The sequence below is a fragment of the Neoarthrinium moseri genome (assembly GCF_022829205.1).
Source record: "Neoarthrinium moseri strain CBS 164.80 chromosome Unknown scaffold15_Wmoseri_CBS_16480, whole genome shotgun sequence".
Lineage (NCBI taxonomy): Eukaryota > Fungi > Ascomycota > Sordariomycetes > Amphisphaeriales > Apiosporaceae > Neoarthrinium > Neoarthrinium moseri.
Genome location: NW_026055129.1, coordinates 1 through 201,935, shown reverse-complemented (window position 1 = coordinate 201,935; position 201,935 = coordinate 1). Strand labels below are relative to the sequence as shown.

General features: G+C 53.9%; 70 protein-coding genes across 70 annotated transcripts; 35 read left to right on the top strand and 35 right to left on the bottom strand.

Moving 5' to 3' along the window:
* Positions 1 to 3,380: 3,380 nt before the first annotated feature.
* JN550_005090 (uncharacterized protein) lies at positions 3,381 to 5,191 on the bottom strand (the record flags this gene model as incomplete). The annotated part of the gene is made up of 5 exons (XM_049316679.1): positions 3,381 to 3,730; positions 3,791 to 4,097; positions 4,144 to 4,716; positions 4,779 to 4,948; positions 4,999 to 5,191. 5 exons carry the CDS (start codon positions 5,189 to 5,191, stop codon positions 3,381 to 3,383), a joined length of 1,593 nt encoding a protein of 530 aa, XP_049172891.1.
* A 799-nt stretch (positions 5,192 to 5,990) lies between these two features.
* JN550_005089 (uncharacterized protein) lies at positions 5,991 to 7,457 on the top strand (the record flags this gene model as incomplete). The annotated part of the gene is made up of 6 exons (XM_049316678.1): positions 5,991 to 6,007; positions 6,132 to 6,377; positions 6,431 to 6,552; positions 6,608 to 6,982; positions 7,032 to 7,283; positions 7,336 to 7,457. 6 exons carry the CDS (start codon positions 5,991 to 5,993, stop codon positions 7,455 to 7,457), a joined length of 1,134 nt encoding a protein of 377 aa, XP_049172890.1.
* A 369-nt stretch (positions 7,458 to 7,826) lies between these two features.
* JN550_005088 (uncharacterized protein) lies at positions 7,827 to 9,281 on the top strand (the record flags this gene model as incomplete). Its single annotated transcript, XM_049316677.1, has 1 exon — positions 7,827 to 9,281. The coding sequence occupies one exon, from the start codon at positions 7,827 to 7,829 to the stop codon at positions 9,279 to 9,281; it is 1,455 nt and encodes a 484-aa protein (XP_049172889.1).
* Positions 9,282 to 10,450: 1,169 nt separating this feature from the next.
* JN550_005087 (uncharacterized protein) lies at positions 10,451 to 11,896 on the bottom strand (the record flags this gene model as incomplete). Its single annotated transcript, XM_049316676.1, has 1 exon — positions 10,451 to 11,896. The coding sequence occupies one exon, from the start codon at positions 11,894 to 11,896 to the stop codon at positions 10,451 to 10,453; it is 1,446 nt and encodes a 481-aa protein (XP_049172888.1).
* Positions 11,897 to 12,828: 932 nt separating this feature from the next.
* JN550_005086 (uncharacterized protein) lies at positions 12,829 to 14,979 on the bottom strand (the record flags this gene model as incomplete). Its single annotated transcript, XM_049316675.1, has 2 exons — positions 12,829 to 14,891; positions 14,964 to 14,979. The coding sequence occupies 2 exons, from the start codon at positions 14,977 to 14,979 to the stop codon at positions 12,829 to 12,831; spliced, it is 2,079 nt and encodes a 692-aa protein (XP_049172887.1).
* A 3,382-nt stretch (positions 14,980 to 18,361) lies between these two features.
* JN550_005085 (uncharacterized protein) lies at positions 18,362 to 18,985 on the bottom strand (the record flags this gene model as incomplete). The annotated part of the gene is made up of 1 exon (XM_049316674.1): positions 18,362 to 18,985. One exon carries the CDS (start codon positions 18,983 to 18,985, stop codon positions 18,362 to 18,364), a length of 624 nt encoding a protein of 207 aa, XP_049172886.1.
* Positions 18,986 to 19,687: 702 nt separating this feature from the next.
* Positions 19,688 to 20,745, top strand: JN550_005084 (uncharacterized protein; the record flags this gene model as incomplete). Its single annotated transcript, XM_049316673.1, has 2 exons — positions 19,688 to 19,731; positions 19,785 to 20,745. 2 exons carry the CDS (start codon positions 19,688 to 19,690, stop codon positions 20,743 to 20,745), a joined length of 1,005 nt encoding a protein of 334 aa, XP_049172885.1.
* Positions 20,746 to 20,984: 239 nt separating this feature from the next.
* JN550_005083 (uncharacterized protein) lies at positions 20,985 to 21,499 on the bottom strand (the record flags this gene model as incomplete). Its single annotated transcript, XM_049316671.1, has 2 exons — positions 20,985 to 21,090; positions 21,159 to 21,499. The coding sequence occupies 2 exons, from the start codon at positions 21,497 to 21,499 to the stop codon at positions 20,985 to 20,987; spliced, it is 447 nt and encodes a 148-aa protein (XP_049172884.1).
* A 419-nt stretch (positions 21,500 to 21,918) lies between these two features.
* Positions 21,919 to 23,135, top strand: JN550_005082 (uncharacterized protein; the record flags this gene model as incomplete). The annotated part of the gene is made up of 2 exons (XM_049316670.1): positions 21,919 to 22,351; positions 22,408 to 23,135. The coding sequence occupies 2 exons, from the start codon at positions 21,919 to 21,921 to the stop codon at positions 23,133 to 23,135; spliced, it is 1,161 nt and encodes a 386-aa protein (XP_049172883.1).
* Positions 23,136 to 23,557: 422 nt separating this feature from the next.
* JN550_005081 (uncharacterized protein) lies at positions 23,558 to 24,505 on the top strand (the record flags this gene model as incomplete). The annotated part of the gene is made up of 1 exon (XM_049316669.1): positions 23,558 to 24,505. The coding sequence occupies one exon, from the start codon at positions 23,558 to 23,560 to the stop codon at positions 24,503 to 24,505; it is 948 nt and encodes a 315-aa protein (XP_049172882.1).
* A 594-nt stretch (positions 24,506 to 25,099) lies between these two features.
* Positions 25,100 to 27,976, bottom strand: JN550_005080 (uncharacterized protein; the record flags this gene model as incomplete). The annotated part of the gene is made up of 1 exon (XM_049316668.1): positions 25,100 to 27,976. The coding sequence occupies one exon, from the start codon at positions 27,974 to 27,976 to the stop codon at positions 25,100 to 25,102; it is 2,877 nt and encodes a 958-aa protein (XP_049172881.1).
* Positions 27,977 to 28,946: 970 nt separating this feature from the next.
* JN550_005079 (uncharacterized protein) lies at positions 28,947 to 29,895 on the bottom strand (the record flags this gene model as incomplete). Its single annotated transcript, XM_049316667.1, has 2 exons — positions 28,947 to 29,698; positions 29,784 to 29,895. The coding sequence occupies 2 exons, from the start codon at positions 29,893 to 29,895 to the stop codon at positions 28,947 to 28,949; spliced, it is 864 nt and encodes a 287-aa protein (XP_049172880.1).
* Positions 29,896 to 31,331: 1,436 nt separating this feature from the next.
* Positions 31,332 to 32,470, bottom strand: JN550_005078 (uncharacterized protein; the record flags this gene model as incomplete). Its single annotated transcript, XM_049316666.1, has 4 exons — positions 31,332 to 31,473; positions 31,526 to 31,581; positions 31,635 to 31,944; positions 32,022 to 32,470. 4 exons carry the CDS (start codon positions 32,468 to 32,470, stop codon positions 31,332 to 31,334), a joined length of 957 nt encoding a protein of 318 aa, XP_049172879.1.
* A 1,731-nt stretch (positions 32,471 to 34,201) lies between these two features.
* JN550_005077 (uncharacterized protein) lies at positions 34,202 to 35,469 on the bottom strand (the record flags this gene model as incomplete). The annotated part of the gene is made up of 3 exons (XM_049316665.1): positions 34,202 to 34,476; positions 34,606 to 35,340; positions 35,412 to 35,469. 3 exons carry the CDS (start codon positions 35,467 to 35,469, stop codon positions 34,202 to 34,204), a joined length of 1,068 nt encoding a protein of 355 aa, XP_049172878.1.
* A 1,821-nt stretch (positions 35,470 to 37,290) lies between these two features.
* On the bottom strand, positions 37,291 to 37,725 carry JN550_005076 (uncharacterized protein; the record flags this gene model as incomplete). The annotated part of the gene is made up of 2 exons (XM_049316664.1): positions 37,291 to 37,390; positions 37,466 to 37,725. The coding sequence occupies 2 exons, from the start codon at positions 37,723 to 37,725 to the stop codon at positions 37,291 to 37,293; spliced, it is 360 nt and encodes a 119-aa protein (XP_049172877.1).
* A 1,657-nt stretch (positions 37,726 to 39,382) lies between these two features.
* Positions 39,383 to 40,450, bottom strand: JN550_005075 (uncharacterized protein; the record flags this gene model as incomplete). The annotated part of the gene is made up of 3 exons (XM_049316663.1): positions 39,383 to 39,632; positions 39,719 to 40,295; positions 40,384 to 40,450. The coding sequence occupies 3 exons, from the start codon at positions 40,448 to 40,450 to the stop codon at positions 39,383 to 39,385; spliced, it is 894 nt and encodes a 297-aa protein (XP_049172876.1).
* Positions 40,451 to 41,567: 1,117 nt separating this feature from the next.
* JN550_005074 (uncharacterized protein) lies at positions 41,568 to 43,597 on the bottom strand (the record flags this gene model as incomplete). Its single annotated transcript, XM_049316662.1, has 3 exons — positions 41,568 to 43,081; positions 43,137 to 43,433; positions 43,549 to 43,597. 3 exons carry the CDS (start codon positions 43,595 to 43,597, stop codon positions 41,568 to 41,570), a joined length of 1,860 nt encoding a protein of 619 aa, XP_049172875.1.
* A 5,931-nt stretch (positions 43,598 to 49,528) lies between these two features.
* On the top strand, positions 49,529 to 51,577 carry JN550_005073 (uncharacterized protein; the record flags this gene model as incomplete). The annotated part of the gene is made up of 10 exons (XM_049316659.1): positions 49,529 to 49,594; positions 49,661 to 49,700; positions 49,762 to 49,838; positions 49,913 to 49,984; positions 50,047 to 50,172; positions 50,225 to 50,245; positions 50,302 to 50,463; positions 50,513 to 50,563; positions 50,627 to 50,739; positions 50,791 to 51,577. The coding sequence occupies 10 exons, from the start codon at positions 49,529 to 49,531 to the stop codon at positions 51,575 to 51,577; spliced, it is 1,515 nt and encodes a 504-aa protein (XP_049172874.1).
* Positions 51,578 to 51,799: 222 nt separating this feature from the next.
* JN550_005072 (uncharacterized protein) lies at positions 51,800 to 53,209 on the bottom strand (the record flags this gene model as incomplete). The annotated part of the gene is made up of 1 exon (XM_049316658.1): positions 51,800 to 53,209. The coding sequence occupies one exon, from the start codon at positions 53,207 to 53,209 to the stop codon at positions 51,800 to 51,802; it is 1,410 nt and encodes a 469-aa protein (XP_049172873.1).
* A 676-nt stretch (positions 53,210 to 53,885) lies between these two features.
* JN550_005071 (uncharacterized protein) lies at positions 53,886 to 54,730 on the top strand (the record flags this gene model as incomplete). Its single annotated transcript, XM_049316657.1, has 3 exons — positions 53,886 to 54,445; positions 54,508 to 54,612; positions 54,664 to 54,730. The coding sequence occupies 3 exons, from the start codon at positions 53,886 to 53,888 to the stop codon at positions 54,728 to 54,730; spliced, it is 732 nt and encodes a 243-aa protein (XP_049172872.1).
* Positions 54,731 to 57,787: 3,057 nt separating this feature from the next.
* Positions 57,788 to 59,368, top strand: JN550_005070 (uncharacterized protein; the record flags this gene model as incomplete). Its single annotated transcript, XM_049316656.1, has 1 exon — positions 57,788 to 59,368. The coding sequence occupies one exon, from the start codon at positions 57,788 to 57,790 to the stop codon at positions 59,366 to 59,368; it is 1,581 nt and encodes a 526-aa protein (XP_049172871.1).
* Positions 59,369 to 59,627: 259 nt separating this feature from the next.
* JN550_005069 (uncharacterized protein) lies at positions 59,628 to 61,865 on the bottom strand (the record flags this gene model as incomplete). Its single annotated transcript, XM_049316655.1, has 2 exons — positions 59,628 to 61,396; positions 61,457 to 61,865. 2 exons carry the CDS (start codon positions 61,863 to 61,865, stop codon positions 59,628 to 59,630), a joined length of 2,178 nt encoding a protein of 725 aa, XP_049172870.1.
* Positions 61,866 to 62,535: 670 nt separating this feature from the next.
* JN550_005068 (uncharacterized protein) lies at positions 62,536 to 63,975 on the top strand (the record flags this gene model as incomplete). The annotated part of the gene is made up of 1 exon (XM_049316654.1): positions 62,536 to 63,975. One exon carries the CDS (start codon positions 62,536 to 62,538, stop codon positions 63,973 to 63,975), a length of 1,440 nt encoding a protein of 479 aa, XP_049172869.1.
* Positions 63,976 to 64,830: 855 nt separating this feature from the next.
* Positions 64,831 to 65,722, bottom strand: JN550_005067 (uncharacterized protein; the record flags this gene model as incomplete). The annotated part of the gene is made up of 3 exons (XM_049316653.1): positions 64,831 to 65,150; positions 65,307 to 65,574; positions 65,693 to 65,722. 3 exons carry the CDS (start codon positions 65,720 to 65,722, stop codon positions 64,831 to 64,833), a joined length of 618 nt encoding a protein of 205 aa, XP_049172868.1.
* A 1,648-nt stretch (positions 65,723 to 67,370) lies between these two features.
* Positions 67,371 to 69,424, bottom strand: JN550_005066 (uncharacterized protein; the record flags this gene model as incomplete). Its single annotated transcript, XM_049316652.1, has 2 exons — positions 67,371 to 69,339; positions 69,408 to 69,424. The coding sequence occupies 2 exons, from the start codon at positions 69,422 to 69,424 to the stop codon at positions 67,371 to 67,373; spliced, it is 1,986 nt and encodes a 661-aa protein (XP_049172867.1).
* Positions 69,425 to 70,656: 1,232 nt separating this feature from the next.
* On the top strand, positions 70,657 to 71,655 carry JN550_005065 (uncharacterized protein; the record flags this gene model as incomplete). The annotated part of the gene is made up of 2 exons (XM_049316651.1): positions 70,657 to 70,667; positions 70,749 to 71,655. The coding sequence occupies 2 exons, from the start codon at positions 70,657 to 70,659 to the stop codon at positions 71,653 to 71,655; spliced, it is 918 nt and encodes a 305-aa protein (XP_049172866.1).
* Positions 71,656 to 72,330: 675 nt separating this feature from the next.
* JN550_005064 (uncharacterized protein) lies at positions 72,331 to 73,377 on the bottom strand (the record flags this gene model as incomplete). Its single annotated transcript, XM_049316650.1, has 3 exons — positions 72,331 to 72,576; positions 72,889 to 72,951; positions 73,165 to 73,377. 3 exons carry the CDS (start codon positions 73,375 to 73,377, stop codon positions 72,331 to 72,333), a joined length of 522 nt encoding a protein of 173 aa, XP_049172865.1.
* A 725-nt stretch (positions 73,378 to 74,102) lies between these two features.
* Positions 74,103 to 75,571, top strand: JN550_005063 (uncharacterized protein; the record flags this gene model as incomplete). The annotated part of the gene is made up of 3 exons (XM_049316648.1): positions 74,103 to 74,534; positions 74,595 to 75,390; positions 75,453 to 75,571. The coding sequence occupies 3 exons, from the start codon at positions 74,103 to 74,105 to the stop codon at positions 75,569 to 75,571; spliced, it is 1,347 nt and encodes a 448-aa protein (XP_049172864.1).
* A 3,514-nt stretch (positions 75,572 to 79,085) lies between these two features.
* On the top strand, positions 79,086 to 81,118 carry JN550_005062 (uncharacterized protein; the record flags this gene model as incomplete). The annotated part of the gene is made up of 4 exons (XM_049316647.1): positions 79,086 to 79,130; positions 79,480 to 79,498; positions 79,961 to 80,340; positions 80,678 to 81,118. The coding sequence occupies 4 exons, from the start codon at positions 79,086 to 79,088 to the stop codon at positions 81,116 to 81,118; spliced, it is 885 nt and encodes a 294-aa protein (XP_049172863.1).
* A 1,667-nt stretch (positions 81,119 to 82,785) lies between these two features.
* JN550_005061 (uncharacterized protein) lies at positions 82,786 to 85,317 on the bottom strand (the record flags this gene model as incomplete). The annotated part of the gene is made up of 3 exons (XM_049316646.1): positions 82,786 to 84,674; positions 84,731 to 85,051; positions 85,122 to 85,317. The coding sequence occupies 3 exons, from the start codon at positions 85,315 to 85,317 to the stop codon at positions 82,786 to 82,788; spliced, it is 2,406 nt and encodes an 801-aa protein (XP_049172862.1).
* Positions 85,318 to 86,001: 684 nt separating this feature from the next.
* Positions 86,002 to 86,459, bottom strand: JN550_005060 (uncharacterized protein; the record flags this gene model as incomplete). Its single annotated transcript, XM_049316645.1, has 5 exons — positions 86,002 to 86,030; positions 86,082 to 86,166; positions 86,223 to 86,267; positions 86,343 to 86,399; positions 86,457 to 86,459. 5 exons carry the CDS (start codon positions 86,457 to 86,459, stop codon positions 86,002 to 86,004), a joined length of 219 nt encoding a protein of 72 aa, XP_049172861.1.
* Positions 86,460 to 86,787: 328 nt separating this feature from the next.
* Positions 86,788 to 87,399, top strand: JN550_005059 (uncharacterized protein; the record flags this gene model as incomplete). Its single annotated transcript, XM_049316644.1, has 1 exon — positions 86,788 to 87,399. The coding sequence occupies one exon, from the start codon at positions 86,788 to 86,790 to the stop codon at positions 87,397 to 87,399; it is 612 nt and encodes a 203-aa protein (XP_049172860.1).
* Positions 87,400 to 88,131: 732 nt separating this feature from the next.
* Positions 88,132 to 89,565, top strand: JN550_005058 (uncharacterized protein; the record flags this gene model as incomplete). The annotated part of the gene is made up of 5 exons (XM_049316643.1): positions 88,132 to 88,406; positions 88,448 to 88,777; positions 88,912 to 89,043; positions 89,127 to 89,142; positions 89,269 to 89,565. The coding sequence occupies 5 exons, from the start codon at positions 88,132 to 88,134 to the stop codon at positions 89,563 to 89,565; spliced, it is 1,050 nt and encodes a 349-aa protein (XP_049172859.1).
* A 754-nt stretch (positions 89,566 to 90,319) lies between these two features.
* Positions 90,320 to 91,114, bottom strand: JN550_005057 (uncharacterized protein; the record flags this gene model as incomplete). The annotated part of the gene is made up of 5 exons (XM_049316642.1): positions 90,320 to 90,454; positions 90,544 to 90,690; positions 90,793 to 90,877; positions 90,950 to 90,965; positions 91,102 to 91,114. The coding sequence occupies 5 exons, from the start codon at positions 91,112 to 91,114 to the stop codon at positions 90,320 to 90,322; spliced, it is 396 nt and encodes a 131-aa protein (XP_049172858.1).
* A 3,555-nt stretch (positions 91,115 to 94,669) lies between these two features.
* JN550_005056 (uncharacterized protein) lies at positions 94,670 to 96,784 on the top strand (the record flags this gene model as incomplete). Its single annotated transcript, XM_049316641.1, has 2 exons — positions 94,670 to 95,866; positions 95,921 to 96,784. 2 exons carry the CDS (start codon positions 94,670 to 94,672, stop codon positions 96,782 to 96,784), a joined length of 2,061 nt encoding a protein of 686 aa, XP_049172857.1.
* A 902-nt stretch (positions 96,785 to 97,686) lies between these two features.
* On the bottom strand, positions 97,687 to 98,579 carry JN550_005055 (uncharacterized protein; the record flags this gene model as incomplete). Its single annotated transcript, XM_049316640.1, has 4 exons — positions 97,687 to 97,727; positions 97,810 to 98,255; positions 98,394 to 98,476; positions 98,559 to 98,579. 4 exons carry the CDS (start codon positions 98,577 to 98,579, stop codon positions 97,687 to 97,689), a joined length of 591 nt encoding a protein of 196 aa, XP_049172856.1.
* A 938-nt stretch (positions 98,580 to 99,517) lies between these two features.
* Positions 99,518 to 105,445, top strand: JN550_005054 (uncharacterized protein; the record flags this gene model as incomplete). The annotated part of the gene is made up of 1 exon (XM_049316639.1): positions 99,518 to 105,445. One exon carries the CDS (start codon positions 99,518 to 99,520, stop codon positions 105,443 to 105,445), a length of 5,928 nt encoding a protein of 1,975 aa, XP_049172855.1.
* A 1,937-nt stretch (positions 105,446 to 107,382) lies between these two features.
* JN550_005053 (uncharacterized protein) lies at positions 107,383 to 108,980 on the top strand (the record flags this gene model as incomplete). The annotated part of the gene is made up of 3 exons (XM_049316637.1): positions 107,383 to 107,431; positions 107,481 to 107,643; positions 107,696 to 108,980. 3 exons carry the CDS (start codon positions 107,383 to 107,385, stop codon positions 108,978 to 108,980), a joined length of 1,497 nt encoding a protein of 498 aa, XP_049172854.1.
* A 304-nt stretch (positions 108,981 to 109,284) lies between these two features.
* JN550_005052 (uncharacterized protein) lies at positions 109,285 to 109,815 on the bottom strand (the record flags this gene model as incomplete). Its single annotated transcript, XM_049316636.1, has 1 exon — positions 109,285 to 109,815. One exon carries the CDS (start codon positions 109,813 to 109,815, stop codon positions 109,285 to 109,287), a length of 531 nt encoding a protein of 176 aa, XP_049172853.1.
* Positions 109,816 to 114,912: 5,097 nt separating this feature from the next.
* JN550_005051 (uncharacterized protein) lies at positions 114,913 to 116,252 on the bottom strand (the record flags this gene model as incomplete). The annotated part of the gene is made up of 2 exons (XM_049316635.1): positions 114,913 to 115,691; positions 115,748 to 116,252. The coding sequence occupies 2 exons, from the start codon at positions 116,250 to 116,252 to the stop codon at positions 114,913 to 114,915; spliced, it is 1,284 nt and encodes a 427-aa protein (XP_049172852.1).
* Positions 116,253 to 119,101: 2,849 nt separating this feature from the next.
* JN550_005050 (uncharacterized protein) lies at positions 119,102 to 119,866 on the bottom strand (the record flags this gene model as incomplete). Its single annotated transcript, XM_049316634.1, has 1 exon — positions 119,102 to 119,866. One exon carries the CDS (start codon positions 119,864 to 119,866, stop codon positions 119,102 to 119,104), a length of 765 nt encoding a protein of 254 aa, XP_049172851.1.
* A 498-nt stretch (positions 119,867 to 120,364) lies between these two features.
* JN550_005049 (uncharacterized protein) lies at positions 120,365 to 121,459 on the bottom strand (the record flags this gene model as incomplete). Its single annotated transcript, XM_049316633.1, has 1 exon — positions 120,365 to 121,459. The coding sequence occupies one exon, from the start codon at positions 121,457 to 121,459 to the stop codon at positions 120,365 to 120,367; it is 1,095 nt and encodes a 364-aa protein (XP_049172850.1).
* A 1,871-nt stretch (positions 121,460 to 123,330) lies between these two features.
* On the top strand, positions 123,331 to 124,383 carry JN550_005048 (uncharacterized protein; the record flags this gene model as incomplete). The annotated part of the gene is made up of 2 exons (XM_049316632.1): positions 123,331 to 123,488; positions 123,543 to 124,383. The coding sequence occupies 2 exons, from the start codon at positions 123,331 to 123,333 to the stop codon at positions 124,381 to 124,383; spliced, it is 999 nt and encodes a 332-aa protein (XP_049172849.1).
* A 189-nt stretch (positions 124,384 to 124,572) lies between these two features.
* JN550_005047 (uncharacterized protein) lies at positions 124,573 to 125,079 on the bottom strand (the record flags this gene model as incomplete). The annotated part of the gene is made up of 2 exons (XM_049316631.1): positions 124,573 to 124,888; positions 124,976 to 125,079. 2 exons carry the CDS (start codon positions 125,077 to 125,079, stop codon positions 124,573 to 124,575), a joined length of 420 nt encoding a protein of 139 aa, XP_049172848.1.
* Positions 125,080 to 128,501: 3,422 nt separating this feature from the next.
* Positions 128,502 to 129,438, bottom strand: JN550_005046 (uncharacterized protein; the record flags this gene model as incomplete). Its single annotated transcript, XM_049316630.1, has 2 exons — positions 128,502 to 129,007; positions 129,054 to 129,438. The coding sequence occupies 2 exons, from the start codon at positions 129,436 to 129,438 to the stop codon at positions 128,502 to 128,504; spliced, it is 891 nt and encodes a 296-aa protein (XP_049172847.1).
* Positions 129,439 to 130,643: 1,205 nt separating this feature from the next.
* JN550_005045 (uncharacterized protein) lies at positions 130,644 to 131,155 on the top strand (the record flags this gene model as incomplete). Its single annotated transcript, XM_049316629.1, has 2 exons — positions 130,644 to 130,751; positions 130,802 to 131,155. The coding sequence occupies 2 exons, from the start codon at positions 130,644 to 130,646 to the stop codon at positions 131,153 to 131,155; spliced, it is 462 nt and encodes a 153-aa protein (XP_049172846.1).
* A 1,098-nt stretch (positions 131,156 to 132,253) lies between these two features.
* JN550_005044 (uncharacterized protein) lies at positions 132,254 to 132,808 on the bottom strand (the record flags this gene model as incomplete). Its single annotated transcript, XM_049316628.1, has 2 exons — positions 132,254 to 132,633; positions 132,715 to 132,808. 2 exons carry the CDS (start codon positions 132,806 to 132,808, stop codon positions 132,254 to 132,256), a joined length of 474 nt encoding a protein of 157 aa, XP_049172845.1.
* A 356-nt stretch (positions 132,809 to 133,164) lies between these two features.
* Positions 133,165 to 134,117, top strand: JN550_005043 (uncharacterized protein; the record flags this gene model as incomplete). The annotated part of the gene is made up of 2 exons (XM_049316626.1): positions 133,165 to 133,178; positions 133,229 to 134,117. The coding sequence occupies 2 exons, from the start codon at positions 133,165 to 133,167 to the stop codon at positions 134,115 to 134,117; spliced, it is 903 nt and encodes a 300-aa protein (XP_049172844.1).
* Positions 134,118 to 134,716: 599 nt separating this feature from the next.
* JN550_005042 (uncharacterized protein) lies at positions 134,717 to 135,811 on the top strand (the record flags this gene model as incomplete). The annotated part of the gene is made up of 4 exons (XM_049316625.1): positions 134,717 to 134,719; positions 134,867 to 135,341; positions 135,488 to 135,721; positions 135,783 to 135,811. 4 exons carry the CDS (start codon positions 134,717 to 134,719, stop codon positions 135,809 to 135,811), a joined length of 741 nt encoding a protein of 246 aa, XP_049172843.1.
* A 1,613-nt stretch (positions 135,812 to 137,424) lies between these two features.
* JN550_005041 (uncharacterized protein) lies at positions 137,425 to 139,707 on the top strand (the record flags this gene model as incomplete). Its single annotated transcript, XM_049316624.1, has 2 exons — positions 137,425 to 137,476; positions 137,651 to 139,707. 2 exons carry the CDS (start codon positions 137,425 to 137,427, stop codon positions 139,705 to 139,707), a joined length of 2,109 nt encoding a protein of 702 aa, XP_049172842.1.
* Positions 139,708 to 140,396: 689 nt separating this feature from the next.
* JN550_005040 (uncharacterized protein) lies at positions 140,397 to 141,347 on the top strand (the record flags this gene model as incomplete). The annotated part of the gene is made up of 1 exon (XM_049316623.1): positions 140,397 to 141,347. One exon carries the CDS (start codon positions 140,397 to 140,399, stop codon positions 141,345 to 141,347), a length of 951 nt encoding a protein of 316 aa, XP_049172841.1.
* A 595-nt stretch (positions 141,348 to 141,942) lies between these two features.
* On the bottom strand, positions 141,943 to 143,345 carry JN550_005039 (uncharacterized protein; the record flags this gene model as incomplete). The annotated part of the gene is made up of 2 exons (XM_049316622.1): positions 141,943 to 143,020; positions 143,083 to 143,345. The coding sequence occupies 2 exons, from the start codon at positions 143,343 to 143,345 to the stop codon at positions 141,943 to 141,945; spliced, it is 1,341 nt and encodes a 446-aa protein (XP_049172840.1).
* Positions 143,346 to 144,916: 1,571 nt separating this feature from the next.
* Positions 144,917 to 147,773, top strand: JN550_005038 (uncharacterized protein; the record flags this gene model as incomplete). Its single annotated transcript, XM_049316621.1, has 2 exons — positions 144,917 to 147,646; positions 147,717 to 147,773. 2 exons carry the CDS (start codon positions 144,917 to 144,919, stop codon positions 147,771 to 147,773), a joined length of 2,787 nt encoding a protein of 928 aa, XP_049172839.1.
* A 1,247-nt stretch (positions 147,774 to 149,020) lies between these two features.
* Positions 149,021 to 151,035, bottom strand: JN550_005037 (uncharacterized protein; the record flags this gene model as incomplete). Its single annotated transcript, XM_049316620.1, has 3 exons — positions 149,021 to 150,325; positions 150,391 to 150,651; positions 150,760 to 151,035. The coding sequence occupies 3 exons, from the start codon at positions 151,033 to 151,035 to the stop codon at positions 149,021 to 149,023; spliced, it is 1,842 nt and encodes a 613-aa protein (XP_049172838.1).
* A 1,404-nt stretch (positions 151,036 to 152,439) lies between these two features.
* Positions 152,440 to 154,839, bottom strand: JN550_005036 (uncharacterized protein; the record flags this gene model as incomplete). The annotated part of the gene is made up of 5 exons (XM_049316619.1): positions 152,440 to 152,951; positions 153,005 to 153,716; positions 153,768 to 154,244; positions 154,345 to 154,593; positions 154,786 to 154,839. 5 exons carry the CDS (start codon positions 154,837 to 154,839, stop codon positions 152,440 to 152,442), a joined length of 2,004 nt encoding a protein of 667 aa, XP_049172837.1.
* Positions 154,840 to 156,318: 1,479 nt separating this feature from the next.
* JN550_005035 (uncharacterized protein) lies at positions 156,319 to 158,850 on the top strand (the record flags this gene model as incomplete). The annotated part of the gene is made up of 3 exons (XM_049316618.1): positions 156,319 to 156,333; positions 156,392 to 157,243; positions 157,396 to 158,850. 3 exons carry the CDS (start codon positions 156,319 to 156,321, stop codon positions 158,848 to 158,850), a joined length of 2,322 nt encoding a protein of 773 aa, XP_049172836.1.
* Positions 158,851 to 159,626: 776 nt separating this feature from the next.
* JN550_005034 (uncharacterized protein) lies at positions 159,627 to 162,438 on the bottom strand (the record flags this gene model as incomplete). Its single annotated transcript, XM_049316617.1, has 2 exons — positions 159,627 to 161,782; positions 161,835 to 162,438. 2 exons carry the CDS (start codon positions 162,436 to 162,438, stop codon positions 159,627 to 159,629), a joined length of 2,760 nt encoding a protein of 919 aa, XP_049172835.1.
* A 1,054-nt stretch (positions 162,439 to 163,492) lies between these two features.
* On the top strand, positions 163,493 to 165,329 carry JN550_005033 (uncharacterized protein; the record flags this gene model as incomplete). Its single annotated transcript, XM_049316615.1, has 3 exons — positions 163,493 to 163,630; positions 163,697 to 164,828; positions 164,878 to 165,329. The coding sequence occupies 3 exons, from the start codon at positions 163,493 to 163,495 to the stop codon at positions 165,327 to 165,329; spliced, it is 1,722 nt and encodes a 573-aa protein (XP_049172834.1).
* Positions 165,330 to 166,535: 1,206 nt separating this feature from the next.
* JN550_005032 (uncharacterized protein) lies at positions 166,536 to 167,645 on the bottom strand (the record flags this gene model as incomplete). The annotated part of the gene is made up of 4 exons (XM_049316614.1): positions 166,536 to 166,735; positions 166,804 to 167,154; positions 167,207 to 167,487; positions 167,551 to 167,645. The coding sequence occupies 4 exons, from the start codon at positions 167,643 to 167,645 to the stop codon at positions 166,536 to 166,538; spliced, it is 927 nt and encodes a 308-aa protein (XP_049172833.1).
* Positions 167,646 to 170,448: 2,803 nt separating this feature from the next.
* JN550_005031 (uncharacterized protein) lies at positions 170,449 to 172,449 on the top strand (the record flags this gene model as incomplete). The annotated part of the gene is made up of 4 exons (XM_049316613.1): positions 170,449 to 171,651; positions 171,715 to 171,786; positions 171,853 to 172,180; positions 172,232 to 172,449. 4 exons carry the CDS (start codon positions 170,449 to 170,451, stop codon positions 172,447 to 172,449), a joined length of 1,821 nt encoding a protein of 606 aa, XP_049172832.1.
* Positions 172,450 to 173,155: 706 nt separating this feature from the next.
* On the top strand, positions 173,156 to 174,593 carry JN550_005030 (uncharacterized protein; the record flags this gene model as incomplete). The annotated part of the gene is made up of 2 exons (XM_049316612.1): positions 173,156 to 173,368; positions 173,463 to 174,593. The coding sequence occupies 2 exons, from the start codon at positions 173,156 to 173,158 to the stop codon at positions 174,591 to 174,593; spliced, it is 1,344 nt and encodes a 447-aa protein (XP_049172831.1).
* A 739-nt stretch (positions 174,594 to 175,332) lies between these two features.
* Positions 175,333 to 175,753, top strand: JN550_005029 (uncharacterized protein; the record flags this gene model as incomplete). The annotated part of the gene is made up of 2 exons (XM_049316611.1): positions 175,333 to 175,394; positions 175,474 to 175,753. 2 exons carry the CDS (start codon positions 175,333 to 175,335, stop codon positions 175,751 to 175,753), a joined length of 342 nt encoding a protein of 113 aa, XP_049172830.1.
* Positions 175,754 to 176,279: 526 nt separating this feature from the next.
* Positions 176,280 to 176,534, top strand: JN550_005028 (uncharacterized protein; the record flags this gene model as incomplete). Its single annotated transcript, XM_049316610.1, has 1 exon — positions 176,280 to 176,534. The coding sequence occupies one exon, from the start codon at positions 176,280 to 176,282 to the stop codon at positions 176,532 to 176,534; it is 255 nt and encodes an 84-aa protein (XP_049172829.1).
* A 3,854-nt stretch (positions 176,535 to 180,388) lies between these two features.
* Positions 180,389 to 181,575, top strand: JN550_005027 (uncharacterized protein; the record flags this gene model as incomplete). The annotated part of the gene is made up of 2 exons (XM_049316609.1): positions 180,389 to 180,899; positions 180,968 to 181,575. The coding sequence occupies 2 exons, from the start codon at positions 180,389 to 180,391 to the stop codon at positions 181,573 to 181,575; spliced, it is 1,119 nt and encodes a 372-aa protein (XP_049172828.1).
* Positions 181,576 to 182,000: 425 nt separating this feature from the next.
* Positions 182,001 to 182,385, bottom strand: JN550_005026 (uncharacterized protein; the record flags this gene model as incomplete). The annotated part of the gene is made up of 3 exons (XM_049316608.1): positions 182,001 to 182,083; positions 182,174 to 182,264; positions 182,332 to 182,385. 3 exons carry the CDS (start codon positions 182,383 to 182,385, stop codon positions 182,001 to 182,003), a joined length of 228 nt encoding a protein of 75 aa, XP_049172827.1.
* Positions 182,386 to 182,914: 529 nt separating this feature from the next.
* On the top strand, positions 182,915 to 185,479 carry JN550_005025 (uncharacterized protein; the record flags this gene model as incomplete). Its single annotated transcript, XM_049316607.1, has 1 exon — positions 182,915 to 185,479. One exon carries the CDS (start codon positions 182,915 to 182,917, stop codon positions 185,477 to 185,479), a length of 2,565 nt encoding a protein of 854 aa, XP_049172826.1.
* Positions 185,480 to 191,622: 6,143 nt separating this feature from the next.
* On the top strand, positions 191,623 to 192,753 carry JN550_005024 (uncharacterized protein; the record flags this gene model as incomplete). Its single annotated transcript, XM_049316606.1, has 1 exon — positions 191,623 to 192,753. The coding sequence occupies one exon, from the start codon at positions 191,623 to 191,625 to the stop codon at positions 192,751 to 192,753; it is 1,131 nt and encodes a 376-aa protein (XP_049172825.1).
* Positions 192,754 to 196,255: 3,502 nt separating this feature from the next.
* On the top strand, positions 196,256 to 197,879 carry JN550_005023 (uncharacterized protein; the record flags this gene model as incomplete). The annotated part of the gene is made up of 3 exons (XM_049316604.1): positions 196,256 to 196,291; positions 196,342 to 196,429; positions 196,480 to 197,879. The coding sequence occupies 3 exons, from the start codon at positions 196,256 to 196,258 to the stop codon at positions 197,877 to 197,879; spliced, it is 1,524 nt and encodes a 507-aa protein (XP_049172824.1).
* Positions 197,880 to 198,053: 174 nt separating this feature from the next.
* On the bottom strand, positions 198,054 to 199,038 carry JN550_005022 (uncharacterized protein; the record flags this gene model as incomplete). Its single annotated transcript, XM_049316603.1, has 5 exons — positions 198,054 to 198,262; positions 198,316 to 198,541; positions 198,596 to 198,784; positions 198,841 to 198,876; positions 198,928 to 199,038. 5 exons carry the CDS (start codon positions 199,036 to 199,038, stop codon positions 198,054 to 198,056), a joined length of 771 nt encoding a protein of 256 aa, XP_049172823.1.
* Positions 199,039 to 200,430: 1,392 nt separating this feature from the next.
* On the top strand, positions 200,431 to 201,779 carry JN550_005021 (uncharacterized protein; the record flags this gene model as incomplete). The annotated part of the gene is made up of 4 exons (XM_049316602.1): positions 200,431 to 200,678; positions 200,793 to 201,119; positions 201,180 to 201,528; positions 201,600 to 201,779. The coding sequence occupies 4 exons, from the start codon at positions 200,431 to 200,433 to the stop codon at positions 201,777 to 201,779; spliced, it is 1,104 nt and encodes a 367-aa protein (XP_049172822.1).
* Between the last annotated feature and the right edge of the window lie 156 nt (positions 201,780 to 201,935).

Genomic DNA, 201,935 nt, shown 5'->3' with positions numbered 1-201,935 from the left:
ATAGTGGTTCTCCTCTACTGCAAAGCGCTTCAACTAAGCTACAAGCTCTGCTCCTCAGTCACTATATGAAGCGAACGGCGATCCTCCACATTCCGCGAGAAACTAGGCGATCGCCCGGCCAGACTTGGGGGGATTGGCCACAAAGGGGTTGCAATAAGCTTCTTGATGGGAGGGCTTGTACGGCCAACCAGCGAGTCCAGGGGCGTCCAGGACTCGGAATAGTAGCAAGGAAAGACCATGCGGGTGTAACGGGAATCGAAGATCCAGATGCCGCTCAAGACTCCACATGACCATGGTTTTAATATATATTCTACTGCGCAGTCTGGGCTAGCGCGTACTGTCAGGCACATATATCTCCATGCCTTGTACGGCCCAGCCGTGAGCCGCCCTGAAAGCCGGACCTAGTGCGCGAAATTCGGCCCCAGGAGCTGTCACAGAGGGGATTGGGGTATAGTGGTTGCTTGAAAATCGGGGAATATGACATGTCAAGCCGCGAGATTGCTACAAGCCTTTTCCGCCGGCTTGGAGTGGGATTAAGGGACCGCAAGAGGAGGCGCTAGCACGGGAGCCTTTCCGAACATACGGCGTCAGCCGCCAGCGTGTCTCGGGGGCCCCATGATCAGAAGATGGGCGACAGGGTCAGAGCTGTCGCGCGTGTCATTCGACGTGGCCTCGGTTGACGTGGGCGGGAAGAGAAGGAGGCTGCTACCTACAGACTAGAGCAGCTATTTTGGCGAGCGCGTAGGCGCCGATCAGATAGGTAATCAGATCAGCACTTTGCCATTCGGGCACATGAAGAATGCCATCTGGAGAAACTCGCCAATGTTTGCTGGCCATCCCTCGCTTGCAAATCCCCCGGAGCAGACGGGTCTTCGGGATACTCAGAGCGTCCAGCAAGGTGGTTATGCATTAGGGCTGCCGTTAGTCTGGAAAAGTACCGCTCATACCAGACCGTCGTCCGAACGTCTGCTGTAAGTTAGCACGTAAGATACATAGTGGGCTTAGCAACGGCTTCCCTTGATACCGCGCCCGCTAGCTCCCAGCCTAAGGTGCTAGCAGTCAACGTTAAAACACACGGGCGACGGGGCGGCCATGCCCCCTTTGTGGTGGCCAGAGCCTCAAACCCATGTCTCGCATCAACTGAGACTTCCCTTTTGATTGCCTCTGGTGCATCATCATGCTACAATTGGATATTCGTGCCGGGCGACCTTCCCTACCAATCCATCCCGCACCCTTCTGCTACCCCACAGTTGCCTGGATCCTCGGCTAGAACCTGCATCACCACATGGTTCGTTTTGCGGAGTGCAGTTGTATAGGTGACACCAATCAAGCCACCGTACGCCGTCGCCAGAGACTGCATGCATGAAGGCCAGAGGCTCATGATCTTGATACAGATAGTCTTGGCAGCAGCCTGCTCGCCAATGGCTCGCCCTCTTCGCACAGTGACGGGGCCCGGGTCAGATTAAACCCTCAACACCTTTCTCCACAATCCAAGGAAGCGTCAAGTCTGGGACTTCTCAGCCGTTGAGTGACATGGTTGACTTGCGCGTATGTATAAGAAGAGCCATTATGCAGGAAATGGGAGGCAATCTGCGCTTCGAAGCCGTACGTAGGCTTCTCGCAAAGCTTTATGATAGTTTTGTGCAGATAAGGCGCTGAGAGGCCCCCATATTCCTTATGCAACGAAATGCCGTTGGCCCGGCCGGCCTTCAATGCCACCTATAGCTGACGAGAATATGGTTCGACAGCCAGGCCCCATGTCTACCACAGTAATACTACTATGGTAACAGAAACATGGCGGGAGCGTGGGCAGAACACTGCGCCGAGTCATTCCAAAGCTTGTGCTATTGGCAAAAGGAGTTGACCAAAGGCCAGTCTTTGTGACATATCCCACCAGTCTAGCCCATGCAGCAAGTGGCCAAAAGCCAAATGGCCGTGCTGTTGAGTGACGACTGCACAGATTAACCGAGAGGGTGGCTTCTGCAGTTGTACCACGTGTGTGATCGTCCAGATCGAGTACCTTTTTCAGTCGGCGGTTTACCAGAACTGATGGGCAGCACGCCAGGCTGGCCGGAACTGGACAAACCCACTCGGAATTGCCCATGGGAATAGCTGGAGATGGATCTTAATTTTGCCGTCCGTACAATGTAACGCCCTCTACATTGATTAGCTCAGGGTCGTCAATATGGCAGCGGCATGGCAATTACTCGCGTCATGACAGTCTGCCCATTCGACAGCCGAGATTGCATGGCTTTCTTTCTCGCCCCTCGAGGCACTTGGTTCCTTTCCGCCCCCATACCAGCTTCCCAAGTTTCTGCGAATCCAATATATCGGTATTCCAAAACAGTTGAAGCCCTCTCATATCTTCGTAATGCAACAAGCCTAGCTACAGTGCTATTAATAAACACGGCATACGGATATGATTTGTATGTGCTCAGTAGATATGCGTCATTTGGATCTAGGTATATACTACACAGTAGATCGAGCGAGCACACTTTGGTTGAGTAATCAACCATGTAGTAGGAGCCGAAATGCATGTGGCCAGCCGCATTTTGCAGACCAAAATCACGGCTTGATTCCTAATTAGGCAAGCTTTGCACGATCACACTAGAGTATAAAAGCCTTGGGGGTCATTTTGGGGCAAACCGACTCGGATCTCATAGGTGTCCCATCGGACTGGGGCTGCGGATCTGGTACCTCGAAACAGGAGCTCTTGAGTGAGAAACCAAGTCACTCGTCAAACCCATTCAGACTGACTTGCACCTGACCCTGCGCAAGGAGGCTGTGCTGCGTCATACGGTACATAGAAGAGGAAACATAGACCTGAATCACTAGATGGCCAATTAAATATATTGTTCTAGCCTACTTTGGTGCGTCTCTCGCTCTTCAGGCACACCAATAGCATTCCCATTGCAAGTAGGGACTGAAGCCGCAAATTCCGAGACGTCCCTTCCAACCCCACAGCAGACTTGGATGTCCGAATTCATCTGCCTTGTGGCGGCAAATACACTTTAGAGCCAGTCACTGCTCTCCAGTCATGGCTGCTATGATGGTAAACTTCACCTAGGATCGCGGTGTCCAAAACGTAACCTGTCTCTGGCCCCTGTCGGTTTGCAGGTCCAGTAGCCCTTGACTGTCTGCAAGGCAAGGTTACTGCAAGGGCCTGCGGTCCGATGTAAGTTCCAGTTCACTACCACCACGGCTGAGAATGGTGGGTGGATGTAGTATTCAAGCACCGCCAAGCACTCAGATTTCTTTCGAGGGCTCCACAATCCCCAATGTTTCCATGCTCACGACCCGGATCTGCAAGACGAACGCCGGGCGTCTATCCTGTGTGCCTGGCCGGTTTGTCATCCTTGCTCCTGAGTTGGGGATCCACCTCATAAGCGAAGGGCCTGGCACCGGCTACTGATGCCGTCAAATATGCAAGTGTTGTCGATGGGGATGTACTGTTTGGTGATGATCTTGATCACCTCCTGTGCTACCATACCGCCTATAACGGCCGAGAGATCATGGAGCTCACCGCCCGCAGCACGGGCAACCTCCTGAGCTGCCTGCAACACTCGCATATCATCGGCTGCCCCGGGGATTCTGCGAGAGACCTCGGCTTTGATCTCATCGATGGTGGCGGCTGCGTTGTGAGATGTTGCCGAGAGAGCCAAATAGATGGGCATCAAAGACAAAGGCATTCCCACCGCCTCGGCCAGCTCGTCGTTTGCTTTCTCCGAATCTGGCCAGAACGTCAGTCACAACTTTAGTCTTAGACGATAGATTGGATGGATGGAATCACCGTAGATCTTGGACAGGTCCCGTCCATCGGTGGTCGCATTCACCAGTTTCACGAAAGAGGCATTCTTGCAGAACATTTCCACCTCGGCAGGATCGACGTCCTCGCCACCTGCCATGGCCCTAGCTGTCTCTAGCACCTCGGATACATCTTTTCGGGCTTTTGCCTTGTAGATGCTCTGCAGCTTGACGTAGACCTTGGATTCGGCCTTCATGTCTGGCAGGCTGCCAGGCAGTGGCAACGCCCCATGCTTGTCGTGGAATTTTTTCACAGCGTTGGCAATTACCCAGAACGAGGAGCGTAGCTCAGCCTATTCTATATTAGCCAAGAAAGCGACAGGGCAGCGTACTGTTTACCTCATTTGACAGCTCATGGTCGAAAACTTCCCGCAGTGTGGGCTCAAGAGACTGAGCCTTGACGCTTCTGTTGACGGCGGCCACGGCCTCTTGAAAGTTCTCTTCGCCACCTTCTGGGTTGTCTGTTCTTGCGGCATCGGCGACTGTCTTGCGGAACTCTACCTTCGCTTTGTATTCTGTCGGGTTTGCGCCGTTGTGGGCGTCCCTCCATTTACCCAGGTAATAGAGAAGGATGACGACATAAGGCAAGTGCCCGTGAGCATGGTCATCCAGGCTCTCGATATCCTGAGTCATCTCCTCGGCAAACTGAACTAGCTCAGGCCATGGTTGCGTCAGACGAAGATCCACTGTCTTCTCGGCGTCGGGATGTGTGTCGACAATCGGGAATGCACCAGGCAAACTGATTCGAAAGTAGGAATAAAAACCTGCAGTGTGGATAGAAACAAGCGGCGTGCAATGCTGGCGTCCGTACGCCTCTAACGTAGCCAGATCCTCTGGCTTGATGGGCATCGTGTACATGATGAGTGTGAACGTAGGCGAAGTAGTGAGGATATTGTTCAGATCGACAGCTGCCTGTAAGCACGTGTAAGCAGACAGCCCAGACTTTTTCTCTCCATCCTCATCATAGAGCATACCTTGGATTTTGGGTACCAATCGCCTTTGACCTCCGGGTTTAGTTCCTGGAGAAGCTGTGTGCAGCATTGCGAGCGCAATTTTCCCAAACAACTTTCGTCAAGGAAGAAATTGACTCCGAGATCAGGCTCATCCACAACGGCATCATCAACGATAGTGAACCTCCCAATGCCTTTAAAGCAGTCAGTTCAGGTGCCGTGTTCGCAGTGATGGGGAGCATACCAGGGAGTACAAGGTTCTTAAGGGTCTCGATCCCCACAGTCCCAGTGCCAGAATTCACAAGCAGGATGTTCGCGGATTCGAGGGCTGCTTGGCCGCTGGCAGCCCAGAGACGCAGCTGCCGATCATACTTCTTCTCCTTCTCGGAAGGTCCATGGAGGATTGGTGGTGTCTGGGTCATGACGATCTCAGTCATGGCGACGGGCTGCTTGCAGATAACCAGAAGTCGGGTGGTGTTGATTGGTGCAAATATGTCCGGGACGCGACGATCAAGTCGGCGACACAGGGAAAATTGCTTGAGAGTTATGTAGAGACTCTCTTACCGGGTCGCGCAAGAACTCTTTTCTACTTCAACGATACCCTCAACCTAAGGCACTTGCTGGACTTCAACGCAAACGGGCCTCGTCCTAACTTAGGCAGTGACGTTGGTAACCTGTGGAGGCCCTTATCTAATACAGCCAATGGGATGTCCCACAGCGGGATCCACCTTGTCAGCCTCCACACATCCCTTGTCTCACTTTGTATGAGGATGAGATCGCTCTCTGGATCTCAACGTGAATTTATTCCCGAAAAAGCCACGCAAGGCGTACTGCATTGGGAGAGGGAGAAAAGAAAAACGGCCACATGAGTAATGTCAAAGATAAATATCAGCACAGCCTGTTTGCTCGCCTCCTGGTCGCAGGAAGTGAGTCGGTAGGACGGACGCTTAGGCGTTGGAAGGGAAGGCGCACTGAAGGTAGATGATTGTCATGAATGCAGTTTCTACTCCAAGATTGCACATGTCATTCTTGAAACTTTACAAACAAAACACGGGGCGAGAGTCAGCCCCTTCTTATTCTCCTCCTCCCCCCATTCATGGTAGACGAAGCTCCTTACCACACTGCTTAGATGTCGTGTCCTCTCACAACGTCGCAACTACCGCGATTGATGGGCTTGTCTAATATCTGCGGTCACTTCGACTTCGTTGTAGCCTATGTGTGTTAGTTCTCACTACCATGGAGCACATGCTTAGGTGCAATGCACTGAAATGCAGGAAAGAACTGAGTGGCCGGGCTTTAGTAACTACCTGCAGGTAACATACCTCTCGCGCTGAAATCGTAATCCCGCTCAGCCTGACTGATCGAATATACGAATAGCCACATATTCTGTACCGAGTGTGCGGCTCGCCTGGGCCTGACCAATTCCAGCGGAAGACACGAGCACCGAAACTCCTGTCCTGCTTGTGGCTCCCACTTGACCAATCCTGACGATGCCGTCGTCACCGAACTGAACCCCAGCGAGGATTACAAAACAAGTGTCCTGAGTGGACTGAGCCCGAATGTCATCATTGAATGCGCAAGTCGCGCATTGAGCTTTTGGGCGTACCAAACAACTCAGGAAGTGTGGGTAATATCTCGCTCGTGACATTCGCTCTGAATCTAAATGATATGACCAGCGTATATCAGGAGTATCTCGGAAAGACTCTGACGGAGAAGTACACAAATTTGAGTGTCCATCTTGACAAAGTCATCAACGAGGCCAACTCTCAAATCACATCCTTGAACAATAAAATCTCGAGTACGTCACTTTCGCTGTCATCTACGACACAGGAATCTAGTGTTGACATATCTAGATGTTGATCTGGATCAGCAAGCTCTACGCAGAAAGAACGATGAACTCGCTCAAGCGCTCAAGGAGAAGAACAAGAAACTTCTGCAGACACAGGAGCTGTACGATAAGCTGAAGCGAAAGGCAATGATGGGCCAAATGCAGGACGCTGCTGAGGACGCTGTGGATTCCAATCTGCAGACCGCGGCCAGGCTCGATGGTGGCATCACTGGGTTGGTCGAGGTACCTGGCCTCCCTGGCATCTATCAGGAAGATGGAAGTTCATTACAACAGCATCGTGTCGACTCGAACGCGTTGCACCGAACAGACGGTGGGCATGCATTTCCTTCCGCGACTCACTCACCCCCCGGATCTTGGGCAAGAACGGTTGGAGCTGGCAGTGAGTTTACATGGTGCATCGATAATGGAGAGCTTGCTGACTTGGACAGCGAATATCCCTGTAACTCCTTCTACCCACCGTCAAAGGTTGGGGGAGCCTTCTGCCGTAGGGTTGACTACCGTTCCGGGCTTTGTTCCTGGATTTCGCTCTCCCCGCCGCGCCATGAACATCCGAACTCCCCTGGCCGACGTCCCTAGTAATCTCAGAGGCTCTGGAAAGTATCCTGCTGTAGGCTTGAGCTCTGGATTGAAAAGTAGTTTCGTAGGCCCAGGAAGTCTTGATGGGTTTGCCAAGCCCCAAGGTATGCACAACCCCAGACCATCAACCAGCAAACCTGCTCACACGTGATATAGCCATACAACGGCCTGCCCCTACAGTATCCGCTCTGGGCCGTAGGGAGCCAGAATCAGTAATTGGTGATATTCGCAGTGCATCAATTGCTGGCAACATACGCGGCGGTTTCACGTCACGATAACCGCGGAGTTCCCAGCTCCAACTGTCAACCGGAACCTTGCCATTTTTAAGGTTCATTGCAGGACCACGGGATGCATGTTGTAGCCCAGTGCCATGCGAATGATGATAATGTAATGGAGGGTCGTACTCGAGGGACAATTCCTTGTTCTCGGCGGCCTCAATGGCGCTTTGGGCATTGACCAGGCCATTGACAGTGACGATAAACCGGGCTTTCAGAGAGGCAGAAGAAAAGAGGCCTTTGTCCGATGAGTGCTTTGTTGGGGCCAGTAGTTAAATATGGCTGTGGCTTGAGTGTTCTGGTCAAATATTTCAAAGGCAGACTCCTGCACTACGTAGTGTCTTCCCATAACTCGCTCAATTTAGTACAACTATGGCTCCACAGGTCAGCAGACAGGCTGCTTTTGTCGATCTGAGCCAAACCGGCACGACCTCAGGGTCAAGCCAGTACGCTTGCGGTGGTGAGCCCCGGCATAGCAGTCGCCGGGGCTCACCTAGACAGAACCCAAGAGGATCTGACGCGATGAACTCGTTGAGCAATGCCCACGCTTCCACCACATGGTCAGCACAGCCCATGGAACGGGTGACTGCGCGGGCTCCAGAGTTACGGAAAAACAGGAAGGTTCTTTCCAAGGAGTCCTCAACATCCTTTTCTTGGTTGCCTGGGAGGAAGGGGAAGAAAGCGGCCGATCGGACGTCGATCTCTCATACGCAGCGAGACCCGACGGAGAAACGTGGTATACCCCGTGTCGTCGATTTTCAGATCCCTGATGCCCCTGGACCAAACCATCTTGGCCGACCAGCAAATCTGCCCTCGCCTCAGCTTCTACCGGCCCACAGGCTGCAATCGCGAAGCCAGCATGTTGTGGGCAATTATAAGCCGGATCCAAAGAAACTTGTGACTGACCCAGCGCTCTGGAACTCTTCCCACCCTGTGAGGCGATCGCTGGCTCGGCCACAACAGTCTGAAGAGAATCGTCCCTTGCGCGGTCGACGGGTTCTGTCCGAAGATAGATCGCAAGCCCAAGAGAAGCCAGTTATCGAGGCTCTCAAGGAGTTTGATCAGCGAGATGGTTTTGCTGCGCGAGGTCGTAACTGGTCCACCACGGTTGTCATAGGGGACAAAGAACCTGCTACGCAATACACCTCCTTTCCGCCGCCCTGCTTTGATGAGGAAACGGCGACTACGGAGAAGCAAATGCGCCGCAGAGCTGTGTACTTCAAGCCGTCAGATATCCCTGCTGACCTTGCCCAGCTAGCAGACCAGCAGGAAGACAATGCTGATGACGCCCCAGCGGATATCTCGTACAATGAGCCGCGGGCAGTCTCGTATTTGTCTTTATTTGGATCTGACCAAGAATGTGATGGCGAGGACAGCGAAGAAGAGGATCGTGAGCAGGTGGAGCTGCCCTCCATCTTCCTTACGCCCCCGTCAAGAAAAGTGAGTGAGGCATCAGTATTATCGACCAGGCTTCTGTCACCAGGCCACGCGTGGAAACTCCTTGCCGAGGACGCACGCAGGGATGCGGTCCGCGAACGCAGGACGTCGGACAAAATCCTGGCTTACTGCTCGCCGCTCATCGCCGCGCTACAGGTGTTGCAGGGCTACCCAGAGTTCGATGGCCTCGAAGAGGCCTCTTGGGAAGGCCTAGACGAGGTGCTACGCCAGGTGCTAGAGGACCGTGATATGAACGGCGAGGAACGGGACCACGCGCTGGCGTCAGCCGCCTGGTTCCGGGAGCAGTGGTGGCGACTCTATCGTGAGTCCAAGCGCCAGTGCTATGTGCTACAGCATCCCACCGAGGATGGTGCCGCCGTCGAGGCTTAATCGAGACTCCGGTGGCCGGAACTGCCACGCCTCACAGAGAAGTGAAGTGGTGGCGATAGAGAGAAGGTAAGACAGTAAGTGATGCTGGAAATCACTCTACCTTTCTGGCCTTGGTTTGGTCATTTTCCACTTCTTGACTTCCCATTCTGCCAATTGCACGCTCTATGCGTATATTATGCAGCTACTCTCGGATTTACTTGTATCAACTACTGTTCTCTCCGAACAATGGGGACATCCTACTGGTAGGTGCCATTTCCCATATCATCGGTCGGCCGTCATACCCGACTCAGCTACGGACAGGAGAGGAGCGCAAACTTTCTTCGGCCAAGAATGGATGCTATCTTCTTCCCATTCCCCCCTTTATACCAGAGAGCCCGGCTGTCCTCGGCCGAGAACAGTTGGCGTGTAACTCTCAGGATATGTCTATATATAGGCATAGCAAGGACAGCCTTGACTTTACTTCGATTAGAAGACAGTCAGGCCTGCCTTATCATCTTCTCTTATGAACTTCTTTACTCACGAAGTGTCAATGAGCGTGGTCTCACTGCAGGAGCCAGCGTAACTCTTTGGCATTTGTAGCCGTGTAGGGTTTTGCAACTATACCTGTTTCTAGGGCGGCAAGTTTGCGAATCTCTACTCGTCTATGTGTATCAAGTCCTCAACCACCTAACTACGTGCGGCGGGAGTGTGCGTCCACAGCTGGGGCAAACCTCCCATTCCCGCCCCTTTTCCTGGCCGAGAGCCTGATTTTGCGGGTGACATTAATCAGCCCCAGTCAGCGCAGCTCTCCGATATTCGAGTACGGCACTTTTACGCACGACTCTGACGACCGAATGAGGCATACCATGGGACTTCCAAGATATAGATGGAAGGTTGTGCCGGATATTTAGATTGTAGATATTGTATTGGGAGTACAAGTTCTATGGGAATTGAAGCTCTCCCAATTCTTTCCGGCAGGACGCTGTGCGCGATGCCGGTTGTATAATTATGTAATATATTGCAAGCTAGACAATGGTTCCTCGCTCCTGTCTTCCTGGTGACAATCCGACAGTAATGGAGTCTCAGTTCTAAGCTTACATATCTTTCAAGGTATTGCTGTTCCAAACAGCTCCATCTCAACAGCACACTGCGTCCAGTCAAGCCAACTTGGTCACAAGTCTGTCTACTGACTACCCTCCCATACCAAAGTCTTCCCCACAGAAGCCGTGGCACGGTATGCCAACGATCTCGAACGGCAAATTCGCCGGGTAGCCGGCACCGTGCAGCTTCAGCGCATGGGTCCACAGCAGCACGTCTGTCTGCAGGCAGCCGGCGCTGCCGAAGCCCAGCGGCACGTCCGAGTGCGCATACTGGAAACGGACCGCGGCCGGATCCGCGAGCGCGCGGCGTCGCGCTGCCGTCCCGCTGGCGCCGGGCGCCGTCATGGGGTCGGCGTGGGAGACGACCTGCAGGATCGCGACGTCCGAAGTTTCCAGCCGGGCGTGCGCCAGGAGTGAAGGCAACGGCGACGGCAGAGGGTGCTCGAACGCGGGCGCTGCCGCTCCGGACGGTGCTTGGGCCTGCGCCTGTGAGGCGACTGAGGTCAAGGCTTTGTGGATAAGGGGTTCATGCTTCTCGCCCTCTGGCCTGCTCACTCTGTCGTACTGCCTCCTGCGGCGCGAGATCGTCTCTCTGAACCACGGGAAGAACACGACGCCCTTCTCTCCCTGCTGACGGATCACCTCCTCGACCCCCTCCGTGCCGTCCTCGCCCAACACGGGCCCGATCTCCCTCGCCCGGCCGCCGATGGACCCCGGGACCCGGCACAGGCGGAATCGGAGCAACCGGCAGTCGCTGGGGTTGCGAACGCGCAGCTCGAGGCCCTCTAGCGGCCGCCGGGTGTCCAGTACGCTGAGCGCCAGAACCTCTAGGAGTCCGGCCATGGAGGGTACGTAGTCGACGCTGACGTAGCGGACGGAGAGCGACGCAGCCAAGAAGAGCGGGTGTACGAACGTGCGCAGCTGGGCGTCGCCACAGCTGGCCCAGCGCTGCGTGTCGCGCCAGCATAGGATGTCGAGGTCTGGATGGAAGGACGGGCGCCGGAGGCATGCTTTACCCTCGTCCCCGTCGTGACGCGGGATGAGCATGCTGTCTAAGAGCGTGTGAAGGGATGGCAGGGGTTGTGACCCGATCTCGCGACTTTGGCTTATGCTGAGGCTTGAGATAGGGGCGGGGAGGGAAATCGGGGCAGGGCCCATGGCGATGCCCTCGTCCACCTCATCGGCGTCTCCATAGTCTCCCATGGCCTCGTTGCCAGCCCCGGACTCCTTGCTACTCGTGAGCAGCGCCGCTAAAACGGACCTTGAGATTTGAAGAGGCGGGTAGAGATTTCTCAGCTCCTGCCACGCTTCGTATCGCACGCCTAACAGCGCCGGCAGCGGCGTCCTGGGGGCATCAGTGTCCGGGACCAGGGCATAGCACGTCCACCAGTCGCGTTCCGAGCTCCAGTTCCAGGCCTCGAGGTCGAGCTTGAGGCGGACAGGTACAGATCTGCCTGGCAAAGCCATCCGGTAGATCTTGAGCTTCAGCTCATCAGGCAACAGTGGAAACAGGGCGAAGGCCGATGGCGCTGCCATGGTGCGTACGAGTGCAGGTCTCTTGTTGGCGCCTCGTAACACAGATGGACGTGTTTGAATAAAGATCCGTGAGGTTCAGAGGAGAAAAATTGTCCCAAATTCCTCTTTCTGTGCTCGACTCTGAAAAGCGAGCGTGAATCGTTTGAATGAGGCCAGCATTCGGCAGAATGAGCGTGGAAGACCTACGCGCCACGAATGAAATGCTGGCATGACGAGCTTCACAGTGACCATCAGGGTTGCGACTCTATACACAAGTGCTACCGACTCCCTGCTCACGGTCATTGTTGCGACTTGAGGCCTATGTGAAAGTGGCCGAAGGGGTGGCCATCAAGGTCTTTGATCTGCACCCAAGACATCCTGGATACTAATTGGTGGCGACCTCTGCATGCTTCAGGAATTCCTCGTAGTCAGCAGAAAGGGATCTAAAACCTTTCATTCAGAATGTAATATCGTGTGCTTAAGAAAGGGCCAAGGTCTGGAATGCCAGTTGCAAACCTTCCTGCTGCGTCTAAAGCCATGTTCGCACCTGGTCAGTGTATTTGTGCACCTGGCCTACTTGGACTGGAGACGATGTATCACGTAGATAATCACATATAGATGATGAGATGATGTCTTTCTAACTTTTGTTTATTTCAGGCCATGGTGGCCAATGTCGTTGGGTACGTCAATCGTTCTTCTCAACGGCGTCAAAACTTAGCGTACCCTATGTATGTACTTTGAAACGGCGTGGCGCCAAACGAAGCGGGTTATCTAAACCAAACCCATTGTCCCGGTATAACGCCTGGTGGCCTAGGCCAGATGCAAAACGCCATCCATTGCCTCTAACTCCAGCCCCGTATCCGTAACAGTGTATTATCTGAACGTCGAAAATTTTCAAAGAGTATGCTTCAACAGTATAATAGTGGCAAGTGAAAAGTCGTAAAGTGACCAACTTAGTCCTCGTTCAGTGGACTCATCAAGGGGCTTTTTAATCTCGTAGGACTACCAGCCCGACTTCGACTTCTTCCTGCACCCAAGTGCGGTGTAAGCCGTTCTCGGCTTTCTGTGCGCACCACCAGTCCGCTTCGGTCCAGAGCACTGCCGATGTGAGCTGACTTGGTGAGATCGTCAAAGGATCCCATCATATTGAGCTTAGGTGTGGCCAGACCAGATGTTCGTCCCTGACGTGTTCCGCTCGTGCTGTCGGAATGGTCGCCTTCGTCAGATTCGACCTCGCCCAGTTCAAACTGGGCTGCGTCGCCTTCTTCTATAATTCGCTCGTAGGTGTGAGAGTTACGACCGAAGAGCTTACTCGTAAGCGCTGACAGGCCACGACCGCCCTTGCGTGGGCTGCCTGGCCGGCGAGGATGGGGCCGGAGCAAAGAGTTCACCTTGCCGTACAGACGCATTCTCCTATCACGCCGGCGGAAGAGGTAACCAAGAAGTACAATGATCAAGACAAACAGCAGCAATCCAGAACTGGACTTTGCTTTGACATGGTCCACCAGATCCTCGGCTAGGTCATCCCAATCATCGTCGCCAGTCAGAGACAGCGCTGTCCAGTTGGACCCAGCAAATTGGAAATCGTCAGGGATGCCCTTCACATTGCTTCCAAAGCCCACCGGGTGTTTGTCTGTTCCGTCGATTGGCGGCACTTGGCCAGCAGCGTAGAGCACCATGGGTCCCAAGGTCCAGCTCACTTCAATGTCGTCGATTTTGTCGACGGCTTGGAAGGCGTCCAAGAAACCCTTCTCCTTGGCGGCTTCTCCAATGCCCTTCGTGATGTTGATATCCGGAGAGGGCGTATGTTCTATACCAACGCGCGGTATTCCTATCCCATCGTGGAGAACGTTGATAAGCCACGAAGCCTTGAAGCAAGCTTCTTGCGCGTCTTTCGAATGGTCCTTCTTTCGACTTTGGAGGGCTTCGATTTCACTCCACTCTTGGGAGCAGAAGTCCTCCACCTTCTTTTGATACGTATTATAATCGTACACCTTTTCGCCCTTTTCCGCAAACACGCCATGCGTTGTGTGCCAGTACTCCGACACTCCGACGAAGTGGTTCACGTCGAAATCGATGCCGGGGACGTGCTGTCCGTTGAGCAGACATGGCTCATCCTTACAAGGTACATCCTTCCCGAGCAGAGGCTTGGTCATCCTGAGACAGCCGGCGAAATCGCCGGTTCCGACGAGTTCCAGTTTGTCGGAAGCGCCTTTGATGGGTTCGCCGTCCTCGGTCGTCCGCAAGCCTATGGGCATGCAGGGGTCCGGAACCTCATGCTGTCCCTCGATCAGGTAAGAGTCGACCAGTTTCTGCACATAACGCTGGCGGGCTTGATTGACTCCGTAGCCGAGCCAGGTGGTGGTAAAGACCTTGTATTCCGAAGCGGCACCGTTCATGGTCCGCATGCGGAGGAGCTTGAGATCGTCTGCGTGCTTCTCGGCTTCAGTGCTGTTGGGAGCAAATGCAATCTGGGCCGATGCGCCACCCATGTCGAGGAAGCCGTAGGTGTGGTGTCCCTTGCCGTGAGCGTGGCCCTCGGCATCGTCAAACCCTCCCAATAGATAGTTGGCGGCGATCCAGCCGTACAGGCCCTCGACGTCGCCGGGGATGACCTGGATGTGCCTGTCACAGTCTGGGAGCGAGAAGCGCGTGTTCTGGCGGAAGTAGGTGCAGACCTCGGACAGCACGGCGCGTTGCTTTAGCGGTGGGAGCAGACGCATGCCGGCCGTGGCCATCAAGAAGATCGGGGTGTCTGCGTGTTTCTCCTCTGGAATCTGCTCGACAGCCTTCTCGACCAGAGACTGTAAGTAGTCGCCCACATCCTCTGGGTTGTCTCCGAAGGTCGAGATGCCCGGTCGCTTCTTCTCGGTCCACTTCTTCTTGGTCTTGATCTGGGGCAAGCTGCGTAGCTCGTCGTCATCAGCGTCCTTGATCGCCTTGGCGGGATCTTCCCATCGGTATATGTGCAGACGCGTCCCGGAGGAGCCAGCGTCCAAGATGACACCCCATCGCCCTGGAGAGCAGAACTGTTGTTAGTGACGGTTCTGAGTAGTTTGCCCGAGGCAAGGGGGGGAGCGTGGCGTACATTTGGATTTCCCCATCGGCAAACGAGTTTATCCAGATGCTGACAAGAGCTGTGGTGCAAAAGTTGAGGATAAAGGCGCAGCAGACGCGATGATGTGTCGATCTCGACTGCTGCCGATCCTATTGCATTTCACAAAGTCGTCGCGCCGTGCCGAACGGGTAGTCAATAGTCGGGAGGTTGCAGCTAGTAGAAGTAGTAGCAGTAGCAGGATTGAGGAAAAACGGGTTTCGACAATCTGGGGGTTCGGCGTCAGATCGTGGAGTGCAAGGTTCGGAGATTGCGCGTTGGGTCGTGCCAAGAAGTGTTGATTAAAGGGGGTTTGGTAGGTAGCGAGAGACGACGAATAATGGAACGCGGACTGATATGGACCACGCAGACGTGTACTCGACGCAGCACAGCAGAAGCGTCAATCGGGTTGCAGAACGAGAGTGGTGGTGACACAGGTCAATAAGCAATGTGAGGTTGCCCGGGGCGTTGGAGGGAAACAATGCGAGAGGACACTCCTTCTCTTCTGGGAGGATTTGGGATGTGTCTACCTTGGGTTGCGCTCGAGGCGGAATCCCTGGATGATGGCGAAGTGTGGCCGAGAGCGATCCTGGCCGCTGGACGCCGCTGGCCTTCTGGGCTGAACTGGCTGAATGATGCGATGTGAAATGCTGGCTAACGGGTGGGTCCACTGCCGCTAAAGCCCGCGCCGCGCTGCGGGATGGGGGAACAAGCCGACAAGGGGGCCTGGGGGCGAGGCAACGAGGGAAAAAGCTTGGATTCTTTTTTTGGACGCACCTAGCGAGCAAAAGAGAGAGAGAGAGAGACAGCACCAGTAGGAAAAAGCCGCTTGGCCACTGGGCGAGAACTTTTCAGGGCCCGTGAAAACCATCAACACCGTGTCAACGCCATGTGGGTTTCGCGACGTCTAGTGTCATGCTTAGAAGAGGTACGTAGCTGTCTCGAGGAGAGAGCTGGAGAGAGCTGGAGAGAGCTGGCCAAGCTGGCGAGATAGGCAGGCCGAATGCAGCAACTTGGCACCCTTGGAACCTCTAAAGTGGTACAGTTGTTTCTCTTCCTCCCTTATCTATTGGCACGTTTGTACTGTATCTCGTCGGCCGCCGCATGCAAATTTTAATAATTCCACCTTGCTCATGATAGAGAGAGATTGCATGTGACCCATGTATCGTCAACGCGATAAGCCGCAATTGACTCAAAATCCACCTCCATGGCAAATCATTGAGCTGCATCGCACAACGTTCCCATGCTCAATTGGCACTGTCCGAGCGACAACCACGTCTGGCTCACCACCCACAGATCAAGATTGTCTGATTGTGTGTCAGTGGTCAGACTCGGTGGTGTGCCAACATACGTAATCTCCCCACAGCCAGTACGAGCACGTGGAGCGTTCCCTGTCTGACAACTGCTTCGGAACTCTGTTGGGCTCTGCGACTTTTGGCAACAAACATCCAAGCATCTGGGTCTTGAGGGGGGAACAAAAAGCCAATGCCGGCTCCCTGGTCGAGGTAAACCCACCCATGAAGTCATCGCTTGGCTCCCCCCGGTGGCGATCAATTCCACATGTCTAAAGGATTTTTGATGTCCCTCATGCCTTCTTGAAGGATTGGAGGAGACTCTCTCCCCTCTCGGCGCTCTCGGGAGAGCCCCTCAGTATCAGACATATTACCATGGGGAAAAGGGCACGAGTTGACTCCAGGTTCCCCTCCATTCAGATCCGTCAATCGACGCCATCCCTCTAAGACACGCTCGTCTCATGTAAAGCCGCTGCATGCGACGCTCGCCGCTTGCAGCTTAAATCCCTAGCGCCCAACTGGGAGCGCCGGGCAGCGTGCTTGTCACCTGGCTCTGGCATGGACAAGACACGCCATCCCGCGATGGCTGCAGCAGCTTCAATACGAGGTTGAAGGACCCCGTATTTGGCGTGGCACTCGAGGTTGCACTTTGAACCAACATCTGTTATCTGCAACCCCATTTTTCTGTCTGTGCCTTGGCACCGTCCCAGTCCCAAGTTTCACCCAAACGCTTTACAAACCCCAAGAAACAGCGCCGAGCGCCGCGGCGTTTGTCGTGCGCCAGACTCGATGGGCGGCAATGCTGTCATCGGCCCACTGCTCGCTTCTCGGCCTGCCGTCTGAAGAGCTTGGCTGCCCGCGGCAGGGGTAGCTCTTCGGTGGTACTGTAGGTTCGGTGACGACCCCATTCTTTGCATGAAACTATCCGTTCCCTTTCGTCTGATTTCAGACAATGTACTCCACGTTCCAGATGCTGGTTGTACTTCGATCGTGCAGCTCAAGATTGATTGACGTGATGGTCGGCTGGGATGCCAATGTGTAAACAAAATTACCTCCGCTGGAATCTCGTACATGACCATTGTGCGGTTCGTATCCAAGCCCAGGTGAGGTTGACGATGCAAGGCCAATTTTGCTAAGCATTGGAAGTCCGACCAATGCGTGCCCATATCAGAGCGCAGTCCTGTTATAGGGCTGAGACTTCTACGAACCTGCTTCATGCTTGTGGCATGCTCGGCATCTCATTCATTGTATAGTGACCCCGTATCCTTGCCCAACGTGAGTACAGAGCGGTTTCAGTGTAGACGCCGCATCATACAATCGGTGAGCTGGTTTTCAGAGATCATGCGACCACATGTGACCAAGGCTCCCTAGGTTTCTGAAGCTTCCAAGGGAACGAGAGACCCAGCTTAGTGGGCATAGACCCTGATGCCACGCGTAAAGCCCGGATAGAGTTCATTTTGAACTAGGATTGAACAGACAATGATTTATTCTGTTCCTTTCCTCCTGCTTTCCATACCGTCATTACAAAACACGACGAGTATTAGTGTTAGTGGTCTAAGTACGCCACCGAAAATAACCCTGTCCTTGAATATGGAGATTTCTTGGAAGCTCAAGTCTATTTTCTTTACACGCTGATTATTATCGCCTATATTGCAGCGTTCAACTCAACTATCAACTACGTAGCCCGACCGTCTGCTATGCAAAATCAGCGGGGTGTTTATGAGTGACTATAGGCCTGAAAGAGGTGCAGAATACCCATGTGTTCTCAGGCCAATGCTCTAGTTCCCTGCGTGAGCTGCTGGTCCTTGTTGTGCGTTATTGCACCAGGCATCGTAGGATCTTCCGCATCTGCTTATCTTATGGGGGTATACCAGTCATCAGAGTGCCGTCCCATGCATCCGTTCGCACATGCTCTGAGCTGCCTCTCTGCGTCGTCTTGTTCCAGTCTGCCCCGCGCGAATGCCACATCAACGGCTGATGTGTATGGTTTCCCCAACAAGCGACTTCCACGCTTACCCAAGAGACAACTGCTTCACCTCCACAGCAATGCCTCGAAGTCTCATTGCTCTTTTCTGGCTTGATGCCTGACCCACTCTATCCTCAGTCCGAGTCCCTCTCCAGGAAACTTGGGTCGCTTCTAACCCGACTCTCGAACTTCTTCCACCACTCCTCGAAGGCCCTGAGAGGGACGACCTCGGTGCCGCCCGCCTGTCCACTGAAGCTAGCCAGGAAATTGAACGCGTTCTTGATGATGCGCTGCGCCAGGACTTGCGTCGTGGGCTGCGCGCCGCCGCTGCCACCAGCCTTGACCAGCGATCCGCCGGACGCCGCCTTGCCCTCCTCGATCCTCTGCGCGACGCCCGCGGCGTCCTCGACGCTGATGCCAATGACGACGCCGTCCTGGCCGCCGCCGACCTTGAAAACGGCGCTCTCCTTGCCCGGGCCGACGCCGCCGAGGAAGCGGAAGTTGGGCTCCTCGCGGCCGGCGGCGAAGGCCTCGGCGTTGGTCGCCAGGTAGATGGCTGCCGCCGTGTTGTCCGGCAGCGCCACCCCGGGTAGGAGAAACACGGCCAGATGCGAGAAGGGCTTGGGGTTCGCGGGCGTGGTGCTCGGGATGGCGTAGAGGAAGGACGTCGGCGTCGGGATGGACGAGGGCGCCGTTACCAGGGGATGGCCGGTGGGCACGAGGCCGAAGAGGGGTTGCTGTTGTTGCTGTTCTGCCATTTTGGCTCTGCTGTGTATGAAATGGAGGGGTCTCGAACCGGGCTCTGCTAGTCGTGGGCGGGGAAATGACTGAAAATTATGCTGAAGCTCTATTCAACGCTCTTCGACCGCGTAGGTCTCAATTGCGCGCTTTTAAGGCATGGTCATGAGGCTCAATGGCCTTTCGTCGTCAATGGATCAATGCCTTTGTGTGTCTCGTGGCAGCTCGAAGCTTCGACGTCACAAAGAAAAGGCTACATACAGCTGGGACCCCGCGGAAATTATCCCGCTGACTGTATCCTGCCGGCCCCACCCTGGGCCTTTCGGGGAGGGTTCACAAGGGGTGTTGTTCACATCAATCCCGTTGAAACTTTGTCTCTGGTTGGTTGTTTATTTGTTGGATGCTATACTTGCAGATTTGAGCAACCGTTCATTGGCTATGCAGATTCAATGAGACTGGTAGGAGCAAATCGTTCAGCGATTGGGAAATATCTTCGACCATCTCGGGAGACTGGTTGCGAACCTGCCGTTCGAGTAATCAATGACCAAGTAACCCCGTGCAGCCATAACAAGCGCCTGCCGCGGCGTGGTCTTCTGGCCTGGCCTGGAACTCAAAACTCTCGCATCTCAAGGCGATCTAGCACCCACATTGTAATACCTAATCGGAATCTCGCACAAGCCAGTACGACGTCTGGGTATTCTTACGCTCAGCATTTCTCCAAGATGGCACCATTGAGCAACCTGGACCTTGTCAAGCAGGTGGATGTGTAGGTGCCCCGGGAGCTACCTATTGATTACCCGCGAACTCATGCCTATGTAGAATCCCCTATGAGCCAGAGCTCGTTGCCAAGGCATTCCCCGAGCCGCTGTACACGCTGCTCCATCAGACGTCGACAGGTGATCAAACCATTGGGTATATGTTGAGCTCCGTGGTCAAGTCATTATTGTCGATACCAGAGTCTGTTCGTGGCCAGGTGAAGGTCGACGATGCGTCCAAGACTGTAAGGGCTTTCGACTTGCCTACCGAGACAGAGCGGACGCAGGTTGTGGCGAACGTCATGAACTACTGGCGCGAGAAGGGTCCCTGGGAGATCGTCAAGAAATGGCGCAACGAGCCCTGGCCTGTCTACGGCAATAACGACGATTTGCTCTACAGTGTCGAGAGGGCAGGCGCTGGGTTGCTGGGCGTTATGAGGTACGGAGTCCACATGAACGGTTATGTCAAGGACGAGGGGAGCGCACATGGCATCAAGCTGTGGGTGCCGCGACGTTCGGAGACCAAAAGCAACTATCCGAGGATGCTGGACAACACTGTCGCCGGCGGACTGATGACCAACGAAGATCCCTTTGAGTGCATTGTCCGAGAAGCGGATGAGGAGGCCAACCTGCCGGAGACGCTGATGAGAGAGCACTGCAAGACAGCAGGCACCGTCGTTTACCTCTACATCACGGACGAGAGGGCGGGGGGAGAGAAGTATCTCGTATATCCCGAAACTCAATGGGTTTTTGATATTGAGCTACCTGTCGACACGATCCCGACGCCCAAGGACGGCGAGGTGGAGGACTTCTACCTATGGACCGTTGAGCAGGTGCAGGAAGCGATGGCTCGAGGAGAGTTCAAGCCAAACTGCGCCCTCGTTCTCATCGACTTCTTCATACGCAGAGGAATCCTGACGCGGGAAAACGAGCCAAACTATGACGAGATTGTCCGGAGGATGCACCGCAAAGTGCTGCTCCCGGGACCGCACCAGACTGCCAGACCGTCCATCTCTGTGTCATGAAGGCTCTAAAGTGCTGGCATGATCAAACTAAATATAGCACTTCTCGTACGCCTGAACGCCAGCTCCATGCACTCGTGCCTCTAGGGCCCTCTTTTTGATACCAGGTCCACCGTGCTCATGAATGCGATTACTGCAGGGTTGGGGCTCTCCATCCGTGGCTCTCCTTGACGTGATTATCCATCCACTCACGGAGTCTACCCCGACCAAGTTTCGCGGTCGTCCCGCAATGGATTCTAGGTCTATTTCTTCACAAGTAGATATGTGTTGTCGACTCGCAGGGGAAGGAGCTTCTTGCTAGGTCCCTCGAGCATCATGAGAAGGCCACCAAAGGAGACGTACGCCTTTCTGTTGCCCGGGTGATTAGTCTTCCTATCTCGTCGAAGCTTGCAGAGGGCGAGGCAAGATCAACTTACATCGACTGCCCATCCGCGCCGTCCTCGAACTTGTAGATCTTGCCATGGCAGACATAGTCGTACATGTCGGCCAGGGTGCTCTCAGCGCCGGCTTTGACGTCGCGCCAGCCTCTCTCTTCCGAGTCGCCCTTGCCGTCCAGGGACAGGTTGGTGGCCAGGACCACCTGCAGGGTCTCGCCCGTGCTGCAGGGGAACAGCTCAATGTTGACGTCCAGGGTCATCTGCGTCGCATTGTCGTTCGAGGTGGCCGTGATACGCGCGACACGGTCATACTTGCTCTGGTCGTAGTTGGTGATGACGAAGGTCTCCTCGAAGAGCTGTGCGTCGCCGGCGGCTGCCATGATTGAGACCGTGTGGAAGATATGCAGGCTCGAGTCGGAAACTATGCGAATGGTAGAGGTGCGGCTTGGTGGGACGAGTTGTGCGGTGAGGCCCTGGAATGCTGCTATGCTATCTCTGTCTGATCAACTTTTTTTTCTGAAGCCTGCAATCGAGTCCGGGTGCGGTGCGGGGCGGTGAATTGGATTGGGCACCGCGGCGGCGGGTTGGCGGGTTGGCGGGCTGGCGGGCAGAGGCAGGGGAAGCTTTCAGCAGGTGGTTCCGCCCAGTGCGGAATTTGTGTGGTGATCTGAGCCCAAAAACTCGGTGCCCCGCGATGCTCCAGCTCCGTGACGAAATCCACGACTTACAAACCCACAAACATGATCCAGTAGTAACTGTACACAGTCTTCCATATCGCCAGCGCGAAGTTTGCGGAGAGATGTCTTTCAGGAAGAGAAACACGGTGATCAATACCTCTGCCACAGCTACTGCAACCCAGACAAAGCCCGAGAATGTATCAGCTCCTGGCGTGAGGCCGTCACCCCATGACGGCCGTTCTACCACCTCCACGGGGACAGCCTCGCTGGACAGTCTGCTTGCCGGTCACTCGGGCTTGCCGCTGGGAACGTCTCTTCTTGTTGAGGAGCACGGGACCACAGATTTTGCTGGTGTTCTGCTCCGATATTGTGCCGCTGAGGGCTTGGTCCAGGGACATCAGGTTCATATGTTGGGAATGCACGAGGGTTGGCGAGCCGAGCTGCCAGGTGTCTCGACAGACTCGAAGACGTCTTCAAAGTCTGAAACTTCAGCGAGCGACAAGATGAAAATCGCCTGGAGGTATGAGAGTTTGGGCTCAGTAGGAGCTCCCAGAGGTCTGTTGTAAGTCCGGCCAGCAGTTTGAATTATTCAAGCTAACATCTTCTCCTAGATACACCACAGAAGTCCATTAATGCATCGTCCGGCTCTGGCACATTCTGCCATTCGTTCGACTTGACCAAGCGCTTGTCACCGGTCGACGTAAAGGGCCAGATTGGATTTCATCCCACCATGAGCATGCCAAGCCTGACCCGGCAGCCCCAGGGGCTCTCCTCCTCTCCGTTCAAGGTTTTCCTTGGGGATATTGCTGTCAAGCTGGCAAATGCGCCGCCCTCGGGGGTTCATAGAGTCCTGGTGCCCAACCTCCTCTCACCAACCCTGTATTCGAGCTCGGCCTGCCGTCCAGAGGAGGTCCTTCAGTTCCTGCACGGCTTGCGCGCTTTGCTCAGGCAATACCCAAGCAAGCTCGTTGCCCTCATCACCCTTCCTCTATCTCTATATCCTCGAACTTCGGGGCTTACACGATGGATGGAGCACTTGTGCGACGGTGTGCTCGAACTTATCCCTCTACAGTTGGACCCTGTCCATGCTCCTCCGCCAGACGCTAAGTCGGAATCTAAATCAGAAGAGAAAACCCAGGGTCTACTCAAAGTCCACAGCCTACCAATCTATCATGAGAAAGGCGGCGGCGGCACGGAGGGGCACACGGGCGAGGACATGGCTTTCAGCCTGAGTCGGTCGAGAGGACTCATCATTAAACCATTCGTCCTGCCGCCGATGTTGGAGGACGAGGAGAAAGAAAAGAACCCGGCATCGACTACCAGCAGTATCGACTTCTAAAGTTCTGGGGGTTTCTTCATAGCCGCTGTTACCCAGTACCTTCGGGACCGTTGGACACAGCAACGCAGACAGGACAGTGCAGGTGGGGCTGGCTCCAGGATTCGGCACTGTGACTTGGAGCTGGCTGGGCCCCACGCCCGCAAAATCAAAACGATTTTCTACAAAGTTTCTGCTTCGTGGGAAACATGATTCTTTCCCTTCACTACAAACATCTGCCGCAATAGTAAGTAAACCTCACCTCCTCACCCTGCTCTGACCGTGATTACACAAATTTATATCTGTCAATCCCCTGAAAGCGTACATGTTGACAAACTATTTCAATCCATTATATATGACCGTCATCCTCCATCATCATTTGCACAGTTGATCTGCTCTGAGCTCCCCCAGCTGACTCGCAAATAGGACTGGTATAGGCCCTAGCCATGGCTTCCGAGACCCCCAAGCTGCCCATCAGGATCTCCAAGGTCACTGACAGATACCTACTGTTCGACATCGACGATGTGATGTACCTGCGTCGAAACCACAACATATGCTCGCCCTTCGTCGGAACAATGCCCCAGGCGCCTTCGCAGAGTGTGTTCATGAGCTTGCCAATAGAACTAATGGCCGAAGAAGCAACGGTTCTCGTAGAAAAGGGCGTAGCATATATCGCTGATGACTCGGTGTTCCACCCGTCACGGATAGTATCGCCCGATGCAGCCTCTCGCAACGCCTACTTGCAGGACCTAAGAAGGGACGGCACGAGAGCTGCTGCAGCTGCGCGTGAGCTTGCGGAGTACAAGAAAGCAAATGCTGCCAGCAAGGGGAAGGGTAAGAAAAAGGACAAGAAGCTGGACTCCGGTTCTGCAATCGATAAGGATGGTCCAGTGTCCGAAGAGATCAGTTTGTTCGACTCATCTAGTACGAGAGAGACTAAACCCAAGGCTGAACCTCGCGCTCCTGACGTGTGGGCTGTCACACCTGCAACCAGTGGTGCTCTTCTGACCCCACCACCCGAAGAGGACACTTCCGCGCTCCTAGATGTTCCTGCTGGCTATCCGCTCTATGCTCACCTACATGAGAACGGGTACTTCATGATGCCGGGGCTTCGCTTTGGCTGTGACTACAACGTTTACCCTGGCGATCCGCTGCGATTTCACAGTCACTTCCAGGCGACGCATTACGCTTGGAATGAGGAGATTAGTCTGCTAGACCTCGTGACAGGTGGACGGTTGGGCACAAACGTCAAGAAGTCGTACTTGATAGGCGGAGCGATTCGAAGTGGCAATGACAAAGAGGAGGAAGCTGATGAGAAGGAATCACATGTCAAAAACAAGGCCAGTTCCAAGACGCCCGTCAGGGCGTTTAGCATAGAGTGGGCTGCCATGTAGTTAGCTTCCCCAATCCAGTCAATATTCTCGGACCTTGCTAAGATATCCTTGGAACCTTGATTGCATATAATGAGCTTTCAAGGGCCACACTGCACACCTGGAGACCTCCTACACTGTAACCGCCCACGAGGATAGAGTTCATGACGCTGACAACTTCCTGTTGTTTCTCAGTAGAACATCAAGAAAAGGCAATGCGTGTAAGTGGCGCTGCATATCTTATATTCCGGTTGTTGCTGGCCACAGAACCGACTGCGGAGTATTATGCGCCAGAAGGTAGGTACAAGAACGAAAGAGCGCGTGCCTGCTCCAGTGCGGCGGCACCAAGTATCCATATGCCTTTACAAGGTGAAAGAAAACCCAAAATGTCCGTCGCTGTGCTAGTAGAGTGGATATGTCTGTGTGATCGGGTGCCCAAGAACAAGAAACTAAACAGAAAAGAAAACCAATCCCTGGATCCGCCGTAACTCCTTGCATCAAACCAATTGCGCATGTACGCCTCCGGTAAGCCACGAGGTCTGCCGGAGGTGCTCCGTCTACGAAAAGAGGGAACCCCATTGCATCAAGTCTCGCTGAGACGACCGGGCTTGGGGCTTTTCAAGGCACATAGATCCTCGAGAAGCTGTTGACCTCACGGCGGCAGCAGACGCACTTGTCAAAATTGTTCATGGCCAGCGTGACACGGCACTCGTCGCAGAGACTGAGGCAGCGGCACGGCCAGACGATGACGGTGCGCGGTTCCGCGTGGCACACGACGCACTGGGGTCCGTTCTCGCCGAGCCCGGCCCAGGAACCCGTGTTGTGCTGCGTGCTCTCGGCGCCGCTGCCTTCCAGCGCGCCCCTCTGGTGTTGCGTGGCCGGCGTTGCGGAACGACGCGAGTTGAGAATGAGCCCTAGGAGCTCAGCCTCCTCGTCCGGCGACATCCGCTGGGGGCGGTTATGGTGAGGGTGTTTTGGTTTGAGATGTTGCGCATACTGCGAGCGCGTCATGATGCGATCGCTGCTGAGATGGGCGGCCAGCGTATGAGCCTCCTGCCGATCCTCGGGCGACGAAGGGTTGAGGAGGCGGGCGAGATCGCCCATAGCCATCGGGGTGTCAAATGGGGTCGTTTCTCTTGACGCGAAGGGAGAGCGCTGAGTCGGTGTTCGTTGGCCGCTGTCTAGGGCGGCATCATCGTCTTCCCATAAGTCCTGATCCTGATCTGTGCTCAGGTCGCTTCCAGCCACACTGTGAATCATGCTTGTTGTGTCCCAGTCGTCGTCGTCGGGATTGGGTTCCCATTCACCGCTGGTATCTATTGAACCCCAGACCCCACCATACTTCCAATGTTTGTACAACAGAGATTCGAAGTCTGCCTCGGGAAGTCCAGCTGTCTCGGGCGAGCCGCGTAAACGGCGGCGCATCTCAGCTTCAACGTCGGCGTTTTCGTCGTTACGAATCATATACTCTGTATCTCGGCTCCTAGAGCTTGCATGGCCCACTTCCCGCTCCTCTTTTTTGCCTGTTTTGGATCGCCGTGATAGCCAGAGTAGCACACGGGGTTGCGTCGTGATCCCTACGCCAGCCAGAGCTCTGAGCATGATCAGAGACGCCCATCGCAATATTAGCCGGTTGATATTCACAATGAACTCCATGGCCAAGATCCACCGAGAGCTTCGTTCCAGAGCTCCCACTCCGTCTCGAGGGCGCTTATCGCCTGTCCTGGACTTTGACAGCCTCTGCGCAGCCCGCTCCCTGGCATAGCCACTCGATGCTGAAAGTTGGCCGTCTTTCACAGGCACGAGTCCTATTGTTCCCATTTGATCATCACGGGAATCCCCAAGATTTGAGCCCGTCCACTGCATACGGAATTTCTCCAGCTCTCGGAACCGTTCTTCTTCCAGCCATGTGTGCTGCTTCAAGTTCACGCTACGGTTCTCCGTCAGGTAGACTGCTTCACTGGCCATGCTTATGACACCGAAACCTGTCCGTAGTAGAGCTGTGTAGAAATCCATCTCCCGAGTTATCCGGATGTCAGACAGCGCGATGTTGGCTTGCATGTTCTCGTGGGCGAGACGTAGTCGTTCTCTAAATGTTGGTTGCCGGCCATTTTCTGGCACCTCAGACGGCGAAAGAGCCGACACTGTGAGGGCTGCGCCATAAATCATTGCGCAGCTGAAGATGCCTGCAAATACCATGACATGAGGGATGAAGCCAATGATGCAGACAGTTGGAAACCTGAATAGCCCCATACTGGATGGATCATCCAGCGAGAAGTTGAATGCCTCCAGGACGATGCTTCCCATGAAGCACATGGCCCAGAAGCTGGTGTTGAGCAGTCGAAACTTTGCCTGAAGATTGAATACTCCCAGAACGTGGCTGGTGACGTGGCTCATGGCAGAAAGAAAACCAACGAGTAACACTTCGGGGGGTGTATTCACTCGTCTCATGATCATCGACCGAGATATGGCAATGCTAGGACCAGACCCCGGCGTGAACGTGACATTTGCATTGCTTCCGCTCGAGAACAGCCCCCATCCAAGCTGGTTGCTTATCGCGGCGTCGGCCTCGGCGAACGCCAGGGAATGCTCAAAGAGTGTCATGCCCGTCTCAACAGCTACCGTTCGGCCATTCAGAGCGCAGGACAAGGTCTCTAAGAAATGGCTCAAGCAGAAGGTTCCAAACAGGGGCCATAATAGGGACAGCGAGCCATGTAATTCGGCGGGATAGACCGAGTCACTCTCGGGAATCATAGCAACCGCCCGACAGGAGTCGTGGTCGCTGGCGCCCAGGAGCAGCGTCTGGCTGACCGTATGCAGATACCCGCCGGGTTGTGTAAACATCAGGTCTGAGGACTTGCTCGCGTTACCCCAGCGCAGCTCGGAAAAGTCGGGCGAGGTCTGACATTGTATCGACTGAAGCAGCTGTAGTGCTTGGTAGAGGAAGAGAACGATAGGGAGGAAGCGGAGGAGCAGGCGTACAGGCCACGCCAGTCGCAGTCTGCGCCTCGTCGCGGCGAAGATGTGCGTACGGTTCAGGATGATAGCCATGGCTACACAGCACAGCGCCCACTTGCTGGTGGCATAGCTGAAGACGCTCCCCAGGCCCTTGGCCCCTTCCATTGTGAATCGGGACGCGATGTCGGCGGGGTCCTGGTCAACCAAGTCGGCCACATTCGCTGCGGCAACGGATGCGTCGGCGGCGATGTTCGAGGTCGTGCTGCCGGCGGTAGTGAGAAAGATGCCCGAGCCTGTCGTGTCGGGAATCGCACGCTGGCCGAAGCTGTCCACAGCATCGGCATAGGACATTATGGAGCCGAGCTTGGTGAGCATCCTCGGTCCCGCAAGGAGCAGGTCTTCGATGGACGGGGCGTATCGCGAGACATTGACGGAATGCCTGAGGTGCTGCCACGTCCAGTGCGTGAGGTTATGGAACATGCTCGCATTGTCGAAACTGGTCGGAGCCGGGACCACGGCGGCGCCCGGTGCTGCCATGGCCGTTGGATGTCCAGGTGGTGCTGGATGGCAGGCAGTGAAAGCGAAGCGATAGGGGAGATACCACTGGCTGTCGGGCTAAGCCAAGCAACGGCGGTCGCGGGGTGTCTAAGTCCGGGGAAAGCTAGGGGCTCCGACTCGGTGTGCACATTGTCGAATCAGGCCTCCGTCAAACCTCTCAAGACGAGCTCTGCGGAGTTGGGGGTAAATACAGAGCACGATCCAGAGGCACGGTGTTGTCGAGAGCGTGGTCGGACGGATTCAAGGGAGCTCGCGTGAACTAGTTACTAAGTGGGATGAGGTGATAATCCCCGAAGGAAGCTCCGCCCACCTCATCTGGGCCTCGCCCGTAAGTGCCGGCCCAAACTTAACAACAGCGAGATACCGGGCAACCCGGCACCTGCTACGTCTTGACCAGAAGGGAAACATTTCACATGGCACAAGACATTCTTCTACACAATCTCATAAAGAACCAACGGGGTCCTGTGGGAGACACGCATCTCTTGATTGCATGTGAAGCCGGTTCGCGGGGCTAGTCTAATGGCCTACCCCAGCTGGAGACCAGTTCATAGACGGCAAATCTCTTTCGCCTCCGAATGCCATGGTCCCTACAGCAGCCACCCGGCCCCCCTTGATCATTCATGTCAGAAGTCGCCTACTAGGCATACAACGCTTCCCTGTCCCTCTAGGTCCGCTAGGTGTCATCCTGTAGTATACCGTTGCCACGCATTCCACGAGACTCTGGCAGATCTGAGCTCTGAGCGTCCAATCCCGCGCAGCCCGTCCGGCGTGTTCCTAGCTGGGACGCCTTGCTCTCGAGGTATTTTCTGACACTGTTCTACATGGCAATCTGCCTGTGCCTTAAACGACCGGGCATAGGTCGGTGCTGGGGCAGATAGCATCCTTTTCGATGTGACTGGCGCCACGAAGTGTCAGGACTGAACCTGCTGACGGGTTGATTGCTGGGACCTCAAGTAGTATTCTGAACATTTTTAACCGTCTCGTTGAGGCCCTGAATGACAACCCGATTCGCACTGCGGCAGGCTATCAGACTCTTCTCTACCATCTTGTTGTAGAGGAGGATATCCGCCCCCGGTAGTTGCCCCTTGAACCAGACATTCGTAACCTCGTCCCTTGTGGGTAAGTACGCAACACAACAGGCTGCATGTATCTTTTGATTCTCCGCTACAACCGGGTCCACGACGATGACCGGCTGTGCAGCGTCGTCCCTGGAGACCAAGGCCGCAACGCCTCCGGCTACGGTGTCGACGCAGTCAATGCCTGCGTCCGCGATTGCCGCCGAGGCCACGGTTATACAGCCACTCAGCACGTTCATCATGTCCCAGCCCTGATCGTCCTCGTTATGCGGCGCATCGCGATCCTGGTCCCCCTCGATGATGGTAACAATAATGTCGACACCGCTCTTGGGCCACCGGTCTGCTATGATTGCTCCTCGCAAGGCCGTCTCCAGGTGTACGCCCAGGTCCCTCTCACTCGAGTCTCGAAGGTAACCATGCCGTTTCCTCGTAGCGAAGGGCGCGTACTTGACGTGGGTCGTAAGAATGATATGGGGGGAGAAGGGTGCTGATCGTGGGAGCGCTCGCGGGCCATGCACGGTACATGCTAGCTTTAGGCTCGTCTTCTGCGGGCTCGTCTGGTTCGGGTTCTCGAGCTCCAGGTACGCCGAGCCTGATGCCGAAGGAGTGACGCCGGTCTTGAGAACTGTACGTGAACAGATTAGCAAGGAGGACAAGCAGTAGGCATGGCGGGCGAGAGCCCAGAAGCGGTCGGACACCCCACTACATACATATCTTTCGCATGGCGGGCTGTTGCTTCGCAGCAGGGCGTTTGGGGACAGCCTCGTACACCGGCGGTGTTGTGGCCCCGATGGGGCCATTTATGCGCCTTCTGTCGGCCATGATCTGCAGGATTGGGCTTCTGGCTGAAGCTGGGGAGTCGTAGCTGGATGCTGAGAGCTGGTGATGATGCTGCAGGTGCTTTGCTGCGCTGAACTTCGAAAATTCAATGGGCCCGACAGGGATCACAGAGCTAGCCCCACCCAGCTTGCAAGCTCGCCCGCCCAGGTGCGCACTGGCCAGCACTTGTGGACGACATCTCACAATTTTTCTGGCCTTTGAATTTTCAACCCTTCTTCCTCCTTCATCACGCTCACAACCGAAGCAGCACACCATGGCTCTTCCTGCAAGCAACCGCTGGCCGCCAGCTCGGATGGACTCTCGAGGCTTTGGAAGCTGATTTGATTCGTCTTGTACCTCTCTGATATGTGAGGAAGTCTCACCTCTGCCGGCAGACATCGCTTGAGAGATTCGTCCGTGGCTGGCTGGCCAGCGGTCTTGCCCTGCTCGTGAGTGCAGGAAGTTGGGTAGCAAACCCCTTCTCTCCAAGTCATTGATCGCTATGTCTACTAAGTAAGTCAGCTTAAGTGCTTCCCTTCCCCGCTACTGATGATTTTGTTTCCACAGTTCTTAGCGATTTCTCTATGAGCGCAGAACAAACATGCATCACCATCTGAAGCATCCACCCTATCACATATTCTTTGGAGTGCCTTGGTTCATTGCCAACTAACTCTTATCCAGCAATAGCATGGCTCGTTGCAATATCTCACGGCCTCTGCCACCATACACAACTCTTCAGTGGTACGTTTTCCGAACTAAATTTTTTGCTTCAACCCCAGTCCAATCAATGTCCATGATGAGAAAAATATCAATCAGTTCTGCTTCTGAAGCACTGTGAAGATAACCCTATACCAATACCAAAAACTCTGATACATCCAATCAAAACTCCTCTCGTTGAATGTTGCTCTTGGGCCTTTGACTAACTTGGGGAAAAGAACAGCATGCATCCTCGACAGAAGAGATCTGGTTACAAACCTGCGCACCTAGGTAAGCCGAGACATGCAATGCAACAACCCACCTATTCCATCTGATGAAACGCGTTTATCCATTCAACTATCTCATCGAAGCCGAGTCACCCTCCCGCACCGTAGTTGTTCTCGGACATCGATGATTGGTTGTGGAGTTGTCTTCGGATGTCATGTAGCTTCAGTGCGTTGTATTTTCAAGCACCGTCTTGGGGTTTGGAAATGCAGTGCCGGCTTTGGTGAATGAGTAAAACGGCTTTCTGATTTCTGGAGCCTCATCTCTTGTCAATGCAGAACAAGTGCTGAACACTGCTGACTGGGATGTAGATCATAACGGCCCAACCAGATCTACTGAGTATGAACTGTAAGTAAGTAGATTCTGACTCTCGTCAGGTCTGTAGTACAAGGTGCCATCTACCACATTTTTTTCTTGAATGCTCTATAGGTCAATATACAATGTTCTATCAAGTTGATCTATGACTTCCTGTGCACCGTAGTGGCCCCTGCTTGGTTCTTGTGATAAATCAATGTGTCGGCAATGACAACGTTCTCCCTCCTCCCAGCTGTGAAAACCACGACCTCGGCAATATCCTCAGGTGTCAATGGCTCAACGCCGCTAAAAGAGCTTCAGTATAGATCAAGGAGACTCGGGTTGGAAGGTTACTCACGCATAAACGGCATCTGCTTTCGACTTATCACCACCGAAGCGGACGACGGAGAAATTCTGGAACGCAAGTCAGTCTGCATCAAGGGTAGCAACGATACGTTCAAGCTTACCGTCTCAACTTGACCGGGATCGATCTCAATAACCCTGACGTTTGATGCAACGGTCTCCTTCCTCAGACTCTCGGTGAAGGCGCGAACTGCGGATTTCGTGGCGCAATAGATACTACCACCGATATACGCCTCACGGCCAGCTACGCTACCAATCATGATGATGTCGCCCTTGCCTCCATCGGGCTTTGCGAGGAAGATGGGCAATATTGCCTGCGTCATGTTGATCAGCCCCGTCACATTCGTCGCAAACATCTCATTGATGTCCGCCTCGTTGATCTCGGGTGCCTTGGCGACGCCCTTGACCATGCCGCTGTGTACTTTTGTCAGCTATACAGACGTCTCCGGTCATTCGTGGAAAAGCCACGCCTTGTGGCAGTGAGAACCTACGCATTGTTGACGAGGACGTCGATGTCCTTCCACTCGGCCGGCAGCTTGCCGACGAAGCCGCGGATCTCGTCGGCGTTGCTGACGTCGAGCTGCACGGGCAGGACCTTGACGCCGTCGCCGACCTCCTTGGCGATCTCGGCCGCGAGCTCCTGGAGCGAGTCCAGCCGCCGCGCCGTCACGATCAGGCGCAGGTCCTGCGGCGACGTCCGCGCGAACTCGAGGGCCGTGGACCGCCCGATGCCCGAGCTGGCGCCCGTGATCAGGATCGTCTTGCCCGAGAGGCGCTTGGCGACGGCCGACGACATGGTGCGCTGCTGTGTGGAGCGGGTGATGAGCCGGGGAGCGTAGCTAGAGACAAGATTACCGCTGGTGTGAGGACGTCGGGCGGCGTTGGTGCTGGTGGTGATGAATTGGCGCAGGGGGCAGAGCGTCCTTCTTGGGAAGTGCATGTGCGTGCAGAGCAGAGGGACAGAGAGGCGAGACTACTTTATATAACCCCGTACTGGTCGTCACGGCAGCAGACAGGGCAGACTATATGGGTCCGGCAAGAGGAGAAAGGTCACTCGCGAGAGATAGGTCTGGCTCAATCTGATTGCTCGACGGCGTCGGGTGGAGGAGTCTATGTCCGGTTTTCCTGCTGCTGGTGGTCAATCACAACCCGGCCCAGGATGATGCCATCCCGGCCTTTGCGCCGAGCGTGACTACGACTAGCCAAGTACCCCGCCGCGCAGTTTGCTACCCCGCGACGTTACTGTCCGCCCGTCGGAGAGGACGCGCTCTCACGGGCCAAGCTTACTTACAGACCACAAACTGCTATACTGACGCCAGTTTTAAATGCTGATTCTCGAATGCTCAAAGACTCAATTTCCCAGGTCGTTTCTCACTAAATGAACCATCTTTTGACATACATACAGCTGCAACTTCATTATCTTCGCCTGCTAGGGGCGATGGAGTACATACCCTGGGGAGTCATTCGGAAAGTCGATTACACAAGGCTTGCAGCAATCGGATACTTATCCGATCGGTCCTGGGTTAGACAGCCGGCACGTTGCTTGGCTGCCGGCAACTGCCTCTCTTGCTTGGACCTGGGGAACAATTGCACGAGTCGTGCTGCACTAGACGAAACATGGAGCGAAGGAGGAAAAGCGCTCTCGTTGGAGCATTGCAAAGCGTAGATCACTATACGTTGTATTTTGGTCTCACTGCCTACCCCCTAAGAGGGTTGTAGTCAGCTTTTCCCTGTCCGAAGCCCCGACTTATTCTCAGCTCCACTACACACTTCGGCTAAGCCGTAACTTACCCTCTTCCGGGCAAATTATGCCTATGGCCAGGGCAAGCCAAGACAGACTTTAGCGCAACGTGAAATATCATGCATTAAGTCGCCAATGTTCCAGATATCACTTATCCGAGTATTCGGTTGTGTAGTGTAGCGGTTAGCACGTGGGATTTTGATTCATCAAGATTTCCTGAGACCCCGGTTCGAGCCCGGGCACGACCTGCTTTTTGTTCCAGCGCCTCATCTATGCGTCGGTTTATCCTGTCTGAGCTTAGACTAAATCCTCGCGTCAGTGATATTGTTTTCTTTTTGGTCGAGTGAGAATAACAGCCTTGCAAACTATTGCAATACTAGAATAACCCCGACCATGATTGGTATTAGGGGTATAGGGGCATGCTTTCTTTACCGGATTCACGATATATCTGTTGTAGATGTGTGAATGCAGCTTTCAAAAGCTGTGTGCCACCCGCACAACTTTGAGGGTCGTATCGAAGATGATGGTAGCGGTAAACAGTGTCACAAAAAGCTGTGTATTATAGCTAGTATTTTATCTATGCCCGGTTGATAACCTCGTGGCAAACTATGCAACCGCGTGGGCTGGATTTCGACTCTGTGTACTTCAAGGTATAGTCGCTGAGCCGCCTCCAACCCAGAGGATAAGCAGAGAGCACATAGCCCTTCATGCTCGTCGTTTTCTGTTGTTGAACTGGCGCCCTACTGCTCAACGCAGGTGGGAAAGCTCATGGACAGACCCGCAATGGCTGGGAGTAGGCCGTTGCAACATCAGACCCTCCCTGGGCCAACCTTTCATGGCTGCCGCTTGCTATGCCGGACCGGGCGGGTACACTGTGGCAGCCACGAGCTCGTTCTCCGTTTCATAACTGTCGTAACCTTGGGGTATCATTCAACCAGACGCCTTGCGCTGCTGTCTCATCTTCTCCAACTCAGCTTCCATCTTTGCCATCTCCGACTCCTCAAACGCCTTCGTCTCGGCCAGCTTCTTCTGCTGCTTGTTCCATTCCTTGTAGTTTTCTTCGTCTGTCCTGCCCGCTTCACCATCGTCGGGAATCCAGGAGACAATCTCAGCCGGTTGCAGAAAGCCTCTGGCGTCGGCCTCGACAATGGCCTCGAACAACTTTGTGCCCATCATTTCGTAGCCTGCAGTCACTGGGTGCATACCTAGATATTCAATATCAGTACAGCTGTGATAGAAAATCTACGAACTGCAGGCTGCAAGTCATCATCGTCTCCCATTGGGAAGTGCGGTGGCGATTGAGATGCGGGAGACGGGTAGCAATAGACACTTACCATCCTCTGCCAGATTCTCGTCTTGGACACCGTCCGGTCCTTGCATTTCAGCCAAGACCACGGGGAGGCCTTGCTTCTGGTAGATCTTTGCCAACCTTCGGATTTGAGGATTGACCCTGAAGACATCTTCCCGCCCGTTGAAGTGCTGGTCCCACGTTGGCAGCAACGTACCCAACACCAAGGTGGTCTTGTGTGATGCCATGAGGAGATATTGGATCAGGTTGTCGTAGCGCTTGTAGAAATTGTCTATATCAACATGCATCAGACAGTCATTGGTCCCTGCGTTGACAAGTATCACGTTCGGCTTGCTCTTTTCCACGATATGCGTGGCCATCTCATGGATAGTGTCGACCCGAACACCAGGCCCGGCCGTTATATCATTGTCGGTCATGTTTCCAAGCCGGTCAGTGCCCACGAAGTTGACCTTGTGGCCCAGCGCAGTGAGCCGTTGCCGAAGAGGTCGCCGGAAGCCATTGTTGTCAACCTCAGCCGGGCTGTCTCCGCGTGTGGTCGAAGCACCCAGAGCCAAAATGCGCAGAGGAATTCCTTTGGCAAGCGGGAGCTCGTAGCCCGGACGTTTGTACCCAGTATAGGTAATATGAGGGCGTTCGGTTAGAGAGCTCGTATTCGAATGCGCCAGTGATGAGTTCGCCGGGACATGGCCGACATGTATACCGTTCAGAGTGCTCGGCGAATGTGTATCGGTATCGACAACGAACCCTGACATAAGCATGCCTATTCGAGCGAGCGCGAGTTAGATCATGTAATGCACCATTAGTTTTGGCGGGCATGAGCGCATTACGTACCCAAGATCACAAGCGGTATGCCTATGGCAATGAAGAAGCGCCTCCTCGCCACGATCATCTCGAAGTATCGGTTTGCGCGAAGCGACCACATCACTCTGCGAAGCATGTCGCCTACATCAAGACGGGGACCACCCCCCGTATAAATTAAGCCCAGGAACCAGAGAAACGGTAAAGGGATGTGGAGAATCCGATGGGACGCGAAAATCCGCAACCAATTCAGCAAACTTGGGAGTCCACAACCGGGTCCATCTGGCGATCAGCGGAATGGAAGGTGCCTGGGATGGTCTCTCTCACGCCAACATCTTGCTAACTCTTTCGGGTTGCCTGCACCGTGATGATTGGGAGACGTCGGTTGGAGAGGGTTCCTTGTAGCCAAGTGACGACAAGATGCTGACGCCGAGACAGCGATTCAGCGGGAAACGGAGAGCGTCAGGCGTACAAGAAACGGAGGGCAGACACTTGAGAACGCGACCCGGCGGGTTATTTTTTTTCATGGCGATCTGCGATGCCGCCCTAACCGTGCCAAGTGCCAAGAGTCCAAGGAACGCGGCCGCCTTACCACGCGGCAGCTCACTTCGGCGGCGAGGGAGGGCCCTGAGGGCATTGCCAGAGGAGGCTCTGTCTGATTCGAGCTAGGGGCTCATTTGCGCGAGCGATAGGCGGGCAACGGGGCAACAGGGCCACGGGGGAAAGACCCAGATTTTTCCAAGAGGAAATGTAGCGCTCATGCAATAAGGCCGGCCAGATAAGACGTCGACTCCGCTGGGTTTCTGAGAGGCGGTCCAGCCCGGAGCCTATCGCCCGAACCCAGCAACTTACTTCAGCGGGTCGCGTGACCACTCTAAATGCCATAAAGATAAGGTTAGTTACCCAGCAATGCAAGTCCCATTTTCAGGAACGTGCAGTGCCAGACTGCTCGCTCGGTCCAGCTGCTTATACCATGGTATCTACTTAATTAGCAACCGAGGCCCTGAGACATCATGGTCCGACCCTATACTGTGTCGCATCCGAGTCAGAATCCATTGGCGCGAGTTTCGTATGCCGTGCTTGCCGTGCGACCGTCTGCTCCAAGTGACAACCACTACGCAAACGGATGGAAGCTTCTCCCTGCGATGTGATGACGCGGTCGGGTTGTCTTAACCTGGCATATTGAAAGGCCTGTTGCCAGGAAGATCGAGCTAGGCAGCCAATGGACCAGGATCCTTACGGCACGTGCAGATTGGTGACGACCAAGCCCCAATTCCTGGTGTTTCAACTCTAACTTGCCGACTTGCCGTAGTCACGTTACTGGCGCCCAATGATGACTGGAGAGCCAAAGTGTATAGTGAGTTTTCCATTTTAATGCGTCTTTCCACTTTCTATTTAATGTAGTAGTAGTTGCCGCAACTATATGCGTGATAAGGTAAAGATACCAATTCTATAAAATGGCCGACCAGGTGTTGTGGCATGGAAAAGACAAATAATGTCGCGGCCGTTGGCAGATCTACGACTTGCGTGTTCTGATTCTGTTTTTAATCCAAACCTCCAGTTTGACAAAGAATAGCAGTGCGGTTGCAGCTGCACTCTCCACGGATGGACCGAACTTCCAGACACACCCACCCCTTCAGCACTAGGTCTGTTGCAGAGCTGGGCGAACTGCATCGCGTGGGTTACGGTTTATTTGATTATTACATCCGCTGGCTGTTCACCTATTTTACTTAGGCGAGGCATGCCCAGGGAAACGAGGAGGCTACGACGAAACTGAGTATGAGTACGTCCAGAATCAGTCATTCAATATTGATTAATGTGACCTAGTATTGCCATGAGCTTAGACATTAGAATTCAAAGCTAATAAGAATCCCAGCTTTCGCAGCCACGAATCAAGAGCACTGAGCCATGATCAGCACTTAGTGAGGATCTTGGCCGAGCAGGCTCTCGTGATGTAATAGTCCGTGACATAGTCGCCCTTGCCCGTGCCCGAGGCGATCTTGTTCCAGAGGCTAGAATCGTTCGGTCAGCACGTGGTGATCATACCAGCAGCAACGAAACCCGTATAGCGCGGGTGTCTGACTCACTTGTTGCCGTTGATGGTCTCCCCGGTGGTCCAGCAAGAGAAGGACACCTCGGTGCCCTTGGCACCGAACTGGCCGTCGGCCGGCGAGTCGGTGGTGGGCCGCTGGCGATACTTCACATCGCTACCCGTGAGGGCGCAGGTGGTGGCCCGTTTCTCGATCTGCGCACCCTCGACCTCAGGCTTGGGCTCGGGCTTCGCCTCAGGGACGGGGTTGGCAAACGCCAGGAGGGGCAGAAGGGCGAGGACGAAGCTGGTCTTCATGGTGACAGCGGGTTGACTGGACAATAGGATAAGTCTTGAGCGGGCAGATGAAGTTCGAAGCGGATGGGTCGATGTGAGGGATAAGCAAAGACGTGAAGACGGGAGGAGAACATGCCTTTTATCTTTTTCGCGTGATCCCCTCTTCCACTGAAGGCTTCATCGTGGTCGGGCCTGGCGGTGTGAAAGCTCGCATCTGGACCTTCACGCCCGCAGGCCGATGAGGCCTTGTACGGTAAGCCAGGCGTGTTGCCCGAGACAATAAAGGCGCGATCCAGAGAAGGCGAACTTAGCGACCGGTATACCTGTGAGTAATTAAACCCAAAATCTGCTCAACCCTATACGTTTGCGCCACCATGCGATGCATCCCCGTTAGTAAGCCAATCAAAACGTTACAGTTATGAAATGAAGGCTGAGCTGAAGCTATATTTCCTTTCAGCTGGTAAGCCCGGACGGTTGAAGGTCCCGGGCAAGGCTGCTAGTCTAGAATCTTTACTAAATATATACCAAATCATACTATACCGCGGGTACAATACCCCCGTGGGGGCCGTATTTTCAACTAGCTCCTAAATTGGCAATAGGCTCCTTTGCAAAAGTTCTATACCAAACGACTTGATTTGCTGCCTAATGCCTGTGCGGCTGTGCTTACTTACATGTAGAAAATCCACTCAACCCTGGCTGTATTTCGCAGGCACACTACATGGCCACGAGACAAGCTACTAGAAAAGCCAGGCCTGGACGTCACAATGGGACTTGACGCATAGTCTGATTTTGAGAAAGCGGAAGAACTGGCAACAGGTAAACCACTCCGCAAACGAATAAGTGGTGAAAACACTGTGTAGGCCGCACTGAGAAGGGCATCGAGGAGGAACAACTACGATAACGGCGTATTGGTTTATAGTGAAAATTTCCGAGGCATAATACAATCAATAAAACGGCCAAAATCAACAGGGGGGATACATAATGGCCGGGGAACAGAGAAGATGTTTTAGTCGAGGCCACAAGTGGAGATGTAAATAAAAATAGATGTTACTAGTCATCATCAGGACTAAACACTCATCCAATACTAGGCCGGTACCATAGGGCACGAGAAGACAGCCTACCAGTCATGCAGAAGCACGCGACAGGGAGTAACTATCCTGCCATTAGCATGCCCAAGCTGTAGGCCGGCTCCGTCGTCCTCAGCAACCCTTGAAATCGAGTTTACTCACCAGGGACGTGATGCCTTACCACGGCAGTAGAGACGCAGTTCCGCGTCAATTACTCCAGGGGCAGCTCTGCCACACCGTTAGACTTGCAAATACTGAGACATTTGGCAGACTGGTCAAGGAAGAGACGCGTTGATGGTACCAGTCGCAACGTTGTAGCGGCTGGAGTTCAATAGTGAAGCGATTCAGGAAAAAAAGCTTCTCGACGTTGAGTGTCAAACATCATGGCCTGAGGGGTGAGTCAACTACGTTCGGAAGTCTCAAGAATAAGAAGATGGGCATCAAAATACAGCGTCATGTTGATACAATCAGGATATCTAGAGTACAGTCATCAATATGAAAAATAAGTCCTACGCCGCGCATGCAATGGTCTTGTCTTGCCTTGCTAGTGGAAACCCGTTCCTTTGAACTCGTATAACACTCCGTACGCCTCACCTATTTCTATCCGGCCCTTAGCTGATGAAGCACAGGCATCCCAGCCCGACATAGAAGACGAACAACGGGTAGACGGCAATGCCAACCCTGTTCTGGACGACGCCGCTGCCGCCCAAGATGCTAACACCGGCGGCGATAGCCCAGGCAACCAAGACGATGTAGACCGGGATCCTGGCTACAGTGGGGAGACCGAGGGCGGACCCCAGTGAGGCGAGGACGAGTGGGAAGAGGGTGTAGCCAATGATACACACACTCTGTGCGAATGAGCTAAAAGGTAGTCAGCACAACTTTGTCCATCGTCTCCGTTTCCTACTCTGGGTTCCGTGGACCAGGGCGCCGGGCGTGAGACTCACATATTTCCTCCCAGCAGCTTGATCTGCAGGGTGACGACGGCCTCTCCGATCCAGACCATGGCAAAGACGCCGCTGAAGACGACGTCTTTCTGCTCGGGCTGGGCGCGGAAGCTCAGCAGGACGGCCAGGAGCAGGCAGAAGATGAGCGGGCCCCACATGTCCCAGTCGCGGAGGCCGGGGGTCATGTTGTTCTGGCTGAGCAGGGCCTCGGGGTCCATGACGCGGCCGGCGAGGCTCTGGAGCTCCTCGCGGGCGCCCGAGAGCCCGGCGCCGCGCAGGTTGGCGTAAGCGCCGCGCAGGCCCTCGGACGACTCGAACATGGTGCCGCCGAACAGGTAGCGCGGCCACAGCACCTCGCGCATCTTGGACCACACGGCCAGCAGGTCGCGGCGCAGCGTCTCCCACACGGTCTCGTCGATGGTGTTCTGCGGGGCGCGGCGGTCCTCGCCGGGGATGCGCGACGTCAGATAGCCCTCGTTCAGCGGGTGCGCCGACGACGACGAGCCGATGTTGCCGGTCAGCGGCTGCCGCGAGGACTGCTGCTGGGACAGCGGGTCGTCGAAGTCGTTGAGATCGGCTGGCCAGAGGGTGTAGGGGTTAGCTCAGACTGCCGAGCGGGTCCAGATGATCCGCGGGAAAGGGGGAAGGGGGATGTGGCCGCTTACCATCATCGGGGTCGATGAGGTCGTCCTCTATCTCGGGAGAGTGGTACTGATGGGTGGACGAAGCCATTACTGCTGGTGTTGCTGGTGTTGCTGGTGCCGCTGCCGCCTGCCTGCCTGCCTGTCTTGGAGTTTCCAGGTTGGGTTCGTGCGGGTTCGGTGCAATAGGTGGTCGGAAGAGTATGGCGCGCAGTGTCTTCTACGCCTCGGGCGATTGCCGGCCGGTTCTGACAAGAGGCTGTCTTCTGTTCTGGGGTTTGCTGTTGCTCTCAGCCAAAGCTGGTGACAACTTTCCACGGTATCCTCAATTGAGGTTGAACAGGGAAAGGTCCAAGCTCCTTTAGCGTGGCTTAGCTGGCCTTCCAGCAGTCGGACAGCCCAGCAGGCCAGGCAGCTAATAGGTACCCAGTCTCCCACCTGCAGTCTCCCAGTCTCCCAGTCTCTCAAGCCACAATAGGGGGCCCCTGGTTGCTTTGGCTGGCAGCCCCCCAACCTGGGGTACCAAAGCAGTTTGTCTTAACCCCCCTGTCTCTTTCTCGGGGACGGGGAAGTTCTGCGCCATCAGCGAATCGCTTTGATTCCGAACGTTGTCTAAAGCCCCACAGTCCCCAAGTACAGTCAGTATGCACCCGAGCGAGGTTGAGCATCTACATCATAAGACGTCCGACCTTCGACAAATCACCCGAATACTGGGCACCATAGTGCTGGGCCTAGGTATATCAGTCGAACTTGGGACCCTGATGCTATCCCCAGAGTGGCAACTCGATCACTCACTTACGTATTTGGAGGAAGTTCGGCTGGGCTTCGAGAACACACCTCCGCCCGAGAGCCCCTACGTCTGGTACACAGCGAGCAGTGCAGCCTTCAATATTCTTCAAAAACATTCTCTGCGTATCTTGACCTTGAATTCCCAGGCCATGTGTCAAGCACATCTCAATTGCTATGTGCAGGTGATCGTGATCACATTTCAACTATTATCAGCCCCGCATGGCTTTTCCGTCGTTCCATATCGAACAGACATAATAGAAGCTCACATAGCATTGCTTGGTCCTAAAAGAGCAAGTGAATTATTTCGCCAACGCCATGCCCAATCCTAACTTGGCGGGTCTCACGTCCAACCCTCACATGCCTCCACCCCTCGGAAATATACGAATGCCAGCCTATCCAAGTCCCTCGGTTCAAGTTGCTCATTGCCATAGGTTCCGGGAAGAAGGTTGCCCGTCCTCGGCATTTGATGGTTGTGTGGTAGGAATGCCTTGGTTGCCGTTGTGTTGCTGCGCTTCATTTGCACCTGCTTCCGCCCAGGGTCCCTGCGCTGTATATGCCTCGCTCCTAGGCAACATGTGAGACGAGTATTGTGGCTGCTGATATATTGGCCCCCCAAGTCCGTGGCCATCCTGTCCGGCATTCGTCCAACTTGAGTGGGAGTACGACTGGGTGGTCGTGCTTGGCCCCGCAGTGGCGATGCCGTAATGGTCCGCTCCCGCAAACCCATCCATATTCATGCCAGTCGAGTGGGCGATGCCTTTGCCTTTGCCATCGCTGATCGCCGGACGTGACCAACGCCGGCTTGCTTGGTTTTCGGGGCCTAGGTAAGATGTTTTTCCCGCATTCGGGTCCCAGATAGGCAGCCCATCTGGCTGTGCTTCACCCTGGGGGATTCCGTGGCAATGGCTGGCAAGATTGCCATTTATGCCAACCAAGGCCCAAGCAAACACGGCAACATCCCGAATCGACCGCATGAGTTGGTCCACCGGTGGTCCGCCGGCTGCCTTGACATGCTCCTGCAGCGGCATGTACTCAGGTAACAGGGGTGGGCTGAAACGGTGGTAGTTTTCTGGCGGATAGTAAGGCTGGATCGGCTGCTCGCCCCAAGGTGCTGCGAATAGACCGTTCTGGAAGCCGGTGTGCAGCGAGGGCGGGTAGGCCGTTGGGATAGGGGGTCGGGCTCGTCGAAGAATCACGACGAGCCCATCCGATGTGCATGAGACAACGGCCTCTAACTCGAACGTCGCTATCGGCTCTGGACGATGCGCGTTGCCGTTCTGCGCACCTTGATCTGCAGCCGGCTGCGGGGGCGATTGTCCCGAGTGAGAGGCCTGGTATGATAAACCCTCCGGGACAACACCCACTGGAGCACCTGATGATGCTGATGACTCCCCAGTGGCCGTTTGCATAGGCTCCGCTGACGAAACATCAGGACTCCTCGGTTCTGTCTTGACCACGGGCTCCTCCGAGTCAATGTCCATTGGAGTTGCGAGCTGCGCACCACCGTCTGAGTCGCTGCTGCTGGGACTGCCTCCGCCCGCATGGCCATCTACCTCACCATCCTCCTCAATACCAAAATCTTCCAGTGTCCTAGGATCGCGGAACCAGAATCGAAGGTATGCGATGGAATCGTTAGACTTTGCGCTCTCCAGGCACCTTACGGCATCTGCAAGGCAATTGTCTGCTATACATTGGTAGAAGCTTTTATTCTGAAGCTGTTCTGGCCTCAAGCCGAGGATTTGAGCAACAGCATCTGTCGCATACATGATCGATAACGGTCTTGTGAATCTGTTGAGGATGAGAGCCGCACGGGGCTCTCGTTCCACTGGAGTCATCTTGAATTTGGGCGAGAGGTGCTCCAACATGTGGTAACGAGGGTCTCTCGGTGAGCTGGAGAAGATACGGCGAATCTGGGGTGCGTCAATCGCCCGTCCTGGGGAGTCATCAGTATGTGAGCGGCCACCGCGGGTTGTGCAGAATATACATACTCTGACTCTTGGATCCCCGCCTGTAGATGCTTGTACATGCTACCAACACATCGTGGACGACGGTAAAGCAGCACTCGCAGCTTATCCACTGGCCATCTCGGGATTGCACTCGTACATAATGAAGTGACGCGGCTTTATCCAGCCGAACACCCCGACTGTGAACCGTCCTTGCAAATGGTACTTCATCTGGGTGGAAGTAGTCGAAGCATGATCTGCCTTGCACCTCGTGAGGTTGGTAACCCAATATTTCAGCGATAGAGTCCGAAGAAAACAATATGTTGGCTTCAGCTGATAGATCTACGAGCCAAGAGACGTATTAGCTGGCTTGAGGTAGTCCACTAGATCTTTCTCCCTCCTGACGCGTGTTGCAGTCAAGGTGAAGGAATCAGATTACAGGGGTGGGGATACTGACTATGAATGGTCATGAAGGTGTGTTCCATAGTTCCAAAGTGTTCCTCCATTTTGTTACAAACAGTGGCGGCTTGACTTCCGATACAGAATGATTCGATGCGCCTAGATGAGGTGAACCGCTGAAGTCTGGCTGCGAATGCTGATTGAAATTGACAAGGTGCTTTGTAACCTCCCCAATACCAAACGTCCTCTGATAAGGACAGTGATGGACTGGGATATATTCTGGAAGTGGTGCTTTTCGCAGCTGCTCGGCTGTCTAGCACCGTTATGGAAGAGCTCTGGACGCGCAGGCCAACAATATGTCTCTGGATAGCCGAGTGTCGTATGACATAGATGCCGCCGTCACCGTCAGAAAGGTTTAGAAGTGCCACAGACTACCCAACGAGCAGTCTCGTGCAATGTGATACGATGGCGAGGAGATTGAAGAGACGGCACTTTGCAGCAGAGGCCACGGAAGTTTGGTCAGCTGCTTCGCTCCAGACGTTGCTATCAAGGCCGCCGATGAGCTGTTCCCTAGTTGCACGGCGTTCCCCGTTGCCCGGTTCGCTGCAGTCGAGAATGGAACGTGTGTGCAATGCAGCTGGCAAATGGTAGCCAGTGAGGGACGGGGCCGTAGGAGGAGGCAACGTAGGTGATAGGAGTAGGAAGCCGTACGGGTTTATGTAGGAACAGGAACGCGCGGAAGATCAGACGGGTGCCATGCGGCAGATGTTTTCAAGTGTGAATAAACAGCGACTAAAGCTACGATAGCAACTGACGGTGCCAACTTCGGACCAGGCGAGGTGGGAGGGAAGAGAGTTGCCTGGCGGGTAGTGAAATACTGTTCGCCGTGTGGCAGCACCGACTTCTCCTTGTGCTTTGGGTGAGTGGGAAGTCAGGGAAGATGCTTGGAGCTTGCAGGTGGAGGGCGAGACGAGGTAATCGGTGGCAGCATCGAAGGGGAGTCGGCGAAAAGAAATGAAAGAGGCTGCGGCCGACCTCTTTATGAGAAGCTGGTGCAGCTCAGGCCCAGGACCGCCGGCTGTGCAGATACCGGAAGCAAACGTGTGCCTGTGGATGCGAATACGCTACAAGCAAGCGTCCATCGATGTTTTGAATGGAAGCTGGCCGTCGAGCGTGTTCGGTATGTATGTACGTATGTATGTATGTAGTTACGTACTGGCAGGATGAAGTAAAAGTACCTCTGGTATCAAATGCCTGGCGCCTTTCCCGACATGGGCCCCTACTGGGAAGCTTGGGGAGCCCTGGGCCGGACGCCTGCGAGGGGTTGAGGAGGGGCGGACAGGGGCCATGTGCAGCCCGCAGCTCGGCTAAGGGTCATGGAAACTTCCGCGGGCCCATTGATGTGCACTTGGGCCAGGGTCGACGGCAAGGAACATTGATGAGAGTTACCGTACCGTACATAGCGTCCTGGATGCTGTGCGTCCCCCCCAGGGCCCCGGGTAGTAGGTACAGGTATTGCAATGGCCATTCCACCGGATGCCCAGGTCGGCAGTGTGCCGACTTCCCTGATGCATGCGAACCTGGCAAGTGACAAAGAGCGCCGACAATAGGCAGGGCACTCATTGATGTTCCAGGCAGATTGCGTATGGCGGGTACCGGGAAACATAGCGGAATCGCTGATTTGATTGGCCCAACAATAGTAGATCAATATTCCAATGACCTCGCCGAGCGTGATATTGAGATGCTATGCGCGCGAGTGAAGTGGCTGCGAATCCCAGCTGCCCAGCATGGTTGTACCATAGTGCGGTGTAGCTAAAGCACAACACAACTGTTTAGCGCATATAGACCTCAAGCGAGCACCCAGTGTGAGCTGAGCCCAATGAATAAGTAGCACTAGTGCTGCAAAAACTATACATTATCGGACTCCCATCCCAAGACATCTTGACAGTATTCTGGCTGTCGAGCACCTTGCCAACAAGCCAGGGCCGACCGCTTGTTTACTTATCTCGCGCCCATTGATGGTTCTTGTTCGTCGAGGCGTGTGCCATTGCTGATCTGCTGTAGAGTTGGCATGTCTGAGTCTGTCAGAAGTCGTCATCGCATTCTCAGTTACGCATTTGCTCAACTTGATCGGATTTGGTGTTGAGCAAAGCGACGTATCATCAACAGTATACGATGCAACTCTGACAAACCCAATAACTGCCTCACAGGTTGATATAGACGGCCCGGGGACATTCGACTATTCTGGTAGAGCTTGCGAACGGCCAGGGTTGCGCGGAGCAGACAGCCATTTCCAGCATGGACTCTGAAAGACAAACTCGACACACGCCCAGAGAGAGTGCAAGTTTGGTAGACCCCAACCCCACAATTCTTTGGCAGTCAGTCAGAACTCAGTTGTCGGGCACTCACTGGATGGGGCCTAGAAACCAGGTTCTCGGGATTGCTGCTGGGATCCCATTTTAGGTGCTGGGCTCCCCTGCACCTCGTCAGCCACGGTCAAATAGCAAGAAGAGCGAGCACCTTTGATGTTGGATACGATTCATGGCTACAGCTGAAGGTGCTGGCACCGTGGCATGTCGGACTACCAGAGCAGAGGTGAGACATCAAGCGAACTTCTCAGCAGTGGCTGTCTGCAAGTACGCCTTCAACTGATCAACCCCTGTGTCTGTCAAACTGCCAACATGCAGCGCCGTTGCTTTGACAGGCCACTTTGACTCGCAAATTGCATAAGCGTCAGGAACATAGTCCAGTCCCGAGGCAGATCAGACCATTTGGGACTGACGCCGAAAAGCCAGTACGACCTCATTTGCTCAGGGTGCCTTAGTATTGTCTCTGATAACGGGGTGTCGCGAACTCAGTTCGGCTCACTGTACTGCGAGAGTGCCCCCATGTCTTGGCGGTGGTGGAGCAGGTACGACTGGAATACATATGCAATGGGCACCGTGTAAAAAGCAATGGGTCAGATTCCCGCAAATGTCTACACCCGAGTGCTCTCATAGTTGAAGGCCGAGGAACCCATGGTCAAAGCCCGCGGCCTATGCGAAATAGGTAGCGGTATGCCGCCTACCCTTGTAGTCGTGAAGTCGGCGGGAGATGAGAAGAAGTACACTACATCTGGCATTGCTTTTTTTTTTTACTGCTCCCTCCAGTGGTTACTCGCGTAGACACAATAAGAACGTGAGCATGTGACACGAAAAACCCAGAGCAGGCTTTACGGGCACTACAAGAGACTCTGGACGTCGGGATGATGTCGCACGCGTCTCTTGGACCGCAACCCTGTTTGCGACAACCATTCGGGGAATTCCTTCCTACTAGCCAATCAGTAGGTGGGCTGCTTAAACAATATAGCGACATCATTATGATCTGGTCGGTACTTTGCAATCACGGTGTCCTTGAGGCATGGAAGGCTGGCCGTTGTGATGGGCCGATCACAGATCACCAAACATGGCGATTGATTTGCAACTGGATAATCCTCTGCCAGGTTCCTCTTGTAGAAGAAACCTGACTTGTAATGGAATAGAACAGTATACTGGCCATCTCGATGACCGGCGGCATATGGGAGGTATATAGTTGACTGGTCAGTTAGATCAGGACGTCCCTAGACACGACCTGGCCATCGAGCCAATCATGTCAACCACAGCCACGGGTCTGCGACGCGGGCTTCTGCACCCTCACCCCTCCATCATGCAACTGGGCTCTAGCAATTCCCATGAAGCTAGCAATGCATGTTACCCTTGACTTTACGCAAACCTAGTCCGCGGGATGTACCCTAAGCAAAGGCTCTAGACGACGTCTGTGACAAAGCAGGACAATTCAACCGTAATGAGCACGGGGCTTTGAAGAGTCGGCGATGCGTGATGGGCATTTTGACACATGCGGCCAAGGTTCAAGGGGTCCTGACAGGATGTAACCCTGATCCGGAGCAACAAACCAGCCGAGGGCAATCACTACTTCAATAAACCACTATGTGATGAATCGTGAGATCAACTCAATCGGCAAAGTACCGTTTTGGCTAGGTGGGAAGTGGGGAGTCCTTTCTCATGAATTCAAGATGGCAGCGAGAGGTGGCTTGTAGTTGGGACGCATCAGCGCCACCACCAGATGCGAGGGACAGTTCCAAATCCCTCTCTACGGAGGAAACCGCTTTGAACCACATTGTTCCAAAGTCTGGTTCCTATGTTCCTGAGCGAGTCGCGCGAATAGGATTTCATGTCCGGTTCAGGAAATCAAATCGCCTCATCGCCGGCATGCTGTTTTCTCATTGCTCGCAAGCTAGTAAACTTCTAAGCTTTCGCTAAAGACGGATTGTTCTGTCTCCTTCAGCTGGGGACCACAGTGAAGTATTGTACGGTACCGCGCCTATCGGATCAACAAGCTCGACCTACTCAGGATAGCTTGCATAGCTTATCCCTTAGCTTTCGGGAAGCCGTGCAGCCCGGCTGTCGTCTCGTGTGTACCTGTGTTCGTCGTAGTGATAACAGGTTCGCCGTTTCTTGGTACGGAAAATAGCTACGGAGTATTATGCGGCGGAATGTTTTCATGCATTAGGCTCTTATGCCGCAGCGACCCCGGATTTGCAACGTTGGACGTGACTGATGAGCAGCTAAAGCTGCATGACGTGCCGACGGGTGTCTCATTCGGGATGCAAGCTACTATGTATAATGTCAAGCCGTGATGTCACCCTCAATTGCAATGTTCTACATAGTGGGGAGGTATACTGAGGGATTACATTGTGCCATAACTACGTAACTTGTACCTTTGGGTACAACACTGCAACAAGGGCAAGGTATTTGATCAAGACCTAGCTGCTTGCCTAGCTAAAGTAGGGGACTTGACCCGTCGTATCCGTCCGTACCTTCGCTGGGAGATCAAACAAACCCGAAGACTGGACCCATTGTTGATCATTGATAAAATGAACATGGACGCATCGGATATGTACCCTAGCCAGACAACGAAAACTCGTCGTCTCCGAAAGCTGCTGAGTTGGGGCATTAGTACCGGTACCTACCCTGAGGAGGCTCTTTTATGAAAGAGAGCATCTGTCTAGAAGCCACATCCAACATAAGGAGTAAACTGATAATTGAACGCGGCAATCAGCTTTGGTTGCTTAGCGCGCTTCATATAATGACGAAGTATTAACAGTGTTGAAATTGCAGTGTTATAGTCGAGGCGAATATGCAGTTGGAAGATGCTACGGGCAGTTCAGTTCGGCCGAATGATGAGTCGTTTCGGAGTCGCGCTGTATTGTAGCTGTGTACTGTACTGTGTTCATGCATTTTGTGGCCCGTCAGCTCTGGATCTGCTGATAAGATAACGCCGCCACAGTGGACTGGACGCGACGGCGTCGCGTCCCATTAACTAAGTTAAATGTACTGCACGCTTAAGCCGGCTGTTCCAGATAATCAGGGCCGCTCACAAGAGCAGACGACCTAGCCTGTTAGCAGAGCCGATTCACAATATCAGTCGATAGCTGAGGCCTCATCCACATATTGATGATACAGCAGGAGGGTGTTCTTTTTTGGGGTAGGGTACGAAGCAAACGTCGGTGCTGCACACCCCTGGGCTTGCATAGTCCACCGATCCCAGTGACATAGCACTGGAACCTATCACCTTTGGTCGTGTCCGCGAAGTCTGCACAAGGCCGCGGGACAAGGAGGCAAGCAGGTCCTGCGAGGTCCCTGCTGGCAAGTTCGCGTCCTGCAGCAGCCGCATAAACCTGGGAGGGAACGTCAGCGTCGCTCATCAAGCTTTCCACCACCATTACCCAGGATTCTACAAGGATCGGGTCCAAGACCATACACGGTACTTGAATCCTGCGGCGAGGGACGGATGCTCAGCATCTGTTGCACCGATAGGATATTGACCATAGCCGACGTATCACAACCTGCTCATCAGTATTGTGGAAGCCCTACTCTGCGTCGAATCAGGGGTGGAGAAAGACTGTGCCTGTGCGACTCGCAGCATCTGCAAGACCTTGTCACAGCCAAGGTCTCCTGCTTCTTCAGCCACTGTGGGCTGATGCAACTCCGGCACTCAAGATGCCATCCGCCATCGCGAACGACGAATGGGACCTCCCCCGCCTGAAAGCCTCCATCGGATTCGAGGTAGGCCTGCCAGCATAGATCAGCCCATGACCGGCGTATTGTACTGATGGTTACGTCCTATAACAGGATGAAACTCGATACTCCTCGGTTTATGATCAAGACACCGGTTAGCATGACTGCCTATCAGATCCTTGGTGGCACGTACTGATGATCGTCGTCTTTGGCAGAATTCTTTGATGTCAAGTTTTACCCCTTCCTCGAGGCCACCGAGGACCCTGTCTTTGCGGCAGTCAGTAAGAAACATGTGTGTCCTTTCGTCATCCTGATGGCACCTTCCAACGTCCGACCCTGACTGACCATGCGACTGACCATGCGCAGATTGTGATCTATCGATTGTCGAACACGGCAAACCCGCCTTATGAATTAATCCGGCTTTTAAGAGACGATGATGTAAGTCCAGGATCCGCCGCGTCCATCTCACCCTCCAAGCCCTTAGGCTGAGCCATGTGTAGGACCAAGCTGTGAACTGCAGCTGCACGTGGAGCAAAGACCCAGAGACTGAAATTCCTTGGCTCTGTGTGGCGGGACGGGATGCAAAAATCAAGATCTACGATGTGTTTAACGGGTCTTTAATCAAGGTATGTTATACCTCCTGGGATACTGTCGGCATTGTTCTAACTGCCATACTAGACACTCGTGGGTCATGGCGCCGTAAGTTGACAGATATTATGTCTTGTTGACTCAGCGCAGAAACTAACCCTGATCAGGAAATCAACGATCTTGCTACATGTCCGACAAACCCTTTACTGATTGCTTCCGCCTCCGATGATACTAGCGTGCGGATATGGAGTCTTGATCCTAGCGATGATAAGCAACCGTGTGTTGCTATCCTTGGCGGAGAAGGGCACTCCTCTGGTCTTCTCACGGCAGTATGAGAGTCAAACATGAATCAGAGAGCCAAAGGCTGATCATCACTAGGCATTTCATAACGGCGGTCGATATCTTCTCTCTGCCGGCCACGACAACTGTGTATGCCTAGTAAGAGCCCCCCGTCTTGCTTCAGTAGAGGGACATCCAGCTAATGTTGTATAGTGGACATTGCCAGATCTTTCGGTGCGACCTAGAGACAAGAACCCTCCACCTCCCGTTATCGTCCATTATCCTCACTTTTTCACGTCCGAGGTTCATAGTGGAATCGTCGATTGGTAAGCATGGCTCCGTCGGGCAAGTGGTCGAAGTCCTACTAATTTCCCCAGTGTCGCTTTCTTCGGTGACTTGATTCTCTCCCGAGCTTGTCACGAAGACATCATTGTCCTGTGGCGTATTGAAGGGTTCTCCTCTCAGGACCCTCCACCTCCTCCGTCGAGCGCGCCTACTACTAGTGATACGGAACGCTTAACCCGGTCAGCCTTCGCGCCAGCAACTGCTTCAACTTGCCCTCCGCAGTATACGCGCATGATCCAGTTTCACACCCCCGGAAGCGGTCACCAGTTCTACATGCGCTTCAGGCTATACCATGATAAGGAAAAGCACCCCGTGCTTGCCTTTGGCAATGCGCACTCTACCATCTTCTTCTGGGACCTGGCGAGATTGACAGGCTACCACGCGTTCATGAACGAGCTCGACAATCCAGATCGCCAAGAGCCGGTCCACCGGCCAAGCTGGCTCCAGCCAATCGTCCATAAGCAGAAGGGCGACCCGGTCAGCAAGGTGAAGGACGCAGAAGATAGGGACTCTGTGATCTCGGGGCAGACCGGTAGCGGCAGCGACATAGGCCCCCAGGCCAACACGGTCACCCACTACACCCCGGAGACGCTGGACATGTGGAAGGGCAAATATGACATGACCCGCGTGGACGAGGCGATCAAGGCCCACTCGCAGAGCACCATCACCATTAAGGATTTCATCGGCAGGCAGGTGGCTTGGAGCCCGCAGGGAGACTGGTGCGTCGTGGTCGGCAGCAAGAACCTTGCGGTCATCATGAACAGGTGGCAGAAGAAGGACAAAGACGACAAGAAGTCGAGCACCACTAAGGTATTGTAAGAGGCTCACAACTTGACGCTGCATCCATGTATCATAGAAGGACCACAGCCATATTTCAACAGCGCAATCTGTATTTACACCTCTTTGGCGCTTGTTCCTCATTCAATGTGCGTCGATAAAATATCGTGACCAACGCATCGAGACTGCTCAGTTGTCTAGGATCTTCATCTCTTGGACACAGCTCTGTCTGAGCGCTCAGAACAAATACGCAGATGCCCGAGTCTACGACAGCAAAGAAGACACATCGCCATCCCTTTCATCGTCAGGGTCCACGAACTTGAGTAGCCAGGGCTCCAGTTCGCCCCCCTTTTCCATGAGTCTCTCGAAGAAACCCCTGGCCTTCTCCAGCTCATCCGCCCTCTGTCTCAGGGCGTCCCGGTCCCGGTCGCTCACGTCTCTGTGCACGGTGCCGCTTAGTGAGAGCCCCTGAAGCCTGTCCTCCAGCCCGTTGGTGTCCAGGAACCGCGACGACAGGTACAAATCCCCCAGCCACAGGGCCAGCATGCCTCTCAGCCGGAGCAGCTCGACGTGCGTCGCGTACGGCGCATTCTCCATCAACTGGTCCATCCTCGCCGCGATCTGCTGTGCGGCCGTCTGCGCCTCGGACCGGACTTCGTCGCGGCCCGCCCAGTGTACCTCCCTACGGCCATGCTCGCGACGCTGGATCTGCGACTCGGGGTCCTCCTCAGACCCAGGCGACAAGGGAGGAGGCTCCGAATCGTTGTCGTCGTCAGCAGCCGCTGACTCTGACTGTTGGTCGAGGCGGTGCAGAGCCCGCCGGCACTCAGCGTCGATGTTGTAGATCTCGATGCTGAACAGCGCCGGCCAAAAGTCGACGGCGCTGGTCAAGCGCGTCAGGTGCGGGTCGTAAGGATGCTGCTGGATGAGGCCTTCGAGGTAGGAGCGGACTTTGTCGATGTTGGATGCCGAGCCCCAGCGCGCTGGTGAATTGGATGTGGGATCAGACCTGTCTTCGTCCTCGACCCCTGTGCTGCCCTGCTCCAGACGTGAAGCCTCTTCGCGGCGCTGCTCCTCCCCATCCCGCATCAGGATCTCCGTCCCGATCGTCCACATCTCGTTGAGGCGTATGTCGACATCCTTTGTTCGGATCAGCAGGCTGAAGGCACGTTTGGCGCGGGTGATGTCCCCAGCGTGCAGGCAACGGTGGAGGATGGCCATCATGGTGTTCAAGTGCTTGATTCGCGCCGACGAGCTGGTGAGCACATCTTCCTCCTTGCGTCTGTGAGACTCTGAAGCATCCGTGTCGACGTCCGCCTCGGATCCACTGCCAATAGCCGACATCCTGCTTCTGCTCCTAGTCCTGCTTCGTCGGCCACGACTGTCTCCCGAGCGCCAGTCCGGAGGGAGGGATTTGTGAGGAAAGCCGGGGTAGATCTTGGACGGAACCTCTTCTTCTGGTGAAAGCCCCGCCACCGCAAACTGACGCAGTGTGCTTGGAGAATGACTCAGCGGATTGATGGAATCTGAGGGTAGATGTGAGGGTGTCGGTGTGTTGTCGGCCTCGGGTGACGGAGACCTCTCAGGCTGGGTTTCCTCAATTCTCTTGCGCTTTCTCTGCGACTGTTGCCCCAGGCGCCAGGCTGGCACAGGGAGTGCAAATGGGCCTGCCATGGCGTTTCTTTGTGCGTTGCAATATCTGCTAGACAGATAGTCGACAATTATGTCTCTGCGACTGGGCAAGTTCCTGTGCCTTGGCGCACTGGAGCCGTTAAGCACAAAGACAACAAGGTGTGAGAGGTAAGATGGATGACATATGTTTTCCTATCTGAAAATTAGTCTCCAAATCTTTGAGATACTTGAAGCTGAGTGTTGGGACCACTTACATCCAGTATCACTCTCTGGGTGTTCTCCTAGAAAATGCTGGCGCATGTAACGCATTCACGGATCTCCATATGCTGCCCACCAGCGAATCCTACTCTGTGAAACAACCCAGCTTCTAAGACTTGACTCGTCACGCATAATGGAAAAAGCCGTGACGGTGACCTGTCCGTCTTGTGTACCGACACAGACGAATAAAGCAGCCGCCGGGGTCTCGCTCCAGAACGAGTTCTCCTGGGTACCTAGGGATCTAAGGGAGAAAGAGTTGATGTAACTTATTGCATACGAGCTCTTTATGCACGAGTTGAGTTTATGCCAATGCACGCCGGCGCGGCGCACGTGATGGGCCAGTGGGTCCGGAGGCTCGACCAATGGTGAACTCGGCAAACATCATCCAAGCTGTCGTCGCCCAAGAAAGCTCCCCGACCAGAAGACCAGCCCCAATTCAACCCATTGGACATCGGTCAAGATGCGGCGGACACTACGACTCCTCGCAGGCGTCAAGCCGGCCCGCTACCTCGAGGCCGGCAACCCGACCGGCCTCACCGGCGTCTACACCCACAACTCGCCGCGCTCGACCCTGCTGTACCTCTACAACACCACCCTCGACAAGCTCAAGGCCGCCCCCGAGTCCTCGCTGTACCGCCAGTCCATCGAGGCCCTGACCAAGCACCGCATGGCAATTGTCGCCGCCGCCGAGCCGCCCGGATACAAGGAGTGGCAGGAGCGCGCCAGCAACATCCTGAAGGAGAACCCCGACGGCTTCAAGGTCCAGTCCGAGGCCGCCACCGACGGCGCCAAGGCCCAGATTGTCAAGCGCGGCAACGGAGTCTACCTGATCCGCACAGATCCCCCCAAGAAGGACGAGAGATACGAGGAGTGGGACGGCGAGGTCGATGAGGGTGGTGAGCTCGAGGGACTTCGCACCGAGGCCGAGCGCCAGGACCTGGAGCTTCTGTTCACAAGAACTCCGGTCGAGATCTCCAAGAAGATCCAGTGGGAGCCGGAGCCGCAAATCACGGCCGACCAGTATGTCTCACTCCACAATGCTATCTAGCCAGCTTGACAAGCAGAGCTGACATGCCCTACAGGGTCGAGGAAATCGAGCAGAAGATTGGTGCTGGTTTGATCGAGGAGGTCGTGCAGATGGCCGAGAGCGAGCTCAAGTTGGTCGACGTCATGCTCCAGAGCAAGCCGTAAGTCTTTACCATGCTGTGTTGACACACCGGAAACTAATACCAGGACAGCTGGGAGGAGCTGGAAGAGAAGCCCGCTGAGGGACAGTGGACCTACTTCGACCGCACCTCGGCATAGACTGATTTGACGCGAAACGGAATTTTACACTGAGTGATGAGCTCCGGACCACTTGTGATGTACAGTATAGAGCCCTTTTGTACATAGATACAGAGACGAGGACTGGGTGGACTGGACGAAAAGGGCCGAATTGAGCACCTAAAACTACGTTGCTCCCCTTTGCTACGAATGTTGAATATGCCCATTGTGCAGTGTATTTCCCGTACCGTGGGCAATACATATCCTAGTGTCAGAATGCTATCTCTGCCAACACGGAAGTTGCTGGTAGTGTGCGAAAAGCGGACAAAGCGCCATGGATGGATCTTACCCTATATGATTGCTCCTGGATTACATAGTGTGGTAGTATATCGTCAGCTGCCATATGCAAAGCCTCAAGTCGCCCAAGGATTTGTTAGGGCGTGAGACAGAGACTAGGCATTGCATGTTGGGGAAGTTTACATAGAGACCAGGGCTCGGCGGCGTCGAATGCAGAGCTGTTGCCCTTGTGTTAAACTGTCTAAACCTCTTGAAAATTCTCAACCAAGTGAATCTTTATGCCAATGAAGGAAATGGCAAGCTTTCACTCAGGCAAGTATGGCGCTTATCACTACTGTTTTGGCCGTTCCTCCTGAGATGGCTGATCAATGGAGCTACCACAAACGAAATGTAGGAGATCAGTTCAATTCTTTTACTATTGTTTCATAAACAGAAGATCATGGCTTCGTGCACAATCAAAGAGGACAAATAAGGGAATGGTATAAGTTCCATTGTAGAATACGAAGTTACTCCTATATCCCGTCTTGAATTCAAAGAATGCAAGTGAACCAACCATGTATTGCACTACAGGTGGGCAATCTTTAGCTGAAGTGAGGCTGGACGCATAATTCATATCTTGCGACAGGCCTTGTAAGTCAGCCGCAGCTCAACTCGAACGTCCTCTTGTAGTCATTTTCCCTTGCATCGCGCGCTCAGCCTCGGCACTGACAACGCAATGAGGTTATTGGAAACCAGCTCACTGGAGCTTGTCAAGGTTTTCCGGATATGGCGCCTTTATCTTTTCGCTAAGCTATTGTATCTCACTCACGGGGTGACGAGGAGGTGACGCTACAAGAAATGCTGGGCCCGCGACAGGATATCCTTCATAAGGAAGGGTACCAAAAGATCGAGCAATATTGTTGCCTTGCTCTCGAGGGTGGATTTCGTTATATCTGGACCGATACCTGCTGGTGCGAATTCCACTTGTACTGCTAGATAGAGAGGCTGACCAACCCTTGTAGCATCGATAAGACAAATAGTGTTGAACTTTCAGCAGCCATCAACACCATGTGGTCGTGGTATCAGCTGTCTACGGTGTGCTGTTCATTCCTTACTAATATACCTAGCGGACGCACCGCACTCGCGCCAGACGGAGGTGGCACGTTGGGGCTAGACCTCGGTGAGGTCCCCTTTGGACGCAGTAGACGGTTTCGAGGAGGTTGGACGCTTCAGGGACTCCTTGCACCAGCCTCTGGGAAGTTCTACGCTGGAGACTGGGCTGAAATTGGCACCAAGCGCAGCCTCAAGAAAGAGCTCAACATCATGACCGGGGATAGGGGAGCGCCTTTTGGAGGGCGGATCGCTGCACGCTTGTCACGTTGCCAAGAAAATGTTCTGAGCAACAGAAAGAGACACCACTCGATTCGAGGACTTAGCCTACTGTCTGCTGGGTATCTTCCAGGTTAGTATTCCACTCATATACGGAGAGGGCCGCCGGGCTTTCTACCGTCTGCAGAAGAAATACTGAAGAACAGCGAAGATTAAATCTTGTTGTTATATGGTCTCCCAGACGCACCGGTATTTGCCAACGAATCCGGAGGGACTTGTGGCTTGTCTAGGCGAATTATACCCTGAAGAGTTCAATGCAAGTGATTGAGCCATGCGCCGAGCCAAGGACAGTGTGGTATACGCTGCTTGGAAAGAACATGCAGAGGAGACGCAAGTCCTGGTCTCCTTGTAGAGTGACCTGAGGAGAGTAACCTGAGGAGAGCGACGGAAGAGGACTAGCGGAGAACATTGTTAGCGGTACCTGCAAGGCTCACGGAAGTATTACAAATTAAGTTACAACACGACATTGCCGTTGCAGTGGAGAGCAGTGGTTTGTGCTACTAGGTAGCTTTGATCAGTACTTCTATGCCTCATTAAGCCATGGAACTATTCAGTGATGATACAGGCGTCCAATAGCCTTATAATCTCAATGGATGTAAATGCGCCTTCCACTTGCACGAATGTGTCCTTCAGCTTACTATGCTGGATCGAGAGTATAATTGCACTGGCGTATAGCCAACTCCAGGTACGATCTTGGCCACGAATCAAGGAGCGGGAGGTGGTTCTTTTCGGCATGGCCAAGAGTGTCATCCGCCTCTTGGATCCGGCGCTTACCATAGTATAACAACGAGACTGGATATGGAAATCCCGGGGTTGTTGCTGAATTATCCTAGTAACCCTGCAAATGATTAATAAGGTTATGGCCCACCAAAAATGGCTTGACACAATCGTGCCATTGACCCCTAACAAGGGATGTCCCAAAAGAGCTTCCAATCAAGCCGACACCGGTTCTCTACCCAGCATCGAAACCAATGCTTTAGTCGAGATACGTGGAGTTTTGCTTATCTAAGGCGCCGGTGAACAATGCCGCAACACTTGTTTGAACCCGTCTTGCCGTCGGCTCGCGATAGTGACGGGAGCTAAGGGGAGATGCATCCAATGACTTGACAGGGGTCTAGCCTTACCAAATCCTTGGGCCTTAAGGGAAGAGATCCACCTTCACGGTCTTTCTCGGCGGCATTCATAGACGTTTGATGGCCGAGTGGATGCTCGCGTTTTCGCGATGTGCAAGTACGGCTCGTTATCTTCCCTGTGCGTAATAGTATCGTAAGGTCGTGGCTCTTGCCGTAGTGGACCGGAAAGCTCGTTATCGTGAGGCCATCATGACGAGATTCTATGGTTTCTCCTTTCCATTTAAGACTTTTTCCTGGCCTCTGGGTATTTTTGAGCCTTCAGCCATGCCCGTTCGTAATAAACGGTGAACCCCAGCTCGAAATGACAGCTCCTACATCGGCGACGTCCACGGTTGTGGGAAGCAGAGCGCCTTCTATAGTCCTCGCCTCGGAAGACAGACCCGTAGCCAAGGAAGAAAGCAGCGCGTTAAGTTCTGCCGACGCATCGAGAGAACCAACTCCCAACCCGACTAAGAATAATAAGAGAAAACTGAATGGAGAGCAATACCACAATAATATCGTTGGCTGGGATGGACCGGACGACCCCGAATGCCCTCGTAACTGGCCGCCCAGGAAGAAGGTCTTCTTCGTCATTGTTACTTCTTCGGTCATTGCTTGCGTCTCTTTCGGGTCCAGCGTCTTTGCCCCCGCTGCCACAATTACCGCCGCGGAGTTTGATGTGCCCATCATCGTTATGAAACTCGCCGTCTCCCTTTGGATCCTCGGTTTCTTTGCTGGGCCAATCTTTTTCGGGCCCATGTCTGAGTTGTTTGGGCACGTTCTAGTATTCGCCATCGGTGTAATTGGTTTGGCCGTCTTCCAGCTTCCCATAGCCTTGGGAGAGAATGTGCGAACCATCCTGATCTGTCGTTTCCTCTCTGGCGTATTTGGCAGTGGCGCCTTTGCCGTGGTATCAGGGATGTATGTGGAACTCTACGAGCCTATACAGCGAGGTGTGGCTCTGGGACTTTCGTCCATCTGCATCAACGTAGGGGCGACCATAGCCCCTATCGCCGGTGCTTATATCTCCTCTCAAAGGTCCCAATGGCGTTGGACTGCATGGGCAACGCTGATTATAACAGCAATCTTTGGGATAGCTGCTCTCTTTACGGTGCGCGAATCGTCAAGTCGGATGATCCTAAGGAACAAAGCTAGAAGGCTCCGTTTCGACACAGGCAACTGGGCTTTGCACGCCAAGTCGGAGGAGACTCGCATTGAGCTTAAGGACATCATCTACCGTTACCTGACCAAGCCGATTCGGATGTTCGTTACGGAACCGATCTTGATGATCTTCACCGTTTATCTCACACTTGTATATGGCACGCTGTACCTCTCCTTCCAAGCTTTCCCGACAGCCTTTCGACAGCGAGGTTGGTCGGTTCAGACCAGCTCGCTGCCCTTCATTGCTGTTATGTGTGGAATCATTTCCGCATGGGGGACACAGTCGGTGTTCACCCTGACGTGGTACAAAGCCTGCGCGCATAGACAGGGTGCTCCCCCACCACCTGAGTTCCGGCTGCCGCCAATGATGGCCGGAGGAGTAATCCTACCACCATCCCTGCTTTGGTTTGGGTGGTCTGGAAATGTCCATCCAGCATCGCAGGTCATCGCGAGTTACTTCATCGGACTCGGCTTGATGCTCATCTTCGTGCCCGGCATCTCGTACATCGTGGACGTGTACCAATTCCACTCCAACAGCGCGATGTCGATCCATGTCATTGTGCGAAGTCTGATTGCGTGCTCTTTCCCTCTGTTCGCCAACATAATGTATGACCAGTTGGGAGTTGCCTGGGCATCGTCGTTACTGGCATTTCTCTGCATAGGGCTGGCGCCGGCTCCTTTTCTATTCTTCGTGTACGGCAAAAAGATTAGGAGTTGGTCTAGTTTTGCTTTTGAAACCTAGCTTTTAACCTTGTGTATACAAAATTGTAATTCAGAGTCGTAATCTTGGATTATGTTCTTAGTGCTGTCCGGCATGCAAAGGGAAATTCTTCCGGGTCCTTGATAGAAAACTACAATTCCCCTTCCCTGCCGGTCTGCCTTAGCAGCCTCACTACGTTGTCGTAATGTGACTAAGAAATGTTCAATGCCATTCCAATCCATCTAGATTCGCCAACCATATCTACTCTATTGTGATTAATCTGATGTGAAAATCATCCCACTCATCCGATCATCGACATGGAGAGACGCCATGCCACGAAATGGGCCAACATCTGGCTCGTGACTCCCTTCGGAGTCCTCTTGATGGCTGCTTCTAGCATCTGCATGGCATCCGCTCCTCCGTCTGTAGTCCCGTCTTGCCCAACGAGGGGCTTGAACGCTTGGTCACATATCTGCGTAATCTCAGCACCTGAATACCCATCCGTCTGTTTCACCAGCACGTCAATATCAACATCAGGGAACTTCAACTCCCGTGCTTTCCTTGTGATTATCGCCTCACGAGCCATGTCATCAGGGAGGGGTACGTAGATCAGCTGGTCGAACCGTCCCGCACGGATCAGGGCTGGATCTAGAGACTCGGGCTTGTTTGTGGCGGCCAAGACGAACACGTCGCCCAGTTGCTCGAACCCATCCATCTCGGTGAGTAGCGTCGTTAGTGCTGTCGTGAGACCTGCCCCCCCGCCGGCTGAACCCCCTCCCACGCCTCTCGATCCCGCTATCGAGTCGATTTCGTCAAAGAAGATGATACTGGGACATGCTGCTCTGGCCCGGGCGAAGAGATTCCGGATGGAACGTTCTGTCTCACCAACATACATATTCAGCAGCTCTCCACCCTTGACAGAGAAGAAGTTGAAACCTGACTCTGTTGCCATTGCCTGCGCTGTCATGGTCTTGGAACATCCGGGAGGACCATATAGCAGTACACCCTTCGATGGCTTGTATAAGGCGATGCCACCCTGCGGTTTGCTCAAAGCCACTTGCAGTGTGCTCTTGACCTCCTGGTACCCTCCGATATCCTTCCATCTAACAGAAGGCGGTTTCAAGTTGATGTCGTGCATGGCTGATGGGCGAACCTCTTGTAGAGCCTGCTGAAGACCTGCCCAGGATGTCGGCTGTGGTCCGGTAGACTCGCCAGTCTCTGTTTGTGAAAGTCTGAGAGCGCGAGCTAGCAGACGCACGAGATCTTCGCCGGTATATGCGTGTGTCCGGTCACCAACGTCAGATATATACTGTTCGGCTTCTGCAGCAGGAAAAACATTCGCTGCATACAGGCGGATAATGTCCTTCCTGACAGATGTATCGGGAATGGCCAGCCTCGCACATTCGTCAAAATGACCTGGCTTCCTAAGACTTTCGGGCAGATCCTCCAGAAAGTTGCGGCAGGAGGCAACGACGACAACCTTTGGGCGTTGGCCATTCTTAGCTGTGAGGCCTGCTAGTTCTTCAAGGCCGCGTCGGATGGCCTTTGTAGCTCCTTCGCGGTTGGCCCTGGTCTCGCCCACAAGATTCTGAATGTCGTCTATAAGGATAATGTGTGGCTCTTCCGAGTCTATGGCATTCCTAAAATGTTCTTGGATTGCCGCTGGCTTGTCGCCATCATCGACTCGTATTACTCTGCCCCATCGAGTGGCAGCTACCTGCTCTAGAAGCTTGGACTTCCCGGTCCCTTGGCTGCCTTCCACGACAATGGCGCAGCTAGGATCGGCGGCTGCAAATGCTGGGGGATAATCTGTGTAGAAATTCCTGAAGAAGCGATTGAGAGCTCTTACGGGTGCTTGCATGCCGGGTAGAATATCGACAATCTCGAGCTTTCCGGGGGCGCCGTCGACTTCCACTGCATCATCGCCAGGCCACTTCGCCCGGGTACTGGAGCAGTATTTGGCTACATTGTCTTTGCGCCCGTTTACAGTCTCGACGACAAAGGATCGTTTGGGCCCTTTCCCAACGATGTTCTCCAGAGCCAGACCAGGAAACACGTAGTCAGCCTTCTCTATGCCAGTTGTCAGTATTGGCAATAATCATACGGCTAGCTGGCATGATCCAAGCTTACCAAGTGCAGCCTCGATATTCCACGACCAAGACTTCTGCTCCTCGGGAACAACTGGAGAAGCATGTGGCGTAACATCTCGGACCACCACTGTCTGGGCTTCCGGCACTTCGCCGGCGCTCGACACACGGATGGAGTCTCCCAGTTCCAGTCCAGCGGCGGCCTTCATCACGGAACTGAGCACAATAACGCTCTTGGCCAGTGCCTTGTCGACCGAGTTCCAGGCAACGGCTTCCCGGCGCCTGCTCCTGTCGTTGGCGAGGGTGGACTCTATGATGCATCGCTGGCCAATCTGGAGGCCTGATTCATAAAGAACCGTCTGGTGAATGAAGATCTTGGCAGCGTGCTTCGGGAACCTCTCATAGTCCTGCGTTTGGGCACGCACCTTGCCCTCGACGGCCTTCGTCTTCATGTTGGCTGCTTTGTCGTAGTGTAGTCGTTAGGAAGTCGCACCCGAGAGAGGTCTCAAAAAACCCCTGATGTAGAAGGGGTTTTTATTTATTTTATTATGCGCGGCGACCACCAGTATTGACTGGTATATGACTTGTCAACCTGCTGGAATGGCGAGAACTGATCACCAGATGTCACGGGGGCCAGATGGGGATATTCCAGCTCTCAAGTGTTGTTGGTAGGGGATGTATTGCTGCCAGGCGGCTCCAGGTCGACGTATAACAGACTCAATCTTAGCTCGGGAAACGAGTGACTCATGTTCGTATGAGAAACAACTCGGAGGGTATCAATTATAGCAGAAATTCAAGCACTAGCAAAGAATTGAAGAAACACTCTCTACAAGCCACTCGTCCTTGTGTGTGGATGTGGGACACTGACTGCCCAATTGTCAAGATTTTCGGGCCTAGTTACAGGTGCAAGAAGAGCACACACAGTGCCAAAGGCCCCCCTCCTGTGCACACTGTCTCGCTGGCCAAGGCACCTACCTCCCTCGTCCGGGGGCCCGCTAAAAGCCAAAGCCGAAAAGTTTCCCAAGCTCTGGTGCCAGGGCCAGAGCTTCAACCCTTTTCCGGCGAAAACCACCCATTCTCAGGACTGGACGCGATGCGCCGGACAGTCCATTGCACCATCCCATGGTCCTACGACAGCTACAGCTCCCGCGGTCCCTGACGGCGCGCACCATAGCTGCAGCATGGCGTCCTGTTCTGCGAGGACAGGGACGAGGACCGCGTAGCCTGCGAGCTCGCTTCTCGACCACCACCCGGCGATGGAGTAGCAGCGACAAGACCGACACCCAACAAGTATCGCCGCCGCCACCACAACGGCAACAACGACAGGCAAGGGACGAGGAGGGGCCAGAAAAGCCGCAGGAGAAATCACTCTTTGCCAGACTCTTCCCAGACGAGGCCAAGCAACGGGCTGCCGCGTCCTCCCAAGTCCAGCGCAGCAGCACCTGGGCCTCGCAGCTGCGCTCGCCCCTGGGCCCTGCCGAACCCGGCAGCGCCGAAGCGGCGGCGGCCGACGAGGCCCTCCGCCACGCGCCACGGCAGATCACGTACGTGGACGTGGATGCGGACCGCGACCGGGACACGAGCGCCATGGTCGTGCTGGGCGCGGCGTCCAAGCACCTGAACGAGTCGGACTTCTACCGGGTCGGGGCCGCGCAGTCGCGGCACGTCGCCGGCTGGGTCGCGGGCCTGAGGCGCGTGGTGCCGGCGCGCGACCCGCACACGCTCGACCCGCTGGGCCACTACTACGTGCTGTTCGACAGCCGGGCCGCCGCCGCCGCCTGGTGCGAGGAGGCCCGCCGCCTCTGGGCCCTGGCCAAGCAGACCACGCCCGGGGTGGGCCGGCGGCCCGGCTCCCAGTATCGCGGGGTGCTGCCCCAGGGCGACGCCACCCGCCGCGACGCCGAGTCCTTCACGCTCGTCAGCCCGGCCGGCCGCTGGGACCTCGAGATCGTCGACGCCTACACGCAGGTCCAGCGGGTGCTGGAGCGCTCGGGCGACATCGTCGACAAGCTGCGCCGGCGCGCCGGCTCGCGCTTCCTCGTGCTCGTGGTCGTGGACGGCGGGCGCATGAGCGTCGACATGCTGCGCGCGGCCATCCGGGAGGACGGCGCCGAGCGGAACCTGGCGTGGCGGGTCATGAACCTCGAGGGCGACGGCAGGAGCGGCGAGCACGGGCAGGGCGGCATCTTCCCGTTCGGCAGGAGCGGGCTCAAATCGGCGGACAAGCTCGGAATCGAGCAGGCCTTGCAGGAGCAGGCCATGCGCACCATGTCAGGGCCTGCTGGGAAGGACGAGGGCGAGGTGGAGGAACAAGACATCGAGGAGCAGCGGGAGGACGGTGCGGACGCCGCGATGGCCCAGGACCCGTGGACGGTGGTGCCTGGCATGGAGGAGCAGAGATCTTACCCGCGGTTCATCGTCCCGTTCCTGGATGAGGCCGAGGCCAGGCGCTTTGTGCGGAACTGGCACCGTCGGCAACTGACCCTCAGGATGGGCCAGCCCGGTGTCGATGCCGTGGAGTGGGAGGAGAGCCGGACCCTAAATGTATCATACCTGTGGTAATCACTGTACAATAACAACCCAACCTGAGAACAGTACCCGTCAGGAGAACAGAAACAGTATGGTTCCATGCGCAACCCTATGCCGTATCAGGTTCCCGAGTCACACATGGCGCTTGGGAGTTTTCCACCTGGAGATGTCCATCTCAGAGTAGCCTCAACCGGCATGAGCAGATCCAGCTTCACACATAAAACAAGTCTCACAATGCAGCACCCACGGGGAGGGTTTGAGGGCCACCCCAGGTAACAAAAAGAACTGTATTAAGAACCCATATCAACCAAACTCCGCCCAAAGATTTGCTCTGTTCCCTGCGCTGAACCGAACCTTTCCGGGCCGCTCTCGCTCTCGCTCTCTTTGTGCTTTCGGTATAGATCTGCTCTGTGTGCCTTTGCTTCTTTACTCCCACCCTGGTTGACGGGGAGCATTGTTCGGCACTTGGTGCTGCAATCCCCCTTTCTCACATCCCCCGGTCTTCTGCGCTGGCTATGCGGCGATGCACACGCTCGACAGACACAGGAACAGATTCGTCTCTTCCTTCCCCTCTCGTCCTCCGCCTCCAAAGAAAGGATAAAATGCCCCTCTCGTACCCTCCAGGAAATAATTGCTTGCTGGGGTCCTGATCCACCAGCAAGGCATACCTCGTTCAAAACCCTCCGAAAGCATCCCTCCTGAGCCGATCCAGCAGTCTATCATTCGCGTGCAGCTGTGGTATTTAGTACAATGCAAGCCCTGAGAACCTCGACATGTATTTCTTCTCCTTCCGCCGCTCCTCTGCCTCTCTCGTCACGCTTTGCTGCGCCGGTCCCGTTCTCTTGGGCGGCCATCGTTCCCATCATCTTGTTGTCCTCTCCGACCGGATTAACAGCACTTGCCCAGACCGCCCGAGCCTCCTCCTTGCGACACGTTGACGCCCGAGGCGCCTCCTGCGGGCTCGGACTTTTGGTTGTCGACGGCGCGCTTCTTGATGTCGGCGGCCAGGCTGTAGAAGGCCTTGTCGATGTTGATGTTGCTCTTGGCCGAGACCTCGAGGAAGGGGATGCCCAGCTCCTTGGCCAGCGCCTCGCCCTGCTCCGTGGACACTACGCGCTTGTCCTCCCAGTCGCACTTGTTGCCGATCAGGATCTTGTTGACGCCCTCGGTGGCGTGCTGCTCTACGTTTGCGAACCAGGTGCGGATGTCTGCAGGGAGGGCGCAACGGTGGTTAGTGACCCCGTCATGACCATGTCTTATAACCTGCGGTCCCCGCACGTCTCAGGCGACGAGAAGCGAGGACCGGTGGTATATAGGAGATATATAAAAGGAAGGAGGGTGCAAAGGTGAGGGTTCTCGCTTACTATCGAAGGATCTCTGGTCGGTCACATCGTAGACCAGTAGAATGCCCATGGCGCCGCGGTAGTAGGCCGTGGTGATGGTGCGGAAGCGCTCCTGACCGGCGGTGTCCCAGATCTGCAGCTTGACGCGCTTGCCATCGAGCTCGATGGTCCGGATCTTGAAGTCGATGCCGATGGTGGTGATGAAGGAGGGCGTGAACGAGTCCTCGCTGAACCGCAGCAGACAGCAGGACTTGCCGACGCCTGAGTCGCCGATGAGGAGCAGTTTGATCTGGAGAGGCAAGGTTGTCAGCAGAGGCCGCGGCCATCACGTATTTACACACACACACACAGAGAGAGAGAGAGACACAGATGTATAGAAAGCATGGGGTTGGGGAGGGGAGATGTACCAGGAAGTCATAGTTGCGGTTGCCTGACATGATGGCGGTTCTGGCCGGGGGCTTGATCTGTCGCCTGCGGGAACAATTGTTGGGATGCCGTCTGGCGACTTGGGGGTGTTGAACGGGCTGCCGGTGCTCACGTGAAGAGTGGAAGACGCAGGCGGTCAGGAGAGGGAGGATGGAGGATTCGGATCGCGGTACGGAGTCGTGGGGTGGTTCGTAGTCGAGATCGGGGGGGGGTCGTCGCGATTTAATCGTGAGACAAGGAGACGTGCGACGTGTGGTGTAGTGTAGTGTAGTACAGTGTAGTGTGGTAGAGCGTAGTGTGTAGTCAGTCGGCCGCAGTAACGACGCTTGCCTCCCCCCCAGGCGGTTTTGGTGATTGGTACGGCCTAACTTGGGTACCTTGGTCTGCAGCGAGTACTAGTCTCGCCAGTTACGTTACCAAAACGGGAGGTGCCAAAACGTGGGTTCTGGGTGTTGGTTCGGCTGGGTACGTAAGCCGTGCAGGCAATGGATGTCATGTCCTCAAGGATTATCTACCATGGTAAATCTAAAGACGTGTAGCGAATGCCATGCCAATGCGACAATAACCCAACGGTCTTGCTACCGAACGGCGGCTCACTCATACACCCAACTGAACTCCGGCTCCCAGGTTTGCTGATGGCAGGTATGGGGCTCTCCTTGCAAGATGACGAAGTGGTTTGGCGGACGCTGTGGGACGCTGTGGCTGTTAATCAGGGGCCTGGCATGTAAATTATGTACGTACATACACACAGACGAGAGCCTGGGGGACTCGATGGCGGGGCAGCTGTAGCCACCGACGTCGCTGCCGGGCCATTCCCATGCATGTCCCTTTCTTCCTCAGGACCCGTCACGTCTCTGGCGGCCGGTAGGGCGACTTATACCGCATGGCGGCCTACGCGTCGAGTCTGCGAAACAAAAGTCCGTGTCGCAGATAGTAGGTCACTTCAGATCAACAACGGAATCGCATAACTTGCGCATGTACCGGATCTACGGTATCGCCGCCCTGCAGGCATCTTCCCAAAGTGTTGGGTCCCCGTCACAGGGGCAGAGGTGCCAGTCCTGTCGAGTCCATCCCCTGAAGGTTGACGTGCAGTGCGCTAGCGGGGCCCAAGACATGACTTCCTAGGGTGACCCGGCAAGCATCACAAGTGCAACTTGCGCTTTTGATGAAAGGTCCCCGATCATGGAGACCCGACTGCGAGCTTAGCCTCACATGCCCGACTCGCGCGTGACCAGACCCGATGAAAGGTAGCATCCTCATGCAAGCCTAGCCATCCTGCCATGTCTGCTGTGCCACCGGGAACTGCCCGTGCCCATTCTTCGAGCTCAAACCGTAGCGGTAGATACTACCTCAACGTCCATCGGCATCCTCGTCACTTGCCCCCTTGCCTCCCTCGCCTTTGATGCCAAGTGTAACTACTATCGTAGGAACTCGGGGTCTTCGTCTTCTCGCCAGTAGCTGTGACCCAACCCGTAATTGCTGTCGCTTTCAACCGAGGAGCTCTTGCCCTGGCAGTCCTCGCATTGCTATAGAATCACGACAACGCGCGTCTACAATCTACAACATACACAGTTCAGGGGATGCATTCTGGTTGTTTGATAGTCATATGTTATTCGGTAGGCTAAGTAACGGCACTGGCGACTGGCACGCCCTCTGGTGCTACTTCAACCATTTTGCATACGCCCATCGGATACGGTCCAGAGCTCGCATCTGCGACTGTATGCCCTTGAGGTTTGCCAGGTCGTCGAGATCCTCCAAGAACTCCTTCTCGATCTCGGCCGGGACGAGCGGGTGCACCAGCCGTCGCAGGACATGAACCTCGCACACCAGCAGGCCGTGGTCTTTGTACGACAGAAGGTTGTTGGGAGACGGCGTAGCTTCCGACAGAATGCGGTCGATGTTTCGGAGCACACGCACACATTTGCCGGCACTCCGCTCGTCGCGGAAACCCTTTCGCCCTCCAAACTGCCTCCGGAGGTACTGCATCATGCCGATCGAGACGATGATGCCAGGCGTCAGTCCTACAAACCCGAATACCAACTCCTGGCTCTTCAGTAGTGCATCGATCCCCGCCATGGCCACCTCGACGTCGACCTTGGTTTTCTGGACCTGGATGAGCAGCGTCCGGACGAGGTCCCCACGGACCGCCCCGGTCAGGGGGTTTCGGAGGTCCTTCTCGTAGGCACGTAAGATTGGCGTGACGTCTCCTTCTCTCACTTTGGCCCGGATCTCTGCGATCTGAGACTCAGACACTGACGAGGCCCCTGTGGCTGCCATCGGCTTGTCCACGGCAAAGTCAACAACCATCCTTTCAAGGCTGTCCCGGTCCGCCTGCAGGCTGTCTCGGCTCATGATGGCAATCTCGCTGTTCGAGTCGTGGCGTATAGTGGCAACCACCTTGCGACTGGGCTCGACTATCCAGTTGAACCAGAAGTCTCTGACGGTGGTCCCAAAATCTCTGATCCATTCGATGATCTCCTGCTGCCGGTTCACAACTATGCGGAGGATTGTTGTCGAGGAGAGAAGAAGCGCAGTTGCCGGGAGCCAGTAGCGAACAAGTCTGGAAGGTCGGCCATGTTCAGCTACGAGCAGCTCGGTTGCCTCTAGGTGCCCTGGGAGATGTGTCGCGAGAAGGGCGTGCAGCCGCCTGGCGACGACGGCCGGCCGATTGCTCTCGTCTTCTTCGACCTGGATCGACAGCTCGGGGTCTTCTTCGACGCCGGCGAAGACTTTATCTTCGAACTCGGCGACACCCGACTCCAGAGCCAGGACGTCCTTTAAGACCATGTCCATCAGGGCGACACTCCGCTCGACCACGCCTTTCCATTCCTGATTATTCGACATGATGATGTCACTCTTGCCATCGTCGCTGCCGTTACCCCCAAATGCTAGTCCTTCGTCGATGAGCACGCCTAATCCGCTTGACATGATGTCTCGGAACTTCTTTAGCTTGGCCTGTTTCTTCCGTGCTTCCGATCGGGCAATGGCAGCTGGGGACATGATTCTCCGCTGAACATTGGTAAGCGATTTCTCTCTGATGCTCTCACGAACAATGCCGTAGAACTGCCGCCACCTCTCCGAGATGCTGGTGGTGACCTGCTCTTTGATGCCTTGCTGAGTAATCCCCCCCGCACCCGACGAACGGCGGCGGAAGCGATCCTTGCTGTCCGTGTAGATGTCCAGTGACCAGGCCCAGAATCGCCAAGGCGATGTCTGCACCATGTAGAGGGTGCTATAGGACCGGGAGGACAGGACGTCATCCCAATACCAGATGTGGTCGCTCAGGGGAATTATCTGGTCGAGCAGTGTGTCCATGATGATGCCGTACGTATGTACGGTAGCCTTGCTGACCAGGAGCCACTCAAGGTCAGCCTCATACTGATTTGGCCCAAAGTCCTGGCTGATAGTAACGCCCAGGTTGACCTGGGCCAGGAGCTCCTGCAGCCGCCATGCTGGCAGAACGGGCTGGGCTGCGCTAGTCGTCGACAGGGTTTTGATGACACGCAACAGGTCCTTGACGCGTGGCGAGTCTAGGCGGGTAGAGGCCTGCGACGTGAAGTCGTCGTCGTGAGGCTCCAGGTGGGTGAAGGGGATGCGATCCAGTTGCGCATCCAGGCGCCGTACCTGGCTGCCGGGGGGTGTTTGTCAGTACAGATGATATGACGGACGCGACGGGCGTGCACGAGGCTGACTCACTCTGCCACAACCGACATCTTTTGCCCTTTCCGAAAGGGATGAGACGAGGATGGTGTGAGGAGATTTATGTGGGTCCTAAGGTGAGGACGAATTCATCGTTGCTGGCCGGGCCGGGGACAACGGTGTGATGATCGAATGATGCGATGCGCCTGTTGGGGAAGTGTCGGGGCGCCTCGGGCTGGACGAATAGGGCCTTTTGCACGGCGATTACGAAACCCGAATACGAAAGAGTATATAGCCCCGTGCTGAGAGGCAGCTGCGGACGGCGAGAAGGGAGTGGGAGGAGAAGACCAGGTGGTCCTGGGTCTGGTTGTTTACTCTGTAGCTTAGCTCCGGGTGCAGGAGGTTCAAAAGCAGTGAAGTCATCCAAATGGCGGACGATCGAGCCCGGCCTCGGCCAGTCAGCCCTGTGGCCGATGTGTGGCGTCACCTGTCCAACAAAGCCGATAGCCCAAAACATACACTTGGCCACCACGCAAATATACAATACAACAGGTCACGCTCAGCTAAAACTTGCTCGGCGACCATGTGTGCCCCGTCCGATTCGAAACGCGATCAACGGTTCATTCCCCATAAGTTACGATAGGACCTGGCGGCCCTTCTTGGGAAAGAAGAGAAAGACTGGAGCAGCTGTCAAAACGTTGAAAACGTCAGATGGTTTGAGGCCGGTGGCACGACCCGTGGTGATTGGTGGTGCGTCCACGGTTGAAGCTACCGGGGGGCCGCTGTCGAGCACTGATCCGACTAGACAGCCCTGCTGCGGGGCCGCGATCTTCTCGTTCCTGCTGCTGGAGGATCGCCCGTACCTTGCTGTCTAGGTTGTTGTCATGGGCGGCTGCTTTCCAGTTCCACCGGGCAGTTGCTTGAGAGGCGTCTGGGGGCCATTGTTTGCGCCACAACGGGGTTTGCCGCTGGTTGGCTGGGGGTGGGCTAGTGGACTTTGTCGATTGCTGCTTGGGGCCGGAACTGAGGAATCCGTATCGTCCCACCATGGGGTGGGAATTTAATTGGCTCAATCAAATTGACAAGGCTCAAAAATCTCCCGGGGCGCCCCTTATCGCCTCCTCGACCCGCGCTGCTTTTCCTCTGAAGAACCCTATAAAGAATTCCAAAGATTCTCAGGGTCCCGACATTCCTTCCAAAAGGCTGCCTTGATCGCAGCCGCCTCCGTCTCTCCCTCGCCTCCGCTTCGCCGCCGGACGAGAGCACATACGCTCCTTAGCTTCCCCTGAGATCGCCTCCCCTCACCATGGCGTCCATGTACGTGCCTCGCCCTCCCCCCTTCCTCCCCCAGACCGCAACTTGCGACGCGTACGTCTACTGACCAACTCGCGTCTACAGAAATGCCACCATCGCGGGCGCCTTCACCCACCCTGACACCTTCTCCGGCGTCCTGGAGGAGGTCACCAAGTACAATGTCCATCTCAACATCGTTGAGCGCCTCTGGGCCGCCTGGTACCTTTGGATGCAGAACGACACCCTCGCCACCGGAATCATGAGCTTCGTCATGCACGAGGTCATCTACTTCGGCCGCTCGCTGCCCTGGATGATCATCGACCGCATTCCCTACTTCCGAAAGTACAAGCTTCAGAACCAGAAGATCCCCACCCTCAAGGAGCAGTGGGAATGCGCCAGCTTGGTCCTGCTCAGCCACTTCACCGTCGAGCTGCCCCAGATCTGGCTCTTCCACCCCATCGCTACCTACTTTGGCATGGACTACGGCGTGCCCTTCCCATCGCTCGGCAAGATGGCCTTCCAGATTGCCGTCTTCTTCGTCATGGAGGATACCTGGCACTACTGGTTCCACCGCGCCCTGCACTACGGCCCGCTCTACAAGATGATCCACAAGCTTCACCACACCTACTCTGCTCCCTTCGGTCTGGCTGCTGAGTATGCTTCGCCCATCGAGGTTATGCTGCTCGCCTTGGGAACCGTCGGGTCCCCCATCCTCTGGGTGTCCCTGACTGGTGACCTGCACCTCTTCACCATGTACATGTGGATCGTTGGCCGCCTCTTCCAGGCCATCGACTCCCACAGTGGCTACGACTTCCCCTGGAGTCTGCACCACTTCCTCCCCTTCTGGGCTGGTGCTCACCACCATGACGTGCACCACGAGCGTTTCATTGGCAATTACTCGTCGAGCTTCCGCTGGTGGGACCTGCTACTCGACACCGAGTCCGGTCCCGAGGCTGCCAAGAAGCGCCGCGAGAGAAAGCTTGCTGCTCTCAAGGCCAAGAAGGTCAACTAAACGAGTTGATTTGTGGCATGATTGGTGGCACTCGGTGAAAACCACTACCAAATTAGAAAGCATCTCGAGCCTAATAAGCTCGGGCGACACTGGGGCAAGTCCCCAAGAAGAAGAAGAAGAAGTGCTACGCGGAATGAGAGCATTCGGAGAGCATGATGCATAATGAGGCGTACGAGGTCCCGCGGCATTCGTTGATTCTGTACATAACTTGGGGGCCGGCGAGCTTTGTATACAGTTTAATTTTGGGACGAGGTATTCCACATAGATCACAAAAACCTAATGAAGAGAAACCCTTCTCGCCTCAGAGGTGGGAAGGTCTATAATTACACAATATTTTCTGCGACCAGGTCATCATCGTGGGGGGATTCTTGGCCGGTCGTCTTTGTATCCCGCTCTCTTGGATATGCAGTAAGACGGCACCAAAATACCCAGGCAATGACATATACACCCATCAGTCCGCTAGCCGCTACACCATGAAACATGCTCACCAGCAGATAAGCGGACTGCCCAATGGCCAAAAGCATTCACCGTAAGTACTGACCTGCGCGAACCTGGATCAAGCGAATCCTAAACTTCATGTCATGCAATGCAAGGCCCCCATCCACCCATCCGTCCGTCCGTCCATACAGCCAACCACCCGTACCAGCATCTCGAAAATAGACAAGGTTGTTTGCCCTAGGCCTTTGGCTTCGGCTTCGGCTTCGGCTTCGGCTTCGGTATGCAGCAGTCGCCAGCATTAGACGCTGCAGCATCAGCCAGCCCGCTGCCCAGACTGCAGCTCTGCTCGCTGGAAGCATCCTTGTCGACGACCTCGCCAAAGTCACGAGCCAGGCTGTCACAGATGGCCGCCAGCTCGACGTCGAGCGCCGAGAGGCCCTGCGGGCTGTGCGTCTTCCAGCGGATGAAGGTTGTGTTGTAGACCTAGAGAGACGCAGCGGGCGGCATTAGCGGGTGGCATCTCATAGGGAAGGGAAGTGCGAAGTAGAACATGCAGGGTAAAGGGGGGGTTGGATTTCTGGGATCAGCGAAGTCACATCGACGGCGCTTTAGTCAAGCTTTCCTGCATCACTGGCTATCACGCCATTCATTACGCCTGGCTACCGCGGTGGTGATATCTCTAGCGGCGCGGGTACGTGGAATGGAAGATGACATGGACCGCCCGGATGACCGAACCAAGGGCACATAGACGTTGGCGCAACTCAAGAAGAACTTGACACGCTGGTTGTGACTTACATTCGACCACTCCGGGTGGTGGTTCTTGAGTTTGCATTGTAGTGCTACTGCCGTCATAAAGTCCTAGTAGGCTGTCAGTCACGCGCTCGGTGGGAAAAGAAAGCGAGTTAGTTCATTGCAACTAAAGACATGGAGCCACTTGATCCCAAATATCCATCTTGAAGCATGACAGCGCCCAGGTCGCGAGCACATCCCAAGGTTGTGCTTGCCCATACGTGAGACTCTGGCTGGTCTCGACGAATGGAAAACGCAGGAACAAAAAGACGAGCCACTTACCCACGTCTTGGCAAACGTCTTGAACTTGAAGCTCCGTTCCAGACCCTCGCCGCTCGGGATCAAATTCCAACGTCCTCGTACTGCACTGGACTCGCTGTCTGCTGATGCTAGCAGGCCCTGCAGCTTCTGGGTCAGGCCCGCCTCGTCCGAGCCCTCAGAGAACTTGGGTACCGGCCGTTGTGGCAACGCCGATGAAGAGGTCTGGGTTGACATGCTGGAGACCAGTAGACGAGGTGCTTGTTGAGTCCTCTGCAAGATGGCCCGGTGTGATGGTGCTAGCTGGCAGCTAAAAGGGTGTCGATGTGCGTACGATGTGGATCGAACAAGTGTGGTCGGTCCCCGGGTGAGGGAGCACCTGTAGCACGTTCTAAGAGTTTGCATTGGAAGATACCCGAAATAGTTGGCTTCAATTTCCCAGTTGCTGAAACGCGTTAGATGTTATGGTCGGGACCTGCAGCTTCTCAGTAGACATAAGGTGAGTGAAGTAGCTGAGTGACGGGTATCAAATTTCAGGTAACGCCATATGAGCCGCAAAGTGGGTACGCTGAGTGACACAGGCGCCGCCTGTGACCAACCCTTCAGCGTATAGGCAATGGCATCCACCATAATCTCCTCTGTACCGCTGTATCGCACTACAATCCTGAATATATATTCCCGTGTGCGTCATCACTGGCTTGCTTGAATTATAGAGCACTTAGGTGGAAGTCGGTCTCAGGTACCAGGTAACCTAGGCGAGCCTGCAGTAGTTTGTGGGGTAACAGATCAGGCTAGATAGCATGTGGCAGGAGGTTGTTGATTGAGGGATTCATGTCAGCAATCAGCGTATGGTTGCGGCGAGTACTTGTATAGCATTGTATATCCATTATTCAACAATCTTCAAGGTTTACTTCAAGTCAATCCGCACTCGGTGATCTCAAGTTTTGTTGTTGACTTCCAAGATGCGTGTCCCTCACAACAGTGATGTTCCTGTTCGCGGAGCACCATCCTCCACGGTCAGAGGAACTGCGGCATTGAACGAAGCCGCCACTTCTAGCTACACAGCATTACGAAGCGACTTGCTTATTCCAGGGCGAGGGCAGCCCATTGAGCATGGAGCATTGGTTATCAAAGATGCTAAGATCGAATGGGTTGGCGAGTTCACAGGCCGACCGTCCAAGTACGGCAGTCTTGATTTCAAGCATGTGCCGGTACTGATGCCGGGACTATGGGATTGCCACGTCCATTTCGGCGGATGGGGTCTGGGATCCGGCACTATTGGTGATCACAGGACATTGCTGCCAGGCGCTCAAGCGTTAGCTGGTGCCGTCACTGTCGACGATCTACGACGTACTCTAGAGGCTGGCTTTACGAGCGTACGAGAGCTCTCCGGGGTAAGTGGTGTTGCAACGCAAAGTCTGGGCGGGTAATCTTGGCTTGCTGACTCTCATCAGTACGCCGGATATCTCTGGCCCGGGATCCGAGACGGTTACATCGTCGGGCCAAACGTATACTCCTCCTTAACAGCGCTTTCCATCACTGGTGGTCATGGCGACGTCCATGACCTCCCAATCTGCGCCGTGCATGGCTTTGGCGAAGCTGGCGGGAACTACCAACTTTGTGACGGTGTAGACGAGTGCCTCAAAGCCGTTCGGACAATGGTGCGTAGGGGAGCCCGTTGCATCAAAGTCTGTTCGTCTGGGGGTGTTCTTAGCCTTGATGACGACCCGGAGGATCGCCAGTTCTCGGATGCAGAACTAACGGCCATCGTAGAGGAGGCTTCTCGCTCAGGCCGCTGTGTCGCTGCTCATGCCATTGGCAAGGCCGGCATCTTGGCAGCTCTCAGGGCCGGCGTCACTAGCATTGAACACGGCTGTTATTTGGACGAAGAAGTTGCAGATATCATGAAGCAGAAGGGCACAATCCTGGTAGCAACTCGACACATACAGGAGAGCCTCTTTCTAGACCATCGGGGATTCCCCGAGCCCGTTGTTGAGAAGATAAAAAAGATCGTGCCTCTGACTCGGGCTAACTACAATCTGGCTGTTAAACTAGGAGTTAAGATTGCCCTGGGGACGGATTCTTGGAATAGTAAATCGGGAGAGCGCCTGTCCCATGGCAATAACGCCATGGAGTTGACGTATGCAGTCAAGGCCGGTCTCAGTCCACTCGAAGCCATTGAGGCCATGACTGCCACAGCCCCGGACGTTCTGGGAGGCAAAGCGCCTAAGAGTGGTCAGCTGAAGGAAGGTGAGCCACTGGATCCTCCTCAAAGATGCCTGTTGTTGGTACACGCTGACCTCGACAATCAGGGTATGACGCCGATATACTAGGCGTAGCTGGAAACCCATTACAAGATCTAAGTTACCTCACTGACTCGACCAATGTCACACATGTATGGAAAGGTGGCAAGCTATACAAGTCATCTTAAGAGATCTATCCTCGTTGGATATCTACCAGTCATGAGGCGTCGGCATTTTCTACCCCGGGAAAAGAAAACAAATCCAATGGAGGAGCAGTACGTACTATCTCGAGGTCATGCAAGTAGCACAGCGTGGTAGGGATCCAAGCCGGTCAAGAACACATCGTTGAGGTTGCCTGTTCGTCATATCATCAAGCGTGCTGCACAACCCTTACTCTTATATGCCCGATCCGTTTGTCCTCCTAGGGGTCCTACATATTCCTGCCACGCAGGCAGCCCTATCTTCGTGACCTCGAGACCGAACTGACGAATTAGACGATGGACACAACTTTGTAGATCGGTATCTTTTCCCCGAAGCGGCAGAACGCAACCACAAGCTTATGCAATCGAGGCGGCCCGGCCAGTGCATGGAGCCTATCCAAAATCCTACGCGCATTCATCCTAGCAAGAGTGCGATGGATGTATGACCTGAGATGCTGCTATTTATTACAGAATCATGTACTGCCAATGTGAAAATCGTACGTGGCTGTGGCCGGAGTGAGCCTCCTACGTCTCTATCATTCCTACATCCTCACTGTCTCTGCACTGCGCACGCCGGGTGAGGAAGCGTTTCTAGCTGGGCTCTGCGTCTCTCGTCTGAGGTTTCGACATATGGATCCGAGGTAAGTATGGCTCGAGATTGCTCTACGTGGGAGGGATATCCAGCTATGCGCTCACGCAGCCAAGCGGCCGAGCCCTGGGCAATCTTTTCTGTTTCCGAGACATGACTAACTAGGATCGCCACGACAAGCAATGTGACATGGCAATACCCACCAACTATTAGTCATCCATTTAGCAATATCTCCGCTGCCCGCTATCATGATGTTCATGTTCTGATGATATGATCAAACTTGACAGCCCTGTAGGAAGACGGTACACCACGCCGCCGGGGATAAGCTTGGAAAGGCTTAGTCGAACGCGCGTGAGCGTAACAAGGGCAAGCTCCAGCGTTAGTCCTTGGGTTGGGGTGGTAGTTAGAGCCGAGTAGGACGGAGGCCCGGAACCCTCGCTTGTTAGTCGGAGTTTTAGGTCATGCCGTAAGCAGACTATGTACAACTAAGATTGGAAGTGCAATTCATAGGCGACCCTTCGGTGGTGGCCGGACCCCTAGAGGTTGCTTTATGATTCCCTGATTAGGTAAATCGATAATCACCAACCTGGGCGACATGTGAGCTGACCGACGATCGCCAAGTGGCTAGTACACAGTAACTGTAAAGGGAGTGGAATATGAGCAAGCCGGCCCCGCGTAGTTTAGGATATTTCTGGCTCTCGGGATCCCATGGGTAGATTGCGGCCGCGTCAATGCTCTCCACGAACGGAGATCCACACCTGCATCTGATCTGGAAGGGTACAGAGGGTGGTGGGCTGCTACAGTACGAGTACGTCCAGGCTCACTGGATCAGGATGGAACGCTGAAGCCTGGTGATCCTCAACATTATCATGCAGAGCAAGTTGGCAGCCAGCCCGCAGAACCACATCAACAGCTCGAGCTACACGCAGGTATGCAAGCCGTATTTATCGTCCAGTTGGAGGCGTGTCTCGCATCCTGGGCGCACGGCTGCGTGGAGTCATGCATGCGGCGTATAGCTGCCGGATGTTGCTCAAGGTCTGGCTGACAATCCCTGTAACTGCCTGGAATGGGCGCCGAAGTGGAATTGACAGCCATCGATAATACCGTGCCCTTTTCGTCAGGACGGTTCATGACCCTGTGGTCGCACCACTGCAACCTGCAATCGACGGCGCCTGTGGGCAACTTGTGATGAGCACGGTCATGGTAACACCGGCCGCGACGGGTTATGTAATTCCGGCGGTCCTTCAAGTGGCTTTTAACTACCTAGGTACCGAGGAAGACTTTACCTAGGTAGTTGGACCCAAATCCGCGAAGCACAGCACCAGACAGGGCGGAGGACGAAGAAGAAGATAATGCAAGGCGGACGGGGACGGGGTGCCAGTCTCGGGCTTATTACTAGGCCTGTCGATGACGAGGTTCACCAGTCAGGAGCAGAAACAACCCTTGGCCTGATGGGAGTAAAGAGGAAGTCCGAAGTGCCACAGCCTGGCTGGCGTTGGGTAAATTAGAGGCTCCAGTGCCCAGGAGCTGATGCGCGGTACTTTGCCCGTCGAGTGAGAGCCCAGCAGGCCAGAGGAAAAGCCCCGATGTCCTAAACAGGCAGTAACAAGATGCCCTTCTGTCTTTCCACGCCTCGCAACTGCAGTTTCAATCTTCCGGACGAAACGCCTGATGCCGGTGGCCAAAGTACCTTGCGAATGAAGCCACCCGCCGTTGGAACTTGGAACAGGCCAACCGTCAACGCAAGTGTTGGGATTCCCGCGGTGCTTCCATCCAGTCCAGCTCTCAGAGCTAACTGGGCCTGACATTGATGCCCGCTCCGCTCCCTCTCTACATGATAAACACCTGTTCTTTCGTGCCGTCATGTAATCGAACCCTGCCAGCCTGCAAGTCATTGCGGTCTCTGACACTGACCACCGCCCACACACACCATACTGCTTGGCGAGAATCCCTCTCGGAATTAACCCCCAGAGCCAGCAGGTCCCATTTTTCTCTGTTGGTGTGGGAAGCCAACAGCAACTCGTGCCAGGGTCAGGGTCAGCCACGGGAAGTGCTGACAAACCCGGCCAACCCAGCCCGAGCTCTGCCTCCAGGCACGCCTCATCTGGCTCGAGGGCGAGTGCGAACGGGCCGGACTTGTTCGGGATTGTCTTGCATTGCACTTTTTCTTCTTCTGTTCTTACGACGTGCCTTGTTGTCCGCACGAGCTACGCGGCCGCTAATGAGCTCGGGCTGAATTGACACAACACACACACACACACACACGCCACCTGACGGGCCCCATCATCCATTCGTCCATATCATCTCGCAGGCATTCCGCGTTTTCTCTCAGCTAGGGGAACGGCGGCGTCTGTGAGTGGTGTGACTGACTAATAAACTTTTCCTCGATCCATCAACCATCCCGGCAATACATAGCACGCCAGCAGCACGCGCTTCTTTTCCCTCCCCGGACCACCACCCACTCCGCCCACCAGACAGCTGTCAGCAGCAGCGGCACCAGCAGTAGCATCTCGCGATTCATTCGAGCCGCACTGCCGGTGGGCGAATTCCGCGCTTCTGCTGCACGGTCAATCCCCGACACGGTACTTCTTTGCTCGCTGAATAATCGGGGCCTTGATTACGCGATAAAACGCCGGCCTGCGTGTCTGCGGACTCGCTTGATTGGCTGACGGACCGTCATCATCGCATTTAACACGGGTTGTAACAACAGCCAGCCCAGCAGCTATCGGTACATACGGTCACGTCGGTCTCGTGCGCGAGCCAGGAACACGCTGCGTGGCCTGGGGCCCTCTCCAGCATATCCCAGATCTGGTCGATCGTTCCCGGGTCTCACAGCCTTCAGCCAGCCAAGCTGCAGCTTCCACCAGATCTATCAAGATTTGAGATTGACCGTCATTACACCTCATCGACGATATGGAGTATGCCAGTGTAGCGGCTACCACCATGGCTTCTTCCAAGGTCAGCAATTAGCTTTTCCTCGCTTTTGTATCAGTCATCACCCGGCCCAACCCCCAGGCCCAGCACATCACGCATCGAACACATCACAGATGGTACAACACAACACCCCAGTCACCTTCCCACCGGCCGCCACCTTCGTCCTTTTGAGCCCTTTCTGGTACTGTACCCACGCTTGCTAGTAGTCGGAGAGTCACGGCGTGCCAGTATCTTTCGATGTCTTGTTTATTTTTCTCTCGTCCCAGCCAGACATCCCGTCTTCAGGCGGACAAAACCCAACTAAAGCTCCTTCGTGTGGGCTGTCTTGTAGTAGAAATCCCCGTCGGGCCGCTTGCTGACTCACAATTTGCAGAACAATACAAGCTTCAGTGGTGAGTGCGGGCGCTTCTCTTCGCCTACAAGCTTTGCTTCCAACCATATTCCTTTTCCTTTACGGCCGCACCCCTCCATGTCCGGTCATCCATTACGTTCACCACCCCTCCTCTGGTCATGCTAAGGCCGTTTAATCCCTTCCCGAATATGTAATCAGCACCTGCTGGCGCCAGAGCCTAGTCGTCCACCTTAGACGGCCTCGGTCTCGCGTTACACGCACATCCCTCTCCGTTCTATCCACTCACCGGCTACTTCATTACCAAATACCCGCTCTTAGGCCCATCAGGCCCTTGTCCGAGAGTTTCATTATCATACATATTCCCATCCTGGCCCACATCTCCAGTCAGCCCCGGCTTCTACTGGTTCTTATATTCTTCTGCCTTTCCCACACACCCGGCATCCCGACCGAGCATAGTCATTAGTGTGCCATTGTAGACCGACTGACTTGCGCATCCGTTCAGACGAGGCGGAATTGCGCGCACAACTCGCTCAGGCAGCAGCACTTCGGCTTGACGATACAGAGCTTCCCTCCAAGGACGGCAGAACCAGCCTTCCGCAGCAATCAACCCACCCAACGGTGCAACCACATGGATACGACCGCCAGAGTGTAGCTGCGCAAAATAATATACACCCTTCGCTGAGAGCGGACATCAACATAGCGCCAGCTCCAGATATCATGCCACCTGGCCCGACTGGCGCGGGCCCTTCCAATTCTGCCGCATCCGCAATGGCTGTCCAGGGACTTATAGATCATGATCCCGAGGATTCCGTGTCTGATGGGCGGAAAGCCAAGCGAGAACTCTCACAATCAAAGCGAGCCGCGCAAAACAGAGCTGCTCAGGTAAGTGAAGCATAACTCCGCATCAGAATGCTATACACATGTCGATTTCCCGGGGGTTGTGTGGACCAGTGGACCAGAGGACACGGAACGGGGGCTTTCGGGCATGAAGAGAGCATGGTGCGCAGATGCCAGCATTAGAGGGGTTCTCATTGCTCTCCCTTCGAGTGCGGGCTGTGTCAGCCTCCTCCCTCGGGCCAGGATGATTAATTACAACGATGGACGCACGTCGCCTTGACTCTGGCGCACACGAAACCCCGGACAGGCCCCTAGCCACACCCAGATTTCTCTTGTTACAAACAGCTATCTGCCATGTGAGCCATGACTGACAAAAACACAGCGAGCTTTCAGACAAAGGAAGGAGCACTACATCAAGAAACTAGAACAGCAGGTTCGCGAGTATGGAGAAATGGAGCACAACTTCAAGGCTATGCAGAACGATACATACGCGCTTCGAGAGTACGTCATACAGTTGCAGTCACGGTTGTTGGATCTTCAGGTCGAACTACCGCAGCCGCCTCCGAATTTGAATCTTCCGCCACCGCCGCCCAGGCCCGCCCAGCATACCGTCAGCCATCATCATCCTGAGCCTGGACCGGCCGGACCATCGGCTGGATCCCTGGCTGATGTAGCAGCTGCTGTCGCTGGCCTACGGGCTCACGGGAGTGCAGTGGATGGGTATTCGAAGTTCAAAGCAGAGAACGACGTAGGCCCCCGTCGCGAGGAGGACGCTCGGAGGTTGCATGAACCCTTACCGCCGTCTTCATCCCTCAGGGCTTAGGAGGCACACGGTAACGTGAAGAACGGGGTAGGCGATCATGCGCCTTCACATTATACATATCACCCCTTTACGCAGGCCATTGATCCCGAGCTGTCACGCGATGACATTTAGTCGAATGCGGATATACTGGCCGTGTGCCTCATGACGTGGGCCTCGTGGCACACAAGTGGTCTGAGCGGTTGCAAAAGACGATTTCAACATGCTTTCCCAATGGCGTTGGTGGATCTGACGCGTGTCAGACGACATCAGGTTTAGGCGTTTGGTTGATTGTTTCACAGGGGTGAGGAAAATCCCATGGCTATAAAGAGGCTGTGATTCCGATCAACATTGTATCTACTACGTAACCAGTGTGGTTCGACAGGCCCTTGTGGTTTACATGGCTTTGGCACCACTGTGTTTCCCCAGGGGAAAGGGCGATAACCGCCCTGTGAATAGTTCACTATCTGGAACTCGGCAGCTGACGAGCCGACTGCCGTGCTTAGAGACGTACTCTTGAAACATTGGTGCTGAAGTGAATGGATCGTCCAAACATGGACAGAGAATCCCTCTTGTGACGACACTATTTACGATTTGCAAGCTGCAGTTGCCACGAGCAGTCAGTACGAGGCTGCGACAGAAAGTCTATGTCGGATGGAACCCCTGCTCTTACTTTCGAATGCTGCTGCACTTATATCGACGCTTGACACGGCCTCAACCGCAGGTCGAAAGAGCCAACATAGCAGCTTATGCGGTTGATGAACTCCTCGAAGGAGCGTTGTGGTTTCTCAAAACGAAAACGTCGGTGTGTTTTACGTAGTCAACTCAACTCTCGCTCTATTTTCTTTTCCCGACTTTAGATCGTACAAGACAGGCCCTCCCTCCCCCCAATTCTTCTTCTTCGGCTTTGGTGCCCTCCACAACCATGGGCCGTACGAGCAGATTCCTCAGACCCGTTTGTCGGCTGGGTAATTTTCTTGTGGCATGCCACTCTGCTTATATCTGTCAAAAAATCATCATTGCGCCATCCCCCCCTCTGTCTGCTTTTTGCTGGTCTCGTCGATAGTCCACACTGCCCGAAGGAGCGCTACGACAGCTACCGTTTGGTGGGGGTAATCAGAACAAGGCTGATCAGTCCCGTACATTAAGACCATGAGTTGCCCAGTTCGTGCTCCTGTATTATGCATTACGTCAGCGATCTGATGTTTCGGCGTTGAAAGGGCAGCGTTGCTTCGGTGAGTATACGACACAATGGGCGAGGGTTTTGGTGTAACACCCGCGGCATGGAGATGGAGGGGGTGAATTGGGGTAGTATGCAAGGATAACAAGGAACGGCGCTACCACCATGGGCTTCCATGGGCCGCAAGCCGGAGAAAGAAGCTGACCCCCCCCCCCCCCCCCTCTCCTAAGCAGCCAAGGGCAGGCAAGCGAGCGAGCGGAAGCACGTATTCGGTTGCTTCTTTCAGCCTCGGCCACGTGTTGCTGATCAACGCCCAGATCGGGGTCACCCTGGCGACGGGTCGACAGAGCAGGCACACGGACGAGTGAGGTCGAGGCTGGCTTATGTCATGTGCGGCTGGATCCCGGTGGCTAATCTGGATTTGAAAGTCCGACGACCGTTGCACTCGCAACAATTGTGCGGACGGAAGGATTCTGCTTTGCTGACCAACCCCAGGGGAACTTCACAGGGTCTATACGACCTGGCGAATCAGGCCTACATGACCCTCGGCTGGGAGGCGGGATGGGGAGGGGATCGAATATTTGTTTTGGGAGGGGAGTGATTGGACGAAAGTCACGGATAGAGAGAGATGCGCTTGCATAACTGGCCGTAGCCAGGCAGTCAGACTCACCTTGAGATAGTCGGCCCCCTTCTCTTGCCATTCTGCCTTTGTAACAACGGCCGTGTTGTACCCAGATGAGCCCACCCAGCCTGCAGCGCCCTTCCAGGCGTCCAGGAGCGGGTCAGTTGCTCTGCGGATTGTCAGGGGGCTTCCAGCAGGGAGGAGCGCCGTCAGGCCCTGACGCAGCCTATCGTCGAAGTTCTCGAATAGCGTGTTTCCGCCGGTCAAGAATATGTCACGCAGGAAGTCGTCCCGGTTGATGCTTGGAATGCCAACCAGGCGTTGGGTCAAGATATCACCTGCGATCTCAATCAGGCCGGCCTGATCGACTCCGGCAATGGAAGGCTGGAATACCACCTCCGGAACCCTGATGCGCTCGACGTTGAGATGTAATTGATGGGTCTCGGACTGGGCACCCACATCAAAGGGCCGTGGACCTCGCATGAATGCGTGTAGAAGCGATCTACTCCAGTCGTTCTGGGCTTCGTATGTATCGTCGTGAGTGAAGTTGACATCGTAGCGTAGCAAGTCCTCTTCAAGAGCCTTGACCTGACTCTCAAAATCTTCTTCGCCGTCCTCGTCATCGCTGCCCTGGTCCCCTATTGCGATGTCTCGGTAGACACCCCAGTCGTCATCGTTGGCACCGAAGGTATCATCATCGCCACCTCGGCGTCGTTTGCCGCGGGGACCGTCGGAGGCGAGGTTCGCGATGGACTTCATCCGCATCTGTGAAGCAAGAGACTTTCGATTCCCAAGATCGGCCTTGAGACGGTCGCGCTCCTTCATGCGCTGAAGTGCTTCGGCACGAGCCACACGCTTCACTTCCAGCCATCCCTCGAGGTCATTCTCGCGGCGTTCTCGGTCAGCTTGCTCCTCCGCTTCAATGCGAGCCTTCTCGGCTTCCTTCTCCGCCTTGGCCCGAGCACGAGCTTCGTGATTCGATTTCATGAGGCGCTGCTGGCGTTTCTGCTTAAGGCTGGCCTCATCTAGCTGGTCATCCGGAACATCCAGCAGGCTAAAGTCGGGAGCCTCTTGCTCTTCCTCAGCGTCGCCCCCGACGTCCTTGTTGCGAGCCTTTTTGACGGACTTTTCAAGCTCTCTGATGGTCCGCTCGAGGTGGGCCTCGTCCTTCATGTCCTCGCCGTCCAGAAGACGTTTTGTGTCCTTCTTGTTGGCGTTGGCTATCCTCTCCTGCAGGTTCTTGTAGTATTCGAGCTCCTGCTCCTTGCGCATCAGCCGCTCGAGGCGCATCTTCTGGGCTTGCTCCTGTAGTCTCCGGCCGCTCTCCTTCTTGCGTTCTGCTATGCGCGCAAGCTCTTCTTCACTCTTCTGCACGATGACTTCCTCGGTAAACGGGTATTGTATGACAACATCTCTGTCCTCAAGGCCTGTCCAATCAAGGTAGGACCGTACCTCATCGTCGTAAGATTTTGAAACGTAGCAGTGGTCCCTTATCATGTGCTCGGCTTGCGAGGCATTGAGTTTCCCGGGGAATGAGGGATACTTGAGGCGGATAAGCTTCAAGAGGTACTCGGACGCATGCCAGCCACCCCAGTTGAGTCTGATGGCCTGTGCTAGCATCGCCTTGGAGTTGTAGACAGGTATAACATGGGTCGAGCTGTATGAAGACGACACCACCAGGCCTGTCGTGCCCTTGTTGTACCGATAAGAGAATAACGAATCGATCCCCGTAGCAAGGGAGGGCGCACCGTAGCATTCGAATATGATCTCGTTCATGGCTAGAACATGTGTTAGCGTGCTTGTGTGTGATCTGTGTTTGACTGTGCATTCTTACATTTCCTTGAATACGGCAGGTTTGCGACAGCCTCGGTCAAGACGATTGGCATATCGATGCCGCCTTCCGCGGCGTTCATACCCAGCTTGAGAAAGGTCCAGTCGAGGACATGCTCCATGACGTCCCAGTTGCTGACAACGCCAGAGCCGACCTCGAATGCGTTCCTGATGTGGCCACGGGCGTTGGTGTCGGCGTAGCAATCGGCGCCTGCGAAGGAGTAGGTCTTGCCCAGCTTGCGGTCTCTGTACTTGGCCATGATCGGGGGCAGAGTGAACCTCGGCTGCGACTCGAAGGACCAGCCGGCCCTGACGGCGGAAGAGCCTGGGTATTGCGTCCTGTCAGCGTGATCCAGCGCAGAAGCATGTGCGGAGAGAGGGGTTTGCTGGCTCACCATTGTCGATGACTATTGCCGCGCGGCCGGCGGGTTGCGCCAGCGCCTTCTCCCTGCCATCGGGCTGGGGAGGCGTGTGAGCCTCGAAGCGGAACTCCTTGACCGGGTAGATGTTGGCGGGAGGATAGGTCTTCTCCTCGCGCATGGGGATGTCCCCCAGGGACTGTGTGGACGGGTCGACGGCTGAAGGCGCCATGGCTGGGTGGCGATTCTACTTCACGATGGTGTTGCGGAAGGTTGCATGGCGCTGGGAATAGTATCGGAATGGGACCAGGCTAACACGGCGATGGGAGCGGCGGCCAATCGAGATCGGTGTCGATGACTGGCAAGCGAGCTCAGCCGGCACTGTTTCGTTTTGGATGCTCGGATTGCACGGCTGGGCCGAAAAGAAAGCGTCCTACTGGGAGGCGGGCAAGACGGGCATCGCAGTCTCACTCTCTCGCGTTGCGTTTGCCGTGATGCAAGGCTGAGATGCGCCTGGACCTACGGGTGTACAGGGGTCGCCGTCTGTCCACTTCCACTGGCCCTTTTCACGGAGCTATGGCCACCCACCCATTCCGCGTTCAGTTACGTGACTGGGAGCGGAACACACCACCGCGTAGAGGGGCATCGGGTAGACAAGTCGAAGGTAGGTATTCCAAGCGGGCGATGCGAACCACAGACGAAGGCAGTCAGGGTTGCCATATGACACAGGTCGTGCCATACTATAGGAGATGAGATGATGCGCACACTTGGGTATATACATCTATTTAGAAGACTCGACTCTCGTAGAACGCCTAACCATGACCCAGAGACAAGAACCGTGTTGCCCATTTCCGCATCTCTCACCTCACCCCATCATCTTGAGACTTTCCTCTCACGGCGCTCTTCATGAACCCTCCTACGAAGGATCCTTTAACCCATCCGTGGCTGTTCAAAGTCAGTACGGACCAAGATGTCTAGTTACAGTGCGTGACGTACCTTCGAGGTGGAAGAGCACGTTGGACTGGTAGTTCTTGAACATCTGCGCGACGAGCTCGATGTTCATGTTCTGCACATTGATGTCCTGGCTTGATGTGAGTAAGGTTACGCCCGCCGACCAACCTCCGGACGAATACGCACCTGAAGGCTCTTGTTCATCACCACAATGGACTCGTTCAGTTTCTCCTGGTGATGTTGGCTTTGGGTCAGTTCCCGGCAAGCTGTAGTGTTTACTCGTGCCAAAGTCCCAAGCCGACTTACAACATTTGTGATGATGCGCGACAGCAGGAGATTCTGCTGGTGCTCATGAGGGCTCTCCTAGTCATCCGGGTTAATAACGCCTCCCTCAGCTTCGGTAAGTTGGTCAAAAAATACCATTCTGCGTATCTGAAGGGTGTACCGTATTGTAGCTGTACATGCGAGCGCTTGTGTTTGGGCTTTGGCTGAGCGCCAGGGCGGTGGTTACAGTGAACAAGGCAAGGCTGGTCGGGCTTTACAAGCGCCGATCAGCCAGCCTCTCGCTCAGCGCGCCGAAGAGCTGCCAACGGCCAAGACAGCATCAGCCATCTTCGTTCCTGGCGACCACCTTCACTCTCAGCACTTACCGCACACAGGATCCAATCAATCAAGAAAGAAAGCCAACAGCCGAGAAGAACCGTCTTTCCATAGTAGCCAGGAGTACACAGCGTCCTAAGCGATAGCAGCCATGGCCGCACCCACCGAGGCGCAGATAGCGCACCAGGAGCTCATCGACACGCTCGACATCCACTCGATCCCCAAGAGCTTCCGCAGCACCACGTGGCGGCCGAACCAGCGGCGCAACAAGAACATCAAGACCATCATCGGCGACGCCACCCGCAAGGAGGCCTCGATGGCCGCCACGCCCCAGGACGCCGACAGCGGCGCCGCCTCGCCCGCCCCGGCCGTCGATGACAACGGCCTCTCGACCTCGGGCACGTCCACGCCCGCCGCCTCGGCCGCCGGGTCCGACGCCCAGCCCAACCTCGCCCAGGCCTCGAGGAGCCTGAGCAAGCTGGTGCTGGAGAAGAGCCTCAAGCCCGCCAACGGCAGCCTCGGCGTCGGCGGCGGCGCCACGGTGTCGGCGCCGAGTGCGACGTACACCAATATCGAGAGCGCACCCTCGCTGGCCCACACGAAACGGTACTGCGACATCACGGGCCTGCCAGCGCCGTACCTAGACCCCAAGAGCAGGCTACGGTATCACAACAAGGAAGTTTTTGGCTTCATTCGCAGCCTGCCTCAGGGTGTGGCCGAGCAGTACTTGGAGGCCCGAGGCGCTCATACCGTTCTCAAATGATGAAGTCATGTGGCAAGGACTATTCTCGGAGGGCTACTACACTACACCAATTGGCGTGCCAGGGCGAGCTCTGGAGGTCTCTCGTTATTTTGTCAGAAAAGTCGACTTGTACAGCTACAGCCCTGTGTACCAGGTTCTCTATGAAGAGCATTTCGCGGCAAACCGCGGCACCGGGCGGAAGACGCGGAAATCACACAGGAACGGAATGTCACAAGAGGCTCCGAACAGCAGAGCTGGCACATTGATCATGGCCAGAGAGCAGCAGTCACTCAAACGGGGGTTGAGGGGGGAATGTTCGACCAACAAAGTCAAGCCTATCCTACGCACCAGCCACCTTTCGGTAGACCGGATGACAGGTTACGCTCCGGCTTAATCGTGATAGAGAGATTTGTTCTCTGCCTGTGACTGACGGATACCGAGGATGCATGGAGGAACCAAACTCAGTTACCATAGCTAGATAGCTACGGTCGCCGCGGCAGATGTAATAATAGGATGCAACAGTAGAAAGGAAACAGTCTCTGCGAGCCTGGTCATATAGCCGCCCTGGAATCCTACCGTCGTTATACAAACCAGAAGTTTGAGCGTAACCTATTGAGAAGATCGCCCCAGCTCGTAGAGACATGTACAAGCCTCTCTGCGCCAATCGTGGCCTTGAGTTTGTATCACATGCTTGAGAACAGCGTGACATTGAGGCACTACCGGATGGGTTTCGAGCAGTGTGCGTGTGGGAGCATGCCAGACTCCTGGACGTCCCAAATGCCTGTGAAGAATTGGCAACAAGGAGAATGGCTGGGGCGTGCCAAAGAAAATAAATTCTCGAACCCCAGTGGACTGGGCACCAGCTCGCTTGTGGCTGATACGCAGCTGCAGATGGTTCCTCCGCCAGCTGCAGGGCTGAGGATGCTGCAGCCCGAGAGCATCATCCCTGTCCCCGGAGCTCCGACGTGTCGCGAAACCTCCAAAGCCAAGCGGCCGTCCGGGTTTTGGGATACGTGGAGTGCCATTGTGTAAGCTGTACAGGCCGGGCGCATTTCGGTGTAGATTGCAGTGCTGTCCTGGGACCGATTCCTGGTTTGGAGCTTGTGTTGAAGGTAAAACAGCCAGTTTGCGTTGAGGCGCGCCAGAAAGACACGGTTCAGACGCAACTGGTCACACCCCTGCTCCGTGTTTTAATGAGCACGCAAAGCTTCCAGCACCAAGACGTGAACTATCCCCCATTCCGTTGCACGCCGGGCTCTCATACGACCAACCCTACGATTCGAACCCTCTCCCGAGATATACGACCCGAACGCATCGAACAGAAGCAGAAGCGGCCAGGGATCACATCCCCCATTTCCTCCCGCAAGGATGCCGACCATGTGGTTATCGGACACGCAGAGTAAGCCTTCGTCGCAAAAGAGCTGGCACCCCTGAGGACCAAGCTACAGAGACACCACCAATATGGAATGCGCCGACTGACATGCCGATTCCCCGCGAACAGAGATAGGAGTCGCCTTCTGCTCCGGCGGTGAGTGAGCCCCCAAGCCAGCCTACGCCATGCGCGTGCGGCCAGAACGGGCTGGATGGACAGGAGACTGACGGACGGCCCTGCGCAGGAGGTTTCTTCCTGATAGGCGGCGTCATGCTCTTCTTTGACCGAGCCATGTGAGTCCACAACGCCTTCCTGCCTTGAATCCCCTCGAGAATGCCTAGGCATGGCGTACTGACCTCCTTTGCGCCCCTGACAGGCTGGCCATGGGCAATGTAAGTCAACTCGCTCCCATGTCCCAAGCGACCACACCCGCACCCACACACACATAAGCACACGTGTGCGACACACCCTCGAGGAAGCAACCCGTTCCTAACCGCTCCGAATCCGACCCAAAACAGATCCTCTTCCTGATCGGCCTCACCATCATCATCGGCCCGCAAAAGACGCTGCTCTTCTTCGCGCGGCCGCAGAAGGCCAAGGGCACGGCGGCCTTCTTCGGCGGCCTGCTGCTGATCCTGGCGCGCTGGCCGCTGATCGGCTTCTGCGTCGAGCTGTACGGCATCATGGTGCTGTTCGGCGACTTCCTCGGCACCATCGCCGGCTTCGCCCGCAACGTGCCCGTCATCGGGCCCTACATTGGCGTGCTGGTCGACCGCATGGGCCTGGGCCGGCGCAACGCCGAGCTGCCCGTGTAAGGAGAGAGGGGGGGAGAGATGTGCGATGGGCTACCGGTATGATGACTTGACGAAAAGAAAAAGGAGGGAGCTTTGCAGGTGGGGGTGCTCAGTCCTTCCCTGCGCTTGTCACCGCGCCTGCGACGATGCGCCGTGCTGTGTACGCATACATGCATGTGCGGACGGAAACCAGTGTAGCATTACAATGGTGTATAAATGGCGTTGTTGGAGTTAGACAAATTTAGATCTCTCTGTATCATGGCCATCCCCTGGAAGGATGGGTAAAATCATATCTATATATATATACCCTCAACCGCGTTCCCATCTGGTAAGGGGTTTGGAGAACTTCGCGTATTTGGGATTTTCATGTGTCGGGTTTGGTTGCGACTTTGTATCATCGATATGGGCACCAGACTAGACAGCATAATAGACAGCTTCCCGAACCTTGCCTTCTCGAAACTCGTAAGGCAAGTAGCAGTTGTCTAAAAATCCTCATTCTTCTCATTGAGTCAGAAATGGGCCATTTCTCATTTGCCTATGCAGAATCCTAGCGGGTGAACGGCTCTCGAACCACCCTTAAAAAAAAGGACGCCAGCCGCCTTGTGGTGTATATCATCAAGTAAAGCAACATCTAAAAAGTCGTCCCAAGGTTTCCTCCCCAGAACATCACGCCCAGCGTCGTTTGCTTGGCCCCTATCGATCTAGCGCCGCAAGCACCCCACGAGCGTACGGGTAGCGGATCGTCTCCTGACTACCCAGCGTCGAAGCAACGGGTTTAGTAGCCGACCTTGATCAGATAATCGGCGAGCGCCTCGACGGTCTGTGTTGCGTTTCCAGCCTGCACATTCTCGCCGTAGTGGCCCACCAGGATGGCCTGCTTCGTCTTGACGACGACGACGCCGGTTCTGCCCTGGATCCCGATCCCCGTGTTAGCCTCTCGTTGCACGTGCGAGTCTCTTTCCCCAAGCTCGTCCAGAAACTAGGTCAGCCGTCACTTACGTGTCGGAGGTACGCGCTTCGGTCCTCAATCTTGAAGGCGACGAATCGCTCCCCGGTAACGTGAACACCGTCACCGAAGGCCTTGGCCTTGGCGTCCTCGGAACCGCTCAGAATCGCGGCCAAGTTCTTCATCTCATCGGCTTGAATCTGGATACTACGTCAGTCCCATCGGTCCGAGTATCACACCATTGCCAAGGGGGCCGAAGCCGCACGAAGAGAGTTGGTGTGGAGCGGGGGGTTGTATCGTACGGTGAAGCCGCTCGAGGTAGCCCAGACGCTGTCACCAGCGGCGCTGATGATGGCGCCCTTGTCGATGTGGCCAGAGCCAACAAGGCTACAGAGGTACCCGTGTTAGTAACACCGCTGCTACAGCAGGGAGCTCATGCCGCGGAGGACGGGGGCGCACCTGGAGTCGACGTATGCTGTTGCGAAATGCCGTGGTCAGCCCTCATGTTTCCATTTTCCAGACAAAGGGTAGCCGAGCAAAGGTGGGGTTAATTTTTTTCCCAGTATGATATCGCGGGGGTCAGTCGACGGGGGCGGCGGGAGAGCATTTACCTTGCCAAGACATGTTGAAAGTGTGTGAGTATGCGTGGTTTCACGAGAAGCTCGAGGGGGTGGGAAGAAGGAGGAACTGAGGCCCGATGGGACAGGAGGAACGAGATTGACGAGAGAGTGCGTGCTGCCTAACTCAGGGAGGTCGAGGGAAAGGATGCAAATGGCGGGATGGAACTCGGTTGCTTGGGATGAGCATTGGAGCGGGACGACGTTTTAGGAGGGGCTCGCGCTGGGTCCTGGGGCCGCCGCTCCAGTGGCCGCTCCAGTTGGCGGTCCTGGGGCAGCTTTTCCGCCTTTCGCTGCCTGACGACAACTGTACCGAGCTGCCAGCCAGCGCCCTCCCCAGTAGCCCCCAGCGCCTCCGCGGGTGCCAGGCGGGCCCGTTCGGGTGGGTATCGCAGCTCGCAGCTCGCAGCTCTCACCGCAGCATTGCACCGCCGTTACTATGGTACGCAGGACCACTTGGGAGCGGGCCAGTGCCTCTGACGTCCCCGCCAAGCACGCGTTAGCAGAGAGCTAGTACAGAAGCCACCTGCCGACTGCAGTCAATGCATACCTCTGTCCTGAGACCTTGATGTTTCTTGTTTCCCCTTCTCCTCGCTGGAATGCTGAGAGGACTCTACAGTGATGGATGCATGACCGTCAACGCCTCTGCCCACACGCTGCCAAGTAAGTGTCCTCGTCTGATACACTGGACAATGTCGCGGAAGTCGAGTCCCCTGGGATGATTTCGTCATCGCTACCGCCAGAAACTACCCCGCCGAAGACAACCCAAAACCCAGGACGACAATGGTGGGGCGGGGCATTACACCAAAAAAGGTTCGCAATTGACCGCGACAGGTACCTTATTCAACAAATGCCCCCATTCTCGGATTCAGTGCTCGTTTTCTGCGGGCATAGCGAGATATGCTTACTCATGCTGCGGAGCACTCTACAAGTGTGCAAGGCATCCTCCCGTCTGAGGCTTCGAATTGCATGTTGACTCCTGCTCCCCTACCCAGGCCTGGGTTGGCGAATCGCTAGGTTGCTACACTTGTTACACTCTGCCTGTTTAAGCCGCATATAGTCCATGTGGTATTGACATGTCCGTTCTATAATGCGAGACATGAGCCGCACCGCTTCTGCGAGCGGCCCGATCCAGTCAAGCGAAGACGCAATGCTTGCTTTTGACGGCCTTCTATACTCTTACTAGAACGTCTCGCTATTCGGCCTTGACTGAACTGTTTGACCTATAGTTCCATTCGCAAATGTCCAGGTCGCGAGACTCATTCTCCGAAAATAATTATGCCTTCAGTCGTGAAAATGTCAAAGTTAGGCGTACCTACATCAAACGTGGGCGGTGAGTCGGGGGTTCTTGGAGCAGGATGAAGCGCAGGCTCGCTTTCAGCCTCAACTGACTAACAGACACATGGCTATAAAAAGCACCTTATGACGAACTCAACCTTTAACCGCTCGAATCGACGAGGATCCGAGTAAGATCGTCCCAGCGGTCAGTAATGCCATGCCGCCAGGCGATAAACAACAGTGATCCTCGCCCGAGTCAGGCCCAGGCCCAGAGATGTCAAATGCCAGGACCCGCCGCCCAAACCGTAAGATTGCGGATCTCAGTGATCTTTCAAACCAATATTGGCATCTCATATAACACCTGGGCGTCACGACAATCCTGTTTCTGCTTCTTTTCGCTTACACTGCTTGGATCCGCAAACAGGACGAATGTAAATGTAGTATGAAGCCAAGAAGTTAACGAAGCCCTAAGCTCGTGTGTCGACCACCACTGGCCCAGCGTCATACCACGTTTACATAGCAGCCCGCCCGTTGAACAATTTTAAATCATGAAACGCGACCACTCAGCCTTTGCCCATTTCACCCGCACTTGAAACCACAGGCTAGGTCACCTTCACCTCGACAAAGGAGGAACTGTTGCCAGTGCATGTGAGCACGCAAGTCACGCGACCATCCCATTGCTTCAAATTCTAGTATCGGAGCGCCGTGCTTGTGTAGGTCGGAATGTAGTCAGGTTTCAATGCCAGTCCGTCCCGTCCGTTGCTTCGGTGCGGCCGACGCGGCTATCGTCCCTAGTCACCTCACCCAGACAGTTCATCTTAAAAGTGGTTACAGCATATTGCCCTGGATTTGTAGTTTCAGTCGCTCGGCGGGATAAGGTTCAAATGTTCCCTTGCGTTGTGATTGAACCTACTGTAGAGGCCCGCTCTGTTGCATTCACTTGCCTCCCATCCCATATGACTCGCCAAAGGCGCTGGCGAGAGGCAGATTGCTCCGATGGTAGTTGACATGAGTCTTTGTTAGTTGGCTCAATAGGCGCTCTGATGTCCGAGAGTTGGCAGTGGGGGCGTCAGCACCTCGAACTCGGAATCACCCTCTCATTTCCCAGTTGTTCCATATTTGCTCGTTTCTAGCGCTCGACATATACTATGCAGCCTTATTGGAGGGCCCACTTGCGGCGCCCAGTCCCTTCGGCTTTCTCTGATAGACCTAGCCTCCTGACGGATGCAACAGCACAGATTCCTGCGTCGAATGTTGCCAGAGCTCAAGTGTGGTACTGCTAGCATTCATCAGGGGAGCTGGCAAGTATACTTCGCTGACAAGTGTGCCGTGGTGTCATTCATCCTACTTTGGTCGAATAAGGGAGAGTTTAATGACCTAAGAGGTTCCAAAACCACGCTTATTCTAACCCTGCTTCTCAAACTGCCAGGGGCAAGGGGAGGAGTGCCAAGGGGCCCGGTGCCTCACTCAAGTTTGTCGCGAATTCCTGCATTGCAGTCATCCTGGGGCTAAGAGCTTCTCGAACTCTTCCCGCACAATGTCTGTACTCGTCGGGCAATTCCTGGGAAGCCTAGTGTATCAAGTGATTGAGCCTATTCGGTAGCTAACGGGGCGGCGGCGTAGTGCTTGGGGTCCGCCGCGATGGCCGCCCGAGATCTCGGTCATCCTGAGACGCTTACGGGCGAGAAGATTAAAGCTGCCCTCCACACATTCTCTCGCCCCCGTCACGTCTTTCCATGACCCCAGTCCATCTCCCGAAGCTAACAAGACCTCCGAGATCCCTGGCAACCGTCTACTGCGACGCTCTGGTGCCATGATCCCTGTTGCTGATCAACCTTCTAAATAACCGTCCCATCAATCTCAAACAGACAGCCCAGAAAGGTCTTGCCACGAACTACCATATCGCCTCTGGCTAAGTGAGTACGATGCTTCGGGTACCGCGGGCCCAGCCGTAGGTGAGCACGAGATGTAAGTCTTTCCCGGTTTATAGAAGGAATGTTGGTCTTATTTGATTCCTCTGGTCTCCTCTCGACGTCGTCGAGTATTTCACAACTACTTTCATTTCTCCACCAGGACCAAGAAAGCAGGGTGTCTCACCAAGTTTCCTGTCGTTTTGTTTTTAGAAACAAGATCCTGGGGCAGTCGGGTCCGGAGCAAGTACTACCTCTCCCTTTACTATCGGATTACAGGTCCACTTGAGATTCCAAGGATCCTATGAAATACGGTTATGGAGCCCTGGGACAGGCCTGCACGGAATATGTTCAATCTGGTTAGTCGAGCCAAGATGTCGAAGGACGCTGCAGGAGATACAGCGGCGGTTGTGACGCACGTCCCCGGCTCCCCTTCTCAAGGTGGACAGGGCATTGTATCAGATCGATCCCAACGTACGGGGCCTACGCAGCTACAATATAATGGCGACGCTCCGCCTTCAGTCGCGTTTGCTAGTGGCAACCCGTACCTCGATCGTCCTCTGCCCGCTCCACCACAGCGCAAAGCGAAGATGGTTGAACGACCAAATACCTCGGGTGGGCCGAGCTCAAAGAGCCAGACCAGAGACAACAACTGGAACTTTGACAAATACGACAAGAGGGTATCCCGGGATGATTTTTACTTGAGCATGAAACCGCGGGCTGGGCTGGAGTCTAAGCCGCCACAGTTTCCACCGTTTCGGAGCCAGTTGCCAACCCCCGAGGGAAGCCCACGGTCTCAACCTCCTTCTCAGCCTGCTGTACCTATAGTGAGGTTACCAACACCGGACTCCGTGGAAGAATCAGTTTCTGGGCCTATCGGAATGGCGCTGGGCAGTCCCTCACACCCGCCTACAGCCTGGAATACGTGGAGTTCACAGCAGACATTACAACCACAGCCAGCACGACCTATGCTTCCAGTATCACCTCTATCATCAGCCAGCAGTGTGGATTCGTACGACATGCCTAAGGAGAGAAAACCGAGTGGGAAATGGAAGCTGTTTGGGATGTTTGGCAGGAAACATGCAGACAACTCGCAAAGTACGGTATCGATATCAGAGCCGAACGAGTTAAAGGGGTCGTACCAACAGTCACAGCAGACCACGCCCAGGTCACAACCAGGAAGGAGCAACACGGATGCCAAGAAGGTCCCGAAACACAAGCCTATAGTCATACGTTCACAAACTGCGCCTAATGAACATGGCATGAGGCTTTTCTCGTCATCGAGGACTAGAAGTCCCAGTATCGATACCTTTGGGAGCGCTGGGCCGCATGGCAGGGCCGGAAGCAACTTTGGCAGTATTCCCATTGCACTGGATTCTGCCGTCCCAAGTGCGAACGCCACACCAAACCTCTTGAACGTTGAGATACCGCAGAGCAACATGGAGAGATACAGTGTCATGTTCGGCAGTGTCTTACAAACGCAACCGAGTAACTCGTCGGCGTTGCTGGCTCGACGGCAGGCCACGCTGAGAGACCTGAGGAAGATCAGTGATGCCGTCATTCTAGAAGAGGTTGGTTGTTCTGCATTTGATATATGTCTTTACTAGAACACTAACAACGAACAGGAGGAGAAGCAGACTGGGAGGCCTCGAAGAGTATCATCACCACAACATGCAAAAGCATCGCCTGCATTCGCTCTATTTCCTTCACCGCCAAGTAGACAATCTAATCATCAACAAGTATCCCATCAACATCGTCAACCACCAAGGATTTTGCGGTCCAACACGTCTCCAGCAATGCTACCCTCCCCCTCAAGGGCAACATTTGAAGGCCCCTCAAGCCATCATCTCAATGATGCTGCAACCGCCAACAAGGCACAATTTGGTAATAAGGTGACCATTGCCACCCTCGCGAAGTCGAGAGAACAACAACAAGCAGTCCACGGCTTTCACTTCGGCGCGGAGCAGTCAGGACTCATTCTTGAGTCTCCAACTGAACTCAACGCACCTGAGTTTCCGGCGGAAGTGATCCGGACGAGTACTGTGCGACACAAGATACAGGAGCCGGACTGGCAGATCATCGAGCCGGCGGCCCATGCTGCGCCTTCCACAGCGTCGTCCGTGTCGAGCTCACGGAAGCGCTCACCATCCTCGGTGTCGTCGGCGCAGACACACATGACACAGCCGTCCGTGGACCTGGACGAGCAGGACACGGCCAACATGAACCCGGTCGAGGTTTCCATCGCCAGGCAGATCTCTATATCTAGGCAGCAGCGCAAGATGCTGCAGCCACTGCAGACATCATTCACGCCGTCCAAGCCGCGGGGCAGCCCGGGAAACCCGAGCCCTCCTGTTCCCATGATCGCCATCGGCAAGAACGAGAGGCTGGCTGAGACCAAGACGTCTACGCCGACCCTAGTCACCCCCTCGACCTTTGACTCGCAACTACGCCAACATCGCAAGAGCGAGCGGATCGTGCTCGAGGGCTAAACACTTTCTCTTTTTTTTTTTTTTGACCTTAATTTTTATTGCTTCAATTCATTTCCCAAAAACGTTTAGATTTGCTGCGTCATTTACACAAACCCCCAATGATAATTTCGATTAAGCGGGAATATGGAGGAACAAAACTGGGTTGGCTAGGATGGGCCAGGCGTTGGAACAACAGGGACATGGCATGGATTAGTCACGACTTGCGCGGGCGATATGGGGCGGTCGTGCTGGGAAACGGATATTGGGAGGAGGCATGAGTAGGATATACCCACGGGTAGCAAAGGAGCCAAGGGGATCCACCACCGAGTCTGCGACTCCAACACCTCTATTTCATTTGTACAACCTCGTCTGGGATGAGCCGCTAGGGGACTGTTGGGAACTCCTCATGTCACCAGCGGATAGGAAATATTCAGAAATACTACGAAGCAGCAGCTCGTACTTTCAAAGTCTCTGCATTCATAAATCGTGTAACCTTCGCAGTACGTTTCGTGGGCGATCCAGAACGCACTCCTTTATCCAAAACGCATCTGTTGCAGTATATATATCGTGCGTAGATAGCGTCGAATACGGAGGAAGTATCGGTAACGAAGCCCTTGTCGCTACAACAGATTATCGCCAAGCCTTGATATGACCTCAATTTCAAAACAAATATATTTGGCACCCACACATGGATACCCTATTACGTCGCCAGCGAATGAACATGTTTACACCCCTGGCAGTCCCTGGTGTCACTATACACACCCATATAGATGGAGTAGACAACCCTTCACTCCCTTGATATATCTAGCCAACCACGTGCGCTTCTCTTCTCTGCCTACTATGCCGAAACGAGATCGGAGAACCCGGAATCGCAACCAACGCCGCTTGATAACAGCGCGCCACCTTGGTCTGACATTTTGTATTTACATGAGCACGCAGCACGAGTTCTGCTTCTTTGCTTGGGCTATTTGGGGGTCACGAGTCAGCGACCGAAACATTGGGAAATGCAGAGGTTTGGGACGTGACAGCCCCGCGAGCGGACTTACTGTAGAACATCTTGCTCTGTTGGCTCAGGCCGTCGCTCTTGGAGACGAGGTCGTCGATCTTCTCGCCGCGCTGCAGGACGCTCTCGATGGTCTTGTGCAGGACGATCTTGGTCTCGTCGAGCTCGCGCTGGATCTTCATGATGCTGTCGGCCTGGTGGGGGTCCTGGTACTTGGTCAGGTACTCCTTGAGCTCGGGCATGGTCTGGGTCTGGCCCTGGGCCCAGGCGGAGCGCGGGTGCGCCGACAGGAACTCGTCCATGACCTTGGACAGCAGCTGGTGCGCCACCAACCCCGGGTACTGGTGGTCCGAGATAATGATGCCGCACACGCCCTCGGACCGCGCGTACGCGTGGAACGTGTAGTCCTGCTCCTCGACGTCCTGTCGCTGGCCCGGCCGCGTGCGCTCGGCGACCGTCTTGGCGAACATGGTCATGAACTCGCCATAGCTGTAGAAGAGCAGTCAGTGATTCATTCGTCCGTATTCATCATTCATTTCCGTGTGTGTGTGTTTCTCTCTCTCTTCCTGCCCTCCAGCGTGAAACGTGGGAAAGTGGCGATGGGGTTCGTATCGGTGGGATGCGTACTTGTTCTTGGTGAACCGCGAGTATGCGCTCAGCTCCTTCTCAGCCACCAGCTCGACGCCGGGCTTCTGCTCGTTCTTGATAATCTGTGCCAGCATGCCATGGTCAGCCAAAGAACATGGACGAGTTGCCACGGTCCCTCCTCGCAACATAGCGGTACCTACATACTCCGATGTAGTGCAACTTCATGGTGGGCAAGACTGGTTCGTGGCGCTTGATTCCCCTGGATCCGGACTTGCGACAGCGTAACGCTTCCTGAGGCGTAGAGGAGGATGCGAGAGTGTGTGGGCTGTCTCGGCTTTCTCGATTTGTAGGTGCAGGTTGCTATCCTTTTCGCAATAGCAAAAGTGTGGTATCGTGGTCTAGGGAAGGTCTTGAAACCAAAGGCAGGGTCGATATGGAGGGGGGAGGGCGATAATGGGACGCAACAATGAAGTCACATGTGCTGGCTGACCTCCTTGTTCGCATGGACAGACAGGCCCTGCGCGGCTGGCTTACCGCCTGATCCCCCTAATTAAGGTACCTGGCAGGCTAACGGCCTAGGGTGTCTGGCAGATGGGAATCAAACAACAGCACCACCCCCTCCCCCATATTTACACAGCTTACAACCTACTTCAATTTGAGAACGCGGAATGAACGCGGAAAGATTCAATACAAAATTGCATGATTTTCAGGAGTTATTGTTTTTGTGAGCAAAGCTTTTTTCCCTTCCCTTTTCATATACCTTGTGAATGTGTCGTTGATAGACTTCGCGGATTCTGGGGTTGAAGTTCATCTACCTGCCTGACCCTTAGGTGCCATAGACAGTTACAGGTATCGATAGCGGTGTGGCGCTGGCTGGCCCACTGTAGAGGGGCAATTCTTGCACTCGTTCCCCATTGGCCCCAGCCACGGCCCGCTGTTGAGAGTGGGAGCATCATCACTATCACCCATTCTGCAGATACCACAGCTTGCCGTTTGACTCAGAGGCCGAGGGCAAAGTAAGCGCACAGGACAGCCAAGGTCGATTTCTCAAGTTCCCAAAAGCGGAAATTGTAGACACGATCCGTGATAATCTTGTACCATTCTGCGCGGATTTTGCAACTACGAGCTTCCCTAGCGATAGAAGCAACCCAAACCGATACACAATGTCCAGTGACGCTGAGGCTCGATGGCGCGAGCAGTTCGCTGCCATGAAATCCGCCTTGGCCGACCTCAGATTGCCTACCACCGATTTGAACGGAACATCAAGAGAGGACACAGACTTTGACTTTGACGATGACTTCACCTCCGGAAACAGTGGCGACGATGTGTGGGATTTCATCTCGGACAGTGAAGGCGATCTCTACAGCAGCGACTTTGTAGAGGATGCCGATGGCCAGCTGGGTGAAGGAAGCCACAGGTCGACATGGTTTGCGAACCAGTGCGCAGCGGTTGCATCCAAGAAGGACGGCCTGTCTCCCGATGCGTTCCAAGCTCAGATCTTGGAGCTTCTGACCTCGAAGAGGGCTGAGTACGAGGTGCAATCCATGCTCACCGATCTTGTTGGGTTCGATGACCTCGACTTCGTGACAGAGGTTCTGTCTCATAAAGACGAGATCGTATCCAGCTTCGTTTCTCAGAACGACAGCAGGCCAGCAGGAAACCGCTTGCTATCCAAAGCCGAAAGAGAGGAGGCTCTGCGGCAGAAGGACTGGGAGCATAAGAATGCAGCGCTTGCACCAACCATGCACAAAGAAGTCCAGTATCCCCATGTTTATAGGTCTCACACTGCGGGTAATACTCTCAGCCATTCTGGTCAGAGGTATGCCCTACCTACCGGGAGTGAGAGGAAAACATTCGACAACTACGAGGAGATGTTTGTCCCGGCAGGTAAACCGGGGACTGTCGGCCCTGGCAGGAGGCTGCTTCCTATTTCTGAGATGGATGGTCTCTGTCGAAAGACGTTCAAAGGATACAAAACCCTCAACCGGATGCAGAGCCTGGTGTACCCAGTCGCCTACAAGACTAGCGAGAACATGCTCATCTGCGCTCCGACCGGTGCGGGTAAAACCGACGCAGCCATGTTGACGATCCTGCAGACGATCGGGCATTACTGCACGCCTAATCCTATCGAGAACAATGACGCCAGCGACTTCGGTGTAGATGCCGACGAGTTCAAGATTGTATATGTCGCCCCAATGAAGGCATTGGCAGCCGAGATCACCGAGAAGCTCGGGAAACGCCTCGCCTGGCTAGGCATTCGTGCTCGAGAATACACTGGAGACATGCACCTCACCAAGGCCGAGATCGTGCAAACCCAGATCATTGTGACGACCCCTGAGAAGTGGGATGTTATTACGAGAAAGGGTACAGGCGACACCGAACTGGTCCAGAAAGTGCGGCTGTTGATCATCGATGAGGTCCACATGCTTCATGACGAGCGCGGTGCTGTCCTTGAGTCTCTAGTAGCTCGGACAGAGAGGCAGGTCGAAAGTACACAGTCGTTGATCCGCATCGTTGGCCTCAGTGCCACGCTTCCCAACTTCATTGACGTGTCCGACTTCCTCAAAGTCAACCGTAACCAGGGTCTCTTCTACTTCGATGCCTCTTTCAGGCCGGTTCCCTTGGAACAGCACTTCATAGGTGTGAAAGGCAAAGCCGGATCCAAGCAGTCGAGGGATAACCTGGACCAGGTTGCATTCGAGAAGGTCAAGGAGATGCTGGAACAGGACCACCAAGTAATGGTCTTTGTTCATTCTCGTCGTGATACTCTGTTGTCCGCGAAGATGTTATACCAGAAAGCTACAGAAAACTTCTGTATAGATCTATTCGATCCCCAGGGCCATCCAGGTTACGAGCAGGCTATCAGAGATATGAAGTCTTGTAAGGCCAGAGAGCTCCGAGATCTTGTACCCAAAGGCTTGGGCATTCATCATGCTGGAATGACTCGATCAGACAGAAACCTGATGGAGAGGCTCTTTGCTGAGGGTGTCATCAAAGTTCTGTGCTGTACTGCTACGCTCGCGTGGGGTGTGAATTTGCCTGCCGCAGCGGTCGTTATCAAGGGCACCCAAGTATACAGCGCCCAGGACGGAAAGTTCATCGACCTCGGCATTCTCGACGTGCTCCAGATCTTTGGACGTGCAGGTCGCCCTCAGTTCGAAGACGTGGGCATCGGCATGATTTGTACCACTATCGACAAGTTGCCACATTACCTGACTGCAGTTACGGAACAACAGCCCATCGAGTCAAAATTTTCTTCCAAACTGGTTGACAACATGAACGCGGAAATTGCCTTGGGGACTGTCACCTCCGTAGCCGAGGCTGTACAGTGGATTGGCTACTCGTATCTATTCGTTCGAATGCAGCGAAGCCCTATGACTTACGGCATTGAGTGGGCAGAAATTCGGGATGACCCAAATCTGGTTCAGCGGCGACGACAGCTAGTAATACAAGCTGCCCGAACACTCCAGAAAAGCCAGATGATCATCTTTAATGAGATTACTGAGGAACTCCGGAGCAAGGATGTTGGTCGCATCGCCAGCCAGTATTATATCCAGCAGTCCACCATTGAGATCTTCAACTCAATGATGAAGCCGCATGCTTCTGAGGCAGACATCTTGTCCATGATTAGTATGAGCGGAGAGTTCGACAACATCCAGTCAAGGGACAGTGAAGCTGATGAGCTCACATACTTGAGGAAAGAGATCATACCCTGCGAAGTCTCGGGTGGAATTGATACACCTCAGGCAAAGACCAACATCCTACTACAGTCATATATCTCCCGAGCACAGCCGGAAGACTTCGCCCTTGGAAATGATCTCAACTACGTAGCTCAGCAGTCAGGACGTATCTGTCGGGCCTTATTTATGATTGCGCTCAATCGCCGCTGGGGACATCAATGCCTTGTCCTACTGACGCTGGCCAAGTCGATTGAGAAGCGGCTTTGGCCCTACCAACATCCTCTACACCAATTTGAGTTGCCGAAGCCCGTACTGAACCAGCTTGATGCTAAGGAATCTCTTACTATTGAGGCTATGCGTGATATGCAGTCCGCTGAGATCGGCGGCCTGGTACATAATAACAATGCGGGCAAAAAGATTGCTGGGATTCTGAATACCTTCCCAACGGTTTCTGTGGAAGCAGAAATTGCCCCCTTGAACAGAGACGTCTTGCGGATCAAGCTCTACATCACACCGGAGTTCAAATGGAACGATCACACTCACGGCACCACAGAATCTTTCTACATTTGGGTAGAGAACTCCGAGACATCCGAGATCTACCATCATGAGTATTTCATACTTAGCCGGAGAAAGCTGTATGATGACCATGAATTGAACTTCACAATTCCACTGTCAGATCCGCTCCCGACCCAGATATACCTCAGAGCAGTTTCGGATAAGTGGCTTGGGGCTGAGACTGTCACGCCAGTATCGTTTCAACATTTGATCCGCCCAGATACGGAGAGCGTATACACAGACCTTCTCAACCTTCAGCCACTTTCTATCAGTGCGCTGAAGAACGACGCTTTGGAAGACCTTTATGCCCAACGTTTCCAGTACTTCAACCCCATGCAAACGCAGATTTTCCACACGCTCTATAATACCTCTGCCAATGTTCTGTTAGGATCGCCCACTGGTAGTGGAAAGACGGTTGCCGCTGAATTGGCCATGTGGTGGGCATTCCGCGAGAAACCTGGATCGAAAGTCGTCTACATCGCTCCCATGAAGGCTCTAGTTCGCGAGAGAGTCAAGGATTGGGGCACCCGTCTCGCACGGCCATTGGGTTTGAAACTTGTCGAGTTGACTGGTGACAATACTCCTGATACTAGAACTATCAAAGACGCAGACATCATCGTCACTACGCCTGAAAAGTGGGATGGTATCTCGCGTAGTTGGCAAACCAGAGGGTATGTCCGCCAAGTTTCATTGGTGATTATCGATGAGATCCATCTGCTGGCGGGTGATCGTGGCCCAATTTTGGAGATCATCGTATCTCGAATGAACTACATTGCCGAGTCAACGAAGAACTCAGTCCGCTTGCTCGGCATGTCCACGGCTTGTGCAAACGCCACAGACCTTGGCAACTGGTTAGGAGTCAAAGAAGGCCTTTTCAACTTCAGGCATTCGGTTCGCCCTGTGCCTTTGGAGCTTTACATCGATGGGTTCCCAGAAGTCAGAGGCTTCTGCCCGCTCATGCAGTCTATGAACCGACCTACATTTCTGGCTGTCAAAACCCATAGTCCAGACAAGCCTGTCATCGTATTCGTACCTTCTCGTCGTCAAACGCGTCTGACAGCCAAGGATTTGATCAATATGTGCGGTATGGAGGATAATCCTCGTCGGTTCTTGCACATGGACGAGGAAGACCTCCAGCTTAATCTTGCTAGAGTCAAGGATGAGGCGCTCAAGGAGGCCATCAGCTTTGGCATTGGGCTTCACCATGCCGGTCTTGTTGAGACTGATCGACAACTGGCGGAGGAGCTGTTCTTGAACAACAAGATTCAGATTCTCATCGCTACTAGTACTCTTGCCTGGGGCGTCAACTTGCCGGCTCATCTTGTAGTTGTTAAAGGCACTCAATTCTACGACGCCAAGATCGAGGGCTACAAGGACATGGACTTGACCGACGTTCTGCAGATGCTCGGTCGTGCCGGCCGTCCTCAGTTCGACAACTCAGGTGTTGCGAGAATCTTCACTCAAGATGCAAAGAAGGACTTCTACAAGCATTTCCTTCACACAGGTTTCCCTGTGGAATCTTCTTTGCACAGTGTTCTCGACAACCATCTGTGCGCCGAAGTCTCAGCAGAGACTATCCTCACGAAGCAGGATGCCCTTGATTACCTCACTTGGACGTTCTTCTTCCGCCGCCTGCACAAAAATCCGTCTTACTACGGGCTGGAGATTTCAGCCGAGGAGCACAATAGCATAGCTGCTCAGCAGCTTGCCAACGACTTCATGATAGAGATGGTCAACAAGTCGCTGGAGGAACTTGCCAACTCGCAATGTGTTGAAGTATTCCCCAACGGCGACGTAGACCCCACACCTCTCGGCAAGATCATGAGTTACTACTACTTGTCGCACAAGACCATCCGTTACCTGGCCAAGCATGCCAAGCCCAAGGCATCTTTCTCTGACGTGCTCTTGTGGATGTCTAGTGCTACTGAGTATGACGAGCTCCCAGTCCGCCACAATGAGGACCTGATCAATGCAGAGCTGTCGCGCAATCTGCCATTCGACGGAAGCAGCTTTGGTTTACCGATGTGGGATCCCCATGTTAAGGCTTTCCTGCTTCTTCAAGCACATATGTCAAGAATTGACCTCCCGATCACGGATTACGTCGGTGATCAAACGAGTGTGCTCGATCAGGCGATCCGTATTATCCAGGCGTCGATTGATGTTCTCACTGAGCTCGGATACCTGTCCAGCTGTCTTGAGATGATGAAGCTCCTTCAATGCGTCAAGTCAGCACGGTGGCCGGAAGATGCGCCTCTATCAATTCTGCCTGGTCTCGTCCCTGAAAAGGTCAAAGACAGCACATTGCTTCAGAAACTGAGCACTATGACCCGGCCGCAAGTCGAACAGCTAGCTAAGAAGCTTCATGTTCCTCAATCGCAGCAGAACAAGTTCGGACGCGCCGCGTCCATCATCCCCAACGTAAGCGTCAAGACAGAGGATGTCACGGCTCTGTCTCTGACTGTTTCATTGAAGCGTCTCAATGCCATTGTCGAAAGAGAAGGCCGCATCTACGCGCCAAAGTATCCAAAGCCCCAGAGCGAGGGCTGGTTCGTTGTCGTATGCGATGTTGCTAGAGATGAAATCATCGCCGTCAAGCGCGTGGGTTGGAGCCAGGGCCCTGGCAAATCGGTTGGCGTGGGTACCAAGCCAACGGCAAAGGCGAAGCTCAAGCTGCCGGAGCCAGACCGCAGCGGGAAGGCGAGGAAAGTGGATGTGTTGGTCGTGAGCGACGCGTATGTCGGTCTCGAGTACAGGGTCATGGGCGTCGATATCCCGGCGCTGCCAATGGTGGATGACGATGTAGATAAATCCAAGACAGCTGCAGCTGGTGGTGCGGGTGGTGCCAGTGCCTCATAGATTTCTATAAGCTGTGCATGGAGATGAGATATCAGTTAATCAGAGTGGCCTCTCATTCCTCTCGTGCTTTGGCAATACTTCACTTATGCGCCGTTCGATGGGCAACATGGATCCTCGCAGGATCTAGAGTCAATCATGCGTCGAACTAAACCTTCACAAAAATTGCCCATACGACTCGGCTTTGGACTTTCGCGGATGCAAGTGAATGATTCAATTGAGTCGCGGGAATGACTACATTGGCATAGGTATGAGCATACAGGCCTTTCTTCAGACTCGTCAATAAAGTGGCCGCCGCTCCGGTACAATTCTCGTGCGCAAGTATAGCCAGTTGCTTGAAGTAAGAGTCGCAAAATTAGATTGCCCACATTCAGCGGTTCAAGTTTGCCACAGAAGGAGTCGACGGAGTTAGTGTAGCATTTCATAGCACATGAAGCTACAGTCTTCACCACTCGCCAAGAAGAAAGGCCTGGAGGAGCCTTCTCACTCCGATCATAAATTCGAGAATCGATAACCAACAGCTGAAGAACGCGCAAAAATTTTGTCCTCTAGGTAACCTAGAAGGGCACAGGAATGACCAGTGCCGGGCTCGATCCGGCGACCTTCAGTGTGTTAGACTGACGTGATAACCAACTACACCAACCGGCCTTTGAATTGGTGTTAACACCAACCCAGATTGCGTTTGTTGAAGAGATGGGCGCATATGTTAATCTATGACACAAGTTCAAAGCAGAGCCTGGAAAATGCCGCAGACCCCACCAGCCCACTACAGCGCTGGCTCCGCCAAGCCATCGAGTCAGGCTGGGGCAGCTCTAGGCGAACAAGACTGCGAAGGGTGCTTGACAAGTCAGGTCCGAATCTCATGGAGTCTCGAATTACAGTGGAAAATTCCGAGGAGATCGACCGAGACCTTGGTATACTTCTGTAACATTACGGCTGACTGCGACCTCTGCCCAGGAGGGGTTGCCTTATCGAACTGTTCCGTCAGCGCTTTCATTCAACGCTAACCTCGCTCTTGTTGGAGTCGCCGCGAGACTTGCCCAGTATGAACGACTTGTGAATACATCGAAGTTTCAGGCTATATATATTACGAGACTTTTTCACGCATAGGCGAATGCTTGCCGTTCTTGATTTCTCTTTGTTCCTTGGCCGAGCAATAAGGAACACTTGAGGACTGCCAAGGACTTAGTCCGGCCTATCAGTGCATAAACTATGTCTACCAAAGTATGCCCATCATTGTCGTTCTAGGGGTCCGCCATTAGTCCCAATCCGGTGCCGACGATCTTCAATCGTTATAGACCATGCCTTGGTCTTTACCTCAAGCAAAGTGGTGTGTATTTTCTCGTGCCTGGCATCATTGTAGAATGCCCCCTCGTATTCGTCACGAGTCAAAGTTGCAGAGAAAACACCGCCTGTCCTGATGTATGCCTTCGATACTTCGATACTTCGGCAGTTGAGATGACGCGGAATAAAATAACACCAGGTCGGGCTATTGTACAGCGCTGGGATAGGAATTTGGATTACATGAAGGGCGTGGAATATTTGTGGGCTCTGGACGGTTCGGCTCCGGCTAGTGGCCGGCCACCTCCGCCGCGGAGCTGGCGTGATTAACCCCAACTTATTCATTTTCTAATTGCCAGCAGTTAATGGAAGCAGTTGGTCAGTCATTCATCCTGTTCCCCTTCTTGTCATAAGCAAACGCGAGCACTTGTTTCCTTCTACACAAGATCTTTTGGATTGCTCGGTCGATCTCCTCCGCTTCCTCTGACTCTCGATATAGACAGTCTGGAGCGAACTGCGAATCTCCCCATCATCGACTGGCGGCGCACAGAGAAGCCTGAATTGGCGTTCTCAACCTAATAAGCAGACATATCGGGAAATTGACTTTTTCATAGCACATTATATTCTGCTTCCAGTCGTTCGCCATTTGACAATCCAAGATGGACTCCAAGCAATTCAGAGAGGCTGCCATTTCCTCGATTGACGACAGTTAGTTCCACCTGTTGCATTTCCTTGGATAGGGGCTGACTATTTCTAGTCGTCAAGTACTATGACAATATTGAGGATCACAAGGTGGTTTCGTCTGTAGAGCCTGGTTACTTGAGGAAATTACTCCCAGATCACGCCCCTGAAGACGGCGAGGCCTGGGCTGAAATCCAGAATGATGTCCAGTCAAAGATTGTTCCTGGACTTACGCACTGGTACGTAGATTTCCTCGCCATTAGTAATGCAATGTGGCTGACACCAACACAGGCAATCGCCAAATTTCCTGGCCTGGTTCCCGTCGTCGTCCAGCTACCCAGCGATGCTGGGCGAGATGTACTCGACCGCATTCACTGGTGCAGCTTTCAACTGGATCTGCTCTCCAGCCGTCACCGAATTGGAGACCATCGTCCTAGACTGGCTGGCCAAGGCGTTCGCTTTACCAGAGTGTTACCTGTCCACCGGATCCACGCACGGAGGCGGCGTGATTCACGGCACTGCATCGGAGGCTATCGCCACTGTCATGGTCGCAGCTCGTGACAAGTATCTTCGCGAGGCAACAGCGCACCTCTCAGGCGAGGAGCAGGAGGACGCCATTGCCCTGAAGCGAAGCAAACTCGTGGCTCTTGGGAGCGCCGCCACTCACAGCGCGACAAAGAAAGCAGCCATGATCACCGGCGTGCGCTTCCGAGCCGTGCCTGTCCATGCCAAGGACGAGTACAAGATGACGGGCGAGGGCTTGCGCACCATGATTGAGGAACTCCGCGCCAAGGGCCTGGAGCCGTTCTACGTCACAACGACGCTGGGGACGACGGACACATGCTCGACGGACGACTTCGACTCGATTGCAGCCGTGCTCGAGGAGCTGGCGCCGCCGGGTAAGGGCGAGATCTGGGTGCACGTCGACGCAGCGTACGCGGGTGTGGCGCTCATCTGCCCGGAGTACCAGCACCTGGCGGCGCAGTTCCACCGCTTCCACAGTTTCAACACCAACATGCACAAGTGGATGCTGACCAACTTCGACTGCAGCGTCCTGTTCGTGCGGCAACGCAGCTGGTTGGTCGAGGCGCTGAGCGTGACGCTCGCCATCCTGCGCAACGACTACACGGACTCCGGTCTCGTAACTGACTACCGCGACTGGCAGATCCCCTTCGGACGCCGCTTCCGCAGCCTGAAGGTCTGGTTCGTGATCCGCTCCTACGGCATCAAGGGGCTGCAGGCACACATCCGGAAGCACGTGGGGCTCGGGGAGACGTTTGCGGAGTTGGTGAAGTCAAGGAGCGATTTGTTCGAAATTGTCTCTGGACCCAGATTCGCATTGACTGTAATCAAGCTGAAGACAAAGGGGGCGGCCGCTACGTTGGAGGAGCAGAATGCTCTGACCCAAAAGATGCACGAGGCGGTGAATGCTGGCGGCAAGATTTTCCTTTCTAGCACTGTGGTGGGTGGCATTTTTGCAATCAGACACTGTCCAGCTACCCCGTTTGTCGAGGAGCAACATGTCAGGAAGCATTTCGAAGTTCTCGTGGAAGCAGCTGAGAAAACTACTGCTTGAGGATGTATCATAAACTTCGCGGCTTGTCTATCCAAAGCTACATAGAGTTGATTGATAATATAACTATAGAATTGAAGAATTATCGTAAAAGTCATTCATCATGATTCGTGATGTGTAGCACCAATTGCTCATGCCGTGTCTGTTTATGCTGGATCCGTAGGCGCCATATATTTTGCAGTATTTAATCGCAACCAGCCTATGCACCATAGAGCGTCACTGTCGTACGTATAGTGTGAAATTGTGATAATCGCCCAAACTCCTTAAAGCAATGTTGTCACAGCTACCTCACGCTTATGTGGCGCCTCTAGAATGAATCACGGCGGTTGCTGCGTCGCACACTTCCGTCGCGTCTGTCGGCATATCGGTAGTCGTTGCGATAGTCTTTGTACTCGTCCCGATAGCGACGATATTCTTGGTCGCGGAATTCCAAACGACGTGGTTCGTCTCTGTGGTCGCGTGTATCGTATTTGTAGTCTCTGGGGTCATCTCTGTGGTCATCTCTGTAGTCGTAGCGGCTGGATCCCCGGTCACTCCGGTCGCTTCGGTCGCCGTCTCGGACATCCCAAGTTGATGATCGACCGTGGTCATCGCGCCTCCTCCGCCGACGCTCTTCCCGTTGCTTCTCTCTCTCCTCCTCCTCTTCCTTGCGCTTCTCATGTTTCGAAACTTGATTCTCGATGTTCCACACAAGACCCACGCCTAGCATAGCTAGCACAAGGGGTTCCGTGTACCCATAGCCATGCTTCTTCTCGAGCTCCTTGCGCTTGGATCGATGCTCCGGGTCAGCTCTCGATGGAAGGACCTTCCGAGGGTCAGGAGGTGTGAATTTGACCATCCTTAATTATCGGACTTTTTACTGATAGGAGTACACAAGCGGCTATTCACGACACCAGGTATTTTGTGTCGGGTTCATCACCTTCTGTGCGTTGACAATAATGATCGATGGCGATACGAGAATGGTAGGATTCGTCAGCTATGAGATTTTAACCAATTTGAATGAGAGAGGGCTGCTACACATGTGCAGAACCTTTATGGCTTGGCTTGAGTGATTGGTCCTATTGATATGGTAGGAGGTTATGGGATCTAGCATGAAGTATCAGGCGTGGAGGGTGGGTACGACGATTCCATATATACGCCTCTCGGGAACTTGACGATGTTCTGCAGGGTCCATCCGGCCACTTCAGAAGCTTATGCGCAATTGGCTCGATGGCTTTGGGGAAACGCGTAGGGCGCTGTCGGATGTCATCATCGAACAGCGTCAACGCCCCTCGGGCTTTGCTGCCATTCGGCACTGTAGGTCTGGCTTGCTCTGGCCCGCTTGGACAAGATCAGGGGACCCGAATCTCATCTGAGACAGTGATGTCATTCCGGCATACGAGACAGGTGTTGGTTGGCCTGACCGCTAGACTGTCGTGGGTCCGACAGGAGGGGTCTGGCACGCTATAATTGGCTACTGGTCCACGTTCACGGCTCTTCCAACATCATGGATGGGGGTAAGACAGTCCCCAACCCCATTCAACTTGAGGGGTCCCAAGTTGCCAGGCCGCCAGGGGCCAGCAGGGCCGGCTTTACTATGGTAGTTAGCGTGGGTGATCTGCCATCCGCCTCGGCTGCTGCCGCCCCGCCCAATGACTAGGGTCGGGTCTCCCAGAAAGCCAGGGAACTTCATAATGTCGCTCGCCCGATCGCAGGACAACCCGAGACGGTCGCTAAAATGGATAAAAGAAATCTAAGAACTACGGTAGTTTGAGTTGTCAGACTCTTTCAGCATTCAATCTGTTGGCCATTTGGCTTTCAATGCTCAATAATATCAGCAACCTTGAATACCAGGCTAATGTGACCTGCGAGCGCTCTGCGGGCTCAACGACGGGCTTGAGCGAGGTCAGAAACCTAACCCTATCCCTGACACGAAGCATGGTGTTAAATCTGCCTAATATTAAGAGTGCTTTATTAGCACAGACTAGTACATGACAGAGACACTGGACGGTGGCCGCCTGCAGTACCTTTCGGGGTGTGGCCACACTTCGGGTGATTCGACCTGCAACTTTGTTAGCCTCCCAGAAGGGTTTTGGCGTATCGGATGGAAGAACATAGTCTGGCACCCTAGTATCAGCTCATACTCGGTCTGAGACTGTTCTACATGGACCACACTGTTTCTCATTGCCAACGTATATTCAGTGCAAATGGTGAGGCAAGTTATGCGACTCTGGACCGTCGCCGATGGGACGTCCACTTCTCCATGCAGTGGATTGACGCTGACTGGTATTGTTACCACATACATTTATAACCAACCAGCAGAAACATATAGGAAATTCTCTTTGGCAGAGATATGGTAGATCTGTCTGTCTTTGAATGGAAGCATGATTTGTTGTTAAGCATGCGAATGGTCGCGGAAATACAGGCTGCAGGTAGAAAACGGAACATGAGAGAAGGCCTCTCCCATACCAAATACTTCAAACTATACCTCTTCAAAAGCCAGAGCATACCAATACATCAATCAGGGCTATTCTTAGCCATTGTTGGATCTCAAAACGAACGTGATGGCAGGAGGGCTTCACATGACACCGAACTCATTCACCTCCGCCTATTCGCCAGCAGTAACAGCACTGGATGGCACCTGACAAACCTCGGTGACTATTCGTTGCTGCTGGCAGTCAAGGATCAAGAATCTGATGGAAATGAAGGGTTGGTTGTGTATCGCACGGAAAGTTTCCAGTATGATGGCTATGTAAATTCTAACACAAAATCCTATGCCAGTACTCGGGTTATCAACAATATTGAGTGTCTCATGATCCGGTGATGCACGGGCGAAGCTGTCTATTGGTACACCACCACCATCACCACCATCACCGATGAGAACCAGAAGAAAGTAAGGCCACCTGATGGCGTTGAGTAGAGTTACAAGGATATCTTGCGTGTCTGTTTGTCGACGGCATGAAGTGGCCGTGCTTCTTTCCAAGGCAAGCGATGTCACCGATATTCATTGTTTTTTTTTCCCCCGTCGATGTTGACCTCGCCCAACGATAGTCGCGCCTGCCTCACAGTGTGATGAAAGCGGCACTCGCTCCTATCCTTGCTTGGGAAGAGTAGACATCGTCAAGCCACTCACGCTCATTTGCTCTTCTCGTCTGTTTGGCTTGCTATACAGCGCCAGCACAGTCGTGCCTGAGAATATCATATCCGAAAACGAAGGTATCTACGTAGTTAATCATTAGGTAAGCCTCTTTGCCCAAATGACAAGCCATGTGCACCTTCCATTCTTTTAGTCAATGTGGCATTCGAATCTTTGAGGCAGGCACGCATGTACGACTGCCTCCAGCATGTACATCCATGATGCGTAGGCACCTGTCGACACAGGCTCATTCCCCAACGCCCTCGAGGTGGGGTCCGCCGTCCATAAAATCTCGTGCTTCTCAACTTTCTCTGGTTTTTTCTCTTCTCCTCTCCATGTTGCTGCAGCTGGTGCTGGTGCTGTTGTTATTGGCTGGGCCGCGAGGGGATCACGAAGCCCTCACGGCTGATGGCTCAAGGAGCCATCATCGCAACGGTGTACCGGCCGAAATTTTGGAATATTGGCCATAAACGCCCTGGTTTTTCATTGGACTCGTCACCTTTGTGATGACCCGAAGAAGAACGCCCCCAGATGCTAACCTTGCGTTGGCTCGTACTTTGTGCAGCAACCTGTGCTGGCTTGTGTTGATCATTTGATTCCAGCGGCGATCGGTAATATCACGCAATCAATATTTGGAGTCTGCTGCCTATGGTGGATTCATTCTCTCTCGACCATGCCTCGTCACTGTTCCAGGAGCCATCGTACGAGTGTAATCTAGGTATCAGATGGCCATGTTACCCATATTGGAGTGTTACTGCATGAACGATGCATGAATGAATCAACAACTAAAGGTATCTGTGTAAGTAAAATTTCCCGGAAGCCGGGAGACCCTTGAACCTGTGAGGCTGATGGACTTGGCATCCTGCTCGCACAACTTTACTGCACGTTAGAATTCCAATCCGAATACGATGCGATAATTGCATTCTTAGGGAGGCAAGTACATGGAGCCGGAGAATGCCAAGCGAGGCGGGCGCAGTATCGAGCAAAAGATTGGCCGAATAGAGGGTGAATGATCTCTTTGTGGACGAAACATCCCATAATTGTCAGTTCGTTGTTCTCGATTTGGCAGACGTATGGAAAGCTGCAGATGTCACAGGCACGGTTTCTCGAGGCGCAGAAGCGTTGCAGTACATGGCGGGACGTCCCGAGCTGCAGGCTCTTATCGCAGTCCATTGCAACCATCCAGGGGTCTTTCAGCTGGCCTCATTTCCGGGTATGGCACGCGCAATACCCTGATGTATTCTTGTTGTATTTTTAGATTGCTCTAGAGCATTGACAGGTTCTTGCGACTGTGCTGACATCGGATAATGCATGAGTCTAGAACACTGAAATCCATTTAGCGATATGCATGCGGCCGCCACATCGCGTGCACCGGTTGAAGTTCCAGTTCGAGTAAAAGATAACTGAAAGAAGCAAGGCACATGAAGACATGATAGCCTACCGATGGCGAGTAGAGGTGCATGGATTGCTTTTGATTGGAACAGGCCTCGATGTATGAGTTCTCAAATGACGCAGATCCTTAAGGCAGCAATGGGCACACAGATATCCAAATTAGTCGAAAGTGGCCAGAGCAACGGAACTGGGACGATAATGTGTGGCAGCTCGCCCCGACCTACCGTCCCCAGGGAACCCGTTTCGTACTGGTCACACATTGGCCTACTGATCGGAATGTCTACATATGGGAAGCATCCTTAACCAAACAGGACCAGACTATGCGCGACAGTACGCAGCATGCTGGCCCACAGCCTCATCCCACGCGGTGTCTGTAGGAAAGTGTGGCAGGAATTCTGAAGGCTGTTCGTCTGGCGTTGCATGATGGAACAGGCAATGGATGCAGATTCTGAGCTGTTATCTCCAGCATACTATCTTGAGCGGTCAACTTGCTGGCGTACCGGTGCCGCGTATCCGGAATGATCTGCCAAGAGAACTTCTTGTTACACTTCTTAGGAGGCGATTATAAAACGATACAGAATGAACTGTGAAGATCTCACTTGACCATCGGTCTCAAGTTGAGGTGTTGATGGACACCCATCAAGGTAATTTATGAATTTTCAAGCCGTTCTCTCAATGTATTGGATAATGTGATGTATGCAGTAAGCTACACTGTTGTTTAATGAGTTCATGAATTATATCTCGCTGTATGTGATTACACTATCGCAGGTCATGTGCATATTGAATGGGCGATACAGCTGTGATAGATGGCGGATTCCCATGCACCAGCGGATATATACGAGCCGAACAGCCGGTCTGACAAAAGTGCGCTCGACTCTTTTTTCAGCGCAGGCATGACTTGCATGTCTCGTGATGTGGCAGACTGGTGTAATTCGTCCAGTAGCCTGCTTTCGCTTGTGACTCAGCGTGTAGGTACTCGCTTCCCAACATCATTGGCGGAATAAAACGCTTCAAGTTTGTAAATCTATGTTATCGAATCACGTGTGCGTGACGCCATTGAAGTTGCGAAAGACACCTTCCCCTTGAGAAGTATGCAGCTCTTGCCTAGTATTGAAGTCCACCTTCTAAGTGAGAAAACTCCTCGCTGAAATCAAACCTTGAAAACCTTGAGCAAAGAATGATCGAATGTCGCGAGAATGGTGCGATATAGGAGCGAACAATGCGGGCGGACTCCCACTCTGCCGCAGAAGCTAGTGTCGTCGATCGTAAATGTAATGAGACTAAAACATATTTATTATCATGTCGGCTTCTAATTGAAGAGGCCACCTGTCGTAGGCCAGCAAATCATTTCGAGGGAGTCCAGTGGAAATGCGCCTCGCGCAGAGAAATGTGTGAAGAGTATCGGCAGTGTCGCATTTAATGGATACACTACGCTGCGACTGCATCCGCCTGCTTGCCGGTCCTGAACGACCACCTTCTCTTCTTGTGATCGTTGGCAGGTTTCAGCTCTTGTCTCTTAACGAGCTTCCCAGAGCTCTTCCCAGGGACGACAGGTTCGAGCTCAGATATGGAGCGTTCCACGGTCCGAGGTAGGGGACTGGTAGCATCTTCGATTGTGCGAGTAGGTGTGATCTGTACAGAAGGTATGATTTTGACGTTGTGGCGCACGGGGGATGTAGCTTCGGTAAACCTGGTGGCTTTAGGCTTCATCATTCGTTCGGACGAATCTTTGTCTTTAGGCATCGACGATAACTTGTCCGATGAAGGGAAAGGGGTAGCCACTGGTGTAGAGTGAACCGAGCTTGGGGTCGTTGAGAGGCCAGAGACAGTAGACGATGCAACAGAAGGAGGGCCAGATGATGGTGCGGAGGGTCTCGCTAGATTCTTGTACGCAGTTGGCAGCAAAGGGACCGGTGGGATAGATTGAGCAGCGGTAAGTGCCTGGGGATTCATGGGCCGAGGCGCTGTAAACCGTGTGTTGCGAGGGGTTGATGGTTGAGTTTGTTCATGCTGTCCTGATAGCCTTCGCTGATAGGATGGGTGTAGCCTATGCAAGCCTGGGGTATTTGCAGGAGTCTGTTGCAAGTGGCGAGGCTTCGTCTCATCGGTGGCAGTACTGGACCGATATGATATTGTACGGGCCGGCCTCATCTCGAGGTCCTCCTCAGATGAGCTCGAGCTCCCGGAGCTTGCCATGTGCGGCTCAGCTAGACCATTACTTAGCATTACTCAACATTTGCAGAGAGATACGGAGCCAAAATACCTTTTTCAACGCTCATATGCTGTGGAGGTTTGGCTTGTGCATGGACGGAAGTCTTTGGAGGCAAAGAAGACACAACTGCCCGTTCCTTCCCTTTGATGCTGCCTACATCACCGAAATAATCCACCTGGGAGTAGTTGATCGATCTCCTTTCATGCCAATCACCTGGTAGGCTGTTCCGACTGTAGTTCTTTGGCAATGATACAACGGGATTGTAGCTAATTGGCGGGTAGGAGACATTTGAAAGCGAGCTTCCAACGCGTGGGACGCTTCGAGAACTTGCGGATGAAGTCACCATAGCGCTTCGCCTGCGGTTCTCCTCCTGAATCCTTGGGCGAATTTCATGTTGCCAGCTTGCCGGAGCTCCTGATATAGAATCAATGGCAGCGTGTGTTGGGACATGTTTGTACGGTGTCTTAGCAGCCTCCTGTTGCGCTTTGTCGGCTTGCTTGGCGCTGTGTTCTTTGGCTTGTTGTCGACCGCGCTTGATAAGGGAAAAGACGGCCATGATGAACAGTTACTCTGCAATTTTGGTCGCCGCCAATTCCGCCTAGTGTTCGCTTGGGATGAGATGAACCGAATCAGAAGCCGAAAAAGTAGATAGATGGCTTCGGGCACACTCTCGTTCTTTTTGAGACCAGCCGGTTCTTCGCTTCTATTAACCCGAGGCGACAACCAAGTAGTTCCTTGCTCAGGTCTGAGGCAGCGCGCCACAGCCCAGGCTTCCAGGTATCACCGTCAACGGGATCCAGATGGAGTCCGCACAAGAGATTCGTACGTAGCGACCCGGCTACAGACGTTGGTTTGATGAATATTTGCTGCCCTTGAGGCTGTAGTATAGATCAAGTACTCGAGCCTTGCTGTAATGGTACGTCTGCCTTCAATTTGGTCTCCTTTAGATAGGTGTGAAATGTGCCAGATGCCTCTCCTGCGACTACACTGCGAGAAAGCTGAAAGTGACAAGGTAGCGAGCGGCTGCTCCTGATGAATTCGTCCGAAGTGGTCGCCCAGTCACTCACTTGACAGTGATTTCCGAGGACGCCGCCAGGATGATGGTGGGTCGCAAGCGCACTGGTAGAGTATACCGCTTTCTTTGAGTCTGAGTATGCCTCCTCAAAAGATGCGGATGCGGAAGTGATAAGAACTGCGACTAGCAATTCTCTAGGACACTTGAGAAAGTATTGACTGTCTCCGGGAACGAATCTGACTGTGTCATGTCAATAAAAGAGGTTTTAGGAGGAAAAGCTGGCAAGATGCAATGCAGCTGACGCTAGACCTGCATGGCATGACCACGCCTCAGGTGGCGTCCGGATCCAGAGGACCGCAGCATGGGTAGCACAAATAGTGTCAAGAAGGCGTCAGTGGGAGGGTCTAGATAACGGTTGCTCAGGCAGACGATACAGATTGGGAAATCCGATCATGGACGCCGTCGACCCAGGATGGGAGTTTCTTTTTGTATGCGACATGCAGCGTCAATTTCCTTCGCATGGCCAAGTCATCCAGGCTGGTCAGCCGATCAGCCTCGCGACATCCATTATGTATCAGGAAATCTGAGGAAATCGAGCCATGGCCTCCATCCTTCGCAATCAGGCGCAGGTAACCGGCTGAATTGAACCAGAGATTGGGGTTCACAGCTAACTCCAAAACTGGTGCGGGCGAATGCAAGCGTCCTGGAAAGGAAGTTCAGACCATTGGTGGATCTGTGGGCTCCCAACTCTCGTATCAGTCGATAGTCAGACATTCTGTGTATGTGCTGCGCACACGAACCAGGTTGTTCAGGTAATCGTTGACGAGACCGTGCGTACTTCACCACAGCATTGCCTGCTTGGGTGCAGGCTTACCACACTTCTAGTGCGGACGCAGTCCGGATGAGATGATGAGATGATTTGATGTGAGCATTCTTTGGGTCCACCCCTGCTCTTCGACAAGCCTAATAACCAGTCGGCTATGGAGTAGCCGCATCTCGGCTTCAGGGGTTGGCTCAAGGGCCAGAATCTTAATCGGCACACTAAATTCGCCGCAGATCCGACGGTCACAGCACTCAAGGGGCTGAACCTTCATGCGTTCTTCTAAACCGTTGAGAAATCGCCTCTCTGGCCTAATTAATCGGCGCGATATGTAGACACCTGGCGCCACGTATTATACGAAATTCCTGGGCTTCAAAAGGTTGTCCTCCAAGAAGAATTGATAACGCTATTGATGAGAGAGACAGCCTGGTAAAGCTATCCATCCCTTGCATAGACTACCGCACAGCACCAATCCACCAGCGGCCCACTATAGAGTACCTGGCTTGCATGCCACTAGCCAGCGCAGGTCTGACAAGACTTTGTTGACCACGTCCTTTGGCATGTTCAATACTTACGGCCGTTGAATAGGTGCCCTCACTTGTTAATTTCACATGTCTCAAAATGACGATTAGCCGCCAAACGCTGAAGTGGCGGCCACGCGAGAGAAGCGCGGCCAAGTCACTGCTTGCAAAGCAGTAAGACTAATACGAGAAATAGCCTTTCACTATTCAATGGTGGGCCAAGGACATGCATCACAGCCAGGTCTCTCTATTAAGCCACAACACTCCAGAAAACCGACTTGTTCAATGCTCCCCTTTCAAATGCTGATCTAACATATCATCTGAGGTTCTGCCAGACTATCAGCCCGAGAAACCGTAGTTAATATCCCATCGTGCTGATTATGGCCGCATCCGAGGGCGTATCGAAACCTATTGCACTGAAGACGGAGAATCAGTAGAGGAGCTCGTGCTTATCATACAGATGAGGTAACGCCGAACGCTCCGCGCGAACAACGCCGTCCAAAGCCACCGCAGCTCCGTATCAGTCTACCAAGCTATCAGATGGCTAAAGACCCCGGGAGCCTCACGTGGAAGCCGATATGGCTCCTGATAACCCAAATATCAGACCATCGCTATCTAGCCACGTAAATATGGCATTATGATTAGATTTCGCGCTCTTCTTATTAGGTGAGACTACTGTGAGTGAGACGTTATCTTGCTAGCGTGCATTCTTGACTGGTTTTCATTCACTCGGATGAAAAGTGGGTGACAAGGTGTTGGACCCTCAGCTGATATAGAAGATCTCAGCTGCATGTTTCGAGGCTGGTCCTACCATATGCACGTCCTGGACGGGAAGTGACAAAACAATACGTTGTTCGTTAACTCAGTTGTCGAATCCAAGAGCATTTCCACGGTACTCATATATATATATATTGTGAATGATTCTTTAGTAGCACTATATAATGGTAAGCATCCTTCCACAAGATTCATATCAAATGGCATTGCCCAAAATGCTTAAGCCATGGCAGTATTCAGTAAGGATGAGAAAGTAGGAGAAATCTTGCCCAAAGTTATTCACAACCTTGTAATCTGGCAATAACTTCCGGCAGTCTTGACATGTCATCCAGTACGGCATCAAACTCCTTCCCGGCCTCTTCCTTATCCACGTCAATGTCATCCGTCCAGCGCTTGACGTAGACTGTCTTCATGCCGGCCTTCTTTGCCCCCCTAATGTCGTACGCATGGGCTGCGACCTTCACTACCTGTTCAGGCCGGAGCTTGATAAGCTCGAGAGCCCTCTCGTAAGCGCGTGGGTTCGGCAGGTACTCGCCCAGCAGCTGGCTGGACATGAGCAGGTCGAACGTGCCATCGTTAAGACCGGCCGCGCGAGTGTTGTCGATCTGCAGGCGTGTCGATCCGTTGGCGTGCATGTAGACCTCGCAACCAAGGCCACGCAGCGCCTTGAGCGCCGCCGGCACCTCGGCCCACGCTCGCTGCCGGTGCCACGACTGGATGGCCTCCTCCGCCGATCTTGCATCGAAGTGAATGGCGAGAGTCCGAAAGTGCGTATCTTGGTGCAGGACGTGGTCGAGCGCCCGCTTCAGCGTCGTGTCCACATCCTCCACCGGCGAGCCCTTGCTGACGCGCCGTTCGCTCTCGCGGAAGTACTGCTGCCTCCACGCCAGCGCCAGTGGCGATCTTTGGTATGCTGGAATGGTGTCTGGGAGGCCCAGCGTGACGGCGCCGTGCCAGTCGAGACATGTCCCCATATAGTCGAAGATGACGGCTTTGATCGGACCAGCATTGGGTTGCGACTGAGACGGTGAGGAAGACATCTTTCACTAGACAGTTGCCCCGATTATTATGAGATGCATTATAATACATGTATCTGATGATTTTATTCAAGCTTATAGATGCACGACTGACGGTTTGTATGGTATGAAAATGATGCAATTCGCAGCCCCTCTCCAGGCTGAGTAATCCAACGAGCATGCACTTTCCATAAGACAGGTGGCACAGTACGCTCCTGTCATAATATCTCATCGTAGCCGTCGTAGTTGTTTTACGAAAGTTTTGGGAAAGTAGACAGGAGAATGATATTTGAGGATATCTCGATGCCTATAAAATCACTTGACACTTATTTGGTGTAGCTGGATCTTTTTTTTTTTTCATTGAGTTTTTTTGGGGCAATAGGGTATCGAAAAATAAGGGTCTTGTCCTATCTGGTCTAATGTGCTATTGCTGACTTCTTGAACAAATTAAAGCAGAACTGTGCAATGCTGGTGAATGATTTACAACAAACGAATCTCGTGGGGATACTATTTGTAGACTCCTTACAACTTCGATTTCTGCCCTCCCTCGGGCTCCGATATCTCAATAACCAACTTGCCAAACTGTTTCCCGTCTCTAATATCCTCGAACAGCCCATCGATATCTTTCAGGTTATCCAGTCCCTTGACTGTGCGACTGACAATCGGGTGGATCCGCTTCTCGCGCACAAAGTCCACCATCTCCTTAAACTCGACTCGCGACCCCATGGTGCTGCCCTTGAGATCCACTTGCTTCATGACAGCCTGCATGACCCAGTCCATCTTGGGGCTTGTGGTCATGCCATAGCACGAGATGACGCCGCCCGGCTTCAGGATCCGATACGCCTTCTTCACAATATCCCCACCAGCGCCGTCGATGATGGCGTCCAGGTACGGGCGGTCCTTGGGCAGCTGCTTTGCGAGTTCCTTGTCCCAGTCCTTGATGCGATAGCTCACGCCGCCCTTGGCGCCCATCTTCTTGGCCTTCTCGATCTTGTCCGCGGTGCCCGACGTTACGTAGACGTTGCAGCCCATGGCGACGGCGAACTGCAGCACCTGCAGCGCCACGCCGCCGCCGATGCCGGTGACCAGGATGTTGCGGCCCGGCAGAGCATTGCCGGACTTGGTTACGAAGGCCCGCCACCCGGTCAGCCCGACCAGCGGCAGTGCAGCGCCTTCAGCGGGGCTCAGGTGCGCTGGTGCCGCCTCAACCTCGGACTCGTGCACCACGATGTAGTCCTGAGCAGTGCCGAACTCGTACGCCGTTGCGCCGCCGATGACGGCAAACTTGTAGAAGTCCTCCGGCCCATCCGGGTGGCTATCCCAGCCGCGGCACGGCGTCAGTAGCACGGGCTTGTGCAGGAGACCAGACTTGTTGGTTTGGGGCCCGGCCTCGACGACGGTGCCGTAGCCGTCCGCCAGAAGCGGGTTGTCGAAGGAGATGCCCGGGTATAGGTGCTGGCGGATGAAGAAGTCGCGGTGGTTGAGCGCGGCAGCATGGAGCTTGACAAGCAGCTCACCGGGGCCCGGCTTCGGGATCGGGCGTTGAGTCAGCTGTAGGGGGTAATAGACCTGTCCGGGCTTGCCGGGAATCTTTTTGACTGTCAGAGTTCGAGACATAGTTTGCTTTATTGTTAGAGTGCCGAGTGCTCTCTATCTAGGTTGAGTGGTGCTAGGAACTTTGCTCAAGAGTCAATTGAGATGAGACAGCCCGAGTCCAATGGTACATGAGTGCTATCTGGTTCGGTAAGTGTATAAGGAGCATCTGAATCTACCTAGGCACTTTGATGCTCCCCGCATGCCAACGACGTCAACTCATCGAACATTGGGGGGAGCTTGACCCAGCTGGGCGGAGACATCGCCGCTAGACCTCGGCTTTTATCCCTGTTAGCCAGCTTGGTCGAATCTGGGGTAGCTGCAGCGGAGCCGTCTGATAGGCAGTTTACAGCACGTTGGACACCCCTGGGGCCACGCGCAGCAACAACTCTTCTGCACGGCAGGCCAACTGTGAATGACAACTTCCAGAGCCGCAATATCTGTCCCACTGAAGCAGCATTTGGCCGACGCAATATGCGGGAATGTCTCCACCAAAGTAGCGCATTGGACCATATACCTCCGGCCCCGTCAAAAACTGTTCAATTAATCGATGACTTTTCCACCTGTCATAATTTTACGATCAGAGAATGTGTTGAGACTCAATAAGCAGCCTGAGCGTTACCAAGCTGATGACCCCGCTGACTCTGGGTTTAACAGATAAGGTCAGAGAGGTGACCTCTTGTATACCACTTAGGTGCTCTTGGCCCCACGCTTGTCGCGAAGCAAGGCCGTATATCGATACCTGACCTCCAAAGGCCGCTCAGCGCAACAGTCTGCTACCAGACCTTGATTTGAAGCTCAATTCTCTCCAGAGGTCCCCAAACGAATCTCGTGTCGTTTCGCTCATCGCGCTAGCGCCGTCCCGAACGAGGCCCAAATTCAGATCACGGAGAGAAATGGGCACTGAGAGTTTGCAAAGTACCGCTGAGTACACAAAACTAAAGGTTCGCCTCTGGTTTTCTAGTAAGAGACATGGGACTTTTGCGGTTGGATCTGAGGTGAGCTAGGTGGTTGCTTACATACTTTTACCGTCTTGTCTGATGGTGAAGCTAGATGTCTTGTAGGGTGAGAAAATGAGCGCCACCATGAGCCGCATGGCACGTTTCTAACATAAATGGGCAAGGTTCAACGAACTTGCATGGGGCGCTTCGGGGACCACAAGGTTTCACCCACGCAACTGGAACCCGACCGTTCGGAACCAGGCAGGTCGCCGTGGCAGGCGTGGGTCTGGGAGCAGCCATTTAGTGCCCGAGATCGCCGACTAGGCCGCCCCCTAAGTAAACGCACCATCCGTTCCCCCCGTCTAGAATGGTCGCCGTCCACTTCTGGCCCAGGGTGTGGGTTTCCCAGCAAGCCCGTCCCGTAACCCCGACGCCTGTGTTTCTGTAAAGGCTTGGGCATGCTCGAAACGCCACCGGATCTGGGACTAAGCTGGAAGAACATTTATGTTGAGGGGTGGAAATTGTGAGCCGCCTTAGCTCCGCGACCGTGGACAAAACCACTCCATGACTTGGTTGGTTCTGTTCGCCGTTCGGTAACCCGCTTGCGTGCTGGTAGACGGCCGACCATGGCGGACGGCGGCACTTAGTAATGACACCATCGGACATGGAGCCCGGTAGTCGCTAGTTTGATCTCTGCTAGCCCGTATCAAGGGGACATGCCCGACGATATGGGTAAGGGGATCTCGACACGTTTATTTTTACAGGCGCACCTCCTAGGTTGTTCTCAGAGCGAATCCTATTGATACTTGGTCTGTAGGTGACCTGGGAATCAAACGGGAAGGACCTCGTGGCACCCTGTTGCGTCTACGTCGTCGACTCGCCTGGCTACCCCTCGACTTGGCCGTATCACTCAACGACTTTTGCCCCTGAACCAGCGACACGGGAGGCATCACAATGGCACTGAATATGTTCACAACGGTCCTCAGCGGCTCTGCCTTCGGCGCAGCGTTGACAGCGTCCGGAGTCCACCAGCCAGGTGTTATCGTGTCACAGTTTACTCTCGAGAATTTCCATATGGTCGAGTCGTTCCTGGCCGCCGCCGCGAGTAGTGTGTAAGCAGTCCAAACCTCCACCCGCCTGGATGTTCCACTCAAAGTCTATTCCAGTGCCCTGGTCACCTTATTCCAACGCCTCGGCTACGTCCAACTTCCGCCCCGGAGCCGCTCGTCGATAGGCCTGTTCGGCAACCTCGACGGAAACATCGTCGGCGGCCTGGTTCTCGGTACCGGCATGGCACTGTCAGGATCGTGTCCTGGTACTGTGTTTGCTCAGGTTGGAGCAGGCATCAGGTCGGGCTTCTACGCGCTGGCTGGCGGAATAGTGGGAGGAATCCTCTGGACAGGTGTGATCCGTCCGCTTCTGCCGAAACCCGCAGCGAATGACGATAGAACCCCCGCGCCGCTCGCTATCGACGAGAAGTTAGGGATTAGCAAACTCGGTGCCGTTGTCGCCCTCGAAGCCATCTTTGTCGCAATCCTTGCCACCACGATACGGACCTCTGCCGCCAAGACTCAGGGGCTAGTTGAGCCAGTGGCGGGCGGTCTGCTCATTGGTGCTGCCCAGCTTCTGACAGTAGTCTCCAGAAAGACGCTGCTGGGTACTTCGACCGCGTTTGAGGAAGTTGGAACCTGGTTTTGGTCGGTCATTAAGGGAGCAAAGACGTCGGCCTCGACTTCGTTCAGAAATGTCGTGTTCGTCCTGGGAGTGGTCCTTGGTGCGCGGCTCCTGTCTACCCAAGGCCCTGTTAGCGTTGGACATGATGTCGTCGCGCTGGACCATACAAAAGTCTTACTGGGAGGGATTCTGATGAGCATTGGATCGAGAATGGCGGGTGGTTGTACATCTGGCCACGGCATTAGTGGCATATCGCTTTTGTCCGTGTCGAGCTTCGTCACGGTGGCAGCCATGTTCGCAGGTGCTATCGGTACTGGCTTGGCCTTATATTGAGTATAGTGTGGAATATTTGTTTCTGAGCATAGCACTAGACAGTATGGAGGTAGTCTGCGGTGATTTATACATCGTATAACGAAATCGGCTTGCTGTCTCCGTTTTCAGTCGAATATCTTGACAATCCTTCTCCACCATGTCTTCCTATGCGAAATACATCGTTTCCAGTGTGATCGAACGCTAGACAGTCTACAAAGGTGCTGGACCATCCTCCTCCTTAACAAGCCCAGAGCCCTTCTTAGCCGTGACCTCGATCTCGATCTTCATCGCCTCGTCCAGCAGCCCAGTGACGACCATCGTAGCAGCCGGTCTGGTGGTGCCGAGCCATTTACGGAGCACCGACCAACACTTTGGGAAGTCCTCGCGGACCGGGAGCATATACCGGACTCTCACGATCTCCTCCACCTTCGCGCCGGCTTCGGCCAGGGCTGCCTGGATGTTCTTGAAGACCTGCTCCGTCTGCTCTGCGACATCAGGCGAAATGTCGCCAGTCTTGTAGTCGTAGCTTTCGAGTCACTTAGCCGATAAGTCCGTGAATGGGAAAGGATTCTCCAGATCGAGTGCAGGTTTGTCAATCGGAGTCGAGCCTTACCCTGTGCATCCCGAGACAAATACCCACTCCCCCGTCACGACAGCCCGAGAATAGCCGATTTCTTCCTCAAAGGATGACCCGGAGCTGATGAGTTGGCGAGCCATCAGTAGTAAACAACGGAAGGATCCTCCCAAAATTCTGAAGATATGTGTGGCAGGATGGGGAGACAGATTTTTGGACTTGGGGCCAAAACATGAAGGGGCTGTATAGCTCGCAGCGTAGTCGGAAACAACGTCTCAGACCGGACCACTGTAGCTTAGACTATGCTACCTGTGAGTCAGGCGAAGATTCGCCAAGTGAATACTGGCGCTAGCTGGTGGTAGTAGGTCCCACTTTTAATAGTGTACGCAAGGGCCGAATCTCGCACCCCATTTACATTAGATCTTTAGGGTATTACTACATCGATTCTGCACCCCATACATGAGGATTATCTTTCGTAGCACGCAAGACCGTGACACTACCATGCGGTTTCCAATTCATGCCCTTTGATCTCCGCATTGAACCATTCAATGATGTCAATCCGATCGGTACACGTCCTTGCGCCCTCCAAAACACCACTCTCCACCACCTTTTTCACGACCACATGCACCTAATGATTAGCAACATTGCGTCCTAGACAGGCTCTAGAGCCCAAGCCAAACGGGAAGGCATCGCGCTCACGGACACGCCGGGCCTGTACATCACGTGAGTCTTCCTCAGCCCGTGGTAGCCATCGTTCAGGCTGAAAGGCAAAGGGTTCTGGATACACGGTTGGGTTGTGATGGAAGACGTAGGCTTCTGCCCCAACCCTGGTGCCAGCAGGCAGGTGATATCCATTGATAGTGAGGCTAGCACTCTCCATAGGCACTATTCTCGTTGAGCGCGCTGGATTGGCCATTCCAAACCGTAGTCCTTCACGGACTACGGCTCGTAGATAAGGCAAGGATTGAGGATCAACCCCTGGGTTGCGCTGGGCCAGTTTGTTTCGCATACGTTTGCGCACTTCTGGCTGCTGGATAAGATGGAAAAAAAAAATCGTTGCCAGCATGACAGCCGTTGAGTCCGCCCCAGCAAACATCACTGCTTTGCACCTGGATGAGTGTTTCGTCACGCGCGACACCAGCTACCTGGAGTCTCGACTGATAAGTGCCGTTGTCCCAACCACCTGAATCAAGAATCCCCGCCGTGAACTGATTGACAGCTTGCATCGATGCGTTGACGTCTCCGTCTGCAAGGACACGCCTCAGCATGGAAGAGAATATTGCGGTGAATGCCCAGTTTGGCAGAAGCGAGAGGCGACTGAAAGCAACAGTTGCAAGTACGAAAGGAGTAGCGGACAGTTTATTTGCCCAATAGAGCCATTTCGTCTTGTTTTGACCTTTAAACCGGGCAAGGCTCTAGGGTGGTTAAGCGAAGCCGCCTTAGACGCGGCGGAATGCATATGCGGTCAGAATATCGATTAGTAGACGTGAGCAAAGATCCAAAATGTTTACCTTTGGGGTCGGCTTGGTCTTTTCCTCTTGAAGCCTCGAAATGAACTTCCGGACCAATGATGCCATCATTCCATCCTTGTCATGTGCTGACTGAATTCGACTGGGTACAAATAGTGGGAGCATTGCTTTCGCTCGCCTATCGCGATAATCATGGTCGAGCGTCGAAAAAATTGTATCATGACCCTCAACGAGAAGTTTTCGATATCATGCATCTTTGGGCAGTATCATTCAGCCATCAAACAGCCTGTGGCTAGCGCCTACGGGATGAAGGCAGCCCTTGAGTTTGAGCCAATCGTCGACGATTGCATTACTACATTTGTACGACGGCTCGACGAGGAGATGGTGCAGTGGAAGGGGAAGAAGGCGTGCGATCTGGCTGCTTGGATGCAATACTGTCAGTATTCAACTTCCTTGACGGGCTCCTCTTCTAGCTTCTAATACCTGGTGTATTCATTCGATGTAATTGCCATTATAACTTGGGGCAAGTCTTTGGGCTTTGTTGTCCGTGGTGAAGATGTGGACCATATGATCAGCCGACTCGACCGGCGGCTTGACCAGATCGCTCCGGTACCACACCCCTGTTGTTCTCATTTTGACCCTGACGACTCGATGCTTAGCCCTATGAATGCAACAGATGTCTCAAATGCCCTGGATTGACTGGCTCAAGACCAAGAACTTCTTTGTGAAGCTCTTTTGTGATAAAACAGATAACTTCGCCATCTTCGCTGCCTCGCTTATGCAAGACCGCCAAAAACAGATTGCTGCAGGAAAGATCAAGTCTGAGCCACGCTTATTCATTGACAGATTCTTCGAGGCTCAGCGCGATCACCCCGGTGTCGTTGATGGCCGGATAGTGGTAATTTACACGACGAGCAATGTCATGGGAGGGTCCGATACAGTTGCAATCACGCTGCGTGCAATATTTTACTATTTGCTACGGGACGTGAAAATGTTGAAACGATTACTTGCGGAGATTGAAGCAGCAAAACTTACTTTTCCTGTGACGTTGGAAAAAACTTGAATGCTGTGATCCAGGAGAGTTTAAGAATCCACTCACGTGTTGGGCATGGATTGGACCGCGTAGTTCCAACGGAGGGACTGATGATGCATGACGGGACACGAATTCCCGCTGGGGTACAAGTTGGTGTCCATCCTTGGGCTGTGCGTTATCTAGATCCGATCTGGGGTACGGCGCCCCAGAAATTCAAGCCTGAGCGCTGGTTACGAGGACCCCGTGAATCGACTGAAGAGAATCAGCTCCGGGTGGCTGCGATGAAGGGATCATCGTTGGCCGTTGGTGCCGGATAGAGAGGGAGTATGGAGCGGCATCTCAGTGTATTACAGATCACCAAATTGGTTCCAAGTCTGTTCATAAAATTCCACCTCGAACTGGTTGATCCAAACCGCGACTGGGAGGTTGTATGTAGCTGGTTTGTGCGACAGTCAAATATGGACGTCTTCATCGAGCAGAGAAACTAAGTAGATATCAGGAATTGATGCAAATAAATAAATATATATGTATATAAGCTATTCGAATATTTTATCTCAATTTATGTAATTTACATCACGCGCACCTTAGACGCACTCAGCGATACTTGACCAGTGCAACAATGTAGCATACGGGCCCGAGCGATAATGAACCGAAAAGTGCCGTTAGGCAAGCGATTATTGGTGCAGATTGTTAGCGATGTAAGGATGCCTGTCACACCACTTGGCGAATTCCTCAATAACAGTCTTATGTTTGGTCGTAGCACTTGCTCGAGACTGATAATCAGCTGCTGCATCTGGTTCGTTTGATCACATTTCAAAGCGCGCCCCCCTGCAAGCCACCGTTTACGACTTTCCGGCCGCGCAGAGATTTTGGCGGCTGCGACAAGCTGACAGTACTAAACGTTTCCCTGTAGATTCCAGCATCTATCAGCAGACTTTTCTATCAGAACAGCATGTTTATGAAGATGGTGCACTGTCCAATATGAAGCACAGACAAATGGAAGAAAGTAGATATCAGTAATGTAGTAGAGCTAACCGGCAAGCCCAACCTCGATGTGCCTGCTTCAAGCCCGATGCTGCTCTTCTATGTCCACCATGGCCTCGAATGCTTCCTTAGCCAAAGTTCGTACCTCGTAATCGATATCTTGGCAATCCTTGACCACTTGAAACCTCTCCTTCCACAGTTGCCACCGAAGAGGGCACAAACCTTGAGCCCCCTTATATTTGCGTCTCGTCCTGGCGGCTTCTTTCTTGTCCAATTTGTAGAGAGGGCCACCCAAGGTCCCATGCACATCTTCATCCCTACCGTACAGGATATGCCCGGCATAGGTTATCCACGATCTGGCAGCGGCGACCTTGAAAGCCAAACGGTCCACGGCGGTGGGGTTAGGGTTGACTTCGTCGGGCGCTCCCCGGATTGGCGTGGTTTCGCCCTCCAGAGCATCAGTCAAAGCCCAAACTGCGTACATTTCGAAGGGAACAAGGCCATGACCCGCAAGTCGGGCGCCGTACGTCTGAAAATTGAGCTCACGTTGATCTTTATCAGCTCCCTCAGGGGCTCGAGGATCCTCTGTTATCTGATTAGATGTGTCTGACTTGACTGGTTCGCAACTTACGATTCCACTTGTCGTAGAATACTGGCCCTAGGAGAGGCAATTTTCTCCAAAGTTGACTCTCCCCCCATTCGCTGCCCAAGTCTACGTTTTCGACGGGCTCTAGGTCATGCAACTCCTTCACGATCTCAGCCAGTCGTGCGCTGTCGGTGCTGTCATGGGGTACTTGACGGGCAAGATCATGCACGAGGTCCCAGAACCACCATAGAAATTGACCTCCGGCGCTTGGCTCGCTGTCTGGTTGATGTCTTGGGTATAGGTTATTCAACGCCACTGCAGCGTCACTTGTCGAAAACGCCTTGTCGGACGAGAAAACCGAGTTTAGTATTGCGACAACCTTTTCTGCGAAAGGCGCTGGTGCCTCGTCTTCAATTTTCAAAGTCAACATTGTGGACTGAAGGTGGTCAACGTCTACTTTTCGGCGCACGTAGGTGAGTGAGTGGAGGCAGGAACGGAGTGAGGGAATCGTGAGTCTGCTCCGGATAAATTGGTCTACTTGGTGGTTGAATGCAGTATTGGGTGTACTTGAAAGTGATCTTTTATTTCCCGAGTCGCATGTCTGCACAGAAAGCTGACTCATAGGTTCTTGTTACCAGTGAGGCGCGGTCAAACCATAGCAGGTGCTACGTCATGATCTACAACCACAGCCTGCCTGTCTGATCAAGACATGCAGGAACGCCCTGCCAAGCGCTTATATGTTTCACTACGAATTGTTGCACAACAGAAGACGATCTTTCGCTCGAAAATAGAATCTTACGTGGCATGTGATATTTTTCAACATTACTTAATTAATTCGGCATGACTAAGCAGAATTACTGGTGTTCATCCTCACAGATCTACAGTTGTGCGATACCAGATGATCTCAGCCAGTCAGCATGCGCATGCAGACTTCAAACTTGCGATAGGTCTTGCAAGACATCTCTGATTCTGCACATGTTGTGTCTCTGTGGCAATTAGTGGTACAATGAACACAATCGGAAACAAAAATGACTGAATCTTTTCAGTGCCACATCGTAGCTTCCAAGTACTTCCTGGGCGGGTCAAACAAGCACAGTACCTAGAGGCCCAGAGTCAGTTGTGCAAACACTCGAAACAACAGGTACAATCGAAGGAGATGACGAAATACTCAGCGATGCAAACAAGCTCCACTTCCAATCCTTGTGCCGTAACGCAACATTGCCTTGCGATCAGCCGTCTCGGAAGGCTACAGGATCCTTCGGCTTTCATGTCCAATGTGAGAGCAGTTTCGACAGAACATGGCTTCTGTCTTGATGAATTGTGTTGTGTAATCTTAGTCAGATACGATAGATGAGCTCGTCGATCACATTAACGATGAAGGAACCGTGGCCCGTGGCTGGGTTGGACGCTGGATTTCACGAAGGATCTCAGACTCGCATTCTCACGGCGATCATCGTGCACAGCCGGTCCTGGAATGTTGACAAATTAGTATATAAGATATGCACCTCGATTTGCGTATGTATATAAGATGGTTATTTCGACAGATCTGGAAAGTCCTTGGCAGAAAGCTACATCTTCTCGCACTTCTCTACTTGGAACCTCATCATCAGACCTCGCCACCCATTCTCTGACAAAATGGTCAACGCAAGCTACTTGTTTACCCTGCTGGCAGCCACAGCTGCCGTAGCCAGCCCCATCGCAGAGCCTATTGAGGCCGACTCCCTTGAGGCCCGCGCTGGCCAGGTAGGAGTTAGTTCTCCCTTTTCCTTGCCATCTGGCTAAACTGTGCAAAGATTTATACATGCAAGAAGGGTGACAAAAACGATGGAGCTTTGATCGGCAAGGTACCCCAAGACAAGGCCATTGGCTACTTCCGCGAGGCCAAGACGAAGTCAGGCAAGAGCGGGTATCCCAAGAAATTCGACAACAAAGGAAAGGTCATGAGCTTCGCGTCTGGCTGCACTGGAAAGGAGGTCTGGGAGTTGCCAGTCCTCAACAACGGAGTCAGATACGACTACGACAAGGGCAAAGACGGCAACAACCCCGGGCCCATGCGTGTCTACTACGCGGCCGACCTCACTTTCTGCGCTATCGGCAGCAAGTCAAAGGATGACAACTCCGGCCCGCCTCACAACTGCAAGGTCTAAAAAGTTCATTGCAGGGATGCAGACACACAAGAGTAAAGTGCTGGCGTCTCCTCAGAGAGAATATGAAACCCCGGCTTTGGCTATTCGTTTTTGGAGTTCTGGTATGAGATTGGCATGCTAGACACTGGATGGAGTTGGATCTTCGGTCGTTTAGTACAGAAACCATTGCATTTCCCCCTGTATCCAATTGCACAGTGATTATGCAGAAAACTTGACGTTATTTGCCCCTGGTTTAGGCTTCAGACTATATGGCTCTATCATTAGTGGTGGTCGGGGCATGCTTCCCGCAGTAGTGTGGCATGCTGATGAAAACTTTTCGTATACTCCACTCTCGAGTCAAGATGCTCAATACGCACCATTTCCAGCAACCAATCAACCAATTGCTCGGCTAGCTCAGTTGGTTAGAGCGTCGTACTAATATCTCCGTTATTGGAAATATCAAGTTTATGCGAAGGTCCTCAGTTCAATCCTGTGGCTGAGCAATATCTTTTGCATTACATTCCAAGTAAGAACGCCTTTTTTTCCTTTCAAATTTTTTTAGTCCGACTCCCGTGTTAGTGCGTAACGGGCCACTGAAGTTTGCCAACCTAGCGCCCACTTGTTGCGCATCGTCACCTACCTTTTTCCACTACCGGTCCAATCTACTTATTACCCCTGAGTGAAAGAGATAGGCTTGAAAATTTTGCCCCAGCAGCACATGAATTTACGACTTATACACTAACAACCTGCCATCATCCACAGCAAGATGACTAATCGGTTATCATCAGCTGAATATCAGGGGATGTGGTCTAGTGGTATGACGTTTCCTTAGCATGCGCAAGCATGGAAAAGGTTCTGGGTTCGATTCCCAGCTTCTCCACCATTGCTTTTGCCATAGCTGTATACACCACACCGGGATATACCATGGTCAGCGATCTTTTTGCCAGCAAGACGAGTATCAGATCACAATCATGTTATAGTGATGCCGGTGAATGTGTATGAGACAATCGCACCTAAGGAGCTTGGGTTTCTTTCGTTCTACGTCGGCTAAACCGCTGCTGGAGATTAATCAAAGTGTCTATAACAGCAATACCCTGCCCTGAATTCATGGCTGACTGCCTACAACTTGCCAACAGCTTTCAAAGCCTTCTCCCCGTCCACCAGTACACACCAGCCCTCATGACCCCTGCCTCCATCTCCAGCTACGACCTCGCCGCCGTACCCGCCATCCTCGGCCTTACCTCTGGCGAACTTTAGGACGGCATCGTCAAAGGTACCCGGCTGGAGCCAAACGGCAGGGATGCCAAGCTCCTTTGCCTCCTTGAGGACCTGGAGTGTAGCCGGCGGCGGCGTGATGATGGACACGGACGTCTCCTTGGGGTGTGGCAGCGCCGAGAGCGCTGGCTTGGTGTCGTAGGCCTGGGTGTCTACTGAGATAGTGGCTGAGCCCGGGTTGATGGGTGTTGCCGGCAAGGAGTGGTAAGTATACCAGGCAAAGACTGTGAGTTGAGTTAGCGTGGCAGTCGTAGAAATGAAGCCTGGTCGAGAATGGGTGGAGGCATCTGGCTGGTGAGACTCACTCTTGTGGCCGAATTTGGCGGGGTTTGAGCTGGCACCTACAACGGCAAAGTAGGGCGACGAGAAGAATGCGCGGGCGTTGGCTTCGGTAGACATTTTGAATACACGTTGGAGCATGAGGTGTGAACGGGACTCTACTTAGAGGGAGAAAGTTGACATTTGGGGTAATTTTGTATGCTGCAATATTGACATCACGCAATGCGGTGCTGAGACCGACTCATCCCACTGTTACTTCCGCTTGAGCGGGCGATGTCACATGGTGGGGCTGGTGGGTGGCCGGCCGGCCATGAGCGCAACTGGGCTTCTCTCGGCTCGGTTTCGGTCGCCGTATTATGTACGAGGCTAATTACCATGCGACGAGCCATATATAGTCGCGTACCACCTACCTAATACGACCCTTGATAGCACCCGCCATCGCTACATTTGTTATACCAGATGTGGTAGCCATCGACATGTCCACATTTGCGTGAGTTAACGACTAAATCTGTTGCACACCTCACACTAACACATATTCAGGCGCTCCTCATTCTCAGCCAAGTCTTATGCGGCCTTCCGTCCTACATACCCGCCGGTCCTGTTTAGGACAGTGCTGAAATACCATCAACTGCCCACGCCATCGGGGACACTGCTGGACCTAGGATGCGGCCACGGTCTCATTTCGCGGGACTTGAGCCCGCATTTCAAGTCCATCACAGCAATTGACCCTTCAGCTGGAATGATCAGCCAGGCAAAGGCAATGACCATAGAGTCCAACATCACATTCCGCCAAGGGTCTGCAGAGGACCTAGCGTTCGTGCCTGACGCGTCTATAGACATGGCCGTCGCCGGACAGGCCGCACACTGGTTTGATTATGGAAAAGTCTGGCCCAACCTCGCCCGGGTCGTGAAGCCGGGCGGCACAATGGCATTCTGGGGGTACAAGGACAATGTTCTGCTCGGATACGAGAAAGCCACGGAGATCATGGAGCACTTCGTCTACGGCTTTGGAGAGGTCGCCCCGGGGTTTGAGGGTATGGGCAAGTACTGGGAGCAGCCAGGACGCAGCATTCTGCGGGATCTGCTCCGGACCGTCGTCCCACCAGAGGCCGACTGGAACAGCATCGAGAGGCTCGAGCACGAACCCTGGGAGACGGGGCACCCGGAGGAGGTCGCGTGGCAGACCAAGAAAATGAAGCTCGGCGAGGTAGAGGCTTATAGCCGCACCTTTAGCTGCTTCTCCAATTGGAGGGAAGCCTTCCCGGAGAAGAAAAGCAGAGCCGAGGGAGGAGATGGCGACGTCGTTGATGTTATGTGGGATCGCATGCTAGATGCTGTGCCTGAATGGAAAGCGATGGGCGACAGGTGGAAAGAGGCCGATGTTGTGTCGGATTGGGGGACCTACCTGCTGATGGCCAGAAGGCGATGAGTCTGTCACGTGCCCATCTCTATAGACGATTGGATATGTATCTACGTAAGTATAGGACTATTGACGTCCAACAAGAGCACTCTCTGGGGAACCAGGACCCAGTCTGTTGTTATTAATCTACCGTGACACTCGCGGCCCAAAACCCACATTTCAAGCTAGCGCCATAGGGTGCGATTGATGGCTGTTTGTTGATTGAAACACAGATTGCATATGACGTACGAAGCCCCGAGATCTGGTTTGGAGTTTTCCTGACAGTGCACCGGGATCTCCGCGTTTCAATGCATCGCATCGGGAGCTGAGGGAGGCCGCATTGACTGACGAGTGTTTGGCCAAATTGCCCCCTTGCTGGCCGAGCTACTCTTCGTTGCCCCGTCAATAGGCGACCCCACCGCCCGCGAACTGGGCGCATGAAAGGCACAGACCAGGGGACTGGCATTCAACGCGGGCTGATTAGGGGAAAAGGTCGGTCAGCCCAAAACACCTTTCATAAACTGTTTCAAAGCCATCTCTCCTCCAGAAAACATCCCCAGCGACCTCTGATACTCGTCTGCCAGGCCTCAGAACCTGTCCCAGCAGCCTCCCAGAACCTTCCACGCACAATGGTGAGTCTCACTTGTCTCCTAGCTGAAAGTTTGTCGCTCTCCAGTGCCCCCCGCGCGCCCAGTGCCTGTAAACAACACGGGCGGCAGCCCCCCCTCGGGATCTCCAAGAAAAGAGCACCCCGAAAGCCCCCAAATCCCTGCTTTTAGCGCGCCGACGACAGCAGACATGCAGCCAGTAGACGCTGCGAATCTTGGCCTAGGTGGCAGCGCCAGTTGGTTGCCGGTTCTACAGACTCGGTGGTGCAGCCGATCAGGAGTTCAACATTTGACCTTCTTGCCCATGACCGACTTCGCACTTCCTCAGTTCTCGCAACTGCTACACACATCATCCATCGTCGCACAACACCCCAAGCAGCGCCCATCTTCTACTCCATCGTTCCCCTCTTCCGCGGAGACATTTGCAACACGCCGGATCTGCGACTTTTCGCACAACAAGCGTCCGCAATGGCAGCTAATTACGAGTCTCAGGCTTCTACCAACTACAAGGAGGCTTTCTCCTTGTTCGACAAGCGAGGCAACGGCCGTGTCGCCCTCGACAGCCTCGGCGACCTCCTGCGCGCCTGTGGCCAGAACCCGACTCTGTCCGAGATTCGGGACCTGGAGAAGAACATTGGCGGTGATTGTGAGTTCCCAGTTTTATGTTTACTATCGCCTCTGGCGGCCCAACCCCTCAGCCGGAGGTGCACAGCTCCACGCTTCTGCTGGATTCAGGCCTGTGAAAGTCCCTCTAGGATGCAACATATGCTAATGGGAATTTGCAACCTGCAGTTGACTTTGAGACGTTTTCTCGTGTTCTGAACCGACCTGGCGGGTTCCGCGACCCCGGCGAGCCTGATGAGTACTGCCGCGGATTTCAAGTCTTCGACAAGGACATGACGGGCTTCATCGGCGTCGGCCAGCTCAAGTATATCCTGACGAACCTCGGCGAGAAGATGACGGATGAGGAGGTCGACGAGCTGCTAAAGTCTGTCGACACGAGCTCGGGACAAGTCAATTATACTGGTAGGTCCCCTGAACGACACCCGGCGGTTATCGTTTCTTTTCCGAACTGACACGGTCTCAGATCTCGTCCGAACCATTCTGGCCAACTAGACACGCGCACCTTGTGAGGCGGGCGTGGCGTTGCGTTGGGGATCATAAACAATTTCGACGAGATGGTGCTGCCACCGCACGGCCAGACATCATCCGGCGTTGAGGATTTTGCATGAAACGACATGGCGTTTGTTATTGATTGATGGGACATGTGTATGAATCTGGCTAGCGAAGGGTTTGGCTGTACTCGTAAAAGAATAAGACTAAGTACCTAGGTACACGATCGTGCGGCTGCGAAGCCTTGCCGCGCAACAAGCACCAAAGTGTTCATATACCCTCTTAAGGTACCTCTGTGCAGGACAGACCAGACCGACCGTGCGTGAAAAGTGGCATCTGGCGGGCCACAACTACCTGCAGTCATGAAAGCATGGATATATGCTGATGGGCAGGCGGTGCGCCGAGAATACTATGGTATCAGCCAGAAGCAGTAGTTACCCGGGTCTCTGGCAGATGCATAGCAACAGCCGGGTTCGGGCGTCAACATGAATTATCGCCAATGGCCAAGCCAAATAACTCAGTATCTAGTTGACCTACTTCGTATGCGCGCTTGGAACATGTCTTCTGAAAGATCAACAAATTACGTAGCTGCGTGGAGCCACATCTTGTTTTCATCAAATCAACAGAGTGCGCCATGTGTCTGTGTTTGACATCTTGTTGCCAATCATCAATCAATGGTCTCGCTGGCAGTTGAGCACATTTGTTTGATGTGCAGCCCTGACTGCGTACATGTGCAAGTTTGTCGATTCCCAACAGCTGCGGCGCCTGTGACTGCAATCCAATGCCCAGGTGGGCGTACAGTTGCTTTCCCAGGCGCACTCGTCCCGCTGTCTGGGGCACCACAGCTACACAGTAGGCAAGGCAAACGCGTGCCCCGCAGCCTCATGATCAGCTTCCATGCAAGGGTACCAGGGTCCTTCTGTGGGTAGCGACCGAGCCCGCCGAGCTACCTACTGAACCTAGTACCTGGGTAGGTACTGACTGGGAGCTTGGAGCTTTCTTTACGTGCCGAAAGGGAAGAGCAGTTGCTGGCGTGTGTCCTCGTTCGATGCTGTCAGTGTGACTTTGCCTACCCAAGCTACCAATAACCTGCCAATCTGTACACTCTCAACGACTGGACTGCCACCCACGATCCCGCCCATTCACCAGCCTGCATCTTGTTGCCAACCCAGGCACCTGCTCAATTGGTTCAGGCGTCTTCTTGCTTTGCCTGCTTCGTTACCCCGCGTTTGCTGTCGTGCCGTCCCTTCTGCTTGGGACTCGTTTCGCCTCGCTCCCCGTGCATTAGCCCCGCCTCACACCACAGGGTCGCCAAAGGACCACGCATGTAACAGACTGAAGACACACCCGTCCAGGTCGCATGCCATAGCACTCTCCATCCCTCCCGCTTCCGCTACTTCTATTCCCTGGGGATCCTGGCTTCGCCAATAAGAGGCCGACGGACCCTCCTCTTCTTCATCCTCTCTCTCCTCGTCCTCCTCCTCGCCATCAATCTGGCGCCCTCCAGAGCTCTCCCACGTCTGACGTCCTACCTATCCCACCTTCGCCTCAGGCCGACGACGACCGGCCTGCTGAGGAACACTTCGCCCCAGACTCGGTCTATCGTATCTGCCATCATGGCTCCCGACAAGTATAGGACTCCGCCCCAGGCCCCGCCAACCTTCACTGGTAAGTTCCGTAGTGTCTACGGAGGAGACTCCGCGCACGCGTGGCTTCATCTGAAGCTTGCATGGTTGTTCTTCATGTTCCTCCAAGTCCAGACAAGAATCGTGTCCCCTCGGTTGATATGAAGCTACGCGCAGCACCAAAAGGTTTGCATCTGTTGACGTTACGTGTGACTAGGCACCAAGGATTCCATCGTCAAGGACGCCAAGGATTTGTGCGACTCCACGCGAAGCCTGCTTGACAAGATAGTAGCCGATGTCTCCGTCGAGAAAGCCTCATTCGCTTCCGTCCTGAAGCCCATGACCGAGGATGAGGACCAGTCTGGTCTCTCGGGCCGCATTCTGGGCTTCTACCAATACGTATCGAGCAACGCCGACCTCCGCAATGCCTCGACCGAGGCCGAGACGATCATGGATGAGTTCGGTATCGAGTGCAACATGCGAGAGGATGTGTTCCAACTCGTGGATGCTGTTGCCAAGCGCCAGAAAGAGCAGGAGCCCGACCTCGACCCCGAGAGCCTGCGATTGCTAGACAAGGAGCGGAAGAACTACATCAAGAACGGCCTGGGCCTTCCTAAAGGCCCTCAGAGAGACCGCTTCAAGGAGATCAAGACAAGACTGAGTCAGATCGGCATTGAGTTTCAGAAGAATCTGAACGAGGAGGACAGCGGTCTCTGGTTCACCAAGGAAGAACTGGTGGGTGTCCCCGAAGACGTGGTCGACAATCTCGAGAAAGGGTCCGGCGAGAATGACGGCAAGGTCAAATTGAGCTTCAAGTACCCAGACTTGTTTCCGACGCTCAAGTTTGCCCAAAATTCCGAGACAAGGAAGAAGGTGTTCATTGCGAACGAGAACAAGCTGAACGAGAACATCCCACTGTTCCGGGAGGCTATCTTGCTGAGGGACGAGGCTGCGCGCATGCTAGGCTATCCCAACCATGCTACCCTCCGCATCGAGGACAAGATGTCCAAAGAACCCGCGACCGTTAACACCTTTTTGGCCGACCTGCGAAAGCGCCTAGCCCCTGGCGGAGTCAAGGAAAAGGAGCACTTGCTCGCCCTGAAGAAGAAGGACGAGGAATCTCGCGGCGTGGAAACCGATGATAAATACTACCTGTGGGATCACCGCTTCTACGACCGTATGATGGTCGAGCAGGAGTACAGCATCGATGAGACCAAGATTGCCGAGTATTTTCCCCTGCAGAACACCGTGCGCGGAATGCTCAAGATCTTCGAGGAGCTCTTCGGACTTGTCTTTGTCGAGCTCGACGCAGCCGAGCGTGCAAAGATATCACCCACTGGGAAAGCAGAGGATATTGCCTGGCACGAGGATGTCATCATTTTCTCTGTCTGGGATGACAGCTCGGAGGGTGATGGCTTCGTTGGCTATCTCTACCTGGACCTCCACCCCCGCCAGGGCAAGTATGGCCATGCTGCCAACTTCAACCTCCAGCCCGGCTTTTTGCAGCCCGACGGATCTCGTCGCTACCCCGCCACTGCGCTCGTCTGCAACTTCTCGAAACCCACTCCAACCAAACCCTCCTTGCTGAAGCACGACGAAGTTGTGACGTTATTCCACGAACTTGGCCACGGTATCCACGACTTGGCTGGTCGCTGCAAATATAGCCGCTTCCACGGCACAAGCACTGTCCGTGACTTTGTTGAGGCTCCGTCTCAGATGTTGGAGAACTGGTGCTGGACCCCCAGCCAACTGAAGGCTCTGTCGAAACACTATGAGACGGGTGAGCCTATCCCGGATGATTTGATTAAGAAGCAAATCGCCACCAAGCATGTAAACGATGCTCTCTTCAATCTAAGGCAGCTTCACTTTGGTATTTTTGACATGACAGTCCACACCCCGGAGAGTCACGAGGAGCTGGAGAAGATGGATTTCAGCAAGCTCTACAATGAGCTGAGAAGTGAGATCGCTGGGTTAGATGGCCCTGAGGCATTGGGTGAGCCCAGCACTTGGGGTAATGGCCAAGCCACCTTCGGCCACCTCATCGGTGGTTATGACGCTGGCTACTACGGTTATCTCTCGAGTCTTGTGTACAGCACCGACATGTTCTACAGCATCTTCAAAACCAACCCCATGGATGGAAAGGAGGGACGCCGGTACCGCCACACGGTCCTGGAGCGTGGAGGCAGCCAGGACGAAATGACAACTCTGGAACAGTTCCTTGGGCGGAAACCAAGCAGTGAGGCTTTCTACCGCGACTTGGGGGTTACAGCATGACTAGATACTGGGAACAGGTCACGGCTTTGACCTTTGTGCTCAACCTATGTAGTCCATATTATAAGCAATGGAAAATATCGATTCCCCTCTACTACATGGTCCAAATGAGATTTCCATTACTCATTTCGGACTTCTTAGTATGCAGTACGTCCCCCTTCAACCGTAACATTGCATCTAACTGAACTTATTCTGGGCCAGATCGGGCTAGTCTATACTTTTTGCTTAACTGGCCTAATAGCCTGCCTACCGAATGCGAACCGGTGCTGAATTCCTCCAGGCAGGATGGCATTAGCGCCTGGCTAGTCAACTGCCAAAAGCGACGCCATGGGGAGAGGTTCGTTTGCGATGCGTTGCTCTTCGCATTTGTCAGGTCAGATATCAACCCGACCATGTGTCAACCAATGGTGCAGCTCTGAACAACGTAGTTTGCGATGATCCTGCGCGGACGGCTGATATGTTCCTCCGCGGCATTCTTGGGCTCGCATTTGATCGTGCCACGGGTTCACCGTTGTTAGACCGATAGGTTATAGTAACAAGGTATTCTATATATATGTGAGAAGGATACTCTGTATCATGGGCATCATGACATTCAAAAGTATATATGCTGCAACCCATCTTGCCTTTATATCCTGACCACCTATAACTCCTAAAAATTTGCCCAACCTTGCTAAACATCTAAGATCAATACAATGGTATCCTCTTCTAAGAAAACCGTTCTTATAACTGGCGCAACGGGCCAACAGGGCCGGGCTGTCATAACTGCACTCCTGGAGCAGCACCGAGACTCGGCAGGTATGGGCATAATCGCTGTAACCCGGTCGCCCTCGTCGCCCGCAGCCCAGAAGCTCGGCTCCCTCTCTCCCAGCATCCGCGTGATCGCCGGCGATCTCTCAGATCCGGCCGCCATCTTCGTCGCGGCCGGCGAGCCAGTCTGGGCCGTCTACAGCGTGCAGGTCAACTCAGACGCCGAGGAGGCGCAGGGCAAGGCCCTGGTCGACGCCGCCGCCCGGCACGGCGTCCGACACTTTGTCTATTCGTCTGGAGACCGTGGCGGGCCTGCCAGGTCCGACGCCAACCCCACCGACGTGCGCAACTTCCGTGCCAAGTACGAGATCGAGCGGCATCTCCGGGCCCGGGCCGAGGCCTGCGGCATGACCTACACGATCCTGCGCCCCGTGACCTTCTTCGAGAACCTGGGCGGCGACCTACACGGCCGCGGCTTCGCCCGCATGTGGGCGCAGATGGGCCGCGAGAAGAAGCTGCAGTTCGTCGCCACGGCCGACATCGGCTGGTTCGCCGCCCAGAGCCTCGCGTTCCCCGGGGACGCGCGCTACCGCAACGAGGCGCTGACGCTCGTCGGCGACGAGCTGACGCAGGCTGAGGCGGACATCGTGTTCCGCGACGTCCTGGGCGGCGGCGCCGGGAGCTCGGACAAGCCCAGGATGCCCATGGCGCCGTGCCTCGTCGGCAGCGCGGTCAAGTGGGTCAAGCGCGACACGGTGGGCGACATGTTCGCCTGGTTCGAAAGGGAGGGGTACGGCGGCAGCGTGCAGGAATGCAGGACGTGGTATCCCGGGATGCGCGATTGGAAGGCGTGGTTGGCGGAGAATAGGGGACGGTGGGAAGGTTGGGAGGGATAGGGGAGACGGGGGTAAGAAGAATAAATATGATTTAGTGCAATGCGAAATCCTTTATAGTATACTGAAGAACATACGTAGAAGATTCACCAAATTGTCTGGTCGCTCCGCGGCAGTTTAGTCACTTGCAGTATAGGGTTGTTTGGTAGTCTACTGAATGGAGCAGAAAGTCAAAGTGGTTTAGAGTTTTGCGGCTCTAGTATTACGACGCACCGCGCCACAAGTAGATGGTTGGAGTGAGTGCTACGACTTGTTGGGTTTCTATTCGTTCGATGGAATTATGGGATATGACTGTATTCGTTAGGAGAGAACTTGGACATTGGCGCATGGAAAATGTAGAGCATATAGCACGAACATGTATGCCGGGGTGTAAGTCAAGGCATAACATATTGTAACTTGGACGCAGTAACATATCGGGCAACACTCGGATGTCGGCTACTCAGATAATTGGTCAGAACTGGCGTATTTCTCAATTCAATGATGATACTGCCTCTGGGGCAGCTTACTAGTCATTAGAATTACTTCGTGTCTCGTCATAGTAATAATAAGTTAAGTTTCGCAGCTATTGAGCTTCCCTACCGGAAAACTCTCCGGCCGCTTAAAACTTCGCCAGTGCCATCTTCATACCCAACTTGAGTAGATTCAAGCCTGCAGCGCCACCCTGTTTTCCAAGCGGTGCCGATCTCTTGAACTTGGTAGTCGCAACAGTGCCGTTCTTGTTAAAGCGGTTTGCGATCTGGTCAATGAGAGTGGTATTACCAAACACCTCGCCGAGGATATCCACCAGGGAAGCGTCACCGTCGGATCCAGCGATGCTATTGACAACATCACTCAACAGCTTTGTGACCGGTACGTACGAGGTCACACGTTTCTTATTGAGGATGGCCTCGACGAAGGGGATGTGCTGGCCGTTGACCATGGTAGCGTTCCCGGTCGCGTCGATCTGAATCTTGCCATCGTTCAGGGCGTCGGCTTGGCTAGCGAGGATCTCGCCAAAATTTTGCGCCAGTTCGTTGAGATAAAGCTGGCCGTCGAAGCTCCTCGTGTTATTTCCAGGAGGAATCACGACGTCGTAGACGGTGAGGAGGCCAAGCCTGACATCGCCGGACATCAAGTTAAGCGAAATGTTACCGAGGCCAAGGGTCAGCGAGCCCCAGTTTGGCAGATTCAGCGTTCCCTTAATATTATTTCCATTCTCATCAGGCGGCATAACCAATCGCAGATCGATGATCCCAAAGCCATTGAGCTGATTGAGCGACTGTACACTGATAGTCTTGTCGATATGTGCATTAGAGTGGAGGGCACCAAGATGGACAGTCGAGTCGCCACGAACGGACAAGTCTACTTGCGGCAGGTTGAAGACATTGTCAAACCAGCTGATGAGTTCCGTGTCATTGGTAATAGTAACGGTCTGGTTCGTGACAATGATCGGCGTATCCCCTTTGAGATACTGCTCTGGCAGTGTAAGGTTGAGGAAAGGAGAAAACTCGGGAGTGCCCTTGTTGTATAAGAACAGTGTCAACGGGTCTATCCTTGCCGGTAACGGTGTATTGAGTGATGTCTCCAGAGAAACGGTGAGCTCCGTGGGCGAATTAGCAACGAAGGCGCCTCCCTTCACTGGCATTGACTGATCGTCAACTATACGCTGCACAATGGCTGGTAAGATAACCAAGAATCTAAACTTTAGTTAGAACCTTACGTGCATAAAGCTACTCTCTTATTATCCTAGTCCACTCACAAAATAGGGAGGAATATGGCATTGAAAATGATGAATCCTGCCAGGTACCACCACTTGAACCGCCCACAGTGACGCTTGACTTTCTGCTTTTTGGTCAGAGGCACTGGGGGAGGCGCCTTCTCTCGAACATGGTCGCCCGAGGACGAGTCCCTGACACCTTCATCGGCCTGGCCGTCTTGAACCGCATCTCCTCTGCCGCCATGGACAGAAGTCCGGGGGCTGCTGGGCTCATAGTGAGAGTTGTCCTGAAAGGCCGATGCCATGATATCCTCTCCTTCGGTGACACCACGATAGTCGGAAAGATGACATGCAGCAGACGAAGTGGGTGATCGCAGAGCGTTCAAAGAGAACAACAACAGACCCGGACAGAAGACAGGGTGCTCACGAGTGGGCCGTCACCGCGCAAGGCCATCTGCGCCGTCGCCGGAGTCCCAACATAGCGACAGCCCTCCCTGCTCATGTCCATCACTTTCGAGTGATCGCATGTGAACAACGGTGATAACAGCAGATCTCACCCATGTTTGCAATCAAGCTCGGCTCATCGAGCTACCCCACTGTCATCAGCTATCTTGGCTCTTCTCCCCGCACTTTAGAGGCGCTCGTCATTTTCTTCTTGTCAGATTTAGTCCTAGTCAATGCACATCACATTTTCAATATTGGCAAGGATCCTGGTCAGGCGTCGAAATTCCCGCCAGCTAAGTGGCTCCGCTTCACTTGACCCCGGACCCACCAGCCAAGACGGCCCAATGAGCTTGATTCCCAGTTGCGGGGATGGCCAGACCAGCCCGTGCAATATTGATTACTTTCTGGTCGACCTGATGTCATGGTGGCTTTAGACTCGAGGCCATTCATCCGAAAGGAAATCCGAGCACACTCTAGACTTCCTCTTTCGGTCAATGGTCCAGGAGACATCCAATCGGCAAGGAGGCAATTGGCGGTGACTGGGTCTGGCTGGGTCTGCCCTGTCTAAGTCGCTCTAGTATACACACGAGCAAAGGGACGAGGCTGTGCGTACGCAAGCTAATCACTCACGAGAGATGAAGAACAACAGAACAAGTCGGCTAACATGATCGACTAGGAGGTGAGGAGTTTGCGCACCACAAGCATCTTCTCGGAGCTGATCCTATACCACCAGGCACCACGGCGCAAATCTCATGGCAACCCTACCTCGGCAACTTGTCCAAGAGGGGGTCCCCCGCTGTTCCCAAAGTGAAGATCACGATGCGAGGGTAAGAAGCATCACGATGTGGCCCAGTTGCCCACCTCGTCGCCCAGAGGCGATTAGGTTGCGAGAGGCATCAAGTGGTAGGGTTGGCACCTTTCAGCCTCGAGACCGACCCACTCGGCTCTTCTCAATTTTATGTTTCCGCAATATGTGTAAGCTTGGTAGGTTGTATTGGATCCCGCCGATCACTTGGGGGCCCCAGTCGTATGGCATCTCGAGTGGGCCGACTGACAAGGAATCCGGGGAAAGACCTGGACCTGCCAGGGCAGGGGCCCGCATGCGCTTGCGGTGTATCCGTGCAGTCACCACGCAACTTACCGAAGATGGATAGGATCAACTTGAATACGGAAACATTGTCGCTGCAGTTGGCATGTGCTCCGAGGCTATTCTCAGTGGTCATTGACCACGATGTACGATCCTCATAGGCAGAAGACGCGTGATGGCAATGGCGTGAGGTGCCCATATTCTGAGCCTTCCCCAGCCGCGCGAGTCTGCCGTGCTTCTTCATCCGCTCTCGATCTTTTTGGCTGGATCGGGGTTTCAAGGTGGTCTCAAAAGGGAGCAATATCTTGAGAGCCTTTTACCCATTAACTGGGTTCATCGATCATCATGTTGTTCTCCAAGCTTCTCGTGGCAGCGTCTCTGCCGCTCGGCCTCTTTGCCAATGATGCGCCCAGGACAGCCTCCGTCCCCGAGCTCGAGCTCGAGGCATATCTCGCAAAGCACAATCTTGCATTGGTGCCTCGGTCAGAGCTCACTGAAGCGCTGACGGAGCTCAATGCTCTGCTCAGAGAACAAAGTCAAGAGAAGCAGCGAAGGGCTATCCTCAAACCTCTATACCCACGACAAAATGACTCGGGATCAGATTCAGGCTCAAGTTCAGGGTCCAGCTCCAGCACGAGTGGCATAGATCTTGGAGACCTGCTGGGAGGAGCCGGTGATCTCGGTGATATTCTGGGTAGTCTCACCAAACTGGTCACTCAGCTGGGTGACATCTCAGGATATCTCTCGGCGCTTCAGCAATTGCTGAGCGACGAGTTCCTACAGGCGCTGCATGATGCCATGGTGTACCTGTCGCAACTTCTTCAGCCTCCAATCCCGGCCATCACCCGGGATATTCTCACCAAGACCCAGCCGCTTATTGATTTGCTCGGTTCATTGGATCTGGAGAGCATCATCAATGAGCTCAAGGATGTCGACATCGCCGGCCTAGTCAAGGTCGCCTTGACTCTGCTGACGGCTGACAACCTTGCAAACATCCAAAGCCTACTCACAAATGGCGCAGCTTTGTTGACGCCCTCGTTTGTGAATGAGACGCAGGCGCTCATTGGCGACGTCTCGCCGTTGCTTGACTCGCTAAGCGGCATTGACCTCAAGGGCGTTCTGGATGCATTGTCTCCTCTCCTCACGGCAGACTCCATCCAAGGCCTTGTTGGTCTGTTGGGCAATGCAGAGGATCTTCTGACAGCAGACACTGTCTCTTCATTGAAAACAATACTCGCCAGTGCACAGCCGCTCATCGACAGTTTGGGCAAGATCGACCTTCAAGGCATCCTGGATGCGTTAGCACCCTTGCTTACTCCGGACTCGGTCCAGGGCATCGTTGGCCTCTTGGGCAACGCGGAGGATCTCCTGACAGCAGACACTGTCTCTTCATTAAAGACAATACTCGCCAGCGCACAGCCTCTGATCGATAGTCTGGGCAAGATCGACCTCCAAGGTATCTTAGACGCCTTATCGCCTCTTCTGACTCCAGACTCGGTTCAGGGCATCGTCGGCCTCTTAGGTAACGCAGAGGATCTCTTGACAGCAGACACCGTCACCTCGCTGAAAACAATACTTTCAAGCGCACAGCCTCTGATCGACAGCCTGGGCAAGATCGACCTTCAGGGCATCCTAGATGCCCTCTCTCCACTTCTTACGCCAGATTCTGTGCAAGGAATTGTTGGTCTGCTCAACAATGCCGAGGATCTCTTGAGTACTGACACGGTCTCGGCACTGAAGTCGCTCCTCTCAAGTGCACAACCTTTGATCGATAGTCTGGGCAAGATTGATCTGCAAGGCATACTTGATGCTCTGGCTCCTCTCTTGTCGCCTAGCTCAGTCCAAGGTATCGTGGGACTTCTCGGAAACGCTGAGGACCTCTTGACCTCGGACTTCGTGGACCAGACAAAGTCTCTGATCGCAGGAGCTGCGCCATTACTTTCTAGCCTTGGCAGCCTTGACTTGAAGGGACTGATAGACCAAGTTACACCAATATTGAACGAGATCAGCCAGCTGGATCTCAAGAGCTTGTTTGATGCGATCAGCCCGTTGCTGACGGCAGATTCCATCAAGGGCATCGAAGGACTTCTTGGAAATGCTGAGAATCTCCTGACATCTGACTTCGTTGATCAGACAAAGTCCCTCATCGCAGGGGCCGGGCCACTACTTTCCAGTCTCGGCGACATTGATCTGAAGGGCTTGCTTGATCAAGTCACACCACTGCTCAACAGCCTGAGCAAGATCGACCTTCAAGGTCTCTTTGACTCTATCCAGCCGCTGTTGACTCCTGACGCCGTTAAGGGAATTGTTGGGCTACTAGGCAATGCTGAGAGCCTCCTGACGAGCGATTTCGTTGACGAGACCAAGACTTTGATCTCTGGAGCTGTGCCTTTGATCTCAGCTCTCGGCTCCATCGACTTGAAGAGTCTAATCGACCAACTGTCACCTATCCTTGCTGCACTTGGCAAGATCGACTTGGTGGGCTTGATCAACCAGCTGCAGCCTATCTTGACTGCGCTTGGCAAGGTCGATCTTTCGAGTCTCATTGATCAAATCGAACCTATCTTGAGTGCTTTGAGCCAGGTTGACTTCGCCACCCTGATCAAGCAAGTCAGCCCTCTTCTGAACGAACTGGGTGAAATTGACCTCAAGGGCCTGTTCGACGCGATTGCGCCACTGCTTACACCCGACTCGGTCAAGGGCATCGTTGGACTTGTTGACAATGCTGAAGACCTTCTCACCAGCCAATTCGTCAACGAAACTCAAACACTCATTGGTGGCGCGACACCCTTGGTAGCAGCCCTTAGCCAGGCCGATCTCTCTGGCTTATTGAAGCAGCTTTCGCCACTTCTTTCTGCACTTGGCCAGATCGATCTGGCTGGACTCGTGAACGCTGTAAAGCCGCTCTTGAATGCTTTGGGCAGTATCGACGTCCAGGGCATCGTGGATGAGATCACCCCACTGATCACACCAGAATCGGTGAAGACGCTTCTGACGCTTCTCGCCAATGCTGAAGATCTGTTGTCGGCAACATTCGTCTCGCAAACTACGGAGTTGATAGGAGACGCCACACCGGTAAGTTTCCATATACCTCAATTGAAGGGTGACGCCCTCTCTTTACGGGCTCAGTTACTGACTTGTGTAGCTGGTCGCATCGGTCTCGGATTTCGTCACCGCTATTTTCCAAGCGCTGTCGCAATGACGTGAATGATTTTACGTAGTCGTAGTAATGATATACGAGTAAGAAGATGCATGGAGTCAACTCCCTAGGCTGCAGTCCCGTCTTTCCGGGCACAATGCTAGCTTGACGCATAAATGATAATGATAATTCAGTTCATGATCTTTCTTCCCGTGACTTGACATGGAGGTGACATGGCGCTTCGTCGGACGTGTGATACCGGTAATGATCAAATAACTCGCAATGCCATCTGTAGCCATATTGCAGTGAACTCCCGCTCACCAAAGCCTTTAGAGGCCACGAATATATGAGATCAGACACAATCCGGTGTGAAGTCTGTCGAGACTCTGGCCGATTTGCATGGAACCCCCGCCGTTATGACGACAGAACGTCATACTAGCCGAAGCAGCCGAGTTCGGGGCGTCCTGGATCGGACTTAGCTACCCTCCGTCCGTCCTGCCCGGTTCGCCCTTGCAGTATTCAGTTATCTGTTGCTCGACAATTTGATACCGGTATCATACCACCGTTTATTCGGCGGCTTCGGCGATTACTCCGATAGGCTGGCAATTTTCAACATGCGTAGTTTGTAAATGGTTGATTGGTTATGGATTGAAAGCCAGTTGGCAGAGAAACCACAGCTAGTATTTGTATGAATGTTTGAAAAGTACAATGCTGACCAACAACTGGCTTGCCTTGCTGTTATTTTTATCATACCCCGCTGGTATGGCTACTTCCGATGCTGCTGCGAGGAATGCCGAGTTCGTCAGCCTACTCGAATACCCCGTACTCGAGTCGACATGATTAGAGTTAATCGATGTTTCCTCCTGCCTCGGTGATCACTCAACTATCATCTTAAACAGAAGCTTCACCGTCGCTTTTGTATATTCTGGTGAAGCTTACAAAGTTGAATTCGAGACCTCAAATAATGCGAGTTAAGAGATGGTCTAGAAAATAGCGGCATTCTTCTAGGACCGGAGATATACACAATCGCGGCATGTCTAGATCTTTATAAAAAATAAAAGAGAAAAACCTCCGGAAAGCACGATTATTCTCCTATATTTGAGTGGTGCGTGAAACTCTATTGTCTTTCATCCCTGAACCGATATATGCAGTTGAGATTCCCCCCCCCAAACGCCTGACCAATCATCTCGCCTATCACTATCATACACCTCCGAGAGTGTCTACCGCGAGATCTGCCTTCCAGTACATAATACATAGCCATGTATGTTGGGTATCTTCAGTTCACAGGAAAGGAAAAAATGTACAACATCTCACGCAGTCTCCTTATTCGTCTGAACGGGCACCGGCTCAGCGGCGGCTGCGGTCTCCCTCAGCGTCCCATCCGTCTCAATCGTCGTCTCTGCGTCCGACTTTGCGCCAGCGTCTGTGTCCGTCTTTCCTTTCTCGGCATCGGCCACCTTGGTGGGCTTCTTCTCCTTGACGCTCCTCCATTCCATGGCGATCGAACCCAGGATGGTCAGGCAGCACATGATCAAGCCGATCTGGAACACCTTCCGCAACGACTCGTTGTATGCCGAAAGGACGGCGCCCAGCAGCTCCGGAGGAACCGAACTGCTTAGCGTCGTGGCCCCGTTGTTGATCACGAGGCCAATGTTGAAGTTGGGCAGGCTGCTGAGCCTCTCGACAAGTTGCGTGTTGAGGACGTTCTCGCCCACCGAGATGAAGATGGCGCCTCCAAGCAGCTGGCTGAAGAACATGAGCGACGATCCAATCGGGACATCCCTGTTGGGCAGCACAGTCTGAGCAGCCAGGTTAGGCGCCTGGAATGACAGGCCCATTCCAAATCCGTAGATGACTTGATATCCGAGCCACTTGGGTTGCTCGGTATCGGTCTGCAGAGTGGTCAGGAGTCCGGCACCGATCGCCAACAGGCACGTGCCAGCAAGCAAGAACGGTGTGTAGTAGCCAATTTTGGAAGTTAGAATGCCTGTCATCATGGACGCCACAACCATTGACAGGGTCAAGGGAAGCAGGCGGATACCAGAGTCGACGGCAGACACCTCCTTGATGGCCTGGAACCAGATGGGCAAAAAGTAAACAAAGATCATCATCTGGGATCCGATACAGACGGTGGCCCAGAAACCAGCGAGGATACTGCGCTGCTTGAGGATACGGGGTGGGATGGTCGCGGTTTTCGGCATCAAGACTTGGACGGCACAGAATGCCAGGAGAAGCACGCCGCCGAGGGTCAGCAGGGCGATGATGCGGCCATTGCTCCAAGCATAGTCCAGCCCTCCCCACTGAAGAGCCAGCAGGAGGCAAACCACGCCGGGAATCAACAGTGTCGTACCAACCGCGTCGAGCTGTGCTAGCTTCGCCATCAGAGGCAGTTTAGTCTCTTCTCTGTCGGGTATCTGGAGCAGGAAGCCGATGACAACAAGTGCCACGCCACCGATGGGAAGGTTGATGTAGAAACACCATCGCCACGTCACGTTCGACGTGAAGGCACCTCCAACCAGCGGACCCACGACGGATGCCAGACCGAACACGGCTCCAAAGAGTCCCTGGAACAACGGTCGCTTGTGGAGTGGGACGGCATAGACGATGATGATGATCTGAGCCCGTGTTAGTATGAACTAATCAGAAGGGAAAGATAGCATTGAGGATTCAGTTGACTTACAGCACCGGAGAATATACCGGCGGCACCAACTCCAGAGATGGCCCGTCCAACGATGAAAACGTTCGAGCTCGGGGCAGCACCGCAGATGGCGGATCCGATTTCAAAGATGACGACGGTCGCCAGGAAGACGGCCTTGATCGAGAAGAAGGAGTAGAGTTTTCCGAACATCAGCTGGAAGGCACAGGTTGTCAGCAGGTATGCGCTTCCATACCAGCCGACGTCCTGCAGCGACTTGAAGTCATCTGTGATCTGAGGAATAGCCTGTAGTTGCGTCGTCAGCGAGTGTGGCCCATGAAGTGCAACATGAAGACCAGGGGGGAAAATCATGTAGACCTCACGAGGTTTTCTGTTGGATGATAGGATACATACCGTTGAAATAATCAGTCTGTCCAGAGCAACCAAGAACATGCTCATGAAAACCGACAGCATGAGCAGCCCGAGACGGAGTCCCTGCGGGTACTCATGGGTCGTCGACGCTCTCGACACCGTCTTGGACATGTCATTTTGCCCCTTGCTCTGGGTTTGCTCTGCGGCCACGGCGATGTCGTCGTGGCCAGACGGTTTCTCGTGCTGAGCCGTCGTAGGATCTGGTTCGTCGACGGCCGCCTTGGCGCCCGCTGACTTCTTGCCGAGCCCGAATCGCATGGCTAAGCTTTTGGGGCCTGTCAATGTCAATCACTGAACGCACTGTGCCGAGCTGTGTAAGTCGCAGGGATTGCAGTGTAGGTTCCCGTGGAGCGACGTTTTTTTGCTCAACGCCACTGGTTGCTTAATCCCAGAATTTCTCTGAAGACAAGATTTCCAGACGGAAGCGCAGACAGAATTTGGCGAAATGCGATACTCTGAAGAAACGAGAGAAAGACCGGCCTTGGCGCCATCTTTTCAGCTGGGCTCTTGAGTCAAATATGTCAGTCTGCCTCCCAAGGGGGGACGGCTTTGTTGCACGTTACGACCGATACTCCGACCCACGAGTCGGTGCTCGGCCTGCGCCAATCCCGCCGCGTGGGCACCGCTAAACAGTCTGGCGGTAGTGCGCGTCCTCTAGCCCGCCAGGACCACACGGATTTCGGGCAATTAAAGAGTCATAAACATAAGCCTGCATGTTTCGGCAGGGCACCGTTCCAGCATGGTGCGGCCCGCTTCGTGGCCTAATATCAGGCGGATTGGTCAGCTATTTGCATCGCTTTGGCTTCCCTGGCAGGCCTGGAGTCCCAGAGAACTGGTGGTGCAAGCGTTGGCCGCTTACCACCAAACTTGTTCGGCACCGAGTTGACGAGTTCATATCCGAAGCGATCTCAACACAAACATAGTACCTGTTTACCCAAAAGGATTCCTCACCGAGCTGACGAGGCTTCCCGCACCTCGAAATATGGCTGCCTGGTGTCTTGCTGTTGGAGACTGCTACCATCGAATATGTGTTTGAGACGGGATGATGGCATTCCTTCCGCAGCAGAGAGCATTCTTTTGCTTTCATTGACTAGATGCATTTGACTAGCGTCGCATACCAGAAGCGGGACTTTGTACATCAACCATCGAGACTTACAAAGGTTGTAATTACTTATCAATGAACTTTTCCGTGCCAAAGTAGGCCCTCGACTAATAGTTCAATATAGCAGAAAACCACCACAGGTGCTCCATTGTGGCCAGGTTCGGCTTTTGGGAATGCTTACACCCACACTTTCAGGGCGTCCTTAAGCCCGCTCCGCTCCGAGCCCGAGAGCCTAGGACGGGAACAGCCACCAGAGCTTAGCGGCAGGAAAAAGGTACAGAGCTATCTACTTTAGGGGGCCCAACGCGGGTCAGCAATCTTACCGCAGCTCGGTATTTTCAACATGTGCGAGCACGTTTGGCGAAGCCAGATTGGTTCATCTCAATGAGTCACCAAGACCTAGAACAATGACGAGACACGTATACATGGGGTGAAAATCTTGGTTCCATGTGCCTGATTGCTAGCACGTCCCGTCGCACTTTGACAGAAATTCTATTTGATTCGGACTAGAGTCATACTCGTACAGGAGTAGTGATTCGCCATTACTCATAAACTTTAAACTACAACCACTGGTTGACATGGTGAAATTGTCCCAGATGTGACGACCCATAGTTTGCGTAGTCCGTACCCATGGTTTGACCACCCTGGCCAAACATATCCCAGTGTACACTAGACGTATCAATGAAACCAAGCATCTGATCCCACGGCATGTCGACGCTGTTGGCCATGCCGTCCACATTGACGGACGGCAATGGCACCTTTGTCTCGTCATCCACGGCCTCCTGGGCCTCGGCATCGGCGCCGAGGAGTTCCTGCAGTCTCACAATATACCACGGCGTCGTCGGGGTGTTGCCAGTAGATGCTCGCAGAACCCCCTCCCGCTTCCTCCATGCTCGAAGTAGAAAGACGGCCAGGGACCCGTGCGGCTTGATAGACAGCTTAAACATCTCGGTGTGATAGTGGTAGAACTGATCAACAACGTGCCATGCTCTATCGACCAGCTGCCCGCTCGTACGTGAGCACAGTTGTCCAACCATGAATAGGAAGACTTCGACTTGGAAGTGGGTCATAACTAAAGTTGAGATCAGTACAGGAGGTCAAGAAGACTGCGAGGTCAAGTCTTACCGAACCACAGGAAATGGCCTCTCTTTTGCGTGTGCAAATACATCCTTAGGGAGTGCTCGCCAGTCGTAATGGCGATCTTGAATAAATTGTCCTTCGGGGTTAAGATCTCGTTGCCCCATTCAGGTTGTTCTCGAGGAGGACAAATGAGTTCTCGGAGTTTGTTGACCATCATTGGCCTCTGTTCAGCGGCAAGTTCGTGGATCGGGCCCATGGATGGGTCGCCGTACTTCCTCAGAATCTCTCCTATAGCAAAATCAAGGTCGTTTATACGTCGCCGCGCAGCTTCTACCTCGGATGTGCCAGGGCTATCAGCAGTTCCCAGTTCGTTCTGCAGGATCACAGATTCGAGGCCAGGGTATTCCATCAACAGCCTGGCAATCTCGTAACTGATCAAACAGAAAACCATGTCAGTCGGGCCGTCTTTTGCTTCAACCTTCGTCATGGTTGGGAAAAGGTCTGCATCGTTAACGTTCCTGGGCTCCTTCGTATCCCAATGTCGTGGCAGCATAGATGGCCCAAGCCCAGACATCATTGCGTATACGGCATCTAGTAGAATAATCTGCCACCAGACGCGACGCCGCATCTCCGTGTCAAAAGGAGAAAGACCTAATAATTCACCATCCCTGTGTAGGCCCATTTTCTGAGCAATGCGAATAATAACTCCATTGAGGATCCAAGCTGCATGACGATCATAGCGACCGCTTATGGAGGTCTAGCACATATTAGTGTCCGAGAAGTACCTTCATGATGCTGTAACACCTACCAGATATAAGACCATTGCCTGCAGAACGACGAGATCGTATTTATGGAGGATGCCAATGCGCATCAGAGCAACGCGTGCACCTTTTGAAAATCGTGCAAAAGCGTCGTCTTTGGGTATGCCGAGTACTGCGATACATTCAGACTCGGACATTGCAACTACACCTAGAGTGTATATCGAAAATAGCAGAGCCTCCACATTCTTTGGTAAGTTGTCTTTGTTAGTCGCTGCCTCAACGACTAATGGTTGAACCGAGGGCACGTGTATCACTTTGGTCAAAGGATTCACTCGCTCTAGGAAGGTTTGCCATAGGCGAAACACATGGGCCGGCTCAGGGTGCAAGTCAGCCAGATTCGAGTCCGAACCATCCGAAAGCAGTAACCCGGTGTGATGATCAGGCGTCTGGCCATCCGCGGGCGTTACGCCCGAGCTTTCATCATCTTTGTCGTCCTCGTCGACAATCTCACGCATAGCTCGTACCTGCCAACACTTTTAGAGGCCTGTCCGGAGCAGATGGAAGAGGGCACATGTGGCCGGTGAACTGAAAAGGAATGTGGTGTGACGGTAGGGTTTATCTTACTTCATCATGTACAGTCGCCCACAGAAAGCTGTCCATAAAGCGTACACTCCCGTCATCAATGATCAGCTTGCCGAGTGACCTCCAGGTTTCTTCAGGATTCGCCGGTTCGCCATTGGTACTTGGCGGTTTGGCTGTAGCATATTCTTGCAACAGCTCCTCACACTTTGCTAAGCGCTGCTGCAAGTCCTGATTTGGCCGCCGCCTCTTCCGAGCGGGAGCAGGAGTACTTGGTGTACAGGTCACGCCGGCCTTTGCGCAAAGATGTTAGGGCTGCGCCTGGAAGCCAAAAAAGACGCACACATATTGGTTTCTCACCTTGATGCAGTTGGAGCAGGGAGAGTTCCGGTCACATTTGATCTTCCGATGTTGGCACAGTACACAGGCGCTTTGACGCAATCAGCAAAAGATGGACTCGACTGTATTACGACACCTAGCACTTACAGGACTCGGGGACTTTTCCCCGGCGTAGAAGATGACATTGTCAAGACCAGTCATCCGAAGTTGCGTCTCTCAGGTCGTGTAGGTGTATACAAGCCCGAGAGAGCTGCTGGGTTTCAATACAAAATCAGACGGGTTTCGGGTTCCGGTGCAGGCCGGCGACACCACCAGGGATGGCAACTATCGAGGAGAATAACCGCCGGACAGCAAGCTTATGATGCAAGGTGATGAGCAGAGCAAGGAGGGCAGATGTGCGGATATGGAGAATGAATGCGAACCGTCCTGCTGGAGCAGTGCTGGAGCAGTTCTGGTGCAGGTGGTCGGCGCTGGGAGGGTTGTCTTGCACGTCCGCGACACTAGTGTGCCTTATCCTTCCTGATGGAGGGGCTTTTCTGGCGGATAAGAGCGCGATCCAAGCCGGAAGACTGATTCTGATGCCTGACAGGGGGGCGCGCGCGCAGAGGCAGACGTGGCGTGTAAGCTGAGGGTACTGTGTAAGCTACAGGCTTCTCGAATCCTTCCCAAAAGGCTGGATGTGCTCGAACATGGATGGAATGCGAGGATAAGAGAGACACTGTGACAGACACCCTGGATGCGCATAGGGACATGTCATCATACCCCGTGGCTCTCCCGGGGGTTTGGCGTGCAGAAGCCGATGGATGGATTTATCAAATCTAGGTTCGAGCCAGCCCCCGCCAGCGGCGTGTTCAGGGGTCTCGAGGAGCTGCCGCCGGCTGCCGCGCCCCGCCGAAGGGCTGCGGGCCAGCTGCGAGGCCTCCGCCAGTCCTCTCAAAGTTGTCCCGGCTCGGCGACTTTCCGAGTCAAGGCAGCACAATTCACGAGTTGGTCAGAAAGAGAAGTCCACCATGTCTGCCTCCTGTCTCCCTTTATTAGTCACAGTGGTAAGTTACAGCAAGCAAGAAAGTATTGGCAAGCCACCCCCCATCCTTTGGCATCTTGTACTACAGATACGTGATCTGCTCCGTGTCCCGTCCCTTGTACTCCGTGTTCGTAGTCGGTTTCGCAGATTGGCTGCTCGGCTGCTAAGTCAGTGGGAACACCCGAAGTGACCAATCGGCTCTACGCGCCCCAAACGCCGGAGTGTGGGTGAATGAGTGCTGTGTGCATGGAAACAATGAGATCTTCTTGTGGCTGATGAGGAGGCTACTGTAGGAGGCGTCTTCAGGCCGTGTGCGCCAAAGGTGAACGGCCAGTTCTGCCAGCCTGCCACCGGACGCGGCTTTGCCACAGCGTGTCGCGGGGGCCGTCAACCCCCACTGTCCAATCACCTGCAAGTAATTATCCAGCACGGCACGATACCGGAGCGCGGCCCCACGACAATTGCCTACCGAACAAGGATTCTCCAGACTTTTTTTTCCTCGTACCTGACCAGTCTTCAATGGTCTGACTACATTGGCGACTCTCTCGCAACGATTCCTCTCCATTGACGGGTCTGCGAGCCGCCCCTCTCTGTATACCTACCAATTGGTGCTGTTCCAAGGTTGCCATGAGACCGGCGACCCTTGATCATCAGCCATGCGTCGTTTCGTAGTACGTACCTGCGTTGATACTTCGTTTCCAGAACATCATCAACTGACGCGATTCACAGGGTATGACTCTGGCGGCCAGAGCCTCGCTCCGGACCTATGCCCTCCCTCATCGGTCCATCAGCCGGCCCATCGCACGCCCATACACTGCGACCTCCCAGCGACGACAAACCGCGTTCCATTCACAGCTCGACAATTCGGCATCTTCAGCCGTCCTCTCCTCCTTCAACACGGCGTCCCAGACGCCCCAGACCCTGACGGAGAAGATTGTACAGAGACACTCCGTCGGCCTAGCCCAGGGCAAGGTTGTCAAGTCAGGCGACTATGTCACAATGTCTCCCGCGAGGTGCATGACGCACGACAATTCATGGCCTGTTGCTTTGAAGTTTATGTCCATTGGCGCATCCAAGATCCATGACAACCAGCAGCTTGTCATGACATTGGATCACGATGTACAGAACAAGAGCGAGTCAAATCTCAAGAAGTACTCCCAGATCCAAAACTTCGCGCAGCAACACGGCGTCGATTTCTACCCGGCCGGGAGGGGTATTGGTCACCAAATCATGGTGGAAGAAGGATATGCGTGGCCCGGTACTGTCACCGTGGCAAGCGATTCTCATTCGAACATGTACGGTGGTGTGGGCTGCCTCGGCACCCCAGTAGTGCGTACCGACGCTGCCAGCATTTGGGCTACAGGACGCACATGGTGGCAAGTGCCGCCAATCGCCAAGGTCACCTTGACTGGCGTTCTTCCTCCCGGCGTTACTGGCAAGGATGTAATCGTGGCGCTATGCGGTCTCTTCAACAAAGACGACGTCCTCAACCACGCCATTGAGTTTACTGGTTCAGAGGAAACTATGGCGAGCCTACCCGTCGATGACCGCCTTGCGATCGCAAATATGACGACTGAATGGGTATGTACGCTTTGCACTTTTTAACCCTCTTTGGCAAGTTTGAAGAAATCAGGAGCTGTGTGGTCAAAAAGCCACACGCCCCATGACTGGCTTGAACTTGTAACCCCCAGAACATACTTCACCACATAATTACTAACTCGGGTTGTTAACAGGGAGCCTTGAGTGGCCTCTTCCCCATCGATGCCACTCTGCAGACTTGGCTGCGTGCGAAGGCAACTTCATCTGCTGTTCTCGGTGACGGCGTTGCTCTGAACCAGTTCTCACACCAGAAGATTGACGATCTCATTCAGAACAAACTCACAGCAGACCCCGGCGCTACCTACGCAAAATCCCTGTATTTGAATTTATCCACACTGGCTCCGTTTGTCTCAGGACCCAACTCGGTCAAGGTTGCCACGCCGTTGAAGGACCTTGAGGCTCAGAACATCAAACTCAACAAGGCGTATCTTGTCTCGTGCACGAATTCCCGAGCTTCCGATCTCGCCGCTGCTGCCCGCGTTTTCAGAGAGGCAGCAGCCAAAGGGGCCCAACCCAAGGTTGCCCCAGGTGTAAACTTCTACATCGCTGCCGCGTCTACTGTCGAACAACAGGCAGCGGAAGAAACAGGTGACTGGCAGGTACTACTAGACGCGGGCGCGCAGCCCCTTCCATCAGGCTGCGGTCCTTGCATCGGTCTTGGTACTGGACTCTTGGAGCCGGGTGAAATTGGGATCAGTGCGAGTAACAGGAATTTCAAGGGGCGTATGGGTTCAACGGAAGCGAAAGCGTACCTGGCAAGTCCTGAAGTCGTCGCCGCCAGTGCTCTTCAGGGGAAGATTGCAGGACCCGGCTGGTATCAAAAGCCTGATGATGTCGATAAGGTCATCATTGGTGAAGGAGATGGCAACTTGGAAAAGGACATCGCAATTAGCATTGAAGAAGCTTTGGAGAAGATCATCGCTCAGGCAGATAGCCTCATCTCCGATGCCGAGGGCGGCGCTGGAACCACAGAGGTAGATGATGGCCCCGAGACTCTCACTGACATTCTGCCGGGCTTTCCAGAGAAGGTCGAGGGAGAGATCGTCTTCTGCGATGCGGATAACGTCAATACTGATGGCATATATCCCGGAAAGTACACATATCAGGACAATGTGTCTGTTGAGAAGATGGCCGAGGTCTGTATGGAAAATTACGACAAGGCTTTTGGTGCTGTCGCCAAGGAAGGCGATATCCTCGTCTCTGGTTTCAACTTTGGCTGTGGCAGCTCGCGAGAACAGGCGGCTACTGCCATTCTGGCCAAAAAGATACCCCTCGTAGTCTCTGGAAGCTTCGGGAACATCTTCAGCCGGAACAGCATCAACAACGGGCTCCTGGGTCTGGAGGTCCCCAAGCTCATCCAAAGGCTCCGGGACACCTTCAAGGCCGAGGACGGAAAGGCGCAGATTCCCACCAGACGGACCGGGTGGAAGATCCTGTGGGACGTGAGGAGGAGCAAGGTCACGGTCACCGAGGGCGAGGGCGGCCAGACGTGGAGTCAGAAGGTTGGCGAAATGCCGCCCAACGTCCAGGAGATCATCGCGAGAGGCGGCCTGGAGAAATGGGTCAAGGCCGAGATCTCGCGGGCTTAAAAAAGATATTGTATACTTGCTGATGTAGTGAAATACCCCATTGTATGGAAAGCAAAATCAAGGATGAAGGGGCTGGATCAAGGCTGACATAAAGTACAGTATAGACAGTGGAAAATCATGGAAATCTTGACATAGAGCAAGAGAAAGAACTACCTGCTTAATGGACACTCGGTCAGCTGAGCCCGCTTAGTATCGCAGGGTACTTCCTACAGTTCGGATCGGGATCTCGTTGAGCTACTTAAACCCAACCGCCCTAATTGAAATCCGAAACCTAACGACCGTAGACCCAGAAGGAGTTACACAACTGGAAAATCTTGGGGTGCAGATTTAGCCAGTGCCCTTTGTGCTACACCGGGGCCTTACACGCGCCGTTCTCATGACTAGGGCTCTGGTGCAGGAAGAAGCAATCTCGCAGGTTATCGGAGATACTGGAATCCTCAATACTTCGTAGGTACGGTGGTTCACTACTTGCGAATCTGTATAAAGAGTCCGTAGGCGCGCAACGCATGCGTGCGCGTGTCTCATCTCTATGTTTACCTCGCTATTATCAAACAACCCCCTAATTGAGGCGACTAGGGTATGAGTAGTTTCAGGTCCACCAAGGTCTAGATACATACATAACATGACACGAAGCCGTCCCGTCCAGCCAGGACCTCTCCGTAGATGCATTTGATTTTCGTTCAAGTTCCGTTGCCCCCTTGTCATGATTGCATGTCACCGTAAACGCCTGGACCGCCGAGAGGGAAAGAAAAGGAGTACCAAGTAAAGCATGACCTCTAGATGCCGAGCCCCTTAACACAAGTCCAGAGAACCACGGGCACAATCACGTTGTCGTTTCCACCGGTCAGGACAGCCTCCGTAAGACTGGCTACGCTGGCGCAGGCGCCCGACTTCGTTATCACCACGGGCAGCGTGTCGAGCTGTGCCGAAGACGGCCACCCGCCGATGCGCAGCCAGACGTACGCGGCCATGAGGCCGAAAAACACCGCCGTGGCGAATGCCACGCTGCCCTCGAGACTCTTGCCGCCGCCCCAGAGCCATTTGCGGTGTCCATAGCGGCGGCCGATCAGGGAGGCCGCTGCGTCACCCAAGCCGACGCAGATGACGCCAGCCACCATGCTTACCTCACGAGTAGGCACCTCCCATCCTTCCATGTAGCCAGACCCCGTTCGGGGCAGTGACCCGAGGGACAACCAGAGGGGGATGGCGCAGCCGATGAGGAGAAATATGTGAGAGATGACCACGGGCCCTCGGAGATCACGGCCATCAACGTACGGTGCGAGGAAAGACGCGAGGGGTTTCGAAAGGGGCGGAAGTTGACTCGCTCGAAGTAGATCGAGGAGGAGGAAGAGAGCAAGCACGATCGAGAGTGCCAGTGCCACGAACGGTGGGTCAACGTAGATGGAAGGGGCGAACATGGCCACCATCATGAAGTGGAAGACTTTCCGCCTAGTGTCCACCTCGTAGATTGGCGAAAGCTGAAAGACGACCAGGAGACCACATGCGATTACCGGGAGGTAGTAGGCACATAGAAGAAGTCGCGTGTTTGCTTCACCGAAAACCCCCAGTCGAAGATACTGGACCCAGCCGAGATCATCTAGCCCCTGGATCTCTGTTCGAGGTGGAAGGCAAATCCACCGTTCTAGGTTGCGGCTCACAACTTGCCACCGGAACCAGGGCAGATCGCCAAAAAGATAGCCGAGCGCCCATCCCACCGGCTCGTATCCATGTAAGGCATGTTTCTGCACAAAGTCTTTAACGCCGAGGAGCTCAACAGGGATAAAGACCGCCCCGATAATGCAGATATAGACGTATAGAGCATACAGCCATTTTCTGGTCGTGGCTTGAGTCTGTGTAAGCGAGAAGAATGCTCGCACAGACGAAGAGGCTGAGCGCTTTCGTCGACCTGACGGTGTATGCGTAGGAGATTTCTTGGACGGTCTATCGAGGGTCGGCAACGTATGTCGGCGTTGATGGCCAAAGACCTGTTGCGTTTCTGGCAAAGTGAATTTGACTTCGTGGCGATCGTCGTCGACAGCTGAGAGCGGCCCATCATAACCAGTCGCATCGGCGCCATCCATCCCTACGGTCCTCACGCGTGCGAGCCCTTGAGACGAAGGGCTTCCAAAGCCGTCACTATCCTCATGATCGTCCACAGCTTCGCATGAGCTGCAGGAGGAGCTATCCATGGAGGCATGGAATAAATCGTGCCGGACTCGTTTCCACGACATGAGGGCAGCAAATATAGAGGAGGAGCGTTTCGTTGGCAACTCGACACGTTTGAATCGCCATTTGGGCACGCGAGCAAGAGAAATCGCCCAAAGTATCACTCGCCTGCACAGCACGAGGATATCTAGACCACCTACCCACAGCATGGCCTTGAGGATGGTGATCTGCGGGGAGTATGCTAACAGTAGCACGTTGAGGAGTGCTACTGATAGAAGCTGGAGCTCTGCAGTCAAGAGACTGGAAGTCGTGAACGAATGCAGAGTCATGCACAGATATTTGTGTAGAGGGTATAGGAGAACCAGGCTTTCGGCCTGCAATGGTGAAAGTTGCGAATTGGTTCCCGGCGGTAGTGATCCAAGTTTGGCACTGTCTGTTTTGGAAAGGAAGAGGGGAATGCATGTTATAAGCCAGTGCAGCGAGCTACACAGTTCGCCCTCCGATAATGCTGGGAACAGAGCGGGCGGGAGAGAACAGAGCGATAGGATGATATTGGGGAGCAGAACTGCTTCGCTGTTCGCCGCGATGAGAGCGGAAACGAAGAGGGTGATGCTCGGGGGGTATAACAGTGGCGCCGGGTCCAGTGATGTGGACACATGAATTGGTATCCTCTGTGAAGGTGACCGATGCCGGTATCCCCAAACGGTCAACCTCAAGGGATAGAGCGCGGCGAGAGCACCTGCTAGGCCAAGGGCGGTGTAGAGCTCTGTGGAGAGCTTAGTAGGAGGTCCAAAGCTCGTTCCTGAGGAAAGCCTTACCTGTATGCCATCTTTGTAATACTGGGCGGACCTGGTCATTGGCTTGGACTAGAGCACCAAGCCCTCCGAGCAATAGGAACTCGGTGAGTCGCCGGACTATTACCTTCATGCGCCTCGTGTAATCTGTGTCTGCCCGCTTCCCCTTGCCTACCCCGAGATCCTTCTTGGGACCCGAGGTGGCATACAACTGCCGTCTTCCATCGTCGTCGAGCGGTGCCGGCGAGGGTAGAGGGGTCGAGGTTCCCGACAGGACCTCGTTGCGCCCACGTAGGCCCTTGTGCAGCTTCGTCTTCGGGGCCGGCAGGCCTTTGAGGAAGTGTTCATCGTCGGCCTCGGTTCCGCTGTCGCTCGTCGGAGTGGTGTCGCGGGAGACGGCCGGAAACGAAGTGCGGCTCCGCGGCTGGTTGCCGTCGAGGCTGGACCGGAGCGCCGAGCGGGCGGTGCTGTAGGTTGCGAAGCGATCCGAAGGCTCCAAGAGCTCGGATTTCTGGCGGTGGTACGGGTGGGGGGACCTCGAGAGGAGCCTCAGGGCTTCATTCTCCTGCTGCAGCTCGCTGATGGCATCTGGTCGTGCTGCTGTCGAAGGGCTCAGATGCTCAGGCATATCGAACCCCCGGAGAGGACCTGGGCTGCGAACCCGGCTGGTGGTTCATGCGAGGGGCGGGCGTGCTGTGCTGTCGCATCTCCCGGGGCTGTCGGGAGGGATGATGGCAGTCGGCGATGTTTCAAGAAGCCATTGCCCACCGGGTTGCGCGCTGGAGGGCCGGTCTGGAGGTTCTCGGGGTGCAGTTGACCTTGGTTGGTGAGCCTGGCGGACTTGGGAAGTCGTGCAAAGAGCAATTCACATGCTTCCGTCCCTTGCAGGCGCAGCACTGGCGTTGTCGTCAGCCTTGGGCGGTGGTCCGTACCGTCCAGGTCCCTGACTTATGGGGATACGAAGTACCCGCCATGCTCACTGGGTACGGTGTGGTACATAGCTTAGCTCGATCAGTGGCTGCATGTGGCTCCCCTATTGGACGGAGGATGTAGCTGCTCTACCCCAACAGCCCGTCATGGTCAACGAGCCACCTTGGCGTACGGATGCAACGGCAACGAGCGAATGGATATGATTTGATATGGTCATGCTCAATAGCGATGACTTATAGTGCCGTTAGAGAAGTTCCAATCTCTCCCAGCACTGTTGCAGGGATCATCTCGCAGATGCAGCTTGAGTCGAGCCATTCAGACCCAGACCTGGCATACGGAAACCCAGGGGTTGTAAGCCGCCTCTTAATAAGCAACCGTCAAGAGACATATTACTTAAGAATGATGTGACTGCATCTGCATGGTGAGGCCCATGTCGCTCCCACGACAAGATTCGGCTCTAGTGTCCTTGGATATACCCAGCGTTGAGCGGGACCTACGGCGCATCCTCCGGCCTGGCCTAGGAATATCACAAACTGTAGGGGCCCGCCTGCAACCTGGAACTCGGAGGGGTCGCTACCTTTGTGGGTTGCCCCACCACAGCCAGTTGCAACGACATCACTGCTTCCAAGCATAAAAGCCACACTTGTCTGCCCAGCGTTGCTTGTCGTATACCACGCAGGAAAATAGTCACGCCTCGTACACGACTCAAAGCCTCTTCAAGCGGCTGCCGGTGCTTTGCTCCTGCCGCAGGCATGCCAGACACTTTGAAACCCGAGGCGGCCGAGGATATGGTGAGGCATGTCCACTACGACAACGAACAACTCAAGCCTCAACACGACGATCGTGAATACATGTCAAGTGCTAGCGACGAGGACCTGAAAGCTGTCGAGGTGCGCTTCCCACTGTTACTTCCCCATTTATGAGTCAAGAAACTACAGTGCTGATTTGCCGCCAAGGTCTCATTTGACCCTACGAATCCATACCGTAGGAAAAGCTCCCTAGTAAGCAATGACGCGGTAATGCCGCAGATGGACCGCCAGACTAGGAAAACGCAATGCCTGGTGCACCAGATCCTGGAGAGCCATCGGCGACGTAGCGGTCACGATAGCATCACCCATGAAAATGGCATGGATCGCATGGTCGAGCCAAAGGGCAAAGGCAAGGATAAAGGCAGCCCCCCAAGGTCCAAAGTCGAGCCAGACAGCGCCGAGAGCACAGATGCCGGGCAGCTTGACGAGAAATCTTGGAAGTCGTCCATCGACAAGACAGGATCCGAACTCGACCTCAACAGCGAGCAACATGCCGAACTCCACAGCAGGCTTCTTACCAAGAAGCAATTGAGTGAGATGGCTTGGGGCGTCCGCGAGTTGAGCAGGAGGCTAGGTAGTGTGCGCCTCAAGTTCAAGGCCAAGACTATCTTCATCCTCACCAAGATCTACGACCAGGAGTTGATACCCAAGACGAGGGAAGTGACTAAGTGGCTGCTGAGCCACGAGCGTGATGTACGGTACACGGTCTATCTTGAGGACGGGCTGAAGGACAACAAGAAATTCGACGCCCAGGGATTACTAGCCGAGACGAGGCAGGCATACATCGACGCTGGTGAGATCGAACCAGACGCGCCCAGAGAGAAGCTTGCCGGCAGACTGAGATACTGGAATGAGGAAATGTGCAGGAAGCGGCCGCACACGTTCGATTTTGTCATCACCTTGGGAGGCGACGGCACCGTATTGTATGCTAGTTGGCTCTTCCAACGCATTGTTCCGCCAGTTCTCAGCTTTGCTCTGGGGAGTCTGGGTTTCATGACCAAGTTCGATTTTTCCGAATATGAGGACATATTGACCAAGTCATTCAGGGATGGTGTGAGCGTAAGTCTGCGCCTGCGCTTCGAAGGTACAATCATGAGGAGTCAGAAGAAAAAGAGATCCATCACAAACGGCAGTGATGAGGACGACGATGAAGCCCACAGGAGACGGGATCTCGTTGAGGAGCTGATCGGGGAAGAGAAGGATGACGAGCATACACACCGACCTGACGGCACGTATGAGATCCTGAATGAGATTGTGGTTGACCGGGGTCCGAATCCGAGTAAGTCGGCCCAGCATCGTCATGATACACGAAGCTAATTTTATCTCAGCGATGTCATATTCTGAGATATTTGGTGACGACGAGCATTTCACATCAGTACTCGCCGATGGTATATGTGTCTCGACACCGACAGGCTCGACAGCATACAACTTGGCAGCAGGGGGCTCTCTTTGCCACCCTGAGAACCCCGTGATGCTGGTGACATCGATCTGCGCGCACACACTATCCTTCCGGCCCATCATCCTTCCGGATACCATCGTGTTGCGCATCGGAGTTCCATACGATGCCAGAACGAATTCATGGGCCAGCTTCGACGGGCGCGAGCGTGTCGAGATGTTCCCCGGCGACTACGTGACTATTTCTGCCAGCAGATTCCCGTTCGCGTCAGTGATGCCGCAGGGCCGCCGGAGCGAGGATTGGGTGAATAGCATCAGCGGCAAGCTAGGCTGGAACACACGCCAGAGGCAGAAGAATGAAGGATACAAGCCTTGGACGGCTTGAGCAAGCGAAACGACCCATCGAGCACACGTAGGGATAGGAATGTCATAGTTGGGAGTTCCGGTGCACGTAGGATGGGATGGATTCATGATAGTTTGGATTACTTTCGCTTGAAAATGTGAAAGTGCTCCTCGAACAGAATGGCAGGGTTACATTGTGCTGCATGGGAGTCTGGAACCGAGGCATCTAGACTGGTAGAGATGGACCATACGCATCTACATTGGGTATGGAGTTACTGTCGAGTTGTGGGATTATGCGAATGAGACGCATGGAAACACAATACCGTCCATCAACGGGCCCGCTGACAAAAACAAATATACGCACTTCCGATCAATCTATCCCCTGACGCTGCCCCCCACCGGCTGGTAACGCATACAAACGTAGTGGCGGTCTGTAACCCGGTATTCTTGGCCTTGTCGCAGCCGCGGCGGGATCGACGCTGCCAACGAGAAATCTGGACAGGCCACTGCCGTCTTGGGAAATGCTTGTTTCATGCACTCACAGGCCGGGAAGCCTTCCCTTCCGGTCTTGTCTCACATCATCTCACATCAATCCCTCTTGGAATGTGGGGGGACTGGCGACCAGGCATGCGCATGCGAGTCTGCACTCGGGTGTGGGGAGGGTTACTTTCATCCCATCGCCTACTCGCCTGTCCCCCATCGGCACCGAGGATTAACGTGACAGTTTGGAGTGGCTGCTATTTTGAGCGCCGAGACAGTATCATCTATGTCTAGTTTCCAAATAGTCACACAAGAGACAGTCATGCGGAAGCGAGAAAATCTCGGGGTTTGTTTTTTTGTCCAGAATCGTGTAAATTGAGGCCGGTCGTTTTTAAGCTGTTTATACTAAGAGTGGCAGACTATAGTAAGCCCCTTTCTAGTTCTGTATGCTGAGCATGCCGTGTGGCTCTCTCCCACCTAACCAATTTGCCCGCTGTCTTTGCCTAGATAGATAGAGAAAATAAAATCTTCATTTTGGACCAGAAAACGCCCGGAAACGAAGACTCGCATGTCGCTCCAATGAAAAACAAAAGCCAAGTGCCGCGTGGTGACAACCCCCGAACCACGCGCCCGCCACATCCCCGTCTTCTTTCCGCCTATGGTATCATCGCTGCCATTGTACAGGAGCCCGTCGAAACAAGTGTCTTTTTCGTAGAGAGCCGAGTAGATTTTGGTATTAGTCGTAATTGATTAAGGGTGTATCGATCGTTTACTCGTCGTCTTCCGAAGTCTCGACGAAGGTCATGGTGATACCTTGAGGGTCGTCAACGTTCAGGTTGATGGCATCGATGCTGGTGGTTGTCTCTCGCTTCTCCTCGGCAGCCTCCTCGCGCCTCTCCTTGGCAGGGGCGACAGCCACAACGGGGACCGACTTCAGGTCGCGGGTCTCAAACTCAGATGTCTGCAGAGCTTCGACAATGCGAGTTAGCATGCCGTAGATAGCTGGTAACTGCATGATTGGGGTCTTATAAACTTACCAGCCGGAACGCCACGGCGGACGTACATGGTGGTCACCTTGGTTCGGCGACGGGGCTGGGATGCGGAAGACTCGTCACGCTTAGCAGCGGGGGTTGCAGCACCAGCTTCAGCACCGGCACGGGCACCTCCTCCAGCGGCGGCGCCGTTGGCGGGTCTGTTGTCGACAATAATACCAACACCGGCACCACCCTCACCAGTGCCAAGCTGAACAACAGGTCCCTTGGTCAAGGCGTTCTCGGCGTACTGGAGGGCACGGTCGAAGCCCTGCAGGTCACGCTTGGCCTTGGGGGACTCTCCCTCACGAGGGGCGATCTCCTTGCCCATTCCTTGGAGTGTAGAGATCTGAGAGGCTAAACAGGGGATTAGCCTAGCTCGGTCTACTTGAGTCTCATTGAGTCCTACCTTGCTGGGACAGAGTCGGGTCGGCAGAAGCAGCGTTGGCGGCGACAACGGGTGCTTCTTGAGTGGCAGCACCGGTGGCGGGTTGAGCGGGTGTAGCAGCTGGGGCAACAGCAGCACCTTCGGCAGCTCCAGCTCCAGCTCCAGCTCCAGCTCCGGCGCCTCCAGCACGTCCGGTGTTGGACTGACCGGTAGCAGCGTTGACAGCAGCACCCTCTAGGGTGTTGAAGAGTTGCGATACATCTTGACCACCTCCGAAAGAGATTTCACCATCACCGACCACCCTGTATATGAATTAGACATCTGTGGAAACCCGGGGGGGTCCGTATATGGCAACCAATACTTACAAGGCAGGGGAGTAAGCACCGAGGTTGATGTTCAAAGGAAGGGCGTAGACCGAGGCAACAAGGCCGGCGGCAGCGACGAGGCGATAGCTAACCATCTTGACTGATTAAAGGTAGCGAATTTGTTTTGTTTGAAAGTAGTTGGCGAGAGAGCTTGGAATGATTGACTAATAGTATAAACAAGCGACCAGCGGCGACCAGCGTAAGAATGAAAATATAGAAACGGAACGAAAGGGTCGGATTCTGGACTCGAGCACAGCTGAGGAACAAAACTGAAAAGATGAGATGCCATGATGAGCTTCATATATGCCAGCGGGTCCGGTCGAGAGCCGCGAAGGCCTGGCCACCGGGGACGGAGGGCTCGCCGCCAAGCTGGTGAGCGAACGGCATGGTGAATCGCATCCCCTGCCATGCCAAGGTGTTTCTGCGACCTGGACCATGATAACAAAAATAACTGCCAGTCCAGCAGGGGTGGCGATTCCTCTGCCCAGACCCTGGCCTTTGCAGGCGGATTGACAGGATAAACAGTACGAGCTGCTCTTGAAACGTGCTGAACCAGCGCCGCTGAGTAGCCTTGCTGCTCGCGTGCGCGAGCTAGTCAAGCTGATGTAGCGTTGAGGCTCTTGGCTGAGGCTGCCAAGTGCAGTGAAGCGTCAATGCGGCACGACGCAACAGCGATACTAGAGCGCATTGTGAGAGCCGGGTGGGTCAGTCATTCATGAGACCTGCCAAGCGTGGACCCAAGCACCAAGACGGATTCCCCTCGGCGCCCAGTGCGTGCGACATGGAAGAAGCTTTCTGGAGGTGCCCTCGTAGAGCTTGTCTTGTCTTGTCTTGCTGTCGGTGGCCTATGAGCATCTCCACCGAGTCACCGACCAGTCTCGCCCAGATGCCCTCCGCAAATGGAGCCGTCTTGGGCCTGGGGTAGAAAGTGGGTATACTTCGAGAAGCCAAGACCCGAGGGGTAGAACCGTAACCCGCCACCTTGATGTTTCAAGAAAGGCACACAACGCTGATAGGGCAATTCATGAACAAACAGCCGGTCAGTCTACGTAACTCAGTCCTTTTAACAATTGCCGGCCGTGTGTTTGGGGTCCATTGTGCATGGTTGATGGTGATATGTGCCACACTAGCAAACCGCCATCCCCAAAGTTGCAGCGAGCTGCAGTGATTAGCGGGATCCCCAAACACCACGATAGCCTGGATTTAGCATATTTGCAGATGCGCTCTTACTTCCAAGACTTTGGACTGCGACGCGACTAAGCCGCGTGCAGATTAATGATCAAACCCAGTCTAGTTGAATACATCGGTAGTTACTACTCTCTGGGGGTGGGAACCGGAATGGATAATCACGCAGGCGAGCCAGAAATACTCACTTACTAGGCATTTAAAGTTGTATTGTTGTTTCTCGCCGTCGTTGAATGGAAAGCTCATCCCATATTGTATAGTAATGATGCAAAAGCCACTGGTTGATCTCAAAGGGCCCCATTTGAGGGCCACAATTATAGAGTAGTAAGTCAAGCATTGCCTAATCACACCAGTACATGTACCCCAGCCTTGGGAGGTCTTGACCAAGATCTACAACCATGTCTGAGTTGGGACGGGCGAAGCAATTGGTGGGTAACTGGTGCCCAAGGATTCTGGTGCTTCAGGGCCAGATCGACGGTCAGAGATGCCCAGAGACGAGACGCATACCAAGACGGAACTTTGGTGGAAGGATCTTGGACAAAATGCGAGTAACCAGGGTCCTTGTTCAAAAACGGGCTTCCTCGACTACGACATGGAGCACCGCCAAGAGATTCGGACATACAGTGGGATTTGTTTGTCGACATTAGAACTCGACGGCCCGTTTGGTTGGCCGTGCAATCGCCAGCATGGACACTGGCTCCATAAGTGCTGTCACCCCCTGAAATCATCTCGGGGCCGTGATGGTTTTCGGGGTCGGGCAATCACGCAAAAGACCGGAGGCGTTTCTTCCTCCGGCATAGGCAGAGATTTGATATGGCCATGGATCCAATTAGGGATGTAGGGATGGAGCGGTAGAGCGCCGCTGGATCGACACGTACATTTGTATGCTGCTGCGGGCTTGGCTGGCTTGGGGCTTCTTTTATTAGCGCGAAACCGACTATACTGAAGCTTAAAGCGGGGCACGGCGTTTCATGCCACACCCTTTGAGATTATCAGACCGAACCCTTAATAACACCCAAAGTCAAGTGGTTCAAAGTGATTACCTGACTATATACGTGGTGGAATAATGGAGAGAAGGATTTGCAGTGAGATTGTGTACCTTTTCGAGGGAGAAACATTCTATGGCTGCCTGCCGGGCGTAATCCTACGTGTTTAGTGACACCAATCAAATGCCACAAGGAGCGGCACAGCCTCTGGGCGTCGCTTGCCCTTTCCCGACGTCATAACTCAACGTTATGGCCATGCAGAATACTATTGTGTGCTCCTGGCCGATTCCACGTAGACATCTGCTCCACAGAAGTGCACAAACAACTCCGCGATGCCGCCCTTTCAGAACCTGTCTGACAGAAAGACTGGGGAGTCGAAAATAGAAGGCCTTCCCTCGGCACAAGGGCAACAGTGGGTTGCTCGCAGGGTTATACTCCGACTAGTATGCCTTCTATGTCTGGTTTGGTATGCGCGGTATCCGCTTGGACTTCTTACCGGCTTCTCGGGGCAGCACTCCCCTCCCGTTACACCCCTTGACAACGTTGATGATCAGCATGGTATGGTTGATTGGACCAAAGTAAGCCCTGCCATAGGCATAGACGTCCGACTTTCGTGAAGTCTTGGCTAAGAGGTGTCATGTAGATTGAACCCAGCGAACAGCTTGCATGGCATTCATGCTATTCAAACTTGTCTGCTAACTTGAAATGTGCAAGACTGACCCTCCCAATGGACTATCACCGTCCCCTCGTGATGGGAAACGGTCATCCCAAAGTGCACATCGCCTTAGTGTTATCCCCAGCCCCAGGCCGCACCGAGGATCCAGCGTCATACGCCGAGTCCCCCCTTATGGTTAATCCAGGAGGACCTGGGGGTAGTGGAACTACTTTTGTGGCTCTCTACAATAAGCAGCTGCGAGGGGCCATTGGCGGTGACCATGATATACTCGGGTTCGATCCACGCGGGGTGGGCGCAACCACGCCAAACGTCAATTGCTTCGAGTCTCCCGATACCACGGGTAGCGGTCCCAATGCGGACCTTTTCAACAGGTTCAGTTGGGTCATCGGCGGCCGCGAGATTGGCCTCGTCAATTCGAGCGACCATGCTCTTGCGCAAAACGCCGTTCGTGCAAAGGCAGTGGGGCAGCTATGCAAGCTCAACTCGGATGCCCAAGGTAAGGATAGTATATTCCACTACCTGAACACTGCACATGTTGCTCGAGATATGCTCTCCGTGATTCAAGCCTGGGATGACTGGAAGCTCGGGTCGTCGAAACGTGCCCAAGCAGCCAAGGCTGGGCGCCATGCGCCAGTGTCAGATCCGTCGCAACATACTCGGATGAACACCGACCCAGATACCCCAACACATGGCACGCAGGGGAAGCTTGTTTATTGGGGCTTCAGCTACGGTACCGTCCTCGGGGCGACCTTTGCTCGACTCTATCCTGACAAAGTCGGGCGGGTCATTCTCGATGGTGTGGTAGATACCGATGGATATGGCGAGGCCGTCTGGATGGACAGCATGGTCGATGCCGACAAGATTCTGGACAAATTCTACACATACTGCCATGAAGCTAGATGGAGATGCAAACTATACCGACAAGGCGACGAAGTTCAGGATATCGCGACCCGATATGAGCAGATCTTGGCTTCACTCCGAACCGAGCCCAAGATCGTGTTCATACCTGGCTTCTATACGCCTGTCATTTTGACAGCTAGTGATGTCCACTCGGCCATGTTCGCAGCTCTCTACAACCCAATTGGAACATTTCCGATAATGGCCGAGTTTCTTGATGCTCTCTGGACAGACCAGCCTGTGTGGGTCTTTGTCACAACACCAGTTCTGTGGCTTCTCTGCGGTGAGGTTCAATTGCCCATACGACCAGATGATTCTACTGCAGCCATATCTTGCAGTGACAGGGTCAAATCCGGTGTGAGTACTTCATCAAAGCGAGCAGCATCTCGCCTCTATGTGGTTTACTGAATGGAGGCCTAGTTTAACGAAACGCTGCCACAACTTCAGTATCGGTTCGAAAAGCTGGCCAAAGTTTCGTCATTCGCCGATGTAGTAAGTTTCCGCCAACTGTAGGTCACCTGCGTATACTGCCTCAAGTGCTAACGGCGGCCTTTGCAGTGGCTAGGACTGAATCTGGTCTGTAATGGCTGGCCGATTGAGGTCCGACAGCCGCCAGACACGAGCAATACCGGGCCGGTTCATGAATCGGCACCCATCAACACGAGCTTCCCCATCCTCGTACTCACCAACACCCTCGACCCCGTCACACCCTTGAGGGCTGCAATGAAGGTGAACCGCCAGTTCGCCAACAGCAGTATAGTAGAGCAGAAGACAGAAGGCCACTGCTCGCTAGCTTGCACCTCTATTTGCATCATAGGGCACATCAGAGCCTATTTGAACGAAGGCAAGTTGCCCCCGGCGCCGCAACTCGACAGTCCCGATACAGGTGAGCGGGCAACTTGCGAGTGCCATGAAAGCCCCTGGGGGATATTTCCAGGCGACGAAAAGGTCGCCTTCGCCGAGCCTGTTGATTATCTTCATGAAGATCCTATTCATGGAGATTGGACGAGGAGCTGGGGCAATCTCCGGCATGGGTTCTTCCAGCAGCTGGTGGGTGATAAGCTTGACGACCGGCACCCTCTGAGGAACCTGGTCACAGGCCAAGTATTGGGCACCGAGGGGGAGTCGATGGCTTCATCGAGGCAATTGAGATGATTGAGAGCAGTGAAAGGTGTATGAGATATTGCTGGCTTTACATTAAGCATTCGAGATCACGAATCCCTGTCGGGAGAAAAGTGACTTTACATGTATTTACAGACAGTCTCCAATCATTCATCACTTATATGCAAGACTTCTCCAGTATGTAGGAGGTGGTTGACTTATCCGCGTCCACATTGGGGTGCAGCCAGCAAAAGTTCCAATGAACACGACCTCAAAACTTGGACTTACATCTGCTGGGGAGTACAGGTGCTTGAACGAATCGTCGGGGATCATGATAAGATCGTACGTTGATGGCATTTCTAATGTTAGCGACTAGGAAACGGCGGGACGTCCGAAGCGGCTGAGGAACTAACTTACAGTACGGACGTGCATACATGGATCGATCACCCAGAGCTCTCAGCCTCGAGGGTCCAGCTTTACAAATTGGCGATGCTGATTGGCTTGCTGAGCTTCGACCTCGGGGCGGTTTGGCCCAATTGGGTGGGGTGTTCGATTCCGCGTCGCGCTAGCGAAAATTTCAGAGAGTCGCAGGAGCTCCAGATGCAGACTGGCTGGCTGTCGGTCATAGTGCATTTCCATCCACTGCCTCGCCCTGAGCGACATCATCCATCCCATCCCATCCCATCTCTCCATCTCCGCTCCTTTCCCTTCGCCGTGTTGTATTGCCTTTTCCCCAGTCTTTCGGGTCTGTAGTTTCAAGATGTCGGCAGGACTCAGAACACTGGCGCCTTTCCTGCGCGCCTCGCGCCAATCCCTCAGAGCCGGCAGCACCGCCAACCCTCTGCAGTACTCCTTAAAAAGATCTCAGAATGTGACGGCCGCCCTGAACATCGCCCGCTCCTACGCCGCCGTCTACGAGCGATCAAAGCCCCACGTCAACATCGGTACCATCGGCCACGTCGATCATGGAAAGGTAAGCAACACCGGAGAGCAGGCGACGCCCCCTGCCGACGCCCACACCATCCCGTGCCAGGTCATGCGTACGGCGGCTTATACATCGAATCTAGACTACCCTGTCCGCCGCCATCACCAAGCGTCAGGCCGAGAAGGGGCTGGCCAACTTCCTCGAGTACGGTGCCATTGACAAGGCCCCCGAGGAGCGCAAGCGTGGTATCACCATTTCCACCGCACACATCGAGTACTCGACCGACAACCGCCACTACTCGCACGTCGACTGCCCCGGTCACGCCGATTACATCAAGAACATGATTACTGGTGCTGCCAACATGGACGGCGCCATCATCGTTGTTGCTGCTTCCGATGGTCAGATGCCCCAGACCCGTGAGCACTTGCTGCTCGCCCGCCAGGTCGGTATTCAGAAGTGTGTCGTTTTCGTCAACAAGGTCGATGCCATTGAGGACCCCGAGATGTTGGAGCTGGTCGAGATGGAGATGCGTGAGCTCCTCACCCACTACGGCTTCGAGGGTGACGAGACCCCGGTTATCATGGGCTCTGCTCTGATGGCCATGGAGAACAAGCGTCCTGAGATCGGCCAGCAGAAGATCGATGAGCTCCTCGAGGCTGTCGACGCCTGGATCCCCACCCCCGCTCGTGACCTCGACAAGCCCTTCCTCATGTCCGTCGAGGATGTCTTCTCCATCGCTGGTCGTGGAACTGTAGCCTCCGGTCGTGTTGAGCGTGGTGTCCTCAAGAAGGATTCCGAGGTCGAGCTGGTCGGCAAGGGTGGTGAGGTTATCAAGACCAAGGTTACCGACATCGAGACCTTCAAGAAGTCATGTGACGAGTCGCGTGCCGGTGACAACTCTGGCCTGCTTCTGCGTGGTATCCGCCGCGAGGACGTCCGCCGTGGTATGGTCATCGTCCAGCCCAACACCGTCAAGGCCCACACCAAGTTCATGATCTCCCTCTACGTCCTGACCAAGGATGAGGGTGGCCGCCACACAGGTTTCCACGAGAACTACAGACCCCAGATGTTCTTGCGTACTGCTGATGAGGCATGTGCCCTGTTCTTCCCCGAGGACGCTGAGGACAAGAGCCGCATGGTCATGCCCGGTGACAACGTGGAGATGGTCGCTCAGCTCCACAACCCCATTGCCATCGAGGCCGGTCAGCGCGTCAACGTTCGTGAGGGTGGCCGCACTGTCGCCACTGGCATCATTACCCGAATCATCCAATAGACAAGCCTAGGAATGCAGAAGGCTACTAATACTTGTACGAGGGAAGGGTTGAGCCGGCAGCTTGCTTAGACTCCGGGCATCATGGGAAAAGGAGTTTATTGAGACACCTGTATATGGTATGATACAATGTACAACACGAATGTTTTTGGGAGCCCCATGTATACTCGAAATTTTGGCTTTCGGCCTCTGGTTCTGACGGCCGCTCTTCCCTCCATCTCCCCTCTACTCCTTCTGTCCATGTCTTTGCTCCTGTAATTTAGAATGCATGAGGAACTCATGGCAATACGAAAGAAATCCAACCAACGTTTTAATCTTCTAGTTGAACGTGAATGTGTGGTGCTGGCAACGTCGTTCTGATGAAATCATACCGTCACGTATCACTGTCATCCTCGAAATTGGCGATGCCTCGTCCGTCGTCCAAACCGGCAATTTCATGCCGTAGGACAGCAACGTTACTCTACCTGTGTGTGCCCTGCCTTCGTGTAGTCCGGTAAAGCACCTATCTCGCACGCGTAGCCAGCGTTTCTTGTACTACATGCTTTCGTAGAAAGGTGCACTATAGTCGAGTTTACACACCCGCCACCAAACTTGTCAGTTTTATATCCGCAGCTGCATTTGAGACATTTCTTACCAGCCCAACTGTTTTTCGCCTGTGTCGCTGTTTCAGTCTCATTCACAATCATAGGGAAATATATTTCTTATTCGCCACCTTGCACACGCAACGACTTCCAAGTCCTCCATGCCTCCTGTAGCGCACCGTGATGCGTCGTCCTATGCCGGTCACTACCTAGCCTGTGAAGAGTAAGTTTGCCGCTGGCACTTGCCCCGCTGGACAAGTTGGCTCCGTAAGAGAGCTGCAGCTGACGATGGATGCCGCCAGACTGGCTCTCCGCGGCGAGGACTTTTGCCACTGGGCGCTGCAGCCCCTGCACAGGGCCGACACGGCGCGTCAGATCGCCTTGGACGCCGAGCTCCGGGACCCGGTCGTCTGGGAACATGAGTGGAACACTTGGCACTATCTCCTCCTGATTGTGGTCGCATTTTGTGTTGTTTCCATCGCCGTGGAGCGGCTGAGGGTGGGAAGTGATGGCGCAAAAAGCCTGGTGAGGCGTATCAGGAGCCTCGGGACTGACAAGGGTGGATGGCGCATATGTGCATGATATGGCGGGAAGCTAAGCAAATTATCGATGCTATGCTACCTACGGTCCTCGTTTTCTTTCCGTAGCATCTTTGGGGATGCCTCCTCCCTGTTGAAATCTGTGCTTGTGTTGAGCCAAGACAGCAACAGTAATCTCATAGTAGAAATAGGGGTAATGATCGGTGGTTTCGTAGCAGCATTCTCCGCTTCGTGCATAATCCCCACAGGATCTTTACAATGCTCCTCTTTGATACTTGTGGTAAATTAGACTCGTGTGGCTGTTGGACAAGGCTCTTTGTGAAGGTGTGACTGGCAGTAGGAGAGCCAGGCCTTTGGACAAGGAGACTCCGTTGTAGCCGTGGAGCAAACAACGAACAGAGACAAAACGTTTATGGGGTCACCAGCAGCCACTTCCAAATGACATGGCTAACGAATCCTTGCTTGCCTTACTTTGATTCACAAGGGGGCACTGGCCATGCTGCATGAGCTGAGCTGCACAAGAGCCTGACAGGACACGACTGGCTATATATTCCGTGAATATTGCAGGCATGGATCACAAGATATCACCCAAACCAGTGGCTGATGCTTTTGCACTGCCAGAGGTGAAAACTCCCTTGCTGCCGGGCCCGTCTGTTGTCGGCCACCGGAGTGCGCGAACGACCGGGGGCGGCTCGTCCGTCCGGGCCCCGACCTTGTCGGCCACCGATGTCCGCGATAGCCTCACCGGCTCGTCCGCATGGACCCGCGAGACGGCACGCACAGTTGGCTGGCTGCGATGGGAAGCGGAGCCAGGCCTCATGTAGTGCAATAAACCAGAGGCTCCTCAACAAATCCGGCAGCACGACTCAATGGTCGAGCAGCAGCACCCCTTGTAGTAACCAGCTGCCCCTTCCATGGCAGGCATGGAAATCAAGGGGCTGCGATATCAATAGCCCCGGCCTGATCACCCCCCCTCCTCCGCTGACCACCCCCTTGACACACCCCCATTGTCCCGGGGGAAATCAGGCTAGAACTCCTATCCTTGAGAGGTCAATGCCAAGCGGATGGAGGTCATCAGCTGGGCACATCTTTTTTGTCTTTCTCCCTGCAGCCTTCTGACCTGTGATCTGGGGTGGCATGTTGTGACTCCCGTGAATAGCAGCATGCCTGGGAGGAGACCCTTTAAGCCCGGACAGTCCGTGATCCTCACAACAAATTCGGCAACACGGCGGAGTGGTCGTTCGATGCCGACTCGCACTGGTCAACCCTGGCTTTCGCCCAAACCCCATGGCAGTCGGGCGAACGCAGTGCAAGAGCAAGCATATTGGTTCATCTCGTGCTGGGCACCTGGAATCATGTGAGAGACGGAAAGCTCTAAGGTGTAGCTATATCTTACGGGCAAGGCACTTTCATACATCTCTTTTTTCCTTCTCCAACTTGTTTTGTCCTGATAATCTTGTGCCGCACCTTGGTGTCAGGTGGCCATTGACCCCTTTACAAATTAAAATAGATGAAGTCTTTAATTGGATTTCAAATCTGGTCTCTGATTACCTGTACTGGGGTGAGCTTAGTAAGAAACTTGAGCATTATTTAAAGAAAGGCGGAAAAAATTAAAGGGGTAAAAAGGGGGTGACGCCTGCGATTGAACCACGCGCGCTTCATGATGATGGCCACGACGATGGACATGATGACTTTTGCCATGCCATCTCCTGTACCTTGGCAGGGACGAAAAATTCACCATGTCCAAAACCACACGCAGTTGCTACGAGGAACGAGTGAGGGTGGGCACTAAGCTTGTAAGGGGGGACAGTGCTGAACTGCAGAAGTCTGCTGGATGTCTTCTGTCAGCCATCAAAGACAACATAATCAGACAAGTTGGTATTGCACACACGAGGCACAAAGGCTTACCGTTTGAAAATATCTGAGTATCAGCAACCTCAGGCCTGAAAGTAGTAGTACAAGTGATGAGGAATGTCACATTTCAGGGAGTTATGGCTTTAGTGATGCAGACATCAGCCCAGGGAGAGTCGCACAGAAAGAGAAAGTGCGCTGCTTCATGTTGATGTGAACAAGTCGAGCTCAGTGACTGACAAGAATGAATGTTCTACAGTAGCGTGATGATAAATAGATGTCTGTTGCGATGTTTGTGCCCCATTCCACCAGATTCACCTACCACCACGACTGTGGTGTCAAACTATGGTCTTCATTTCGATTCAGCCAAAGGAGATCTGGCTTCACATTTCCAAAGTAGGAAGAAAGAAGGTTTCAGGATTCCGAGCGAACCCAAAGGAGTACTTGGTGGTAGAGCCACAGGCAATTTCACGTACCTGTTGCTTTTAGCCACAACGCCGTGCAAAGCTTGCGCAGATCCATTCTCAGCTCTTGTATTCCATAACATGGCATCAACTGTGCTAGACGTTGCTCACGTTGAATGATTTTCCAGCAAATAAACTTGGCATACTTTGAGCGTTTCAAGTGAGCAGCAGACATGAAAAAAATACTCGTAGCTGGTAGCTGAGAACTTGGACGGGCATCTCCGGTCATTGACATCAATCAATCAATTCGTTTCTGGCTCGGGATCTTTGAGATACGGTAATGGACCAAAGCTCGGAACATCATTCCGAGGAACGGGCAATTGTAGTATTCAGCATGTCTTGTACCGGTTCTCTGAGAATATATTCTTTAGACAACGTACAATCCACTGTTCCTTAATCTTCTGGGAGTAAAGGTGGGAATGAAGTAATGCGGTTAGGGAGCCGGGTAACAGAAGTCAACTATCGTAATACCAGAGCTTTCCTGGAGATGGTAGAATATGCCTATTCGTACGATTCGTCTCGTGAGCTTAAGCGCCACAAGACTACGACATATCACGGATACACTACGAGAAACATAAGGAGACTGGTATGGAGGCCTCGCCTGGTGGACGTAAGTGGCTCGTGTACTGTCTGCAACGTTCAAGCGCCACAGCGGAGTTATTGAACGCATCTGGCCATAGCTAGCATCCCTTCGGCTGTAGTCGGGAGACGCCAGGTAAGGGAGCGAGCGGACAGGTTGAGCCCGGGGAAATGGAGCTTGCGCGGCCAGGGCGGTCGAAATGGACACGGGCAAATCCCTGGACACTCGAAGCAAGGGCAAGCCCATACGCAGATAGGTGGGCGGGTGTCTCGTTCGGGCTATCTCGAGGGCTTTTCCTACATTTCCTCTTGTATCGTCGATCCAGGTCCAGGTCGATTCACCAAGTCGAAAACAGGGAGAGAGTCGAGGCATTGTTCATTGAGAATCCATTTGTGCACTGTCGCGGTGATCTAGCCTGACCCTGTGACAGCCGAGCCCCAAACCCTCCATAAGAGCCCACCACGTTTGCACTAAGGCATATGCTGAGGAACCGTATCTTTTTCCATGATCAAAAACCACAACTCCATGTCCGCAAAACAGCGTTCGTATCGTAGATGCCTGGGCGAAGGGTATGAGAGGGAGACGAGTAGGACGCAAGACGCTTAACGGTGCTGGATTGCTAGGGTCAGTATTTTTGTGGCTCTCGGGATTTGGGTCGTTTCCGTGATCGCAGGCCTCTCGCTTCTGCTTTGGACAAGGGGGGGAAGGGTTTCCGGTCGTACCTTGACGAAGCCAATGTCGGCGGACTTCTCACGGAAGCACTGACGGCAGATGTTGAGGCCGTACTTGCGGATCAGACCGGCCTTGTGGGTGCAGACACGGCTGTAGAGAGAGAGAAAAAAGTGTCATGTTAGCCCATCGTGATCCTTTCTCGTCCAGCTGGTATCCATCCTATCGAGTCTTTCGCAGAAACGTACCACGAGCGGGAGCCCTTGCCGTAGGTGCGGGGGCGCGAGTTCCAGACGGATTCGTGAGACATGATGGCGGTGGCTTCTGACGAACTGTCGACGTTGTCGGATGTGGGTGGAAGCAGGAGTGTGCTGTGGGTTGACGGTCGGTTGTCTGGTCGTTGGTCGCGAATGGTCCCTCGAAACGGAGAAAGACGCAAGCGGAATTATTTTCAGAATTGTGGTTTGGTGTGCGCCGGAGTGGGGCCCACCCTCTGGCGGCTGGCGCGAATCTGCGAACTCTGGCAGGGTTGGAAAAGTGGCTTGAACGCAACGGGCAGGACGGGCAGCAGGACGGGCAGCAGGACGGGGAGCACAGCCACACGATGCAGTCTCACAACCTGGAGTCTCTTCTTCCAGCGCCACACTCTGGAGAACACCCAGCCCAGAATCCCAGTCCCTCTCGACCTCTGTCCAATGTCCAATGTCCAATGTCCAATGTCCAATGCCCACCGCCCACCCAATCCAGGCTGCTCCCTGGCTTTTTAGCCGCTGCCGATGAGCACATCGCCCGAGTTCCCCTTTAACTAGTTATCGATAAGACACGGCACCCCTGCCCCCCCCGTCACAGGCGAATTGACAGGTTGCTGCTTGCCTTGCTGACACACAGAGAGAGAGAGAGAGAGCTTGGGGGGCGCCTAACTTATCACCTACGTAGCTTACCAAACCTAGTCCGTAACAGCTGGGGCTGGATTGAAACCAGTACTTCCATATTCATTCACCCGAGGACAGCCTGTCTTCTCACATCACTGCAGTGCTTTCTTTTCCCTATACCCATCACATCTCCACAAGCTCTAGTCCCGTCCCGTCCCGCCAGCAGATACCCCATCTTCACCATGGTCCTCATCAAGAGCTTCGTGCTCACCGGCCTCGCGGCCGTCGTCGCCGCCAAGTCTGCCGTCCTCGACCTCATCCCCGACAACTTCGACAAGGTCGTCCTCAAGTCCGGAAAGCCCACCCTGGTCGAGTTCTTTGCCCCCTGGTGCGGCCACTGCAAGAACCTCGCCCCCGTCTACGAGGATCTCGCCCATGCCTTCGAGTCCTCCAAGGACGTGCAGATCGCAAAGGTCGACGCCGATGCCGAGAGGAGCCTGGGCCAGAGGTTCGGCGTCCAGGGTTTCCCCACTCTCAAGTTCTTCGACGGCAAGAGCGACAAGCCCTCGGACTATAACGGTGGCCGCGATCTGGAGAGCTTGACCAAGTTCATCACCGAGAAGACCGGCGTCAAGCCCAAGCGAAAGCTCGAGATGCCCAGCCAGGTCGACATGCTGACCGACAAGACCTTCAAGGAGACCGTCGGCGGTGACAAGAACGTCTTCGTTGCCTTCACTGCCCCCTGGTGCGGACGTGAGTCTCCACTGAACACCCGTGCTACTCGTAATTCCTGGAATTAAGCTTACGCGTGCCCAATGCAGACTGCAAGACCTTGGCCCCCATCTGGGAGAAGCTCGCCGAGGACTTTATCCTCGAGCCTTCCGTAACCATCGCCAAGGTTGACGCCGAGGCCGACAACAGCAAGGCCACTGCCCAGGACCAGGGCGTCTCCTCGTACCCGACCATCAAGTTCTTCCCCGCTGGCTCGATCGACGGCGAGGCCTACAACGGTGGCCGGTCCGAGGCTGACTTTGTCGCCTTCATCAACGAGAAGGTCGGCACCCACCGCGTTGTTGGCGGAGGTCTTGACGCCACTGCCGGAACCATTGACGTCTTGAACCACATTGCCCTCAAGTTCGCCGCCGGTGGTAATGCGCTGACGGATCTGGCTGCCGAGGCCAAGAAGTCCGTCGAAGGTCTTGGCAAGGACGCCCAGTACAAGTATGCCGAATACTACATCCGTGTCTTCGACAAGCTCTCCAAGAGCGACAACTACGTTGCCAAGGAGCTGGCTCGTCTGGATGGCATCCTCAAGCGCGGTGGACTCGCTCCCGCCAAGGTCGATGAGCTCCAGAGCAAGACCAACATTCTCAAGAAGTTCGTCGCAGACCTCGCCGACAAGGTCACTGGCAGCAAGGACGAGTTGTAGGAGCAGCTCTAGAAGCTACCGCTGATAGACAGCTGCGGGATCACATCAAGGGCAGGCCTCTCATTCCTTTACACTAGAGCGATATCATCACGTCCTTAGTATACTATACCACAATCCGCGACGCCGGGGCAGAAGAAGTGATGAGTGATGGGTTATGACATTCCCGGATCCGGGATCGTGGAAACAGCATCCACAAGTACCAGAAATCTGTAGTCTTTGGGCGAAAGCCTCAATCGAGACAGTCATTCATGAACATGTCTTGCGTGTTCTCCCATCTCTTGCTCATGGCAGCCCAATCATTCGTCGACCCTGGCAATGCCCTGTGTGTGTGCACTGTGGATTCGGCCTCGGCTCTGTGACAACCAAACTCCTTGAACGCCGTAGCTCTCCCATTCATATATACTACTCCCATGAACTGACCATCTCTACTTCGAAGACGAGCCTGAATTGTTCGGCTGCGCCTGCAGTGCCGCCTCGAGGTTGTCTAGTCTCCGCGACATCTCGTCCACTGCTCGCATTGACACGTCAGTTGGTCGCACCTATTGGGCGTATGCGCCAGTCGAGGAGGGAACGGTGCGCTGGGGCTAAGGCCACATACTCTTGGCGAAGATCTCGCTCGACACGCCGGCGAATTTGTTGGATAACGTGTTCAGAAGGTCTTCGAGGACGGCGTTCAACTCATCGGAGGACTGCGAGAAACGAGTAAGCCGCGATGCGCGTGGAGATATGGGCCAGGGTGTTGGTAGCACGACATACATTTCCGGCAGGCTCCTGCGTCTTATCATTCTCTTCGGGCTTCTTCGAGGACATGGTCGCGGGTCGGTAAGGAAGACCGGCACTGTGATGGAGAGGAGACTTCTGTCGCGTACGAGACGTGGTTCGCTGTTCTGGTCGTCGTCGTCGTCGCGAGGGACTGAGGAAAGGCTTCGGAAAGTGTCAGTCAGCGCCAGCGGCTTGGACGCCTGGCCCCCGGGCGCATTACTGTGGTGCTGTGGTGCTGTGGTAAGGCCTGGGTCGGCGGGGTGGGCCGTGCTGAGACCCCTGGAATCCCGGCCGCGGCCCAGAGCGGCACAGCTCCGACCGAGCCCTGGAGCTCTGGAAGTTACCGTACTGCTTTTACGTATGACCTCACGCGACCAGACTTCCAACGCCCTGCTACCAATCCACGCCGCAAGTCCCTCCTGCGTATGCTCCTATACACAGTCTGATCTCGATGGGCTGCTGCGGAATGCCAGCATGGATACGATGATCGAGAACCCAACGACGCCATAAAGCCGTGCTCCATGCGCGACAACATAAGCCTGCTTGCCAACTAGGTAGCACTTGCGCGCCCGTCGCCATGCCTCCGCCGCAGGACAACGCCCGCGTGGTCCTTCTGATCATCCTCCTACTCTGGGTCTCGACCAACGACAACGGCGCCGGCTTCGTCCAGGCGCCCTCCCAGACCAAGGCCCGGCTCGCGCGGCAACGCTACGCCCACGGCGTCCTCAACAGCACCAGCTGGGGCGACTTCGCGCCGCGCCTGGCCGACGTAGAGCTCCCGCCCGACGAGCCGCCGCGCTACCTGAACCTGACGGGGTTCCGGGAAGAGGACAAATACGCCTGGGACGATCTCGGGCGCTTCAGGAACCGCTGTGAGGAATGGAGCCGGAATGCCGTGGGCGACCCGACTGTCTCTGCGCCCGTCTGGCAGAATGTGTCGGGCGTGGTTCGCGGGCCGTGGGCCAGGAGGGAGACAACCGTCTCGAGATACCATTCAAGCTACAATTTGAGCAATATCACTCCAGAGGTCGAGTGGATCGGCTGGGCCGCCGATTGGAGCAGGAATATCACTGGCAGGGAGGGCAAGATGATGGTCCGGATCCATGATAATCAAGACGCGGGCACAGAGCCGAGCGAGGAAGCACTCCACGAGAAGGGCCTTCTCCTACCGTCCGAGATCAGGGCTAGGGCCGTCTCTGCTACTGTGACGGTCGACGATGAGGAAGGGTCCGGAAGCAGCAATGAGATGAGGCTCCACGGCGTCCACTGGCCACGACAAGGAGCATTACTCCTGACAACAACGAGCGAGAAGTATGCCGGCATATTCGGTCTACCGCATCTCACCTCTCGCCCCGAGTTCTTCGAATCCAGTCAGGCACTGTTAAACAGGACGCTCGACGAGGTGCTACAGGCCAAAGAGAAGCGCTATTTCACAGACCATGGAAACCCATGGGGCTCGAGCCTTGACGGTGCCAGTGAAGCACTTGGGCCTTCGCCGCATTGCGAGTATGTGTTTTATGTACAAATTCACCCTCCAAGTAACGAGCTCCTCAGGGTGCAACCCACGCTCACCGGGCCTGAAAACGTGGCCAAAGCCATCGAGGAACTGGAGCATGAACTCAGGTTCCCACAAGGTGCTCCACAGGAGGGCTTACCAAGGCTCCAGATGTCTGCAGTCGTCTACTCCCCTGACTGTGCTTTCATGCTCGAGACCAAAGGCGCGCCAGACTACCCACCCACGGAGGGGCGGCATCTGGAGGGCTGGAAGCAGGAGCAATGGCTACACAGCGTCAATACTTGGATGCTCGGCTTTGCCGTCGTCATATTCTCCCAGGTCCAGCTACTCAAAAGGCAGATGAGAGAAGTCTCCACGCCATCAACGCTAGGGAGGATCAGTTTCTACACTGCTTGCATGATCCTGTTAGCCGACGGAATCATCTTTGCTGGCTCTGCGGCTTGGAGTCTTTCGGCCTCAACTACGCTTCTCCCATCTCTAGTCATCACTGGTGCCGCTTGCTTGGCTACGACAACGGGCATCTTCTTTCTGGGAGAGATCTTCAGAGTCCAAGAGCCCGAGTGGCGAAGAAGGGATCGGGACAGGCAGGCCACGTCTACCAGCAATACGCCACGACCGCCAGCTACTCCTACTCCTACCGGTATACCTGGAATAATCCCCGGGACCGTCCCCAATACTATACTCTCTACGGCTGCCCGGCGTGCAAACCCGCCGCCGCCGACACCGCCCATCATCATCCCATCGGATCAGGACATTGATGCTGAGATCCAGGAGGTGACGAACAACACAGGACCCATCTTGCCTACAACCGCTCCTAATGCCACCAATAATCAAGCCGTCAGCCAAGCCACCACTCTGAGTAGCATATTTGGTCGCATCATCATGGTTGGCATAACCACACTATTTCTTACCCTCGCCGCCATCACCTGGCGTCCCACTCTCCGCTCCATATACTTCAACATTCTCGCCTTTACCTACTTATCCCTCTGGACCCCGCAGATCTATCGCAATATCTACCGCAACTGCCGGCGAGCCCTCTCTTGGCAGTTCGTCATCGGCCAAAGTGTATTGCGCCTCCTCCCCATTGCCTACTTCTACCTCCTGAGGGACAACTTTGCCTTTGCCATACCGGACCGCAAAGCGTTCGCTGTGCTGGCCGGCTGGATCTGGGTGCAGATCTGGATCCTCGTGGCGCAGAACGTCCTCGGGCCCCGCTTCGGCATCCCCAGGGGCTGGATGCCCGAGGCCTGGGAGTACCACCCAATCCTGCGCGAGGACGGCGTCGAGAGCGGCGGCCTGCCCATCGGGCTCGTGTCGGACTCGTCGGGCACCGCACCCAGCTCCCCGACCCTCGAGCGCACGCGCAGCGGCGGCGGCGACGCCGGGCCGCGCAAGCCCACGCGCATCCACGCCATCGACTGCGCCATCTGCCGCGAGACCCTCGAGGTCCCCGTCATCCGGGCTGGCGAGTCCGACCCTTCGGGCGGCGGCGTCGCCGGTGTCTTCGCCCGCCGCGCCTACATGGTCACCCCCTGCCGCCACATCTTCCACAGCGCCTGCCTCGAGGGCTGGATGCGCTTCCGCCTGCAGTGCCCGATCTGTCGCGAGGAGCTGCCGCCGCTGTAGTGTTCATATGCTGTCGTAGGTTTTTTGGGTACGCGATTGCGGCGCTCGGGTGGGTTGCGAGCCATGTATATATCTTGTATTATGAGTAATGAGAAATGTCCTTGTCGAGACTGATATGATCTGTTTTAAATATGGGTACCAGGCTCCATTAACTGCCATCTAGACACAAATTCTACCATTAACCCATTGCTTCGTACGGTCAAAAGTGACGTGACAGCAATATCAAGAGCCTCGAAGGCAACCTCTCTACGACTGTCCGAGAGTGTACTTGATCTCATAGACGTATGGGCCAGGGCATAACAGCGTTTACAAGGGGGGTGTAGAAAGTATAGCTAAACATGGCACGTAGACGAGTATGGTGACTATTACTCTTCTGTAAACAGAAGCTTTTCATCGTTTGCCAAATCTGTCTTTATCTAATGAGTATGAGAAACCTGTTTGTCTCTACGCAAGGAGTCTCCTGTCTATAATAATTAATGGCGCCCTCGACCACAACATCGAGAGGAAGATGTCGGACGGGGGACATCATAACGGCTGCGCTACTCACTTTCACCACACAGGAGGCGGAGGGAGCTGTTAGGGTACGACTCGTGGCGGCTTCAGATGTGTCAAACACTATTTGCACGGGTGTCTATCCTAGTGGCCCTGAGTTGCAGCAGCGGTACCCGGTAATCTCCTACGCTCGCAATTATATTCCCCTCTCCGGAGTTGAGGATTTTACACTTGTCTCGATGCCTCAGAACTCCTTCGCTCGCATTAATCTAGTTCGGAACTGCGGGTTTTCTTTGGGCGCCGGGGGATTGATCTGATCGCACACAGCTGTCATGCCATTGCACAAACCCTTGGTGGCTGGGTCTTACTCTGTAATACATGCTCAAGTTCGTGTGCGATGCTCTCCTGAAGTCAAGTCTCACTCAAAGCCATTAGCTGTGAAGGATCTTTCGCTCAATGCATAAGAACAGCACTCCTTGTTTACTTGCCGCCGTTCCTCTCAGCACGGCCGACACCTCGTCTGGTCTATGAGAAACACCATGTCTACGCGTCTGATTTATGCGATGCCATCCTACGTAAGCTCCCTCAAGAATTTAGCAACATAGTTGCATACGAGGCAGTAGCGCAAACAGCGGTTCATAGGCGATATAGGCAGCATACTTTACACATCTCCCGGAACTTACGATATGTGCTACTTGCATTTGGCTTGGCGATGAGCAAGAATCACCGCGGAGAATATGATGCATATGTGTCCTGTGGCGCAAAGATGGCGGGGGAAGGCTGCGGGATCTGGAGGTTTGCACTCCGCCCGTGTGGTGGTGGTTGTGATCCTGTAGGATTGGGGGTCTCGGATTGTTACTGGCGTTGTCCAGCCCGACGCATAATCCTGCGTATGCGTGCACTTACCGGAATGCGGAGAGCTGACGGGAGATCGAGAAACGGGAAAAGTCTCACACCACGTTACAGACAGGCACATGTGCAAAAAGGAGAAGAGAGTTGTGGATTGGTGAAAATGCTATCTCAGGTTTGTGTAGGCCGGGGCGGTTTCTTCACGAACAGTGGTATACCTGAAGAATATGCTCGTCGTGGCCCCCATCAACCAATAGGATTTCCGGGTCTCAGGTGGGCCATGCAGTGGAACTCGACACAATAATCAGTGCTCTTGGCTGCAGCTTGCCCAAGGGTAGTGGGATCGTGGAAGTATCGTCGCGTACCGTTTGGTTCAAGTGCGTCGTTGCCACTATCCCATGCCTGCAGACAGAGAACACGTCTGCATAGCTAGATTGTGGAATAAGCAGGCGCTTCTCAGGATGAAGGGCACGGGTAACTTCTGCGTCGAGAGTCCTTCCCCACCAAGTCAACCACTTACTGGGACGATTGGAATCGGTGAGCAGGGGTGTATTCCTTGCTGGCAAGGCTCATGCGTATCATGGAGTATTGGGGCAAAGATAACCGTCGGTTGCGGCCATCGCATAATACAGGCAAGGGTGTTTTACGCCGATTCAGGGACTCGAAGAGGAGAGTACAGCATCCGGTGTACACGAAGTTCAGCGAGGTATAGACAGACATGGGTGTCCTCATCCACCCGTAAGACCCATGGCTTGCCCGGAAACCACAGCCTTGCGGGTATGGTCTTGCCAGCTGATTGATCCGTCGTCCGATACTCGGCTGGTTCCTAACTTTGAAAATAGCATTGGTTACACGGCTTTGTTAGGCGGTAACCCGATGTTCCGAACTGAACTCAGCCTCGACATGACAGGTGCAATCGGAACGGCAGCCAATAACAACCCGCGGCTTTCTCAGCTAGTGAGGCTGAGGGTGGTCCAACTGCAGGTAACCACCTTATTTGCACATATGCATCAAGGGCTGGGGGCCGCCGAGGAATTGATATGGTGCAACATGCTTCGGAGTTAGTGACACGCCGGCCAACGTTCCGCAAAGGAAAAAGACTCAACACGGAGCCGTATAAGCAACTACATGGAGACGAGCAAGTATGATCATAGAATCGCCAAAGTTGCCAACACTTGCGCCCTCAGCCTCTTGGTGGATGCGGATCCTAGCTACCCGGGACAGGCGATGGAAGGGAGCGAGAAAAGTGCCGATGCTTGATCAAGCTATTGTTAGAAATGCATGAGTCGTTGCCATGTGGCGCGCCAGGGAGGCAGCTGGGAAGGCAATCGGAATTCAGATGATCAGAGGGAGTCGTGCGCTTTGCAAGGGAGTCATTTGTTGCGATCTGGTCAATGAAACTACTGGGGCCCGGGTATGTCACGTTCTGGGTATGAAGGGATCAACCCTGGCGGGGAAGTTGACTTCATGCGGACTGATGCCATACTCCGCTGATGATCGCAACCATCAAGTAACGAAGTATCAGAAATGCAACTGAGGATTTCGGATAGGCTGGTGTGATGACAATCGCAAATGCCAGATCGCCTTGTCTGCTCGTGGGAATATCGAGCATCCACTGAAGGACCCTGGACCCTGGAATCCTTTGGGCGATCAGCTCTGCATACCCGTTGATGTCTGCATTCGGCGTCAGCGTCAGCATTCAAAGCCCCCGCAGTCAAGGCAGCGGAGGATATGACCCTCCGCTTACGAATGTAGCGATATTTTTTCTGCTCATTAACAGAAGTGTTGGCTACTCGCTTGGAAAGTAAGCTTATTACTACAAGGAGCTCACAGGCAGGTATCGTGACTCTGGAAGGCTGACGAGAAAAGTGTCAGCCCCATCGTTCGGCTAGGTTAAAGACTAACTTTATTATGGGAGCGCAGGCGCTAGACCGTGTTGAGCTAGAGCGGTTCCAACTGGACAATCCGTCACGCTATTCGCTGGTTTCAGATGGCTGGAGCTGGGATCTCCGCCAGATCGGTACCCACGCACTTCCTACCTAGTTCCCAGCTCACTAGTGACGCCATCTTGGGCTGGGTACCAATCCCATGGCACCACACGGTGGTGATGCATTCTTGCAAAACCCGGATTGTCTGGAGGATGTGTTGAAGTTCACCCGTGGCAATCAAGAGCGCTTATCACCTCCCAGATACATACTTGATGGACGCGCATTCTGCTGATCGAAAGGAGTCGCATCGTCCCAGAGGATTGCCAATCGGGTTGATCGTAGACAGAAACAGACGGGGTTACGAAATGTTCCAGAAGAACGAACAGATCACGGCTCGTTCATCTTGAAGCAGTTCCGATGTCAAATGTGTTTTGGCGTGGCCGGCAAGCGATTGCTTATCTGTGAAGCTCTCGGGAGTCCGGCGCAGGTGGAAGAAGATCAGACGAACGAGGGTGCCTGTGATGTTTCATTGCTCCTGAGCCTATGCAGTGTCGCATGCCGCCACGGCGCCGGCGGTAAGGGTGTCGAAACTTTTTCCCATACTTCGAACCTGACCACGGGGCAGGGCCAACCCGGGCTTGATTGGACACTGTAAGGAAATGTTTTAGAGAATAGCCGGTGCTTGCTTGTCTCGTTTCGAAGATGCTGTGAAGTCGCAGAGCGGGATAAAAGTCGGTCTGTGAACCTGGACAAGAGTCCGACGACATGATTTGCAGACGTCGTCGACACTACTGGCGGAATGGGTGTGTGAGGTGGGCAATGAGGTGTCGGAATGGGTCGAGGTGGTAGCGCCTCTGGGGCCGAGTATCGTGGCAGCACATCCACGCCGGCCGCCTTGAGCTATGATTGGGCCAGCCGACATGCTGCACCCCTTTTTGCCGCTGAAGAACGCAGTAGGTGTCGACTTGTCACGATGCACATGACCGCTTCAAAAAATGGCGTTCCCCCTGCGCTGCTGTTTCTGACTAGCCCATCGCGTTCGTAAGACAGGTCTTGATTGATGGCTTTAGGCTGGAGCAGATCAATTGATTAGCTCTCGATTCGTGCCTGGCGAGCATGCACCAGCCAGGAGGTTGACGGTGCACATCCTCCCAAAACTCTCTATACACACTACAGGGCATGAGATGTGGAGGGCCGTGGAGGTTGGAGCCATACCCCGAAGAGGTTTGTGACAGGTCCCGCACCGAAAAAGAAAAACCAAGAGAAGCCGCAACCATGAGTATGGTAGCTACGGCTTTTGCTGCACGCTTTGAGTTCACTTGGAGTGAATCGCATGAGGCTGCAAATGAAGATCGAGCATTGACTTATGCGGCACGACGGGTCCGGTATACCTTTTCTGGTGCGACAAGCCGGCGTTGTCTAATAAGCCGTTGGGTGACCCCCTTCTGTGTTCTAGGCGGGCGCGACTAGTAAGAAAAAATCCGTCAATTGTGGCCGACGAGACACTCAACGAAAGGCCGATCAAGTGCTCCCTCCGGGAGCAAAGAGCCGCATGTCATGTCATGACCTTCTCTGGGTGACCAGCCCCCATGGCCCCAGAGATGTATCTTCGTCGGTGGAGAATAAAAGTGTGACGCTTGCACCGGGCAGCAGGTAGAGTGGCCGTCGTCAACAACACGAGAGCCCATGTCTATAGCCACGCAACGGCGTGAGAGCAAGCGGTGGCGTCCATCACCCACTCATTTCGTCGGCTGGCGCTATTCAGTCTCTTTTTTTCCTTCTTCCCTCCCCCCGCGGGCACGTAACAGCCTCCTGTCTGTGATGATTGTCTGAGGCACGCGGCGCTGGATGGGCGCTACGTTTCTATCTCGTTCGCGCTAGCGGAGGCCTAATGGACATGGTGAAGCGAGGCCAACCAAGGCCCCTGCCTGGGCCATCTCCACCGGGCCCCCTGTCGCTCCTCCTGCCACTAAACCTTGCGCCCTAGTAGGGGCCTGCTGCTCGGATCTACCGTTCAGGTTCAGGGCACTGCCATCCTTTCCCTGGTTTGGACCCCTCCAACCAAGGTACCGCAGTACATGGCAATGTACTCTGAGGTAATGGGCGGCGAAGTTGGGAAGCAGGATGCCATGTTGGATCCCAAGTGATCAGGAATAGACTTCGTGCGCCTACTTAGTCGATGGCTCTTCCAACCTCTCAGCTATTTACTTAGCTCTGACAGGCAGACAGACATCCGTGTGTGTCTTACATATTTCAATCTCTCCCTCCTGTCCCGTCGCTGCTTCGTGCCTGATCAGAATTCCTTCTTGGCCCCCGGTGGTCTACCGTCGTGCATGCACATATTGACCTGGCTGGCCTGTGCTAACCTAACCTCATATTCGCAATCCCCCAGCTTTACATGAAACAGATATCGGCTGCGACCAATCGAAGCCAAGGCTCCTTTGGCTAACCGGTTACGTCTCTCGGCCCTCGAGCACAAAGTGCGCCAAGCCTGCATCGAGGCCGCTACCACACCACCCCCTTCAGTAAGCAGAAACGTTTCTGTGGTCAACTCCGTGACCGAGGGGTTCTGAGCTGTCCCCAGGACCAGGGGTCGACAGTTTGGGTGGATCCTGGCCCCAAGTATCGACTTACAAGACCCAGGCCTACTTGTATGCCACTACACCCCGTTGCTCCCCCTTCATTAGAAAACGTATTGCACAAATACTATAATCCCATCCTCACTTTCACTCACCTGAAGCCACGCGAATCTAAGGCTTGCAATATATTAGTGTGGATGGGGCAAACATAACGGCGAGCCCCACCGACTTTTTGCACCTATACGAGAAGAGCACGGGTGGGCGAAAACGTCTATTACTACCAGACCAGCCCGCCATGGCTTCGACAGAGGGTGTTTCCTCCACGGAAACCTGTGTCAAGAAGTTCGAGGCTCCCGAGAAGCCCACTGCAAATCTCACCCGTGACGAGTCTCATGACAGCTACACAACCTGTTCTACCACGTACGACGCCGACATTCTCGACGAGTTTGCGGATATGGATGAGGACTGCTTAGTGGCAGATGCTACCATGGTTGGCACCGAAGAACCAAAGATGCAGATAGCCGCAGCGGAGCCACCTGCGCTTCCTCAGAAGTCCAGCCTGCGAGCATCACGCATTCTGGACAGCCTCAAGCTGAGCTCGATCGAGTCTGCTACGCAATCCCTCAACACCCGCCACGACGTCTACCTGTCCTCGGAAGAGGACGGCTCGTCTTCTGCAGACGACTTCTCAGACTATGACTGGGAATCATCCAGCGAGGGTTCGGAGAAGTCTCACATGCGCAGGAAGAGCTACGAGGACACGGCACGGGTCGTGTCGGTCATCTACTCAGGCAAGCCATGCATTGTCGACTTACCTTCACCAAGGCGATCGACTAGCCCTTCCACCACCGAGGGCTCGGATTCCGAGAGCGGTTCTTCCTCTTCGCCCTCCACCAGCTCAGTGTCAGTGGAGAGTCGCCCACCACGGACTAGCAGCCTGGCACAATCAAACCAACCAGCATTCCTCAGGGACGACCCCTATGCAGGCAGCCAGTACACTATGGGTCTGTCTCAAGAAGAGAGGCTTGACGGCACATCGCGTGCATCTAAGCCGACTACGATGAAGACAACCGTCCAAAGGACATTCAGCATAGTCAGGAAGCGCAGCCGGCCATTCCTACGCAATTACTCTACAGTGTCTAGGGAGGATCTCGCTCTGGCTGCATCATCATCAAGTCTGAATTTATCACGGATATCTACGCCAACAACCGAGCAGGCACCGATATTGGATAGCCCAGTCCGTAGCGCAGAGCCACCTCGAACTCCCGTGCGCTACAGTGACATTATCAAGACTTCAAGGAAGCTAGCCACAACAAGAAACGACTCTGTCGCATCATTACCTGCTATAACACCACTCAGCCCACTTTCAAAGAAAAGTCTATTCAGCGGCTTGAAATCGAGCCGCCGACGCAGCTTCAAGGCGTAACTTGAAAACGACAGTCATTCATTATCAGGAGTTCAAAGGAATTTACATGGGTCACGGCGTTTTTGGGCTTGTAATAGCCGTACGGAAATTTCTAGGCGCACTGGTTTGGGTATGGATACATGGCTCGAGTAGCCACTGGGAAAGGATTCATTAATGGGGAGGCATTTACGATACCTATTGGCTACGATTGGCAGGACGACGTTCACGGGCTTAGAGAGCAGAGTGAATGATACCACGATACCCAAGTTTTTATTAAAGCTGCAAGTCATCTCCAAGATGCCGGTTATGCTTAATAGTGACCATTACCAAAGTGACAAGCTTCCGCGATCCAGGCTTTCTAACCATAAGCACGAACGATCCTCAGATCGCCGGATTCCGTGGATCGCATACCAACCGTTTGCCGGTGTTCCTGTCTGTTTCCTGACTGTAGATATTACTGCATGCGACAGAGGTCGACAGTCCAGATTGGGCTGCCCATCATGCTCCTTGAGGACTGTGCAGCGAACGTATGCAAGGCACAAGCAAAGGTTTCTATGGTCTCCTGCCCGACTAAGCACCCCCGCCCGACGCTTTAACAGATTAACAACCCCCAAGACATATCCGGCATTTTCCGCCACTGTGGAACAACACACAACTCAAATTGAACCCTGGCACTCGGCCCTGCAGACCGTTATGTAAGGTGGCCAGTATTGGTCTTTTGTGGGCAGATGATCGCTACATCGGCTCTCGCATTTACCTATATCGCCGCACTGAGCCGGGCCCACTAGTCGAGTATACAAATATAGTATTGACGGACGAGCTTGTACGAAAAAAGACCCCATTATTCCGCAACCTTGCATGAATAATATGTGTAAGTTTTAATGACTCCACCAATCCCACATTCCTGACGGCCTCGTGGGGAAAATGTGTCTTTGTTGGCTAGAACTTGATGGTGGATGTCAAGATAATCATGCGGCGACGCAGCGTCCGCAGCTGAATTCGTCATCCTCCAAGATTCCTAGGGTGGTATCGCGCATCCGTCGACGTGGGATGCATAGGCGCTTGGGATTCTTCATCGTGGCAGGCATCGTAAGCTTTCCAGCAGACAACCAACAAACAGCGTGAGACTTCACGAAGGAAGAAGTAAGGGTCCAGGTGCCGTGAGATCGATCGCCACCTGAAGAATGCCGTAGGCTTTCGTAGGTGATCCCATGGCCCACGCATGAACCCCCATGTACAACCAACGGCCTGACAGATATTCTTGGCCGCCAGTCAATGCGCACGAGTCGCTCACAGATCCATTCCTGCGGCTTGACGCCTGCGGCAGATGGAGGTCGAGGTGCAACCTTAATCCCACCAACACGATAGCCATCGCCATTATTGCCGCCGGGTCTTCAGCGTGGCCGCAATGACCGGCCGGAAACAGAGGCGAAACAATTCGACTCTCGCTATGTTGCTTCGAATGCCGCCCGTCGAGATCGAAACAGCTCCCGAAACGACACGCCCCTCATCGAGCTGGTCGCAGGGGGTGTTGCAAACCCCCCTTCCCCGCGATCCTAGATAGGCTCAATCCGACATATCAGCACAGACGCCGCACTAACACTTTCTTTTGGGTCATGTATCTTAATAAGCTGCGAACAGACACTTGTCAGCTTATGCAAGCTCTTTCTTTCAGCGCCGTATTAGTGCCGGTGGTGTTGAACCTGTTACGTGGTGACAGTGGCGCACGGCCGTCCCGATTCGCCTAACTATCTACCTTATTAGGCCGTATGTTCTTCCACAGCATCATGGACGGGTGGACGGGACAGCAAAGACATGAATTCAATAGTCATCTGGTCTGGCATTAACTTTCGGCGCGGCATTGAGCCTCGAGGCGTGGGTTTCCAGCCACGAAAAACGGTTTGCCTTGGTCCCAGCCTACCCAAGCCACCAAGAGCACCGGCGGATGTTTCGTTAATTAATAGACAGAGTTAAGGTTCTCGGCACGCTCATTTGAAGATCCCCTTACATGTGCTTAAGCTTCCCGCTTCTTGCCATAAGCACCGAGCCCCGTGTTAGGATGATCTAAGTTCGATGGCGCTATTCATGATCAAAGATGACCTTTTCGACATCATGTGTAGAGGACATACATACATACATAGACTCGCTGGTTCGAACTCTATACCGACCAGCGTGGCTTCACTGCTAGATTGCATAACGCCAAGAGGTGTTACTTCAACTAATTTTAATCGCATGGACTAGCTTTAGATGCATCTACTCGATGGACACGTCTCAGTCTCATTTAGCGCGGTATATACCCCTGAATGAAAACAAATGTATAATATGCAAGAGTACACGTGTGTATACCATTTTATACTATTCTCTTAGTAATAGACTGGAGTTTCTTGATCTAACTCTGGGTAGAAGTTAAGAAACTAAGCATCATTCACAACACGACTGCGTCATTGCCAGGATATAGAGAAGGATTATTCCAAATGACTTGGTGTTTTTGACAATCCGTCATGAAGATCTCAGGCTGACTTCACTTTCAATATAATGCTCTCATAGCAGCCCAGTATCAAGATGAAACATCGAGAACATCAGAGCTAGCCTGGACGAATCGTAGTAGCTTACATGAACTCCATAGAGTGTCGGTCAATAATACTCATTCTGATCGTCATGTTGAAGTCAGTCTAGGAATGTATATCGAGGTGGATAGTTACTTACATTTGACCTGAGAACTGATCTTTGCCGTCACGATCTCTCGGTTCAGAGGTTTGACTACTGTTATATTCACCTCTTCAGCAGAACCCATGGACTTGAGTCACAATGGATGTAGAATACACCTGTGAACCAGTATCGATCTTGGTCTAACGGTTCTCTTCGCCAGCTCAGTGGTGAGTATGTTAGTTTCTGCGCTCAGTGAGAAGTTTCCGACATCATCGCGGCTGAACGCCCAGGCAAAGTGGTATCAGTATTCCCACTAACATCGATATATGATCCACTATGCTTTCATTGACTTTGTCTATGGTCTCGTGGTTCTGACAAGACCACCTGCAAGGCGAAAATAGTAGTGTGAGTGTAATAGACGGAGACGATAGTCTGACGTCAAAACCTTCGGCAATCAGGAGGCAGACTTGAGTTTGAATTGCCACATGGTATTATTCTCCTTGAGATACCATGACTTCCATTTGCTTCAAACCGTTTCCATTCACTGAGCTTCAATACCGTGTTAACAGAACCGGCCGGGCGGTACAGTTCTGCTGCACTGCGGACCTCATTCTGACGTCAACGACTAGTACCCATTCTAGCCCACCGAGACTACGTAACACTGATGGGTCTAAGAAAACAGGCCTGATGAATGCATAGCGATTGCAATCGGGCCTATAAAGAAAATTCTTGGCAGTATTTTGAAGTGTTCGCTCTGCAAATTTCTGTTTATTTAAATCAACGGTGCATATTGTTTTTGCGAGATCCCTCAAACTTCAATCAGCGCAACTCAGTGTATTGGCATATAAACAAGTGACTCATATTACTAATAAAAATGGCGAGCAGATCCGGCGGTCTTGATGTGAAGAAGGTTTGTCTTGAAGCAGAGTATATCCGAGTTATGGGCTTATTCTCAATCAGGTCGGTATGCTTGGCGTTGGAAGCATGGGGGCAATGATGTCTCTGCTAATGTCAGAGCACGGTTTCGAGGTGCATTTCTTCGACCCCAGTAAGTGAAGTTCGTTAGTCCCACGATGAGAAATCTAATCGCTGTCTCAGGCGAGCAAAACATGGACATGTTGCAGCATCAAGGAGAGGACATCCAACAAGACAAAAGGGTGCTTAGAGCCAAGAGCTATGAGGATGTCTGCAAGTCTATAGAAATCTCGGGGCAGCCAAAGGTCTTCATGTTCAGCACCCCGCACGGCGGTCCTGCCGATAAATGTGTCGATGGAATCCGGCCATATCTCAACCAGGGCGACATTATCATTGACTGTGGAAATGAACACTGGTCCAACACGGAGCGACGGCAGAAGGCCCTCGAGCCTACAGGCATTCACTACATCGGCTGTGGAGTCTCTGGTGGTTACCAGAGTGCTCGTCATGGTCCGTCGATGTCCCCAGGCGGCAACGCTGAGGCGCTGGAGAAGGTGATGCCGTTCTTGAGAACAATGGCAGCCAAGGACAAGGATGGTCGCCCATGTACAAGTCCAGTTGGTCCAGGCGGCAGTGGCCATTACGTCAAAATGGTACACAATGGTATCGAACAGGGAATAATGTCGGTAATTGCCGAGATTTGGCTCATTCTTACTCACGGCTTGGATCTTGATAACGAGGAGGTCGCAACTATCTTCAAGTCGTGGAACGAGTCCGGACCCCTCAACAACTGCTTCCTCATAGCAATTGGAGTCGACATCGAACGGGCTAAGGGTGAATATGGTCAGCACGTGCTATCGGAAGTCCGAGATAAGGTCGTGCAGGATGTCGATGAAGAGGAAGGCACAGGCACTTGGACCTGCGAGCAAGCTGTTACTCTGCACTCCCCGGCTGCTTCTATTCTCAGCGCGCACCTTTTCCGTTGCGCGTCGGCACACCTCAAGAAACGAATGGAAAACGTTACGTCAGCATCCGGGGGTGTGAAAGCACAGAAGCTATCGGTCAAGTCGAAGGACGACTTCGTGAAGCTCCTCCATAACACGACATATTTCTGCTTCTTGGCATGCTTCGCTCAGGGACTTGACCTCATTAGAGAGAAGGACAAGAAAGAAGGCTGGAACCTGGATTACCGAAAGATTTTGCAGCTTTGGCGTGGTGGGTGTATCATTCAGGCGGATCACATTGCTGATCTTCTTGATGGCATGTACAAGCGCCCAGACCATGACCCGGACAATATCCTTGGCAACGCTGAAGTTGGCACCGAACTATCCAAGCTCTACCCAATGATCAAGAAAGTCGTCTTGACAGCCATAGAGGCTGATACTTTTGTGCCCTCCATCAGTCAGAGTCTGGAGTATTATAAGTACGAAACGTCGACCGAGCTACCGACACAGTTCATGGAGGCCCAGCTGGACTTTTTTGGACAGCACATGTTTGACAAGCAGAGTGATCCAGTGGGCGGGCCGGAGAAGGGTATGCATCACTTCGAGTGGAAACCAGCAAAAGGATTGACCGGCAAATAAGATACTCTGTAAGGTAGAGATTGAATGGTTTGTGCTGTTGTTTCCCATAATCAGTAGTCTTTTGAGCGCGTACCTCCTCAACCACGAATCCTTGCGCGTACTGTTCATGTTGGTCAAGGTCAATTTGTTGTATGGCACATTCTGCTCCGTGACTAGTCATATATCGACATCTCCTTATTTCGCATCGTTCTTCATCCCAGCTTGCACCCAGGCCCTGTTCTTCTCGGCCTGTTTCTCAATCTCCTCGTCAGTCAACTTCTCCTGCTCCAGGGCCCGGTGGGGGGAAGGGACATGTCGACCCTTCTCCAGGCCGGGGCGTTCAAGTAGCCGATCCCTCCACTGCTTCAAAGCAGGGAACTCGTTGATATCCACGCCGGCCATGGCTTAGAGGCTGTTAGTTGCATGCGACAGAAGAGCGGGGGAGCAATGGACTAACCTGCCGCAGCGACCCAGCCCCAACATGAGAAGTCGGCAATGGTGGCGCGATCGCCGACCAGGTACCCAGACGAAGAGGACGCCAAGGCCGTATCCATCGTGCGGTATAAACGACGGGTCTCATTCTTGTATCTGTTGATACCGTATTCGATCTTCTCAGGCGCATATCGGTTGAAGTGGTTCAGTTGACCTTGCATGGGTCCGAGTCCTCCCATTTGCCAGAACAGCTATTCATGTCAACGTCAGTGCACGAAGCCAGTGACTGATGCATCATCGCATACCCAGTTGTTGACCTCCCAGTACTCTCGAGAGCCGTAAGGGTAGGATATTTTGTGGTCCTTATCATAGCGATCCACCAGGTATTGCATGATGGATGCGCTTTCAAATAGCCGGATTGTCTTCCCATCTTCAAACGTATCCGTCAAAGCCGGGATGCGGCCATTGGGGTTGATCTCAAGGAACCAAGGCTCCTGGTGAATGTGTCAGTCCCAGATTCCGGCAACTGGAAGAGTCCTCCAGTATTTACCTTCTGCGTGTTCTTGCTGAACTCAATTTGAGTGGTCTGGGGGATCGGTCAGTTGCGAGTTGCCAGACGGATGCGGATGTTGGAAACATCATGACCACATGCCTTGTATGTCAAACCCAGCTCCTCCAGAACGATTGATACCTTGATGCCGTTCGGCGTTTGGGTTGTGTAAAGGTGGATTTCGGATTTCTCAGCCATATTTGAAGCTACTTGGGATACAATCTGTGCAACTCTCGCTGTCATCGTAGACTGGAGGAATCACCGGGGGGAATGCTTCGTGTCTTATTATAATGATTGGGGCTCTATGGCATGAGTATACTGGTGCGATGAGGATTAGAAATCAGGTTTACGTCATCCAACCGGGGCTAGGTGCGGAGCATCCGGGCGGGCGTTATTTTCGCCCGCTTATTGTCCATCTAAGGGTCAGATTCGCACCGCTGAGCACATTGACTGAGGTGTGAGCCGTACGATAGGTCTACATGGTTGCTGATCCGTCTTGAGGCACATATTCGGGACATTTGAGACTGCTTTGATTAAACACTGGTCAAATTTGAACCGGATTATCGGTTTCGATTCGATAATTGTCATGAGCATAGTAGGGGCCGTCCCGTGATTGGTCGGGCCCCACAGCAAGGAGGTATGTATTGTATCTGCCGCAGTCGATGCTAGATCCGAGAAATGCCTCCATATTTGGGCAGGAGAATCAGCTGAACAGTTAAATGCATTATTGATGATAGGCTGCTGAGAAGCTGTAGACTTCAGTGAGCTTCGCAGACGCCTTTGCAGTTTGCGCAAGCCACTAATGTCGTACAGATCTGAGCAGCTTGGCTGCCAGGTGCGAGACAAGAATCATGGGAATGCGGAGATGAATATTTTCTGGGCTCGGAATATCTGTGAGAGAATCTCTGTACTCAAGGTTCAAGAGGGTGATTATGAAGAGGACACGCAAACGGAGAGCGACAGGTACCCTTATGCTATCATGCAACAAAAAGAAAGGCATGAAGGTGACCAGATGGAGAAAATCAGAACATGGGGGTTTCGAGTCTTGCAAAGACAATACAAAGGGTCCAATGGCGAGCAACGGAAACTCCAAAGGACATGACAGTATGCGGGAACAGTGACGAGATCACTATGGGAAATATTGTTCACTCGCCGCGTGAGTAGGCATGACGAGCACGAAACGCTCAAGAATGCCACAAGAATAGGACCATTTAAGTACCATACACAAGGCGTGAAAACTCTGGTGGTGAATATGCGCAATCATTGGCGTTGCCCCCAGAAGTACAAGTGTTTATTTCCCGAAGGTAGGAAGTTCACAAACACGCCTACTCAACGCAAAAAACCAGGTGAGCAAGCTTCAGAAGACTTCACCTTGTGGCATTTTCGAGTGGCCGAAGCTCTCTATCATCCCACCCCAATACCGCAAACTCATCGCCGCACTTGACGCGAAAATTCACATCACCCCATCATCAACAATCTGAATTTGGTAGGTCTTACCAGGCCGTAGTGGATCGTCGTCCGTTCAACGTCATCACTTCATTTTCGTCCCATAAACATCTTTCTTTCATCGTTTCCGGCAACTTACTAGCCATGGCCGCGTCGTCGTCCTCATCCGAGTTTATCGCGTCGCCTCCCAAGCCTCGCTTTCCGGGCGACATGGACCCGCTGCGTATGCATCCTGTCGACAAGTTCAAGCCGCCTACTGCCAAGACGTTCCCGTTCTCGGTCTCCGGTCTCTGGAAGTCAAACGGCAACCTGATGAGATGGATCACTGAGGTCCCCACTGTTCATCATGACATGGGATTTGAGCCTGCCACTTACCAGAATGAGAAGCGCTCGTTGGTAAGTGATTTGCGACCTTTGTTGGACTTTTGTCCTCCGTCTTTGGGAGCAGAGGATCAAGAATTTAATTTTGTTCCCCGAATATTGAGTGGGCTAATCGTAAATGATAGGGCCCTGAGGGCGCTGTTGATGGCCATGATGGAGGTGAGCACCGCAGCAAGAAGACCAAACTGTCTTCTTCCGGGGACCACCACAAACCGGCCACAACTCGGCGACGCGATCGCGTGTTACAATCCTCGCACAAGGCTGCACGAAGAGTCTCGGGGCTCTTCAACTTCCCCCGAAGCCATGATCAGCCTGCTGGCCCTACCATTCAGGGCAACGGATCGATCCTTGCCACTCCCTTGCCCAGGACCCCCCCCCCCCCCCCCCCCCCCCAAGAGACTGAGATACGTCTTCGTCGGCGACACCAAGTGCGGCAAGACGTCCATGCTGCTGTGAGTAACAACTGCGTGTCTTCGATCTTGTTCTTCTAGCTGATTATTGCCATCTGATAGCCGCTTCTCTCGTGGTGCCTTTCCGGAGATGTGGAACCAGACCCAGTACGAGCTCTTCAGCAAGAATATCGACGTCGATGGCAAGGCCTACGACCTCGAGTTGTGGGACACCTCGGGCATCTTCGAGTATCATCAACTGTCTCTTCTTAACTACCTCACTTGGGACGCCATCTTCATCTGCTTCAGTGTCAACAGCGACAGGAAGTTCATCAATGCCCAGAACAGATGGGCCCTAGAGGTCATGAAGTACTGCCGCGGTGGTGTTCCGGTGTTCCTCGTTGGGCTGAAGACGGATACTCGACCTTACAGGGGCGTCTGGTCTCCCTTCATCGAAGAAGTTGACACCCGTGTGTGCTTCGGCGAGGCGAGTAATATCACTCACTACACATTGTCGTGCAACTACTAACTAACATCGTCCAGGGCATGATGGCAGCCCGGGATATGGGCGCGGTCAGGTACTTGGAATGCTCTGCCAAGACTGGTGAAGGTGTCGACCAAGTTTTCGAGGAAAGCACCCGCAACGTCGAGAACATTCGAGCAGGCAGGCCCGTGACGCGCGAGAAGGTCAGCATTGGGCTTGGTGATATTCTGTGCATGTGATCGCGAAGCACTCAGCAGGGGCATGGATTGTAAGGATTGCTAACTCAGTAGACGGAAAGGGGCCTGGAGAGCATTGGCTAGGGCCAGATGTCCCGCTAAGGGAAGGAGGGAGAGAACACAATGAGACGACGGAGAGTAAACGTCTCTGAGAGAGAG